Below are 232,648 nucleotides of genomic sequence, written 5' to 3' on the forward strand. Positions count from 1 at the left end.
AAACGAGGGCAATGCAATAAGAAGATTTACGGAGGACATTTAGGAGGGGTGACAGGCACGACAGAGCACAGAGAGAGAGCACCAGCACAGTATGGATCCACGTCCACTCTTATTGTGACAAACGACAGCGTGACAAGAGATATTCAGAGGCTGGGCGTCAAAACATGTTAGTGACACCAATCATCAATGGGTGTATAAGCCAGGGAGAGCCTGTCCTATAGATAGCAGGCTAGGAGCAGACAAAACCTGCGGTTGACTGACACAACACTGAAATAGGGAGCTCAAAAACCCCACTGTTCTCCCTATCTCCACTGAGTGCACAAAACATTTAAGAGACTTACTCTTTCACGACACAGACTGACCAGGTGAATCCAGGTGAAAGCTATGATCCCTTATTGATGTGACTTGTTAAATCCACTTCAATCCGAGTAGATGAAGGGGAGGAGAGAGGTTAAAGAAGGATTTTTAAGCCTTGAGACAATTGAGACATGGATTGTATGTGTCACTCAGAGGGGAAGACAAAATATTTAAGTGCCTTTGAGCGGCACATGGTAGTAGGTGCCAGGCGCACCGGTTTGTGTCAAGAACTGCAACGCTGTTGGGTTTTTTCTTGCTCAACAGTTTCCCGTGTTTATCAAGAATGGTCCACCACCCAAAGAACATCCAGCCAACTTGACACAACTGTAGGAACTACTGGAGTCAACATGGGCCTTTCAACACTTTGTAGAGTCCATGCCCCGACAAATTGAGGCTGTTCTGAGGGCACACTGGAGTGCAACACAGTATTAGGAAGGTGTTCTTAATGTTTTGTACACTCATGTATTTAATGACATACTTGGAGAGAGACACACACTTCCTCACACAAACAGAACAGGCTCACGTTGCAATTGGAAACACTCTGAAATACTCACGCAGCTGGGATTGGTTGGTTGGAATGATGTCACAGAGTGTCAGTGATGTCACGGAGTGCTTTTACCAGGCGGGTTGAGTCCAGTTTCATATACACTGAGAATACAAAACATTACGAACACCTTGCCAATATATATATCTTTTTTGTTGCCCTCAGAACAGCGTTAATACGTGGGGGCATGGACTCTACAAGGTTTTGAAAGCTTTCCACAGGATTGCTGGCCCATGTCGACTCCAATGTTTCCCACAGTTGTGTCAAGTTGGCTGGATGTCCATTGGAGGATTCAAACGGCACTTTCAACCTTTAGTCACCCTCAATGGCACACATACATAATCAATGTCTCAACGCTTACAAATCCTTCTTTAACCTGTCTCCTCCCCTTCATCTACTCGGATCGAAGTGGATTTAACAGGTGACATCAATAAGGATCATAGCTTCCACCTGGTCAGTCTGTCATGAAAGAGCCAGCTTCGTCTCATAGTCTAGACATAACATAGTAAAAGTAAATCTGGGACACTCTAATTAGTATATGTTACGTTTGGTATAAGAGAGACATAAGAGAGATGGTTACTTCAGGCAAAAGTGAAAGTAGGGTAGTTGATCAGGGTAGATGGGTGGGTGTATAATGAAAAGGTTGAGCAACACAAAAGGTTGTGAGTTCAAATCTCATCACTGACAATTTTATCAACTTTTCAACTAACTTAGCATGTTAGCTAACCCTTCCCCCAACCTTAACCCTTTAACCTAACTCCTAATCTTAACCTTTAGCCTAGCTAACGAGCTAAAATTGGTAACATATCATAGCACTGCTGGCAGCATACCACCCTGCATACCACTGCTGTCTTGCTTCTGAAACTAAGCAGGGTTGGTCCTGGTCAGTCCCTGGATGGAAGACCAGATGCTGCTGGAAGTGGTGTTGGAGGGCCAGTAGGAGGCACTCTTTCCTTTGGTCAAAAAAATGCCCCAGGGCAGTAATTTGGGATGTAAAAAGGGTGTCCTGACTCTCTGAGGTCATTAAAGATCCCATGGCATATATTGTAAGAGTAGTGGTGTTAACCCTGGTGTCCTGGCTAAATTCCCAATCTGGTCACCTAATAATCCCCAGTTTACAATTGGCTCATGAGAATGTGTTCTCAGTCAATTTACCTGGTAAAATAACAGATAAATTACAAATTGTAAACCGTAACATATCAAACAAAATGGGTAATGGACATCCACAAACTAATACATATACTAAATGGGAGTGTCTCAGATTTATGCACAGAATAATACGTGAATGTTCTGAGAGCAGGTGTTCTTTATGCTTTGTACACTCAGTGCATGTTGACAATATGAATGTAAATGTTGATAAATTGCCAGACAAACCAAGGCCACGTTCAGTAGTAAAACATAGTCAAGCTTTGCAGATTGAAATATAGTATGTGAAGAAAAACATGCCTCCGACAGGAATCACATCGGTTATATTCATGGCATTATTATCTGCAACATTGAACAAAGCTTGTCCACTGAACGTAGCCCTTGAGGCAGCAGCGTGACTTGTTGCTCGTTGGTGGTATGCTTCACTGTATCAACACGTTGTATCAACACGTTGTATCAACAGTGCATTCACTGGTTGAGTCGTTTAATGAGGGTCTCCTCCTCCACTTCACTCTCAACGCCAGTAGCTATCTCGAGAGCTAATGGAGGGTGTCTGCAGCTCTAATGAATAGGGGAGAGCAGCCAACCCTGCGGGATAAAGCCATCCAAACATAATTAGCGATAACCCAACACCCAAACGAAAGAAACTCTAGTAGATTGGTTCAATGTCACCAAAGTCAACAGCACCGCACGCCGAGCATCTCTTCTCATATTTTTTATCAGTAAATAATACAGAGTGAAAATATTTTATTAAAACAACTATTGTGGTGGAGAGACCACTTGACATAGTATTTTTGTTTGTTTGTTTAGGTTCTCTCATTTCTCTACATTGTGAACCCTGTAAATGTTTGTTTTTTTAAATAACCTTAAAATCGACTTACATGAATATTAACAGGGTTTATCTATGTACAATATACAGGATATAACATAATGTCACCAGTCTGTAAATACAGTCATGTTCTTCATCAAACACTCTAAATAATAAGTCCTTGTTATCCAATATGAGAGCTAACAGTCAACGAAGTGTCCTGGACTTTGTGGTCAGTTAAGAAACATACATTACTGAGACTCTTGTGATGCTCTGTCCACTACAAGAGAAACGATCATTGTAAATCAGTTGTGTACACATTTGTTCAGAACTCAAAACCTCAACTTTGTCCTTAAACCTTGAGCTCCCCTTTCTATTCCCAATCCTTGTCCTGAGAGCAGTATGTTGATCTATCCCAAAGTTGCAATAATTAAAGCTGAACCCCCCCAACTTGTAAACCATACAGGAAATGTTCCAGAATTATTACAGTTCGTATTAAACACATAGTGGAATCAGGCGCAAACACTGTAGAGATAAAGGCTGGCTGGCTGTGGGGATACAGGCTGATGGTCTGGCTGGAGGGATACAGGCTGATGGGCTGGCTGGAGGGATACCGGCTGATGGGCTGGCTGGGGGGGATACAGACTGATGGTCTGGCTGGAGGGATACAGGCTGATGGGCTGGCTGGGGGAGATACAGACTGGGAGGCATGGGGGTTGGCTGTGGAGATACAGGCTGATGGGCTGGCTGGAGGGATACAGGCTGATGGGCTGGCTGGGGGGATACAGGCTGATGGGCTGGCTGGAGGGATACAGGCTGATGGGCTGGCTGGAGGGATACCGGCTGATGGGCTGGCTGGGGGGGATACAGACTGGGAGGCTTGGGGGTTGGCTGTGGAGATACAGGCTGATGGTCTGGCCGGCTGGAGGGATACAGGCTGATGGGCTGGCTGGAAGGATACAGGCTGATGGTCTGGCTGGAGGGATACAGGCTGATGGTCTGGCTGGGGGAGATACAGACTGGGAGGCTTGGGGGTTGGCTGGAGGGATACAGGCTGATGGTCTGGCTGGAGGGATACAGGCTGATTGGCTGGCGGGAGGGATACAGGCTGATGGGCTGGCTGGGGGGATACAGGCTGATGGTCTGGCTGGGGGAGATACAGACTGGGAGGCTTGGGGGTTGGCTGGAGGGATACAGGCTGATGGGCTGGCTGGGGGGATACAGGCTGATGGGCTGGCTGGGGGGATACAGGCTGATGGGCTGGATGCGGGGGATACAGGCTGATGGGCTGGATGCGGGGGATACAGGCTGATGGGCTGGCTGGGGGGATACAGGCTGATGGGCTGGCTGGGGGGATACAGGCTGATGGGCTGGCTGGGGGGATACAGGCTGATGGGCTGGCTGGGGGGATACAGGCTGATGGGCTGGATGCGGGGGATACAGGCTGATGGGCTGGATGCGGGGGATACAGGCTGATGGGCTGGCTGGGGGGATACAGGCTGATGGGCTGGCTGGGGGGATACAGACTGATGGGGCTGGCTGGGGGGATACAGGCTGATGGGCTGGCTGGGGGGATACAGGCTGATGGGCTGGCTGGGGGGATACAGGCTGATGGGCTGGCTGGGGGAATACCGGCTGGTGGGCTGGCTGTGTTTGGCAGAAAGTCATCGTGGGTAAATGCAGCTGGATGCTTCCACTAGCCCAGGGGTGTCAAACTCATTCCATGAGGGAAGAGTGTCTGCAGGTTTTTGTTTTTTCTTTTCAATTAAGCCGTAGACATCCAGCTGAGGGGAGTTCCTTACTAATTAGTGACCTTAATTCATCAATCAAGTACAAGGGTGGAGTGAAAACTCGCAGACACACGGCCCTCTGTGGAATGAGTTTGACACCTGTTGTACTAGCCCATCATTGTCGTCATGGGATACAGAGAGCCCCGCTAAACACAGGATAGAGAGAGCACTGAAGACATTCCCTCCTCCAAGCCGCTCTCTCTTTCACTCTCTCTAGGTGTGACAATGCTGGGCTAGTGTAAGTAGGCTGAGAGGGAGAGAGAAAGAGGAGAGAGAGGTAGAGGGAGAGAGAAAGAGGAGAGAGAGGTAGAGGGAGAGAGAAAGGAGAGAGGAGAGAGAGGTAAAGGGAGAGAGAAAGAGGAGAGGAGAGAGAGGTAAAGGGAGAGAGAAAGAGGAGAGAGAGGTAGAGGGAGAGTGAAAGTGGAGCAGTAATCCTGAGGGAGAGGAGATGGACCGGGGGAGAGTAAAGCTGCATTTCTTCAAGATGTCCTTCACCTCGATGAGTCCTTGCTTCTGCTCCAACTAGACTGGACTCCAACTAGACCACTTTCTGTTGTTTCCAAAGAGAACAGACACCAGACACAGTCTCCCAGCAGCCTCTATACTGTACACCACTATGTACTGTAGTGTTGAGTCCAGTTGCATGGCAGTTTCATGTACATTGTTACAAAAATCATTGCGTGACTAATTATCATTACAGCTCATGACCATTTTTTTTGTAAACCCATCTTACAGTTCAAAGACGTGCATTCTCATGTACCATCAACATTGTTATCACAATGGTGTTCTCCGAATATGAAACGCCTTAAATAAGTGACAGTACAAGGATAGGGTTCTATTCTCACACGAGACATTATACAGCCTATAAGAGCAGGAGTGCTGATCTAGGATCAGGTAGCTCCTATAAAACATAATCTATTTCATTATTTATCTAAAAGACAAAACTGATCTTAGATCAGCACTCAGATGCTTTATGAGTACCTTCCCTGGTGAATCGTCCCAGTTTATGATATCAACATATAAAACAGTGTCAGGTGTAGACAGACATCTGTTCTTATTAAAGACACCCACTTTCACTGTACAAAAGCCCCCCCCCCCATTTAAATGTGTATATAATCTTAAAAAGCATGCAATTATTAAAAGGTTCATGAATGAAACTCCCTTAAATGGGACTGACTGTCTGTGTCAGAAATCAGAGTTGGGATCTTTGACAGGATTTGGCAAATATGAGAAGGATGTCAGTCACATTGTCAGTGCAATGAGCAGCATGGATTGGCCATGTTCAGCTCTGCTGACAAAACTATAACGTTCACATGAGTTAATTCCCTGTAGTGTTAGAGCTGAGAGGGGAGTGGAGTGTCTCCATGTTAGGGTGTAATAGCAGTGTGTGTGTGTGGGCATAAGCAGCTGTCAGCCAACGCTCATCATTTAGTGCTGATCTAAGTTGTTAGACTGACGAGTGCCATGTGAACACTGGCTGACTGACTGGCAGACTGACTGGCAGACTGACTGGCAGACTGACTGGCAGACTGACTGGCTGACTGACTGGCTGGCTGACTGGCAGACTGACTGGCTGACTGACTGGCAGACTGACTAGCTGACTGACTGGCTGACTGACTGGCTGACTGACTGACTGGCAGACTGACTGGCTGACTGACTGGCTGGCTGACTGACTGACTGGCTGGCAGACTGGCTGGCTGACTGACTGGCAGACTGGCTGGCTGGCTGACTGGCAGACTGGCTGGCTGACTGACTGGCAGACTGGCTGGCAGACTGGCTGGCTGACTGACTGGCTGACTGACTGGCTGACTGACTGGCAGACTGGCTGGCTGACTGACTGGCTGGCTGACTGACTGGCAGACTGGCTGGCTGGCTGACTGACTGGCTGACTGACTGGCAGACTGGCTGGCTGACTGACTGGCAGACTGGCTGGCTGACTGACTGGCAGACTGGCTGGCTGACTGACTGGCAGACTGGCTGGCTGACTGACTGGCAGACTGGCTGGCTGACTGACTGGCAGACTGGCTGGCTGACTGACTGGCTGGCTGACTGACTGACTGGCTGACTGACTGGCAGGCTGACTGACTGGCAGACTGACTGACTGGCAGACTGGCAGACTGGCTGGCAGACTGACTGGCAGACTGGCTGGCTGACTGACTGGCAGACTGGCTGGCTGACTGACTGGCAGACTGGCAGGCTGACTGACTGGCAGACTGGCTGGCTGACTGACTGGCAGACTGGCTGGCTGACTGACTGGCAGACTGGCTGGCTGACTGGCTGGCTGACTGACTGGCTGACTGACTGGCAGGCTGACTGACTGGCAGACTGACTGACTGGCAGACTGGCTGGCAGACTGGCTGGCTGACTGACTGGCAGACTGGCAGGCTGACTGACTGGCAGACTGGCTGGCAGACTGACTGGCTGACTGGCTGGCAGACTGACTGGCAGACTGGCTGGCGGGCAGACTGGCAGACTGGTGTGTGTGTTCAAGTGAGCACATCTATCAACCTTTTAATATGTCAAAGTGGTCAAATGCACAGTACCACACATACATGTACCTTCCGAGGTTCTGTGAGTCTAGAGGTATGCTTGGATGATCGTGTAACTGTGATCTAGATGGTGGGTACAGGATAGTGTCTGTTACAGCATACTCTGCTCAGGGATGGGAAGGATTGACAGCTAGGGTTGAGATGAATGAAATGGGTAGGATTTGAGCTAAAGTCAAGTTGATTGGAAGTTTTGAGGGTTGAGGACACTGGTTGTTAGGTGAATTCCGGAGATGACTTTCACTTCCATGATTCAGATGGTGATGTGTCCATTATATTATATGTTTTAGGGGACATGGGGAAAGTGAAAGGTGTGTGTATGTGTGTGTGTGTAAGTCTGAGTGGTTGTGTGCGTGTGCGTGTGTGTGTGCGCACGACCCCAGTGCCTTAGCCGTCGTGTTGGGCCAGGGCCTGCAGTTCGGCAGTGTGAAGTGAGTGCTGCAGGAAGACGTTCTTGCGGCTGTACATGTGCAGGGAAAGGGGGCCTCTGGGAGGCTGGCCCAGGCGGCCCGTGAAGGAGGAAGAGGAAGATGAGGTGGAGAGAGAAGGCTGGCAAGGGATAGGTACCGGGGCTCTCTCGCTGTCTGAGGAGAGGCTGCTGCGGCAGGGACTGCCTCGGCTCTGGAGGCTGGAGCTGCTGCCCCACACCGCAGTCCCCACCCCCACCGCCCGGGGGATCTGGCTGGCTGGGTAGTCGATTCTCCTGAGAGCCCCTACCTCTGATGAGGTCAGAGCCCCGTCTGGTCTCCTCGGGGGTCCTGCATGGTCCCTGCCTCCCCCGGGGCCACTGGACGACAGGGCTGGGGCTGGGCAGTGGCTCTCATCGCTGGAAGTGGAGTGTTCTGCCGCCATACGGCTGTATTGGTCCTCGATGAGAGACTGAGCCGGGCTTCTGTCTCTTGTGCTGGTACTGTTTTGGCTTTTTGCCCGGCTGGGATGGATGGTCTGCGAACCGAGAGAAAGAGGGAGAAAGAAAGACAAAAAACTGTAAAAATATGACACCAATGTAGCTGGTTAACTGCAGGGACATTTTGACGAGGCATCGTAAGTTCCTGGAGCTTTGTCTAATTATTTCCCGACCAAATGGAACCTTGCTCTGGAAGAACCAGAACAGGAAGCAGCCTCAGTCCAACTGGAGACTTTAACCAGAACAGGAAGCAGCCTCAGTCCAAATGGAGACTTTAACCAGAACAGGAAGCAGCCTCAGTCTCTACAGCACACAGTGGGGAGGTGGTACACAGAGCAATGGCACCAAGGAGAGACAGCCACCTGTTCCTGGTCACACAACACTGCCTCTCTTATGCAACATGGCCATGTTTAGCTAATACTTTTATCCAAAGTGACTTACAGGTCCTCTTTCTCCCCTCTCTCTCTCTCCAGATGGAATCCTGCTGACCACTGGCTGCATCCCCTCCCTCCCTTCTCCAGACCATCTCTGGAGACCTTCTCCCATTCCTCACTTCCCTCGTCAACTCATCCCTGACCACTGGCTGCGTCCCCTCTGACTTCAAAATGGGCCGAGTCGCTCCCCTCCTCAAGAAACCAACACTTGACCCTCGTATGTCAAAAACTACAGACCAGTATCCCTTCTTTCTTTTCTTTCAAAAACACTTGAGTGTGAGGTCTCTGACTAACTCTCTCGCTATCTCTCTCAGAACAATCTTCTTGACCCTAACCAGTCTCGCTTCAAGGTGGCTCACTCAACGAAGACTGCTCTTCTCTGTGTAACGGATGCTGTCTGCACTGCCAAAGCTGACTCTCTCCTGTTTTCATTCTCCTAGATGGATCTGCTGTCTTGGACACCCTGAACCATCATTCCCCCTTCTGACACCTAGCCTGGCAGATACCTCAGCTTGGATGTCGGCCCACCACCTCAAGCTGAACCTCGACAAGACGGAGCTGCTCTTCAGATTCTACGTCAAATGTTTGACTAACTAAACACAATCTGAGTAGACGGGAGGTTACATAGGAAATTAACCGAGTCGACAGCCCAAAAAGTAAAGCAATTTCCTTACCGTGTTTGATACAAATCTACTCTGAGCAGGGGAATCTAATTACAAGGAGCAAGCATATGCAATAACTTTCGAGGTGTAAATGGGGATTGAATGTAATATCACCGTGTTATTCCATCACAGAGGAAAACAGATGGAGACAGAAAGGGCCTATTGGGAAGGAGGAACAGAGTGCTAACGCGTCATGTCTGATCCCATTTAGCATGTGTATTTATCAGGGATCCCCATTAGCTACTCTTCCTGGGGTCCAAACACATCACACCAACAAATCTATATAAAACAACCCATCATAGAACCTTATTACTCCACTAGATATCTACAATACAACAGCTATAACACCACCGAACACCAATATTATAATGTACGTGTGTGTGTGTTCCTGTCTGCCATTTCACAGTCTGCGTTGTTCAATAAGTTGTAGTTTTACCTGCTTGCATTAGTTACTTGATGGGGAATAGAGTTCCATCATTACTTAAGCAGAAATAACACTAATCATTCCATCAACACATTAAATGGACACAGAAATAAAATAATCACTATATATATATAATTCCTTCAGATATCCCGAGACCTGTGAACTGACATTGAAAGGATAAATTCTGTTGAGTAAAAAGTAGTGTGTGTGTGTCTGCGTGTGCTGAGAGTTCTCCAGCCGTGTTGATGGAACAGGGCTGGTAGAGAGATGGGAGGAGCGCTGGTGTAGCCAAGGACAAGGGGGGGGGGGGTGATTTACAAACTCTGGTGTCCTCTCAAGTATACACTCTGTGGCAACTGGCCTGCCTCGGTCGGCAAAACACACACAATAGTAAAACAGAGTGATTTAAAAGGAAAGCCTCTGCAGTCCCAGTCTTTATTGGGCTGTGAAGAAACACAGCAAGTTGCTAATGGCAGAGTTTTGTTAAAAGCCTTCCAGCTGATTATATGCACAAGTGGAGACGCAACACCATTTCATCACTTTTTTCCCCTCGAGGAGAATGTCACAGCGAAGCTGCTTTGTTCTCTATCCAGTTGCACACTGAACACAGTGAGTCAGTAGAGACCGTACAGTCTGATTCACACTGAACACAGTGAGTCAGTAGAGACCGTACAGTCTGATTCACACTGAACACAGTGAGTCAGTAGAGACAGTACAGTCTGATTCACACTGATCACAGTGAGTCAGTAGAGACCGTACAGTCTGATTCACACTGAACCCAGTGAGTCAGTAGAGACCGTACAGTCTGATTCACACTGAACCCAGTGAGTCAGTAGAGACCGTACAGTCTGATTCACACTGAACCCAGTGAGTCAGTAGAGACCGTACAGTCTGATTCACACTGAACCCAGTGAGTCAGTAGAGACCGTACAGTCTGATTCACACTGAACACAGTGAGTCAGTAGAGACCGTACAGTCTGATTCACACTGAACACAGTGAGTCAGTAGAGACCGTACAGTCTGATTCACACTGAACACAGTGAGTCAGTAGAGACCGTACAGTCTGATTCACACTGATCACAGTGAGTCAGTAGAGACCGTACAGTCTGATTCACACTGAACACAGTGAGTCAGTAGAGACCGTACAGTCTGATTCACACTGAACACAGTGAGTCAGTAGAGACCGTACAGTCTGATTCACACTGAACACAGTGAGTCAGTAGAGACCGTACAGTCTGATTCACACTGAACACAGTGAGTCAGTAGAGACCGTACAGTCTGATTCACACTGAACACAGTGAGTCAGTAGAGACCGTACAGTCTGATTCACACTGAACACAGTGAGTCAGTAGAGACCGTACAGTCTGATTCACACTGAACACAGTGAGTCAGTAGAGACCGTACAGTCTGATTCACACTGAACACAGTGAGTCAGTAGATACCGTACAGTCTGATTCACACTGAACACAGTGAGTCAGTAGAGACCGTACAGTCTGATTCACACTGAACACAGTGAGTCAGTAGAGACCGTACAGTCTGATTCACACTGAACACAGTGAGTCAGTAGAGACCGTACAGTCTGATTCACACTGAACACAGTGAGTCAGTAGAGACCGTACAGTCTGATTCACACTGAACACAGTGAGTCAGTAGAGACCGTACAGTCTGATTCACACTGAACACAGTGAGTCAGTAGAGACCGTACAGTCTGATTCACACTGAACACAGTGAGTCAGTAGAGACCGTACAGTCTGATTCACACTGAACACAGTGAGTCAGTAGAGACCGTACAGTCTGATTCACACTGAACACAGTGAGTCAGTAGAGACCGTACAGTCTGATTCACACTGAACACAGTGAGTCAGTAGAGACCGTACAGTCTGATTCACACTGAACACAGTGAGTCAGTAGAGACCGTACAGTCTGATTCACACTGAACACAGTGAGTCAGTAGAGACCGTACAGTCTGATTCACACTGAACACAGTGAGTCAGTAGAGACCGTACAGTCTGATTCACACTGAACACAGTGAGTCAGTAGAGACCGTACAGTCTGATTCACACTGAACACAGTGAGTCAGTAGAGACCGTACAGTCTGATTCACACTGAACACAGTGAGTCAGTAGAGACCGTACAGTCTGATTCACACTGAACACAGTGAGTCAGTAGAGACCGTACAGTCTGATTCACACTGAACACAGTGAGTCAGTAGAGACCGTACAGTCTGATTCACACTGAACACAGTGAGTCAGTAGAGACCGTACAGTCTGATTCACACTGAACACAGTGAGTCAGTAGAGACCGTACAGTCTGATTCACACTGAACACAGTGAGTCAGTAGAGACCGTACAGTCTGATTCACACTGAACACAGTGAGTCAGTAGAGACCGTACAGTCTGATTCACACTGAACACAGTGAGTCAGTAGAGACCGTACAGTCTGATTCACACTGATCACAGTGAGTCAGTAGAGACCGTACAGTCTGATTCACACTGAACACAGTGGGTCAGTAGAGACCGTACAGTCTGATTCACACTGAACCCAGTGAGTCAGTAGAGACCGTACAGTCTGATTCACACTGAACACAGTGAGTCAGTAGAGACCGTACAGTCTGATTCACACTGAACACAGTGAGTCAGTAGAGACAGTACAGTCTGATTCACACTGAACACAGTGAGTCAGTAGAGACCGTACAGTCTGATTCACACTCAACCCAGTGAGTCAGTAGAGACCGTACAGTCTGATTCACACTGAACACAGTGAGTCAGTAGAGTCAGTACAGTCTGATAGAAATGCTACAGTCCAGCTGAGCACAGCTGTCATTCATTCATGTGTTGCAAAAATTTGCCATCTGAAGACAGACTGCTAGTGCATTGGGAAACTCCATATGAGTCACAAATGTCTGCGACAAGGAGCAAAAACATGCTCTCTGTCTCTCGCGCTCTCTCTCTCTAAAAACTAAATGGAAGGACGTGAACAGTCCTTCTCCACCCACAACTAAATGCAGTTTGTCAGATCAACACAATGAAGCAGAAAAACAAACTCTAAACATTGTATGAAAAGACTGTCATTGAGGGCTTGGGCTTTTTGTCGTGCCTGCCTCTCGGTATTGTACGATTCCTCGCAGAGCCAGCTGAGGTACAATCAGAGTCCTCTCGTGGTGATTACACAATCAGATCAAATCATATCTCAATTTTTGTTTCAAACTTAATGGCGATTCATGATATACAGTGCATTCGGAGTATTCAAACCCTTCAACATTTTCAGCTATTTTCAGGTCTCTCCAGAGATGTTCAATCGGGTTCAAGTTTGGACTCTGGCTGGGCCACTCAAGGACATTCAGAGACTTGTCCCAAAGCCACTCCTGCAATGTCTTGGCTGTGTGGTTTGGGTTGTTGTCCTGTTAGAAGGTGAACCATTGCCCCAGTCTGAGGTCCTGAGCGCTCTGGAGCACGTTTTCATCAAGGATCACTCTGTACTTTGCTCTGTTCATCTTTCCCTCGATCCTGACTAGTTTCCCAGTCCCTGCCACCACCATGCTTCACCATAGGGATGGTATTGGCCAGGTGATGAGCGGTGCCTGTTTTCCTCCAGATGTGATGCTTGGCATTCAGGCCAAAGAGTTCAATCTTGGTTTCATCAGACCAGAGAATATCTTTTACTATGGTCGGAGAGTCTTTAGGTGCCTTTTGGCCAACTCCAAGCGGGCTGTCATGTGCCTTTTCCTGATTCGTGACTTCCGTCTGGCCACTCTACCATAAAGGTCTGATTGGTGGAGTGCTGCAGAGATGGGTGTCCTTCTGGAAGGTTATCCTACCTCCACAGAGGAACTGGAGCTGTGTCAGAGTGACAATCGAGTTCTTGGTTACCTAACTGACCAAGGCCCTTCTCCCCTGATTTCTCAGTTTGGCTGAGAGTCTTGGTGGTTCCAAACTTCTTCAATTTAAGAATGATGGAGGTCACTGTTTTCTTGGGGACCTTCAATGCTGCAGAAATGGTTTGGTACTCTTCCCAAGATCTGTGCCTCAACACAATCCTGTCTCTGAACTCTATGGACAATTCCTTCAACCTCATGGCTTGGTTTTTGCTCTGACATGCACAGTCAACTGTGGGACCTTGTATAGACAGATGACTGCCTTTTCAAATCATGTCCAATCAATTGAATGTACCACAGGTGGACTCCAATCAAGTTGTAGAAACATCTCAAGGATGATCAATGGAAACAGGATGCATCTGAGCTGAATTTCGAGTCGCATAGCAAAGGGTCTGAATACTTATGTACCGTGGTAAATAAGGCATTTCTGTTTTTATTTTTAATACATTTGCCAACATTTCTAATAACCTGTTTTCGCTTTATCGTAGCGGGGAATTGTGTGAAGATTTATGAGAAAAATCAATTAAATTCACTCCAGAAAAAGGCTCAATGTAACAAAATATGGAAAAAGTTTAGGGATCTGAATAAATCATTTGTAAAAATTCTCTAAATAAGCGGTGTTCAGTTAAAGGTCAAATGCAAACAGTCAGCAACAATCAAATTCATTCAGGGCTTGTGAAGTTATACTTATGTTAAATATAACCCTTCCACAACAACAAGACCCACAATTTTTTACATTTAATTTCACCTTCATTTAACAATTTCTCATTTACAACTGCGACCTGGCCAAGATAAAGCATAGCAGTGTGAACAGACAGCAACACAGAGTTGTGTAATAATTAATTTGATCAAAATAGTTTTTAATTTTTATTTATTTATTTATTTAACCTTTATTTAACCAGGTAGGCTAGTTGAGAACAAGTTCTCATTTGCAACTTATCTTGGCCAGCTGACCTGGCCAAGATAAAGCATAGCAGTGTGAGCAGACAACAAAGAGTTACACATGGAGTAAACAATTAACAAGTCAATAACACAGTAGAAAACAAAGGGGGAGTCTATATACAATGTGTGCAAAAGGCATGAGGAGGTAGGCAAATAATTACAATTTTGCAGATTAACACTGGAGTGATGAATGATCAGATGGTCATGTACAGGTAGAGATATTGGTGTGCAAAAGAGCAGAAAAGTAAATAAATAAAAACAGTATGGGGATGAGGTAGGTGAAGAAGGGTGGGCTATTTACCAATAGACTATGTACAGCTGCAGCGATCGGTTAGCTGCTCAGATAGCTGATGTTTGAAGTTGGTGAGGGAGATAAAAGTCTCCAACTTCAGCGATTTTTGCAATTCGTTCCAGTCACAGGCAGCAGAGTACTGGAACGAAAGGCGGCCGAATGAGGTGTTGGCTTTAGGGATGATCAGTGAGATACACCTGCTGGAGCGCGTGCTACGGATGGGTGTTGCCATCGTGACCAGTGAGCTGAGATAAGGCGGAGCTTTACCTAGCATGGACTTGTAGATGACCTGGAGCCAGTGGGTCTGGCGACGAATATGTAGCGAGGGCCAGCCGACTAGAGCATACAAGCCGCAGTGGTGGGTGGTATAAGGTGCTTTAGTGACAAAACGGATGGCACTGTGATAAACTGCATCCAGTTTGCTGAGTAGAGTGTTGGAAGCCATTTTGTAGATGACATCGCCGAAGTCGAGGATCGGTAGGATAGTCAGTTTTACTAGGGTAAGCTTGGCGGCGTGAGTGAAGGAGGCTTTGTTGCGGAATAGAAAGCCGACTCTTGATTTGATTTTCGATTGGAGATGTTTGATATGAGTCTGGAAGGAGAGTTTGCAGTCTAGCCAGACACCTAGGTACTTATAGACGTCCACATATTCTAGGTCGGAACCATCCAGGGTGGTGATGCTAGTCGGGCATGCGGGTGCAGGCAGCGACCGGTTGAAAAGCATGCATTTGGTTTTACTAGCGTTTAAGAGCAGTTGGAGGCCACGGAAGGAGTGTTGTATGGCATTGAAGCTTGTTTGGAGGTTAGATAGCACAGTGTCCAAAGACGGGCCGAAAGTATATAGAATGGTGTCGTCTGCGTAGAGGTGGATCAGGGAATCGCCCGCAGCAAGAGCAACATCATTGATATACACAGAGAAAAGAGTCTGCCCGAGAATTGAACCCTGTGGCACCCCCATAGAGACTGCCAGAGGACCAGACAGCATGCCCTCCGATTTGACGCACTGAACTCTGTCTGCAAAGTAATTGGTGAACCAGGCAAGGCAGTCATCCGAAAAACCGAGGCTCCTGAGTCTGCCGATAAGAATATGGTGATTGACAGAGTCGAAAGCCTTGGCAAGGTCGATGAAGACGGCTGCACAGTACTGTCTTTTATCGATGGCGGTTATGATATCGTTGAGTACCTTGAGTGTGGCTGAGGTGCACCCATGACCGGCTCGGAAACCAGATTGCACAGCGGAGAAGGTACGGTGGGATTCGAGATGGTCAGTGACCTGTTTGTTGACTTGGCTTTTGAAGACCTTAGATAGGCAGGGCAGGATGGATATAGGTCTGTAACAGTTTGGGTCCAGGGTGTCTCCCCCTTTGAAGAGGGGGATGACTGCGGCAGCTTTCCAATCCTTGGGGATCTCAGACGATATGAAAGAGAGGTTGAACAGGCTGGTAATAGGGGTTGCGACAATGGTGGCAGATAGTTTCAGAAATAGAGGGTCCAGATTGTCAAGCCCAGCTGATTTGTACGGGTCCAGGTTTTGCAGCTCTTTCAGAACATCTGCTATCTGGATTTGGTTAAAGGAGAACCTGGAGAGGCTTGGGCGAGGAGCTGCGGGGGGGGCGGAGCTGTTGGCCGAGGTTGAAGTAGCCAGGCGGAAGGCATGGCCAGCCGTTGAGAAATGCTTATTGAAGTTTTCGATAATCATGGATTTATCAGTGGTGACCGTGTTACCTAGCCTCAGTGCAGTGGGCAGCTGGGAGGAGGTGCTCTTGTTCTCCATGGACTTCACAGTGTCCCAGAACTTTTTGGAGTTGGAGCTACAGGATGCAAACTTCTGCCTGAAGAAGCTGGCCTTAGCTTTCCTGACTGACTGCGTGTATTGGTTCCGGACTTCCCTGAACAGTTGCATATCACGGGGACTATTCGATGCTATTGCAGTCCGCCACAGGATGTTTTTGTGCTGGTCGAGGGCAGTCAGGTCTGGGGTGAACCAAGGGCTGTATCTGTTCTTAGTTCTGCATTTTTTGAACGGAGCATGCTTATCTAAAATGGTGAGGAAGTTACTTTTAAAGAATGACCAGGCATCCTCAACTGACGGGATGAGGTCAATGTCCTTCCAGGATACCCGGGCCAGGTAGATTAGAAAGGTCTGCTCACAGAAGTGTTTTAGGGAGCGTTTGACAGTGATGAGGGGTGGTCGTTTGACTGCGGCTCCGTAGCGGCTCCGTAGCGGTTACAGGCAGTTTAACCTGCTTTCTATGAAAATGCCAATTTTTGTTACAAATTTAACCAGAACCATGTATAATATACATTCACTAATAAATAACTGACTTATTGTAGCAGGCATTGGACTATAGGAAATAACACTGGTCTCATCAACCATCTCTCAAGCCCACGTGCTAGCCATTAGCCAGCTAATCTTTATATTTCTAGTGTAGCCAACTTGGATCTATTTGCTACAGTAGTTGACAAGGTTGAACAGTTGAATACTTCTGCACACACCCTTCTGTCTGTCTTCAGAGGTTTGAACAGCATGTTAGCCTTTCCACTTTGTTCAGATGTTGAAATCAAGTGGCCTACATTATTTCTCAGAGTGAGAACAAGTTGCCAATTCCTTATATAAAATTGTGTTTTATGCATATATATATATATATATATATATATATAAAACAGACTAGACAGCTAGTATAACAGTCTTTGGCTGAAATGCTGCTAATGGTACGTAGTACCCCAATGCTGCGCGTGACAAACTGGGCATTTGTGTTCCGGAAGCAATGTTCACTCTGGTTTTAGTAGTGTCTTTTCTGCACGCAATTTGAGTAGTTGAGACATACAAAAGGTCTGTTAGAAAAGTGAACTTCTCCTTTATTACAGTAAAATAAATGCCTCAACTTGTTTCGGTGTCCATATGACCAATTCTGTTGGACCAAACCTCAAATGCAAATAGCGAGTTGAAACCGCTCTTCAGAGAGGAAGATGTGATCTTTCAACGTTATTGGCGTGAGAGGCAGGGGGAGGGGCTTGGTGTGTAAACCATAGAGGAAGAGGCAAAGCGATAGGTTTAACTCTCGCCAAAATCAGTCCAAAATAAGGCCAATGCGTTTCTATAGGCTTGTTTTGAACCGAAGCTTGTTGCCTACTTTCCCGTCTTTGGAACAGCAACTCCCATTGTTAGGGAGGAGACGTGAGCATCTCTTCATTATATACACATCTCTGGTGTAAATGGGAAGGTGCACACAGCACAAAGGAGTGAAGGAGACGAGACCAGAAATACAACATGAGAACAAGCGAACATAAAGCTTGATTCTTGCGATACCGGCACTTGGAATATCACGAAAAAACACATTTGAATTAATAAAATTTATCCGATATAGCCCCAGCCCTCAGACCCAGCCCCAAGACCCAGCCCTCAGACTGCCCCTAGCCAGGCTACTTAATGAGCTTTAGGCAAACTAGTCTGGCAGCACATCACCACCATGCGCCAACCACCCACTCCATTCCCCTGCACACAGCCCAGTACAAAGCCCTGCACACAGCCCAGTACAAAGCTCTGCACACAGCCCAGTACAAAGCAATGCACACAGCCCAGTACAAAGCTCTGCACACAGCCCAGTACAAAGCCCTGCACACAGCCCAGTACAAAGCCCTGCACACAGCCCAGTACAAAGCCCTGCACAAAGCCCAGTACAAAGCCCTGCACACAGCCCTGCACAAAGCCCTGCACACAGCCCAGTACAAAGCCCTGCACACAGCCCTGCACAAAGCCCTACACACAGCCCAGTACAAAGCCCTACACACAGCCCAGTACAAAGCCCTGCACACAGCCCAGTACAAAGCCCTGCACACAGCCCAGTACAAAGCCCTGCACACAGCCCAGTACAAAGCCCTGCACACAGCCCAGTACAAAGCCCTGCACACAGCCCAGTACAAATTGCCCAGTACACAGAAATCCGAAATCAAAATGGGAGATCACAACAAAGAGAGGCTGTGAAGAGTACAGAGGGAAAAAACGTATAGAGAGAGAGAGAGAATTGGCTGGAAGTTGGAGTACACAAGGCTGGTAACACAATGATGAGGGCTGATGGAGCGCGGAGTTGATGGGAGGCAGAGCTCCATGCACATCAAAGCTACCCGGCGCCTACTGCTACTGCAGCCCCCCTCACGCAACTGTCAGCTCTGCAGCAGATAAGATGCTTTACTGGGCCTGTCTTGTTCTCCCTGACAGCACAAGACCTGGATAAACAATAAGGAAAATATATATCAAGAGGGGGAAAAGGAGGCGAGGAGAAGAGAAGCAGCTGATAAATTGAGTTTGCATCAGATAGTATCTCAGATGTCTATAGAGGCTGATAATGTTGTAGCTACCAGCGTGTCACATCCTGAAAGCAGCTGCCATGCGTGACTGCACTCTATTCCTGCTCAAAAACAGCCAGAGAGAGGAGAGATGGAGCTAGCTAGCTTGCCAATCAGGTGTCAACAAAGACTGGACTGGAAGTACAATGCACACCACAGTGTGTCGACAAGAGTTCCAACAGAACACATTGTACTGCGCACGCAATCTCTGTCTCTCACACACACACACGAAATGTATACGCAAGCATGCACGCGCACACAATAGAGTACTAGACCATGCAACAGTAAGCCTATATATTATGATTTAGACTGAAGACAGAAATAAGCTGAATAAACACAAACGATAATAAAAGACCATGTTGTAAAAGGCCACAGGGATGGATTGTGAGAGCAGTAGCTCTGGTCCAGGGCACTATACAGTAGCTCCATCCTCTACTAGAAGAAGTTTGTAGATGACCACACTAAACGCCCTGGACCAGAGCTATGAGAACAGTAGCTCTCCTGCTCATGTCTCTTTAAACATGTTGAGGCAAACTGTCATTCAAACTGTCCTTCCCCAAACATGACATGGCACTGCCTGGGACTTAGGGCGTCATCCTGATCAGTGCAATGACCTACTATGCAAACCACTAGCGCTCTGTTCTTCTGGCAGATGTGAACCTGAAACACAACGACAAACTCCTCAGTCATCACAGTGATCACACCATCCAGACTGACATTGGGCTCTGGGGTGAAGTTGTACACTTGGTACAGATCTAAGATCAGTTTCTCCTTCCCCAATTCTAACCTTAACCATTAGTGAGGAAAATGCAACTTTACCCTACACCCTGATATTAGCAGGAAGGGTTGTTCAAGTCCACAAAGGCACCAAAGCTCCACAACATGGAAGAGTTGACATTAGAAGTAGATGTGTTGGAGGATTGTAGAGGGAAACACTCCGAACCTCATCACACCGATGGCATCATTGTGTACAGACAGGCTCAACGCTGTTCTTGTACCTGTGTACATGGTAGAAAGTACCAGGGTTAAAATACAGCTCGAGAATCTCATTGCTAATTCAGATATAGCCCTTAAACCAGAGGCTTTCCATAATGAGGTTTCAGGAAAATTAGTTTGCAAAAGTTATTTCTCTAATTATGTTTTAATGATGTATTTTCAATCTGAATAATTTAATATTTTGTACAAAAAAAAAAGACCAAGTTAGACATCACCAACCTACATTGTACAGCATAATGTCTTGCATTCTCTCTGAATGCCCCATTTTTATCTTGTGAGATTCAGCACAGACAGACTAGAACCTAACCAGATTCTCTCTGTCTTTTGTAGATGGACACAGTAGAACTGCTACGCACACACGCACACACACGTTGTATCCCTGTTGCTGTGGTTATGACCATCACAGGGTAGTCGTAACAGAGTACAGCAGTAGCAGTAATACCGTATCATCACTGACAGTAATGTATGCGAGGTAATAATAAAATGTCTAAAAACCTAGTTTTCTACTACTACTGCTAGTACTCACTCCAACAAGGACAGAAAGACTTTGTACCAGGTTTAGGGTAATGAAGTATCTGATGATGGTCTACCCCAGGGTTCCCCCAACTGGTGCCCCGTGGACCAAACCTTATACCTCTTGCGGTGAATTTGAAGTCCCACAAATTATTTGTAAATTAAGTTCTGGCCCTCGACCATCCGCTCAAGAAAAATATTGTCCCGCAGCTGAATCTAGTTCATGATCCCTGATCTACCATATGTGCTCAAAAAGAGAGAGAGAAAGAGAGGAGAGAGAGAAAGTGAGGAGAGAAAGCGAGAGAGAGAAAGAGAGGAGAGAGAAAGAGGACAGGGGAGAAAGAGAGGAGAGGGGAGAAAGAGAGGACAGGGGAGAAAGAGAGGAGAGGGGAGAAAGAGGGCAGAGAGAGAGAAAGAGAGCAGAGAGAGAAAGAGAGGAGAGGGGAGAAAGAGAGGAAAGAAAGAGAAAGAGAGGAGGGGAGAAAGAGAGGACAGGGGAGAAAGAGAAGAGAGAGAAAGAGAGGAGAGGAGAGGGGAGAAAGAGGGCAGAGAGAGAGAAAGAGAGGAGAGGGGAGAAAGAGAGGAGAGGGGAGAAAGAGAAGAGAGAGAAAGAGAGGAGAGGAGAGGGGAGAAAGAGAGGAGAAAGAGAGGAGAGGGGAGAAAGAGAGCAGAGAGAAAGAGAGGAGAGAGAGAAAGAGAGGAGAGAGAAAGAGAGGAGAGAGAGAAAGAGAAGAGAGCGACCATGTCCTTCATGGGCCTCCGGAGTGAACCTGTCACATGTCATTCCTGGCCAGGCTAGTGGGAGACTTCTGCCCCGATGGACGGACGGACAGCTGCCTGTCTCATATCTCCCTCACCTTGGGGGCCCTGATAGCAGTCCCATTGAACAGCCTGAAGGGGGAGGAGGGTTGTACTGAAGCCCTCATTAATTACCCCCATTGTATCCTCTGACAGTCTGCTGAGGGAGAGGGCTTGCATCCCGCATCGAACAGCAGTTCCATAGTCCCGTCTCGGGGTACAAACACCTGCACACACACATACACACCACACGTGGACACACAGCTTTGACGGCTATCTCCGAGGGAATTCTGGAGACTGATATTGACAGGGCAAAAGGGCAAAAGCTGATAAATTGTAATCATAGCAGAGACAACACAGGTGATGTTTGGACATGGAGTGGAGGGCATCCGGACACAAGCAGAAAATACCCTCACGTTTAACAGATCCTAACATTCTATTGGGCAAGACTAGCGGTTAAGGCATTGGGCCAGTAAACGAAAGGTTGCTAGTTTGAATCCGCGAGCCGACTAGGTGAAAAGATCTGTTGATGTGCAAGGCACTTACTAATTGCTCCTGTAAGTAGCTCTGGATAAGACTGTCTGCTAAATGTAAAAATGTCATTCTGAAAGCCAACCAATGGGCCTCCCGGTTTGTGTGCTTCTTCAACCTCATACTAGCCTGGGTACCAGTCTGTTGTGCCATCATGTTTGGCATGATGAGAAATGGGAAGGAGTGGCATGATGGCATAAACAGATTGGTACCCAGGCTTCCTCCTACTATTCTACAAATAAAAAACACCAGTTTCTGAAAACATCAAGAGTACAAAACTTCAAACTGGGTCAGTCCCGTAGTTATCCGGCCTCTAAGGACATGAATCAAATCAATCAAATGTACTTATAAAGCCCTTTCTACATCAGCTGATATCTCAAAGTGCTGTACAGAAATCCAGCCTAAAACCCCAAACAACAAGCAATGCAGATGTAGAAGCACAGTGGCTAGGAACAACTCCCTAGAAAGGCAGGAACCTAGAGAGGAACCAGGCTCTGAGGGGTGGCCAGTCATCTTCTGGCTGTGCCAGGTGGAGATTATTACAGTACATGGCCATTTAAGGCCAGATGAAGCAAAAAGTCCTGTTTGGAGACAGAACCTCAGGTAACTTTCATTGAGTCTGGCACAACACACACACTACACACACACAGCGTTCTCTCAACACAACAGAAACACGTGTGTGTGTGTGTGTGTGTGTGTGTGTGTGTGTGTGTGTGTGGGCTGCCTCGCTCAGAGGACCACATGAAGAAAGAACACAGCCAATTTATGCTTATCAGATTTGATGTTATCACTGAATATTCATCTGCCATATTTGTCAACAGAATATTCTTACTATGTGCCTCAAGGCTATCCGGAATGTGCAGATTCCAAAAGAATACCCTCATCAATATGCATGTTTCTCTGCTTTCATTAATGTTGCAGTAAATTGTTTCAGGGCGCCGTCTCTGCATCCACAAACTGAAATATTAAACCAGACGGGCATGTGGCAAATCTGCTATTGCTCTCCTCAGTCCAACTGGAGTAGAGTGAACAGCAGGCATAGGAGAGGAGAGGAGCAGGGAGAAGAGAAGAATAGTAGCAGAGGGGAGAGGAGCAGAAGGGAGAGGAGCAGAAGGGAGAGGAGCAGAAGGGAAAGGAGCGGAGAGGAGCAGAGCAGAGGGAGAGGAGCAGAGGGGAGAGGAGCAGAAGGGAGAGGAGCAGAAGGGAGAGGAGCGAAGAGGAGCAGAGGGGAGAGGAGCAGAAGGGAAAGGAGCGGAGAGGAGCAGAGCAGAGGGAGAGGAGCAGAGCAGAGGGGAGAGGAGCAGAGGGGAGAGGAGCAGAAGGGAGAGGAGCGGAGAGGAGCAGAGCAGAGGGGAGAGGAGCAGAGGGGAGAGGAGCAGAGCAGAGGGGAGCAGAGCAGGGGGGAGAGGAGCAGAGGGGAGAGGAGCAGAAGGGAGAGGAGCGAAGAGGAGCAGAGCAGAGGGGAGAGGAGCAGAGGGGAGGGGAGAGGAGCAGAGAGGAGGGGAGGGGAGGGGAGAGGAGCAGAGGCGAGGGGAGGGGAGCAGAGGGGAGGGGAGAGGAGCAGAGGGGAGGGGAGAGGAGCAGAGGGGAGGGAAGCAGAGGGGAGAGGAGCAGAAGGGAGAGGAGCAGAGGGGAGAGGAACAGAGGGGAGAGGAACAGAGGGGAGAGGAACAGAGGGGAGGGGAGAGGAGCAGAGGGGAGAGGAGCAGAAGGGAGGGGAGAGGAGAGGAGCAGAGGGGAACGTGCGTGGTTCTGGTACCGGTTCCGGACAACATTTTTGAAATGAAATGGCTTGCATTGAGCAATATCCATGGTTCTCTTCCGCCTGTGTGACGTAGGACGTGAAATCTGACACCACTTGAAGCTGGTATGTCCCTCCTACCATTGCAAATAAAATAGTATTTGTCACGAGCGCCAAATACAACAGGTATAGAACTTACTGTGAAATGCTTACTTACTTACTTACTTACTCCTTAAAAAAAAAAAAAATGCGTTGTTCTTGCTCCTACCTGAGACGCAGACGTCCCATCTAGACATCAGGAAATGCAAATGCGCTACGCTACATGCTAATAGCACTCGTTAAAACTCAAACGTTCATTAAAATACACATGCAGGGTATTGAATTAAAGCTACACTCGTTGTGAATCCAGGCCACAAGTCAGATTTTTTAAATGCTTTTCGGCGAAAGCATGAGAAGCTATTATCTGATAGCATGTAACACCCCAAAAGACCCACAGGGGATGTAAACAAAATAATTAGCATAGTCGGCACTACACAAAACGCACAAATAAAATATAAAACATTCATTACCTTTGACCATCTTCTTTGTTGGCACTCCTAGATGTTCCATAAACATCACTATTGGGTCTTTTTTTTTATTAAATCGGTCCATATATAGCCTAGATATCGATCTATGAAGACTGTGTGATCAAGGAAAAAATAGAGTTTTATAACGTAACGTCATTTTTTAAAATTAAAAAGTCGACGATAAACTTTCACAAAACACTTCAAAATACCTTTGTAATGCAACTTTAGGTATTAGTAAACGTTAATAAGCGATCAAATTGATCACAAGGCGATGTATATTCTATAGCTGTACCTTTGGAAATAATGTCCGGGTAAATCTCCACCAAAATATCCGGTCAGAGACCGGAAGAAATGTGCTGCCTCGTGTCCATTTGACCAAGAAACAATTCGTAGGCAAATGACAAGACTGTTGACATCGTGTGGAAGCTGTAGGTACTGCAACCTCGGCTCCATTTACTGTGGTTCACGTTTAACAATGGGTTCAAGTGGCGCATGGATATATTTTCCCATTTTCAGTGATCAGATTTTCCTACACTTTTCGATGAAACGCACGTTCTGTTATAGTCACAGCCGTGATTTAACCAGTTTTATAAACGTCTGAGTGTTTTCTATCCACACATACTAATCATATGCATATACTATATTCCTGGCATGAGTAGCAGGGCGCTGAAATGTTGCGCGATTTTTAACAGAATGTTCGAAAAAGTGGGGGGTAGGATGAAGATTAAGTAAGAAAAGATTTGCCAAAAAAAGTAACACAAAATCACACACACATATACAGGGGGTACCGGTACCGAGTCAATGTGGAGGCTATATACAGGGGGTACCGGTACCGAGTCAATGTGGAGTCTATATACAGGGGGTACCGGTACAGAGTCAATGTGGAGGCTATATACAGGGGGTACCGGTACAGAGTCAATGTGGAGGCTATATACAGGGGGTACCGGTACAGAGTCAATGTGGAGGCTATATACAGGGGGTACCGGTACCGAGTCAATGTGGAGGCTATATACAGGAGGTACCGGTACTGAGTCAATGTGGAGGCTATATACAGGGGGTACCGGTACCGAGTCAATGTGGAGGCTATATACAGGGGGTACCGGTACCGAGTCAATGTGGAGGCTATATACAGGGGGTACCGGTACCGAGTCAATGTAGAGGCTATATACAGGGGGTACCGGTACCGATTCAATGTGGAGGCTATATACAGGGGGTAGCGGTACCGATTCAATGTGGAGGTTATATACAGGGGGTACCGGTACCGAGTCAATGTGGAGTCTATATACAGGGGGTACCGGTACCGAGTCAATGTGGAGGCTATATACAGGGGGTACCGGTACAGAGTCAATGTGGAGGCTATATACAGGGGGTACCGGTACAGAGTCAATGTGGAGGCTATATACAGGGGGTACCGGTACCGAGTCAATGTGGAGGCTATATACAGGGGGTACCGGTACCGAGGCAATGTGGAGGCTATATACAGGGGGTACCGGTACCGAGTCAATGTGGAGGCTATATACAGGGGGTACCGGTACCGAGTCAATGTGGAGGCTATATACAGGGGGTACCGGTACCGAGTCAATGTAGAGGCTATATACAGGGGGTACCGGTACCGAGTCAATGTGGAGGCTATATACAGGGGGTACCGGTACCGAGTCAATGTGGAGGCTATGTACAGGGGGTAGCGGTACCGATTCAATGTGGAGGCTATATACAGGGGGTACCGGTACCGAGTCAATGTGGAGGCTATATACAGGGGGTAGCGGTACCGAGTCAATGTGGAGGCTATATACAGGGGGTACCGGTACAGAGTCAATGTGGAGGCTATATACAGGGGGTACCGGTACCGAGTCAATGTGGAGGCTATATACAGGGGGTACCGGTACAGAGTCAATGTGGAGGCTATATACAGGGGGTACCGGTACCGAGTCAATATGGAGGCTATATACAGGGGGTAGCGGTACCGAGTCAATGTGGAGGCTCTATTCAGGAGGTACCGGTACCGAGTCAATGTGGAGGCTATATACAGGGGGCACCGGTACCGATTCAATGTTGTGCGGGGGTACAGGTAAGTTGAGGTAATGGAGGTATCATGTACATTTAGGTAGGGGTAAAGTGACTATGCATAGATAAATCAACAGCGAGTAGCAGCAGTGTAAAAAAAAAGGGGGTCAATGCAAATAGTCCGGGTAGCCATTTGATAAACTGTTTAGCAGTCACATGGCTTGGGGGAAGAAGCTGTTAAGGAGCCTCTTGGACCTCTTGGGCTCTCCAGAAGCGCTTGCCGTGTGGCAGCAGAGAGAACAGTCTATGTCTAGGGTGGCTGGAGTCTAGGGTTGCAAAAGGTTGGAAACTTTATTGAAATTTTACATGGGAAGTTAATTCCGGGAATTTGGGGATTTTTGCTCAAATTCATTTAAAAAAAAGTTAGCTTAGGATACACAAGGCAATTCTAGGTCTTGTGGCATATTTTGGTTAAACTATCCCACCATTCAATGTAATTGCAACCCTCTGCATTCACAGTGCATTCTTCCATCACATGTACAGGTGATTCTCAAGATCTTGCACAATAATGAGATGCTATTGAGCCCAAACTCCTACACTGTCTGAGCCAAGGACTTCATGATCTCTGGTAAGTTTTGATTACAATACTGGGTGAGGTGAATACATTTGATATGACATACATGATTTTTGTTAACTAGTAAATAGTAGCCTACAGCAAAGTGTGTTTAAATCATTTCTAACTTGTTCACAATTTCTGCTAGTTAGTTTTTGCTACCATGTGGGTTTTAGCTTGCTTGAGCTTGCTAACTGAGGAGTGTTAATTCACCAGTTTCCATGCATGTTTCATTTAAAGAATGCATATCTTACAAAGGAGTTGTTTAATCAAACTGCTTAACTTGTACATGGAATTGTATTTGTTTTTTTTTTTAACTTAAAGAAATCTTTACAGGAAAATGCCATGGGCACTATCTGATGTGTGGAGACATTTCACTGCAGCTAATGTAGAATGGTTCACCTCTGATGCTCACAGGCAATGTGTATTGGTGGAGATTTCTGAATGTTTTTCACAAACACCAAAGCATGCAACAGGCTGACTAATACAAGGGTTGAAAAATTGGTGCCCACCCGGGCAAATTTGAGGCTTTTTGAGCCTGACAACGAGCCATCCTCAACAAGGTTGGAAAGTGACAGTGAAGATGAGGACTACGGAGTCGGATGTTCAAGAGGTGGACATTGAGGAGGTCCAGGGAGAAGACATGGAAGCCTGAGAGAAAGACAACCAAAGCTTTAGTTTCTAGACTATCATTTTACAGATGTATGTTGAAATGTTTTTGGGAGATGAGGGATCATTGGGGATAATTCAATATTCCCTTTCTTTTGTTGTTCAGTGAAATCACCCCATGTGAAGAGTCAACTAATTTAATTAAAGTTTAATTCGTAACTAAATGTTTTTTTATTTTCTATTGGAAGGATTTAATAATTTGCAATTATGTCTACTTATGATGAGGTAAAAGGTTTATGTTTCTGTCTCCATATGATATGGTAAATATATCCAATGCAAAAAACATCTACATTTAATGGTGCCCTCTTCACAACTGTCTTGGTGTGTTTGAACCATGACAGTTTGTTAGTGATGTGAATGGGGGCGTGCTCGGCCTCCCTTCTGCTGTAATCCACGTTCAGCTCTTTTGTCTTGCTCACATTGAGGGAGAGGTTGTTGTCCTGGCACACCACGCCAGTTCTCTGACCTCCTCCTTGTAGGATGTCTCATTGTTGTCAGTGATCAGGCCTACCACCATTGTCTCATCGGCAAACTTAATGATGGTGTTGGATTCGTGCGTGTCCACACAGTCGTGGGAGAACAGAAAGTACAGGAGGGGACTAAGCACGCACCCCTGAGGGTCCCCGTGTTGAGGATCAGTGTTGCAGATGTGTTGTTGCCTACCCTCATCACCTGGGTGCGGCCTGTCCAGGATCCAGTTGCAGAGGGAGGTGTTTAGTCCCAGGATCCTTAGCTTTGTGCTGAGTTTTGAGGGCACTGTTGAATGCTGAGCTATAGTTAACGAATAGCATTCTCACGTAGGTGTTCCTTTTGTCCAGGTGGGAAATGCCAGTGTGTCCAGTGCAATGGAGATTGCGTCATCTGTGGATCTGTTGGGGCGGTATGCGAATTGTAATGGGTCTAGGCTTTCTCGGAAGATGGTGTTGATGTTTGCCATGACCAGCCTTTCAAAGCACTTCCTGGCTACAGACGTGAGTGCTATGGTTTGATAGTCATTTAGACAGGTTACCTTGGCGTTCTTGGGCACAGGGACTATGGTGGTCTGCTTGAAACATGTAGGTATTACAGACTCGGTCAGGGAGGTTGAAAATGTCAGTGAAGACACTTGCCAGTTGGTTAGCACATGCTAGGAGTACAAATCCTGGTAATCCGTCTAGCACTGCGACCTTGTGAATGTTGACCTGTTTAAAAGGTCTTACTCACAGTGTTGCTTGCCTTGAAGCAAGCATAGAATGCATAGAAGACTCTTTGCCTGTTTGTCGGAGGGTATAGCGGGATTTGTTATAAGTGTCCGGATTAGAGTCCCTCTCGTTGAATGCGGCAGTTCTAGCCTTTAGCTCAGTGTGTAGTGCCACCGCTGCGCCACTTGGGAGGCCATGGCTTCTGGTTGGGATATGTACGTACGGTCACTGTGGGGACGTCGTCTTCGTTGCACTTATTGATGAAGCCGGTGACTGAGGTGATATACTCCTTAATGCCATCGGATGAATCCCATAACATATTCCAGTATGTGCTAGCAAAACAGTCCTGTAACTTAGCATCCGCATCCTCAGACCACTTCCGTATTGAGCGAGTCACTGGTACTTCCTGCTTGAGTTTTTGCTTGTAAACATGAATCTGATATGCCAAATGGAGGGAGAGGGGGAGCTTTGTATGCGTCTCTGTATGTGGAGTAAAGTTGGTCCAAAGTTTGATTTCCTCTGGTTGCACATGTGACATGCTGGTAGAAATGAGGTAAAATGAATTTAAATTGTCCTGCATTAAAATCCTGCCGCTTCTAGTTGAGCATTCTCTTGTTTGCTTATGGCCTTATATGCTGACTAGACCGTCCAGCATTGTACACTTGTTGATTTTGTCCATCCACACCAGACTAGAACAGGCTACGCAGGTTGAAATATCAAAACAAACTCTGAACCAACTATATTAATTTGGGGACAGGTCTAAACACATGAAACATTCATAGCCATTTAGCTAGCTTGCTTGCTGTTCCCATCTAATTTGTCCTGGGATATAAACAAAGGGATGTTATTTTACCTGAAATGCACAAGGTCCTTTTTTTTATGGATCTTTGTAGAATTTTGACCCATTTTGAGTCCCACAAAATCGTGTGTTCTTTACTCCTACAGAAAAACCATAGACAAAAGGGAAACCTAGTTAGTTTCTAGTAATCTATCCTCCTCTGCCTCCACCTTCTTCTTCTTCTGTGGATTTAACATGAGTGGTGTGGTCAGCTCGTTCAGTGCCGTCTTAGTGCCAGCATCAGTTTGTGGTGGTAAATAGACAGCTACGAAAAACGTTGATGAAAACACTCTTGGAAAATAGTATGGTCTACAGCTTATCATGAGATACTCTACCTCAGGCAAGCAAAACCTAAAGACACCAGCTGTTGTTGACAAATAGATACAGACCACCACTCCTCGTATTACTGGAGGTTGCTGTTCTGTCTTGCCGATGCACGGAAAACCTAACCAACTGTATATTATCCATGTCATCGCTCAGTCCGTGAAACATATGGACATATGGATGGTAAAGGCGCATTATCCACTCACCGACAAATTTTCACCAAGCACCCGTATCTACACCCCCCCCCCCGTATCGGTGTCTCCTCTTCAAGCAAATGACTGGGATTTGGACCTGGTCTGGGACGAGCCGTATATCTTTCCCTCCGAATTGTTAAAGAAGAAATCTTCGTCCAGTACGAGGTGAGTAATCGCTGTTCTGGTGTCCAGAAGCTCCATAAGAGACAGTGGCAGAAACACCAAAAAGAAAGTTAAAACACCAAAACCCAGAATTTGTGTTGGAACGTGTCCCAAATGGCACCATATTCTCTATATAGTGCACAACTTTAGACCAGAACCCTTATAGTGTGGGTTAAACATGCTCCCTGAAGGAGGGGGAAAGGAAAAGGTATTGACCAGCTACCTGCCTGATTAAGGATCCAGAGCCTTCTGAAGAAAGGTATTGATCAGCTGCAAGCCTGATTAAGTATCTAGAGTCTTCTGAAAAAAGGTATTGACCAAATGGACAAAACTGACTAAGGATCCAGAGCTTTCTGAAGAAAAGTCACGACCAGCTACCAGCCTGATGAAAGATCCAGAAGCTTACAATTGGCTCATTTCATCCCCTCTCCTCTCAGCTCGTTGATGTAAATGAGAATGTGTCCTCAAATCAACTGACCTGGTGAAATAAGGGTTAAAAAAAGAAAAGGGAGACTCCAATTCCATGTCGGATAAAAGAGAACGCAACACAACCTTCCAACATGTTGAATCTGGTGCAAAACAAAATAGCAGTAAAATTAGCAGTATTTTTCTGTGTTGTAATTCTTCATGTACATCCTGTCTACCCTATGTATTTATTCTACTCTCACTGGCCCCATCCCTGCACGCACACACACACACACACACACACACACACACACACACACACACACACACACACACACACACACACACACACACACACACACACACAAAGAGTACACACACACACACACACACACACACACACACACACACACACACACACACACACACACACACACACACACACACACACACACACACACACACACACACACACACAAAGAGTACAACTAAATGAGGCTTTGGTTTAATGTTTCATCTCTCTAAACACTTTACTCTGCTTCTACCTCCTCCTGTCCTTGTTTCTCTCAGCCCTGTGTGATATTCCTCCACTGATCTGGGGTTTGTTTCAAACATAAGGCAATTTTAATTGCTCTCTTAATTGTTGCGATCGCAGTCTAGCAAATGTAACGTTGCATTCCTGAATTATATCCGTGTTAGTTGTTGCATAACTGCTGCTGTTATTACCACTAATGCTGTCTTGGAGGTTCGTTTTAAATGACTGTTTTCAATCAAGGTAATGCTGCTTTTGTGTTTTGGATATTTGACATTAGTTTTAAGTACTGCCCAACACCATGCCTGTACAGGTTTGGCTTTGAAGTGTAATTTCTCTCTTTTTTTCCCCATCTGTAATGTCTGGCTAGTAATTATCATGTATGAGGATTATCCGTTACACATGAGAGGAATTCTTTATATTAGCATAAGACAAACGTACAAAGACATTACTGTAGTCTAATTACTGTGTAAGGACTTTGAATTCATGCGCTCAGTGAGCCAAGTGATCTAAATCGGGGCATAGACATACACAGTGACAAATGAATCCAATCTTCCTCAGGGACCGTGTTCTCTTGGTACAGACAGTCAAAGCCAGTATATGTTCCGACAAGTTCAGGGAGTTGTAAAAAAGAACCTCTCCCTTCTCAGTCCAAAAGGGAGGTGACGGGAGGCACAGACCAAAATGTAGACAGATTCCCTGCAACTCTTATTCCCTCTCTCTCCAACACACTCCACTTTCCTAAGAGAGGCTGTCTGGGGAGTCAGTCCAACTTCTCGCCCAATCACTTTATGATGTGCTTTTAAATCTGTGTCACCATGGCGCCCTTCTCCATTTGCTGCTCTGTCACCATGGCGCCCTTCTCCATTTGCTGCTCTGTCACCATGGCGCCCTTCTCCATTTGCTGCTCTGTCACCATGGCGCCCTTCTCCATTTGCTGCTCTGTCACCATGGCGCCCTTCACTATTTGCTGCTCTGTCACCATGGTGCCCTTCTCCATTTGCTGCTCTGTCACCATGGCGCCCTTCTCCATTTGCTGCTCTGTCACCATGGCGCCCTTCACTATTTGCTGCTCTGTCACCATGGCGCCCTTCACTATTTGCTGCTCTGTCACCATGGTGCCCTTCACTATTTGCTGCTCTGTCACCATGGCGCCCTTCACTATTTGCTGCTCTGTCACCATGGCGCCCTTCTCCATTTGCTGCTCTGTCACCATGGCGCCCTTCACTATTTGCTGCTCTGTCACCATGGCGCCCTTCACTATTTGCTGCTCTGTCACCATGGCGCCCTTCTCCATTTGCTGCTCTGTCACCATGGCGCCCTTCTCCATTTGCTGCTCTGTCACCATGGCGCCCTTCACTATTTGCTGCTCTGTCACCATGGCGCCCTTCACTATTTGCTGCTCTGTCACCATGGCGCCCTTCTCCATTTGCTGCTCTGTCACCATGGCGCCCTTCACTATTTGCTGCTCTGTCACCATGGTGCCCTTCACTATTTGCTGCTCTGTCACCATGGCGCCCTTCACTATTTGCTGCTCTGTCACCATGGCGCCCTTCTCCATTTGCTGCTCTGTAACCATGTCGGTCTCTCCATGTCCTCGAACCACCATGATTGACTGGCCCACATACAGTAAGACAAGCATGGGGGCTGGTTGCCTTGAACAGACCAAAATAGCAGGCTACTAAAGAAGCATATGTCAAACCGTGCACACACACGAACACACACACACAATTTCAGTGGTAAAGGGTTGTCAAAGACAGAATATTCCTGTATTCTCTGAAAATAGAAAATACCTTGCCTATGTGGCTGCTGTATTCCTTAGGCCTTGGAGAGGCAAAAACAGACTGACTTTTCACCAAGGCCACTCTCACTGTCCTCAATCTCATTTAAAAAATAATAATAATTCTACAGCTCGGTATTCTCTCAGGGCATGGAGGATAAGTGCAACAAGAAAGCTTACACTAAGAATGAGTCCCATGTCATATCTGTCTGAGCGGCCATAGCAACTGTTTCTCCCAGTCGCTCTCTCCCACATGCTCACGTGGGTTCCTCCTCTGCTGCTGTCCCCGTTGTCCCACTCACACTGTACAGTCTTCTGTCCAGAGAACTAGAAGAAGCTAATTCATTTCAGAATCCATTCCATTCTTATGAAATACAATCATAATTCTCCCTTTTGAAACATATGCTGATTGCACTTGTTTTCTATTAGGGTCCTCTAAACCCTCCAATTCATTGTATCCCGGGTCAGCAATGTAAGAAGAACTGATGATCAACTGTTGTGTGTGTGTGTGTGTGTGTGTATATATATATATATATATATATATATATATATTATTTTCCTGTGTGCGGATTGTAAACGAGTTCTCTTTCATTGCTTAAAATAGACGAGTTCAATTGAAAGGTTAGCGCAAAACCCAATCTGAAAACGTTTTTAATTGTGTTATCTTTAATGATGTGAAACTATTAAAGGGAATTTTTCAGAGTGTTTCTTTGAACTTTGTAGTAATTAAAAAAGGGGAATATGATGTGGCAATAGCACATAAAAAAACACCTTCCCTTTTTTTGGCAATGAGAAGATAACCGCAGGGAATCTCACCTTTTTTTGGCAATGAGAAGATAACCGCAGGGAATCTCACCTTTTTTTGGCAATGAGAAGATAACCGCAGGGAATCATCTTTAATGCTTTATTATTGAACACCGAAAGTCATTAAAACATGTAAATCCATCTGTAGAATAGGCTTATCTGGCTATGGAGATCTGGAGTAATAACCTTTCAGATCAACTTACCAACAACATCTAGTGAGTTGTCTTTTCTCGGCCACCAGAGAGAGCCTTGTAGAAGCATCACAATCCCCAACCTACTAACCAGAACTAGTTCTCTGGTCCAGAATGTACAAGTGAACACAACTAAATATTCAGAGTAATATTTGAATAGGCCAATCACATGCCGGAGGTATTAAGAGCACTCACTGTAGAGATATTGGCAGGTGAAGTTATTGATATTTCCTGTTTAATAAACTGGGCTAGCTATTGGCTAGCTTACCTCTGCTTTAGATATGTTTTTACAGTACGAAGAACAGAAACCATTGTATCTCCTCACTCAGGTATTCACAATCTAGACCAGACCTGGGATCAAATACTATTTCAGGTATTTTAATTAACCAGCCATTGAATTAGCCAAACAGGAAAGGAGCCTTAGACGAGAGATTTTGCCACTGGCCAATGCAGTGAAGCTACAGATGGCTCAGTATGGTCTTTCCTGGGACTCATTCGGACACAGGTAGTCAGCACAGCTTGTGTTCATTACACACACCTCAACCAAACTAAGCCCATGGGCCTGACATAGAAAGAGATTAGAACATAGAACATAACACAAAGTCTGCATGAGAGTCAATGGTGCATCAGTCCAGGGGATAGACCCAGGTGCTCCTAGCACATGACTCCCTAAGCACGATATGGATAAAACAGAGCAACATGCAATACTAAGCATGTTCGGTACTTTATTAGGGAAGAGAAACCCAATGTAACTTAGCTTGTCAACGTCTTGCTTGGCTAATTTCTCTCGTTCTGATGGGTAGCACTTGATTAAATCAGAGCTTAATACAACCATTAAAACAAATAGCGGCAGTTACGCTAATGAAAAGTAACGCTAATTTAATACTAGAAAAATCCTTTCACAATAGCCTCGATGACTTCGCTCATACTTATGGGTAATTAGCCCATTAACGCCACTTGTAGAGAGCATGAGTATCATGGCTGAATGTCAGCCGCTGTGGAACGATACCTCATATATCTGGTGATGTTGACAGAAGGGCTTTGATAAAAACTGTTTAGCCTTAGCCTTGCCATCACTGAATGCCTCAGGGGAACCGAGACCAAAAGCTCACAAAAAGAGCAGATTAATTTAATGCGAGGAGTCATGACAGGAAGCAGGCTTGACTTTTTCAAACAGTTCTCAGCGGATTGTGGAGGAGTTAGTTCAAACCAATTCAACGACTTGTATGGGTGTCTGTTGAATCATTAAATCCTTCCACTTTCATGTCCTGCTCTGGTACAAAAAAAAAACAATAATATTAATAAGAACAAAATGAAGTATTTTTTCAGCATTCAGGAGTGTTACAAGCTTGAGCTAAAGGCCCCAGGAATAGACAGTGCCCTGCAGCAGTCTTAACACATCCCTCTGCCTGTCACTTACCACCACAGTCGCCACCCCACCACTGCTTGTGAGTTTAAGTTACAGGTTACATTTGACTACTTATTCCAAACTACAAAAAGATAAATTGGCAGAAATCAGCAAAACAATGCTCTTTACACAAAAACGCGAAATAAAACACTATTCACTGTCTCCGTTTAAAGTGGGACGGTTACCATAACGATAACACTCTGAGAAACCTCAATCAGGTCTGTGCCCCCGTCTTTAATTGTGCGTTCACATTCCATTCTGATGAGGACATTGTTCAGCTAATTAGTGTAATTAGATTGGTCTCATTTAGCCTGACCCTCAATGGAATCGTGATCCCTCCATGCAGCACCTGACCTTGACTATGATCCACCAGAGTGCTGTGACTGAGTCACTGCCACACAGTTCTCTTGACACAGCACATCGACAGGCAGCAGATTTCAACCCACACTCCACTCTAACCCGGTTTACAATGGCCACATCAATTAGTTACTTGTTTACCCAAGACCACAGGACAGACTGTCAAGCAGAGCCGCGAAGTCACACACACACACGCAAAGAAACTCACTGTTTGTTAGCGAGGATGGGTTCTTTTCCCATCATGCTTTTTAGTCCACAGTGCCTGCCAGGTCTGCATTATTATAACACAACAGACCAAAGCCCCTGCCTGGGCTATGATTAATGAAATTCCATTATATATGCCCTTCAGCGCAGCGTCTGCGTTTCACAGGATCAGAGGGGACGTTGGGCATTACTGATTCCCCGGGCTGGGTTTTGTGCTGCTGGCTGGACCTGCACGGAAGGGCCACTTCCACTGGATCAATGAAAGGTGAAATTTGGAAAACTTTTGCGAGAGGCCTGTCCACCGGACTCTGGGGCCTCTTTCCGCATTCATGAAACAGATGTCCCTTCATTAATAAGTCCAGGTCTGGAGTCAGAAAAATGAAAAGAGACAGGAGGAGAGAGAGAGAGAGTGAGGGAAAGAGAGAGAAATAAAGAGAGTGGGAAAGAGAGGAAGAAAGAGAACAGCCTTACATGCACTAAATTAGCCACTCCAGCTCTGATGCACGCACACACACACGGCAGAGACTCGCTAGCCATGTAATTACTGTGCACTACAGTGAGTAAAGGGAAGGTGCTGAACGTTCTTATAGGCTCCATATTTCACTGAGTGTCAACACACTGGGTAGGAATGCACTTAACTTTTATCACACAGTCAGTGTAGCGATAGTGATCACACGTTTATTGCTCCCACTGAGCAAATGTACATTAAATGTTCATGCAAGTTTCCTTAAAGCTCTTAGTTCATACAGTTGACGCACGCACGCACACACTGACTGAGTATCTCTCTCTCTCAGATTCCAAATACTGTAAATCTACCAAAGAAAGGTCTGTTAAATTGCTCACTTGAATATATGCAGTTTAAGACTTGAATATATGCAGTTTAAGAAACAAGAATCATGAAATATGCTGTCTAGTGCAGTCAAACAATATTCATGTATTGGCAATATCAGAGAATCACTTGGACTCTTCTTTTGAGGATGCTGAGATCTCTATACATGGATACAATTTGTTCAGAAATAGATATGGGGGTGGAGCTGCAGTTTACATCTAGAATCATATTCCAGCAAAACAACGGAAGGACCTATACTAGTTGGTTGCTGCTATAGATTTCATGTGAAATATCTTCATGTAATTTGCTAAATGTTGGATAAGGTATCTGATAAAAATAGGGAAATGTATTTTGGGGGAGGTAAATAGATTTTTTTTAAACACCAACTGTCCAATGAAAAATAAATGTATTTCTGTTGCCAATGTATGTAACCTGACCCATGTTATGACATTACCAACCAGAACATAATAGGTCCGGTATCACATCAACTTGTAACGATCACATTTTTACTAAAATGGCTGAACATTGTTCTAAAGCTGTATCAGTGGCACTAGGTTGTTGTGATCGTAACTTGGTTGCACTCACTAGGAAAACTAAAATACCAAAGGCATTTGTAATCTACCCAAGGTCCTACAGAGGGTACAATCAGGACTCATTTGTGGGTGAGATTAAGAATGGGCAATGGTTAGAGGTGTGTAATAAGGATGAGTATAGCCGAGTGTAGCTGAAAAGCACACCCCTTTAAGAAATGATTTATGAGAATAGCTGATAAGCACACCCCTTTAAGAAATGATTTATGAGGATAGCTGATAAGCACACTCCTTTAAGAAATGATTTATGAGTATAGCTGATAAGCACGCCCCTTTAAGAAATGATTTATGAGTGTAGCTGATAAGCATGCCCCTTTAAGAAATGATTTGAGTATAGCTGATAAGCACGCCCCTTTAAGAAATTATTTATGAGTATAGCTGATAAGCATGCCCCTTTAAGAAATGATTTATGAGTATAGCTGATAAGCACGCCCCTTTAAGAAATGATTTATGAGTATAGCTGATAAGCACGGCCCTTTAAGAAATGATTTATGAGTATAGCTGATAAGCACGCCCCTTTAAGAAATTATTTATGAGTATAGCTGATAAGCACGCCCCTTTAAGAAAATGCACTGTCAGGTCAAACGGTGCCCCATGGATTGATGATGAGCTGAGAAATTTCATGATTCAATGTTATGATGCCAAAAAAAAACTCAGCAGATAAATCTGGCACTCTGTTTGATAAGAAAAGTTATTGTGAATGAAGAAATCTTGTGACCAAGCTAAACAAAGGAAAGAAGAAGTGATTCTATCAGCACAACATTGATGAAGTGAAGGGTGATGGAAAAACTGTGGAGAACGTTGAAAGCTATTATGGGTAGGAATTCTAATATGTACGCCCCTTTTGTTAAATCAGAGGGAATATTTATTACAAAACCACTGGACATCGCAAACTACTTTAATTAATATTTTACAGGCAAAGTGGACAAGTTGAGGAATGCTATGATTCCAACCTATGGCTCCATGTCATATACAGTTGAAGTCGGAAGTTTACATACACATACATTTCAACTCAGTTATTCACAATTCCTGACATTTAATCCTAGTAAAAATTCCCTGTCTTGGGTCAGTTAGGAAAACCACTTTATTTTAGTAGAGAGACTGATTTATTTCAGATTTGATTTCTTTCATCACATTCCCAGTGGGTCAGAAGTTTACATACACTCAATTAGTATTTGCTAGCATTGCATTTAAATTGTTTAACTTGGGTCAAACGTTTTGGGTAGCCTTCCACAAGCTTCCCACAATAAGTTGGGTGAATTTTGGCCCATTCCTCCTGACAGAGCAGGTGTAACTGAGTCAGGATTGTATGACTCCTTGCTCACATGCGCTTTTTCAGTTCTGCCCACAAATGTTCTATAGGATTGAGGTCAGGGATTTGTGATGGCCACTCCAATATAGAGGTCGACCGGTAATGATATTTCAACGACCAATACCGATTATTGGAGGACCAAAAAAAGCTGAAACCTGTAATTTTCATCATAGGTACACTTCAACTATGACAGACAAAATGAGGGGGAAAAAATCCAGAAAATCACATTGTAGGATTTTTTATGAATTTATTTGCAAATTATGGTGGAAAATAAGTATTTGGTCACCTACAAATAAGCAAGATTTCTGGCTCTCACAGACCTGTAACTTCTTCTTTAAGAGGCTCCTCTGTCCTCCACTCGTTACCTGTATTAATGGCACCTGTTTGAACTTGTTATCAGTATAAAAACACCTCTCCACAACCTCAAACAGTCACACTCCAAACTCCACTATGGCCAAGACCAAAGAGCTGTCAAAGGACACCAGAAACAAAATTGTAGACCTGCACGAGGCTGGGAAGACTGAATCTGCAATAGGTAAGCAGCTTGGTTTGAAGAAATCAACTGTGGGAGCAATTATTAGGAAATGGAAGACATACAAGACCACTGATAATCTCCCTCGATCTGGGGCTCCACGCAAGATTTCACCCCGTGTGATCACAAGAACGGTGAGCAAAAATCCAAGAACCACACGGGGGACCTAGTGAATGACCTGCAGAGAGTTGGGACCAAAGTAACAAAGCCTACCATCAGTAACACACTACGCCACCAGGGACTCAAATCCTGCAGTGCCAGACGTGTCACCCTGCTTAAGCCAGTACATGTCCAGGCCCGTCTGAAGTTTGCTAGAGAGCATTTGGATGATCCAGAAGAAGATTGGGAGAATGTCATATGGTCAGCTGAAACCAAAATATAACTTTTTGGTAAAAACTTGTCGTGTTTGGAGGACAAAGAATGCTGAGTTGCATCCAAAGAAGACCATACCTACTGTGAAGCATGGGGGTGGAAACATCATGCTTTGGGGCTGTTTTTCTGCAAAGGGACCAGGACGACTGATCCGTGTAAAGGAAAGAATGAATGGGGCCATGTATCGTGAGATTTTGAGTGAAAACCTCCTTCCATCAGCAAGGGCATTGAAGATGAAACGTGGCTGGGTCTTTCCGCATGACAATGATCCCAAACACACCACCTGGGCAACGAAGGAGTGGCATTTCAAGGTCCTGGAGTGGCCTAGCCAGTCTCCAGATCTCAACCCCATAGAAAATCTTTGGAGGGAGTTGAAAGTCTGTGTTGCCCAGCAACAGCCCCAAAACATCACTGCTCTAGAGGAGATCTGCATGGAGGAATGGGCCAAAATACCAGCAACAGTGTGTGAAAACCTTGTGAAGACTTACAGAAAACGTTTGACCTCTGTCATTGCCAACAAAGGGTATATAACAAAGTATTGAGAAACTTTTGTTATTGACCAAATACTTATTTTCCACCATAATTTGCAAATAAATTCATTAAAAATCTTACAATGTCATTTTCTGGATGTTTTTTCTCATTTTGTCTGTCATAGTTGATGTGTACCTATGATGAAAATTACAGGCCTCTCTCGTCTTTTTAAGTGGGAGAACATGCACAATTGGTGGCTGACTAAATACTTTTTTGCCCCACTGTATATGCATAGTCACTTTAACGATACCTACATGTACCTACATGTACATACTACCTCAATAAGCTTGACGAACAGGTGTCTGTATATAGTCTTGACCTTCTGTAATGAACAAAGCTGCCAGATCATCTCTTCATTGCTCTAAACAGGGCTGCCAGATCATCTCTTCATTGCTCTAAACAGGGCTGCCAGATCATCTCTTCATTGCTCTAAACAGGGCTGCCAGATCATCTCTTCATTGCTCTAAACAGGGCTGCCAGATCATCTCTTCATTGCTCTAAAACAGGGCTGCCAGATCATCTCTTCATTGCTCTAAACAGGGCTGCCAGATCATCTCTTCATTGCTCTAACCGTATGAATATTATCCAAATGCATCAGAATCTCTCATGGCTTCATGTTGAAAACAAATTATTATCCAGTCTTCCGATAGTAAATTAAGGGCATATAAAGACAACCCAAGCAAAGGACAACATAAATCAACAGTTTTACATAGAGCCATAGCTGAATGGAACTCTTTACCTAATCCATATTTCTCAGGCAAAAAGTAAATTCACCTTCTAGAAAAAAATATAAGAACATCTAATGCGAAAGACCATATAACTGGAAGGGAAATAGAAAGCATCAATTGAATGTTAAATGTGTTTCCCGTCAATTAAAATACCTGTCTGTATGGTCTACTTGTTAAATGTTTGTAAAGTCTTCACTTCAAATTGTTTGTAATGTCTTATTAATTGGTGTTGGACCCCAGGAAGATTAGCTAACGTTACGGTGTTAGCTAAAGGGGACACTAACAAAATTCACAGTGCATTTGGAAAGTATTCAGCAAAGTACTGACTAAAGGGTCTGAATACTTACAGTACCAGTCAAATGTTTAGACACACCTGCTCATTCTAGGGTTTCTTTATTTGTACTATTTTCTACATTGTAGAATAATAGTGAAGACATCAAAACTATGAAATAACACATATGGAATCATGTAGTAACCAAAAAACAAACAAACAAATCCAAATATATTTGATATTTGAGATTCTTAAAAGTAGCCACCCTTTGCCTTGATGACGGCGTTGCACACTCTTGACATTCTCTCTGCTTTTGGTCATTGTAAATGTTTGGTTTTATTGGACTCTATAGACATGTCATACTCTGACCTTTACTGTATGAAAATCCATTCTAATCTGCCATAGGATGGAACCATGGGAGACTGCTCACCAAGAGACAGCGATCAAAATGAAAAGACAGCACACCTACATGGACAGTCGTTTAATGTGATGGCGGAGATGCAAAGCAAATCAAATGTGATTGTTTTGAACACCTTCAGTGGTATTTTCCCCGATTGGGTCATTGGGATTTATTCAATTAGGATGACATTATTGTGTGTTTGGTGATTAGAGGGAGGGATGGGAGTGCCACCATGCCTTGATTACAGACAGGCAGACAGATAGACAGGCAGACTGGCTGCATCACACAGAGAGAGATCTCCTACCTGCATGGTGCCTCAGCCACATCACATGATGCTGGTCACTGCGAAGCCAAGGAGTGGATGGGAAAACAACAATATGGAGAGATGAGTATGTTAGAGACAAACACGATGAATACATACAACATGAATTGTTTACATGAATTAAATTATATTGTGGATAGCTCAAACATCCCTTCCTACATGAGCAATAATCTGTGAATTGTCACAAATAAATTTAAACACCATAAAGTCCCCTAATTCTGACAATATTGTTCTCGGGGGAACTTGTTAAAGAAAAAGGACTGGACATTTGGATGCTTATTGGAAGAGAGGACATAAAGGGACAGATGGCATACATCAGAAATATGGAGAACGAAGAGAAGTTAACCATGGTTGGAATTAGCATTCTAACGGGACTACGTGCAACACAAGGTAGTGAAGCCAGAGAAGGAGACATCGGAGGACAGAGAAGAATGGGATCAATAGAACGAATATGAGGGAGCAAAAGAAAAGCGAGCAATAAGGGGAATCTAAAAAGGAGACAAGGAGATGGAAAAGGGGGAGATGAACATGGAGGAGAGGAGGGGGGGGGCAGAGAAAGAGGGACACAGGAATAGGGATGTAAGAAAGGAGATGAGAACAGAGAGGGGACATAGAATCAATGAGTAATGATGAGTGATGGTGGAGTGACAGTTAGAGAAGAGAACAAAAGGATACAAAGAGGATACAATAACAGTGTGTTCTGGGGAAGGATGAAACATCACTGGTGCCAGACAACAGAAGGCAGCGAAGTAGAATAGAATAGACACGTAACAAGGGAACTTGAGAGTAGACAACTCTGTTAAAATGGTAATCTGGCTTAACCTTTAACAAAAGGCTGAGGGGGTGAGAGAGAGACAGACTATGAATCATTTAGCGCCCTGTCATCCCTACTGACATCCAGTGGTATGATAGTAATTATATTAACCCGCTCATACAGTCAATTAATATTTGCACCAATCACCATTTGCAGTGAGTCAGTGGGGGCAGATGGAAGAACATCCTACTGATAAGAACAGCAATGAAACCAAATCAAACTTTATCTGTCACATGAGCCAAATACAATACAGACCTTACCATGAAATGCTGACTTACAAGCCCTTAACCAACAATGCAGTTCAAGAAAGACTTAACCATTTGCATGTAGGGGGCAGTATTTTCGTTTTTGCCAAAAAAACGTACCCATTTGAAACTGCCTATTTCTCAGCCCCAGAAACTAGAATATGCATATAACTGTCATATTAGGATAGAAAACACTAAAGTTTTCAAAACTGTAAAAATATTGTCTGTGAGTATAACAGAACTGATATTGCAGGCAAAAACCTTTGGATTTTCCTATCAGGAAGTGCCTCTTATTTTGAAACCTCTGTTCCTATGCATGCCTATCCTCCATTTAAAGGGATATCAACCAGATTCCTTTTTCTATGGCTTCCCTAAGGTGTCACCAGTCTTTAGACATAGTTTCAGGCTTATAATTCTGAAAAATTAGCGTGAAAGATCACATTGCGTAAGTGGATAGGTGGGGGCTTTCAGAGTGAGTTTTGAGCTACAGAGTAAAGCGGCCATTGTTTCTCCCGGTGTTATTGAAAAACCTACTCATCCGTTTGATATACATTGCTCAAAGAAATAAAGGGAACACTAAAATAACACATCCTAGATCTGAATGAATGAAATATTCTTATTAAATACTTTTTTCTTTACATAGCTGAATGTGCTGACAACAGAATCACACAAAAATGATCAATGGAAATCAAATTTATCAACCCATGGAGGTCTGGATTTGGAGTTATACTCAAAATTAAAGTGGAAAACCACACTACAGGCTGATCCAACTTTGATGTAATGTCCTTAAAACAAGTAAAAATGAGGCTCAGTAGTGTGTGTGGCCTCCACGTGCCTGTATGACCTCCCTACAACGCCTGGGCATGCTCCTGATGAGGTGGCGGATGGTCTCCTGAGGGATCTCCTCCCAGACCTGGACTAAAGCATCCGCCAACTCCTGGATAGTCTGTGGTGCAACGTGGCGTTGGTGGATGGAGCGAGACATGATGTCCCAGATGTGCTCAATTGGATTCAGGTCTGGAGAACGGGCGGGCCAATCCATAGCATCAATGCCTTCCTCTTGCAGGAACTGCTGACACACTCCAGCCACATGAGGTCTAGCATTGTCTTGCATTAGGAGGAACCCAGGGCCAACCGCACCAGCATATGGTCTCACAAGGGGTCTGAGGATCTCATCTCGGTACCTAATGGCAGTCAGGCTACCTCTGGCGAGCACATGGAGGGCTGTGCGGCCCCCCAAAGAAATGCCACCCCACACCATGACTGACCCACTGCCAAACCGGTCATGCTGGAGGATGTTGCAGGCAGCAGAACGTTCTCCACGGCGTCTCCAGACTCTGTCACGTCTGTGCTCAGTGTGAACCTGCTTTTATCTGTGAAGAGCACAGGGCGCCAGTGGCGAATTTACCAATCTTGGTGTTCTCTGGCAAATGCCAAACGTCCTGCACGGTGTTGGGCGGTAAGCACAACCCCCACTTGTGGACGTCGGGCCCTCATACCAGCCTCATGGAGTCTGTTTCTGACCGTTTGAGCAGACACATGTACATTTGTGGCCTGCTGGAGGTCATTTTGCAGGGCTCTGGCAGTGCTCCTCCTGCTCCTCTTTGCACAAAGGCGGAGGTAGCGGTCCTGCTGCTGGGTTGTTGCCCTCCTACGGCCTCCTCCACGTCTCCTGATGTACTGGCCTGTCTACTGGTAGCGCCTCCATGCTCTGGACACTACGCTGACAGACACAGCAAACCTTGCCACAGCTCGCATTGATGTTCCATCCTGGATGAGCTGCACTACCTGAGCCACTTGTGTGGGTTGTAGACTCCGTCTCATGCTACCACTAGAGTGAAAGCACCGCCAGCATTCAAAAGTGACCAAAACATCAGCCAGGAAGCATAGGAACTGAGAAGTGGTCTGTGGTCACCACCTGCAGAACCACTCCTTTATTGGGGGTGTCTTGCTAATTGCCTATAATTTCCACCTGTTGTCTATTCCATTTGCACAACAGCATGTGAAGTTTATTGTCAATCAGTGTTGCTTCCTAAGTGGACAGTTTGATTTCACAGAAGTGTGATTGACTTGGAGATACATTGTGTTGTTTAAGTGTTCCCTTTATTTTTTTGAGCAGTGTATTATCGAATATATATATGATTATAAAAAACGTTTGACATGTTTCTGTGGACATTATGGATATTATTTGGAATATACGTCTGCGTTGTCGTGACCGCTCTTTCCTGTGAATTTCTGAACATAACACGACATATAAACGGAGGTATTTTGGGTATAAAAATCATCTTTATGGAACAAAAGGAACATTTGTTGTGTAACTGGGAGTCTCGTGAGTGAAAACATCCGAAGACCAAAGGTAAATAATTAATTTGATTGCTTTTCTGATTTTCGTGACCTAGCTACTTAATGCTTAGTGTGCATAATGTTATGCTTTGCTAATGATAAACTTACACAAACGCTTGGATTGCTTTCGCTGTAAAGCATAATTTCAAAATCTGAGACGACAGGTGGATTAACAAAAGGCTAAGCTGCGTTTTGCAATATTGCACTTGTGATTTCATGAATATGAATATTTTTTTGTAATATTATTTGACGGTGGGGCTATGCTATTCAGAGGTTTCTGACGAAAATGATCCCGCTAACGGGATGGGTAGCATCAAGAAGTTAAGAAAATATTTACCAAATCAACTAAAGTAAAAAATTAAATAACCAGAACGTGGCTATATACGGGGGATACCGGTAACAAGTCAATGTGTGGGGGTACTGGTTAGTACATGTAGGTAGGGGAAGAGTGACTATGCATAGATAATAAACAGTGAGTAGCAGCAATGTAAAAACAAATAAGCCATCAGTCTTACGGCTTGGGGGTAGAAGCTGTTAAGGAGCCTTTTGGTCCTAGACTTGGCACTCCGGTACCGCTTCCCGTGCGGTAGCAGAGAGAACAGTCTATGACTTGGGTGACTGGAGTCCTTGACAATTTTTGGGGCCTTCATCTGACACCGCCTAGTGTGTAGTTCCTGGATGGCAGGAAGCTTGACCCCAGTGATGTACTGGGCCGTACACACTACCCTCTGTAGTGCCTTACGGTCGGATGCCGAGCAGTTTCCATACCAGGCGGTGATGCAACCGGTCAGGATGCTCTCGATAGGCCAGTTCACTCTAATCACATCTCCATTTCACAGCAAACAGCCCATCGAGGACCATGTGCTCTGCTTGCCGGTCAGTGTCATGGCACCATAATATAACAATGATACAGTGCATATAAGCAAACGGACTATTAGCTCAAAGTGGGAGTATCCTGGAAAATTAACTATTTTATCCTCCTCCATTTAGGTTGCCTGCCTGTCTCTTCTCCCACCTCCAGCATCTCCCTGGCCTGCCCGTGTGCATTTAGGCTGCCTGTCCAGTCCGTCCTCCTCCTCCTCCCCCTCTCCTCCAGTATCTCCTTGACGGTGTCTACAGTATCTAGGCTGCCTGCATATCCTGTCCTCCTCTTCCTCCTATAGTATCTCCCTGCCTGTGTGAACAGTATCTGGCCTCCCTGTCCTATTCCTCCTCCTCTTCATCCTCCTCCAGTATCTCTCTGCCTGTGTGTACAGTAACTAGGCTGCCTGTCCTCTCCTGTCCCATCCTCTTCCTCCTCCTGTAGTCAGTGTCATTGTTGAGATTATTATTTATTAACTTGTTCATTGTGCCTAGCTGTTCCTGTCTGTCGGGCCATCTGTCCCCAGCGAGGTGCTGCCTCCCCGTTCTGTTCCCCCTGCCCGCGGGGGAGAAGGGGGACTGCTGGAGCACGCCTCACCTTCTGCTGACAGTCACCCACCGGCCCACCGGGCACTGGCCCACCGGGCACCACGCCTTCTGTCAGCACTTTAGACCATCGTTCGTTACCTTGACAAACTTATCACGGACACCAAGTTCACCCTGCTCACTGGTGCAAAGGCATGACTAATAGAAAGCTGCAACAATGACACTTGTTGGTTACACGGGCCTCCAATCTGTTGGTAATTGGGTTACACGGGCCTCCAATCTGTTGGTAATTGGGTTACACGGGCCTCCAATCTGTTGGTAATTGGGTTACACGGGCCTCCAATCTGTTGGTAATTGGGTCACACAGGCCTCCAATCTGTTGGTAATTGGGTCACACAGGCCTCCAATCTGTTGGTAATTGGGTCACACAGGCCTCCAATCTGTTGGTAATTGGGTCACACAGGCCTCCAATCTGTTGGTAATTGGGTCACACAGGCCTCCAATCTGTTGGTAATTAGGTTACACAGGCCTCCAATCTGTTGGTAATTGGGTTACACGGGCCTCCAATCTGTTGGTAATTGGGTTACACAGGCCTCCAATCTGTTGGTAATTGGGTTACACGGGCCTCCAATCTGTTGGTAATTGGGTTACACGGGCCTCCAATCTGTTGGTAATTGGGTTACACAGGCCACCAATCTGTTGGTAATTGGGTTACACAGGCCTCCAATCTGTTGGTAATTGGGTCACACAGGCCTCCAATCTGTTGGTAATTGGGTCACACAGGCCTCCAATCTGTTGGTAATTGGGTCACACAGGCCTCCAATCTGTTGGTAATTGGGTCACACAGGCCTCCAATCTGTTGGTAATTGGGTCACACAGGCCTCCAATCTGTTGGTAATTGGGTTACACAGGCCACCAATCTGTTGGTAATTGGATTACACAGGCCTCCAATCTGTTGGTAATTGGGTTACATAGGCCTCCAATTAAATCAAATCAAATCTTGTTTGTCACATGCGCCAAATAGAACAGGTGCAGACCTTACAGTGAAATGCTTACTTACAAGCCCTTAACCAAACATTTATTTAATAAAAATAAGTGTTAAAAACCTCTTAAGGCTAGGGGGCACTATTTTCGTTTTTGGAAAAATAACGTTCCCACAGTAAACGGGCTATTTCTCAGGACTAGATGCTAGAATATGCATATAATTGACAGCTTAGGATAGAAAACATTAAAGTTTCGAAAACTGTAAAAATATTGTAACAGAACCTATATTGCAGGCGAAAGCCTGAGAAAAATCCAATCAGGAAGTGACTCTTATTTCGAAACTCCTGTGTTCCTCTGCATCCACATTGCCCATTGAAAGGGATATAAACCAGATTCCTTTTTCTATGGCTTCCCTAATGTGTCTACAGCCACTAGACATAGCTTCAGGCTTTTATTTTGAAAAATGAGCATGAACGACAACATTGCGTCAGTGGTCAGGTGGTGGCTCTCAGAGTGATTTGTGCGTAATAGAAAAAGGCGGGCATTGTTCCTCTCGCTCCGACTGAAAAGCCAATTGTCCCGGTTGATGTATTATCGAATAGATATTTGAAAAACACCTTGAGGATTGATTATAAAAAACGTTTGCCATGTTTCTGTCGATATTATGAATCTAATTTGGAGGGGTTTTTTCCGGCATTGTCGTGACCGCAATTTCCGGTGGATTTCTCAACTAAACGTGGACAAGAAACAGATGAATTTTGGCTATAAAAACAATCTTTATGGAACAAAAGTAACATTTGCTGTCTAACTGGGAGTCTCGTGAGTGAAAACATCCGAAGCTCATCAAAGGTAAACAATTTAATTTGATTGCTTTTCTGATTTTCGTGACCAAGCTTCCTGCTGCTAGCTGGACATAATGCTATGCTAGGCTATCGATAAACTTACACAAATGCTTGTCTTGCTTTGGCTGTAAAGCATAATTTCAAAATCTGAGATGACAGGGTGATTAACAAAAGGCTAAGCTCTGTTTCACTATATTTCACTTGTGATTTGAATATGAATATTTTCTAGTAAGATTTTTTTTGTCCGTTGCGTTATGCTAATTAGTGTAGTTGATGACAATTCTCCCGGATCCAGGAGGGGTAGTTTCAAGAGGTATTTACAAAAATCTACTTTGTAAAAAAAAAGATTAAATTACCAATGGTTAAAGAGCAACAATAAAATAACAGTAACGAGACTATATACAGGGAGTACGGGTACAAAGTAAATGTGTGGGGGCACAAGTTAGTTGAGGTAATTGAGGTAATATGCACGTGACTATGCATATATACAGTTGAAGTCTGAAGTTTACATACACCTTAGCCAAATACATTTAAACTCAGTTTTTCACAATTCCTGACATTTAATCCTAGTAAAAAGTCCCTGTCTTAGGTCAGTTAGGATCACCACTTTATTTTAAGAATGTGAAATGTCAGAATATTAGCTGAGATAATGATTTATTTCAGATTTTATTTATTTCATCACATTCCCAGTGGGTCAGAAGTTTACATACACTCAATTAGTATTTGGTAGCATTGCCTTTAAATTGTTTAACTTGGGTCAAATGTTTCGGGTAGCCTTCCACAAATGTCCCACAATAAGTTGGGTGAATTTTGCGTGCTCGCACACGCTTTTTCAGTTCTGCCCACAAATGTTCTATAGGGTTGAGGTCAGGGCTTTGTGAATGCCACTCCAATACCTTGATTTGGTTGTCCTTAAGGCATTTTTCCACAACTTTGGAAGACCCATTTGAAACCAAGCTTTAACTTGCTGACTGATGTCTTGAGATGTTGCTTCAATATATCCACATAATTTCTATCCTCATGATGCCATCTATTTTGTGAAGTGCACCAGTCCCTCCTACAGCAAAGCACCCCCACAACATGATGCTGCCACCCCCGTGCTGCACGGTTGGGATGGTGTTCTTCGGCTTGCAAGCCTCCCCCTTTTCCTTCGAAACATATCGATGCTCATTTTGGCCAAACAGTTCTATTTTTGTTTCATCCGACCATCGGACAATTCTCCAAAAAGTATGATCTTTGCCATCCAGGACCTATATACTAGGCGGTGTCAGAGGAAGGCCCAAAAAAATTGTCAAAGACCCCAGCCACCCCAGTCATAGACTGTTCTCTTTGCTACCGCACGGCAAGCAGTACCGGAGAGCCAAGTCTCAGTCCAAAAGGCTCCTTAAAAGCTTCTACCCCCAAGTCACTCCACTCCTACTTACATGTACAAATTACCTCAACTAACCTGTCCCCCCTGCACATTGACTCGGTACCCCCTGTATATAGCCCCATTATTGCTATTTTATTGTGTTACCAATTTTTTTTATTTATTTAGTAAATATTTTCCTAACTCTATTTTCTTCAAACTGCATTGTTGGTTAAGGGTTTGTAAATAAGCATTTCACTGTAAAGTCTGTTGTATTCGGCGCATGTGACAAATAAAGGAGGGGGAGGGGGGCTGGAAGGGCACTACAGGAAGTGGCTAGCAGCAGAGCAGAGAGGTGCTAGGAGGCGTGTAGCCCTTCTCCTCTGGGACGACATCTCATTATTGTGAACATGGTAGTTGTTCAGATTGGCCCACGCTCGCCTGGCCAGGAGCCAGCGCACTTATCTCAATTTAATCCTGTATAATGATTCAGCAGAGAGCAACTCTTAAATTATCGGCAGACACACTCTCCACTAAACATAACACAAGCGCACGCACGCACAAACGATCACGGGCATCACGCACAGCAGCCAGACAAACTCAAAACAGCACAGATCCCCAAAGAAAAAAGGAACATGCACTTTCCTCCTGGCTTTGAAACTAGTGACTTTGTGATGCGAGTTGGTATACACATAATACAACCTAGAGAATATGACAAGCATTGTTCTCAGATGATGAAATCATTTACCAACCCCAACCTTCAGAAGTGGTTGGACTCCACAGTCCGGCAGTATTTCACAGGTTGTTTGTATCACTATACTCATCTGTGTATGGTTGCATGTCTGAACCAGGCAACAAGACGAACCTCGGTGGGAAACCCAAAAAGGATCAAAGGGATGATATACACAGAAACACACACCCCTCCGACAGACACAGAAACACACACCCCCGACAGACACAGAAACACACACACCCCCGACAGACACAGAAACACACACACCCCCGACAGACACAGAAACACACACACCCCCGACAGACACAGAAACACACACACCCCCGACAGACACAGAAACACACACACCCCCGACAGACACAGAAACACACACCCCTCCGACAGACACAGAAACACACACCCCCGACAGACACAGAAACACACACACCCCCGACAGACACAGAAACACACACACCCCCGACAGACACAGAAACACACACACCCCCGACAGACACAGAAACACACACACTCCCGACAGACACAGAAACACACACACCCCCGACAGACACAGAAACACACACACCCCCGACAGACACAGAAACACACACACCCCCGACAGACACAGAAACACACACCCCTCCGACAGACACAGAAACACACACACCCCCGACAGACACAGAAACACACACACCCCCGACAGACACAGAAACACACACACCCCCTGCTGCAAGCAGCTCCACCTTTGTACACTACTCAGAAGCTTTCATCCCTGCTATACCGCCCTCCCTGCTATACCGCCCTCCCTGCTATACCGCCCTCCCTGCTATACCGCCCTCCCTGCTATACAGCCCTCCCTGCTATACCGCCCTGTAGGTAGAAGGCAAGGCAGCCCACTGTCTGTTCACTCCTCTCAAACCTCCAGTCCGCCTGGTACCAACACGCAGGCACAATCACACACACACACACATATATTACACCAACACACACACCCCTCTCCGTGCCAAAGCAACAGCTCTGTTAGTGGATGGAAGGGGACTGTTTAATAACAAACCACAGTCATAGAACTGAAATGAATAGAAACAAGGGCAGAACCTGGGTATACCCATCATGCAACAGGATCACAATATGAACCAAGGGGAAATTATTGATTCATACTACACAGTAGAAATCCTAATGAAACCAGTGATGAAAACTAAACTAAAACCAAACTAGCAGAGAGGTGGTATGTGGCTGGGTTAGACCGTACTGCACCTGGATCACAGACTGGAGAGGTCAGCCAGAGGTGAGCCAGGGCATGAGGCAGTCACCTCCGCTCAGCCGACACAGGACTATGAGGTGGGAGGAAGAAGGCTGACAGGAAAACAAGGCTTACAGGGGTGGAATGATTGGGGGTCGAGGGTCAGTGAGAAGAAGGTTGGGTGGGTGAAGGTCTAGCAGTACCTTAACTGGGAGATGCCAGAGCCTAGCTGGTCTGCAGTGCCAGGGCCTAGCTGGTCTACAGTGCAGTAGGGTGCAGGGATCATTCTCCAGTAGTCCACAATGCAGGAAACACGACAACACAACACAGGACAGGACACAACAGGACCAGGAGTTAGTCCTGTTGACGTAGGACCAGGAGTTAGTCCTGTTGACGTAGGACCAGGAGTTAGTCCTGTTGACGTAGGACCAGGAGTTAGTCCTGTTGACGTAGGACCAGGAGTTAGTCCTGTACACAATGGTCTCCTGGTCAGTTCACAAGGACAGGGAGAAACATCTGTCTTCCTTCACATAACCTTCCTCTGATCCAGTATGGATCAGTGCCAAAGCCCTGCATGCCTTTACGTCTCCCCCTGGGTTGCACCTGCCTCACTTACCGCCATCCTGTGTTTACAAGACCCTGGCTGCGTCTGGGCGGTGGGGGGAGCTGCTGCAGCTGTACAGCAGGCAGATGGAGGGACCTCTGCCAGTAAAAATTGATGGTCACCGTAAAACCACTGTAAAAACCCTCTTCTGTTCAGGGCCCTAATAACCCTGCCTCCGCCCAGACCACACCTCCAGGGCCCGCCCCACACTCCCCTGGCATTACATCAGGCTTAATGGTGCGTCTGCTCCTCAACCCCTCCCCCCTTGCTAGACTCAGTGTCAGGAGCCCGAGAAGAGTTATGGTTAAGAGCTGTGCTCTGGACACAGGTGAGAACTCATTCAATCACCTTAGCATGCACTGATATGTGGCCTGGGAGAAGGAGGACAGAGCCAGTAACATAAAGATGGGATACAGATGGAGGGAGGGCAGAAAGAGGAGGGAGTAGAGGGAGAATGTGTATGGAGGGGAAGAAGAAGACTTTCTGCCATGCTGTACCATTAGTCGGGAGAGGCAGAGGTTGATCCAGAGCTGGGGACGAGACGGAGATCTAAATGAACTGGTTAAGGATACGGACAGGAGAAGAACAATCTTAGCTTAAATAAGTACCAGTGGAGACCAGTGACAATGTCTGCTGAAGAAGCTTATGTCGTGAATATTTTGGGCAAACATTTATGGAGATTTCACTCTTGAATTGCAATACTAAAAATCTCAACACTTTGCGTCTCTCAACCAAACTTCAGGTATAAAAAAGACTAGGACAGGAATAAGTACAAGAAGTCCCACTATGACCTCCAGTCATCAAACGAGAAAAGGGACAATATAGGAATAAGGTGGAGTCATACTACACAGGGTCCGACGCCCTCCGCACGTGGTAGGGGCTACAGTCCATTAAAGATTACAAAGGAAGGCCTGCCCAACGATGCCTCTCTACCAGACAAACTCAATGCACGCATTGAAAACAAAAACATCAAGGCGGTTATGAGGGCCGTCACTGACCCAGAGGATTGGGTGATCTCACATCTGTAATCATGAAGTGCTTTGATAATCTGGTTATGGCACACATTAACTCCATCATCCCAGACCCATTCCAATTTGCATACCGCCCCAACAGATCCATAGATAACACAATCTCAATTGCTCTCCACACTGCCCCTATCCACCTGAATAAGAGGAACACCTATGTGAGAATGCTGTTCATTGACGACAGCTCATGGCAGAGGGTGGTGCTACAGCCCAGTACATCACTCGGGGAGAGCTCCCTGCCATCCAGGACATTATATCAGGCAGTGTGATAGGAAGACCCGGAAAATCCTTAAAGACTCCAACCACCCAAGCCAAAGACTATACTCTCTACTTCTGCACGGCAAGTGGTACCGTTGCATCAAATCTGGCACCAACAGGCTCTTGAACAGCTTCTATCCCCAAGCAATAGGACTGATAAACAGCTAACAAAAGAGCAACACTGACTTTCTGAGTTAACCTTGTATCCTCTTCCTGAGTTAACCTTGTATCCTCTTCCTGAGTTAACCTTGTATCCTCTTCCTGAGTTAACCTTGTATCCTCTTTTGGAGTTAACCGTGTATCCTCTTTCGGAGTTAACCTTGTATCCTCTTTCGGAGTTAACCTTGTATCCTCTTTCGGAGTTAACCTTGTATCCTCTTTCGGAGTTAACCTTGTATCCTCTTTTGGAGTTAACCTTGTATCCTCTTTCGGAGTTAACCTTGTATCCTCATTGACCTTCTTATCCACATTCAAGCTGATGCTACTCTGTTTATCTTATATCCTGTTGCCTAGTCATCTTACCCTTATACATATCTACCTCTATCACTCCAGTATCCCGGCACATTGTAAATACGCTATTGGAACTGACCCTGTATATAGTATGGTATTGAACTGACCCTGTATATAGTATGGTATTGAACTGACCCTGTGTATAGTATGGTATTGAACTGACCCTGTATATAGTATGGTATTGAACTGACCCTGTATATAGTATGGTATTGAACTGACCCTGAATATAGTATGGTATTGAACTGACCCTGTATATAGGATGGTATTGAACTGACCCTGTATATAGGATAGTATTGAACTGACCCTGTATATAGTATGGTATTGAACTGACCCTGAATATAGTATGGTATTGAACTGACCTTGTATATAGGATGGTATTGAACTGACCCTGTATATAGGATGGTATTGAACTGACCCTGTATATAGGATGGTATTGAACTGACCCTGTATATAGGATGGTATTGAACTGACCCTGTATATAGGATGGTATTGAACTGACCCTGTATATAGTATGGTATTGAACTGACCCTGTATATAGTATGGTATTAACTGACCCTGTATATAGGATGGTATTGAACTGACCCTGAATATAGTATGGTATTGAACTGACCCTGTATATAGGATGGTATTGAACTGATCCTGTATATAGTATGGTATTGAACTGACCCTGAATATAGTATGGTATTGAACTGACCCTGTATATAGGATGGTATTGAACTGACCCTGTATATAGTATGGTATTGAACTGACCCTGTATATAGTATGGTATTGAACTGACCCTGAATATAGTATGGTATTGAACTGACCCTGTATATAGGATGGTATTGAACTGACCCTGTATATAGGATGGTATTGAACTGACCCTGTATATAGGATGGTATTGAACTGACCCTGTATATAGTATGGTATTGAACTGACCCTGTATATAGGATGGTATTGAACTGACCCTGTATATAGGATGGTATTGAACTGACCCTGTATATAGGATGGTATTGAACTGACCCTGTATATAGTATGGTATTGAACTGACCCTGAATATAGTATGGTATTGAACTGACCCTGTATATAGGATGGTATTGAACTGACCCTGTATATAGGATGGTATTGAACTGACCCTGTATATAGTGTGGTATTGAACTGACCCTGTATATAGTATGGTATTGAACTGACCCTGTATATAGGATGGTATTGAACTGACCCTGTATATAGGATGGTATTGAACTGACCCTGTATATAGGATGGTATTGAACTGACCCTGTATATAGGATGGTATTGAACTGACCCTGTATATAGGATGGTATTGAACTGACCCTGTATAGAGGATGGTATTGAACTGACCCTGTATAGAGGATGGTATTGAACTGACCCTGTATATAGGATGGTATTGAACTGACCCTGTATATAGGATGGTATTGAACTGACCCTGTATATAGGATGGTATTGAACTGACCCTGTATATAGTATGGTATTGAACTGACCCTGAATATAGTATGGTATTGAACTGATCCTGTATATAGGATGGTATTGAACTGACCCTGTATATAGGATGGTATTGAACTGACCCTGTATATAGGATGGTATTGAACTGACCCTGTATATAGGATGGTATTGAACTGACCCTGTATATAGTATGGTATTGAACTGACCCTGTATATAGGATGGTATTGAACTGACCCTGTATATAGGATGGTATTGAACTGACCCTGTATATAGTATGGTATTGAACTGACCCTGTATATAGTATGGTATTGAACTGACCCTGTATATAGTATGGTATTGAACTGACCCTGTATATAGGATGGTATTGAACTGACCCTGTATATAGGATGGTATTGAACTGACCCTGTATATAGTATGGTATTGAACTGACCCTGTATATAGTATGGTATTGAACTGACCCTGTATATAGGATGGTATTGAACTGACCCTGTATATAGGATGGTATTGAACTGACCCTGTATATAGTATGGTATTGAACTGACCCTATATATAGGATGGTATTGAACTGACCCTGTATATAGGATGGTATTGAACTGACCCTGTATATAGGATGGTATTGAACTGACCCTGTATATAGTATGGTATTGAACTGACCCTGTATATAGTATGGTATTGAACTGACCCTGTATATAGGATGGTATTGAACTGACCCTGTATATAGGATGGTATTGAACTGACCCTGTATATAGGATGGTATTGAACTGACCCTGTATATAGGATGGTATTGAACTGACCCTGTATATAGTATGGTATTGAACTGACCCTGTATATAGGATGGTATTGAACTGACCCTGTATATAGGATGGTATTGAACTGACCCTGTATATAGGATGGTATTGACTGACCCTGTATATAGTATGGTATTGAACTGACCCTGTATATAGGATGGTATTGAACTGACCCTGTATATAGGATGGTATTGAACTGACCCTGTATATAGGATGGTATTGAACTGACCCTGTATATAGTATGGTATTGAACCGACCCTGTATATAGTATGGTATTGAACTGACCCTGTATATAGGATGGTATTGAACTGACCCTGTATATAGGATGGTATTGAACTGACCCTGTATATAGGATGGTATTGAACTGACCCTGTATATAGGATGGTATTGCAAAAAAAAAAAAAATCCTCTCACTGTCAACTGCGTTTATTTTCAGCAAACTTAACATGTGTAAATATTTGTATGAACATAACAAGATTCAACAACTGACATAAACTGAACAAGTTCCACAGACATGTGACTAACAGAAATGGAATAATGTGTCCCTGAACAAAGGGGGGGGGTCAAAATCAAAAGAAACAGTCAGTATCTGGTGTTGCCACCAACTGCATTAAGTACTGCAGTGCATCTCTTCCTCATGGACTGCACCAGATATGCCAGTTCTTGCGTGAGATGTTACCCCACTCGTCCACCAAGGCACCTGCAAGTTCCCGGACATTTCTGGGGGGGGGATGGCCCTAGCCCTCACCCTCCTCCGATCCAACAGGTCCCAGACGTGCTCAATGGGATTGAGATCCGGGCTCTTCGCTGGCCATGGCAGAACACTGACATTCCTGTCTTGCAGGAAATCACACACAGAAAGAGCAGTATGGCTGGTGGCATTGTTATGCTGGAGGGTCATGTCAGGATGAGCCTGCAGGAAGGGTACCACATGAGGGAGAAGGATGTCTGTCTTCTCTGTAATCCACAGCGTTGAGATTGCCTGCAATGACAACAAGCTCAGTCCGATGATGCTGTGACACACCGCCCCAGTCCATGAAAGAACCTCCATATCAATCCCGCTCCAGAGTACAGGCCTCGGTGTAACGCTCATTCCTTCAACGATAAAAGCGAATCCGACCATCACCCCTGGTGAGACAAAACCGCGACTCGTCAGTGAAGAGCACCTTTTGCCAGTCCTGCCTGGTTCAGTGACGATGGGTTTGTGCCCATAGGCGACTTTGTTGCCGGTGATGTCTGGTGAGGACCTGCCTTACAACAGGCCTACAAGCCCTCAGTCCAGCCTCTCTCAGCCTATTGCGGACAGTCTGAGCACTGATGGAGGGATTGTGCGTTCCTGGTGTAACTCGGGCAGTGTTGTTGCCATCCTGTACCTGTCCCACATGTGTGATGTTCGGAAGTACCGATCCTGTGCAGGTGTTGTTACACGTGGTCTGCCACTGCGAGGACGATCAGCTGTCCGTTCTGTTTCCCTGTAGCACTGTCTTAGGCGTCTCACAGTACGGACATTGCAATTTTTTGCCCTGGCCACATCTGCAGTCCTCATGCCTCCTTGCAGCATGCCTAAGGCACGTTCACGCAGATGAGCAGGGACCCTGGGCATCTTACTTTTGGTGTTTTTCAGAGTCAGTAGAAAGGCCTCTTTAGTTTCCTAAGTTTTCATAACTGTGACCTAAATTGCCTACCGTCTGTAAGCTGTTAGTGTCTTAACGAGCGTTCCACAGGTGCATGTTCATTAATTGTTTATGGTACATTGAACAAGCATGGGAAACAGTGTTTAAACCCTTTACAATGAAGATCTGTGAAGTTATTTGTATTTTTAGGAATTATCTTTGAAAGACAGGGTCCTGAAAAAGGGTTTGAGTTTATATAGTATGCTAACTTACTTCATTTCTTCCTATTCTAATTTCTTGTGTTTCTTTTCTAGTATTAGATTGTTATTGACTATTGCATTGTTGGGTTTAGAGCTGGCAAGAAAGGTATTTCACTGTACTTTTGCATGTGACATTAAAACTTGAAACTATATTGAAACTACTGTGATATTGATTAATTATATTATATTCAACCCATTCAAACCTTTGCGACAGTCAAACTGTTCCTTAAAAAAAACACTTCCCCAGCCTCCCGAGTGGCGCAACAGTCTAAGGCACTGCATCGCAGTGCTAGAGGCATCACTACAGACCCGGGTTCGATCCAGGGCTGTTTCACAACCGGCCGTGATGAAGAGTCCCCTAGGGCGGCGGCACACAATTGGCCCAGCGTCGTCCGGGATAGGGTAGGGTTTGGCCGGGGGGGCTTTACTTGGCTCATCGCGCTCTAGTGACTCCTTGTGATGAGAGGGGGGCCTGCAGGCTGACCCCCAGTCGTCAGGTGAACGGTGTTGGTACAGCTGGCCTCCGGGTTAAGCTGGCGGGTGTTGAGAAGTGCGGTTTGGTGGATCATGTTTCGAGGGAGAGTTACTTGACCTTCGCCTTTCCCGAGCTCGTTGGGGAGTTGCAGCGATGAGAGAAGATCGAAATTGGGGAGAAAAAGTGGGTCAAATACAAATATGTATATTCTCCCAGTCTGGTTTTATCAAAAACATTGTACATTCACAATTCACACAGACATCTCCGTCCTACTCTTCCTCAGTTTCAATCTCAAATCCTGGCCCATATAGCTGTCAATAGTACATTATTTTCTGTTCCTAACTCTCACTCACAGCTCCCTCTGAAGCTCATGTCCTCAAGCCTGGCTCCTCATTCATAGACACACTATGATTGCACCGAGAATAAACCGACATCAGATAAAAACAACACAATCAAAACAGAGAAACTAAACGGGGTAGTTTTGTTGTGGGAAGTGCGTTGCAGTGGAAGACTCTTCTTACACCCCTGGTGCGCTCCCATCTCTCCAGCTGGGATCAGAGATTAGGAAAGAGTGGAAAGCTCTGAAGGTGCCTTTCGGAATTCTAAAAGCGTTGCGAACGGAGTTCAGGGCCGAGGAGAGACGTGAGAGATGTAGGAATCACCAGAGGAATCCCAACAGGGGGTGTTTGGCTGGGGGGAGAGGCATCCTTAAACACAGTTTTGTCTGGACACAACATCACAGGGATTTTAAAGGGAGGGGTGAAGGGTTCGTCAGTGACAGAAAAAGTTCAGAATGGCTTTGAGCAGTTTGAGGCTGGGACTTGAAATGGTCGCCATGCATCTTTAGGCAGGTGTCTACAGAACAGTGGAGGGGAGAACAGAGAGGGTGGCACTGCCAGGGCCTGGCGGCTTGCTCTCAGCACAGAGACCCCTGCTGGGACCTGACTGGCACAGTGGGCACATGGCACGGGGATAGCCGTCTGCTCCATGTTCATGGAGCCTCTATAATAAGTCTGTCATTGCTAAAAGCAGATTAATGCCTGTGAGAGCAATCTTTCATTTAACATCATATCTCCCTTATAGGAAATTATCTCTTCAGTTTTTTTCCCCCATTTTAAAGTCTCCAACAGTTTACAGGCACACTATACATTCCGGGCCTTCTAGCGATCCCCTTCATCCTTTTAAATAGCGTAAAGCTGAGCGATTAAGCAACATTTCTGTTATTTTCTGTTTTTTAAACAACTAATTGACCGATATTGGTTCAATTATTTGAATTCCATTTAGTTTGGTTTCTCTAGAAAGAAATCAGATCTGATGTAGTAGTGAGCTGTAGTTTCCAACAGGCCTATATTCTACATAGTTTAGCGCAGAAAACGTGGTAATTAACTACAATAACCATAATCCATTGCGTGTCCACTTGTCCGGTCTGTGTGGGGCGCGGAGATAGGGAGAGGAAGAGACAGCAGAATGTGCGATTGAGAGGGATAGAGAGCAGTTGCTTCGTGAGGTATCTCTATCTGAAAATACATGATCTAAGTAATTGACAGTTGGTATTCAGCAGTCATAAAAGTATGCCTTATTTACTTTGAAGAACTACTAAAATAGTGATTTTGTCAGACAGCATAGGCAGCAGCTCTATAGTGATGAGATGATGACTTGGAATGAAATAATAAAGTCATCAAATAAAATAAATGTAATATACACAACAACTGAAATAAGTCATGTGAATATATTATTGTTAATAAGCGATAAGCAGTTACAGCACTCAACCAACTTAATTCATAGTGCATTTCATCTTTAAAATAATCATATCTAAACCGAAAGAATCGAACCGAAACGAGCTCAAAAAGCACTAAAGTAGCGACAACAGTGACTACGAGAAGACTAGACAGAGGGGAAGAAAAGAAAGAGGGACAAAGTGTTGCACATCAAGTACTTTTTTGATTCCCTATAAAACGTCCACTCTTAAGAAAGCCAATGAAAATTGGCTTGGATAAAGAAAGCAATCTCAATTGATTTAAGCCCCTGAAAAACTTTCAAATAGCCTGTACCTCGAGCTCTTAAACGTCTCTGGAGGACATAAATCTCTCTCTCTCTCTCTCTCTAATCCTTAAATACAGTCTGAAGAAGCGAGAGGATTCACATCTATTCAGTTTGTCGAGTCATTCGAATGCCTTGCTCCCCAGTTGTCACTTCAGTTATTACTTTCAAACCCAATTCTTCCTCCCTTCATTGCTCCACCTATGTAGGAGGAACATGCCCTTCTGGCTGCGTGGCTTCATAACTTCCCAGGACTTTGAGAAGTCTTTGCTCCAGAGCCTTTGGGAGCAGGATGGACAGGACTGATGCCAAAAACAGTGTCCGGTGGCGGGGAAACAGGGCAGGCCAGTCCCTGGTGGTGATGGGGGGCCTGGAAGGAGAGAGGACAGCGCTAGCTCTGCCTGTAAGCTAATTAGCTCTGATGGAGAGAGAGAGAGAGGGATGGAGAAAGAGAAAGAGGGAGGGAGAGAAAGAGAGAAACGGGGAGAGAGAAAGAGAGTGCTCCAGAAAAAAAATTAAATAACAAGACGACCTCCTGAAATCGCACCAGCCTTTCGAAATAGCTGACCCACTTGTAGACACACTTTCTATATCTGCCTGTCCTCGATGCAGTAACCTATATAGGTTTGCAGTATCTACACACGGGAGACTAAAAATGGGCAACTCATCTGCTGCTGCTGAGTAAAGTAACCTGTAAAACTAGGCAACGGGTCGCCAGCTGGTGCCATGATCATGTACGGTTTAGAATGTGGTCATGTGGAATGCATGTTTCAGTACATTAAACAGCTGATATATCCAAAGTGTGTGAGAGGGGACACACATCTTCACACCCCACTTTTCTTAACACCACTTCTCTAAAAAGAAGAGGGACGCACGCTTGAGAAGAACAACAGCCCCTAAGACTTACGGAACGCAATAGCATAATATATGCGGGTTCTTGTCACCGGCACAATCTCCACTTCGCACCGTGTTCTTTTCAGTGATGACACTCAAGGCCAAGTATAATGGGGTGCTGACACACATTTGTGTTGCATTAGAGGCCCCGAACCGACAGAGAGGCAATTACAGGGGGCCATTTGAATGTGCATTATGGAAACACATTAGTAAGAATAGCAAACAAAGACTAGAGACATTTAACGAGGAGAAGAAAAAAAAGACACACAAGCTTATCTTTCTATGGGCACAGAAATGCTGCGGCCACTAAAAGCCATCTCAGAGTGATAGAAGATAAATGATGGCGATGATGAACCCTGCTTTCAGTGCTTTCTCCTCTGCTTAGCTGTAGGCAAACAGCGTGTGACGGCAGCAATATAAATGAGGACTAACAGCACCCCTCCTCCAAGACAACCACCCTTCCCAGGTTTAACAAAGTGATTAAGTGACCATTTTGGTCTATATGTGCTTCGCCACATTGTACAGACAAACCTTTCGTACAAGAAACTCCTAGAGTTAATAAAAGAGCACACATAGCCGACACGCACGTTTTGTTGTCAGTCACATCATGTCATTTTCAGAACTGTATCTTAAATCTAGTTATGCGGTCATCGTGAGAAACATGTTGATGTGTGCTGTGTGTGTGTGTAAAGGACTACTTAGCCTAGTTAAAGGTGCACTATGCAGAAATTACGATGCCATTTCCTGGTTGCTAAAACTCCTAATTTCAGTTTATGTGACAAACTAAGCTAGTGTAGTGTAGAGAATCATTGTACCATCTAAACCGCCAGGAAATATATTTTTTCCATCACCAAAAATATTGTATTTTCAGCTGTTTGAAACTGGTGTACAAAACCGAAAGTAAAAGACGCAAAGATGAAACTTAAGAACAGGAAGCATAGAAATAGCGTACATAGAACAGATCTACCACTTCTTAGACTTACTTTCGAGTAGAATGACAGATCTATAACTCACATTTCTATGTGGATTTGGTCACGTTGCCCCAAACATTTACATATTGCAACTTTAAAAACGATATCCATTGTAAATTTTGTGGGGAAAGTGGGGAAAGTTTCCAGAGACAACTAGGAAGAAGCAAACTCTGTATGCTTTTTTTGATGTTGTTGCTATTGCAGGAAAGCCTTTTTTAGGCAGTCATCTGTTACGGCCCCCATGTTCCCAGACTGTTCCAACTCCCTAAGCCAGGCAGGCCATGTCATCTGCTGCAGGCTAAACTGAACACAGAGCTCTCAGGGAATAGACGTCACTTTATAATGGCAATGAGATACCACTGAAGCTACGGTGTATCTGGGACATCTCCAAAAGGAAAGGTATATGTGAGACCATATTCAATTGTAAAGACGACAGATGCTAAACCGCCTGGGAGCCTCCGCAGTTTCAAATGGAGATGTGTACTCACCTCTGATCCAGGGCGGTCTGTCTGCGTGGTTCTGTCAGCTTTTTGGCAGATGGGTTTCAGGGCAGCTTTGGCACTCTCCTGTACACAGAACACACAGACCAACATTAGGAATTGCACCCATACTAGGGGCCAGGAGTTTTCCCAGGTCAGGTTACGGGGTCAGGAAAAACTCCTGACCCCGTATATCATAGTTAGGGCCAGAAGTTTTGGCTTGATCAAGTGGCCTGACAATGAGAAATCCCAGGCCCTGGTCTTACTGTATACAGTACATCATTGGTCTTACTACCACATGCAAAAAAAACAATGTAGAAAAAATATTCAACTCCATCCAAGGCCACAAACCTCAAAACCACTGGGTCATGAACGTTTTTTGAAAGACACGCCGGGAGGATTTCGCAACCAAACCTTGGACCATGGTACCTTGCAAAGTGCACCAGAGAAAACAAAAGGCTAATAAAAACAGACAGGTAGTGCTGGCCAATGCGCTGCGAGGCCTCACTCTGGCATAATGAATACTTCTCAGCTGGCAGATTTAGCAGCAGGCTGGAGGGGAGATTGGCTAAGAGCTGCCCTCTCCTTGAAAATACCGCCCTTTTTTGGAGGGGGGGGGGGGGTGCTGCCGACGATTCCCCTGCAAATGATGCTGGTGAGCATTACGTTCTGTTAATATCAATTCTATCAATCAGGGTTTCAATTCTTGTTAGCAATCTGAGGCATATGTCCTGAATTAAAGTGGGTTATGCTGTGGCAGCAACCATGGCTGGTGAATGCCGCATGCAATCTGCCCGGAGAGGATCGTCACACCACCAGCGCCAGGCTTCAAACAGTACGGAGGTCTCCCAACATCACTCGTCTTTGGCTAAGATCCTTGTTTCATGAGGATTCTGATTGATTGGACCATTCTTATCTAAGCTGGGCCAACACCACATTGCTTAGTGTGTTTTCTTATGGACCATATGGTAGTCTGAAGAGAAGGAGAGAGGAGCAATCGGTACCTAGAACCAGAATGTGCAAACACACAGATGTCAAACGGGAGCTGACTCTGCGGGGCATACTGGCAGTGATAGACATTATGGCATGTTATATATAAAACATGACAAATGAAGCCTCGGAAGCAATATGTCAAATTATACATGTTACTCAGTACAATACCAACAGCTCTACAAACCCAGAAAAACACTTTACATTCCCGACTTGCATTTGGTTTATTTTGGGAACATAAAATCTCCATTAAAAACAACAACAAACAAAATGACTTGTTTCGGTTTTCAAATCAAATACAAAGCTAGGTAAAAAAAATAATAATAATAATTTTGCTTTCTAAATTTGATCAAATGCGATCAAAGCCAATTAAAATAAACATTCAACAACACTACTTTTCCCTTTGTTAGTCAATCTTCATATTTCTCTTTAATCTATATTATGAAGGGGAGAGGAGAGCAGTGCTGAGTGTGATAAGCTGGAGAGAAAGTCCTAAACAAGGAAAGAAATGGAGAGGGGGAGAGTTAGAGAGAGATATAAGTCTCCTAAGTGCCCTCTACTGTTGTCAAAGGAACGGCTAGAGGCTGAGGTGCTGTCTGTGTGCACCATGCTGAGGTGCTGTCTGCGTACACCATGCTGAGGTGCTGTCTGCGTACACCATGCTGAGGTGCTGTCTGCGTGCACCATGCCATGCCGAGGTGCTGTCTGCGTGCACCATGCCGAGGTGCTGTCTGTGTGCACCATGCTGAGGTGCTGTCTGCGTACACCATGCTGAGGTGCTGTCTGCGTGCACCATGCCGAGGTGCTGTCTGCGTGCACCATGCCGAGGTGCTGTCTGCGTGCACCATGCCGAGGTGCTGTCTGCGTGCACCATGCCGAGGTGCTGTCTGCGTGCACCATGCTGAGGTGCTGTCTGCGTGCACCATGCTGAGGTGCTGTCTGCGTGCACCATGCTGAGGTGCTGTCTGTGTGCACCATGCTGAGGTGCTGTCTGTGTGCTCTGTGCTAAGGTGCTGTCTGAGTGCACCATGCTGAGGTGCTGTCTGTGTGCCCTGTACTGAGGTGATCTCTGTGTGCCCTGTGCTGAGGTGCTGTCTGAGTGCACCATGCTGAGGTGCTGTCTGCATGCACCATGCTGAGGTGCTGTCTGCGTGCACCATGCTGAGGTGCTGTCTGTGTGCACCATGCTGAGGTGCTGTCTGTGTGCCCTGTGCTGAGGTGCTGTCTGAGTGCACCATGCTGAGGTGCTGTCTGCGTGCACCATGCTGAGGTGCTGTCTGTGTGCACCATGCTGAGGTGCTGTCTGTGTGCCCTGTGCTGAGGTGCTGTCTGCATGTACCATGCTGAGGTGCTGTCTGAGTGCACCATGCTGAGGTGCTGTCTGCGTGTACCATGCTGAGGTGCTGTCTGCGTGTACCCTGCTGAGGTGCTGTCTGAGTGCACCATGCTGAGGTGCTGTCTGCGGACCCAGTTGTTTCTGCAACTATTAAAAGACAGCACATGTGCATCCTGAGAAGTCACTAGTGCACCTCCCGTATCCCATTCTGTATCGAATTGTACTATATATCAGAAGTGAACTGAATTTCTAATGGAAGAACCCACATACATTACATTCAATGCTCAGACATTCTTCTCACACAGTGCTACAGTGTGCCTCTCACCAGTTCAGCCTGCAGTTGGAGGATCAGCTCGTCCTTCTCCCTCAGCTGCAGCACCAGAGCCTCTTCCCTCCCCGGCTCCTGGAATGAAGAGCAGAGAAAGTCAAACACTACTTCAGGAGGATACACAGGGGAAGGTGAACACTGAGCATAGAGCCACCACATTTTTTATTTTACCTTTATTTAACTAGGCAAGTCAAGTTAAGAACAAATGTCTATTTACAATGGTGGCCTACCCCGGCTAAACCCTAACCTGGACGACGCTGGGCCAATTGTGCGCCGCCCTATGGGACCCACAATCACGGCCGGTTGTGACACAGCCTGGAATCAAACCAGGATCTGAAGTGACGCATCTAGCACTGAGATGCAGTGCCTTAGACCGCCGCGCCGCTTGGGAACCACCACACTCGGGAGCCAACCACATCACTACCATAGAAGAGAAGGTAATGTCTAGAATGTGGAGTCAGAACACAGGCCACTGTATTGTGGAGTCAGAACACAGGCCACTGTATTGTGGAGTCAGAACACAGGCCACTGTATTGTGGAGTCAGAACACAGGCCACTGTATTGTGGAGTCAGAACACAGGCCACTGTATTGTGGAGTCAGAACATAGGCCACTGTATTGTGGAGTCAGAACACAGGCCACTGTATTGTGGAGTCAGAACACAGGCCACTGTATTGTGGAGTCAGAACACAGGCCACTGTATTGTGGAGTCAGAACACAGGCCACTGTATTGTGGAGTCAGAACACAGGCCACTGTATTGTGGAGTCAGAACACAGGCCACTGTATTGTGGAACAGGGGAAGTGGGGAGCAGGACAGAAAGAGAGGGCGGAGAGCAGGGTGAAGAGTCTGTGTACAGTATGTGCTCTCCCTCTGGTAAACTTAATATGAACTATGGCTGCATCACAGCAAATACAGCACTTCTTTCTCCATGACCTTGTCTGGTCAGCAGCCAGTAAGGGGAGGCAGGCCCTAGCAACCATATATGGCCAACGCCCTAACCACAATGCTCTACCTGCCGCCCCGATTATAAACTGGTTAACAACAATATTAGAGCAGTAAAAAAAGAAATGTTTTGTCATACCCGTGGTATTCAGTCTGATATACCATGGCTGTCAGCCAATCAGCATTCAGGGTTTTAAACGTGACCCAATGTTGCAAATCTGAATTGGCTTTAGTTCCTTCCACTGCTTTATTCCTGTTGTTTTCTTTGGGGTTTTCTGAACACAACATTAAATCCCCGTCGGCCATTGTTTTCTGACCCTCTGTTACTCTCAAATAACCCCCCCCCCACGAAAACAAAACCATGCGTGGGCGGAAAGTTTGTCTCTTTCTGAAACAGACCATGTCATATTAGTCCGTTAATGCCATGGAAGCCTGTGTTTTTGTCTTCCGTGGTGGGGTCGCGTCCTGAGGAGGTCACACAGAGTAAACAGGGAACTGTAACATCCTCTAAACCCGCCGCCTGAGGGGAATCCTTAAATCTGTCTTCATTAGAGATGTTCACGGACAGGCACTTTATCTGCACATTACCATAGAAGAGGGAGAGAGAGACAGACAGAGCGAGACTGGGTCCCCAGCCCAACCCACCCTCGCCACCCCTATGAATATACAACAGAACAACACGTAGGCAGCCTCTCTCCCTCCCCACAATGAGCCTGACCACCCAAGGTTAACAAAGTTGGGCTGAATGTCTGTATAGTGACCCTATTGGTCAGCCTAATTCGCAGTGAGGGTAGAATGTTTACAGCAAATGTGGCCGGGCCCTGGGCAAAAACAGCAGTAAGGCACGCACACACACACACACACCTTAACAGCACCTCAAGGAGACAGCCAGGCTGCGGAAGGTTTCTAAGAGTTCAGGTTTATCTGCAGCCTCACCCGGCCTCTGGACAGGATGTCAGAAAGTGTTGCCTTTCCTGCCACTTCTTTGTACAGAGACAACACAAAAGTGTTTGGGGAAAAGGTTACGCGGAAGACGTCAGGCGATGGATGAGCTTGGCATTCCGCTGCGATCACTCCATCCAAGGAGGAGTGATGAGAGAGCACCCACCATGCCGCTGCCTGCTCCCATTCCCCAGCCGTACGCCGGCGCTGTGCTCTCCACGGGAGCCGCTTTCCAAGGGCGCTAATTATAAAAAGGAAGGGATGGCAAATGTTCGCTAAAGGAAGTTTTGCTCAAAGTAGGACAAGGAGTGACATGGTTTCGTCTCAGGTGGGTTCCAGGGCTTTATTTTTAAACTCAGATTTTTCTGGAACGGCAGGACGAGTCCCACCACTCTCCCCTTTCATCCAACAATGTCAGATGCACGGGCTCTCTCTCTCTCTCTCTCTCTCTCTCTCTCTCTCTCTCTCTCTCTCTCTCTCTCTCTCTCTCTCTCTCTCTCTCTCTCTCTCTCTCTCTCTCTCTCTCTCTCTCTCTCTCTCTCTCTCTCTCTCTCTCTCTCTCTCTCTCTCTCTCTCTCTCTCTCTCTCTCTCTCTCTCTCTCTCTCTCTCTCTCTCTCTCTCTCTCTCTCTCTCTCTCTCTCTCTCTCTCTCTCTCTCTCTCTCTCTCTCTCTGAGGAGGAGGAGGAGGAGGAGGAGGAGGAGATGGACCAGAGCGTCACATGGCGCTCCTTCTGCATAGTGTTCCTGCTCCTGCTGGTGCATAGTGTTCCTGCTCCTGCTGGTGCGGCTGCTCCATGTAGGTCAGTAAAGAGGTCACAAACACAAACACACACACACACACACACACACACACACACACACACACACTCACACACCCACACACATAAACCTAATTTCCACTCATGCGCTCTTTACTCCACAAGCGCCACAAAAACTCTGCTGCCAACCACCAAACTAAACCATCTTAGAAAACCCTAACAAAAACCCATTTGATAAATCCTCCACTGCCACCCCGAGACTTCCCCAAAGGGATTCATTAATGAGATCATCTCATCTAGATCAAATTCCACTGATGCAATGAGGGAGAAAGGCTCAGGTTGCTGTGGCACTTTAAGGTGCAGACGGACTGGAACAGGTTTTTGATCTTTTAAAGAACTGCAGGTGGTAGAAAACACATCTAAATGTGTCCAGACTGGAGAAAGCTTTAGAGGTTTATTATACAGCACAGTCGAGATACAGTGGGGAGAACAAGTATTTGATACACTGCCGATTTTGCAGGTTTAAATTAATTACTTAAAAATCATACAATGTGATTTCCTGGATTTTTGTTTTAGATTCCGTCTCTCACAGTTGAAGTGTACCTATGATACAAATTACAGACCTCTAAATGCTTTGTAAGTAGGGAAAACCTGCAAAATCGGCAGTGTATCAAATACTTGTTCTCCCCACTATAGATACCCCTTGTGGTTGAGCCTTGCGGAGGTGATCTGTTAGCTGTGAAAAAACCATTACCTTGAGGGGCAGTGACTTCTCACTACAAGGGCTGATGGGGAGAGAATGAAGGATGCTTGTAGGGCTTGTGTCAGTGCTCTGAGGGAGAGAGGTGACATTCAGAAATGTTATTGTTATATTTGTAATAACATGCACACATCCTAAAATGATTACATTCTTAATTTATTATTTCAATAAAATATTATTTTGAGGTGAGAGGACAACATGTCAATAGGAATATGATAAATATACTGTAACGGGAAGTTGAAAATAACACACAGTACAGACAGGAGAAAGACTGTTACAACACTGACCATTCATGTCATTTGATGCCTTCTTGCCTCATTTACAGTGACATCAAGACTATCGTACAGCGTCTCATCACATCCAGGTTCAGTTATACATCTATTATCATGCTTCAATATATAGAATATCCTAACTCTAACAGGGTAATCATCTTCAGATATTATGTGATTGGATGCCCTTAAAGTGAAGCAGTGGGTATTGGGCACTTACAGGTGTAGTGTATATATAGTCAGACAGACTAGTCTGACCCAGAATGTTTGAACTTTGATCAATGTGTATCTCCACATGCATGTTTAAGGTCACATGTATCCTACAGGCTGGTGTAGAAATGTCCAGACAATTAGATAAGGTTCAGTTAAAACCCCTTTCAATTTCGGCATGGCGCTGCCTGAAAGCATTCATTTGAATAACGTTTTATTTGAGGTGCCAGAGCTCAGTGACCAGAGATGATAAATTAATAATGTAGCCCCCAGCCCACTTTGATACACTTTAATCATACTGAAATCAGAAATCAAGAATTGAAATACTTAAAATAACTAAAGGCATTTTACCCCCTTTAAACTTGGCATTCAAAAGGGTATTCAGAGCCTCTGTGAAAAGCATCCGGTGCAATAACGTATTTTTTTGCCTGAGCAGAAAGGCCCAGAGCCTCTGTGTTTTATCCAATATTAGACTGTTTTATTCTGTATGTGTAAAGGATGAAACACCACAAGAGGAGGAGAAAAGCATATAACAGAGAATAAGACAATGTCTCGCTCGAATCATCTTGTGATCTGTTTGCGTTCGTTTGGATCTCAGTTTAAACACAACAGCAGGCAGATGCTACTAGAGGGAGGTGTCATCCAATAACAACACAGGGAGATGTGAATTACAGCTGTCTTGTCACCAAATAATATATTCAGACTGTTACGGTCTTTTTGCCAGAGCAGCCGCTTGGTACTGTAGGACTGGGTCTTGTCCATGGCCATTGTAGAATGGATTGCAAGAAATTAAATGTTAACCAAACACCGTGGAATCTGCTGGGACGATAGCAATGTGTGATTTCTCGTCTAATCAGCCATTACACAAATAGCTAATCACTTTATAATAGTTGGATGTAATTTGATTGCGTTTTAGCCACTCCAGATACTATCCATTCCCAGAATCAAAACCCTCATTAAATAAACAAAGGCGTTTAAAAAGCTGTGGAGGGCACGGCGTCGGGTGAGGCTTTAACAAGCTCCCAGCTTCCTTGAGTGACAACGCCAAAAGCTCATAGCTATTCAAATAAACAAATGTAAGTACTTGTTGTTGAGGTACTTGTTGTTGAGGTTTAAAAATACCATGTTCAGGCCTTTGATAGAGGAGAATACCGGTAGATGAAGGCTGGCTGGTCTGCTGCAGGGGCATCTACCATTCTGATGTAGGCTACATCACATGTTGCTCTCAATTGGGTGATTAATGCCATTGACTAGGGTCTTTCTTATGCTCATGGTTAAGTTTCTATCCATGGCTATGTGGTCATCAATTAAACTTGCAGGGAAAACCCTTGGAATTGATGATGCATTCATGGGTCATGTCACCCCTCCCTCCACAGTCACCCCCTCCCTCCCTCCATGCTCCCTCCATCTACACTCCTTCCCTCCCTCCCTCCCTCCCTCCCTCCCTCCCTCCCTCCCTACCTCCAGTCACTCCCTCCCCCCTCACTTCCTCCCATCATCCTCCTCCACCCCCACCCCTCACTCCACCCTCTCCCCTTCTCCTCACCACCCTCCCTCCCTCCAAAACTGGTGTAACGTGAGACAGGTGGTCCTACTGTAGCCTACCTCCTGCAGGGTCCTCCGGAGGCGCAGCAGCAAGGTCTTGACGGAGGTGCAGTCTTGCTGCATCAGCCTAAGGGGCAGTGCCTCTAGCCCCGGGGCCTCGTCCTCCCGGCCCAGGCACCAGTCAGCAGGCAGCAGGGTAGTGGGCCGGCTCGGCTCCCTGGAACACAAGCACAGAACCACCGTCACACCTGTGCGCAAGCACACACACACACACACACACACACACACACACACACACGCTTACTTACTTAAAAGCGGGCCATATTCAAAGATACAGTACATCCTAAGTTAAAATAAGATTAAGCCATTTAGCAAATGATTTTATCCAGAGCGACATACAGGGCTCCCGAGTGGCGCAGCAGTCTAAGGCACTGCATCTCGGTGCTAGGGGCGTTACTACAGACCCTGATTCGATTCCAGGCTGTATCACAACCGGCCGTGATTTGGAGTCCCATAGGGCGGCGCACATTTGGCCCAGCGTTGTCCGGGTTAGGGTTTGGCAGGCGGTAGGCCGTCATTGTAAATAAGAATTTGTTATTAACTGACTTGCTTAGTTAAATAAAGGTTAAATAAAAAATACAATCATGCTTGCATACATTTTATGGACAGGTGGTCTCGGGAATTGAACCCACTATCCTGGAGTTGCAAGCGCAGACAGAAATATAAAGAAAGAAATATGTTAAAGACCAATAACAAATACTTCTACAATTCAAAACAGAAACTAGACTCACACAGAAACTAGACTCTCAACTAGACTTCCCTCCCATGTTGTCTGTTGTCTGTAGCTTGTGAGGTGTGGAAACACTTTGTTGCTTTTATGAATTTTGACTTGCTGCTTTTTGTTCTATGCTGCTCTGTCTATATGCTACGTCTTGCTTGTCCTATGTTGCTATGTCTTGCTTGTTCTATGTTGCTATTGTCTATATTGTAATTGTTTTTAATAACCTGCCCAGGGACTGCGGTTGAAAATTAGCCGGCTGGCTAAAACCGGCACTTACTGAAACGTTGATTAATGTGCACTGCCCCTGTAAAAAAAAAAAAAACTAAACTAAATTAAACTGGACTGGTTCAGATTGTCAGTTGTGTTCAGATTTTAGAACCATGGAATCTGTTCACAGCAGAGAATCTGAATAGTTTAGTTGAGTCTAGATTTTCTCCAATGGTCTGTATGAACTCTGTCTGATGATAAAACCCCTCATCATGCAGCCAAGGAGGTCCAGGTGTCACTTCAGAGCTGCTCCACACAACGCAGCCGAGAAAATTAACCACGTCTGCCAATATCAAGTGGATCTACTTCCTCGTGTGAGATGGTACTTCATTCCGACAGGACAGGAGCCGTGATTCATTACTTCCTATCAGCAATTGCCATCGCAGATATCCTTTGTCTACACAGGTATGAAAGGAATCTCTTGTTGAGCATTCCTCGTCAAACAAGATCGACTGTGGTAATTAGTGATATTGCTTCAGAGACTTCCACCTGACCAGAGCAATGAGAGATGAATGTGTCCAGATAACCTTATCCACAGATGAAGCCTCCATTTTAGTTCCTTATCCTCCTTTATTTCACTTTCTTATCCTCTTGTGCAAAATGGAGATGTAACCAAGGGGATTTAAATGTTTTGCTTGCAAATGAAACTGACTGCAACCCCAAATCCCCTCCAATTGTATTAATTGGAGAGGATTTCTTCCTTCCCAGACAATCGAGGCCATTGTGGTGAAGAAGACCATGTGTAAATTGGATATCTGCGAGATACATAAGACAGTCGTTGAAAGCTAAGCAAGTGTCCCTGCTTGTGTATTTAGAGTAAGTTCTGTTTTCCATCATGAACAACAACAAAACATTGTCCAATTCATGTGAAGTTGTAGAATAAACAACAGTTCTACACTGTCAGTTCTACACTGACATGTTCATATCTGCTAGCTAGCTGTTGACATGTTCATATCTGCTAGCTAGCTGTTGACATGTTCATATCTGCTAGCTAGCTGTTGACATGTTCATATCTGCTAGCTAGCTGTTGACATGTTCATATCTGCTAGCTAGCTGTTGACATGTTCATATCTGCTAGCTAGCTGTTGACATGTTCATATCTGCTAGCTAGCTGTTGACATGTTCATATCTGCTAGCTAGCTGTTGACATTTTTGATACTACTGTGCAGTGCGACTGCTCAAACGCTTGAAGACATTTTCAAAAGGTGAGTACAAAAACACCAAAGCGATTTCTAAAAACAGACAACAGAAAGAGAGCTAGCGGGCTGCATGCAAACACCAGGAAGGAAGCCTCATTATAAACAGTATCCATAACACTTAAACCAGGCGAGTTTCAGCACTGAAATAAAGATGCATTCACTAATGCAGTAATGACACCTATAAAACTACAAAATGAACATCGGCTTGATGAAATCATCAAGACAAGCGTTTTGTTGGGCAAACTAATAGCAAATAAATGCCTGAGAATATAAGGCATTGACGTAGGTAGGACAGTTGAGCTAGCAAAAAGAAGCCCTCCCAATCCCATGGAAATTACAGTTGGGTTTTAAAGACCGGAGACTTGAACAGAGCTCCTGACTGATGACACGATCCATCACACAGGCCTCCTCTGACTTCCCGTCTGTCGACCAATCACGCAGGCCAGATGGAGAGGGTCTCCCCCTCCTGAGTTTCTCTCTCCAAATGCAAACACACAAACTATAGATTTCAGAAAGGCAGAGGAGTCAAAAACGTCTAGAGAAAAAAAACATGTTTGCTTCACAGAACATTAAGCATAATTTGCTCAAGGGGATGTGAGGGAGTTGCAGAGGTTGGTTCTGTTGTGTTCTGTGTTGTTTTATTGTGTTCCGTGTGTGTTGGAGCCAAGGAGGCCTCACATCTTACAGGGTAGACACACGCACACGGCTGCAGACAGTCTCAGTGAGTTACAGGGTAGACACACACACACACGGCTGCAGACAGTCTCAGTGAGTTACAGGGTAGACACACGCACACGGCTGCAGACAGTCTCAGTGAGTTACAGGGTAGACACACGCACACGGCTGCAGACAGTCTCAGTGAGTTACAGGGTAGACACACGCACACGGCTGCAGACAGTCTCAGTGAGTTACAGGGTAGACACACGGACACGGCTACAGACAGTCTCCTCAGCAGAAGATTCATTCTCTACAGGAGGGTGGGGGGGTGGAGATTTCTCGCCAATGGATGATCAATCTTATTAATTTGTCCAGGCTGTGGATTAGGGATAATAGTAAGTGTCCTCTGATCTGGTTCTGGGTGTCTGTGCTGTACTCTGTAGGCCTGAAATGGTAGCTAATCTAACGCTGTTCCGTCCACATTTTGCGTACCGCGGCATTCAAACATGGCAGCAATGAAAACAAATGGTACTGTAGCAACTTTGTTGGCATCAAAATCTGGGCAGAACAGACTTGCTTGGGGCAAGAAACATGAGCAATGGACCTTAGACCTGTCATCAAGGCAAAGGGTGGCTACTTTGAAGAATCTCAAATATATTTTTGATTTGTTTAACTTTTTTGGTTACTACATGATTCCATATGTGTTATTTCATAGGGGAAATCTGTCCCTTTGGTCTGATGAGTCCAAATGAGTCTGTGTAAGATGCAGAGTATTTATGAACGGATGATCTCCACATGTGTGGTTCCCACCGTGAAGCATGGAGGAGGAGGTGTGATGGTGCTTTGTAAGGGCTATTTGACCAAGAAGGAGAGTGATGGAGTGCTGCATCAGATGACCTGGCCTCCACAATCACCCGACCTCAACCCAACTAAAATGGTTTGGGAAGAGTTGGAACACAGAGTAAAGCAAAAGCAGCCAACAAGTGCTCAGCATATATGGGAACTCCTTCAAGACTGTTGGAAAATCATTCCAAGTGAAGCTGGTTGAGATATTGCCAAGAGTGTGCAAAGCTGTCATCAAGGCAAAGGGTGGCTACTTTGAAGAATCAAAAATATATTTATATATATAACACTTTTTTGGTTACTATATGATTCCATATGTGTTATTTCATAGTTTTAATGTCTTAACTATTATTCTACACTGTAGAAAATAGGAAAACATTTGTGTGTGGTACTGTATATTACTAATTGCACCTGTGGACTACCATCATCACTTGTAAATAAAATAACAACTTGTGCACCTGATCCTGCCTCCTGCAACATTTCTGCTCTTACGACTACATCAAGGTCTCTATTTGACACTCCCAGACAGAAAAACACAGCAGGCCACATACTTCAATTCTCCCCAGGTTGATGGGTAAACCATCTGGAAAATAAGGTGTTGTCGTGCTTTCCGGGAAGTAGCTATTTTCCCCAAAATGCGTGTTGTTGCCCCCAGTTAGATGGTATAAGGGAAAGTGTCCTTTATTACCCTCCATCTAGCCAGGATTGTGCCAAAGTCACAGACTTGTGGTAATTGTAGTTGTGTGTATCCTCCCTTTTATTGGATCCTTTCTTTTAAATCTTTGACTAGGGTCTGTCTCTGTCTGTCTGTCTGCCTGTCTGTCTGTCTGTCTGTCTGTCTGTCTGTCTGCCTGCCTGTCTGTCTGCCTGTCTGTCTGCCTGCCCGTCTGTCTGCCTGTGTGTCTGTGTGTCTGTCTGTCTGTCTGTCTGTCTGTCTGTCTGTCTGTCTGTCTGTCTGTCTGCCTGCCTGTCTGTCTGTCTGTCTGTCTGTCTGCCTGACTGTCTGTGTGTCTGTCTGTCTGTCTACGTGTGTAATACATGATATCTAGGACAGCTCTTGGCACGGGATGACCAGCAAAACTGTCAAACTCTGTGTCTTAGTAGGGCCTGATGTGTTTCTGCTCCAAGCCATTTCTGTTGATTTGTTTACTCTAAGATGTTGGGACCTGTTTACCATTTACAAGCCCTAAAGCCTCTTAAAGTCAGCGAGGGCATTAGCCTACTAGTCATGACATACACAGACTGTAAAGTCACGCAAAAAAACTTGCAATGCTCGACTCCCCGTGCCTCCGTCACAACGCAATGTGTGCATTAAAACAACAAAAAACCAAGATGATGGAAGACATAAATACTGTTTAGAAATGACCAAGGTCATCCCAACCGACGTGAGGGCGCAGCCGACGTGAGGAAAACATTTAAACGTGTCAACCCTCGCAAGGCCGCGCCCTCAGAGCATGCGCAGACCAGCTGGCTGGTGTGTTTACGGACATATTCAATCAATCCCTATCCCAGTCTGTTGTTCCCACATGCTTCAAGAGGGCCACCATTGTTCCTGTTCCCAAGAAAGCTAAGGTAACTGAGCTAAACGACTACCGCCCCGTAGCACTCACTTCCGTCATCATGAAGTGCTTTGAGAGACTAGTCAAGGACCATATCACCTCCACCCTACCTGACACCCTAGACACATCCAATTTGCTTACCGCCCAAATAGGTCCACAGACGATGCAATCTCAACCACACTGCACACTGCCCTAACCCATCTGGACAAGAGGAATACCTATGTGAGAATGCTGTTCATCGACTACAGCTCGGCATTTAACACCATAGTGCCCTCCAAGCTCGTCATCAAGCTCGAGACCCTGGGACTCGACCCCGCCCTGTGCAACTGGGTACTGGACTTCCTGACGGGCCGCCCCCAGGTGGTGAGGGTAGGCAAAAACATCTCCACCCCGCTGATCCTCAACACTGGGGCCACACAAGGGTGCGTTCTGAGCCCTCTCCTGTACTCCCTGTTCACCCACGACTGCGTGGCCACGCACGCCTCCAACTCAATCATCAAGTTTGCGGACGGCAAAACAGTGGTAGGCTTGATTACCAACAACGACGAGACGGCCTACAGGGAGGAGGTGAGGGCCCTCGGAGTGTGGTGTCAGGAAAATAACCTCACACTCAACGTCAACAAAACTAAGGAGATGATTGTGGACTTCAGGAAACAGCAGAGGGAACACCCCCCTATCCACATCGATGGAACAGTAGTGGAGAGGGTAGTAAGTTTTGAGTTCCTCGGCGTACACATCACAGACAAACTGAATTGGTCCAACCACACAGACAGCATCGTGAAGAAGGCGCAGCAGCGCCTCTTCAACCTCAGGAGGCTGAAAAATTTGGCTTGTCACCAAAAGCACTCACAAACTTCTACAGATGCACAATCGAGAGCATCCTGTCGGGCTGTATCACCGCCTGGTACGGCAACTGTTCCGCCCACAACCGTAAGGCTCTCCAGAGGGTAGTGAGGTCTGCACAACGCATCACCGGGGGCAAACTACCTGCCCTCCAGGACACCTACACCACCCGATGTCACAGGAAGGCCATAAAGATCATCAAGGACAACAACCACCCGAGCCACTGCCTGTTCACCCCGCTATCATCCAGAAGGCGAGGTCAGTACAGGTGCATCAAAGCTGGGACCGAGAGACTGAAAAACAGCTTCTATCTCAAGGCCATCAGACTGTTAAACAGCCACCACTAACATTGAGTGGCTGCTGCCAACACACTGACTCAACTCCAACCACTTTAATAATGGGAATTGATGGGATATTATGTAAAATATATCACTAGCCACTTTAAACAATGCTACCTAATATAATGTTTACATACCCTACATTATTCATCTCATATGTATACGTATATACTGTACTCTATATCATCTACTGCATCTTTATGTAATACATGTATCACTAGCCACTTTAACTATGCCACTTTGTTTACATACTCATCTCATATGTATATACTGCACTCAATACCACCTACAGTATCTTGCCTATGCTGCTCTGTACCATCACTCATTCATATATCTTATGTACATATTCTTAATCCCCTTACACTTGTGTATATAAGGTAGTAGTTTTGGAATTGTTAGCTAGATTACTTGTTGGTTATTACTGCATTGTCGGAACTAGAAGCACAAGCATTTCGCTACACTCGCACTAACATCTGCTAACCATGTGTATGTGACAAATAAAATTGGATTTGATTTGATTTGAAATGCACCACCTCTGTAAATCACGGGTTGGTCGGTGCTGAGAGGACAGAGGATGATGAGTCTCATATCTAGGCCAGGTTTCAGGACTTCCTCCAACAGTAATGATCTGTACACACAAGACCGCGGTGAAAACATGTGTGTGCTCCCGTATGTGTGGCGCCGCTCTCTCCTGTCACTGGGCATCAAGATGAGGAGTTTGTCGTCAGGGTACACCTGCGATTCCACCGCCGGCATAATCTTTAAAACGCTACATCATTGCCACATATGCCCGTCTTAGTTCAGTGCAATTATCTCAAATGAGAGAGAAAGCGCGTGAGAGAAGTCAAATGAGAGAGAAAGAAAGCAATTACTGTTTTTTATTTTGTTGAGCAACAAAAACAAAGACGTTGGCTGATGCCTGGCAGGTAGTGGCAGGAGAGATTCAGAAGACTCTCTACGGGCTTAATTAACCAATGGCTGCTGTCAAACAGTCACTGGTTTGACCCTATAAATTGATCTGGTCCCCATCTAGTGTGTGCGTGCCCTTCGCTTGGCCAATATGTCTTCTGAATAGTGATGAGGCACCGTGAAAGGCCCGAGACAGTTCTCATGGCAACAAGCAAACACTGAAAGTGTCAAAATTAGAATCCTCATATGATTCTGTCTCATACAGTAATTTCCTACTAGACCCTCCTCTGTTGACTGAATCATTATTGTTTACTTACATGCAAAGGATGATGGGAAAACAGAATAACAGACGCAGCCATAGTTTATCAGAGAGACATCAATAAATCAGCAAATATCCTGAGGGTGAAATTCTAAGGAGGTTGAAACAAATGTCATGTGACTGAACAGAGGGGAAAACTTTACTTTGCTGCTTCTGGGGCCCTCCAGTTCTGGAGCTGTAAGACCTTGGACTGAGGTTGGCCCTGTCTCTGACAGTACACTGTGCAAAATCATTCCAAGCTCTGATTGGAAGAGAAAATGTTGATTTCTTTCCAGGTAGTCTCCAGGGTGGCATTCATTGGGGCACACACGTTTCAAAATGTTTAAGAACCCAAAAACGATGTCGAGAATTTCAGATAGCAATTCCTAGTTTTGTGGGAAAGGTTTTAAGATAGTTCTAACTAACGCACCACCTCCAACACAAAAACAACGATGAAACGCAGCATCAGGAAGAAAAAAACATTCTGAGAAATTCTGTCTGAATTCTCCAGAAGTGAATAAAAAAATAAACGTTGGCCACAGGAGAGCATGGCGAGACAAAGTAATAATCTAAATCCAAGACTTGTCTGGCACGAACAATGAAACTGAAGGGAATATCAAACTACACTGCAAACCTTTATTGCACACACAAATGTATTAAATCAATATTTCCCTGTTGTGATGGTTCATTTCTGTGGGGTGCACACACAAGACATGTTACACATTAAGGTAATACTCTGCATCAGCATGTTAGGCTAGGCCACGTCAAAAGGCTTCTCTAATAAAAATGATTAAGATAGCAATGATTTTGTTGCAATAAGACTTTTATCGATGCCTGTTCGTATCTCTCATTGTTTTACCTAATCAGTTCCAACCCTGGAAGGAAGCATTTGGTGCTAATGGCTTCATATAAAGAGCAATGGGACTTTATGTCCATTCTGTTCACAAGGTTTAATATGAGCTTTCCTTCCTTCCTGTATGAAAGAGCAGTGACTGCTCACAGTTGGGATGTGCCAGGGATACAGTACCTTCGGAAAGTATTCAGACTCCTTCACTTTTACCACAATTCGTTACAGCCTTATTTTTTTTCTCATCAATCTACAGACAATACCCATAATGACAAAGCAAAAACTGGTTTTTAGAACTGTTCTCAAAATTTCTGAAATATCACATTTACATAAGTAATCAGACCCTTTACTCAGTACTTTCTTGAAGCACCTTTGGCAGCAATTACAGCCTCGAGTCTTCTTGGGTACGACCCTACAAGCTTGGCACACCTGTATTTGGGGAGTTTTCTCCCATTCTTCTCAGCAGATCCTGCAAGCTCTGTCAGGTTGGATGGGGAGCGTCGCTGCACAGCAAATTTTTTGGTCTCACAAGAAATGTTAGATCGGGTTCAAGTTCGGACGCTGGCTGGGCCTATCAAGGACATTCAGAGACTTGTCCCGAAGCCACTCCTGTGATGTCTTGGCTGTGTGCTTAGGGTTATTGTCATGTTGGAAGGTGAACCTTCACCCCAATCTGGAGTAGGTTTTCATCAAGGATCTCGCTGTACTTTGCTCCGTTCATCTTTCCCTCGATTCTGACTAGTATCCCTGTCCCTGCTGCTGAACAAAATCCCCACAGCATGATGCTGCCACCACCGTGCTTCACCTTAGGGATGGTGCCAGGTTTCCTCCTGACGTGACACTTGGCATTCAGGCCAAAGAGTTCGATCTTGGTTTCATCAGACCAGAGAATCTTGTTTCTCATGGTCTCAGAGTCTTTGGCAAATTCCAAGTGGGATGTCATGTGCCTTTTACTGAGGAGTGGCTTCTATCTGGCCACTACCATATAGGCCTGATTGGTGGAGATGGTTGTCCTTCTGGAAGGTTCTCCCATCTGCACAGAGCTCTCCAAGTGGGTTTATGCACTAAAAAAGCACATGCATTACCATGGTAGCAATTGAAAGAACACATTGGAGATCATGGGGAAATTATTAGGCCAAAGTTGAGAACACAACAGTTCACCTGACACAAGACTGAATCCAAACATTGCACTGTTGATTTTATGTGCATTTTACATTTACTGTACTTTTCACAGAATTTTGTCAATAACAAAATCTGAAAATAGTCTGGATACATTCAGTTACATAATAATAAGAATATTCAATACAATTTTGTAGTAGGAGAAAGATTAGAAAAACCTATTACTGAATGTGTACAGGTCAAACTGCACAGGTCCTCAGTTATTTCAATAAACATTTTGTAACACCCTGATCTGGTTCACCTGTCCCTGTGATTGTCTCCACCCCCTCCAGGTGTCGCTCATTATCCCCAGTGTATATATCCCTGTGTTTCCTGTCTCTCTGTGCCAGTACGTCTTGTTTGTCAAGTCAACCAGCATTTTTCCTTGCTCCTATTTTCTCCAGTCTCTGTTTTTTTCTAGTCCTCCTGGTTTCGAACCTTGCCTGTCCTGGCATCGAACCCACCTGCCTGACCACTCTGCCTGTTCTGACTACCAGCCTGACTATCCCCATGTACTGTTTTGGACTCTGATCTGGTTTCTGACCCCTGCCTGTCTCTGACCTGCCTTTGCCTACTCCCTTTGTTATAATAAATATCGGAGCTCTACCATCTGCCTCCTGTGACTGCATTTGGGTTTCGCCTTGTGCCCTTATAGTACGAACTGGCCATGACAGACCCAGCAGACTTGGACCAGCTCTGTCACGTTGTGTCCCTGCAGGGAGCCACCATTGGGAGGCATGAGGAGCTACTTCGGGACCTTTTGGAAGGGCTTCGTTCCCTGAAGGAATGTCACGACCAAGGATTCAAGGCGATAATTGAGAAAATCAGTGAATTAGCTCATAAGCAGCATGCCACATCTGAGACCTCCCAACCACCTAGTAACCTTCCTGCTAGAGGTGGATTGGTTCAACCTACCCCAGCTCCCCTGGTACTTGCCGGGCGTTCCTTTCCCAGTGCTCTCATCTTCGAACTCTAGGCTTCTTCATTCCTGTCGGACCGATCGAAGATAGCGTATTTAATCACGCTAATGTCTGTAAGGGCACTCTCCTGGGCAACAGCTGTGTGGGAGCAGCATTCCGCTGTGTGCCAGAGCTTGGAGAAATGTATGGCAGAAGGTTTTCAATTCTCTGGTGCAGGTACATCAGAACTCCTGTAGTGTGGCAGACCACGCAGTAGATTTTCGCACATTGGCCGCCGAGAGTTCCTGGAATCCGGAGGCTCTGTTCAACACCTTCCTCGATGGACTGTTGGAGGGGTTAAAGGACGAGCTCGCAGCTCAGGAAATACCACTGGACCTCGATTCCCTTATCGCCCATTCGATTAGGATTGATGGCCGCCTAGGAGAACGTCGGTGTGAGAGGAGGTCGGGGCTCGGGAACACTTGTTCGTCTGATGATGGCACTCGTCCTAAGGAATCCGGAAATCCCCGAAGTGTATATTTCCGAGGAGAGCCGAAAACACCCGAGGTTCCCCGAGAATCATCAACGACGGTGAGTTGGATACTCCTGAGCCTGTGCAATTGGGAAGAGCTAGGTTATGGGTTGGGGAAAGCTCACGTAGGCTGAGTGTACTGTGGAGGGGCAGGAGATTATATAGCTACCTAACCTGTTAGGAAACCCTTGTCTCTGGTAGGTACAAGTACTCTGGTGAGCCAGACTGGGAGTTCCCTAATTCCCATCACCCTCACTCCTTTTTTTAATGCTTTTGCTGTGGGGAGACCAATCTAAGTCTCTCCGAGTGCTCATTGACTCTGGGGCTGATGAACGTTTTATGGATGCTATTATTGTTTCTGAACTTGGTATTCCCACTCAACCCCTCTCTGTCCCCATGGTTGCAAGGGCACTGGACGTCTGCTCAATTGGAAGAGTCACCCATAGTACAGTGCCCGTTCATTTACGAGTTTCAGGAAACCACAGTGAGACAATACAGTTCCTCCTCATTGCATCTCCCCATGTTCCTGTTGACTTGTGATTTTCCTGGCTCCAAAAACACAACCCTGTTATTGACTGGACCACAAGCTCCATCTTGGGTTGGAGCCCATTTTGCCGTTCCCACTGTCTTAACACAGCACAGCCGTCCCCGACAGGAGTCTCTGGCTACTGGGCCGTCCGTCCGTCTGCATCTCCTGCCGGCACAGGGTTTTTCTTTGTGGAGAAGAATGATAAGACCCTGTGTCGGAGCATTGACTACCGGGGTCTTAATGACATTACGATTAAGAATCGTTACCCCCTACCACTCCTCTCCTCGGCTTTTGAACCTCTCCAGGGGGCCACCATTTTTTCCAAGCTGGACCTTCGGAATTCATACCACCTGGTTCGGATAGGCGAAGGAGATGAGTGGAAGACAGCAATCAACACAGCCAGCAATCATTATAAGTACCATGTCATGCCGTTTGGACTCCCCCGCTGTCTTTCAGACTCTGGTAAACGATGTGCTCCGGGACATGCTAAACCATTTTGTGTTCGTCTACCATGACGACTTCCAGTTTTTTTCCCCGATCTGCCCAAGAACATGTTCTTCATGTCAGACAGGTCCTTCAGCGCCTCCTGGAGAACCAATTGTTCGTAAAAGCCGAGAAGTGCGAATTCCACCACCTGTGAAATGTCCAAATGGATATTGGAAAAGTGAAAGCAGTGGTAGATTGGCCTCATCCTACATCCAGGGTGCAGTTACAACGTTTTATGGGTTTCACTAACTTCTACTGCTGTTTAATTCGGGGCTACAGTACCCTGGCGGCCCCCTTCTCTGCACTCACCTCTCCCAAAGTAACGTTCACATTGTCTCCAGCTGTCGACAGAGCCTTTGTGGACCTGAAGCATCAGGTCACCACAGCACCCATCCGGAATCTTTTCAATTTGTTGTAGAGGTTGATGCTTCTGACATTGGAGTGGGGGCCATCATGTCCCAGCGATATGCCCAGGACCAAAAGCTTCATCCCTGTGCCTTCCTGTCCCATCGTCTCAATCCTGCAGAGAGGAACTACGACATAGGCAACCGAGAACTCCTGGCGTTCGAGATGGCGTTGGAAGAGTGGAGGGACTGGCTGGAAGGAGCAGAACAGCCATTCTTGGTCTGGTCCGACCATAAAATTGTGGAATATCTCCGTAGAGCCAAGCGCCTTAACTCCAGGCAGGCCCGGTGGGCTCCCTTGTTTACAAGATTCAACTTCACCATTTTCTACAGCTCAGGGTCCGCAAAATGTGAAGCCTGACGCCCTCTCCTGTCTATACAGTTCCTCTGCCAACCCTCGGTCTCCGAAAACCATTCTCCTTACCTCATGCCTTGCAGCCTCAGTGGGTTGGGGATTGAGAACCTGGTTCGCAAAGCACACAGTTCCCAGCCTGAACCTGAAGGGGGACCGGCTAACCAGCTGTTTCTCCCTAACTCAGTCCGGTCCCAGGTCCTGGAATGGGCTCATTCCTCCAGGCTGACCTGTCATCCAGGTTCCCGCCGTACCCTAGAATTCCTCCGACAACGTTTCTGGTGGCCCATAATGGTTCCTGACATCTCTGCCTTCATCGCCGCGCGCGCGGTGTGTGCTCAGAACAAGACTCCACGGCAAGCTCCTTCTGCAGCCACTACCGGTCCCTCATCGTCCCTGGTCCCATATCTCTCTGGACATTGTCACTGGGCTTCCACCATCTGATGGCAACATCGTCATTCTGACGGTGGTAGATCAGTTCTCAAAGGCCGCTCATTTCATCCCTCTCCCCAAAATTCCCTCTGCCAAGGAAACGGCCCAGCTCATGGTGCAGCACGTCTTCCGGATCCATGGACTCCCGGTAGATATGGTTTCCGACCGGGGTCCTCAGTTCTCGTCTCAGTTCTGGAAGGCGTTCTGCACATTTATTGGGGTGTCGGCCAGCCTATCCTCTGGATTCCATCCCCAATCAAACGGCCAGTCATATCGAGCTAACCAGGACCTGGAGACCACCCTAAGATGCCTGATCTCAACTAACTGGGTGGAGTATGCACCGGGAACACTCTTCCCTGTTCCCTTTTTGAGTGGTCCATGGGATACCAGCCTCTACTCTTCCCAGAACAAGAACCGTAAGTCAACGTACCCATGGCCCAGATGTTCGTCCGCCACTGTCGATGTACCTGGAGACGAGCTCGGGTAGCACTTCTCAAGACCAACTCCAGGTATCGTCAACAAGCGGACCACCGCTGGACTCCAGCTCCCCGCTACCGCATTGGGAAGAGGGTATGGCTGTCCACACGCGACCTGCCCCTTTGAGAAGAGTCCCGCAAACTGTCCCCCCGTTTCATTGGTCCTTTTCCCATCTCTAGAGTCCTTAGATCCACTGCTGTCCATCTCTTGTTACCCCGTACCCTCCGTATTCACCCTACTTTCCATGTGTATAGGATTAAGCCCGTGTTATAATAAATATCAGAGCTCTACCATCTGCCTCCTGTGTCTGCATTTGGGTCTCGCCTTGTGCCCTTATACATTTATGACTCAAGGAAAAGAGCCTTGTACGATATGTTTTTTTGAGCTCTCCTAGCTTTCTCATTATTATTTTTTATTTCACCTTTATTTAACCAGGTAGGCCAGTTGAGAACAAGTTCCTATTTACAACTGCGACCTGGCCAAGATAAAGCAAAGCAGCGCGACACAAACAACACAAAGTTACATATGGGATAAACAAACGTACAGTCAATAACACAATAGAAAAGTCTATATTCAGTGTGTGCAAATGTAGTATGATTAGGGAGGTAAGGCAATAAATAGGCCATAGTGGTGAAATAATTATAATTTAGCAATTAAACACTGGAGTGATAGATGTGCAGAAGATGAATGTGCAAGTAGAGATACTGGGTTGCAAAGGAGCAAAAAATAAATAACAATATGGAAATGAGGTAGTTGGGTGCGCTATTTATAGATGGGCTATGTACAGGTGCAATGATTGGCAAGCTGTTCTGACAGCTGATGTTTAAAGTTAGTGAGGGAGATATGAGTCTCCAGCTTCAGTGATTTTTGCAATTCGTTCCAGTCATTGGCAGCAGAGAACTGGAAGGGAAGGCAGCCAAAGGGGAAGTTGGCTTTGGGGATAACCAGTTAAATATACCTGGAGCGCATGCTACGGGTGGGTGCTGCTATGGTGACCAGTGAGTTGAGATAAGGCGGGACTTAACCTAGCAAAGACTTATCGATGACCTGGAGCCAGTGGGTTTGGCGACAGATATGAAGCGAGGACCAGCCAACGAGAGCATACAGGTCGCAGTTGTGTGTAGGGGCATTGGTGACAAAACAGATGGCACTGTGATAGACTACATCCAATCTGCTGAGTAGAGTGTTGGAGGTTATTTTGTAAATGACATTGACAAGGTCAAGGATCGGCAGGATAGACAGTTTTACGAGGGTATGTTTGGAAGCATGAGTGAAGGATGCTTTGTTGCAAAATAGGAAGCCGATTGCTATATTTCATTTTGGATAGGAGATGCTTAATGTTTGTCTGGAGGGAGAGTTTACAGTCTAACCAGACACCTAGGTATTTGTAGTTGTCCACATATTCTAAGTCAGAACCATCCAGAGTAGTGATGCTAGACGGGCAGGTGCGGGCAGCGATCGATTGAAGAGCATGCATTTAGTTTTACTTGCATTTAAGAGCAGTTAGAGGCCACGGAAGGAGTGTTGTATGACATTGAAGGTCATCTGGAGGTTTGTTAACACAGTGTCCAAAGAAGGGCCAGAAGTATACAGAATGGTGTCATCTGCATAGAGGTGGATCAGAGAATCACCAGCAGCAAGAGCGACATCATTGATGTATACAGAGAAAAAAGTCGGCCCGAGAATTGAACCCTGTGGCACCCCCATAGAGACTGCCAGAGGTCCAGACAACAGGCCCTCTATTTTGACACACTGAACGCTGTCTGAGAAGTAGTTGGTGAACCAGGCAAGGCAGTCATTTGAGCAACCAAGGCTGTTGAGTCTGCCGATAATAATGCGGTGATTGACAGAATTCGAAAGCCTTGGCCAGGTCGATGAAGACAGCTGCACAGTATTGTCTCTTATCGATGGCGGTGCACCCATGACCAGCTCGGAAACCAGATTGCATAGCGGAGAAGGTACGGTGGGATTCGAAATGGTCGGTGATCTGTTTGCTAACTTGGCTTTCAAAGACTTTAGAAAGGCAGGGTAGGATATATATAGGTCTGTAACAATTTAGGTCTAGAGTGTCTCCCCCATTGAAGAGGGGGATGACCGCGGCAGCTTTCCAGTTTAGGGATCTCAGACGATACGAAAGAGAGGTTGAACAGGCTAGTAATAGGGGTTGCAACAATTGCAGCGGATCATTTTAGAAAGAGAGGGTCCAGATTGTCTAGCCCAACTGATTTGTAGGGGTCCAGATTTTGCAGCTCTTTGGGAACATCAGCTATCTGGATTTAGGTGAAGGTGAAATGGGGGAGGCAAGTTGCTGTGGGGGGTTCAGAGCTGTTGACCGGGGTTGGGGTGGCCAGGTGGAAAACATGGCCAGCCGTAGAAAAATGCTTATTGAAATTCTCGAATATCGTAGATTTATCGATGGTGACAGTGTTTCCTAGCTTCAGTGCAGTGGGCAGCTGGGAGAAGGTGCTCTTATTCTCCATGGCCTTTACAGTGTCACAGAACCTTTTGGAGTTTGAGCTACAGGATGCAAATTTCTGTTTGAAAAAGCTGGCCTTTGCTTTCCTAGCTGCCTGTGTATATTGGCTCCTAACTTCCTGTTAGGAACCCCCGCGATATGCGGGGGCTATTCGATGCTAATGCATTACGCCACAGGATGTTTTTGTGCTGGTCAAGGGCAGTCAGGTCTGGAATGAACCAAGGGCTATATCTATTCTTAGTTCTACATTTTTTGAATGGGGCATGCTTATTTAAGATGGTGAGGAAAGCACTTTTAAAGAATAACCAGGCATCCTCTACTGACGGAATCTAGTCAATATCCTTCCAGGATACCCGGGCCAGGTCGATTAGAAAAGCCTGCTCGCGGAAGTGTTTTAGGGAGCGTTTGACAGTGATGAGGGGTGGTCGTTTGACCGCGGACCCATTACGGACGCAGGCAATGAGGCAGTGATCGCTGAGATCCTGGTTGAAGACAGCAGAGGTTTATTTAGAGGGCAGGTTGGTCAGGATGATATCTATGAGGGTGCCCGTGTTTACAGATTTAGGGTTGTACCTGGTAGGTTCCATGATAATTTGTGTGAGATTGAGGGCATCTAGCTTAGATTGTAGGACGGCCGGGGTCTTAAGCATATCCCAGTTTAGGTCACCTAATAGTACAAACTCTGAAGATAAATGGGGGGGGCAATTAATTTACATATGGTGTCCAGGGCACAGCTGGGGGCTGAGGGGGGTTTATAACAAGTGGAAACAGTTAGAGACTTATATCTGGAAAGGTGGATTTTTTAAAGTTGAAGTTCAAATTGTTTGGGTACAGACCTGGATAGCATGACAAAACTCTGCAGGCTATCTCTGCAGTAGATTGTGACTCTACCCCCTTTGGCAGTTTTATCTTGGCTGAAAATGTTATAGTTGGGGACGGAAATTTCAGAATTTTTGGTGGCCTTCCTAAGCCAGGATTCAGACACGGCTAGGACTTCAGGGTTGGTGGAGTGTGCTAAAGCAGTGAATAAAACAAACTTAGGGAGGAGGCTTCTGATGTTAACATGAATGAAACCAAGGCTTTTATGGTTACAGAAGTCAACAAATGAAGGAACTGGAGCATGCGCGCTTGTCATTTTTAGTTTGGAACACAGCCCCGAGACCCAACCGTCACACAATTACTGCTGTTTACCCAATAACAAAAACGTTCCATTATGAAAATAGCAAACCTGGGTCAGGTGGGCATTTGAAAGTTATAAAATCTGATCTTAGTGTTAGGCTTTCCAAAGGCACTTCAGACATACAGGTTACAATTTTGCTGCGCATAGAATGGAGTGATGAGTGCATTCAAGTGGGAGTTCTGCAGCTGTTCAGGACAACCCAGGGTATAACTCATGTCATTCTTGTAACTGTGGATCATACACAGCGATCATAATCGTTGATACTGTAAATTACTTGAGTTGTCAAATATGAAAATGTGAAGTTTACTTGTATGACATCAAAGCGCAATTTATTATAATATTCAACGTCTCATCTTTCAGAACACATCGACTCCTCTCGATTTATAGCATTTACCTCACTCAGAGAACAACAAATTCGCAAAAGCAGCCCAATTAGCAGGAGGAATGGGGGCATGTTCTTGTGGTGCACAGTGCTCAAGTATATAACGGCTGTCAGTCAAAACCCGTAAGGTGCTGTGAAGTGGAGAACCTGAGCTCCGACGTCAGGTATACCATGTTACCTGCCAGACACTGCATTCCAACTGAAGTGTTTATCAGTGTCCAAATCGGTGTCATGAGTGTAAAGGGCTACAGTACAATCACCAATAATCTCACAAGCTGTAGTGAGTGGTATAGATGTAGTGACAGCTGTAGTGAGTGGTATAGATGTTGTGAGAGGTATAGATGTAGCGAGAGGTATAGATGTAGTGAGAGCTGTAGTGAGTGGTATAGATGTATTGAGAGCTGTAGTGAGTGGTATAGATGTAGTGAGAGGTATAGATGTAGTGAGAGGTATAGATGTAGTGAGAGGTATAGATGTAGTGAGAGCTGTAGTGAGTGGTATAGATGTATTGAGAGCTGTAGTGAGTGGTATAGATGTAGTGAGAGCTGTAGTGAGTGGTATAGATGTTGTGAGAGGTATAGATGTAGCGAGAGGTATAGATGTAGTGACAGCTGTAGTGAGTGGTATAGATGTAGTGAGTGGTATAGATGTAGTGAGAGCTGTTGTGAGAGGTATAGATGTAGTGACAGCTGTTGTGAGTGGTATAGATGTAGTGAGAGCTGTTGTGAGTGGTATAGATGTAGTGAGTGGTATAGATGTAGTGAGAGCTGTTGTGAATGGTATAGATGTAGTGAGAGCTGTAGTGAATGGTATAGATGTAGTGAGAGCTGTAGTGAGAGGTATAGATGTAGTGACAGCTGTTGTGAGTGGTATAGATGTAGTGAGAGCTGTAGTGAGTGGTATAGATGTTGTGAGAGCTGTAGTGAGTGGTATAGATGTTGTGAGAGGTATAGATGTAGCGAGAGGTATAGATGTAGCGAGAGGTATAGATGTAGTGAGAGCTGTAGTGAGAGGTATAGATGTTGTGAGAGGTATAGATGTAGCGAGAGGTATAGATGTAGTGACAGCTGTAGTGAGTGGTATAGATGTAGTGAGTGGTATAGATGTAGTGAGAGCTGTTGTGAGAGGTATAGATGTAGTGACAGCTGTTGTGAGTGGTATAGATGTAGTGAGAGCTGTTGTGAATGGTATAGATGTAGTGAGTGGTATAGATGTAGTGAGAGCTGTTGTGAATGGTATAGATGTAGTGAGTGGTATAGATGTAGTGAGAGCTGTTGTGAATGGTATAGATGTAGTGAGAGCTGTTGTGAGAGGTATAGATGTAGTGACAGCTGTTGTGAGTGGTATAGATATAGTGAGAGCTGTTGTGAATGGTATAGATGTAGTGAGTGGTATAGATGTAGTGAGAGCTGTTGTGAATGGTATAGATGTAGTGAGAGCTGTAATGAGTGGTATAGATGTTGTGAGAGCTGTAATGAGTGGTATAGATGTAGTGAGAGCTGTAGTGAGTGGTATAGATGTAGTGACAGCTGTTGTGAGTGGTATAGATGTAGTGACAGCTGTTGTGAGAGGTATAGATGTAGTGACAGCTGTTGTGAGTGGTATAGATGTAGTGACAGCTGGGCTCTCTCACCTGTGGGCGGTGGCGCCTCTGGGCTCCCTGCTAGGGATCCCGTCTCCAGAGGGCTCCCTGCCGAGGGTCCTGTTTCCAGAGGGCTCCCTGTCGAGGATCCTGTTTCCAGAGGGCTCCCTGCCAGGAATCCCGTCTCCAGAGGGCTCCCTGCAAAGGATCCTGTTTCCAGAAGGCTCCCTGCCGAGGATCCTGTTTCCAGAGGGCTCCCTGCCGAGGATCCCGTCTCCAGAGGGCTCCCTGCCGAGGATCCTGTTATCAGAGGGCTCCCTGCCAGGAATCCCGTCTCCAGAGGGCTCAAAGCGGGAGTGCAGCAGGCTCAGGCAGGAGGACAGGGACTGACTGGAGTCCTCTCGGAATACTACACACACACAGAAAAGCAGTAGCATTCAGTCAACATTACATTCAGTCAACATTACATTCAGTTAGACAATAAGTTTGGTTTTACAGAGTTGACAACATGTTTAGAGTAGCCAACCCTGGATAATATACTGTAACAAGTGCCATTATTGAACAGTGCACTTCTAATCGTTCCATTCTATTCACTGTATGCTGCTCAGAGTCAAATGCACAATGGCATCTCCGTTAAAGTCTCATTAACGCAGAGAGACTACTAAGAAAAATGGTTTGACAACCAGAAATAACCAGATCTTTGAGAAGGATGTGGAAGGCTCAGTTTCAAGGTAAAACTGAGTGTGTCTCTGCCCTGCAGCCCATAAATTGCTGTGAAACTGCCTGGTTTTTAATAAAAATGCCAAGGAGCCACCTGAGAGAGATAAAATAGGAGCATCTGTGTGTTCGTGTGTCTGTACTCAGGCATGTGTGTGTGTGTGTGCGTGCGTGCGCGCGTCTTCATTTGAGTTGGGGTGAGGCTTCCCACTTCCTTCTCTTCCTCAGTAAACCACCTCATCACTTCGCTTTAAGTATGCGATTTATCAAATCTTTGCAGGGATTTCATGGCAGTCTGTGAACCACTTAGTATATAAAAAAAAGTACCTAGCATGCAAAAAAAAAAAAATTGGCATGTATTAATGATGACACCCTGGGGAGGCTCTCTGACTAAAGGCTTTGCCCTCACTACGTGTTTATGTGTACTTCAGCGTGTTCTGATGCAACCTCTCCAAACATAGTGGGGACGTTAAGAGAATTAAGATTGAAGGTAATTCTATATGGAATTCTTGTGAAACTGACTCAGACCTCCCGTTAGATAAGCAATGAAGGTCTACAGTAGCCTCAACAGCACCCTCTATAGTAGCACCATGGTGTAGCCGGAGGGCAGCCATTTTCCGTCCTCTGGGTACATTGACTTCAATACAAAACCTAGGAGGCTCATGGTTCTCACCCCCTTCCATAGACTTACACAGTAAGGAGGACGTCCTCGAACCAATCAGCGCTCTTGCAGTATGAACTATCATTTTGTACATTCCCTTAAAGGATCAGGGAATTAATCTTGTACTGAAAGCATAAGTAGGCAGGGCAAACCTGTTTTGGTGATTTTAGCCCAATGTCAAAACCGTTTTAACGGGTGCAAATCAATAACCATTATGAAGAAACAGTTTGTGATACATTTTATGTTTAGGTTTTCAATATACTATCTACACATATAGTACCAGTTAAAAGTATGGACACACCTACTCATTCAAGGGTTTTTCTTTATTTGGACTATTTTCTACATTGTATAATAATAGTGAAGACATCAAAACTATGAAATAACACATATGAAATTTAAAAAAAGTGCTAATATAAATATATTTTATATTTGAGATTCTTCAAAGTAGCCACCCTTTGCCTTGAGGACAGCTTTGCACACTCTTGGCATTCTCTCAACCAGCTTCATGAGGTTGTCACCTGGAATGCATTTCAATTAACAGGTGTTCCTTGTTAGAAGTTAATTTGTGGAATGTCTTTCCTTCTTAATGTGTTTGAGCCAATCAGTTGTGTTGTGACAGCACAACCCTAGCACAACTAGTCTTTGGTCTAGTTAAAGTAGGCCTTTTCTAAATATCTGCACAAACAAAGTTTATCATGCTTAAACTTGGGTGTGTCCCATGATATACATGTAGAGGTCATGCTCAAAAGTTGAGGGCCAAAGTTTCCCTGGATGGGTGGCTGACAGAGGAGCAGAGAGGCTGGCTCTCACTACTATTCCCTATATAGTGCACTACTTTTGACCAGAGTCCGATTGGCCCTGGTCAAAAGTAGTGTACTATGTAGGGAGTAGGGTGCCATTCGGAATGAAATCTGTGGCTTTGCTGATGAATGAATGGGGAGTGTTTATACCGTGACACTGGCGTTGGTCATCAGAGAGCTCCAGGTCCAACATCAGGTCATCCTCATCCAGCTCAGAGGAACCCAGGTTGTTCAGTAGGTCCTGAGGACACAATACAGGAAACGTACATGTATGTGTGACTCAGAGCGTTGGACAAATTGAACAACTAGCTTGATGCATGGCACTTGACTTTGGGAGTAGCGTCAGGAGTTATGGGCTATAACTAGGGCCCAGAGTTTTTCCTTGTAAAATTAGGAGGTGAGAAAACCTGGCACTACAGATATGAGACAAACAGACATACAAGGTCACTCTGTTTGCATTGACATTCTGTATGTTTTGTTAGGGTTCATTCATGGCTGTGCTGGAAACATAAGTGGTCACCAAGGCAAAGGTTATGAAATCCAATATCTTTATCTAAGAACCAATTATCTAATCCATTGAGAATGGGAAGCCATTGGCCCAGTAACAATGAACTGTTCAAAGGCATCCATATTCTGAGAAGTGGTTGTGGATTCATGTTCATGCTGACCCCTTTCCCTTGTGTTTCAAAGGGATATGCTACCATCTTGTGGTGACACCCAGAAAAACAGTTCCCCAGGTGGGTCTCCAGGTGAAAAAAAAGATAGAAATGCAGAAGATGTGACACTAGAGGTGTCTTGGAGATAATTCATCTTCTCTAAGGGTTTCTGATGGACAAGGTAAAAAGTGTGGTAAAAAAAAAATTATGTGTTCATATAATTTGGAGAACATTGAGAAATAAATGTGATGCCGTTATCAGTGGTGAATCATACGATTCATGTAAGATTAATGTTGACTACCAACTAGCCAAAATGTCAGTGCAGTGTACCAAATTTACAACAAAGTATGTTTACGATGTAGTAGCGTAGAAAAAAATATGACATTCTGGACTAGATGAACTCCGTTTGAACATAACAATGTCACCAACTGGTTCTGCTCACATTGATCAACTTTAAGGGGGACAGATTAAAACTACGCCTGCTCAACAGATAATCTCTATTGAAATACATTTTTAGTCCAAGGACTAGGCTTAATGTGTCTGGGAAACTGCCCCTAAATGTCAAGCTTCAAGTCAAGCGTGTGAAATGGCAGAAATGTTCATGTAGTCAGCTGTCGGTGCTCAACTATTTCTGTATAAATGGCATATGAAGCTAATTTGGAGCTAAACTAATCTGTTAATGTCACCCCCCCAGCAATAGATAGATGTGTATTAAAACTGCTTCACTGTGCAAGCTCTGACCTTTTTACCCCGCAATGATGTTTGACTGAGAATCTTAAAAGAGGCAATCTGCAGTTGCTACATTCATTTTTGGACTTATAAATGAATGACATGACATGAATGACATTGATTCTTGAAGAATATAACTTAGAAATCCCTCATGAGCTTAGTTCCAACTATTGTACCTCATCAGGGGCGAGGATCCAACTTTGTCATTGTTTCAACTTCTGATTGTCGCTTTAATGCTAAATGGACACACTGTTTAGTATATATGCATAGTCCCTTTACCTCTACCTACATGTGCATATTACCTCAACTAACCGGAATCTTTCACTTCAGTTTATTTAGTAAATACTTTAACACTGATTTTCCTAAAACTGCATTGTTGGTTAAGGGCTTGTAAGTAACCATTTCACTGTAAGGTCTACCTACACCTGTTGTATTCAGCATTTCACTGTAAGGTCTACCTACACCTGTTGTATTCAGCATTTCACTGTAAGGTCTACCTACACCTGTTGTATTCAGCATTTCACTGTAAGGTCTACCTACACCTGTTGTATTCAGCATTTCACTGTAAGGTCTACCTACACCTGTTGTATTCAGCATTTTACTGTAAGGTCTACCTACACCTGTTGTATTCAGCATTTCACTGTAAGGTCTTCCTACACCTGTTGTATTCAGCATTACACTGTAAGGTCTACCTACAACTGTTGTATTCAGCAATTTCACTGTAAGGTCTACCTACACCTGTTGTATTCAGCATTTCACTGTAAGGTCTACCTACACCTGTTGTATTCGGCGCATGTGACAAATACAAATGTATTTGATTTGAAATGGTGGCTTGTTAAAACAAGGATCCATTTCTTCACTGCCAACTTCAGTAGGTCTCTTATTTTTCACCTAGAAAGACTTTGGGTCAGTAGATATTACATTCATTCTGCACCTGTGGCATAAATTCAAGACGATCAATACAGGAAAGATTTGCAGTTGCAGAGGGTCCAGAAACCAGGGGTGTATTCATTAATGCATACCGTAGCAAATCGTTTTGCACAATAGCAGAACATTTTGCAATGGAAAAATTCAAACAAGAGTTTCTTATTGGACAAATCCGTTTGCTTCAGTTTGGTTCTTGGTGAATACCCAGATATAAAACTTTCACAAGAGTTACGGAGGGGATATTCACAGAGAGATTACTGTTAAAGGTACAATTCACTCAAATAAGTATTCAAATGTTTCATTACCAGTCTACTACAGGCCAGGGCAGATTACAATTTAGGGTTGGGACAATATATGATTAAATCGAATATCGTGATATTTGACATTGATGATATATCGTGATGGTTAAGACTATACTCTGACTATACTCTGACTATACTCTGACTATACTCTGACTATACTCTGTGCAGTTTTATCAGTTAGGCTGTATTAATATGTTGAAAATAAAAGTCTAAATTAATTAACTAAGTCTTATTTAGATTATTTAAAGCTGCAATATGTAACTTTTTGGGCGACCCAACCAAATTCATATAGAAATGTGAGTTATAGATCTGTCATTCTCATTGAAAGCAAGTCTAGGAGATGGTACATCCGTTCTATGTGCGCTATTTCTATGCATCCCGTTCTTAAGTTTAGTTTTTGCGTCATTTACTTTCGGTTTTGTACACCAGCTTCAAACAACTGAATATACAATATTTTGGTTTTTGGAAAATATATTTCACAGCAGTTTAAATGGTACACTGATTATCTACACTATCCTTGCTTGTTTTGTCACATACACTGAAATTAGGCGAACGATTCAAATTTTTGCAACCAGGAACTGGTGGCACGATCATTGTGCACCTTTAATGAGGATGTGACTATAATATGTAAATAAAAACAAACATTTTAATTATCTAGTCATTAACGTCACAAAACAGTTATATCGGAAATCGTGATATCAGGAACAGCATATCATAGAAAAGGTCTGCCCAAATATCACCCAACCCTATTACAATTCACAAATATCACCCAACCCTATTACAATTCACAATTATTTTGTAATAAGGGTTGGTTAACGACTCCATAAAGAATGATAATGTCTTTTTACTTGTTCCTTCAACAGCCACACGCTACTCCTAGCATGGCTTATGAAGTGGATTCATCATCTACTATACATCATTTTATTTCTGTGGAAATGGCATTAACAAGTTTCTGCACTTGATTGTGTATCCTGAACCCACAGTAGAAGAGGGAGCAACCATATCCTGTTGGCTGTTGAGTGTATTCTAATTATGACACAGAGAAGGGGGGAGGGGGGGGTTATTTCCCCAGTGTTCTCTTGTACTTGTCCAGCAAACAGACTTTAGCCAGCCTCTGCATTGCCCTTGACTGCTCATGAAACCACGAGCCTACTCAACAGACGATGGAAAACACTTCAGCATCTCAGTGAAGCTTTGCTCGTCACACTGGAGTGCCTTCTGTTATTCCCACAAATTTAAAAAGAGGATGGCAAAAAAAGGAGAATAAATTGGTAATACACTCCTACGGCCACGCTCTCCGATTCCCTACGGGAGAGCTTGGGGGAAAACTTCAAACCAAGATTGGAGAGACTGCCACCACTTACATTTCATCAACAGCAGATTTAGCCACACATGCTAGTATTGCACATGTGCTTTCCCTTCTGAGTATGGAAGATGAGGGGTGTTTGTGCCACTCCCAAAACTAAATACACCTTAGTATGATGCACCACAAAATAAGCACAAGTATTTACTGTTCATGCAGGGATGTGGATTGGACTGGCCAGACAGGGAAGGAGGTGTGAGCAATCCCTTGAGTGACAAATTGCTGTCGCCTTGGTAGGGGCTGCCTGTTGCACTGATCTGCAAAGCAGTTAGTTAAAGGATTAGTCTGTTTGATTCAGGGAGGTGCTGTTATCCCCGTGTGAGAGTGTAATCCAGAAGAGGATGTGGCCATTGACTAAGCTATTTAGTCCGCAACACTAATGGTGCTAGCACCGCTCCCATCTCCCCTGCAGTCCTGTCCTGCTGTCCTGTGCTGTAAACACCTACTAAGCACCCCTAATGTGCTGTCCTTTCATGTACTGTAATATAGTATAATGTATATACTGTGTATATATACACAGTACCAGTCAAAAGTTTGGACACATCTACAGTCGTTGGCAAAAGTTTTGAGAATGACACAAATATTAATTTTCACAAGGTCTGCTGCCGCAGTTTGTATGATGGCAATTTGCATCTACTCCAGAATGTTATGAAGAGTGATCAGATAAATTACAATAAATTGCAAAGTCCCTCTTTGCCATGCAAATGAACTGAATCCCCCAAAACCATTTCTACTGTATTTCAGCCCTGGCACAAAAGGACCAGCTGACATCGTGTCAGTGATTCGCTCGTTAACACAGGTGTGAGTGTTGACAAGGACAAGGCTGGAGATCACTCTGTCCTGCTGATTAAGTTTTAATAACAGACTGGAGGCTTCAAAAGGAGGGTGGTGCTTGGAATCATTGTTCTTCCTCTGTCAACCATGGTTACCTGCAAGGAAACACGTGCCGTCATCATTGATTTGCACAAAAAGGGCTTCACAGGCAAGGATATTGCTGCCAGTAAGATTGCACCTAAATCAACCATTTATCGGATCAGCAAGTACTTCAAGGACAGCGGTTCAATTGTTGTGAAGAAGGCATCAGGGCGCCCAAGAAAGTCCAGCGAGTGCCAGGACCGTCTCCTAAAGTTGATTCAGCCGCGGGATCGGGGCACCACCAGTACAGAGCTTGCTCAGGAATTGCAGCAGGCTGGTGTGAGTCCATTAATGCCAAGATAATGGAATTCATTGCCCTTGACAATCAACCGTTCTCCGTCGTGGGTGATGTTGGCTTTTGCGACTGGTCGAGCACCGGTCCACAAGTGCGCTATTTTTCAGATGTTGCCCTACCGGAGTTACACAGTAATGACATCACTGCTATTAGCTTCACGACATACTATGGAACACCATTTGGGTCTTTGCGTGTCAAAAAAGATACAAGTCAATAACACTATTTGACGTGTTAAATAAGCTTTTAATTTGACACGTCAAATAACACAGTTCTATTAAAGAATGTTGTGTGTTCTGAATTTGCACGTGTAAGCCAAGCGCCACTACTACTATCAGTAGCACTGTCAAAGCTGTACAAAAAAGTCTGCAAACAGGCACATACCGGCCACGAACGATGTGTTTACAATATCGCGTTGGTAATAAAGCATTACTTGTTTGACCGCAACTTCTGGGATGGGTAGCTAGCTAGCATTAGCTTGGTACCTAGCTAGCACCATTACAACCAGCCTGAAAACAACAACCAGTAGAAACTGCAGTCATTTTCATTATTCTTAGCAATGATTTAGGAATCCTTGTAAGTATTAGCCAGGTAGACACTTCGCCTATTGAAATTTAACTTCAGTTCATGAAAATAAAACAGCTAGCCAGCCACTTAACCCTGTTGCCCAAAGCTAACATTTTAAGCAGCCAGCTAGCTTCATGTGGCTAGTGAGGCTCAACCTGACCGGGTTATGTGTTGTGAAGTTGGCCACAATAAGGATTAGGCACCATAGTGGAATTTGCGGTTTGCCTTAATAATAAAAGTACCTCTTTGAAAGTGATGCAGAAGGTTACAATTGGTGGAATCATGCCATATTTAGACTAGATAATGCTAAACATGGTTGGAATGTGAAGCAATGAAATGGGGTATCAGTCTACTCGGTGACACCCACAGAACACAACTGAAGAGTTTAGGCAAATATTAGCGTTGTAGCTCTTATCGCGGCACTGTGACTGTGTGAAATCACCTCCCCAGTCAGCCTATTGTGTGTATTGACATTCATGTTGCACTGTACAGCTTTACCTAAGGATTGGGGATCAATGAAATGGGGTATCAGTCTACTCAATACCCAATATATTTTTTCCAACGTCCTCCTCAGAGTTATCAGACTCCAAAACATCCACGCAGTATTGTTTTTCCTCGGGAATAGTGTTCAATACACATACACTACCGTTCAAAAGTTTGGGGTCACTTAGAAATGTCCTTGTTTTTGAAAGAAAAGCAATTTTTTTGCCCATTAAAATAACATCAAATTGATCCGAAATACAGTGTAGACATTGTTAAATGTTGTAAATGACGCTTGTAGCTGGGAACGGCAGATTTTTATGGAATATCTACGTAGGCGTACAGAGGTCCATTATCAGCAACCATCACTCCTGTGTTCCAATGGCACGTTGTGTGAGCTAATCAAAGTTGATCATTTTAAAGGGCTAATTGATCATTAGAAAACCCTTTTGCAAATATGTTAGCACAGCTGAAAACTGTTGTACTGATTAATAACTTTTCATGTTCAAAACTGTGCACTCTCAAACAATAGCAATGGTATTCTTTCACTGTAATAGCTATTGTAAATTGGACAGTGCTGTTAGATAAACAAGAATTTAAGCTTTCTGACAATATCAGATATGTCCTGGGAAATGTTCTTGTAACTTACAACCTCATACCAATCGCATTAGCCTACGTTAACTCAACCGTCCCGCAGGGGACACACCAACCCTGAAAAAGTTTTAAAGAAGCAATAAAACTAACCTTCTTTAGACGAGTTGAGTATCTGGAGCATCAGCATATGTTGGTTCGATTACAGGCTCAAAATGACCAAAAACAAAGACTTTCTTCTGAAACTCGTCAGTCTATTCTTGTTCTGAGAAATGAAGGCAATTCCATGTGAGAAATTACCAAGAAACTGAAGATCTCGTACAATGCTGTGTACTACTCTCTTCACAGAACAGCGCAAACTGGCCCTAACCAGAATAGAAAGAGGAGTGGGAGGCCCCGGCACACAACTGAGCAAGAGGACAAGTACATTAGAGTGTCTAGTTTGAGAAACAGATGCCTCACAAGTCCTCAACTGACAGCTTCATTAAGTAGTACACGCAAAACACCCGTCTCAACGTCAACAGTGAAGAGGCGACCACGGGATGCTGGCTTTCTAGGCAGAGTTGCAAAGAAAAAGCCATATCTCAGACTGGCCAATAAAAAGAAAAGATTAAGATGAGCAAAAGAACACAGACACTGGACAGGGGAACTCTGCCTAGAAGGCCAGCATCTCAGAGTCGCCTCTTCGCTGTTGACGTTGAGACTGGTGTTCAGATATCGGTATCGGCCAAAATGTAATATCGGTGCATCACTACTTGGAAAATTTCTTCGAGTGCAGTCGCAAAAACCATCAAGCACTATGATGAAACTGGCTCTCATGAGGACCGCCAAAGGAAAGGAAGACCCAGAGTTACCTCTGCTGCAGAGGATAAGTTCGTTAGAATTAACTGCAACTCAGATTGCAGCCCAAATAAATGCTTCACAGAGGTCAAGTAACAGACACATCTCAACATCAACTGTTCAGAGGAGACTGTGTGAATCAGGCTTTCATGGTCAAATTGCTGCAAATAAACCACTAATAAAGGACACCAATAAGAAGAAGAGACCTGCTTGGGTCAAGAAACACGAGCAATGGACATTAGACCGGTGGAAGTCTGTCCTTTGGTCTGATGAGTCCACATTTTAGATTTTTGGTTCCAACCGTCGTGTTTTTGTGAGACACAGAGTAGGTGAACGGATGATCGCCGCATGTGTGGTTCCCACCGTGAAGCATGGAGGGGGTGTGATGGTGCTTTGCTGGTGACACTGTCTGTGATTTATTTAGAATTCCAGGCACACTTAACCAGCATGGCTACCACACCATTCTGCAGTGATACACCATCCCATCTGGTTTGCTCTTAGTGAGACTATCATTTGTTTTTCAACAGGACAATGACCCAAAACACCTGTCCTATATTTTATGGTAACTACAGTTACAAAGAGGGGATATTACTGTTAACTTTTTTTTACAAATAAACTACTAACATTTTAGTAACTTTAAAGTTTTTAATTTTAATTTAATAAAATTACATTTCGTGACCTTTTTTGTTACTTCAGATTATCACAGGTGTCTAATTATCTCTGTGTGGCCACATAACAAAATAATCTAATACAATAATATATATATATTTTTCTTTATGACAAATTAATGACGAAGCTGTCAAACAAGATCCCCGTCATTTACGTGAAGAGAAGGCAGAGAAAAAGGGGCCAGAGGGCGGGCAGACTTCTGCTAGCAAACGTACAATCTTTGGGAAATAAAATCGATCACCTCCAAGGAAGATTAAACTACCAACGGGACATTCAAAACTGTACTATCTTGTGCTTCCCGGAGTCGTGGCTGAACGACAACATTACCAACATAGAGCTGGCTATACGTACCGGCAGGACAGAACAGTGGCGCCTGGTAAGACAAGGGGCGGCGGACTATGTATTTTTGCAAATAACAGCTGGTGTACGATATCTAAGGTAGTCTCGAGCTATTGCTTACCTGAGGTAGCCTTACCTTATGATAAGCTGTAGACCACACTATCAACCTATAGAGTTTCATCTGTATTTTTCGTAGCTGTCTACATACCACCACAGACTGATGCTGGCACTAAGACTGCACTCAATGAGCTGTATTCCGCCATAAGCAAACAGGAAAACACTCACCCAGAGGCGGCGCCCCGACTTGCCAGGGACGTGATTGCAGGGAAACTTAAATCCGTCTAACCAAATTTCCATCAGCATGTTAAATGTGCAACCAGAGAAGAAAAAACTCTGGACCACCTTTACTCCACACACAAAGAAGCATACAAAGCTCTCCCTCACCCTCCATTTGGCAAATCTGACCACAATTCTATCCTCCTGATTCCTGCTTACAAGCAAAAATTAAAGCAGGAAGCACCAGTGACTTGATCAATAAATAAGTGGTCAGATGAAGCAGATGCTAAGCTACAGGACTGTTTTGCTAGCACAGACTGGAATATGTTCTGTGATTCCTCCGATGGCATTGAGGAGTATACCACATCAGTCATTGGCTTCAGCAACAAGTGCATCGATGACGTAATCAAAAGTGACTGTACGAACATACCCCAATCAGAAGCCATGGATTACAGGCAACATCCGCACTGAGCTAAAGGCTAGAGTTGCCGCTTTCAAGGAGCGGGACTAACTCAGAAGCTCATAAGAAATTCCGCTATGCTCTCCGACGAACCATCAAACAGGCAAAGTGTCAATACAGGACTAAGATCGAATCATACTACACCGGCTCTGACACTCGTCGGTTGTGGAAGGGCTTGCAAACTATCACAGAATACAAGGGAAGCACAGCCGAGAGCTGCCCGGTGACACGAGCCTACCAGACGAGCTAAACTACTTCTATGCTCGCTTCGAGGCAAATAGCACTGAAACATGCATGAGAGCACCAGCTTTTCCGGAAGACTGTGTGATCACGCTCTCCACAGCCGTTGTGAGTAAGACCTTTAAACAGGTCAACATTCACATGACCGCAGGGCCAGACGGATTACCAGGACATATACTGAGAGCATGCGCTGACCAACTGGCAAGTGTCTTCACTGACATTTTCAATCCCTCCCTGTCCAAGTCTATAAGACCAACATGTTTTAAGCAGACCACCATAGTCCCTGTGCCCACAGTGGCCCCTCAGGGGTGTGTGCTCAGTCCCGTCCTGTACTCCCTGTTCACTCATGACTGCACGGCCAGGCACGACTCCAACACCATCACTAAGTGTGCCAATGACACTAAAGTGGTAGGCCTGATCACTGACAATGACGAGACAACCTATAGGGAGGGGGTCAGAGACCTGGCCATGTGGTGCCAGGACAATAACCTCTCTCTCAACGTGATCAAGACAAAGGAGATGATTGTGGACTACAGGAAAAGAGGCCCGAGCACGCCCCCATTCTCATCGACGAGGCTGTAGTGGAGCAGATTGAGAGCTTCCAGTACCTTGGTGTTCACATCACCAACAAACTAGATTGGTCCAAGCACATCAAGGCAGTCTTGAAGAGGGCACGACAAAACCTATTCCCCCTCAGGAGACCAAAAAGATTTGGCATGGGTCCTCAGATCCTCAAAGGGTTCTACAGCTGCACCATTGAGAGCAACCTGACTGGTTGCATCACTGCCTGGTATGGCAACTGCTCGGCCTCCGACCGCAAGGCACTACAGAGGGTAGTGTGTCCGGCCCAGTACGTCACTGGGGCCAAGCTTCCTGCCATCCAGGACCTCTATACCAGGCGGTGTCAGAGGAAGATAAAAATGTACTCTTTACTGGTCCCCCCCTGTATATAGTCTTGATATTGTTATTTTACTGCTGTTCTTTAATTACTTGTTACTTTTATTTCTTATTATAAATCTTTTTTTTTTTAAACCTCATTGTTGGTTAGGGGCTCATAAGTATGCATTTCACTGTAAGGTCTACACCATTCGGTGCATGTGACTAATACAATTTGATTTTAACATTACGTTATTGAAGTATAAATAACCAAAGTTACCATAGATTGCCATAGAAGATTCTGCTTACTTTGGAATATTACCGGTAGTTTTGCAACCCTAATTGTAACCCTAATGTACTGGACTGTAACTGTACTGTAGTGACGTAAACACCTACCAGGCTGCCCAGCTTGGAGGAGGATGAGTTGTTCCTCTTTCTGAGCAGGACGTTACCCTCGGTGGCGCTGTGGGGCTCTTTGAGGTTGAGGTGGAGCCGCCGCGGCACACCAGCCCCTTCCGAGGAGGAGCGGAGCCGGCGCTCCATGCGTATCACTTCATGGTAGGGACTGGCGCCGCTGCTGCACATGGACACTGGAGAGGCAGAGCATAAGACAAAAAAACAGAAGAGACTGATGTGGAGACCTCTGCAAAACAGAGGCAATAAGACAAGTGAACAGACGGTCCTATTCGACTGACAAACACAAAAACAAAAACTATCCTACACGTTGGGGAAAAACTTAAAAACTTAAAAACAATTGATTGGCTATTGCAAGCCTGGAAGCGATCCAGTGCTTTGCAACAACAGCTTCACTGATTTCAAGGAGCCAGATGATTTTGGGTCATCTTACACTAACGTAAAGGTATTTTTTTCAATGTAGTGATGGAATTGCTATTTGCGCACAATTGGCCCAGCGTCGTCCGGGATAGGGGAGGGTTTGGCCGGCAGGGATGTCCTTGTCCCATCGCGCTCTAGTGACACCTGTGGTGGGTGGGCTCATGCACGCTGACACGGTTGCCAGGTGCACAGTGTTTCCTCTGACACATTGGTGCGGCTGGCTTCCGGGTTAAGCGGGCATTGTGTCAGGAAGCAGAGCAGCTTGGCTGGTTCGTGTTTCAGAGGACGCGCAGCTCTCGACCTTTGCCTCTCCCGAGTCCGTAAGGAGTTGCAGCGATGGGACAACTACCAATTAAATACCACAGAATTGGGGAGAAAATAATAATAAATACAGTTTAAAAAAAGGTTTTTACAATGACGGCCTACCCCGGCCAAATGACGGCCTACCCCGGCCAAATGACGGCCTACCCCGGCCAAATGACGGCCTACCCCGGCCAAATGACGGCCTACCCCGGCCAAATGACGGCCTACCCCGGCCAAATGACGGCCTACCCCGGCCAAACCCGCATGACACTGGGCCAATTGTGCGCCGCCCTATGGGACTCCCAATCACAGCCGGATGTGATACAGCCTGGATAAAATAACTGTTTTAAGTTCTCATACGCATACATTTTTTATTTTTTTTACTTATGCTTGAATAGTCGCTAAGATTATATTGGTTGTGATCTTTGCAAAATAACTATTTTGGGTGCAGCAGTTGTTAGCTAGAATGCTAATGCTCATTGACATAGGCTGTAGTGTCACGCCCACTCCCGCTCCCCCTCTCCGGTGCTCAATGTGGCCAGTCTCCTAACCACCGGTCCTGTCAACCCATCCTCACGCCCACTTGGTAACCTTCATTACGCACCCCTGGACTTCATCACCTCCTTGATTACTTCCCCTTCATAGGGCACTCTGTTGTTATAACCCACCAGGCAATATTGTTTCTGTATCCATGTTCAGACACTTTTCTTGTTTTGTATCATTCTTTGGCATTAAACTCACTAACTGCACTTGCTTCCTGACTCCCTGCATCTACGTTACATGTAGCAAAAGCTAGCCAAAGAGCTATTTTACAGGTTGAAGTGTTTTTATTTTTTTTAAGTATAATGCAGTTGATTTGCATTGATGACAGACATATTAAGCAGGACATTCATACAAGCCTTAAAATCCAATTATAATCCAAAAGTAGTATGAAATGCACTCAAACGCAACATGTAAATAGAGGCTTTTTTTTTTTGCTGCTGTTCTATAAGAAATCCCCCATGTTCTGCCACCAACTTGGGTGCATCGCCCTCGTGCGGCAATATTTGCAAATGCAGAAAGGGGTCTATTGGCTACTTAGCTTATTCAAGCCTGTCTCAAAATACAACACTGCCCCTTTTAAGACAGAAAAAAAGCTCTTTACCTGACTTGCTTTTCAAAGAGGGCTAGAAATGCACATTTTGTGCTCTTGTACGAAACAACCACTCCCCCATTGCTGAATAGAAATTAGCTATAACTGGGCTAATAACTCACTTCTATGAACAAATGTACACACGTGGCTACATACAGCTCTTGCTTTGATCTCAAAACAAGCGCATCTACTCACGACCACTCATGCTGTAAACACAGTTCAGTTCAAAGTGAACGGCACAGATCCATATATGAAAATGGTCTATTTGCATATAGGGCTCCCATAACTCTGGTTATGGCACACCGGTCTGTGTAGAGTATGGGCCTGAGTCGTGCCTGTCAGTGGAATATGATCATACTTCAATGAACTCTGCCTACAAGAAAATATTGTTTGTTTTATTTCAGTATGTTGCACTGAAAAGGTTGAATATTGTGTTGATTCGATCACAATTCCCACAGTATAGGGAAACGTTGATAGTGTTAACTAAAGGGGAAAATTCTAGAACGTTGATAGTGTTAACTAAAGGGGAAAACTCTAGAACGTTGATAGTGTTAACTAACGGGGAAAACTCTAGAATGTTGATAGTGTTAACTAAAGGGGAAAACTTTAGAACGTTGATAGTGTTAACTAACGGGGAAAACTCTAGAATGTTGATAGTGTTAACTAAAGGGGAAAACTCTAGAACGTTGATAGTGTTAACTAACGGGGAAAACTCTAGAATGTTGATAGTGTTAACTAAAGGGGAAAACTCTAGAACGTTGATAGTGTTAACTAAAGGGGAAAACTCTAGAACGTTGATAGTGTTAACTAAAGAGGAAAACTTTAGAACATTGATAGTGTTAACTAAAGGGGAAAACTCTAGAACATTGAGTGAAGTTCAATCTTGTGCTTCTCTGAGCAGGGTGATATTTCTTCTGCACAGCAGTCCCGGGGGCTGAGTGCAGCTTAGTTGGAAACATTGCAAAATAGCCCAAGAAATAGGCTTTACATAAAAAATGAACAACAAAAGGGATGTGTTATCATTATGGATTGCCTAACACCGCCCACAACCAGTAGGCTAACTAATGCTATTAACACACAGTTGTCTCAGGGAAAACTATTCAGACATAATCATATTCAAAGCACTGTTCAAGTTTGGCAGGGGAACTCAAGTTTAGTGGGCTGTTTCAGAAAAACATAGCCAAAGTCTAGCAATTATCCCAGTAGCTGTTATCCACGTGTGACTAGAGCAGGGCTCTTCAAACCTGCTTCTACAGAGCTACAGTCCTGTAGGTTTTCACTCCAACCCTAATCTAGCAACCCTGATTCTAATGATTAGCTGGTTGATAAGCTGAATCGGGGTTGGAGCTAAAACCTACAGGAGGGTAGCTCTCCAGGAACAGGACTGTTTTGCAAACATTCCATAACTGCAGCTGGTAGTAAATCCCCAACCTTGGCTTTATACCTGTTCATTAAAAATAAAGAGTCACACATTTATAGGGTAAAACACCAACGTTTCGGCATCACTGTGACTACAATACCATCCAGGTGGCAGTAAATAGGAAACCTTGGCTTCATTCCTGTTCAGACAATACCATCCAGGTGGCAGTAAATAGGCAACCTTGGCTTCATTCCTGTTCAGACAATACCATCCAGGTGGCAGTAAATAGGCAACCTTGGCTTCATTCCTGTTCAGACAATACCATCCAGGTGGCAGTAAATAGGCAACCTTGGCTTCATTTTTGTTCAGACAATACCATCCAGGTGGCAGTAAATAGGAAACCTTGGCTTCATTCCTGTTCAGACAATACCATCCAGGTGGCAGTAAATAGGCAACCTTGGCTTCATTTTTGTTCAGACAATACCATCCAGGTGGCAGTAAATAGGAAACCTTGGCTTCATTCCTGTTCAGACAATACCCTCCAGGTGGCAGTGTGCACTCTTTCAGTTTGTTTACCAACTCATAGAAGTAGTAGTAGAACAAAATGGACAACTTCTGTGTGCTCACTGATGCCATAAAGGGAGCGATATAATGTTGGAATCTCAATGAATAGAGCCGACATTGTCTAAGGAAACCGCTGTCCATTGGTTAATACCTTTATGAGGAAATAGTTCCCACTGTACATGGAACTAAAATAGTGCTGCCCAATCAGCCATGTAAATCTGACTCTGGTACTTCCTGATTTCTGCATCATCCAACAAAGAGTACATAAAGCATAGCCTTCCTTTCAGACTAGGTCTATTCGTCTGCCTTCTACATGTGTAATCAGTGTGAACTTTAAATAGAAAATGTTGGCGATCGAAACGCAAACGTGCAAACATTTTGGCCAAATATACTTGGTCAAGGATTTACATAGAGCAATGCCCCTCCTCTCTGCATTATCAATGACAATCACATAGAGGTAGATCAGTACTGCACATGTGGATACATAAACGTCTTTAGTTCTTACCTGTGTGGGGTTTCCTCAGGTGGCATGATCTGAGTTCATGTCTACCGCAGCACACTCCCTTCCCTGGTTCCTGGATGAGTACAGAGTTCCTGGACCTCCTCTCAGACTGCTCTGGATTGGAATGGTAGCCTTTACTACGCACTGGGCCTGCCTCGCTCTCACTAGTCTCCGTCTGCTCTGGTCTCACCTCTTCCTCCACCACCGGCACATCCTCCTTCTCCTCTTCCCCCTCTTCCTTATATTCCTGTGATTGTTGTTGTTGCGGTGGCATTGGTGTTGTTGCAGCTGTTGCTGGCCCTGTGACAGGAATTGCAGTCTCACACTCCGTGGTGTTGGCTGTGCTGGTGTCTGGCAGGAGGGGCTTGTCTGTGGCAGCTTGGGCAGGCGTGAAGAGCACTTGGGATGTAGAGACGACATGGCTGAAGTTGCTGTCTGGCGGGTCGGCTGGGCTGGGTGCGGGTAGCGCATCCACCTCGGACACAGTGTCCTCTGTGATGGGGACATTAAACTCGGAGGGAGTGAGGGCTGTGGTGTGGTCCTCAGACAGCATGGGCGACTGCAGGGAGCTCTCCCCCAGCAGCTCGCCTGGCCACGAGCCCAGGGTACCCCCGGACGTTGGGGGCTCTATGCTCACCTCTGGGGGCTTGCACTGCTCAGAGTTCTTGGAGAAGCGGTGGTGTGCAGAGAATGACTTGGGCAGCAGCTGTTTCTTCTGCCTGGATGAGCGTTTGCTGCCGCCGCTGTAGTCTTCCAGAAACCCAGAGTCGTCTCCCTCATTGGTAGCTGAGCTGATGCATTTGATGAACACATTCCTATTGGCCGTGGAAGACACCTTTTCAAAGTCCTCCGTCTGCGAGCGGGTGATCTTCTTCTGCCGGTGGCCACCGAAGCCAAATGAGTGCCGCGTCTTGGCCCGTGGAGGCCCAGCGCCATCGTGAAAGCCCATCTGAGGGTTGGCCTGGCTGCCGTTAGAGTCCTGGGCTAGATCTAGCGGAGGGGTCTGGATGCGTGGTGGTTCGCTGTTCCTCTTGCTGCTGAAGCGGATGGAGGGCGTGCGGAACAGGCTGCGACGTTTGCCCGTGCTGCTGTTGCTAGAGTTGGTGCTGGAGGGGGACGAGGTGTGGACGCCATTGCCCACGCCGCCTGAGGACGGGGAGGAGGGCAACGAGTCCTGCCTCTTACTCAAGCTCCTCCTGAAGATGGGCAGCCTGGAGACGAGCGTGGAGCGGCACGACCCTGATTCGCCCATCAAGGTTAAGCAGCAGTCAGTCACTCTGCAAAACAGACATCCCATCACAGTCAGAGAGTGAGACACATTAAAAGGGCTTCAGGTTGATTTTTTTTTAAATTGTCCCATCAAAAACAAAAATGTTCTGTGAACCTATCATTTCAAGTAGGCTATAAATGAATTGGAATAAGCTCGGTTATAGGTTAGGCTATAGGCTGGACTAAGCCTATGCGGTAATAAGTTGTTTTACCCATGGGCCTTCAAGTAAGGAATGTTTCCATTCACTTTAACATATCTTTCAATCAATAGGACAGAGAAAAATCCAGTTCGACCAGTAGGCAGTTTTGTGAAGACAATACCCTAAATCATAGACATGGTTCACACAACATAAATCAATTACCCTATAGGCTACTTAATACATAAATAATAACTCCCTTTAATATCTAGGCCTGTTCAAATAGAATGTGTTGCATATCCAGGTTAGAAATGTCCTAGGAGGGTATTATCAAACTTTATAATCAAAGTTTGACATTCCAGCAAACTTCCTTATCTGTAACTAAATCTACCTCAAAGTCCCACAGAGATAATAGCCTAAACCAGAGATACTGTACTCTGGTTTGTTTTCACACAGTTAGACTAGTGTGGCATTTCTATCTATCTAAAGGACCCATGACCACTGTTAACTTGATTATGCCACTCTTAGTGCAAATTTAGAAATTAAAAAGACCTAGCTAGTCAACAGGTTCCTTTAAAAAAAAATTATATCTAATTTTAAAAAACATGGACTTTAAGTTGGAAGCATTTGTGGAAAACACTATATGGGAGATGCTAGATAAATGTACGAAGGCGAATCTGCTCATCATTGCAAAGCATTATGACATCAAAGTGTAACATGCCGATTCAAGAGCAGTTAGAGAGTCAAAGAGTTAGTCTACAGTGCATTCGGAAAGTATTCTGACCCCTTCACTTTTTCTGCATTTTTGTTTTACGTTACAGCCTTATTCAAAAATTGCTTAAATCAAAAAACATCCTCAGCAATCTACACACAATACTCCATAATGACAAAGCGAAAACAGGTTTAGAATTGTTTTGTAAATGTATTAAAAATAAAAACAGATACCTTATTTACATATGTATTCAGACCATTTGCTATGAGACTTGAAATTAAGATGAGGTGCATCCTGTTTCCATTCATCATCCTTGAGATGTTTCTACAACTTGATTGGAGTCCACCTGTGGAAAATTAAATTGATTGGACATGATTTCGAAAGACACACATCTCTCTATGTAAGGTCCCACAGTTGACAGTGCATGTCAGAGCAAAAACTAAGCCATGAGGTGGAAGGAATTGTCCGTAGAGCTCCGAGACAGGATTGTATCCAGGCACAGATCTGGGGATGGGTACCAGACCATTTCTGCAGCATTGAAGGTACCCAAGAACACAGTGGCCTCCATCATTCTTAAATGGAAGAAGTTTTGAACCACCAAGACTCTTACTAGACCTGGCCACCCGGGAAAACTGTGCAATCGGAGGAGAAGGGCCTTGGTCAGTGGGGGTGACCAAGAACCCAATGGTCACTCTGACAGACCTCTAGAGTTCCTCTATGGAGATGGGAGAAATTTCCAGAAGGACAACTATCTCTGCAGCACTCCACCAAGACTCTCTGACCATGAGAAACAAGATTCTCTGGTCTGATGAAACCAAGGTTGAACTCCTTGGCCTGAATGCCAAGTATCAAATCTGGAGGAAACATGGCACCATCCCTACGGTGAAGCACGGTGGTGGCAGCATCATGCCGTGGGGATGTTTTTCAGCAGCAGGGACTGGGAGACTAGTCAGGATCAAGGCAAAGATGAATGGAGAAAAGTACAGAGAAATCCATAATGAAAACCTGCTCCAGAGCGCTCAGCACCTCAGATTTGGGCGAAAGTTCACCTTCCAACAGGACAACGACCCTAAGCACACAGTCAAGACAACGCAGGAATAGCTTCGGACAAGTCTCTGAATGTCCTTGAGTGGCCCAGCAAGAGCCCGGACTTGAACCCGATCGATCCTACATCTCTGGAGAGACCGGAAAATAGCTGTGCAGCAACGCTCCCCATCCAACCTGACAGAGCTTGAGAGGATCTGCAGAGAAGGGAGAAACTATCCAAATACAGGTGTGGCAAGCTTGTAGCGTCATCCCCAATAATGCTCATTGCTGTAATCGCTACCAAAGGTGCTTCAACAAAGTACTGAGTAAAGGGTCTGAATACTTATGTAAATGTGATATATATATTTTTTCCCATAAGTTAGCAAAAATTTAAAAAACCTGTTTTTGCTTTGTCATTATGTGGTATTGTGTGTAGATTGAGGGAAAAAACTATGTAATCAATTTTATAATAAGGCTGTAATGCAACAAAATGTGAAAAAAGTCAAAGGGTCTGAATACTTTGCGAAGGCACTGATGCTCCTCATTACTTTGTACTTTGCGCCTCATTCACTCAGCCTATTGAGTCTACTGAGTCCTACTCACACAGAACTACCCTAAGCCTTGACCTCTTTCTCCCCTCTCTCTCCAAATGAAATCACGCAACTAGTGAGGTCCGGCCACCTGACAACCTGCCTGCTCAACCACATCCCCTCCATCTCTGGAGACCTTCTCCCATTCCTCACTTCCCTCATCAACTCATCCCTGACCGCTGGCTGCATCCCCTCTGACTTTAAAATGGCCTGAGTCCCCTCCACTCTTGGATTGCATCCTACCTGGCAGACTGCTCCTACCATGTGATGTGGACAGGATCTGTGTCTGCACCACGTACTCTCACTACTGGTGACCCCAGCTTTTTAAAAAGATTCATCAAGTGAACTGGCTGCATTAAAATATCAACAGATGGCTATAGGCCTATTTCAATCATATTGAAATACATTTCATGTTCAATCAATTGATTACTATTTTTACAACCCAGCAGTGTTGCAGTTCTTTACAACCTCAAACAGGTGCGCCTGGCACCTACTACCAAACCCTGTTCAAAGGCACTTCAATATTTTGTCTTGCCCATTCACTCTCTGGAACACATTCACAATCCATGTCTCAATTGTCTCAATGCTTAAAAATCCTTATTTAACATGTCTCCTCCCCTTCATCTAGCCTACACTGATTGAAGTGGATTTAACAGGTGACATCAATAAGGGATCATAGCTTTCACCTTGTCAGTCAGTCATGGAAAGAGCACTCAGTGTATTTCATAATGTGTATAACATGTGTAATGATGTGCCAAATCTGTGATTTAGTACATTATTATAGGGTAAGAATTATAATAAACTCCCTCAATATTTGCAGCTGTAGGTAGGGCTGGGCAAAATCATCTAAAAAATGTTTCAAATTTATGGCCGATTTACGATATCTTAAAAATATATATATATATTAAACTTTTTCTCCAAATAAGCTTTGTTGCCCAATTTAAAGGTCAAAACACTGCATTTAAAACAGTAGGGAATAATATGATTAATTCAGGGATCGTCAAATTATACCTAGGCTAAATATAAGCCTTCAATCATAAGACCTCGTGTAATTCACTGAGTGGCAAACATTGTTAATAAATCAAGCACTTAATACACTGGTCATACATATGCTTGACATTGCTGGTGAATGGCCAAGTATCCACTACCTGTTGTTTTCTTTTCTCATGATTGATGTTGACAAAGAGGTCTTGAAAATTGGAATTGCTGTTCTGAAAATGCAACCAGCACAAACACGCCATAGACTTGCATCCCAAATGGCACTATTCCCTTTTTCAGAAGCCATAGTCATTCCATTCAGACCAAGTCTGTATCCAGACAATGTGCCCTTTTTAAGATCTTATAAGATAAGATAAGGTTTGTGATGGCTTGATATGCTGCTATGGTGTATTGCCCATGTCTCAACTAGTCAAGTTATGTAAGGTCTTCCCACAGCTCATTATTCATAGACCTACACCTACATATTTCTCCCCTCTTTTAACATTAATGGCAGAAACAAGGTGTATAATAGAACGTGACTGATGGGTGTTTCCTGAATGACAACAGCTTACATGTAACAACAACAAACTCAACCAGATACTGTACTGCTATTGTCTTCATGTAATGAATTACCTAGCTATGCATCATCTCACTAAACACAATGACCATTAGCGGCTATATGACTCCAAAGACGAGACATTTTTACCTATTTCAATTCAAGGCATATACAAAGCACATAACACTTAATCTCATCCTATCCTAACAAGACTAGTTAGGTCTTCAGTTGAATGCAATGCAGTAACTAGGTAGTAACTAGGTAACTATAATGTAATAAATCACGCCGCACAAAACCCCTTCCATAAAGGACACGGAGCAGTACTGTAACGTTAGTAGCTATGACAACTAGTTAGCTAGCTAATTCCCTGTTGAAAACACTTGACAGTTGTTGCACTGGTGTATATAATGCCGGAAACGAACTAGCTAACGTTAGGTGCTGTTAGATTGCTATTAAAAATGTTAATATGGGTATATTGATACCTAACTAGATGTAAATCTTGATTAACTTCAGCTATTAAAATGTCGCCTATTGTCGCTAGCTAACGTTAGCTAGCTTCAATCTCTGCACGCAGGATAGCAGCTGGATCTGTCAAACGTCAACAATTTTGAAGCTGTACGTGCCCAAACATAATCTCAATGTTATTCTTGGTGAGGACACATTCAACTGGAAAGCCATGGACCAGGCAAGTAATTCAAACCAAATACAGCCATGATACCAAAGTTGCAGACGACGACTCAAATCTAGTTATCACCGAGCTGTTTTTAGTTGACAAGCAAGGTGCATGTGAGCCCTCGAGACCCGGCGAAAAAGATGCGGCTAACTTAACAAGCTAAACTAGCTAATGTTTTACCTTCAGCTGAATTCCAATGTCCAGGCCGCTCCTTTCAGTGTAAGACGAAGCTGGTCTGAATATAATTAAATCTCTAATGATTCAATATTAACTTAACCATGGTGTGCAAACGCATGAAAATCTTACGGAAATAGCAAAACTATTAATATATATATATATATATCGCACAAGTGCACCTCAATGACGTGGAATGTCTCTCATCCTCTCTTCCGTATTACACAGACCATGAGCGTGGGTGACGTACACCTCACACCTTCCCTGAAGAGTGAGCCGCATCTTCATGAAGCTGGTGGTGCTTCTGATTCAATTGCTGGCCTGAGGATGCCATTGAGTTATGGATAATGCTGAGCTTATTGTCAAGCAACAGTATGGCCACTAACAAAAATATAATTGTTTAAAAAAAAAAAATTAAGCATTACTTTGTAATAGTGAATTTCCGCTTGAGAAAATATCAACATGCAAGAATAAACAGTTGAAGTGATTTATATGGAGAAATGTGTCCATAATCAATTTTTTTCACTATTTTATACCATCTTTTCTTAATTAGTATCTTAATTACAGGTGAGCCGTATTTCAGTCACCCTGTAGTCCAGTCAGGAAACCAAATGATAAAAGCATCTTTATATAACACACACAGTATGATTGCATAATTTATTTTCTGTATTGATTTGTTGCTACCATTAAAATCTAAATCCTCATTGATTGGCTAAATACGTCTCACAGAGCTCTTGGACAGTGATGTAACCTGGGGTAATTGGCGGTTTTGGGTCTTTCAACATCAGGCCCCCTCACCAAGGCAACCCAGCCTTACAGAGATGAAGGGTTAAAACTGTCGGTCCTCCCCCCGTCTGAGGAAATGGGTCCACTGCTGTAGTCTTCTGGTACCAATTAGTTTCCAACTACAACACTAGTCAAAACACTGTTAAACATGTAACAGATCAAGTTGCACAATAGCACAAAAAAAAAAAAAATTCTACAGGAACATTTGTACAGGAAAAATCTTGCAGGACCTTTAGGATATTTGTGACTATGAAATCTACTACATTTCTTTCTGCAGGAATCATGTAGGATATTTGCTCCTGTAGGAAAATCCCCACAGTATTCATTGTCACTTTCCTGTAGAAATAGCATGTTCTGCATGAGTAACAAATCCTGCAGGTTCTGCCCCTACAGGACTCCTGCAAGAATTTTAGCTGACCCTGTAGGAATATATTTATGTTTTACCTGATGTGGAGGATCTTTGAAAATTCCTGTACGATACAACCGATTCCTGCATGAGTCAAAGTCAACTTGCCCCTTCAGGATTTCATAAATCCTACAGAATTCCTGCCTCAGAAGTAATTGTGTAGATGACCTGTATAACTTTTGCAAGGGTAGATAAGCTTACTTTATCTGCAGAGGCAGTAGCATCACATGCTGTCTAATGAGGATGGGTAGATAAGGGTCTGAGTGAGAGAAAGGTCAGTATGTGTGCATTTCATACATTTTCCTTGCACTGCTCTCAGAATGCTCTATAGCTAGAGAACAAATTTCCCAGGAGGGTGACGGATGATACACATACCGTTTATAAAACATTACTCAAAGTGAACACAAAATTAGCCACACACACACAACTGGTTTAAAACACTTGTTTATTTCATACAAATTCCCAAACAGCAAATAAAATACTACGTTAAGAATGATGACAGATAACGCTTAATGTACATCAAAGCATCACTCACAGAAAGCGAACATCACATTACTTACAATAGGAGAATACAACAGGTCTATTCCCTGCAGTGTACGTAATATTGCACAACAATTCACACAGACCTGCACAGCCGAGGCATACATGCTACAGTTTAAAGTGCTAGCTTGAACCATTAGACTGAGTGTCTGTCTGCAGAACATTTGGTTTAACTTACTACTGAAAACCATAGGATTCCCTTTTTCTACAATCAGCAGTGGATATGTACAGTAGCTAGAATAAGACGAGCACTATAGCAAATATCTACTGTGAAAGACAACTCCTGTGGCCACTAGTGACTTGACCCAAGATAAGCAAATTAACAAAAAACGCACCTACGAGACATTCAATTTGTTCTGTAAATAATACATTCTGTGATAAACACAATCCCGAACCTGTTAATTAAGTGCATAGACTTTTTAAAAGGTGTTTCAACAGTCATTTAAAAAAGGAACAGGTAGAAGTGTTGTGTCCTAAAAAGGAATGGTAGAGAATTATGCGCACCAATTCTGAAGCAGCTAGGATTTAAAATTAAGACTACAGATTGTTGTTCCTCAAAATAAAATGTACATGATTCAGATAAGCAAAACAATTAAACGCAGCAAATTCTAGGATACGCAACACTCAAACGGACCTAAAACATCACAGAAAAGGCGTCCAGATTTAAAATGCTCCCTTGACAAATTCAGTCAGACATGATCTAGTTCCAACTACAATTTTCCACCAATTTCCCAAATTGCTCAAGTTTGATAAAGCTGAGAAACTTCACAGCACATACAAACTCAAAGAAAACAAATCGCAGATCTATGACTTATTTTACCCCCCAAAAAATAATGCCACTAGATATGTACATTGATGTAAACATTTAAAATAGTTAATTTCAGTTTACTATTGGATATATGAACAATCTTAAAAGGCTGAGATTAGGGTACAGTAAATTACTAATGTATTTATGGAAGCCGCAAAGAAAATTACAATTCTGTTGAGGAGAAAGGTATAGTTTTCCAGGGCTGATGGGCCACAAACCTGAGAAAAACAGATTATCCTTACCCTCAAGAAAACAAAACATATGTACAGATAGTCCAAAAACCCATGTAAGGAAGCCAGAGGGGACCGGGGCACTGTTCAGCAGGGGTAACTATTCAGAAATAGAAAATGTATAGAGACAAAATTACTCCCTTTTCTAGAGGACAAAGCATCTGATCAGTTTACACAATATATTTCCAAATCGGAAGGTTCTGAAACGCTGCACACGGCTGAACAGACCCATGGTATGCCCTAAAACCTTGTTGTCCTAGCTGATACTCAAGAGCCAATCGTCAAGTGCGTAACAAATGTCTAAGTTCTGTACACTAACATGACATGTGTCAGGAAGAAGTCGCATCGTAGTAGAGTTCCGTGGGACAGTTTGTGTAGTGAGAACCTGTAGTGTTTGAAGTTTCACATTCCCAGTGCTAAACAGAATTCCCAGTGCTAAACAGAAAACATTCACTGCTATTGAACTGCATCCGAGGCAGTAGTGCAAGGTAAATTCATTAACGTGATAATTTAGTGATCAACAACTAATCTCCGTGAGTGTAATTTTAAGTCGAGATCCGCACGTGACAACAAGTCTCCCACTGACAGCAAAGCACGATTTACGTCTGAGTAGCACACACAGACCTCGTTAGAATTACACCCTGAACGTGGATGTTTAGTGTTACAATTCAGATAAATGTGTTCTGCATTGAAATAGTGTTCAGAGTGGTTAGGTAGTGACATTATGTGCAAGAAAGTGTGCTAGTCTTTAAAAATAAAAAGTGCAAATTTTTTGAGCATGTGTCCAAATCAAATGCAGTGTAACAAACTGGTGTTGAGACTCTTGACTAAGGACATTGATTAGGTATGATTTGTATTACACATTTTTGGTAGGGATGTTTCTCAACCGAGGGGGTCCTTGTGACCTACACACACACTCACCCTTGTAAGTGATGACTAGCCTTGCTTTTGTGCACGGTTAAACAAATCATATAATTTGTTAGATTATCTATTTATTGTGAAAGGCACAGAGGCATAGACGTAGCTGCAAGGCTCTTCAGGTTTCTCTTGGCTACGTTTTACTGGACTTAGTAGTGATTCATAAATAGGTGTTCATTAAAAAAACAAAGACCTGGATTAATAATAGTCAGCTGAAATACTGCAGACAAAAACAAAATCATTACAAACATACCTGACTGAAAGCAGAGACCAACATGAACGCAAAGGCAAGTGTTGAGCGGGAGAGACCCGTGTGTGTGGAAGGCCCAGCATCTCACATATACGACAGACGCTTTTCTGTGATGAACTCCTCTAGATGAACCTTGCCACTACCCATGAGGCCAAAGGCAGGGTACATGGTACCGGAGCAGTCCACCTGCCGCTCGTAAAGGCACCTCATGGTGTCTGCATCATAGAAGTAGACCCGGCCCGCATCGTAGTCTAGGCACACGCCGATACGCTGTGGCATAGGAAGCACCCGGTTGCTGTGGTCACCGTGGTCGCTGCCGGCAGAGATGGAAGCTTTGGGGAGGAACATTTTGCCCATGCCCACAGTGAGCAGAGTGAAGGGCTGGGACAGATCATAGCACGTGTCCTCGCTGCCACTGTCATGCCCACTGTCGTGGTCGTACCTGGAGGTGTGAGACAGGCAACAGTCAGCCTACTGCAGCCCATTCAATAACTGTCACACTGATTGTTACCTGGAAGCCTGTTCAAATATACATAACAGTAAAACCACAGTAAGTAATAGCAGAAACATATTTGAAAGAATTGTTGAAAAACTAAGGCCTTTTCTGTGAATTAAGCCCTCGACAGCACGTGTCAAACTCATTCCACGGAGGGCTGAGTGTCTGTAGGGTTTCGCTCATCCCTTGTACTTGATTGATGAATTAAGGTTACTAATTAGTAAGCTACTCCTCACTTGGCTGTCTAGGGCTATCTGAAAAGAAAAACCAGCAGACACTAGGCCCTCCATGGAAAGAGTGACACCCCTGGTTTACAAGTTAATGCTTCTTACGTCGCAGACTTCTTTGTGACTCAGACCTAATCCTTAGTGAGTGATAGAGTTAGTCTGAGGCGGCAGAGTTTACCTGGGGCTACTAGTGTCTCGGGGGTTGTGGAACCACTCCAGCAGTTTGGAATCAGAGGCCACGCCCACCTTAACCAGGTAGGAGTGGGGCTCCACGCGGAAGGCCCAGTAGTGTCTGCCCTGAGAGATGCCCGTGTCGCCGATGATGTAGTCCAGGCCCATGTAGCTGCCTGTCTGCACACGCTCAGCAGCCAGCAGGAAGGCCATGCCGGCCATGCTCTCCACAGAGTCACGGCGCCTGCTCAACGCCAGCCGCTCCGAGCTGAAGCCGCAATTGTCGTTGAATAGGAAGCCAAATGCTACGGGAAAAGAGCAACACAAAAGGAACAGTCAGACGCAGATAGAATGTCCTGTTTGATCATCGTCTCAGGATGCCAGCGAGAAGGTGGGCTTTCATAAAGTGTCACATGAGGGCGCCATTGTAAAGATCTTTAAAAAAAGTGAAGGAATTGACAGAATTTCCAAATGTATCCATTTACAAGACAAACCATGCTTTATTTCTCATGTAAGGTTATTTTAAATGATTTTCTAAGCCACATCTGCTGCGGCTCAAGTCTCAAAATAGTTACAAGGCCAAAGGCCATAATTACTATTCACTTACCAACTAAAATAGTTATTCCTGTGCAATGAGCCATTGCATTCTGTCGCCATGGTAAAGCATTTAATTTATATTTATTCACAAAAATACTAGCCATTTACCACTTGTTGCATGAACGACACAAACTTGAGTGATCTTAAAGATAACCTTCATTAAAAAAATAAGACAAATGTATTGTCGTACAGTAATGATAAGTATGCAGTATGCCTACACTGACTTGTGAGGCGTGTTGCAGCTACTGTTATGTCTGGTCTGTCTGAAGCCTGCATTGACCCAGAATTCCACCTCATTACTAACACACTGCGCACCCCACTGCGAAAAATCCCCACACAGGAATGTGGGTTCCCAGTCCTATCACTGGGCTTCAATCCACAGTGGACCCAGCTCTCAGCCATAGTTTACTGCAGACTAATAAGGCAACGGAGGATAAACAAAATCCGAATGGATCAGCAATTGTACACACACATGGAAGTTCGGACGAGAGGGTGGGGACTAGAGGTCGACCGATTATGCCGATACCGATTATTGGAGGACCAAAAAAGCAGATACAGATTAAAAATCGGCTGATTTTTTATTTGTAATAATGACAATTACAACAATACTGAATTAACACTTATTTCAACTTAATATAAAACATCAAAATCAATTTAGCCTCAAATAATGAAACGTGTTCAATTTGGTTTAAATAATGCAATGTAAAAATGTGTGCCATGTAAAAAAGCTAACGTTTAAGTTCCTTGCTCAGAACATGAGAACATATGAAAGTTGGTGGTTCCTTTTAACATGAGACTTCAATATTCCAAGGTAAGAGGTTTTAGGTTGTAGTTAATATAGTATTTATAGGACTATTTCTCTCTATACCATTTGTATTTCATATACCTTTGACTATTGGATGTTCTTATAGGCACTATAATATTGCCAGTGTAACAGTATAGCTTCCGTCCCCCTCCTCGCCCCGAACCAGGAACACATCGACAACAGCCACACTCGAAGCATCGTTACCCATCGCTCCTTACAGCGCAAGGGGAATAACTACTCCAAATCTAAAAGCGAGGGATGTGTTCTTAACTGACTTGCCTAGTTAAATAAAAAAAAAGGTATAAAAAATAAATAATCGGAGCCCAAAAATACCCATTTCCGATTGTTATGAAAACTTGAAATCGGTCGACCTCTAGTGGGGACCGTCCAATTCAATGGACTTGAGGAATTAAAGAGATCTAGTGCTTTACAGACAGTATATGACAGTTAAAATCAGAGCATTTAACCACCAGAGGCTGAAAAACACTGAAAGTCGTAAGCAGATATACTGTTGCTCTGGGACTCTGCTGCACTTCAGTCAGTCTAAAAGAAACAAAGCATTCTAAAGGCTGTGATTTCTGCAATCCAGAAGTGATAGTCACACGGCAATTTCATAACCATCCCCTGTATTTTATCCCACAGTTCACTTTGAACAGTGGAGCATCTGTCTATTTGTAATCTTCTTTCACAGCCTAGTAGATCTACGCCGGCTATAGAGCCCAGTATACTTGTTTTTCCCAGTTCCTGCAACACAGAAATGGTGTTAAAGCATTGTTACATGATTGCCAAGCATTTTTTTTTTTTATGAGTTGCTATTCTAGTAGTGCCGTGTTTCAGAATATGGCCCAGGCCCACCTCTCTCCCTGCCCATCACGAGTTCCACCCCTAAACATGAATACGACATCATCCTCAGTGCGTTTGTGAGACATCAGTGCCTGGAGCCTACCTGGGGCAGGTGGTGTGTGGAAGGTGACCTCTGGGCTGTAGGGGCTGTAGAGGGAGTTACGGCAGCTGCGGACTCGGAACGAGTAGAGGCTGTCGGCCTCCAGATCACACACCACTGTGCTAGGGCCGTACACCCTGTCTGTGAGGCGCCAGCGGCTGTCGCCGTCCTGCTCCGTGCCCAGCCTCCTGTACTCCAGCACCTGGTGGTCTGTGGCCAGGGTATCCTCAGCCAGCTGCCAGCACAACAAGCCCTCGTTGTAGACGTGACTACGGGACAGATCAATGATGGGAGGCTCGGGGACTGAGAGAGCAGAGAAAAGAAAATGGCAGAGTGAGGTGGTCGGGTTAAAGTCCAAGTCTCCCAAAAATTACAAATATCTAAATTGACTAACATAAGCAAGCCTTGGACAAGTAAGCCTTGACAGAGACATAACGGTCCATACAAAACATGCTAGACCTTATTGTAAAATGGTATTGGTTATCTGGAAATCTTTTTATTTTTAGTTTGACACATTGGTTTATGTAAGTGCATGGAGTTCTTACGAGATGTGACTAAACTCAGTTCAGACAGACTATGAACAGGAAGATTGAGAAGCTAAAAAAATATTGCCAGGAAAAGCACTTTGCAAATCCTTCACCCCCCCCCCTCACTGCAGACATAGCTTCCTGTCAGCCACAGCCAGGTCCAGCAGGTTTGATCAGGACTGGAGGGGGGGGGGGGGGGACTGGGCGGCCTGCCAACCCAGCGGGCTACCAGCCTGAGAGCGCCGCTATTCTCAGAGAAACAACCTATTGATCGCGAGGACAGGACAGGCATTACACCAAACAGAGGCTTCTCCTCGTTTCTCACTGGCTGTGATACCAGACTGCAGCCTCTGGAGGGGCTGGATTAGGAAGGGGGAGAACGCACAACACAACGCCTTTATGGTTCAACTAGTGGGGGGATAGATTCAAATATAGAGCCAGTGAGAGCATAGAAGACTCCACAACACCGTAATGAGATCTGCTTGAGTACTGGGGTTGAAATTACACATCACCTCTTTGGGTGATATACAGTATCTGGGAGGGGGAGGTCCTTGTCACCCTCCCCAGACCCCCACCCATACTGTTTCCTTCCATTTGTTGCCTTGTGAAGACGACCCTGGCGTGATCCTGGTGCTGGGTTGGAGCTGTTCGTTCCTTTACTCTGTCTGGTCTAGTTTAATGTGAAATCCATGCAGCGCTGCTCCATGTAGCCCACTTCTACAGGTCTGAACCCTGTCCTCAAGGACAGCCTGGCCCCCACTGCCAACCAACTGTCACTAACGAACACAGATGACCCTTCGTCTCTCTACGGGGAGACAAAGCAGGGCCCATTTGTGGTCAGTAATCTTTATAGCGCGACGAGCCCACAAGCCCATTCAATACACACAGTAATACCTGTGGGACAGAGGGAGCAGGGTTGGAACTCATTCCGAGGACAGCCACAGTTAGATGGGAACCTATAAGAAGCCTCCTGTTTACTTCCAGGGTAGCGCTGCCCCTACTTAATATGCGCATGTCAAATCAGTTCCTATTCACAGGAACATAATTATATCCAGCCCGCTGCACAGTTCCCTTTTCTCTAAATCGAGTCTATATGCAAAGCAGGGGACCAGTAAAAAGTCCTGCACTGCTCTCTGTGCCAAAATCCCTGTGTGTATATCAGGAGTGTAACCTGCTTATTTAATTAAAAGCACTTCTGGTTACCAGTGTCTTAACAGAGAGCAGAGCCCAGGAGGTGAAAGTGACTGACAGGTTGAGGCGGAGGTGAGGTAAAGGGGAACCAATGAGGAGTGTCACCAAATGAAGGTTCAACTTTGGGCTTCCATTGCAATGTCTGCATACATTTTAACATATTAGGAGTGTGGGGTGGGGTACTCACCTCCCCCAAAACATAGCTCCTTCAGCATAGTCTCCTCTCTGGAAGTTTCCAGCACAAACTCATCAAAGGAGGGGTCAGCCGCGGGGTGGAACGTCCTCAGAGACTCGGTGGATTTCGCAATTCTGGAAAGAAAAGAGGAAAGAAAATGGCAGATATTCGCTTTGTAGTGAACAAAGTGAATGTCTGCCCTCCATAACTGGCTACGAAACTATTGCAGCTCTGCTAGGCTTCCCAGTAAAGCAAGAAAAATTATCAAGCATCCCAGAAGTGTTAAAAAAGCCCACGCTAACATATGTAGGTTCACAAAATCAGTAATTTGCTAGTAACAGATGATATTGATTTTATGCCTCAAACTCACACAGAAAACCTTTGATGATAGTGGTAGCAATACATGGTTATAACATTACAGAAAAGATGGTGTTTATTTATATTCAGAACCACATTCCTGTAAAGCTTAGAGAGGATCTCATGTTAAATACTGTTGGCTAATTTGTCTACAGGTTCATCTGCCTCACTTAAAGCCAATTCTGGTGGGAAGCTGCTATAGACCAAGTGCTAACAGTCAGTATCTGGATAATGTGTGAAATGCTTGATAATGTATGTGATAGAGGTATATTTTCTGGGTGATTTAAATATTGACTGGCTTTTATCAGGCTGCCCACTCATTAGGTGGCAGGTAGCCTAGTGGTTAGAGCGTTGGGCCAGTAACCAAAAGATCGCTGGATAGACTCCCAGAGCTTACATGGTAATCTGTCATTCTGCCCCTGAACAAGGGAGTAAACCCACTGTTCCCCGGTAGACCGTCATTGTAAATAAGAACTTGTTCTTAACTGACTTGCCTAGTTAAATAAAGGTTCAATTTAAGCTTCAAACTAGTGCCTGCAACCTGGTTTAGGTTATCAACCTACCAGGGTAGTTAAACAGTACAGGAATGAAATCAACATGTGTTGATCATATCTTACCTAATTATGCAGAAATTAGTTTGGATACTACTTTCATCGGATGTAGTGATCACAATATAGTAGTCATATCTAGGAAAACCAAAGTTCCAAAGGCTGGGCCTAATAGTGTATAATATGACCCTGGCGTGATCCTGGTGCTGGGTTGGAGCTGTTCGTTCCTCTACTCTAGTTTAATGACAATATATACAATAGGTTTTGTAGTGAGGTTGTTGATGTGAATAATATTTGTTGGTCCATTTTGAGCAACTTGAAACATTCATGAAATTGCTTATCCCAGTTACTAACTGGGATAAGCAATGCACCCATTAAGAAAATGACTCAAATCCCCATGGATTGATGAGGATTTTTTTTTTTTTATTGTATGGTTGAGAGGGATGAGGCAAAAGAGATGGTGAATTGGTCTGGCTGTACAACCGATTGGCAAAACTGACTAAACAAAAAGAAACTACACAATGAAACAAAGAAATGACAAAGACAGTAGAAAACAACAACTTTGAAGCACCTTAAATGACATGTTTGGCAGAAAAGCAAACAGAGCTCCATCATTCATTAAATCAGATGGCTCATATATCAACAACTCACTGATATGACAACTAATTTCATGCTGTTTTCATTGGCAAGACAATCAAAAGTAGGCATGAAATGAAGGCAACAAACACTGACACTACAGATCCAAGTATATCCAACCAAATTACCAAAGACAAGCATTATCATTTTGAATTCGGTAAAGCAAGTGTTGAAGAGGTGAAAAAAGAGTTGTCTAGCAACAATGACAAGCCACCGGGGTCTGACAACTTGGATAGAAAATTACTACAGGACAATATTGTCTTCATTCCTATTTAAGCCTACGAGAAATTGTGGGCCCTCACGCTTGGAGGAAAGAAAAAGTTATTCCCTTCCCTAAGAATAGTAAAGACCCCTTAACTGGCTCAAACAGCCGACCAATCAGCTTGTTACCAACCCTTGGTTAATTTCAGGAGAAAAAAAAATTGACCAGATACAATGCTATTTTACAGTAAACAAATTGACAGATTTTCAGCACGCTTAAAGGGAAGGACATTCAACAAGAACTTCACTTACACAAATGACTGATTGGCTGAGAGAAACTGATGATAAAAAGAATGCGGGGGCTGTTTTGTTAGACTTCAGTGCAGCTTCTGACATTATCGATCATAGTCTGTTGCTGGAAAAAAACGTAAAGTAAGTAAAGCCAGTGTGTCTGTATGCAGATGACTCAACACTATACACGTCATTTACTAAAGCTACTGAAATGACTGCACCACTTCAAGAGCTGCAGTTAGTTTCAGAACGGTGGCAAGGAATAATTTAGTCCTAAATATTTCAAAAACTTAAATAATTGTATTTGGGACAAATCATTCACTAAACCGCAACTAAATCTTGTAATAAATCATGTGGAAATTGAAGTGACTAAACTGCTTGGAGGAACCCTGGATTATAAACTGTCATGGTAAAAACATTGATACAACAGTAGCGAAGATAGGGAGAAGTCTGTCCTTAATAGCGCTGGTCTGCCTTAACAGCACTATCAACAAGGCAGGTCCTACAGGCCCTAGTTTTGTCACACCTGGACTACTGTTCAGTCATGTGCCAAAAAGAGGGACTTAGAAAAATTGCAATTGGTTCAGAACAGGGCAGCTGTCCCTTGGATGTACAGAGAGCTAACAATAATATCCATGTCAATCACCTGGCTCAAAGTGGAGGAGAGATGGAGTTCATCACTAATTGTATTTATGAGCGGTATTGACATGTTGAATGCACCGGTCTGTTTGAACTACTAGCACACAACTCGGACACCCATGCATACCCTACATGCCACCAGAGGTCTCTTCACAGTCCAGAACATACTATGGGAGGCACGCTGTACTATATAAAGCTATGACTACATGGAACTCTATTCCACATCAAGTAACTCATTCCAGCAGTACATTTTTTGAAAATCTGATAACAATACACCTTATGGAATAGCAGGGACTGAAGCAACAAACAGACATGCATACAAACACATAACATATGCACTATACACAATGGATTTTGTGTTATAGATGTGTTAGTAGAGGCCTGAGGACACACTTAATGTTGTGAAATCTGTTACGAATGTATTGTAATGTTTTTCAAATGTATAACTGCCTTAATTTTGCTGGACCCCAGGAAGAGTAGCTGCTGCCTTGGCAGGAGCTAATGGGGATCCATAATAAACCCCAGGAAGAGTAGCTGCTGCCTTGGCAGGAGCTAATGGGGATTCAAAATAAACCCCAGGAAGAGTAGCTGCTGCCTTGGCAGGAACTAATGGGGATCCATAATAAACTCCAGGAAGAGTAGCTGCTGCCTTGGCATGAGCTAATGGGGATTCAAAATAAATACATGCTAGCAAAGAGACTACTATCAGAGATGGATTTCCCGAGCAAGATAAATGAGCATGGGAGACATGTGTGGGCGGGTGACGGTAACAGTGTTAGGTGAATGAAGTCCCAAAGCTGCTTTTTTGTTGTACACATTTAGATCAATTAGCAGGATTAGAGCTCGAGCAGGACACGGGGAATTTAAACAGCACTTCACCATTCCAATCTGTCCCAGTGTCCCTGATACTTGGTGTCATGGATCTTCGACACCCTCAACCTACCCGTAAGCAGGTTTATTTTAGTACTGGAGGAGTCACAGGGCCCAAATCCCCATTAGGAAACCTAGATAACAAGAGCAGCCATAGGGAAATGGCATTCTGGCCTGTAATAGTTTGAAAAGGGGTCCTTTAAATTACCCAACTTTATTAAACAATGGTGATATTAAATAACCATTAGCATTTATTGCCACTGATGGTAACTGTCGAGAGCCAGTCTCTACTGTGCCTTTGTATACTAATGTGTTGGGAGTGGCAGTCAGGGCTGGAGGCTGACAGTGTTGGGTGAAATTGCCCTAGAAGATGATCTTCCCTCAGATTAGCAATTCCCCACTACTGGTTTAGGTTATGATTGGAGGAGGGGAAGCTGAACCTAGATCTGCACCTAGGGGAAATTTGTCCCTGGAGCGGAGGCTGACCTGGTGTGCAGCTGCTTGGCCGTCTGAACGAAGCAGGATTGGTCTGTCTCCTTGAGGACCTCCTGGGCGTAGCCCACGAGGCCACTATTCTCCAGCATGCCCTGGTACTCCTCCACCTGGCCCCTGAGCTGCTCCAGACGCCGCGTCCTCGACTGCTCGATGGAGTTCAGCATCTCAGACTTCCTCTCCTGGAGGGTCTGGAACAGCCGCTCAAAATGCTCATAGGCCCCACACTCCGCCACCTGGCCATTCTCCTGTAGAGGTAGGGAAGGGTGTCAACGCATCATGGTGCCATAATACTGCATAGAAATCTGTTTGTGCCATCATGCCTCCTTACCACAAGGATTTTGGCATGACAAAGTAGGAATGATGGCACAACCAAATCTGGGACCAGGCTAGCATAGTAGTAATATTACAACAAAATGTCAAACGAGAGAAAGCTGTCATAATACAGTACAGACTAAGCAAACCCTTCTGCAGTGGAATTCATGCAAATGATTATGTATTTACATGCATTTGAATATGTGACCTTCCTTCTCAGTGCAGACAATGTCCCTTTGTTATTTAATATAAAGACAAACAGTCACACAGGACTAGTTTTATTCCATCAACAACTACTTGCCTCAGTTTCATTGATCAACACCTCCAGGTGGGAAATCTGAGTCCTCACTTGGTCCTCTTTGCTGATTAAGTAATGGATACTCTTTGATAGCTTCTCCTGTTGGTATCACAACAAAGAACATTTGAGAGCATTCAGAAAACCGATTGAAATCCTACCTCATCCCGGAATGTTCCGGTTGTTCATCAGAACAAAACACCCAATATGCCTCTGCATACAGTACGGCCAGCAGAGAGATCGTCAGATGTTCAATTGATAGATAAGCATAAGATACAAATGATTACATTAAATATGAATGAGTCAGGCCCGGTGCCTGTGTCCATAGGCCTCTAAGATTACAGTCAAAGGACACAGAGTCCTCTGTCCCTCTGCTTTCAGTGGCTGACTGACCTCTCTAGTCTGGAGGGGGGGCTGCTTGTTGTTGATGACCGCACATGTGGATTACACCGCTCAAAGGTAAACTGATCCTGTGGACGTGTGCCACTCAGCAGATACAAATGACTGCTAAATATTTCATTAGGGGACTCAAAATCAAATCATTTATCGGTTGTGTACATAGTTCAGCAGATGTTATAGCAGGTGCAGCAAAACGCTTAAGTTACTAGCGCCTTTACAATGATGTCAATTAACAAATCCAGTTAATCCAAATGCAATCTATACAAAGATTTACACAAGATACTGTATACTAAGAATCGTACGTACAGCTACTGGAATGAGCTGTGTTGAGAAAACAATGTCTAAACACACAATGCAAAAGCTTTCGGACCAGAGACAGGAAGATAAACACACATGAATGGTGGGCAGACATGTATACCTATTCACATACTAAGTAGTAATATAGATTAAGCCTAGAAAACAGTATTATTATTTACCTTTATTTAACTAGGCACGTCAGTTAAGAACAAATTCTTGTTTTCAATGAGGACCCCTTGTTCAGGGGCAGAATGACAGATTTTTACCTTATCAGCTAAGGGATTTGATCTTGCAACCTTTCGTTTACTAGTCCAACGCTCTAACCACTAGGCTACCTGCCACCCCACAACAGTATATACAGTTGAAGTCGGAAGTTTACATGCACCTTAGCCAAATACATTTATACTCAGTTTCACAATTCCTGACATTTGATCCTAGTAAAAATTCCCTGTAGTAGGTCAGTTAGGATCACCACTTTATTTTAAGAATGTGAAATGTCAGAATAAGTTTATTGATTTATTTCAGCTTTTATTTCTTTCATCATATTCCTAGCGGGTCAGAAGTTTACATACACTCAATTAGTATTTGGTAGCATTGCCTTTAAAAATTGCTTAACTTTGGGTCAAACGTTTATGGTAGCTTCCCACAATACGTTGGGTGAAATTTGGCCCATTCCTCCTGACAGAGCTGGTGTAACTGAGTCAGGTTTGTAGGCCTCTTTGCTCGCACACGCCTTTTCAGTTCTGCCCACAAATGTTCTATAGGATTGAGGTCAGGGCTTTGTGACCGCCACTCCAATACCTTGACTTTGTTGTCCTTAACTTTTGGAGTAGGGGGCAGTATTTTCACTTCCAGGTGTGAAAAGCGTGCCCAGAGTAAATTGCCTGCTACTCAGGCCCAGAAGCTAGGATATGCATATTATTAGTAAATTTGGATAGGAAACATTCTGAAGTTTCTAAAACTGTTTGAATGATGTCTGAGTATAGCAGAACTCATATGGCAGGCAAAAGCCTGAGAAAAATCCAACCAGGAAGTGGGAAATCTGAGGTTTGTAGTTTTTGCCTATCCAATATACAGTGTAAATAGAGTCAGATTGCACTTCCTAAGGCTTACACTAGATGTCAACAGTCTTCAGAATGTTGTTTCAGGCTTCTAAAGTGAAAGGGGAGCGAATAAGAGGGGTTTCAACCAGTGGTCTGGCTGAAAGCAGAGTTGTTGATCACGCACGAGCTCTGTTCCCTTTATAATGACAAAGGAATTGTCCGGTTGGAATATTATTGAAGATTTATGATTTTAAAAAGTCCTAAAGATGTATATAATCAATCATTTGACATGTTTATACGAACTGTAATTAAACTTTGACTTTGTCTGGACTTAGTGCCCACACCTTGTGCATTTGGATTAGTGACCTAAACTCGAACAAAAAGGAGGTATTTGGACATAAAGATACATTTTTCAAACAATACAAACATTTGTGGAACTGGAATTCCTGGGAGTGCATTCCGATGAAGATCAAAAAGGTAAGTGAATATTTATAACGCTATTTCTGACTCCACAACATTGCGGGTATCTGTATGGCTTGTTTTGGTGGCTAAGCACTGTACTCAGATTATCGCATTGTGTGCTTTTGCCGTAAAGCTTTTTTGAAATCTGACACAGTGGTTGCATTAAGGAGAAGTTTCTTTAATCCTATGACTAACACTTGCATGTTTAAATGTTTATGATGAGTATTCCTGTAAATTGACGTGGCTCTCTGCAAAAATCACCAGATGTTTTGGAGGCAAAACATTACTGAACATAACATGCCAATGTAAACAGATTTTTGGATAGAAATATGAACTTTATCGAACATACATTTATGGTGTAACATGAAGTCCTATGAGTGCCATATGATAATTTTCACGGTAATTCACGGTTGGGATGGTGTTCTTTGGCTTGCAAGCCTCCCCTTTTTCCTACAAACATAACGATGGTCATTATGGCCAAACAGTTCTATTTTTGTCCCCATGTGCAGTTGCAAACCGTAGTCCGTAGCTTTTTTATGGCGGTTTTGGAGCCGTGGCCTCTCCCTTGCCGAGTGGCCTTTCAGGTTGTCGATATTAGACTCGTTTTGCTGTAGATATAGATACTTTTGTACCCGTTTCCTCCAGCATCTTCACAAGGTCCTTTGCTGTTGTTCTGGGATTGATTTGCACTTTTCACACCAAAGTATGTTCATCTTTAGGAGTCAGAAGGCGGCTCCTTCCTGAGCGGTATGACAGCTGCATGGTCCCATGGTGTTTACACTTGTTTGCGTACTATTGTTTGTACAGATGAACGTGGTACCGTCAGGCATTTGGAAATTGCTCCCAAGGATGAACCAGACTTGGTCTACAATTTTTTTTCCTGATTTCTTTTGATTTTCCCATGATTTCAAGCAAAGAGGCACTGAGTTTGAAGGTAGGCCTTGAAATACATCCACATATACACCTCCAATTGGCTCAAATTATGTCAATTAGCCTTCCAGAAGTGGAAACATCTAGGAGCAACAACAGGTCAGCTGAGAAGTGGTAGGCCACACAAGCTCACAACGGGACCACCGAGTCCTAAAATTAGTTTTTAAAAAGTAGTCCGTCCTCGGTTGCAACACTCACTACCGAATTCCAATGCAAAGCGTCGGCTGGAGTGGTGTAAGGCTCGCCGCCATTGGACTCTGGAGCAGTGGAAACACGTTCTCTAGAGTGATGAGTCAGGCTTCACCATCTGGCAGGCCGACGGACTAATCTGGGTTTGTCGGATGTCAGGAGAACGCTACCTGCCCGAATGTAAAGTGCCAACTGTGAAGTTTGGTGGAGGAGGAATAATGGTCAGGGGCTGTTTTTCATGGTTTGGGTTAGGCCCCTTAGTTCCAGTGAATGACAATCTAGACCAGGGTTTCCCAAACTCAGTCCTCAGGACCTCAAAGAGTGCACGTTTTAGTTTTGGCAATAGCACTACACAGCTGATTAAAATAATGAACTAATCATCAAGCTTTGATCATTTGAATCAGCTGTGTAGTGTTACAGCAAAACCCAAAATGTGCACTCCTTGGTATCCCAAGGACCGAATTTAGGAAAAGCTGTTCTTGATCATTCTGTGCTTCCAAGTTTGTGGAAGGCCCTTTCCTGTTTCAGCATGACAACACCCCCGTGCACAAAGCGAAGTCCATACAGAAATGGTTCGTCGAGATCAGTGTGAAAGAAATTGACTGGCCTGTACAGAAATCTGTCTAACTCATTTGGTGATGAATTGGAATGCCAACTGCAAGCCAGGCCTAATTGCCCAAAATCAGTGTTCAAGCTTACTAACGCCCTGAACGGAAGCAAGTCCCCGCAACAATGTTGCAACATCTATTCACAGAAGTGTTAAGGCTGTTACAGCAGCAGGGGGGGACGCCATATTAATACCATGATTTAGGAATGAGATGTTCGAAGACCAGGTGTCGACATACTATATGGCCAAAAGTATGTGAACAGCACTGCTTCACTGACCAGTTGAGCAGACAACCACTTCAATACTAACACTTTCCCCAAGGATGTATTCATTAGTACACAACGTAGCAAAAATACTTGCGACAGAAAACAAAACTTTCTTATTGGACAAATTCAGATAGGTCCGCCCCCGTTTCAGCCCATTTGGTTCCTAGAGTACACACCCCTGATTCCTTTCAAGTCAGGTCAAGTGAACAGTTCGAAACAACAGTTCATTATACGGTACCTTGAGGATCTTGTAGGCGCTGCTCATGGATGTGACTTTGTGGTTGGCGTGGGAGCCTCCCAGCTTGCACAGGTGACAGACTGGACGGCGGCACACCTCGCAGTACATGTTGACCTTCTCCATCTCGTGCTCCGGGCACATCAGCACCTGATGGACGTGAGAAACTCATTGGACTAGCTGACATTTTCAATGCCGCAAACACATCACACCTCAAAATGCAAAACAGAAGTACTGGAGGACATTTTTAATGCCCAGAATTCATTAGCTCTGAACGGGCAACTGCACAACAAAAGACAGGCAGAGAAAATACTTGTATTGTCAGCCCAAATTAAAACTTATCACAACAAACCATGAATGCTAGTGAGCTGGTTAAGGACCAGTCCTGTCAACATATCTGATGGCTGCTCCATGTACCCGATCAACTCAATGAGTCATCCACCATCATTGACATGAGCAGGTCACTATTCTAAAATCAACACCAGAAAAACCTGCTTGCGATAAACAATGAAAACCCTGCCGAGGTGGACAATGGCATCTACCTTGGGCCTAAAGTTCATGGTGGGCCCCACATACTCGTGCTGGGCTTTGGGGGTGCCCCATGGATGGTGGAACTTGAAGCACTCGTTGCAGTAGCTGGCCTTGCAGTCCATGCAGCTCTTGGTGGCCTCCTGCTGGGGTGGCTTGCACATGTTGCACATGATGGCTACGGCAGCACGGGCTGCCTGCCGGTAGCGCTCCACGATGCTCTCCAGGGTGAAGTTCCGGAAGAGCATGCTCATGCCCCGCTCACCCAGGTCCACATCGTGTTGGCAGCCTGGGCACGGGAAAGTGGTAACGCGGGGGGTCACAGAGCCACGTCTCCATCCTGGTGAGGAGATGGAGCCTGCTAGGACAGAACAGCCATTAGAGTACTAATCGAAGGGTGGGCCTGCACAGAGACAGGCAGACAGACTGGAAGGGTCAGTGTCCGACAGAACAAACACGGGTCCTTCCTTCTCCGGCAGCTCTCGCTACAGGGTGACCCCTCTCAACAATGGAAAACACAAGAGATAGGATGAGCATGTGTTTACAATGACCTGGACATAAAAATCTAAATGATTTTAAATAAATTACAAAAATCAGGTGGAAATTAAAAGGTGGGAACCCACTGACAAAACTAACTGAAAAAGCAATGACAGAACAGATCAACCAAAGGGTAAGAGTAATTGATTTCCACTACCTGCAGAGGAAATTCATTTTGAAACCATTTGTCCAGTTCAATGAATCACAACCAGATGCCTTGTAAAGCATCATCATCTAGAAAGACTACAAAGCTGTAGCATATTATTAGAAAATATGAGGACAAAGGCATTCATGACACATGACAGATGCAAACAGCAGGACCTGGTCACTGAGCATGAAACGCATTTAGGAAAATGGCAAGCAAAGGAAAAGAAAAAAACATTTTGCAGAGCACCAACAGACGAGTGGTGGGCGCAAAGCAAGCATGCGGGTCAATCATGGCGTTTGCATTTGGAATGTGTGTGAGACTGTGTATAATAATGGCAGACTGAGGAGGATGGAGTAGTGGGTGAGCAGGCTTGATGTTTTGGATGAAGCAGCAGGTCAGGGCGGGGATTGGGATGGAAATCGATGAGGTGGGGGCCACGTGTCCTGGCCTGAAGGCGATATTAAAAGGACAGATACTTAGGCTGAGTGGGTGTTCTGGTCAGGGAGGGAGAAGGTTTCTGCAGCATGTGCCTACAGCAAGGAGTACGGTAGCAGGCTGAGACACACTGCCAACTGCCACAGTGGGATTCAGAAGGTGATTGCTAGAGCAGAGAAAGAGCTCAGGGCAAAAACTGACTAGTCATTGCAAGGCCATTATAGCAGGGCAAAGGGGTGGGTTACCTACAGAACCACATCATTAACAACATGGTCCGAGTCATCATAATGCGACAGAGCCTCATCACCATAACCAGGACTGCATTACAAAAGGGATGCAGGCAATCTTGCCAAGAGTATGTGACTAAACCAAATACTGTACACGCGGGGAGAAATACATCCTCCCTACACTTAAAAAAAAAAAAAATCTACTTGAAAAATAAACTGTCAAGATGAATGGATTTCAGACAAAGCTGTTGGTTGCCGTTAATACTTGATCTCTATGAAAGGGAAAACTGGTTGGTATCCTGCATCAAGTATAACTCATTCTGGTGCCATTTTTTATACTTGTGTCAGATGGACTTGTTAGGAGAGATGTTGTGAAGTGTTTATAATGGAGGGAATCTTTCACTAGCATTAGGACAATTGCGGCATAGCCTTTTTAAAACATCTACTGAGCACTACAACATAAAAAAATAAGTAAAAACTGAAAGAAAAATGTCAGCTGAAGTTTCAGTAAGACCATTGTTTTGTTTGGCATTGTGCTCTAGGGGCATGTCACAAATGTGTGTGCTTTATGGGGCGTGTCACATCAAATAGAACAAATGAGTTGGTTAGAACATTGGCTTCTGGCTAAGAGCAATCTCTACAAACACATGAGTCTAAAACATTATCATTTTCAATTACAACTAAACCATAGTGCTAAAAAAGCCTCCTTGGGGCAAGCCTGTCAGCCGGCATATGATTGAAGGTTGCAGTGGTATAATCTAGAGCACATGTCAAACTCATTCCATGGAGGGCCGAGTGTCTGCGGGTTTTCACTCCACCCTTTTACTTGATTGATGAATCAAGGTCTAATTAGTAAGGAACTTCCCTCACCTGGTTGTCTAGGTATTAATTGAAAGGAGAAAAAAAGAAACCTGCACACACTCTGCCCTCCATGGAATGAGTTTGACACAATTGCTCTAGAGAATCTTGGCATATCTAAAACTAATGTTGTGTTACATAGAACCCCTGCTGCTTCTAAAAGTGAATCTACTGGCCTCCTCCACAAGGTACTGAATGCTTCATAGGCTACAGGGAGGGGAAACCCCTCTACAGTTGCACAGGCATTAAGAAATTCCACGTTAAACCAATTCCTTTACGTAAATAACCATTTCTCTCACCTCAGAGATTCCCCATCCAGAGCTGTAGCTCGCTCATTCTCCAACCTACTTATTAAGACATGCATGTGTTGAAAGGGGAGCACTAAACCCTGAAAGCACCAGGCCAGGACAACAACAAAAAACAGAACACCAAATGTAGACAAATTGGTAGGACATAATTTACATTTATGCCTTTGCTCAGTAGACTTTTTAAAAAGCCAGAATGCCACATCTACCAAAAACAGGTGGTCTATTGTCAGCTGTGTGTTACGTACAGTAGAGTAACAGTAAGTTGGGGTTCACAGGGGGGGTTGGGGGGGGGGGGATCTAGTAACACTGTACTCACTACTACAGCTATTCAAAAAATGGAACCCGCGTCTACCTCTCCTCCCAAACGACCTTCTCTGCAGTGTGGCTGCAAGCAATGGACAAAGAAGTGAAGTGAGATTAACATATACAGTATGTGAACAGAAGTGGAGTCACACCTGACGTTCTTCCAATAACAGTGGACAAGTGCCAACACAACAGTGCCTAAAAGAAACTGCCCTCTTAAAAAAGTTTTAGGTCAAAACATGTGAAATCGCATATTTCAAAACGTCTATAGGTACATTGAGTTTAACACTCTAAAACAAAAAGTCTGGTCTGAATCCTAATAAAACAAGGTGAAGAAAACAGAGGTTGCAGTAACAAATCATTGTTAGCTTTGAAAGCAGTTGTCTGATAAATATAGTGGAGTCCTGGCTTCAGTTCATTTCATTCCACGCAGGCTGGTTGTCACCATGACCACCACTGTTACTGTAATGATGTCAGAGATTTAAGACGTTTACTGAAAGGTACGTTAAAGGGATACTTAAGGATTTTGGTAATGGGGTCCTTGATCTACTTCCCCAGAGTCAGATAAACATGTAAGATACCATTGTATGCCTCAGTGTCCAATATGAAGGAAGTTGGAGTTACCAGATGGCATTACTCGTAGATTTCCAGTCGTTGCGCTAGTTAGCACTGGCTTGCAAAACTACCTCCAACTTCCTTCATACTGGACAGACATAAAAATGGTATCCACGAGTACATCGGACTCTGGGGAAGTAGATCAAGGACCCAATTGCCAAAATATTCCTTAAATAATGTCCTTTAAGATAGTCAACGTAATTATCAGATTTTGTTTTACTAAATCTGCATGAGTGCAATGGTTACTAACCCCACAGGGATTGTAATTTAGTTAATGATTCTTAAGATGACCAAGGAAGTATTATCTTTTTACCAGCTCTAAAACCCTGTTTTTCTAAACAGCATTTAATGTATCCACTGTTTTAATAGATGCAGACCTGGACATGAAGGGCACATTCAGGTTGGGCAAATGTGAATTGGTTGGTGTTTTGGAGTGGCAGGGACCAGCTTATGGTTAAGTGAAAGACTGCCTTGTCTCACGCCATGCTGCTAGCGCCTTGGACTTAGACATTGACCTCAGTTTTTTTTTTTGCTGCAAAGCAAATAATAACATTGCCCCCCCCACCATCACTCAAGCATTTGAAATGCTTCAGTGGGATAACAGTCATGCTTCGTTCCACCATCTGTACATAACTCAAGCCTCATTCTATCAAGGTGCTGAAAATGATAGGCATGTTGTGTTAAGAAATTGCTTGGTATTACTAATATCCACACAATAGAACTATAATTTAAAGGATTTTTGAAGTGAATGCCTTATGGACATGGAACTAGAGTCTAGACAAAACAAAAGTGATGACTTAAACGCTAGTCGTGTTACTTCATTCTGTTAAAGAAACTTAAGACCAAATCTCAAAGTGGACAAGATTGGAGGGAATGTATGAACATCTAACATGATGATTTTAAACTGGATGAGATCGGGGGTGGTGTCCATTTCATTCTACAACCCAGAGAATGACTTTCAGCAAATACATGTGAAAGATGAACCTGGGTATGAAATGTCCATAGAACTTTACTGCAAATTGCATGTGATGTTGTCAGAATCACAATATGGGCATGAGGACTGGCCAAACCCAAACGCACCTGATCTTGCAAGCCTATCCAGCCTCTCCATGCTTGGCGAGGGCACTCTGGATCGGGGTCCTGGGCTCCCAGGGAGGGAACATTCAGACCCAGCATCGAAGGAATCCTCATGGTTCAACAGCAGCAGCTCTCGCACACACTTGTGACAAACACTGTGCTGACAGGGCAAGATGAGGGGGTGCGTAAACAGCTCCTTACAAATCGGACAAATGAGCTCCCGCTCAATATTCTTGATAGGGACCTGGTGTGGACACAGACAGCACTATTATGTCTACAGTAGTCTCAGGCGAACTGCTCCCACATGAGAGAGATCAGGCAGGTGGACACGACTAAGCCTGCAGCAACTCGGTCCTAAGGTCCCCAAGGGGGGGCACATTGTTGTTTTTTTCCCCTTACATTGCATTACACAGATGATTCAAATCAACATCAAGCTTTGATTATTTGAATTAGCTGTGTACTGTTAAGGTAAAATATATGCACCTTGGGATAACCAGGACCGAGTTTGGGAAACGCTGGCCTACAGTAACATACATAATATCGGTTCATACTATCGTTACTTTTTAAACATTTAATTTGAAAAGGAAGCCAGATATATTAGACTAGGCATACGTCTAAAATAAATCACATTCTTCACTGTATTAGGCTTGCCCACTTCAAATACTTTGAAACAGTCAAACAAAAACAAACTCACCTGACAGTAATCAATACATTTGATTTTTCCTAAAGAATTTTTTTTTTTTTAAGTGTAGCGTCTACACTGGTAGGCTATGCACGTAGTTAAGGAAGTTCATGCATCAGCTTGTTGGTTAGCTGAGGAAGCACAAAATGGTTACAGCAAAGCTAACAATTCCTCGGAAAAAAGGAACCACAGATTCTCATCACCATATGAGGAGTTCTTGCTATAGAAATACCCTAATTTCGACCACGCAATTTGAAACAATAAAAGCAATGTCAACCATGGAGTCTGTAAACTTCTAACAATGATTAATCAGTATCGTTCCACGAGGATGTTACTAACTTAGTATATATAGTTAGCCATATAAAACCAGTATGACCTGTACAATTTCCACTTACCGAAACAATTGAGTTACGTCGCGACACTGCAGACATGATGAATATCTTTTTTTGTTGTCGAGGCGTTTAGTTTATTAAAAGTTCTCCAGCGTTTGTTAAAGATTACGACTACTGCACTCACGAGCGCTGTTGAGTCGACAATGAATTAAATACCGTGACTAGACGCTCTGGATGAAACAGCGAGCCGTGAATCAGCAACAGCGCCGGTGCAGTTGAAGCAATGACAAGCTGTGTGGGGCGGGTTGGAGACACTGAAATCACCATAGTAACAATGCTGCAGCCCTGAGTATTTAACCCTATCAGTCCCGAGATCCCAGTAAAAAAAATCTGACTCATTTATCTGCCTTTCCAGACTATATTTAGCCTCACATTTAAGTGTTTTACCATTTTCTTTTCAGGACAATGAGGGCTACAAGTACAACACAAAACAACTGGACCTAAGCAGTACCATTTATGAGTTTTATTGACACATTTCAATAAATGAGTCAGCCATGGCAAAAACCTGAGAAAAATGTATGTTTATGAATGCTGCTAGTGGGCTACAGAAATAGTTTGCTCACTGGGTAATTAATATCCAACTAGTCAGTGACAACTGTTTGGAGTTTGTGACAACAACTATGTGAGCTTACTACAGTATTATAGACACCTTGTCCTAGGATTTCCAATGATCTTCTATGCAGAAAAGGAGTGTCAAACTCAATAACATGGAGGGCCTAGTATCTGCGGGTTTTTGTTTTTTTTCCTTTCAATTAAGACCTGGACAACCAGGTGAGTTCCTTACTAATTAGTGACCTTAATTCATGAATCAGGTACAAGGGAGGAGTGAAAACCCGAAGACACTTGGCACCTCCGTGTAACGACTTTGACATGTGTTATTAACGACCCTTGTGTAGCTTGTGAGCATCATCAAAGAGGAAGAGAAAGGCGAGGCCCAACTCGACGGAAAATCGCTCTCCCTCCAGCAGGTGGCGTTTTTCATCATTTCGCCCACCGAGCAAGGAGTTATTTTATTTATGGAGGTGTATCCGCCAATCTAAAGAAAGGATGGGCGGGAGCTAGACAGCCCATTGCGAAGACGGAAATCAAAGGAACCACAGAAAATAACTCCCATTGCGAGTACGGAAGATAGCTTTTAATAGTTTGTAGCTCAAGCCATTCGGACTCTATAAAAGATCCTGCTCCGGGCAACTTCGGGATCCTTCCTTGTCTCACAAACACAGCTCTAGCTCAGCCCACATTAATCACACAGACTAAGGGTTGGTATCTACGGCGGATGCAGAAGAAATAGACGAATCCAATCGTACAACACAGAAGTGTAGCTCGAACGCACAATGTTTAAAAACGTGCCGGTGAATACGGTAGGACTCATTGGGTTAAAAGAGAGGGAGGGCAAAAGGATCCGGCTTTCACTGGCCGATAAATGCTTTGCCACCTAGAACATTTGAGAAGGTCAGGTCACACACATGTCCTAGGTGGCTAAGGTCCGTATGGATATCGTCATCACAGTAACAAACCCCCAGCTCACACTGTTCACACTCCTCTTATTGGCAGACAGAAAATTGTTCAGTTTTAAAGCTAATTTCCCGCAATTCTACACATTTCGCATGGGTCTAATATGTTTTTGCTTTTTTGAAGAACAATTCCTGCATTTCTACAAATTGTTCCATGTCTTATGTGTGTTTATATGAGGCCAGGGGTCGGTTACCTGGGGTCCGTATTGACCCCATTCTGGGTCCAGATCCGGACTGCGGTCCGCCAGTTGAGTATGAGGGGACTCGACCAAAACCTGAGGTTTGCAACAATGTTTCAAAATTGAGAGATGCTACATTGCTGCTTTATCAAAATAACAAATGCTTGGCCTATCATTTGCAGAGAACATGCACTCATAGCATTGAAGATTATTTTTAGGGAAGGACATTAGGAATAGGCTATATTATAGTACATGGAGTCCCATGTTAATTATGAATGGCTTGAAATATATTCACGACAAATGTAAATATTACATGGGGCCTAGTTACACAAATGATGGGCATTAAAGAGATCATCTGGTACTTTTGTGTACAGTAGTTCTGACCGTAGCCTTCAAAAGCCAAAACTGGTCCCGGAAAAACTGCTACAATCTCGCATATGTACAGATTTGTGGACCACGCCATTGCTGTCGCTCACTCTGCTGTAGTTGCATGACGTGCCTCTCGCTCGCGCTATGGAGAGGGGCTGAAGCTCAAAGGTTGAACTCGAATTTCTAGGGGGCTGGCCAACTTGGAGGAAAATGTAGGAAAATGGTGCAGCGCAGCCTCCAAAAAAACTGTCACTTTCAAACTATGGATTTCGTGGCTAATTGCGGTAAAACATTAATTCTGCTCATAGATTATGCATGTATGAATTGCATATCCAGCCCAACGTGGAATGTTTAAAAAATACTTAGTAGTCACCAAAGTTCCGGAGCATGTCTTTAATAATGTATGCTAATAGGTCAAAAGCCTAGAATATTTCGTAGGACTGCATTTGCAGTATATTTATGTATGTAACCCCTTGGTATCCTGCAAAGGCGTATTAGTATATTTAAATTCAATATTTCGATTTATGATGATTGACAACCTTGACATAAGATAATGGAATTTATTTGCAGCCTATAAAAGGATAACGGAAAATAAAGGACTTCATGGAGATTATATGGAGAAGAAAAAACCTTTGTGAGTCTTGCACCCCACATGAACTGCTTACGTCACACTTTCAGATAGCATACAGATAAGATGGATAGATATAGAATAATAAATAAAATAAATTACAACAGACATCTACAAATCCTCATATTTCATGCACATTTTATCTTTACCTCCCTAATCCTGTTCCAAGGACGGCACAAAACCTTGAGCATCCTTCCTCTACCTAGACTACACACCTAGATCTAACCGAAGCAATACTGAAGAGGCCAGCTTTGCTCCAACAGGCTACAGATCTGGCATTAACATAAATCATATCTGACGTTCACTTACCTCTCCCGCTGTTATCCGCTGGACTATCTGCTGGACCAAACTCGGTAACATATCCTGATTATCTTCGGTATCCGCGGTATCCGACATAATGCAGATAATGTCGACAAGACAATGGTGGGAATATAATAAACAATGGGTCAATAAGAAATAAATAGCATAAGAAACACTGTAAAAATCGAATGGCTTCCCAAAGAGTGAATGTCACAGTCAGAGAAATATGGTTGCTTCTTCGTCCTCATCCTATATAATTCGAGCATCCTATATAGCATACACTTCATTCATGCCCCAGCTGCTTGAGAACATTTGAATTAGCTAGAAATCATCTTTGATGCTTAACCCCGCCCTCACTGTACATCTCAGACGTGCGCTTGCCCGCGCAGTTTAGGCATCTGCAGCATCATCGGCGATGTCTCCAACTGAGCCCTTTGTATTTCTTCAGATATAACCCAAGCCTACTCACACAGCAATGAATAGAGTATGGCTATTTTTAAATTACAGAAAATAATCTCTTATGTTTGGGAATAGAATTGATTACGAAATAAAACTATGGAATTTATTGGAGTCGAATGAAACAGTGCGTTCATGTATGCATGCTATGCCTATAAATATACTAGTTCAGCCTACATATGTTTCTAGACGATCTGAAAACATGCCTTTCTGCCTGATAGTTCATACGTTATTCTGTTATTTATTTAACAGCTTTTGCAACAATATACATTATAGGCTAGTTTATTCTGGTCTTCCCAGCATATCCCTTAAAAATCAACATTATTTCGTTCTGTAACGAATACCACCTATTAAGACAACTGTTTTATGATAAATATGTGAATTCTATTGGATAGGTCGGTGGTTGAGAGGATTAAGTTGTGCGTAATTGCTGGCGATGCCACTTGTTCCATGCATGGCGTCGTTGTCACCAGATGGCAGCTTCACGCGGATTTCACCTCATTGGACACATGGTAGAAAAACATAAATGGGTGGGTCTTTGAAGGCCCATGTCATACACCCAATGCCACCAGCAAACAGTGTGGTCCATTCTGGAAGTAACCGTGCACAATAAGGCCACATTATGGACCCTGCATGCCACTGGAATGAGCAAAGGATAGGAAAGAAAACTGTCATTTATCTTTAACTACTAGATTTCACGGGGAAAAACAGATGCTATTATGTAACCTAAGTAAAGTACTCCTAGGGCTAGTGATATGATTTATGTGATGTCACATGAAAGGTCGGAAGCTGTATACATTTTATAGCAGAAAAAGGTCAATATCCTCAATTAGATTTTAGACATAACTCTGACAATAATGACATTTAACTGGTCATTTTCACAGAAACATTAACAGGCTACTAACTCACACTGAACCAAAGAAAAGTTAGGCATTTTTATTCATTTCACATAAATATGCACTGCCAAGCCAGTTTTAGCACATGTTTAGTTGATTTGACATGATAAAGACAATATGCTATTATTTATTTCACATATCAACATTGCATATCAAATCCTCCTATCTCACTGAAATAGCAACGATTAGATTTTGAGCACTTGCATGATAGAGATGACATTGATATTTATATATTATCTACACTCAATATTTCTATAAAGTATAGAAAAAATAAATTCAATTTCACTTATTTCTATATAGTTGTTCATGTCGAGGCAAACATTCATGTGTATTTTGACTCAATAACACTCATCTGCAGTGACAGGCAAGTCCATACAGTTATTAAGGACCCTCCCAGGTTAGAGAGCCCAGAGTCTGCTGTGTGAGGCACATTTCAGAGAAGGGAATTAAGTCTGAGGAACTTGGCAGCCTTGAGGAGCACAGCACACTGCCATAACCCGAAAATATGTCTGGAGCCACCTACACCGGTTAATATATCTGGAGCCACCTACACAGGTTAACAAAATACAGATGCTAAAAACACACTGATCCTGGATAAATACAAGAGGCTTGATTGGTGTAGCGACCATGTTGGTTTTCGACAAGAACATTTTGACCAAAGAACACACAGAGGCAAAAAGTCAGTAAAATGAATTCTGTTCTGAGATCTTTTGAGAATACAAACCTAGTGAATCAAGCTCAGGGATGGGCAACTTTGATGAAGGGGGGGGGGGGGGGTTCCACAAATAATCTGAACTCATCATGAAGGGCTGCAGTGGCTCGCAGTTCTGCATACATACTTCCATACCTCAACATGTAGTCATAGCTGGCCCTAACCATTTGGGGGCCCTAAGTGAAATGTTGTTTCAAGCAAAACATCTTAGAGGCCCCCGTATTGACAGCGGAGATCATTTGTTTTAGAGTTACATTTTACTAAATTCTACACATTTTGCCATGGGGCGGAGATAAGACTTAACAATTTTCTAACACATTTCTTGCAATTCTACTCATTTGCCATAGAGTAGAGAGAAATATTTGCAGTTTCGAATATGATATCGGATTGAGAACGACTAAGAAAATCAACAGGGGTCCCACGGTCTGTAATTTGCCAGGTTAGATAGTCTAGCCAGCTAATTTACCAATCTTACAAATGTTAGCTGGCATGGGCTAATTCAGTGACTGACATAAGAGGAGAAACTTCTGATGCACAACCAAATGTAGAAATTTGACCTTGTGTATTCTACTATTCTAACCCTCAACATTAAGTTAAAACCCCAACTGAGTTCCACCGTTTTTTACTTAAAAATAATATTTTCGGAAATTGATCCGTGGGCTTACAAACAAGGGTGCACACCCCCAGTTGCCCATCCCTGATCTAGCAGCTAGAAGTTCAGTCTTTTAAAGAACATGTCTCAGAGGAAGGGAAGTCAACACATCAAGCAAAAACAGCTAACACTGAATCTGGCTCATGTGACACTAAGCAGAATGAGCTCTCTCCCGGCCTGAGCGTCTACTCCGCCAGTTTGCTCTCAATAATTGATGGACCCGATCATTTATTTATTCACCTCTCCCAACCATTTCAGTGGGACTGTGTCCTTTGTGTACCCACTATCGTTTCTATTGCTAAGGTAAATTGGGGGGGGGGGGGGCTGTGCATGGCTTAGGGACTGTGGTAGTGCTTGGAGGCTGGGGCAGGGCACAGGGGTTTGGCCGTCAGGTGCAGGTGCCTCTCCACGTCCGGTGCAGATGCTGCAGATACTCAAAGGCCCTCTGGCTCACGTTTAGGGCGGGGTGAACTCGCCGCAGGTTGGCCTCTCCTATCAGAGACAGGCCACAGATCCCGAAGTAGGCGTGCAGTGGGTCTGGAACAGACGGGAGAGAGGAGGAAAGTAGGTCAGCCAAGTGACACGCCTCAGCACCTGCCACTTTAAAAGGCACTGTGGCTTTGGTCGCGTTCCAGGTCCATTTCATGTCATTCCACATCACCGACTGCACAGTTGGACATCAGATTGCTATATCATATGATTTTTAAAACATGTATTTAACTAGGCAAGTCAGTTAATAACAAATTCTTATTTACAATGACAGCCTACACCGGCCAAACCCAGACGACGCTGGGCCAATTGTGCGCAGCCCTATGGGACCCCCAATCACAGCCAGTTGTGATACAGCCTGGATTCGAACAAGGGTGTCTGCAGTGCCTTAGACAATCTGCGCCATTCGGGAGCCCAAATTATGTGGTTAGCAAGATATGTTAAACACCTATCCAGGCATTGTGACATATGGCAGGTGTCTGCAATGTAGTCAGCCTGGAACGTGGCCATGGGCTTTTAAATCACATAGAAAGCCAGTTCCACACAGCACCTTTAACAACCTTACATTTGCCCTACGTAAAATACCATGAAGTAAATAATAGAGATCATATAACATGCTACCAAAACAGGTTAAAACGGCATACATCAACCCGTCACGATGGACTGACTACACGCTTATAAATAAAACAGATCTTGACATGATAATTCGCAGGTTGCCAATACATCTGGCTGTCTGTTCCCAATTACACTGACCAAAAAAATGTACGCAGCATTTTGTGCAGAAATTTGTTTACATTCGTTAATTAACATTTCTCCTTTGCCAATATAATCCATCCACCTGACAGGTGTGGCATATCAATAAGCTGATTAAACAGCTGCACCTTGTGCTGGGGACAATAAATGGCCACTCTAAAATGTGCAGTTTCGTCACACAACACAATGCCTCAGAATTCTCAAGTTGGGATACTGACAGCAGGAATGTCCACCAGAGCTGTTGCCAGAGAATTTAATGTTAAATTTCTACACCATAAGCCGCCTCCAACATCGTTTTAGAGAATTTGGCAATACGTCCAACCGGCCTCACAACTGCAGACTACGTGTATGGCATTGTGTGGGCGAGTGATTTGCTGATGTCAACGTTGTGAACAGATTTCCCCATGTTGGCGGTGGGGTTATGGCATGGACAGGCATAAGCCACAGACAAAACACACGCATTTTATAGATGGCAATTTAAATGTACCAAAATACTGTGACGAGATCCAGATGCCCATTGTGTGACCAACAGATGCATATCTGTATTTCCAGTCATGTGAAATCCATAGATTAGGGCCTAATTACTTTATTTCAATTGACTGATTTACTCATACGAACTGTAACTCAGTAAAATCAATGAAATTGTTGCATGTTGCGTTTATATTTTTGTTTAATATATGTCAGGAGTCAAACATCAACACTTTTCCATACTTTGTCTTTTGACAAAGTCTTCTACTCTATTGAACTTCTAATGTGATTTTAAATAGTAATCCTACATTTATCAAGATTTCTCTTTTCTTAGGAACCTATGAATAGGTTGGTACACATTACCTGAGAGAAGAACAGTACATACAACCAAGTACATGATACTAATAACAACAACTACAACAGTCAATGGATGCATTGTTGTTGGACTGGCCCTTTAAAGGGAGCATAAATAATGCACCATGATCCATCTCCCATGGGACCCTACTAAAAGCCTTCCAGGCATTGTAAAATATACCATTATTGAATTATAATGAAAAGACAACAGCTTGGAAGCAGACATCCAAATCAATTAAAAGAGCCATTTCAACATTAATTATGACTCAAGGTCCTGTGGAAATGTTTTTAAAATAATTCATGTGTACTTCAATGATGACAAATAATTTATTTTTAGTGCTTCTGTGTACAATATCTTTTAACTGCATTTGGGACTTTAAAGACAATCCACATACAAACTATGAAATACTACATACACACTGGTGGGACAAAATTATTTTAACTATTAGACTACACTGTATGCACTCACAATCATTTTGCGTAACAGTTTTGTCTTATTGTTCTCTACATTCTCCTTCTCCATGGCCTGAGAAGCAAACAGTTCCTGTTTTGTGAGGCCTGTTCCTCTGCTGTGTCCTGAGGGCTCGTTCTGGACAATCACCTCATCAATTAGACATCCCAGCCACCTGCGTGTTGGCTTACGGAGAGGTTTCCACTAACAAGGCCAACACTCCCTCCCACCCTCTCCACACCTGCGTGTTGGCTTACGGAGAGGTTTCCACTAACAAGGCCAACACTCCCTCCCACCCTCTCCACACCTGTAACCTTACCTGGGTGACTGTCTGGCCACTTAGCGAAGCCGCCCACCAAACGGTCCTGAGTGGACAAGATGTAGTTCCGGTTCTTCTCGAAATTAGTATACTGAAAGACGTCTAGGAGCTGAGAATGGGATAGGTTAGATTTAGGATTATAAGGGTCAAGTGTAGACACAACAAAATGTGTGAAGGACTGCAGTTCTGCTGGGTTTATCACGCTAAACAGTTTCCTGTGTGTATCAAGAATTGTCAACCACCCAAAGGACATTCAGCCAACTTGACCACTGTGGGAAGCATTGGAGTCCATATGGACCAGCATCCCCATGGAACGCTTGACACCTTGTAGAATCAATGCGCCGACAAATTGAGTCTGTTCTGAGGGTGGGGGGAGGGGTGCAACTCAATGTTTTGTACACTCACTGTATGTATCCAGAGCCCATTTCTCAAGACTCAGGTCTATTCCTGACCGTCTCCTGTTCCATAAACATTGCACAGTGACAGTTGGCTAAACACGCCATCACTGTCTCGATTACTGACACTTTAGTGACAGCTCCCAGACCGTATGCTAATGCCACCCAGTCCCATTGGATGCATGGCATGCACCTTTCTTGTTATTTATGACATTATGAACAACACCGTTATTGGGGGGCGGACCATCCGTAACAGCACTGGCGCACATTGAACTGCATCACTCCAAAAAGGTTTTTAACAAAAGGGGAGTATGGGCTGCTACATGTACATCACAGCATACTACCAACATATTTTATTAATGGACTGGACGCTTCGATAATAGAGCAACGTAATGGACTGTAATGGTACGCTGGTATGTCTGTGGAGGTTCCAGCATAGTTCCTGTTACCTCCAGTGTGGCGCCCACCCAGAAGGAGTAGCACGTGTCAACGGGCTTGTTGGGGCGGCCTTGGAAGCCGTTCTGCTGTCTCATCATGCACCAACGGCGTATCCTGTTCAGCTCGCGCTGGCTGAACATCTCCTCTAATTTGCCCATCAGACTCAGGGCTGCGACGGCACAGAACGTGGACCCACCTGGCAGACAGAATGCTTAATGACAGGGTTTATAAGCCACCGGCACAGCGCCACTATCCATCACCCGTTTCAACTGTCACAACATCAGCATCAGAACCTTCTTATCACTTCCCAACTGCAGAGCTGTAATTGTGGGGGGAGATGCAGAAGCCCGGGGAACAGCTCTGTGTGGAGGCCATTAACAATGAGGGAGGACCTTGCACTCTGCAGATAGTTAAGAGGAATGTGTGTACCTACCTATTTGAGATAATACGAATAATTAAGCCATTTCCCCCCTAAAAATTGTACAGTTTGCATCCAGGGTTGAATAAAATGCTATAATTTCCACTTTTTTTAATTTTTTTATTACTTGAGTTGAACTGGTAGAAATGTTTTGTGTAACGTGCCATGGTTTCATTACGCAAATCTCTCCAAGCAGTAGCTTAGCCTGAGGGTTTCCCTGGAATAGTAGGGTTTCATTGTCAGGAATTCGTTTTGGTATTATTGTCAAAACTCTCAGTACAAAACTCCAAACATATCATTAAAAAAAAAAATGTGTCCCCCCCAAAAAAACTTTCTAAGCAGATTTTCAATTGACTAAGTACAACACACAAAATCACACAGTCATTTTTTCATCAAACCTAATCAGTGTTTCATATAGAAATACCTTTCATATTAAGGAACTGCCTTTCACAATGGCGTGGCCATGTGCTGACCAACCAGCAGGAGTGGGCAGTGGTGGAAATGGTGAGGGCCAGAAATGACATACGTCTGTCTGAAATAAAACACGTCTTTGAGGAGAACGATGACACCTTTGCCAATGTGGCATCCATCAGCCTACCAACAATCGCAACGCCTTATGAAGAAGTACCAGGTATCTAAGAAAGACATTTACCTGGTGCCTTTTGAGAGAAACAACAACCGGGTGAAACAACTGTGGGCCGAGTATGTTCAGGTACAGCACTGTATACTGTATTACTGTTACTATTAATGCACATGGTACTTAACAATATCATTCTGGAACTATACTGTAAAATTAACTAACCAAAATATAATTTTAGAGGGTGATGGTGCTTAATGCTGCTGTGAATCATGAATCACAAGTATATCTTTGTTGATGAAGCGGGATTCAACCTGGCCAAATAACGGCTTCGTGGGTCGGAACCTCATCGACCAATGGGCGACCGTCCAAGTGCCTGGACAACGTGGGGGAAACATCTCCATGAGCTCAGCTATCTCAGAAGATGGTGTGGTAGGACGTCATCGTGTGGGGCAATGTCAGGTTCCAGCCAGCAGAGGTGAGGTTCAGGCATGGTTTCGGGCCCATCCATGATTCATGACCCTATATTTTCAGTCAATAATGTAAGTGTATTGCCTCATGTGAAAACTGTAATCTACTGTAATTTATAGTACTGTAGCATATTCATTTTAGCACTTTTTTGTTAATTTTTACCCGCTTTTTCTCCCCAATTTCGGGATTACGATCTTGTGTCATCGCTGCAACTCCCCAACGGGCTCGGGTGAGGCGAAGGTTGAGTCATGCGTCCCCCGAAAAATGACTTGCCAAGCCACGCTTTTTAACACCAGTTTGTTTAACCCGGAAGACAGCCGCACCGTCACAAGGAGTCGCAAGAGCGCGATGAGCCAAGAAAATCCCCCCCAGCCAAACCCTCCCCTAACTCAGACGATGCTGGGCCAATTGTGCTCTATGGGACTCCTGGTCACGGCCGGTTATGACACAACACTACGAGGCAGTGCCTTAGGCTTCCCGAGTGGCACAGCAGTCTAACTTCAGCACTTCTAAGGGCGATTTGAAACACGTATCTTAAATTGTTTGCTACCGGATTAACGAGTAGTTAAAACGACTACATCGAAAAGATACACTACATGATCAAAAGTATGCTCGTCGAACATCTCATTCCAAAATCACGGCCATTAATACGAAGCTGGTCCCGCCTTTGCTGCTATAACAGCCTCCACTCTTCTGGGAAGGCTTTCCATTAGATGTTGAAACACTTCCTTCCATTCAGTCACAAGAGCATTAGTGAGGTCTGGCACTGATGTTGGGCGATTAGGCCTGGCTCGCAGACAGCGTTCTAATTCTTCCCAAAGGTGTTTGATGGTATTGAGACAGGGCTCTGTGCAGGCTAGTCAAGTTCTTCAACACCGATTTCGACAAACCATTTCAGTATGGATTTCACTTTGTGCACAGGGGCATTGTCATGCTGAAACAGGAAAGTGCCTTCCCCACTGTTGCCACAAAGCTTGTGTGGCCTACCACTTTGTGGCTGAGCCGTTGTTGCTCCTAGACGTTTCCAGTTCACAATAACAGCACTCACAGTTGACCAGGGCAGCTGTAGCAGGACAGAAATTTGACCACCTGAATTGTTGGAAAGGTGGCATCCTATGATGGTGCCATGTTGAAAGTCTGATCTCTTCAGTAAGGCCATTCGACTGCCAATGTTTGTCTATGGAGATTGCATGGCTGTGTGCTCGATGTAATACACCTGTCAGCAACGGGTGTGGCCGAAATAGCCAAATCCACAAATTGAAAGGGTTGTTCACATACTTTTGTATATATGTATATATATGTATTTTGGTGATTAAACCAATGTTCTCATTACATTTCACAATCAACTAACATTTTGAATCAATGGTTGTGTGAATGAAAGACTGGCTGTGTTACAAGTTGTGTGACCAGTTTTGGAGTTTTATACTAAGAGTTGTGAAAATGTACCACATACTTAATAGTAGCAAAGCGGTAAAAAAATGTTTTTAAAAAGGACATTTGTTCTAATATGGTTTTGGACTAATGGCTAATCCCTTTCTAGAACCATAATATCCATCAATCTCAAGTGCTGCATGTCATACTCACCATGCGATTCCAATCCAGCCCCCTGGCCAATGCCATTGTCATACGACTAAGGAAGCAGAAACAACATTCTATTAGACAAACATAGCACCAAAGACCATGTGAGGGATGGATAGCCATCACTGAAACCATGTAATAACTTTCAGATCAAGTGTGGTGTGACAGATGTGATCTATGATGTAAAGAGAGATCAGGAAACAAGCTGCTCAATTAACCACGTTGGAGCAATCCATGTCAACAGTGCTGCTTGCATACCGTACGACACCACACTTCATACACACACTTGATGAGACAGACCAGCTTCGGGGACAATAACAATGAGGAAGTAACAATTTTGAAGGTAGTGAGGTTTACTGGAGCTCCATGCCCCAGGAGATAAAATCCAACCAAAGAGGATTAGAGTGCGGTAAAGGCCTTTCCTCCCGTGGGATCATATCGTCTATTTATAGGCATCTGAGAATAACCCCAGAGTCCTCTTAAAAACCAGCCAACAGCATGGTCCAAACAACACACACACACACACCACAGCTCAGTGTTATTCACTACAACCACCTAAACAAGAATACCGCTGCCTGCCCTGTGGACTGGATTATATCATCTTCTGTTGGATTACATAGGAACGAAGGGGGGGAATCACAGGGGAGGTCACAGGGGAGAACATCATTATCATTACACCCAGCAGGATCCAGTATGCCTGCTCTCCTAACCCCCGTCTGGCCAGCCCCCTGTGAATTGCAGAGGGGAGAATGAAGACAGGATGGTAACAAAACCCTCAGACATTTTGTTTTGGGGTGAATTCTGTGTGAACTGTTTCTCTCTGAAGTCGTGGACTGTAGAGAGGGTTGTTAAAGTCAGGCTGTTAACAGGTGAGGGCCCTTTGATTCCAATGCACCTTCAAGATGAGCTGTTTGACCTAGACCTACCTCTCTGACATGTCTATGATACGAGAAATAAACACTGTGTTAAACCAATGTCGGTTTAAAACACAGTTTTACAATCTAGCAAGTAGATTAGAGAATTTGAGAGTACATTTAGTAGGAAGAGGTCAGCGGTTGAGGATTGAACCCTTCTAGAGAATACTGACAAGGCTCAGGGCCGCAGGACGCTTGATGACAGAGACTAAGTGAAACAGCTGACTTACCATACTTCCCCTGATGTAGTCGATGGCCTTCTTGATGTCCATGCCTGACCAGTCATCGAGCATGTAGCAGATGCATGCTGCGCAGTACACAAACCTCATGTCATTTTCACTTCCCTCTGGGACCGCATAGAAACTGGAATCAGACATCGCGGCAGATGTTAAATTGCTTTTTTTTCTACTAGTAAGGATGAGGTGTGATGTGTCAAAGTGTTTTACTGGTTAAATCCTCTCAGAACAATACTTTCAAACAAGACGCGTGATCTGTCTGACACAGTGGTCACCCCCATTGACATGGTTAAACAGGGTCTCCTTTCACATAAAGCACAAAGACCTATAAAGTACCAAAAACTCAGAAGAATACTTGTCCAAGAACAACAGAAATGTGTTCTTGGACAAGAAACAGAAATGTGTCATTATGCTCACAACCTAACACCCACCCCTCATTGGGTTGGAAGCATTGGATCAGGCACTATGCCCCTGGAGCAATTGTGTATGTTAAGTGACTTGCTCAAGGCACTACCAGGAAGAAAGAAAAAGAAAAACACTAACTCATTGTTAGTAGATATGGTAAAGACAGAGGAGAGTGACTGGGTGTTTACCTTCCATCCTCCAGCTGCAGGGCTTTCAGGCCCATCAGACAGGCCTCCTTATTGACACGACTCAGGTCGTCCCCCAGTAGGACCAGGCAAGCCAGGCCAGTGTACGTCATGGCCACATGGCCACTGTCATACGGGTGGGATACTCCTGGGCCCTGGGGAGGCAAATTGATTGAATCAGCTAGCTTATATTGGCTGTGTTACACAGACAGCCCAATTCAGAATTTTTGTTTTGTTTTTGAAACAATCAGATCAGCACTAATGTCAATCATTGGGCAAAATACCAGATTGGCTGTATTCACACAGGCACCCCAAAGACATTTAAAGGGAAGCATGCTAGCTGATCCCGAAGACTTCCAGTCATTGCACTAACACTAGTTAGAATTGGCTCATGAAACTACCTCTAACTTCCTTCATACTGTACACATAAATGGTATCCACAAGTTCATCTGACTCTAGGGAAGTAGATCAAGGACTATATTGCAAAACATTTCAAACTATCCCTTTAATGGCAACCACTTAATCAATACGTTGAACAAGGATGTGTTTCAAGATCAATACCTTGGAGGTGCTGTATGGAACTCCAATGTGTGATGACCCTCGAAACCCACAACGTCCTAAATTGGATTCTGGGGGGGGGGGGGGGCACACAAAATATTTGAATTGGATTTTGTTGTATGAGAAACAATGGTAATGCCAGACGACATAAAAATGGAAATATCACCCCGATTAACTCCTTAATCATACTGCAGTTTAACTATGGCCCTGCTTACACCTAGCATCTTGCTTTTGAAATTATATGAGCAAAAAAATATTATTTTATACGATACGACAAGCCAGACAAAATTAAACAGGCCTATTTATATAATGAATATGAATTTGGAGGGCAGAAATGATTCAATATTAAAGCATTAGAATTCTCACTAAAGGCGTATACTTTAATCCGAACTGGTTACTCTAGCAGATTAGTAAAAAAGTCTCACCCCATGTTCAAGATGAGCTTTTTCCCTTTATTCAGATTACAACCTATCACTTTCAGTTATTTTAAAATGAAATCTCCAGAATATCGTTATTTTTTAAAAAAGCCATAGAAAGTTGGTTGCAATTTCAGTTTAATCCACCAAAAAGGAGAACAAATAGTATGGTTAAACTCAAATATACTAATTGATAATAAAAAAAACAATATTCGTATTTATTTATATTTTAAATGGTATAATCTATGTAAATTATATCATAAATAGGACTGGTGAAGTTGTCATACATGCAGCTAACAAAAAATATATGGAAATGTCTGCTCTACTCAAAATTACAACCAACTAATTGCAGCATTACCACAAAAATGGAGGCAAGTGGAAGGGGGAGAAAGTGAGGAACATGTCTGTCAGCTCTGCATTAAAGACCAAATTGGTTAAAGCAAATTGGGATATATAAAAAAGTATACCAGTTTCATTTAAGGACCATATAGACGGTAAAATAGCTGGGAAAAGATTTGATGTACCGATTCCATGGCACATTTGTTTTAACTGATAAACAAAATGATGCTCGATTCAAAACTTGAGTTTTTCCAATTAAAAATTATTATACAAAATTCTTGCAACCAATAGAATGTTATATATATGGGGGGATACAACCATCCCAGATCTGCAGGTTTCGCTGCAAAGAGACAGAATCATTAGATCATTTGTTTTGGTACTGTCCATATGCAGCTTGTTTTTGGATGCAGGTTCAGAAATGGCTGAAGAATTGCAACATTTACCTGGAGATAACTCTGCAAATAGCACTGCTGGGTGATTTAAAAAATCATATTGATCAATAATATAATAACACTTTTAGCAAAAATGTGTATCTGTTGAAACTATGAGAATAGAAATGTTCAGAACCTTTGCGAAACATCACAGTTGAAAAATATATGGCAAATATTCAGAGATAGATGGGAGGGGTTTGGCTGAAGGATGGAACCTCAAAAACAAACAAAAGATTTAAAAAATACTGTCTCAGTAAAATGTATATTGTATGTATAAGCTGGAAGTAGAAGCCTAAGTGGTTGTTCATTAATTTACTTCAATTAGGGGAGGGGTGGTAGAGTTAGGGGAAAATAATAAAGACAAATATACAGTAGCAGTCCACAGTTTGGACACACCTTCTCATTCCAGGGGTTCCATTTCTTTACAATCTTCTACATTGTAGAATAATAGTGAAGACATCAAAACTATGAAATAACACATATGGAATCATGTAGTAACCAAAAAAAGTGTTAAACAAATCACAATATGTTATATTCTTTAAAGGAGCCACCCTTTGCCTTGATGACAGCTTTGCACACTCTTGGCAGTCTCTCAACCAGCTTCATGAGTAGTCACCTTGAATACATTTCAATTAACAGGTGTTCCTTGTTAAAAGTTCATTTGTGGAATGTATTTCCTTCTTATTGAGCCAATCAGTTGTGTTGTGACAAGGTAGGGGTGATATACAGAAGATAGCCCTACTTGGGCCCTACTAGATCAAGTCCATATTATGGCAAGAACAGCTTAAATAAGCAAAGAGAAACGACAGTCCATCATTACTTTAAAACATGACGGTCAGTCAATACGGAACATTTCAAGAACAGTGAAAGTTTCTTCAAGAGCAGTCGCAAAAACCATCAAGGGATGAAAGTAGCTCATGAGGACCGCCACAGGAAAGGAAGACCCAGAATTACCTCTTCTGCAGAGAATAAGTTCATTAGAATAAACTGCACCTCAGATTGCAGCCAAAATAAATGCTTCACAGAGTTCAAATAACAGACATCTCAACATTAACTGTTCAGAGGGGACTGTGTGAATCAGGCCTTCATGATCAAATTGCTGCAAAGAAACCACTACTAAAAGACACCAATAATAAGAAGAGACTTGCTTGGGCCAAGAAACACGAGCAATGTACATTAGACCGGTGGAAATATGTCCTTTGGTCTGATGAGCTCAAATTTGAGATTTTTGGTTCCAACTGTCGTGTCTTTGTGAGAGCCAGAGTAGGTGAACGGATGATCTCCGCATATGTGGTTCCCACCGTGAAGCATGGAGGAGGTGTGGTGGTGCTTTGCTGGTGACACTGTCAGTGATTTATTTAGAATTCCAGTGGGACTATAATTTGTTTTCAACAGGACAATGACCCAACACACCTCCAGTCTGTGTAAGGACTATTTGATCAAGAAGGAGAGTGATGGAATGCTGCATCAGATGACCTGGTCTCCACAATCACCCGACCTCAACTCAATTGAGATAGTTTGGGATGAGTTGGAACGTAAAGTGAAGGAAAAGCAGCCAACAAGTGCTCAGCATATGTGGGAACTCCTTCAAAAACGTTGGAAAAGCATTCCTCATGAAGCAGGTTGAGAGAATGCCAAGAGTGTACAAAGATGTCATCAAGGCAAATATAAAATATATTTAGATTTGTCACTTTTTTGGTTACTACATGCTTCGATGTGTTATTTCATAGTTTTGATGTCTTCACTATTATTCTACAATGTAGAAAATAATAAAAACAAAGACAAACCTGAAATGAGTAGGTGTGTCGACATTTGACTGGTACTGTGTGTGTACACACACAAAAATATATGGGGGGGAGGGGATTGGAAATGGTGCAGACAATTGCATTTATGGAAGCCACCATCTACAGTGGGGCAAAAAAAGTATTTAGTCAGCCACCAATTGTGCAAGTTCTCCCACTTAAAAAGATGAGAGAGGCCTGTAATTTTCATCATAGGTACACTTCAACTATGACAGACAAAATGAGAAAAGAAAATCCAGAAAATCACATTGTAGGATCTTTAATGAATTTATTTGCAAATTATGGTGGAAAATAATTATTTGGTCACCTACAAACAAGCAAGATTTCTGGCTCTCACAGACCTGTAACTTCTTCTTTAAGAGGCTCCTCTGTCCTCCACTCGTTACCTGTATTAATGGCACCTGTTTGAACTTGTTATCCGTATAAAAAGACACCTGTCCACAACCTCAAAAAGTCACACTCCAAACTCCACTATGGCCAAGACCAAAGAGCTGTCAAAGGACACCAGAAACAACATTGTAGACCTGCACCAGGCTGGGAAGACTGAATCTGCAATAGGTAAGCAGCTTGGTTTGAAGAAATCAACTGTGGGAGCAATTATTAGGAAATGGAAGACATACAAGACCACTGATAATCTCCCTCGATCTAGGGCTCCACGCAAGATCTCACCCCGTGGGGTCAAAATGATCACAAGAACGGTGAGCAAAAATCCCAGAACCACACGGGGGGACCTAGTGAATGACCTGTGTTGCCCAGCAACAGCCCCAAAACATCACTGCTCTAGAGGAGATCTGCATGGAGGAATGGGCCAAAATACCACAAACAGTGTGTGAAGACTTACAGAAAATGTTTGACCTCTGTCATTGCCAACAAAGGGTATATAACAAAGTATTGAGAAACTTTTGTTATTGACCAAATACTTATTTTCCACATACTTATTTTCCACCATAATTTGCAAATAATTTCATTAAAAATCCTAATGTGATTTTCTGGATTTTTTTCCCTAATTTTGTCTGTCATAGTTGAAGTGTACCTATGATGAAAATTACAGGCATCTCATCTTTTTAAGTGGGAGAACTTGCACAATTGGTGTCTGACAATACTTTTTTTGACCCACTGTATCTGCAATATTAAAGCTGATCTACCACCTAAAAAAATAAAAACCTTTAATAATAATAATAATAAATTACATTTAAGGAAATCAATGCATAAATAGGTTTTCTGTGTGTACGGTTCTAAAATCAGATCCCATATTCATAAAGCGATCCTAGATCAGCACTCCTACTCTGATACTATTTTATAACACTCCATAAACACAAGTCATTGTCTGTTGCTGCAGGGCAACTCAACTAGGTGCAATGCTGCCATCTAGTGGGTAGCTATAAGGTCAGCTTTATAAAGGAGAGATGTCATTCTCTGAATATTAGCAGGCCAGACAGGTAACATATGTTTGTATCTTTTTGTGTCCAATGGACAAATCAGTTCTTAATAATGGAACACTAGTCACTTTAATAAATGTTTACATACTGCTTTACTCATCTCATATGATCAAAAAAGCCTTGGTTTCATGCATGTCAACATCAGAAGCCTCCTCCCTAAGTTTGTTTTACTCACTGCTTTAGCACACTCTGCTAACCCTGATGTCCTTGCTGTGTCTGAATCCTGGCTCAGGAAGGCCACCAAAAATTCAGAGATTTCCATACCTAACTATAACATCTTCCGTCAAGATAGAACTGCCAAAGGGGGCGGAGTTGCAGTTTACTGCAGAGATAGCCTGCAAAGTAATGTCATACTTTCCAGGTCCATACCCAAACAGTTCGAACTACTAATTTTGAAAATTACTCTCTCCAGAAATAAGTCTCTCACGGTTGCCGCCTGCTACCGACCCCCCTCAGCTCCCAGCTGTGCCCTGGACACCATTTGTGAATTGATCGCCCCCCATCTAGCTTCAGAGTTTGTTCTGTTAGGTGACCTAAACTGGGATATGCTTAACACCCCGGCAGTCCTAGAATCTAAGCTAGATGCCCTTAATCTCACACAAATCATCAAGGAACCCACCAGGTACAACCCTAACTCTGTAAACAAGGGCACCCTCATAGACGTCATCCTGACCAACTGGCCCTCCAAATACACCTCCGCTGTCTTCAACCAGGATCTCAGCGATCACTGCCTCATTGCCTGTATCCGCTACGGAGCCGCAGTCAAACGACCACCCCTCATCACTGTCAAACGCTCCCTAAAACACTTCTGTGAGCAGGCCTTTCTAATCGACCTGGCCCGGGTATCCTGGATGGACATCGACCTCATCCCGTCAGTTGAGGATGCCTGGTCATTCTTTAAAAGTAACTTCCTCACCATTTTAGATAAGCATGCTCCGTTCAAAAAATGCAGAACTAAGAACAGATACAGCCCTTGGTTCACCCCAGACCTGACTGCCCTCGACCAGCACAAAAACATCCTCTGGCGGACTGCAATAGCATCGAATAGTCCCCGTGATATGCAACTGTTCAGGGAAGTCCGGAACCAATACACGCAGTCAGTCAGGAAAGCTAAGGCCAGCTTCTTCAGGCAGAAGTTTGCATCCTGTAGCTCCAACTCCAAAAAGTTCTGGGACACCGTGAAGTCCATGGAGAACAAGAGCACCTCCTCCCAGCTGCCCACTGCACTGAGGCTAGGTAACACGGTCACCACTGATAAATCTATGATTATCGAAAACTTCAATAAGCATTTCTCAACGGCTGGCCATGCCTTCCGCCTGGCTACTTCAACCTCGGCCAACAGCTCCGCCCCCCCCGCAGCTCCTCGCCCAAGCCTCTCCAGGTTCTCCTTTAACCAAATCCAGATAGCAGATGTTCTGAAAGAGCTGCAAAACCTGGACCCGTACAAATCAGCTGGGCTTGACAATCTGGACCCTCTATTTCTGAAACTATCTGCCACCATTGTCGCAACCCCTATTACCAGCCTGTTCAACCTCTCTTTCATATCGTCTGAGATCCCCAAGGATTGGAAAGCTGCCGCAGTCATCCCCCTCTTCAAAGGGGGAGACACCCTGGACCCAAACTGTTACAGACCTATATCCATCCTGCCCTGCCTATCTAAGGTCTTCGAAAGCCAAGTCAACAAACAGGTCACTGACCATCTCGAATCCCACCGCACCTTCTCCGCTGTGCAATCTGGTTTCCGAGCCGGTCATGGGTGCACCTCAGCCACACTCAAGGTACTCAACGATATCATAACCGCCATCGATAAAAGACAGTACTGTGCAGCCGTCTTCATCGACCTTGCCAAGGCTTTCGACTCTGTCAATCACCATATTCTTATCGGCAGACTCAGGAGCCTCGGTTTTTCGGATGACTGCCTTGCCTGGTTCACCAATTACTTTGCAGACAGAGTTCAGTGCGTCAAATCGGAGGGCATGCTGTCTGGTCCTCTGGCAGTCTCTATGGGGGTGCCACAGGGTTCAATTCTCGGGCCGACTCTTTTCTCTGTGTATATCAATGATGTTGCTCTTGCTGCGGGCGATTCCCTGATCCACCTCTACGCAGACGACACCATTCTATATACCTTCGGCCCGTCTTTGGACACTGTGCTATCTAACCTCCAAACAAGCTTCAATGCCATACAACACTCCTTCCGTGGCCTCCAACTGCTCTTAAACGCTAGTAAAACCAAATGCATGCTTTTCAACCGGTCGCTGCCTGCACCCGCATGCCCGACTAGCATCACCACCCTGGATGGTTCTGACCTAGAATATGTGGACGTCTATAAGTACCTAGGTGTCTGGCTAGACTGCAAACTCTCCTTCCAGACTCATATCAAACATCTCCAATCGAAAATCAAATCAAGAGTCGGCTTTCTATTCCGCAACAAAGCCTCCTTCACTCACGCCGCCAAGCTTACCCTAGTAAAACTGACTATCCTACCGATCCTCGACTTTGGCGATGTCATCTACAAAATGGCTTCCAACACTCTACTCAGCAAACTGGATGCAGTCTATCACAGTGCCATCCGTTTCGTCACTAAAGCACCTTATACCACCCACCACTGCGACTTGTATGCTCTAGTCGGCTGGCCCTCGCTACATATTCGTCGCCAGACCCACTGGCTCCAGGTCATCTTCAAGTCCATGCTAGGTAAAGCTCCGCCTTATCTCAGCTCACTGGTCACGATGGCAACACCCATCCGTAGCACGCGCTCCAGCAGGTGTATCTCACTGATCATCCCTAAAGCCAACACCTCATTTGGCCGCCTTTCGTTCCAGTACTCTGCTGCCTGTGACTGGAACGAATTGCAAAAATCGCTGAAGTTGGAGACTTTTATCTCCCTCACCAACTTCAAACATCAGCTATCTGAGCGGCTAACCGATCGCTGCAGCTGTACATAGTCTATTGGTAAATAGCCCACCCTTTCTCACCTACCTCATCCCCATACTGTATTTATTTACTTTTCTGCTCTTTTGCACACCAATATCTCTACCTGTACATGACCATCTGATCATTCATCACTCCAGTGTTAATCTGCAAAATTGTAATTATTTGCCTACCTCCTCATGCCTTTTGCACACATTGTATATAGACTCCCCCTTTGGTTTCTACTGTGTTATTGACTTGTTAATTGTTTACTCCATGTGTAACTCTTTGTTGTCTGCTCACACTGCTATGCTTTATCTTGGCCAGGTCGCAGTTGCAAATGAGAACTTGTTCTCAACTAGCCTACCTGGTTAAATAAAGGTGAAATAAAAAAAAATAAAAAAATGTATATACTGTATTCTATTCTACTCTATTTTAGTCAATGCCCCTCCGACATTCCTTGTTGTAATATTTATTAATTAATTACATTCTTTTACTTTTAGACGTGTGTGTGTGTATTGTTGTGAATTGTTAGATACTACTGCAGTGTTGGAGCTAGAAACACAAGCATCTCGCTACACCCGCAATAACATCTGCTAAATATGTGTATGTGACCAATAAGATTTGATTTGCGTTCAGCGCCTGAATAATTTAAAAAGTGAGCACTGAGCAGATGGTCAGAGTTGGCCCATCATCCAGAGGACTACAGGATGTTGGGTGGGGCAAGTGAAAAAGTATGGCTGCTGGCCAAATACATGCCTCGCAAACTCTAGTACATATGAGCACTTCTACAACCTGTATCAATGTCTGACACATTTTTATTTCATTTAACTAGGCAAGTCAGTTAAGAACAAATTCTTATTTACAATGACGGCCTACCAAAAGGCAAAAGGCCTCCTGCGGGGACGGAGGCTGGGATTAAAAATAAATAAAAAATATATAAATATAGGACAAAACACACATCACAACAAGAGAGAAACAACACTACATAAAGAGAGACCTGAGACAGCAAAACAGCATGGTAGCAACACAACATGGTAGCACTAGCAGCACAAAAACATGGTACAAACATTATTGGGCAAAGTCAACAGCACAAAGGTCAAGAAGGTAGAGACAACAATACATCACACAAAGCAGTCACAACTGTCAGTAACAGTCACCATGATTAAGTCTTTGAATGAAGAGATTGAGATAAAACTGTCCAGTTTGAGTGTTTGTTGCAGCTCGTTCCAGTCGCTAGCTGCAGCAAACTGAAAAGAGGAGCGACCCAGGGATGTGCGCGCTTTGGGGACCTTTAACAGAATGTGAAGGGTGTTTATGTGGAGGATGAGGGCTGCAGAAGATATCCCAGATTGGGGGGAGTGAGGCCTAAGAGGGGGTTTTATAAAGAAGCATTAACCAGTGGGTCTTGCGTCAGGTTCACAGAGATGACCAGTTCAGAGGAGTATAGAGTGCAGTGATGTGTCCTATAAGGAGTATTGGTGGAAAATCTGATGGCCGAATGGTAAAGAACATCTAGCCGCTCGAGAGCACCCTTCCCTGACGATCTATAAATGATGTCTCTGGAATCTAGCATGGGTAGGATGGTCATCTGAATCAGGGTTAGTTTGGCTTTACGATAGAGTTACGATAGAGGAAACCAAGTCTAGATTTAACTTTAGCCTACAGCTTTGATATGTGCTGAGAGAAGGACAGTGCACCATCTAGCCATACTCCCAAGTACTTGTATGAGGTGACTACCTCAAACTCTAAACCCTCAGATGTAGTAATAACACCTGTGGGAGGAGGGGTATTTTTCTTACCAAACCACATGACCTTTGTTTTGGAGGTGTTCAGAACAAGGTTACGGGTAGAGAAAGCTTAATGGACACTAAGAAAGCTTTGTTGTAGAGCATTTAACACAAAATCCAGGGAGTAATGTGTAGCATTGTTGTGCTGTATGATTTACACGTGTGATATATGGATGACCTAAACCTTTAATATACTGTCCACTGTTAAAGCTAAATGACCCTAGAATTCACACTGATCGACTGTACTTGGCACAGTGTATTATGCACATAATCTAAGAGTAGAGAGCAAATAACCCCTAAACCAGAGAAGACTAGGCTAAATGGTTGCTTTTTAGTAGCCAACAGTTTACCAAGGGATAAAAAAAAAAAACTCTGTTGGTTTTAGCTGACTGTTAATTTCTCCCTTCTTCTGTTCCACCAAAATTAAGTGAATTACGTGTGTGTGTGTGTGTGTGTGTGTGTGTGCTTGGAAGCCTCCTGAAGGCCGTTGAAACATGAATGCCCAAAAACAATATAATCTACATCGCAGCACTTACGGTCTTCTGTAGGAATGACTTGTAGTGAATAGACCCATTCAATCAAGCTGGGCTTGTCTATTACATTAAGAGAATCCAGGACATCAAGACCAGAGAGCGCAAAGAACACAATGGTCAACCTAGACAGGGAGGGACAAAGGTAAACAAACATTTATTCACCAGGTAATATTATACTATTAGAATTAGCCACAGCATATTTGAGGTAAGAACTGAAAACTAAATCATATGAGTGGTTACTTTACATGATGACAGCTGGATAGCCAACACCATGTGTTAGTTGGATAGCTAGAGGACTCCAAACAATCCAAGTGCAACACTTCGATAGCTAGTTTGTTTTTGAAAACCACTAATCAACAAATAATGTGTGCTGTATTATGTATCTATGCTTTTAAATGACCAACTAAGCCTGGTCCCAGTCCAGACCTGTTTGTGTTGTTGGCATGACAATGACAGAATGAGTGACAGGGAGTTGGCATGATAGCAGAACTCCAGCTACAGCCACCAAGCTATGGCAGCTATGGCCACCAACTAGCAAGCTATATCTGAATGGTCAGTGCTAACATGGATCACTGGGACGTCCCTACCCCATTGAAGTTGACGTTTACAATGGTTAAGGTAAGGGTAAAAGGTTAGGGTAGCTGTGGAATGCTCAATTCAGTTCTCATATTGAGGCAGAGTTTTAATAACTGGTCGCAGGATTTTCTACCAACAACAGAGTCACGATCGGGACTGTGCTATCTAGATTCCTTTGGACATCCCTACCTTAAACCTTAACCCCAGGGACGGTTTCAGGCATAAGTGACATAAGTGGTCACTTAGGGGGCCCCGAACCAAAGAAAAACAACTTACTATTGAGTGTAAGAACAGTAAAATACGCCAGGTGCAATTTCATAATGTGGTTGTGTATCAACAGTTTTTGTCAGTCACTGACAGTCACTCAATTAGCCATGTCAGCTAACATTTTTATATAGGTATTAAGTCTATCCAGCTATCTAAACTTGTAGTAATCATGGCCGAATACCGACCTGGCACACAGGGCACGTGCCCAGGGTCCCTGACCTCCAGGGGGCCCCACATTCTCACTCAGATACAATATTAACATATTTCATTAAAAAGTGTAGAATTTAGGGCTGACCCCATTTAGTCGACTGGTCAACTGTCTGGTCAATAGGCTGTTGATCGAGCAATAACTTTTTTTGTAGAGCAGTTGCAAAAAAAATGACAATTGTTGTGGCACATCTTGATTGATGCTCGTCTCAGTGGAATAACCCATTGTGGAGGCCGCAGTGAGGGCACACCAGCATCACCAGTACGTTTACCGTTAATTCTCATCATTTCTTGTTTGTTTGGTTACCCTAATTTCTGTTAATACATTCAAAATATTATTATTACAGTCTTTTACTGTTCTCATTGTCAGAGTGGACACTTTGTTTGCAGAGCACACAACCTAGGCTACACTTGTGAGAAACAAGTTTTGGTTAATTTCATTCCATTTAAGTTTTGTCAATTTATTGTGTTTGGTTTGGAGCGCTCCTGTCATTCGTGAGTAAGTACATGCACCTGATTACATATAGAACTAGGCCTAGGCTACCTGGCCTGCATGCAAATGTAGGCCTATAAATGTGCCCATTTGGGGATCTGACAGTCTTAACTCACTGCCACTAATGATCTGTGGGGCAGTTTTTTTTTCTACTCAAACAGCAAGTAAACAAAGTCTGTTTTTGCATCCATTGAGAATGAGAATAGTTCCTCAATGTAGCCCATTTGAAAAACCTTTCCAGTTATCTCCCTTTTGATAACAACTCCATTTGAAAGAGGGAAAAAAGGTAATTTTCTGATCTGGTGGAAACTTGATAAAATAGGCCTACCTGATGACTTCTCAACCCTTGCACAAATAGCCTACAGCCATGTTTGTCCGGAGCTCAGGACGCAGGAAACTCTGAGGGTCCAGGATATTTTATACAATGTTGCAAGTTTGTTAGAGCAAGCTTCAGGTTGGACCAAGTTGATAGAATGTTTGAAGTTCCTTGAAGACAGGCCATGTGTAGCCAATGTGATTTATTTTTATTAGGATATTTTCTACCTGCAGGCTGCAATGTTTTTATTTGTTGGCTTTATAGGCTACTTTTACATTATAGGCAATGGAAATATAAATTACTTTTAGATTTGTATTAACCATGAAAAGGTGCATATGAAAATCGTAACTGGCAGCAGATCCGTAGAAATTGTATGATAAATTAACACTCCAAATGGAAAAGGTTGCCGACCCTGGTGTAGCCTGCAACTTTGGGATTGTAATGGCAGAATCTGCAACGGCCAGCAGTAGTAGGAGGATGGTTTTTTCCTTCTGGTTAGACTATTTTTATATCTGGCTCCGTCTTGAGTCATTATACGTTAATCAAATACAACCTACTGTTTGCTCATTGCTGTTGCTCCAAAATTGAATATAATGTTATCTCAACAAGGAAACAGTCGGTCGTATATGATTTACGTTTATTAAAAACCTATGTATTTATATCCGTCTATAAGAGAACGGAGTTGAGCGTTCCTCGGCTAGGGTAGAGGTTAGGGTTTAAACCAGGGATGTCCCAAGGATCACGGATAGTGGTGACCATACCTGAATCAAATCTAAAGTTGGCCAACTATGTGATAGTTAGTTAGCCAGTCAGGCTAAAATCTATCTCGAGATAATAGGATGTTCATAAAACGAACCTAACGTTAGGTACCTAACGGTAGCAAGCTAATTCAGTTGGTTGCATTGCAAAAAGCACCAATGTTTAGTTGCAATTTTTATATTGAGTATGTTGTCTGAAAATGCTATAGCTAGCTAACGTTAATTAACAAAAAACACTTTTGGCCTGATGACAGCGGCACTGGCAGGCTCGTCTGTCACTCATTAGCATTCTGGCTAGCGAAGACGTTGTCAAATGAAAATAAGAGATAATTATTCATGCCAACATATGTACCTGCTTGTTTCTAATGATGAATATCTCTCTGGTAAAACTTGAAGACATCTTTGAAAGAATCGTACATGTCGATCTTTTAAAAAGTCAATTTGTTCAAATTCGGCAAGCGGGTTCTCTTCTTCCGCCATCTTTGAGTGTGAAACAACTTCCGCGTAAACAGGCTTTGCAACCTTCTTTGTTGCGGTTAACGGCGGTTGGCATCCAACGTTTATGGTGCATTACCGCCACCAACTGGCATGGGGCGAAAAAAAGGAAACCGTACAGGCAAAAATGGGGAGTTGGGACGTTATTCCACACAAACTGAAACGTAACAAATAAAAAATAAGTCCCACTTCTTAATAAACAAAATTCCATATCTCCCTTCTCAGGCTGTGGGGAATGAGAGGGTGGCACTCCATATAATTCCACCACTGAAAGATCTTTCAATCCCAGGAACCGTTCTAGCGCAGATCGCATTCTTGTTATAGCTCATTGCCGCAGACAAAATGACAGCAATCTTACTGGACTTCTTCTCTACTCCGGCACCGCTATTAATCACCATTGCCAAAAACCCACAAAGTCCACCTACTTAAAAATTAATATGTAACATACAGTATCTGGATCCTGCTGATAAGAGGCAAACTCTGCAGGCTGCAGACTCGAGACAATTCGTTCCCTCAACCCTTTTGACAGCCTCTACATTGACAGCTTCTATCTCAAGGCCATCAGACTGTTAAATAGCCATCACTAGCACATTAGTGGCTGCTGCCCTATACATAGACTTGAAATCACTGGCCACTTTAATAATTGGAACACTAGTCACTTTAATAATGTTTACATATTTTGCATTAGTCATCTCATATGCATATACTGTATTTTGTCCTATTCTACTGTACCTTAGTCTATGCTGCTCTGACATTGCTCATCCAAATATTGATATATTCTTAAGTAAATTTCATTACTTTAGATTGTGTGTATTGTTAGATATTACTTGTTGGATATTACTGCACTGCTGGAGCTAGAAACACAAGCATTTTGCTACACCTGCAATAACATCTGCTAAACACGTGTATGTGACAAATAAAATTGAATTTGATATGAAATGCTCTAGACAGCCGTGCCTCTGGCACCCTCATTCTCTTTCGCCTTCTTCGGGCATTTCAAAGATGTAGCTTCATGGTTCCCACCACAATTGCAACAATCCATACAACAATCTACTTTTCCACAAATCAAATCAAATCTAAGTTTATTTGTCACCTGCACTAAATACAACAGGTGTAGTAGACCTTACAGTGAAATGCTTACATACAGATTCTAACCAACAGTGCAAAAAAGGTATTAGGTGAACAATAGGTAAGTAAAGAAATAAAAACAACAGCAAAAAGACAGTGGAAAATAACAGTAGCGAGGCTATATACAGTAGAGAGGCTATATACAGTAGCGAGGCTATATACAGTAGAGAGGCTATATACAGTAGAGAGGCTATATACAGTAGAGAGGCTATATACAGTAGAGAGGCTATATACAGTAGAGAGGCTATATACAGTAGCGAGGCTATATACAGGCACCGGTTAGTCAGGCTAATTGAGGTAGTATGTACATGTAGATATGGTTAAAGTGACTATGCATATATGATAAACAGAGAGTAGCAGTAGCGTAAAAGAGGGGTTGGCAGGTGGCGGGACACAATGCAGATATCCCGGTTAGCCAATGTGCGGGGACACTGGTTGGTCGGGCCAATTGAGGTAGTATGTACATGAATGTATAGTTAAAGTGACTATGCATATTTGATAAACAGAGAGTAGCAGCAGCGTAAAAGAGGGTTTGGGGGGAAGCACACAATGCAAATAGTCCGGGTAGCTATTTGATTATCTGTTCAGGAGTCTTATGGCTTGGGGGTAAAAACTGTTGAGAAGCATTTTTGTTCCGGATTTGGCAGTCTGGTACCACTTGGTAGTAGAGAGACAGTCTATGACTGGGGTGGCTGAGGTCTTTGACAATTTTTAGGGCCTTCCTCTGAAACCGCCTGGTATAGAGGTCCTGGATGGCAGTGCAGCTTAGCCCCAGTGATGTACTGGGCCATACGCACTACACTCTCGAGTGCCTTGCGGTCAGAGGCCGAGCAATTGCCGTACCAGGCAGTGATGCAACCAGTCAGGATGCTCTCGATGTTGCAGCTGTAGAACCCTTTGAGGATCTGAGGACCCATGCCAAATCTTTATAGTTTCCTGAGGCGGAATAGGCTTTGACGTGCCCTCTTCATGACTGTCTTGGTGTGTTTGGACTATTCTAGTTTGTTGTTGATGTGGACACCAAGGAACTTGAAGCTCTCAACCTCCTCCACTACAGCCCCGTGGATGAGAATGGGGGCGTGCTCGGTCCTCCTTTTCCTGTGGTCCACAATCATCTCCATAGTCTTGTTTACGTTTAGAGATAGGTTGTTATTCTGGCACCACCCGGCCAGGTCTCTGACCTCACTATAGGCTGTCTCGTAGATGATCGGCTCTACCACTGTTGTGTCGTCTGCAAACTTAATGATGGTGTTGGAGTTATGCCTGGCCATGCAGTCGTGGGTGAACAGGGAGTACAGGAGGGGACTGAGTACGCACCCCTGAGGGGCTCCCGTGTTGAGGATCAGCGTGCCAGATGTGTTGCTTCCTACCCTCACCACCTGGGGGAGGCCGGTCAGAAAGTCCAGGATCCAGTTGCAGAGGGAGGTGTTTAGTCCCAGGATCCTTAGCTTAGTGATGAGCTTTGAGGGTACTATGGTGTTGAACGCTGAGCTGTAGTCAGTGAATAGCATTCACATGTAGGTGTTCCTTTTGTCCAGGAGGGAAAGGGCAGTGTGGAGTGCAATCGAGATTGTATCATCTGTGTATCTGTTTGGGTGGTATGCAAATTGGAGTGGATCTAGGGTTTCTGGGATAATGGTGTTGATCTCAGCTTTTCACTTCTACAGACACTTGGCATATCCAAAAACCATACAGTGATAATTACACTGTATCAGTCTTGGGTCGAACGCTCCGACATGATGATTCACATACCACAACTTTACCTGGGCAAGGGAGGGACTCCATATTAAAAAAAAACAGAAGAACAGACAGACTCGTTAAGTTCACTCCATTCACCACACGATTCATCCAATGTGCATCAACCACTCCTGGGATATTCTTCATTTGTCCAACGTCAACGTCCCTGAAGACACCAGATATTATCCCCTTTACAAATACCCTGCTCTGAAGAGCAACGCATGACACATCAGTTCTCAAAATGGGTGAGACTAACCACACGTGCCTTCTTTTCCACTTCTACTTCTTCTTTGGTATTATAGCGGTCCGCAAACAAATGTTATAGGTGCATTCCACCACCTACTGTATTGGCTGTGTATCAGGCCTACATTTGTGTAGTATCATTACACTTTGTGAAAGATTTGCCAGACCAACAAACCCTACACCCATTAAAAGTCTCACCACTATTCCACTACTTTGGCCCTATCTGATCCTAAGCCAGGCCAGCCGCCTGGTAGGATGGGATACTATTACTCAAAACACCTTGTAACTCTTCTGTAATAAAATCTCATGCACCCAACAGTGGAGGCTGTAGAGGGGAGGACAGATTATAATAATGTCTGCAACGGCACAAATGGAATGGCATCAAACCATGTTTTTGATGCATTTTCTACCATTCCACCTATTCCGCTTCAGCCATTACCACAAGCCCATCCTCCCCAATTAACGTGCCACCCAAGTACTTCTCTGCAACCACAACATCTATCCTCTGTGATTTACGTTCCATTCCTGCGGTACAATGGACAACCATGACCACAAACACCAAAAAAACGACCTTACTGAAGCACATCCTATCACTCTCTATTGACCTCAGCCTACTCACAGGGACCCTTTCCGGATCCCTCACTCTGGACCAATCTTCCTGTACTACTCTCTTCACTGCCTCACCATATGACACCTTCTGTACTGCTCTGATCCTGGCAACCTCAACCTGCCTTTCTCTCACAGGACACCTCTCATCTCCAGCACCATGGGTACCCCTACAGTTTTCACAAAAACACACAAATTTTTCCACCAATACTACACATTCCTTTGTCTCATGTCCTCCTGTACACTTCTCACATCTAGGAATCTCCCTCCTACACTGCTGCCACATGACCATAAGCTTGACACCTCAAACACGTTAATTTGTTCGGGACAAAAGCTCTTACGGGATAACTTACAGACCCTAACTTGACTTTACCTTTTAAAGACTCTGCATCCCAACTCAGTAATACAGTGTCTTCTCTGTTTCGCAACGCTCTCTACCGGGTCTGCGTCGCACGACACAGCGAGCATCACAGATATTGAGAATCTTCCATTTCAATTAATCCTCCTCAACACTTAACGCCACACCAGTTATCACTCCTTTCAATGGCACCCTGCTCCGAATAACATAGCAAGTCACAGTTCTTGACCCGTCGCATGGTGTGGAGCGCACGCTCCCTCTGGACGGCAGAAAAACACAATTCCACTTCGAGCCACTTTCACTGACCCAACCTCTTCTCCACACAACCTGACATCACATATGAATCAACCAGAAGGCAATGATCCATTATGTCCAAAAATCTCACTCCAATTGGGCCAAAATCATCTTCAATCACGGACAGGACGACTGCACCTGCGACCGCAGTTAATTCACCCTCAATCTCATTTAATATGTTCCACTTTCTTCCTTTTCCCCCTGCCCGCTTTCTTAATGACCTCTATGTGTTCCTCTGACTACATCTCCACATCCAACAACCATTCGGGCGTAACCGCCCTCTTGTCCCTCTCCCTGAGAGGCGATCCAAGCCCACTTCCCGTGATCCTCACAGCCTTTACTTCACCCACCACCTCTTCATATCCGAAACGGGTTTCTTAAATTTCATCCAGGTGGTCATCCTCAATAAATCACACAAGATAAATGGGGACTTCAGCAGAGCTCAACCTTCTGTTTTCCAACCCAACTCTGCTCAGTTTCCCATTCTTTTGCATTGCAACGTTTGAAATGTTTTTTTCCGTTTTGGTACACTGGACGCTAAATATATTTGAAGAATGTAAAATGTTTACCGTCAAATGCACTTCTATAATAATATTAATTTCAGAATAAGTAGAAAGACAAATAACAGGTGTAGGCCAGCAGTTATTCATGTTTTAATTCAGATAAGAAATGTGATAATGTATAGTATAAAAGTGGAAATGACACAAAGCACAGATACAAGTGTGTTGAAATGACAAATAACCACACTGAGGATTGAATTTTGCATGATTAAATAAAAAACAAATTAGCAAAGAAAATATTGGTTCCAGTCAGACGTCCTCATAAGTCTTGTCTCCAGCTTGGGACAGCCCTGTAAGATGGTGATGAGCATAGATTAGTTACAGAGAAAGAAGATCGTGAAAAAGTGGCTGATGAAAATGTTTTGGGCTAATTCACCTATGAAACATCTGTAATACAGGTCCGCCCCCAGAGGGTCCAATCTCTTTGGTGCGTTCCTCCCATCCTTTGGTGGGTTTGCAGAGCCTGGAAGGGTCTCTGCTGATATGAGCCTCTGCCTAATGAGATCAAATGAATAGCAGAAAATAACTGGATGGCATACATTGTGTACAATGGAATCAGTGCCTGCTGCTGTGTAAGGTCTTACCTTCTCCTTCAGCTTAGCCAGTCTCTTTTGTCTATCCAGCTCCTGCTTTTCCTTCTCCTGTCTCTCCTGCACTTTTGTCTCCAACTTCTGGAAGTCCTGCAGATAAGTCAGTGAACCATTATACTTTGACTATCCTCCACCCCGGTCTTTCCTCCACAGCGGGCTTTCCTCCGACACCCCGGTCTTTCCTCCGACACCCCGGTCTTTCCGACACCCCGGCCTTTCCGACACCCCGGCCTTTCCGACACCCCGGCCTTTCCGACACCCCAGTCTCCAGTAGACATAACTGAGAAAAGTACTACTTGAGCAACCTCAAATAGTACTCAGTACTTTGTTGAAGCACCTTTGGCAGCGATTACAGCCTCAAGTCTTCTTGGGTATGACTACAAACTTCGCACACCTGTATTTGGGAGTTTCTCCCAGTCTTCTCTGCAGATCCTCTCAAGCTCTGTCAGGTTGGACGGCGAGCGTCGCTGCACAGCTATTTTCAGGTCTCTCCAAGACATTTGATCGGGTTCAAGTTCGGGCTCTGGCTAGGCTATTCAAGGACATTCAGAGACTTGTCCCGAAGCCACTCCTGTGTTGTCTCGGCTGTGTGCTTAGGGTTGTTGTCCTGTTGGAAGGTGAAGGGGTCTGAGGTCCTCAGCAAGTTTTCATCGAGGATCTCTCTATACTTTGCTCTGTTCATCTTTCCCTTGATCCTGACTAGTCTCCCAGTCCCTGCCGATGAAAAACATTCCCATAACATGATGCTGCCACCACCATACTTCACCATAGGCATGGTGCTAGGTTTCCTCCTGACGGTTGGCATTCAGGCCAAAGAGTTCAATCTTGGTTTCATCAGACCAGAGAATCTTGTTTTACTGAGGAGTGGCTTCCGTCTGTCACTCTACCAAAAAGGCCTTATTGGTGGAGTGCTGCAAAGATGGTTGACCTTCTGGAAGTTTCTCCCATCTCCACAGAGGAACTCTGGAGCTCTGTCAGATTGACCATCAGGTTCCTGGTCACCTCCCTGATCAAGGCCCTTCTCCCCACGATTGCTCAGTTTGGCCGGGCGGCCAGCTCTCGGAAGAGTCTTGGTGGTTCCAAACTCCATTTAAGAACGATGGAGGCCACTGTGTTCTTGGGAACCTTCAAAGCTACAGAAATGTTTTGGTACCCTTCCCCAGATCTGTACCTCGACACAATCCTGTCTCGGAGCTCTACGGACAATTTCTTCAACCTCATGGCTTGGTTTTTATCTCTAACATGCACTGTCAACTGTGGGACCTTATATAGACAGGTGTGTGCCTGTCAATTGGATTTGATTTAAATCCAATTGTATTTGTCACATGCACCGAATACAACAGGTGTAGAACTTACAGTGAAATGCTTACTTACAAGCCCTTAACCAACAATGCTTTAAGAAATGAAGAAACATTAATTAAAATAAGTGTTAAGTAAAAAATAGAAAATAAAAGTAACAAATAATTAAACAGCAGCAGTAAAATAACAAGCGAGACTATATACAGGGGGTACCGGTACAGAGTCAATGTGGAGGCTATATACAGGGGATACTGGTACAGAGTCAATGTGGAGGCTATATACAGGGGGTACCGGTACAGAGTCAATGTGGAGGCTATATACAGGGGGTACCTGTACAGAGTCAATGTGGAGGCTATATACAGGGGATACTGGTACAGAGTCAATGTGGAGGCTATATACAGGGGGTACCTGTACAGAGTCAATGTGGAGGCTATATACAGGGGATACTGGTACAGAGTCAATGTGGAGGCTATATACAGGGGGTACCGGTACAGAGTCAATGTGGAGGCTATATACAGGGGATACTGGTACAGAGTCAATGTGGAGGCTATATACAGGGGGTACCGGTACAGAGTCAATGTGGAGGCTATATACAGGGGGTACCTGTACAGAGTCAATGTGGAGGCTATATACAGGGGGTACCTGTACAGAGTCAATGTGGAGGCTATATACAGGGGGTACCGGTACAGAGTCAATGTGGAGGCTATATACAGGGGGTACCGGTACAGAGTCAATGTGGAGGCTATATACAGGGGGTACCGGTACAGAGTCAATGTGGAGGCTATATACAGGGGATACTGGTACAGAGTCAATGTGGAGGCTATATACAGGGGGTACCGGTACAGAGTCAATGTGGAGGCTATATACAGGGGGTACCTGTACAGAGTCAATGTGGAGGCTATATACAGGGGGTACCTGTACAGAGTCAATGTGGAGGCTATATACAGGGGGTACCGGAACAGAGTCAATGTGGAGGCTATATACAGGGGGTACCGGTACAGAGTCAATGTGGAGGCTATATACAGGGGGTACCGGTACAGAGTCAATGTGGAGGCTATATACAGGGGGTACCGGTACAGAGTCAATGTGGAGGCTATATACAGGGGGTACCTGTACAGAGTCAATGTGGAGGCTATATACAGGGAGTACCGGTACAGAGTCAATGTGGAGGCTATATACAGGGGGTACTGGTACAGAGTCAATGTGGAGGCTATATACAGGGGGTACCGGTACAGAGTCAATGTGGAGGCTATATACAGGGAGTACCGGTACAGAGTCAATGTGGAGGCTATATACAGGGGGTACTGGTACAGAGTCAATGTGGAGGCTATATACAGGGAGTACCGGTACAGAGTCAATGTGGAGGCTATATACAGGGGGTACTGGTACAGAGTCAATGTGGAGGCTATATACAGGGGGTACTGGTACAGAGTCAATGTGGAGGCTATATACAGGGGGTACTGGTACAGAGTCAATGTGGAGGCTATATACAGGGGGTACTGGTACAGAGTCAATGTGGAGGCTATATACAGGGGGTACCGGTACAGAGTCAATGTGGAGGCTATATACAGGGAGTACCGGTACAGAGTCAATGTGGAGGCTATATACAGGGGGTACCGGTACAGAGTCAATGTGGAGGCTATATACAGGGAGTACCGGTACAGAGTCAATGTGGAGGCTATATACAGGGGGTACCGGTACAGAGTCAATGTGGAGGCTATATACAGGGGGTACTGGTACAGAGTCAATGTGGAGGCTATATACAGGGGGTACCGGTACAGAGTCAATGTGGAGGCTATATACAGGGGGTACCGGTACAGAGTCAATGTGGAGGCTATATACAGGGGGTACCGGTACAGAGTCAATGTGGAGGCTATATACAGGGGGTACCGGTACAGAGTCAATGTGGAGGCTATATACAGGGGGTACCAGTACAGAGTCAATGTGGAGGCTATATACAGGGGGTACCGGTACAGAGTCAATGTGGAGGCTATATACAGGGGGGTACCAGTACAGAGTCAATGTGGAGGCTATATACAGGGGGAACCAGTACAGAGTCAATGTGGAGGCTATATACAGGGGGTACCAGTACAGAGTCAATGTGGAGGCTATATACAGGGGGTACCGGTACAGAGTCAATGTGGAGGCTATATACAGGGGGGGTACCAGTACAGAGTCAATGTGGAGGCTATATACAGGGGGTACCGGTACAGAGTCAATGTGGAGGCTATATACAGGGGGTACCGGTACAGAGTCAATGTGGAGGCTATATACAGGGGGTACCAGTACAGAGTCAATGTGGAGGCTATATACAGGGGGTACCAGTACAGAGTCAATGTGGAGGCTATATACAGGGGGAACCAGTACAGAGTCAATGTGGAGGCTATATACAGGGGGTACCGGTACAGAGTCAATGTGGAGGCTATATACAGGGGGTACCGGTACAGAGTCAATGTGGAGGCTATATACAGGGGGTACCAGTACAGAGTCAATGTGGAGGCTATATACAGGGGGTACCGGTACAGAGTCAATGTGGAGGCTATATACAGGGGGTACTGGTACAGAGTCAATGTGGAGGCTATATACAGGGGGTACCGGTACAAAGTCAATGTGGAGGCTATATACAGGGAGTACTGGTACAGAGTCAATGTGGAGGCTATATACAGGGGGTACTGGTACAGAGTCAATGTGGAGGCTATATACAGGGGGTACCGGTACAAAGTCAATGTGGAGGCTATATACAGGGAGTACTGGTACAGAGTCAATGTGGAGGCTATATACAGGGGGTACCGGTACAAAGTCAATGTGGAGGCTATATACAGGGAGTACTGGTACAGAGTCAATGTGGAGGCTATATACAGGGGGTACTGGTACAGAGTCAATGTGGAGGTTATATACAGGGGGTACCGGTACAAAGTCAATGTGGAGGCTATATACAGGGGGTACCGGTACAGAGTCAATGTGGAGGCTATATACAGGGGGTACCAGTACAGAGTCAATGCGGAGGCTATATACAGGGGGTACCGGTACAGAGTCAATGTGGAGGCTATATACAGGGGGTACCAGTACAGAGTCAATGTGGAGACTATATACAGGGGGTACCGGTACAGAGTCAATGTGGAGACTATATACAGGGGGTACCGGTACAGAGTCAATGTGGAGGCTATATACAGGGGGTACCGGTACAGAGTCAATGTGGAGGCTATATACAGGGGGTACCAGTACAGAGTCAATGTGGAGGCTATATACAGGGGGTACCGGTACAGAGTCAATGTGGAGGCTTTATACAGGGGGTACCAGTACAGAGTCAATGTGGAGGCTATATACAGGGGGTACCGGTACAGAGTCAATGTGGAGGCTATATACAGGGGGTACCGGTACAGAGTCAATGTGGAGGCTATATACAGGGGGTACCGGTACAGAGTCAATGTGGAGGCTATATACAGGGGGTACCGGTACAAAGTCATTGTGCGCGGGCACTGGTTAGTCGAGGTAATTGGTGTAATATATACATGTAGGTAGAGTTTTGATTTGATTTGAAATCATGTCCAATCAAATGAATTTACCACAGGTGGACTCCAATCGAGTTGTAGAAACAGCTCAAGGATGATCAATGGAAACAGGATGCACCTGAGCTCAATGTCGAGTCTCATAGCAAAGGGTCTGAATACTTATATAAATTAGGTATCTGCTTTTTATTTTTAATACATTTGCAAACATTTCTAAAAACCTGTTTTTGCCTTGTCATTATGGGGTATTGTGTGTCGATTGATGAGGAAAATATTTTATTTAATCCATTTTAGAGTAAGGCTATAACAAAATGTGGAAAAGGTCAAGGGGTCTGAATACTTCCCGAATGCACTGTATATACAAACTTGAGTAGTACCATTGTAAATACTAATCCTTCACATACCCTTTCCTGAAAGCGTTTGATGCCGTAGCCTGCCAGTCTCTTCTTCTCCTCCATGTCAGCCTGTTCCTGTTCCTCCTTCTGCATGGTCAGAAGTTCTTCCTCCTCCTTCTTCTGCCGAATGTGGGCCTCCAGAACCAGCTTCACCTCCAGCTGTCTCCTGCGCTCCTCCTTGGCTTGTCTCCGCTGCAGGATCTCCTCAGTGAGCCTCTGCTCCTCCTCCTGCTCCAGGCGCAGCCTGCACTGCCTTTTCCACCCCTCCAGGCGAGCCACCGCCTCCCTCCTCTCCTCCTCAGCCCTACGCTGCTGGGTCTCAGCCTGCGCCTCCCTCTCCCTCCTGGCAACGCTCTCCAGCTCATCCTGGTGTTGCAGCCTTGCAGCCCTCTCCTGCTGTCTCTCAGCCTTCCACCGGTAAATGGCCTGGTGCATGGATAGTGCAAATTAGCAAAATTATAAGACAAAATGAATATTACAAGTATATTCATGCAATATAACAGTTCAAAAGAAATAGCTGACTGACATTTCAGAGCTCATAAATGGCGGTACTGTTCTAGCCATCTACAGTTGAAAGTGACTGGAAACTCATTACATTGCCTACAAAGTGATGCCCAGTCTACCTCTTTCTTCTTCTCCTGGAGGTACAGGAGCTCAAGATACCAATCTTCATGCTGTTCAACATCTTCTTGGGTTTTGCCTGGCAGGTAGAGCAAAGCCTCTTTCCTATAGGCTGGTTTGCCATTGTGCTTGGTCCACACTTTCAGAAAGCTCTGATGGTCATACTGATCCCAGGCCCCCTGCTTCCCTCCAGTTTGCTGTAGGAACCTCTCTAGTGCGGTCACCTCTGGTGGGAGGTCCTCCTCTAGGGCTTTGGCCAGACACACCTTGCCTGGGGGAGCAGTGGGCAACTTTGGGTCTGCTTTTACAGCCAAAGACCAAGTCTCAATCTTCTTTTCAAAAGCACTTATCTCCTGGCTGCATGTTCTTTCCTCTTTCAATAGATCCTCAAAACTAAAAAGAATAAGAAAGAAGCATTTAATCTCAGTCTAAACTATAATCAAGTCATTTTGAAACATGACATGACAGCTGACAGCTGTTAAAACATTGAACATCTCATACCTTTGACGTTGATCCCCCTTGAAAGTGTTGATTGAATTTTCAACTTCTGTCATTATTTCTTTCAGTTTCTCAATTACTAAAAAACAATCAACAGCATTTCTAAGTAGGTAAAGTATAACAGAGGGTATACAGGGAGGTGAAGTGGGTATCAAATTGAACTGGCTTCATAAAAACATGAATGTCATGACTCCCCAATCTGTACTGTTTCCATGCACATGTTTAACCATCAACCAGCATATGACTTACACTCAGGGGTAGGCTTCACGTCAGTCAGCTGCATCTGAAATTTATTTACACCATTATGGATTTTCATCAGATGATTTTGCACGTTCATTTCTGAGGGACAAAGAACATGAGCAACATTATTATTAAAGATGTTCAAATTACGTTTTAGTCAGTAAAATATTGAAGTGACATACAAAGAGTACTAAAACCACAAAAATACACACGCTCAGTATTTCGATCATCCTGAAGACCTTTATCAAACTCTTCCAATACTCTAAATCCATCTGAAAGCCCATTCTTCCTGTTTTGTGTATTCAACATCTTCTCTTTCTCAAGTTTCTCAATCCTGTTTTAAGAACAATAGAAAATGAGTCTCAATACAATAGATGTGCATGTATAATCTCAATTCCCCTGCATATTAATACGAGGAACTTACTGTTTTCTAAGTTTCTCTGCATTTCTGAGAAACTCTGTCTTTTGTTGGAAAACTCTAACTTCCAAACGTTGTGCATTGTGGTGAGTAGCTGTGATGAAGTCACCTTCCTTATGAGAAAACAAAAGCTAGTATGAGCCAGGTCTAACAGTCAGCCAATACGTTTTCTGTCATTAGATAATGCAATACCTAATATTCTAGCCTGGGCTCAGATCTGTTTGTGCTGTCTGACAACTCCTCCTACGGTGGTCATTATTTACTGTCTCTAGAAGTTGGCAGAAATATCCCAAAAGAGTTGTCAGACAGCAACGCAAACAGAAGAAAAAAACGTGTATGTTTAAAGTGAAGCACGTTAGAAAGCAAGGTTAGGTAGCATAGCATACACACAAAATATAATTGCTGTGTTTGTTGTTGGCAACCTGGCTGGCTGGTTAGCTATTTTGGTTTCCTTTGTTCTTAGCGAAGAAGCTTATAAGATTTTACTCAACGTTAAAATAATATTGTGTAAAGTATCGTTTGCTGGCAACTTCCAACAATTTAAATACATATAGAGGACAATAAAACGTTATTACCAGGAGTTGTGCATCAAAAAGCTCTGTGGTTGTTATGGAAGCCATTTTCATATTGAATTTTAAAACTTTAATGAGACCACATCTGTTGAGCCGAACCGTCCCACAGAGTTTCAAAACTCAGAGGCACAACATCGCAAGACTTCCGGGAAGGCTTGTGAAACAGACCAAATAGACCAGGCCGGGGTTTGGAGTTCGTGAAGTCAATGAGACAAGTGAAACATTTGTTCTTAGTTGTTAATTTTCTCAAATTTTAAAGACAAAACTTAGATTTGAGCCAATGTCTTAAGTAGTTGAACATGTTAGTACTCCAACCTCGTGAAAGTGACAAACTGACACGTTTTCATTTTCGTCAACAAAAAAAAATATAATATATGACTGCCTTTGATTTGATGGCCTGCACATGCGCAGTTTGGCGCGAGACGATCGTTAGACCGGATGAAGTTTTCTACTGAGTTTAGCCAGCCAACGTCGCCATGGCGTCTTTGATGCTATTCCATCTGGAACTATCATGTTATTTAGAGGTGTCGCCAGACCTCACCTTCTTGACCTACCTTCGCTTAATCCAGTTGACTCTCCAATAAGGATTCATATGTTTCTCCTTGCTCCCTCAGAACAATAGGTCTATAAGTGCTTTATTTCAAAGGGATATTGTATCCATTCCTTATGTCACAAGTTACTGGAATACATTGTTCACTAATATATGTTGGGAAAAAGTCTAGTTATTACGACAGAAATACTTGCTTGTTAACAAGGTCAAAGAGGTATCTTTCAGAACGATCCATAAGTATTAACCTGCGAATCATTACCTGAAGAAACTTAAAAAAGACATTAACATTGATTGTACTTTTTGTGTTGAGCATCCAGAAACAAGTTTCACATTTATTTTGGCATTGTCTACATGTAAAACAATTATGGAAAGATATTCACAGTTTTATAATTGTTAATATTCTTGATTGCTTTTTTTTTTTTTATGGGAGAATGTGCTGCTCGGTTTCCTTAACCATAATAAAGATAAAGAAAAACTATTTTACCTTATAGATCTAATTGTGCTAATGGCACAATTTCATATTCATAAATGTAAATTCAACCACGCTTCTGTGTTTTCTATAAGGAATTCGAGCAGTACATGAAGACCATTATACATTCTTCTAATAAGAAAGCTGTGAAAACAATCAATGTGTGTGCATCTTTTAAGGTCTTTGTATACCCCCTAGCATATGGTATCATTGTCTGTTTGTATACTTCTTATATGTATACTGATTTTTCTCCAATTAAAAAAATAAAACAAAATTTAAAAATGTAGAAATTGTATTTAAAAAACGTCACCATGAAGTCGGCTACAAGTGGTAACCATCCTCTTTACTGATTTGGCTACACCAGCAGAGGGCGCAGCTGATCATTTCGATCTTTGTAGCTCATTTACTGGTCATCAGCTCGTCAGACAGACAGACAGACAGACAGGCAGAAAGAAAGAAAGGTCATCCCGAGTGACGCAACGGTTTAAGGCACTGCATTTCAGTGCTAGAGGCGTCACTACAGACCCTGGTTCGATTCCAGGCTGTATCACAACCGGCCGTGATTGGGAGTCCCATAGGGCAGAGCACAATTGGCCCAGTGTCGTCCAGGTTAGGGTTTGGCCGGGGTAGGACGTCAATGTAAATAAGAACTTGTTCTTAACTGACTTGCCTAGTTACATAAAGGTTCAATAAAATAAAATACAAATCCAACAGTCCAAAATATGGATATCACCTCAACATACATACATACACACTCAAATAATCTGCTGTCTGTTGATGATTAGGTTATTTTAAGACACCTTTTAAATGATGGCCAGCAGCCACAATTTCTGTGCTAGATGGCTTGACAATTCTCTGGAGTAAGTGAATATGAATAGAAACTGAAATCCATTATTGAAGGAGGATATTAAGGATGATCGCCATTCCGTGGGTGTAAAGGCATAAATAGCAAACGATCCAAGAAAAGCACACATTCAAATGTCCTATTTTTGTCACCAGCTCAGAAAGAAATTTAAATTGATTAAAGAGATGTAAAGACCATAGCATTATACTAATTGAAATAACAAATTGGACACATGGGGAAAGCTAGGCTAGCCATGTGTATTTTGGACAGAATGTATGCAATAGATATCAGCAATTGGAATGTCATTTCACAATAGTAATTCTCATAGACAGATGACATAGTGAAAAATAATAGCGTAAAATAATTTGCATAGTTTATTTGTAAGATATTCTTACTAACATACTAGCAAGATGCGTAGCATGTCTCCCTCCTTCTTCAGAAGTGAGTTAGATATATTTACCGATGACTGGTCTGTGTGTATCCGTGTAATTGACTCTTCTGGGTGCAGCTTGTTTTCAACTGCCTTCTGGTGGATAACAGATTGGTTACAAACACACACACAGCAGGCATAGTAAAACCTTCTGACGGCTGACCACTGCTGCTGGAGTCCCATGAGAGAAAGCTGAGCTGACTGTCTTGAGCTTGGTCATGTTTGTAACTCCAGCCAGCGACCTCTGTGAGGGTGTAAGGGTTTGAGCTTTGGGTGAACCTGGGACAAGTGGGAGAGTGATCGCTCCAAGTGTCTTTCCCTCTGTGCTTAGGTACCCTCTATCTCTCCTGCTGTGTGGTTCACTAACCTCACATGCCCTGTAACCTAGTGTTTTTTGTGTGTTTTAAAAAATGTAACCAGGCAAGTCAGTTAAGAACAAATTCTTATTTACAATGACGTCCTACCCCAGCCAAACCCTAAACCAGACGATGCTGGGCCAATTGTGCGCCGCCCTATGTGACTCCCAATCACGTCCGGTTGTGATACAGCCTGGAATCAAACCAGAGTCTGTAGTGATGACTCTTGCACTGAGATGCTGTGCCTTAGACCGCTGCGCCACCCAGGAGCCCATCGTGTGACTCCTCCCCTTATTCTCTGCTGTGTGAGAACACACGCTACTTACCTTCCCCCACCTCTCCTAGTCTTCGACTTGATTTCAGGGATTTTAGTGTGCTAGTATGATGATTAACAATCTTAAAATGTCAAATGGTAGTAAAAAATATAATCTGATGAGAGGTCAATCTAACTTTGTCCAACAATAAAGTAGAAAAACAGATCCAGCACAAGACAATGCCAAGATTAAAGTAAATACCCCGAGGATCATCTTTTTAATAATAGATAGGAAGTGGGTCGTTTTAGACAGACAATTGGGTCCCTGTAATCTTTTTAAAGGGATAGTTCACCATAATTACAAATACCTCATGTCATGGATAGAAAGTAATCTCTGGCTCAGATTTACAGTCTGTGACTTTACTGCAATTTAACTTTAGAATCACTGGTATCAGGAAACAATATTGAGGTCACAATCACAACATTGTGTCAATTAGCTGAAGCTTTGTTTTCAGTTATGGATCAAAATTAAGGTCTGTTTTGTGAATTGACACGGGATGGTACAAGGGTTTTCATTCGCAACTATTGAAAGGTATGCATTTTACACATGTAGCAATGTATTTGTTGTTAACTGAGCTCAGTATAGAAACACATGGCACAAGCTGGGATGACTAGGTGAAAGCAGAGCTATATCAACAGGAATTTGTATTTTATCATCTCGCATTGGTTTGGACAGTGTTTACTTCTTCTGTCTACCTCCTTGGTGAAACAGGGTCCTATGCAGGTATCTGTCACCACAAAATATCACTGCTATGTACACATACAAAGTGCTTGAAGTAGACTGAAATAGGGGCTGGTACTCTTCTGGGTACCACACAGTACTGTACATATTTAGGTGCCATAAAATAGCCAATATTCTATAAGAGGGACCAGAACTCAAGCAGTAGAAAACAAACTGGTGTGTTCCTGTTCAAGTCAAGCACTACAAATACAGTAAATTATAAGCAAACACAGTGTCCAGGGGTGGAAAGAGTACTGAAATATCCTACACAAGTAGAAGTACTGTTACTTTAATGAAATCTCACTAGAAGTAAAACTACTAGTTAAAAAAACTACTCAAGTAAAAAGTTATAATTCGTTACTTTCCATCTCTGACAGTGTCTTCCCTCCATAAATCTTTTTATGATGACTGGAGAATGAATACACGTATAGAATTTGTCATGGGTGTTGTTGAAAGAATAAAAAGATCAAGAAATACACTTTTTTTTATCACATGGGCTTTTTTTCTCAGAAGGATATGTATGTCCTAGAATGCAACACAAGCATGGCGTCAGTCAACTCTACCCTTGTTTGTTGGAGAGTGTGAGGTCTGCTCTGTAGGAGTGATAGTATTACATATCTACCTGTGTGAGCTGTGAAATTCGCTCATTGTAGGCATGCCACTCAAGCACAGGGTTGTTGCCACTTGCCATGTGGCTTCACTTGTTTGGCACTACAAATGCTGACTAAACATTTACACCATGACCTGACCTCCCTACCTCAGCTATGTTATTGACATTTCTGTTAACTTTTATGAGGCCAACATACTATATTATGCCCTCCTTTCTGGTTGTCTCATTAACATGTCAAACAAAGTGATTGACAAATCAATGGGGACATAGAGTTACATAAAACTAGTCCACGGACTTTGGCTACACTGGATATTTGACTAGAATTCAACCTTTTGTTCATACAAAAAGTGGTTGTCCAGACTCTATTCAATTTTGCAGCCTGACTTGTCATATGACATCAACGGATAACCTTTGTTAAGCATGTATCCGCTAAATTCAATTGTTACTGATAGCACACATTTTGGTTTCTTCATAGGTCAATAACCTTGCAGCCTACAACAACAACATCCCTCCAAGGAAAATGATACCCATTTAAATGGTAAGTGATAGCACAAACACATGCATAAAGTAGGTCAAGTATTAGTGCCACATGTATTAGCTGACATATGTGGAAGGACTAATTGTAAACAAAATATTTCCTCTCTGTGCACCTCTTGATGATTCGATTATTTCTAACATTAAAATAAATGATCCTCTTCCTCTTTAATGCAGTACTACTACAGTACACTAAAGTTATAAATAGCACTCCTCAAATTGCTCACGGGAAATAGTTCTGAGTGAAACACCTTGCTGGATGGCATCGGTATCCTGTTCACACCCTTATCAAGTTTCTGTTGTCTTGTGTGATGTATGAGTCCTTTTGTTATTAGCATGGAAGCAGCATGACTCATGGTATGTGTTTGTGATGCATCAGTCCAGTGGCCTGCTTGCAAGTCTCTTACTGCTCTCTTGCTAACTCCTAATTAGAAATGAATGACATTTTAGTTAGTGGTAGTTTATTATTATTATTATTACTACATGTAGGCCGTACTTGGCAGCAAAAAACTGAATTGCCATTCACAGCACATACAAATAATTCTGTTTGGCTTGACAATGACAATAGAGTAGACAAGAGCACAAACAGATCTGGGACCAGGCAATCCGTCCATTCCACTGAATAAATTGAGACATGTTGAATGTGTGAAAAGAGAGGTTGACCCCACATAAAAAATACTACAGTTTGCTAGAGAATACCATGGTACTTACTTTAGAATTGTATAGTATTCTGAAGTAAACTGTAGTAAACTGTAGTATGGCACCAATAGACATGGTCACCCTGTTTATGACTCCTGACAAGCTTTTCACTACACCCGCAATAACATCTGCTGAATATGTTTATACAACCAATAAAGTTTGATTTGTATACTGTAAAATACTAAACTACACTCTGTAGTATCCCTCGGTCAGGTGTAGTACTTACTATATCATTTGGTAGTATATTGTAGAATACTATATTCCACACTGTAGTATTCTTTGATAATGTAGTGCTTACAATAGAATTTTGTAGTACACTGGTGAATACTATATTAAACACTACAGTATTATATGCAAAAACACTATGTTTTTTAAACTATAGTATTACTACATTATTTAATTTGCATATACTCCACCCATTACCATCCCCCATATCCCAAATTTATGCCAATCATGAGAAACCTACATGTGAAGTATGAACCATACATTGTGTTCCCTACAGGTTATAGAAAAGAGCAGAGGCACTGAACTATCTGTTCAGATGCCAGTTCTACAGAATATGGAACATTTGCTCATAGTATTTGCCCAGGAGTTTTCCTCGAGGAGAAAGCTCCCATTTCCGCCAAAGATAATACATTAAAAAAACTGTTTAGTAAATACTACCCATTCCCATATCCCAATTTGTGCCACCCATAAGTGAGTATAGACCATATATTGTGTTCCCTACAGGTTATAGTAAAGAGCAGATGCTCTGAACTATACGTTCAGACCCCAGTCCTACCTACCGACATACCTACAGCCTCAGTCCACCATAAAGTCAGTACAGGGGAGTACCAGGCAGTCAGTGGTGTGGCACACCAAGACCTTTGAACAGCCAAGAACCACCCAATAACACAAACAACCCACTAGATGTGCTCATCCACCTCCCTCATCCACCCCTGCAACGAAATGATCAAACTTGGAACAGGACTTTCCTCAGATGGCTGGCTGTTCATGTTTTCCTCTTCACCAGGGAATCCATCTATAACGGCACAAGATACCTACAGAAAACTTCCCCCACCGGTGGCACTCGCACTGAACACACCCACCAACTGTTTGTGAGTGCTCCGTAGCCAGAAGGGTCTGGGGCCTGTTTGCTCCCTCTGTCTTCCAGCCTCCAGCCTTGCCACCACATCGATCCTCCTCCAACACCAGCACAGGCCGATGGACATACGGGGCGGCAGGGTAGCCTAGTGGTTAGCGCGTTGGACTAGTAACCGGAAGGTTGCAAGTTCAAACCCCCGAGCTGACAAGGTACAAATCTGTCGTTCTGCCCTTGAACAGGCAGTCCCTAGGCCGTCATTGAAAATAAGAATTTGTTCTTAACAGACTTGCCTAGTAAAATAAAAATCATATCATACCCTCCACCACCGAATTCCCTCTCCATCTCTTCCCCCTTCTACACTAGCCTCTCACAGAACCAGAACCATTCATCATCACACCGGATATGGCGCAGAGGTGGGACCAAACACCAGACCTTCACCTGGAGTAAGCAGGCCACAGGGAAGTACCCCCATTGACCTCTGTCTCCCTGGTGTCTCTACTTGCTTCTCAGGTTGTCTTAATTTAATGCATTCATTCGTTTTTATATATTTTTTCTTGTTGGTTTTTCTTTTGATTTGATGAGATTAAGTTGGATTGATTACTTATTGTTTGAATTGTTTGTTTTAGAATTGTAACCAAATTGATTTGAAATTGTAACGAATTTTGGAACAACCAAATAAATTGACCTACCTTCAGGTTATGGAAAATGTGCTCTTTGTATTTCCCTAGTAGGTGTCTTCAAGGAGAAAGACCCCACTTCTATGTCAACAAAATATTTACACAGGAATACAAATAGGAGTAGCTTAACGATGCCTTAGGGAGACTCTAGTAGTATCTTAACGCTGTCTTAGCAAGACTCTAGTAGTAGCTTAACGCTGCCTGAGGAAGACTCTATTAGTAGCTTAACGCTGCCTGAGTAAGACTCTAGTAGTAGCTTAACGCTGCCTGAGGAAGATTCTAGTAGTAGCTTAACGCTGCCTGAGGAAGATTCTAGTAGTAGCTTAACGCTTCCTTAGGAAGATTCTAGTAGTAGCTTAACGCTGCCTGAGGAAGACTAGTAGTAGCTTAACGCTTCCTTAGGAAGACTAGTAGTAGCTTAACGCTGCCTGAGGAAGACTAGTAGTAGCTTAACGCTTCCTTAGGAAGATTCTAGTAGTAGCTTAACGCTGCCTGAGGAAGACTAGTAGTAGCTTAACGCTGCCTGAGGAAGACTAGTAGTAGCTTAACGCTTCCTGAGGAAGACTAGTAGTAGCTTAACGCTTCCTTAGGAAGACTCTAGTAGTCAAAACGTGTGCAGTTGTGCGTCCTCATGTACAATGCTGAGCTGCTAATGTTTTTCGCAATGTACTGTCCACCTACTCGTTTTCTTTGTCGGATTACCTTCCATTTAGGGGCCTACCTTCCCACTGCCCTCATCTGACAGATAATACAACAAAAACACTCTAGTAAATACTACAGTCATGTCGGCAAAAACACTACAGTATACTACAGTCATGTCCGCAAAAACACTCTGGTAAATACTACAGTCATGTTGGCAAAAACACTACAGTATACTACAGTCATGTCGGCAAAAACACTACAGTATACTACAGTCATGTCGGCAAAAACACTACAGTATACTACAGTCATGTCCGCAAAAACACTACAGTATACTACAGTCATGTCCGCAAAAACACTCTAGTAAATACTACAGTCATGTCGGCAAAAACACTACAGTATACTACAGTCATGTCCGCAAAAACACTCTAGTAAATACTACAGTCATGTCCGCAAAAACACTCTAGTAAATACTAGTCATGTCCGCAAAAACACTCTAGTAAATACTACAGTCATGTCCGCAAAAACACTCTAGTAAATACTACAGTCATGTCCGCAAAAACACTACAGTATACTACAGTCATGTCCGCAAAAACACTCTAGTAAATACTAGTCATGTCCGCAAAAACACTCTAGTAAATACTACAGTCATGTCCGCAAAAACACTCTAGTAAATACTACAGTCATGTCCGCAAAAACACTACAGTATACTACAGTCATGTCCGCAAAAACACTCTAGTAAATACTACAGTCATGTCGGCAAAAACACTACAGTATACTACAGTCATGTCCGCAAAAACACTCTAGTAAATACTACAGTCATGTTGGCAAAAACACTACAGTATACTAGTCATGTCGGCAAAAACACTACAGTATACTACAGTCATGTCCGCAAAAACACTACAGTATACTACAGTCATGTCCGCAAAAACACTACAGTATACTACAGTCATGTCCGCAAAAACACTCTAGTAAATACTACAGTCATGTCGGCAAAAACACTACAGTATACTACAGTCATGTCCGCAAAAACACTCTAGTAAATACTACAGTCATGTCCGCAAAAACACTCTAGTAAATACTACAGTCATGTCCGCAAAAACACTCTAGTAAATACTACAGTCATGTCCGCAAAAACACTACAGTATACTACAGTCATGTCCGCAAAAACACTCTAGTAAATACTACAGTCATGTCGGCATAAACACTACAGTATACTACAGTCATGTCCGCAAAAACACTACAGTATACTACAGTCATGTCCGCAAAAACACTACAGTGAATACTATGGTATATAAATATAGCAATACTAGTGTTTAGAGCTATATTATTTGTTCATACGGGACAGCCTAAAATGGCCCTGTTGAAAAAGGCAGATGGTGGTGGTTATAGAAACCTGAGGCCTGGAGGCAGTCCGTTGGGTACATCAGCTGCAATGTAGAGACGAATCAAGGGTAATGCATACCACCACATAAATCCAGGGGCTCGAGCGTCCATGCCAGGAAAGTGAACTGGGCCTAAACAGAGATAGCAAACAGCCCCCCCCCCCATGCTAAGCTAACAGCTGCTCGCCCATGTCACTGTAGACCCATCTCTCAGATCAGTGAGAGGGAAATACAACTATTCACAGCACAGTCACTAGCTTTACCTAATATACACTCCCCTCTCTTGTTCTGGATTCTCACTGGACCAAAACATATGAATCACAGACAGTCCTGTAAAAGACAAACTAGGACGTAGAGATGTATGTAAACGTGACAGACCATCCAGATAACCCTTGGATCAGAAACTTTCATTTTATGACGGAGGTTTAAATAACAGGCTTGTCCCTCTATGTCAGCTAACCAGCATAAATGGATGTTAAGTGTGAGGGAATGTGCAAAATGAGCGTGAATGAAACCTTTGTGGAGTTTAATAGGACATGTAAATTAGTCATTTTACACTGGAAGCAGATAGCAGGGTGTAATGGTGTCAGTATCAGTTTTGTGTGATGATACATCTGTTTAATAGTGTGGCTCACCACCAGGACAAATAATCTCCAACTAACACCATAAAAGAACTGGCAAGGGCACTGCCCTTGCTGCCCAGAGGAAGACTGGGAGACTAGAATAGCTCTGAAATGGCATTGGTGTAATCATGCCACCTCTTCCTATAAATATGCCCTGTTGTTTTCACAGTTGACTCAGTGGGGTGAGCCGTTGCACAGTGGTAGTTAGGAAGATTGGTGCCTGCCTGCTCAAGTGTCCCCCGCACGTCTATTTCCCAGTGAAAGCTTAGCCGAGGTCCTGTTTTAATGGCCTGTTGACATTCTGTTCCACATGTGACCCTCGTACCCAGAGTTCCCCATGTTATTACCCTCTCTATTTTAAGCTCTGGGGGAGGGGATCTTAAACAGGTCATGCTTTCTTTGTCTAATGGTTCTGTCTCTCATTATTGATAACTCAACTTAATTGAATCTTTAAAAGCTAGTCTCAGAAAATAAGTACGTTCAGAGATAAATACAGTAGAAGTTCACTATTGTCATTACTATTCACAGATAAAGCACTATAATATTTTCTGTTATGCGGCTGTCATAGCACCTGCACCCTTTTGAAAAAATATTAGAGTATACTATGCTCTAAATACTGTAGTATTAGTATATAGTATTCACTGTAGTGTTTTTGCGGAAGTATACTGTAGTATTTAATGTAGTGTTTTTGTGGACAGGACTATACACTGCAGTATAATTTACTACAGTACAAATACTGTAGTATTACTATAGTAAAAACTATTACTTAGAAATATAGTATTGTAATTACTATGTTTTTGCAGATAATACTGTATTTAATATAGTATTCTACAGTATGCTACACAATTCTATTGTAAGCACTACACATTCAAGGGATACTAGTGTGTAGCATAGAATTCTACAGTATACTACAACATTCTAAAGTAAGCACTACATGACCAATGGATACTACAGTGTGGAGTATTGTATTCTACAGTATACTACAAAATTATATAGTAAGCACTACACGATCAAGGGATACTACATTGTGGATTATTGTATTCTACAGTACACTACAAAATTATATAGTAAGCACTACACGATCAAGGGATACTACATTGTGGATTATTATATTCTACAGTATACTACAAAATTATATAGTAAGCACTACACGATCAAGGGATACTACAGTGTAGTACAGTATTCTACAGAACTATACTAGGTAATATAGTATTCTATAGTCTTTTTTTTTTGTGGGAACATGTGCCAAATGTTTCAATGGAGTCTCCTTTTTCACATTGGCCGATACTAATGAGAAATTCCAACACTTTACCAGACAAGAGCTCCCATATGAGAGGTAAAGGGACTTTCATTAGAGTACCACCCTTCCACACACAGGAACCGGCACTGGGCCTAATGGAACCTGTCATCTCCTGTCCAGACTACTGCAAGTTATCCCTTTGAAATTAAACATAAAAAAAGCCTAAATTGGGCAATTAAAGGCATCTAGGGCCTATGTTAACTTCGATGAAAATGACAGACCTTCCAAAATGTTTTATGCAACATTATTGGCAAGAGATTTGATGTAACTTTGAGTAATTAAATGGGTGACAAGTGTTGGTAATGGTAATATTATAAAAATTCTGCTTGTAACCAACAGAATTAGTAAAAAAAACAAAATGTAATGCGTGCCAACATTTTAGCAAATATTTATTAGAAGGCAAACTGACTGTCAGGCGAAAAGTATTGAGCTATTCACAATAGCAACATTTGACAATCACCTTTACCGTGGTTGTCTGAACCGTGCACAGCTGGCGATGCCTCATTGGTGTTTCCCCATTATTTGCAACAAAGTCAAGGAGCGTCATCACCATCTTTCCTTTGCGGTACCTCAAAACTGTTTCGATTACCAGCTGAAACTTTCATGAGTTGATTTTACTCCAGGATCAGAGTTCGTCTGGGCTGTGTCTTCACATTACCCTAAAAACTACTCTGAGCTGGGAGTTGTCTTAAAAACAGGTTAACATGATTTCTAGAAACTTTTGAGAAGCATTTAGGGAGTGCCATCTTTCAGCTGGGTTTATGGGCGTTGTACTGACAAACACCTGCAGGGAGACATTGGAACGAGCCCTTATTTAGGCCACGTTTTCAGTGGGGCATTATTCTGGGTTATTTTAAGACATGACAGAAGTAGGCTGAGCGTCAATTGCCAAAAAGGACAGAAATTATAAATGACAGTAATGTGTGTAGCCCAGTAAAGGAAATTTAGGATAGGGTTGGGTTCAATGAGGGTGCAAAGTCCTTTTAGGGGTGAAAAACACCACAATATTGCAATGACAATACACTCTAAAATGTGTGACCTATTGAGTGGCAATAAAACTAGGCTAATTCTCAGAAGAAAAAAACTATACAAGTTATTCATGCTTGACAGACTACAAGCAAGTCTGAACATGCTCAACCATACTGTACCCTCATTTTAGTTTAATGACGTGAACATTCCAGCCAAGAGGTAGGCTAATGAGTTGAGAAAAGATATGACAAAGAATCTAAAAAAAAGTTGGTCTTGACCATGTTTTTGTACAATAGAGAAACAACAATAGCATAACCAACAAGTCTTTGTTCAAGCACCATGGCCAACTAGACAGGCCTACTGTTATCTATCAAGAGGATCCACCCTACTGGCTACAGGCATTCCTCGGCCCATGACTCATCAAGAAAAGAACATCCAGTAACACTGCCACATTTTAAAGGGGTGGGAAATAGGTGTGTGCAGGAGAGTCACTACAGAGACAAATGTAATCCTGCTGCATAGCTACTTGGGACTGAATGAAAACACTGGGAAAAAGAGGGCAAATGCAACATGGGTTTATTGTCAAATTAGTTCTTAAGACATGAAATTGATCATTGGAATTTTGTCATTGGAATCTTACAGTCTGTAATAAAGTGCAGAATTAAAGCAAGTTCCCTGGTATGGTTCTGTATTTAGCTAAATCTATTCCTTAACATATTAAGTTAAGCCCTTTTTTAAACCAGATGAATAAAGCTAATGTGCAAGGTTACTTCACAAAGCTCAGACAGACACACTGTACATGGCCTTCCTACTTTCCAATTATAATGCAATTGGGTGAATAAGGTTATATGTTTGGGTTCGTCAGAGCTCTAAAGCGTTTATGCAATAATTTAATGATATGCCATTCAAAACGCAGATGTCGAGGGGTTTCCTTTGAATTCTAACTACATGCACAGACATATTAGTTTCCAACTAACCATGTTGCTTTAGTGCTCAGATCACCATAGAAGAATCAGGTTCAAAGGTCAATGATATCAAGCATGAGGGTTGCATACACTCCTACTCAACTTCAGCACTTAATAACCTTTAAAAAAGTTAGCACATGAAATCACCCAACCCCACCACTAACAGCATTCAGCAATTGTCACATCACATCCCTCTGCTTAGTGTAACAAATTAGGGAAAGATGAAGGAACAGGGGAGTTACCACATCAAAATGCAAGACACCGCACAGAACAGTCGCATATCATAGCCTGTGCATAGAAGGAATAAAGCACTTATGGTATTTGCAAACATGACCACTTCATGAAGCATCTTTATGGTTTTGATCGAGAAATTAGTCCATTACTCAACGCCACAGACCCAAAACCCTGAAAACATTACCATTGAATGAGAGCATAAAGAACGTACAATGAAATGTAGAGGGTCGATATATTGGCAACATTGGCTGCATTTACACAGGCAGCCCAATTCTGACATTTTTGTCCACTAATTGGTATTTTTATCAATCGCATCAGATATTTTTCAGAGCTGATCTGATTGATCAAAAGACCAATTAGTTATAGAAAAAGGTTCGAATTGGAACCATGGTGATGTAAAAATGACTCAACATATTCCTGCATCTTTGCAAATAGAGAAACACACAAAGAGAAATCTCTCAATGATATCTTAATAAATAGCATGGAATATGTAGAAATTAGAAAGCAAAACACTAGCTCGGTTCAAAATATTGTGCATGCCCATATTACAAAAATCCCCATTGATTTTCCACAGAGCTTTAACTCTGGCTTTGTAGGGGGGGAAAGCGAAGTTGTTCACGTGACATTCATCCTCGACTTCAATATGATCAAAAGAGCAGGATCGCACTCCACTCTCACGTCTTTAATAGTCATTATCTGTGGAGAAGCACAAAGGCCTCCAGCTTCTCTGGGATGTTGCCTCTGTAGGAAAGGCTGTGTTTGACGATGGCCCGCGCAGATAGACACTGCAGGGTGGTGTGATTGATGGGTTGGATCAGGTTCTTGGCCATCTCCTTCTCGTCCAGCAGGTCACACGCCATCTGCTTCAGGGAGTTGGTGCTGTCAAAGTGCGTGCCGCAGGCAATCAGCAGATTCATGATGTCCGGGTGGTTGTTGGAGGCGGCCACATGCAGGGGGCTGTTGTTGTCCTCGTCGCGGAAGTTGACATCCGCCCCACACTCCAGTAGGATAGAGGTGACGTAGAAAGAGGGGAACTTACAGACAGGATAGCGGCCCACGCAGGTGGTGTTCCTGTCCACGGCCAGGTGGAGCGGGCTGTAGCCATTCTTCCCACAGGGCTGCAGCTTCAGGAACCTGTAGATGGTCTCCTTCTTCAAGTGGTCCTGATCCACAGTGCAGGGGACCTTCTCCAGCAGGCAGATGAGATGCAGGATGATGGAGAGGGCCTTGCTGAGCTGAGCCTGGTCAGGCAAGTTCTGTTTCACCGCCCGCTCAATCTCCAGCACGCTCTTACTGAGGATGCCCATGAGGTCATCGAAGGAGACTGAGGTGCCCAGCAGGCCTTTGGCACGGTCCTGGAGCATGAAGGAGAAGAGCTCAGCGAAGGACAGCAGGCTGCTGGCTGTCATGGGGCTGAGGGGGTCCAGGTTGCTCTGCTGCATGTCCAAGGCGTACTTCCACAGATTGATACAGCGCTCAAAGTTCCCAGAGTCAGCATATACAGCACCCCGGTAGCGGATGTAGTAAGAGGTGTCGGGGTGGGAGGGGCCTAGGATGCGCTCTCTAATGAGCAAGGCCTGCATCCTCATCTCATCTGGTTCAGAGATCAAGCTGTCTAGCTCCTCCTCATTACTTACCTCCCTGGCATGGTCATAGGCCATGATCAACTGCTTTGGGTGTGCTTTGTGGAGAACATTGTTGCCGTCCCTGTATCTCAGGTCCATGGCCCTCTTCCAGTACTTTAATGCCCCAAGAAGATCACGCTTTTTATCCACAAAAGTGGCACCAAGTAGTTCCAAGGCGTTTATTCTCTCCAATTGGCGTGTTTGCTGGTGTTGAGTCAAATAGTTAACAATGTTTGTGTGGCCCGTCACACTAGCGGACAGTAGTGGGGTCATTCCATAACCATCCCTCTCCATTGTGGCACCATATTTTAGCAGCATCTTCATTATCTCCAAGCTGCCGGATTCAGCACAGTCATGTAATGCCGTGTTACCTGTGAAGAAAGAAAAACAAATTCATGTGTTCCGCTAAATGGAAGTCATTTTTGGCAGACAGTCTAGTAATAAAGAGCAATATATATGCAAGTTATTTGAAAAGAAGATGAAGTGAAGAGACAAAAGGTTGATCAAAATGTTAAATTCTCTACATTCCAACTAAATGGGTTTGTCACATGCTTGCCTGTAGCCTTATCTCACTAGGAGAAACCTCTGAGTGATGAACTCAATGTGCCAATCTAAGCGTTACGCCAAGGGGGTACAAATCTCATGGACCCGAACAGATCTTGTGAGTGGGCGATTGCAAGGCTTACATTTAGCAAAAGCTTGGGTAGATTCCCTTCCCCTAATTGGTTTAAATACAAATTAAACCAGCTTGTTAGGTGACCTGATTAGATGTCCAAATGTGAGGATTTAGCAGGTTAGCATTTGTCCTGAATCTTGCCCTGGAGGCAAAACTCCATGGCGGTCATTTGTGCGCTTTCTCTTCGCAAGTAAATACAATTGTTGGACAAGCAGAATATAGATCTCAGTTGTCTGAATAGACGAGTAAAATGAATTTTAAATTTGAAAATAATCACAATATCAAACAATTGGGCAGGCTATTCAGATGAAAATTGGATCAGAGAGACGTTAGGGCAACCGGTCAAATAAATTACACAGACTAACTACATAGACAATTCAAAACAGATTGTATTTTGGCTGGTTCTCGCAAGTGAAATACTAGCCTGCATTAATGTCAAAGTCATGTCTGATGTCCTAAAATAACTTTCCATCGGCACTAATGTGAAATGGCCGACACGCAGTTGATACGGATGCACAGTTGATGAAACCAATACTGCATGCTCTAGTTGTAAAACCATCTCTCAAGCGCTCAAAATTTGCTAGGATTCTCATCTATTCAATACTGGCCATGCAATTCTGACAAAGTAAAAAAAAAAAAACATTCTTAGAATAGCCTAATGGACAAGTAACTCCTATGCCGTCAAGAACTCCCCTGAACACTGAATAATTTAACTTTACAAATAGATAAACATCTTAGTTGGCTAACTCTCCCAGCTTAGCCATTTGATCCCTGGTTCATTGAATGAGGGAATTACAAAAAGTATCTGGTTGTAATTGTAATGTTGCAGGGTGGCCAACCCTCCCCTCCTGGAGAGCCCTGGAGAGCTCCTGGGTATACAGGCTTTTATTCCTACATAATAATAAATAATAATAATAAAGCTGCTCAACAGGACCTTCATAAACTGACTCTGGTGTGTTTGAGCAGGGTTGGATCAAAAGCCTGCACTCACAGTAGCTCTACAAATGGAGGGTTGACCAAACACATGTGTTATACAGTAGCCTATCAGTGCAGTGTTTTACTTTAAGTGCCTTGTTCAAGGCAACAACAGCAGGAGATAATACATGGGATCAGAGACCAGTAGCCTTCCATGGTCAATACAGGGGGACAATTGATATGATATTGATATATTTAGGACAAGTAGAAAAACATCTGTCCTACTTGTCGATTTCACAAGTGGCTAAAAAAAAGTTGCACTAAGTATTAAAATCAGATTTTAAAACTAAGTCTAACCACACCGTTAACACTAATGCCTATCCTTGCTTTTTCTCTATTTTTTTCTCGATATAGCCAATTTTGACTTTGCAGCATTTCAATCTAGCGGAAATCGCCCAGTTCTGACTCCAGGGCAAGATTCATGACAAATGTGATGATTTAAAGGATTTACCATGAGACAGTCTAAAAAAACACCATGAAATTGTATCAAGACCAATCTGATGTACAACTTAGTGTAAATGTTTCAACTTCTTGATTTTATGAAGACAATCACAGAGTAATACACCTGCCAGCTACTAGGCCTAATATCATTGTTTAGGTAGGCCCAGGATATACAACACAGGATAATTAACACGTCTTGAATGTACTCACCTTTAACACTTTTCCTGTTAACGTCAGCACCTTTCTCCAAGAGGTACTGGCCAATTTCCTTGTGTCCTTTGTAACACGAAATCATGAGGCATGTATGACCGTGTCTGTTTGCCACCTCCAGGTCTGCCTTGTGCTCCACCAGGTATTTCACAATGTCCAGATGTCCATCGAAGCAGGCTGCTCTCAGGGGGGTGGAATTTGTGAGGGTTGTATTGTTCACAGAAGCACCGTGGCCAAGTAAAGACTGCACGACTTTCAGGTGTCCTGCTGCTGAGGCAGCCCATAAAGGGGGGGCACCCTCAATAGTCTCACCATCAAAATTCACTGACCCCCCAATCTCAACGGGTGCGGAGCAACACTCCATTAGATACTCCACCAAATCCAGGTGTCCGTATCTGGCAGCCATAAGCAAAGGGGTCGCCCCGTTGGTTTTCTCTGCCATTAATTGGATAACCTCGTGGCCAATTTTGTTCTCCAAAAGTTTCTGAAGCAACCGTAGCTTGCCATCTCTGGCTGCATTGAAAACAGCCGTTTGTAAATCCATTGGTTCAGCTTCCTTCACTGGATACACAGTTGATTAAAAAGACAGGAACGTCGACGAGATAAGTCCGTGGCAGGTGCTGAGCAGAAGCCTTTGTTTGTGGCGCTAGCTAGTTTTGAATATGTTGTAATATGTTTTGTTAGCTAGCTAAATGAGCGAAATGGGTAGAAATCAGGTAGCTAGTTGATAAACGTATTTGTTAACATTGGCTTGTTCGGCTTTCCCCTCTTCAATTGAAAGTTAACACTGGCTTGTTAGCGACGGACAGAACACTTCCTCAATTGGCTGGCTAACTGTTGTATTGTACTGCTCACCAACAACAATATTGATGCCAGCTGCAATCTAGCTAGTTACTCTTCCGAGTGTCCAACGTTACGCCGTCCGACGTCCTTTTCTATTCCATCAAGCGGTTTTTTATGAATAGACTTAATTATGTATGTCATTTTCAGACAGAACCATTTGTAAGTATACATAGGTAGAGGTTGTAGCTATCCAGTTAAAATACTAATGATTACGGCGAGGCCCAGAGAACGCCGACATCCACCCCCACTTATTTCCTGTATGTGAAGCTAAGCTAGTCAACGTTGTCCAGCAGCCGAAGTCGGTTGAAATGCCTTTTCTTTTTCTTCGATGTTGACCAGATGGTAGAGTCATAAATCTTGCCCGAACGTTAAATGTTATTCATTTGAAATAACACAAGAACATCTACTATGGTCATGTTTCTACGGTGTTCTTGAGGGGGCAGATTTGTCCACCCACCACATAATTTATCACGACTCAATACCCAGAATACACTTCAAGTCAAATCGAAAACAATGCCGTTTCTTTGTAACACCCAATTTATTGACAAGGAAAACATCCAATCACAGAGTGGGTATTTGCGCAACGGCGGTTAACGGATTGTCAGAAGTTACCACAGCCACAAAGTCAAAATTGTATATATCGAAAAAAGTCATGTTTTTGTATCTTAATTTAAAGTTAGGGTTAGTCATAAAGTTAGCAGTTCGGTTAAGGTTAGGGTTAACGTTATGTTTAAAATGTCATTTTAAAATTAATTGTAGAAATAGGCGGGATTTAGCCATAATAATGACTTTGTGACTGTGGTAACTTGTGACGACCCAGTTAAAGGGTCAGACTTCCTCATACATTTTATTATTAGGTGGTTGAGCAAGATTTCAATTCAATTTTGTAGTTTGTATGAATGAAGTTGTAATCTGTGAATAAAACTGTATTAAACGAAATGACATATGTCCTTCCAAATGGCGAGATTGAATTGCATGTCTTTTTTTCCATTCTATGCTACTGCCACCACCTGGAGGTTTCGTGAACCAAGTAGAGGATCATGTTTTTTCTATGATCATATTAGATCAGCAAGCACCAAGTGAATATAATAAAGATCAATTTCATATACAGTTGAATGCTTTCTACAGTTCTTCAAAATAACACTAGGCAGGGCTCCCGGGTGGTGCAGCGGTCTAAGGTACTGCACCTCAGTGCTAGAGGAGTCACTGCAGACCGTGGTTAGATTCCAGGCTGCATCACAACCGGCTGTGATTGGGAGTCCCATAGGGTGGCGCACAATTGGCCCAGTGTCGTGTTTGGCCGGGGTAGGCCGTCTTTGTAAATAAGAAATTCTTAACTGGCTTGCCTAGTTAGATAAATCTTTTTATGCGTAACAAATTTTTCAACCATCACCCCTCAACTTTTTGTGTTGCTTACAATCACACCATTTGTGATGTTTACAGGTATACATGACCCACAAACTGCCTCCTTTGTAGAGGAAAAAAACAATACTTGATCATCAAAGACCTGAGCAATGAGTGGATTTTAATGTATCAGCTATTCTTGATACTCTGATGAGAGCTCTCTGGACAAATGTTAGTGAACTATTCTACAGCGCAATATACATCCTAGTACTGGATATAGACGCTGTACTTCAATAGTTCAAACCAATGTTCAATTGATTATAGAAGGTCAGAAAAATGGGTTTACCAGAAAAGGTTTATTCAGCTGTTCAAATAAGGAAACAATTCCTTGGAGTGGCAGCAGTGATGGCTGTTCAGAAATAATCATGAACAGTATACAAACCAACATTTTAAAAAGACCACACTGAAAAAGACCACACCATTAAAGAAATGCCTAACATAAAAGAAATTAAATCATGTGCTTAAACCAGCTTCATATTTATCTGTTTTACCATTTACACCAAGAACAAAACACCAGTTACAATAAAGAGATTGGTTGAACTCCTGAAAATGCACCAAGTCAAAGCTCATCCACCCAAAACACAACCTCTGCTGGCCACAAGCTATGTTGACGAGTGGAATCTCAAATTAAAAACAAAGAACATGCTTACCAATTGTGTACTCGGTTGATCAGTTATTTTCATTCATATCAAAACAAAGTTTGAATTGAGCCATTACTAAGGAGGAAGTGAGAACTGTGTGCAAATACATTAAATTATAGTTTAAAGCAGAATTGTATCAAGTAGGTCTCAAATTAGAACTGCAAGACAGGCCACCAGTATGTTCATACATTCAGGAAAACAGTGTTGTAAAAAACAATGACAATATGCACCCACATAATAAATACGTTGTTACAATTCCAATATTTGCTAGATTTCATTTAGAAAATCCACTGGGTTTGTTAAAAGTAACTTCAAACCTGAACGTATATTAAAAATTCAAATTCCGTGAATGGCATCTAAAAAGCAAAAATCTGCCATGAACCGTTGTTGTTGTTGTTGTAGTAGTAGTGGAGGAGGTGACTGGGATGAGATGCTGTGGGACGTTAGGATCCAACTCGCGTCGTGGTGGTCTTCCTGTCAGAGAAGAAGCTCCTCAGCAAAACTACCTGGCTGATGCTGACCACCAGCAAAATGAAGGCCTCTCCAATGGACCAGAAAGCCACTCTTGTGTTGAGGTCCTCGGCACGGCTGCGTCCCTGACCCTCCCGCAGACGGAAATGTGTCTGATAGTCAATGACCGATTTCAGGGCCTCATGAATGGACACACAGGCAGACTCCATCTGAAACAGAGGTATTTAGAGTTTAAAGATCCTTACAAGATCCTTGCATGTTTTGACATACAAGCACTGCAAATAACCAACCACTGTTTGTCAATGCACACTATTCCCACATGACATCTTCACCTAATGGGGCCCACTGAAATCCAATGACATTTCATACTGTTGTAGAGATTTAACCAATTGTTTTTTTGTTTGTTATTGAACTGCCATAATCAATATCACATAGAAGAGCATCTCTCAACAATAGTCATTTTAACAGACCTACCTGGGTCAAAGCAGTGACCCTGTTCTCATTGGGGAAAAGTGGAGGATCCTCTCCAACTTGGAAATCGAAGTAGACTGTCTTGTGCGTGAAGGTGGAAAACTCATTGCTGAAGCAGAACTTGTATGTTCCATTCTTGGCAGCCGTGAATGTAAAGCTGTCGTACTGCTTCTTCATTTCTTTGTAAAGAACAGTACCATCTGCATCCTCCAGGCGACAGTCAACATCGTAATGCCCACCAGTGACAACCTGGACAGAAAATGTGTTGTTTAAAATACAGCCTATCCATTTCGATATAAAACTTGGTTCCATAGTGGTGGAATTATTATCAATATTAATTCCCATAACTCCATGTCATAATGTGAGGGCCTCAATTAACTTACCTGGAACTCAAGTGTACACTTGGTACCAACGGTAATATCTTCATAGAAACACTGTTTTGCGTTATCCGGAAGCTCAAATGTAAGCTCAGAGCCAAACGCCCATCCACAGAGCAGGTGGACCCAAAGCACCTGCACAAACAGTCTGATTGTACCGTGATAACTGCACATCTTGGCGGATGGAAGATTGTCGATACTGTTAATTTTATATCGTTGTGGACCTGCAAACACAGAACATTTCCAGATAATCAAACAGATAACTACGTAATCTAATAAAAACGTACACATTGACAAACTACAAATAACAAATAAAATAACAGAAATAGAATGGCAAAACAAACCCGGAATTCACAACTAACGTTAGCTAGCTAACTTGCTATGCTAATGTAGCTAGCTGACAAGGCCGATTAACTAGGTATCCACTTCTATTAGAAATGTAGTTCGCAAAATTAAGTAGGTTTACAATTACAACATTTGTTAATGCGTATTGTTCTAATATTTTAAGGAGTCATTTAATAGCATACTATTTTAGTTAAATATTGTGTTTCGTCCAATACCACTCACCTCAAATCCCTCACCCGGAAACAAGTAGCTACTAAGAGACGTAGCATTAACGTCACTCCTCCGCGACGCTCGTTCCTCAGCCGATCTTCTTCTTCTTCTTTGGTGGGGTTTTTGGGTGGTTGGCATCTAACTTTATGTCCCACCTACTGTACTGGAGTGTGGGACAGAGACAGGGAGAAACTAAATCTGCCTGCCAGCCGCGTTGCTCTTAAAAAGATAACAACATATTTGAGACTATATCTAATGACGTTCTACTCAATATACTCCTTAAACTAATTTCCCGTAACCCCTTCTCCCTCTTACTAGATCTCATCCTCTCTCTTTCCCTCCAATAATGTCCCCACTGTATCAATACATGCTCCACTGTCTCGGTTTCCTGGCAATACTTACATTTTCCTGTTGGATGCTTTCCTATTACATGTAAGGTCTTATTCAAATGTCTGTGTCCCACCCTTAATCTTGTAAATATAGCCTTCTCTCTTCTGTCCCTTCCTGCCGTTCTCCCCTCCCCAACTTTCCTCTGCACTTGAAATAAATACCTGCCCGTGGTATCTCTAACCATTTTGAATCTAACTGTACCTTCTTATCTGTGCAATCCGGTTTCCAAGCTGGTCACGGGTGCACCTCAGCCACGCTCAAGGTACTAAACGATATCATAACCGCCATCGATAAAAGACAGTACTGTGCAGCCGTCTTCATCGACCTGGCCAAGGCTTTCGACTCTGTCAATCACTGCATTCTTATTGGCAGACTCAACAGCCTTGGTTTCTCAAATGACTGCATCGGCTGGTTCACCAACTACTTCTCAGATAGAGTTCAGTGTGTCAAATCGGAGGGCCTGTTGTCCGGTCCTCTGGCAGTCTCTATGGGGGTGCCACAGGGTTCAATTCTCGGGCCGACTCTTTTCTCTGCATATATCAATAATGTCGCTCTTGCTGCGGGTGATTCTTTGATCCACCTCTAAGCAGACGACACCATTCTGTATACATCTGGCCCTTCTTTGGACACTGTGTTAACAAACCTCCAAACGAGCTTCAGTGCCATACAACTCTCCTTCCGTGGCCTCCAATTGCTCTTAAACGCTAGTAAAACTAAATGCATGCTCTTCAACCGATCGTTCCCCCCACACGCTCGCCCAACTAGCATCACTACTCTAGACGATTCTGACTTAGAATATGTGGACAACTACAAATACCTAGGTGTCTGGTTAGACTGTAAACTCTCCTTCCAGACTCATATTAAGCATCTCCAATCCAAAATTACATCTAGAATCGGCTTCCTATTTTGCAACAAAGCCTCCTTCACTCATGCTGCCAAACATACCCTCGTAAAACTGACTATCCTACCGATCCTTGACTTCGGCGATATCATTTGCAAAATAGCCTCCAACACTCTACTCAGCAAACTGGATGCAGTCTATCACAGTGCCATCTGTTTTGTCACCAAAGCCCCATATACCACCCACCACTGCGACCTGTATGCTCTCGTCGGCTGGCCCTCGCTACATATTCGTCGCCAGTCCCACCGGCTCCAGGTCATCTATAAGTCTTTGCTAGGTAAAGCTCCGCCTTATCTCAGTTAACTGGTTCACCATAACAACACCCACCCATAGCACGCGCTCCAGCAGGTATATCTCACTGGTCATCCCCAAAGCCAACACCAGTTTGGCCGCCTTTCCTTTACAGTTCTTCACTGCAAATGATTGGAATGAATTGAAAAAATTGTTGAAGTTGGAGACTTATATCGCCCTCACTAACTTGAAGCATCAGCTATCTGAGCAGCTTACGGATCGCTGCAGCTGTACACAGCCCATCTGTAAATAGCCCATCCAACTACTTACCTCATCCCCATATTGTTTTTATTTACTTTTATTTGTTGCTCTTTTGCACACCAGTATTTATACTTGCACATCATCTGCACATCTATCACTCCAGTGTTCATTTGCTAAACTGTAATTACCTCGCTACCATGGCCTATTTATTGCCTTACCTCCTTACTCCATTTGCAAACACTGTATATAGATTTTTCTATTGTGTTATTGACTACTTTTGTTTATCCCATGTGTAACTCTGTGTTGTTGTCTTTTGTCGCACTGCTTTGCCTGATCTTGGCCAGGTCGCAGTTGTAAATGAGAACTTGTTCTCAACTGGCCTATCTGGTTAAATAAAGGTGAAAAATATATATATATTTTTTAAAATCTCTATTCCAATGCTCCTGCCATTTGTCCACCATCACTGTCCATATCAGGCTTTTTGCCTCTGCCTTGCTCATTGAAACTACCACATCCACATCCCCACTACTTAGTGCTTGTTTTGCCAGTACATCAACTGCCTCGTTCCTCTCCACTCCCACATGAGCTGGGACCCATGTAAATATGATCTGTATACCCATTTGTTTACTCCTGCCATGGGTTTGTATCACCTCATAAAGCGGGTCTTGTCTGCTACGTGATATAAAGGACTGGAGACTCCTTAACACTGCACATGAATCGGAGCAAATAACTACTCTTTCTGGCTTAACTTCCTCCTCCTACTGCAAGGCCAACAGCATGGCCACCACCACTGTCGAATATACAGCCAGTTGATCTGTAATACGTTTCCTGACTTTCACCCCACATTCCTGCACTACAATGCTGACCCAGTACGTCTTGTCCTTGGATCTTTTGAACCATCTGTGTACATGGCCACAAAATCTTGATACACAGTATCCAGATGTCTCTTAAACAAATCAGATGGATCAACACCCTCCCTATCTTTCTGTAGTCTCTCCAATACTTCTAGATCTACTACTGGAGGTGGGAGTAGTCATTGTGGATTTACAGGAATAGCTACCGTTAGGCTAAACTCCCTTCCATACATTCTCATCTCCTTCGCCTGGGTATTACCCACCCACCCAAAGCTTGTGTTCTGTCTTTGCTCATGTTCCCAGCATGCCTGTAAAATCCCTTTTGCAGGATGAGATACCCCATGTCCCTGTAGGTTGACCCAAATAATTCATTGCCAGCTGCTGTCTCCTAATCTGCAATGGCATTTCCCCCATCACCACCTATAGTGTAGCCACTGGGGATGTCTGAAATGCCCCAGTCCTTGTCCCTGTATGACATCTAGCCAAACCATACGCTATACTTCCATAGACTATTACAGATCGGATCAATACAACATATATGGTCTTCAATGAGGCATGCCCAGCCCCCCACTCCATCCCTGTCAGACAGCGCATCACATTTAGTACCTTCTTATACTTTCCCACCACTCTCTCAATGTGTTCTGCCCAGGTCATTCTAGTATCAAAGTATACCCCAAGGAACCTGAAGGCACCGACCCTCTCCAATATTCTCCCATATAACCTCAAGCATACCTCATCTCCCACCTTCCTCCTGGTAAAGAACACTGTCTGAGTTTTCTCTACTGTTATGGGATTTTTTATGAATAATGACTAAATGAGGTATACTGCACTATAACTGGCAAGAATTCTACCCTGTCTTTCTTGTAGTGTTAAATAATGTTTGTTCATTAGGAAGGGGTTATATGGCATGTACCTAGGAAGAAAGGAATGTATGTGGGGGTAGAAAGAGAACGGAGAGGGGCATTAACCTGTGTTGGAACTGACCTGGATGTACATTTGTGGAGATAAGAGGGGACAGCGAGAGCTCCTCCAGAGCTCTAGTATCTGGGGGAGCCTGGAACTGTCAGCTGAGTGGTTATAAACTGTGGTGAGACTCATGAGAAAATCCCTATGTTGGTGTGTATGTATGTGTGTAGGTTAGGATGGTATAAAAGGAATGTATTTGTGTAAACTGGAGAGCTCTCGCAAATAAATCTGGATCTGATCAATTGTGAGCTGGAAATTTTATTTAAGACCAGAACTTTACAACCTCTGGCTATCAGACAGATAAACATAAATTGGAATCTATGAACATTGATTCATAAATGACTTAACATCTACAGAGAACCTAAATCCCCACGTTAATGCCCACCGCTCTACCTTATCAATTTATTTCTGTACCTTCCAGACTTTGCATGGCACATTTCTTCCTCTCTTCCATAAGGCCTCATCATCTGCAAATAATGACCTCCCAATATCCGGCTGTACCTGAGACTAAACATCATTGATCATGATTGTGAATCCCTCAACCGATCAATCAAATGCTGCGTTCATATGGTAGTTGGAACTAGGAAATTCAAAAATGTCAGACTTGGTAACTGATTGAACGCAGCACGTGTATAACTACAACCATTTAGCGAGTCGGAAATATAAGAGATTCCTAGTTCTAGTTCCGACTAAGACGTGAACGAGGCAAAAGACAGTACAGTATGAAGATATACTGCTTCCAAGATCATGTAGATGATCAGCATTCACTGACATTCTTGACGATTCTGTGCTTCCAACTTTGTGGCAACAGTTTGGAGAAGGCCCTTTGTTTCAGCATGAAAATGCCCCTGTGCACGAAGTGAGGTCCATACAGAAATGGTTCGTTGAGATCGGTGTGGAAGAGCTTGAATGGCTTGCATCATCAGCATTCACTGACATTCTTGACGATTCTGTGCTTCCAACTTTGTGGCAACAGTTTGGAGAAGGCCCTTTGTTTCAGCATGAAAATGCCCCTGTGCACGAAGTGAGGTCCATACAGAAATGGTTCGTTGAGATCGGTGTGGAAGAGCTTGAATGGCTTGCACAGAGCCCTGACCTCAACCTAATCGAACACCTTTGGTATGAATTGGAACGCCGACTGCGAGCCAGGCCCAACATCAGTGCACGACCTCACTAATTCTCTTGTGGCTGAATTTAAGCAAGTCCCCGCAGCAATGTTTCAACATCTAGTGGAAAGCTTTCCCAAAAGAGTGGAGGCTGTTATCGCAGCAAGGGTGGGACCAACTCCATATTAATGCCCATGGTTTTGGAATGAGATGTTCGATGAGCAGGTGTATCTCAAGTTTTGAGGGAGTGTGTAATTGGCATGCTGACTGCAGGAATGTCCACCAAAGTTGTTGCTAGATAATTGAATGTTAATTTCTCTAACATAAGCCTCAAGTCATTTTAGAGAATTTGGCAGTATGTCCAACCGGCCTCACAACCGCAGACCACGTATATGGTGTTGTGTGGGCAAGCGGTGTGCTGATGTCGTTGGCTAGCTAATGGTGCTTTCAAGACAACTGGGAACTCTGAAAATTACGAGGTCAGATCATGATGTTAGTGATTTTCAGGTCGGAATGTCAGAGCTCTACAAACAGGCTGATGGGGTCAACTTGGGGTCATGATAGGGGCCGCACCAAATGTTTGATGTATTGTAATTATTGATTATGCTTATCTTGTATTAATAGAAGGGGAAGGGCTATAAGAACCCTCCCCCACTACATTTATAGGGTACTAGACTACAGATTAACAATATATGCATTATAAGGTTTAATATTGTTCCACAGTTATTTTCTAGTCTCTCTCTCTCTTATAAAGAAATGGTCTGAGAGATGTGTGAGTTTTTGCAGTCAAAACAGGGTGTCTGTGAGAATGCGCCTCAAGGCTAAAAGAGACTCATAGACACAGAACCCTGCAGGGGAGTGAAAGAGATAAGAGACTAGTCAGACATACCACTATAAAGCAACTTGGGGAGTGGAAAATTACTGCTGAGCACTTAGAAAACACTGGAACTATTGTCTCTCTTGCAAGTTTGTAAAACTGCATATGTATGGGCTTGGTCTCATGAGTAGAAGGTATTGACGTAGGCAGTTACATCACTAGGGGTTGACTGCAAGCATATTAAAAGCAACTTGGACTTTTCCTATTTTGCAGATCTCAGAAGAGACAGTTGTATGTTTGATGTTTGATCTCTGACTTCTGTCTACAGCTGTATTTTGATAAAAATTGTTATGATTTATAAGTGCACATTTTGAGGAGTCCTTATTTGTTAAGTAAATAACGGAGCCCAGAAAAGTGGAACCAACAAGGCCCAAATTGGAATTCCGAGTTGGATGACCGTTCAAAAGATTTTTCCCAGTCAGAGCTCGTTTATCCAGAGTTTTCAGTTGTCTTGAACACACTGAGGCCGGAGATTTCCGAGTTCCCACTCGTTTTGAACACGGCATAAGCTCTAGGTAAAATATAGTTTTTTTTTAAAGCTAGGCTAATGCCGCATTTATATGCTGGTCAGAACTAGGAACCTCAAAAATGTCCAACTTGCTGATTCATTGAACGCATCAAGTTTATAACTACAACCAGTTAGAGAGTCAGAAATTGCAGAGTTTCCTATTTCCGACTAGGACGTGAACGCGGCATGAGCTCAAGTGCAGAAACACATCATCGAGACTAACTGCCGTCTCACGCCGAACTGTGCATGTGAAAACCGTCAAGAATCAAAGCCACTCCTTAAAGTTGATTTTGACCAATGTGAAAACGTGTCAGTTTGTCACTTTCACGAGTTTGGAGTAATAACATATTCAACTACTTAAGACATTGGCTAGAATATAGGTTGTGCCTTTAGATTTCGAGAAAATTAACAACTAAGGAAGAATGTTTAACATCCCTCATTTACTTCTACAACGCCAAACCCCGGCCTGGTATGGTCTGCTTTGCAAGCGTTCCCCAAAGTCTTGCGATATTGCGCCTCTGGGTCGACGCGCTGACGACAGACAATGCCCCTTGACAGAAATGATGGGGGCCACCCAGAAACAGTGTTGCATCTTTTTTTGGCATTGTATTCATGTAAGGGATCTGTTAAGACATCTGTTGAGATGGGGCCACCTTACAGTAAGTGCTGTTATTGTGAAGTGGAAACGTTTAGGAGCAACAACGCGAGGTGGTAGGCCATACAACTCACAGAACAGGACCGTTGATTGCTGAAGCACGAAGTGCATAAAAATAGTTGGTCCTTGGTTGTAACACTCACTACCCAGTTCCAAACTGCCTCTGGAAGCAACTTCAGCACAATAACTCTGTCTGGAGCTTCGTGGCCGAGCAGCCACACACAAACTTGGTAGAAGAGGAATAATGGTCTGTGCCTGTTTTTCAAGGTTTGGCTAGGCCTACAATGACATTCTAGGCGATTCTGTGCTTCCAACTTTTTGACAACAGTTTGGGTAAGGCCCTTACCTGTTTCAACATGTCAATACCCCCATGCACAGAGCGAGGTCCAAATCAAATCAAATCAAATCAAATTTATTTATATAGCCCTTCGTACATCAGCTGATATCTCAAAGTGCTGTACAGAAACCCAGCCTAAAACCCCAAACAGCAAGCAATGCAGGTGTAGAAGCACGGTGGCTAGGAAAAACTCCCTAGAAAGACCAAAACCTAGGAAGAAACCTAGAGAGGAACCAGGCTATGTGGGGTGGCCAGTCCTCTTCTGGCTGTGCCGGGTGGAGATTATAACAGAACATGGCCAAGATGTTCAAATGTTCATAAATGACCAGCATGGTCGTATAATAATAAGGCAGAACAGTTGAAACTGGAGCAGCAGCATGGTCAGATGGACTGGGGACAGCAAGGAGTCATCATGTCAGGTAGTCCTGGGGCATGGTCCTAGGGCTCAGGTCCTCCGAGAGAGAGAAAGAAAGAGAGAATTAGAGAGAACATATGTGGGGTGGCCAGTCCTCTTCTGGCTGTGCCGGGTGGAGATTATAACAGAACATGGCCAAGATGTTCAAATGTTCATAAATGACCAACATGGTCAAATAATAATAAGGCAGAACAGTTGAAACTGGAGCAGCAGCACGGCCAGGTGGACTGGGGACAGCAAGGAGTCATCATGTCAGGTAGTCCTGGGGCATGGTCCTAGGGCTCAGGTCCTCCGAGAGAGAGAAAGAAAGAGAGAATTAGAGAGAACATATGTGGGGTGGCCAGTCCTCTTCTGGCTGTGCCGGGTGGAGATTATAACAGAACATGGCCAAGATGTTCAAATGTTCATAAATGACCAACATGGTCAAATAATAATAAGGCAGAACAGTTGAAACTGGAGCAGCAGCAAGGCCAGGTGGACTGGGGACAGCAAGGAGTCATCATGTCAGGTAGTCCTGGGGCATGGTCCTAGGGCTCAGGTCCTCCGAGAGAGAGAAAGAAAGAGAGAAGGAGAGAATTAGAGAACGCACACTTAGATTCACACAGGACACCGAATAGGACAGGAGAAGTACTCCAGATATAACAAACTGAGCCCCCCGACACATAAACTACTGCAGCATAAATACTGGAGGCTGAGACAGGAGTGGTCAGGAGACACTGTGGCCCCATCCGAGGACACCCCCGGACAGGGCCAAACAGGAAGGATATAACCCCACCCACTTTGCCAAAGCACAGCCCCCACACCACTAGAGGGATATCTTCAACCACCAACTTACCATCCTGAGACAAGGCTGAGGATAGCCCACAAAGATCTCCGCCATGGCACAACCCAAGGGGGGGCGCCAACCCAGACAGGATGACCACATCAGTGAATCAACCCACTCAGGTGACGCACCCCTTCCAGGGACGGCATGAGAGAGCCCCAGTAAGCCAGTGACTCAGCCCCTGTAATAGGGTTAGAGGCAGAGAATCCCAGTGGAAAGAGGGGAACCGGCCAGGCAGAGACAGCAAGGGCGGTTCGTTGCTCCAGAGCCTTTCCATTCACCTTCCCACTCCTGGGCCAGACTACACTCAATCATATGACCCACTGAAGAGATGAGTCTTCAGTAAAGACTTAAAGGTTGAGACCGAGTTTGCATCTCTGACATGGGTAGGCAGACCGTTCCATAAAAATGGAGCTCTATAGGAGAAGGCCCTGCCTCCAGCTGTTTGCTTAGAAATTCTAGGGACAATTAGGAGGCCTGCGTCTTGTGACCGTAGCGTACGTGTAGGTATGTACGGCAGGACCAAATCAGAGAGATAGGTAGGAGCAAGCCCATGTAATGCTTTGTAGGTTAGCAGTAAAACCTTGAAATCAATACAGAAGTGGTTTGTCGAGATTAGTATGGAAGAACTTGACTGGCCTGCACAGAGCCCTGACTTCAACCCCATCCAACACCTTTGGGATGAATTGAAACACCAACTGCGATCCAGGCCTAATCGCCCAACATCAGTGTGCAATCTCGCCAATGCTCTGAAGCAATGTTCTACCATCTTGTGGAAAGCCTTCCCAGAAGAGGGGCGTCTGTTTTAGCAGCAAAGGGGGGACCAACTCCATATTAATGCCCATGGTTTTGGAATGAGATGTTCGATGAGCAGGTGTCCACATACTTTTGGTAATGTAGTGTACTTCATACTCTCTTCAACTCCATGTTAACTTGTTGCAATTCTTTCTCCATGTCATGTGCTTCTTATACTCCCCTTGTTCTTCTTAGTCTTCCCTCTACCATTGCTCAAAATTATCAGATGAAGGGACCTCACTATGAGGGGATTTGATTAATGCCACGGGTAAACCGGTTTAGCATTGATTGCATTCGATTTGGAACCTGGCTGCCACCCGGACGTGTGCCAGGTGCCCCGTTTTGACAGCAAAGTCGGCTCAAAACAAAAGTGAAGTAGGTTAAGCACGTGGAGTATTGAGTAGGATTAACACTTTACCTGCCATCCCAATGAAAACTCTTTTGAAAATTCGAACATACTGTATATTTACGGAAGGGCCATAGCCCGTTTCAACCCGGGAAGCTTAATTGAACTCCCTCATAGACGACCTACTAACCATAGAAATATAATCCATAGAATGGACCTCCCCATTCAAGTCAATGATGGCATAATGGGTGGACTGGCAGCCATTTTGAGTGTACCCATAGGAGCAACGCTAGGTTGAAGATAACAAAGGTTAAGAAAAGAGGATTCTAATATCCCATAATTCTTTACTTGAATGAGTAAGAATTGTAAACAATGATACCAGCAATGCAAGCAAAAATGACGTAAATTGAATGGTAGCAGTAGCCTATTGAAAGTTAGACATCAAAGTGAACAATAAACATTTCAGCTAGCTTCTCAACGAACACAGAGCATAACTGCTTTACTGTCATTCTATTCAAATATGTTTTTTAAATGATCTACAGCCACTTTAAATCAAATCTGCCAAACTAACCCTGATTGAGATTACTATCCTACCTGTGGTAGATTACAAAGACATAATTTATAGATTGTCAGGTAAGGGTACTCTCGAGCGACTAGATGTTCTTTACCATTCGGCCATCAGATCTGCCACCAATGCTCTGTAAACTGGTAATCTCTGTATACCAGTCACAAAGACCCACTGGTTGATGCTTATTTATTTTTTTACTCTTAGGCCTCACTCCCCTATCCGAGATATTTACTGCAGCCCTCATTCTCCACATACAACACCGGTTCTGACAGTCACATTCTGTTAAAGGTCCCCAAAGCACACAAAGCACTCGTCTTTTCAGTTCGCTGCAGCTAGCGAATGGAACGAGCTGCAACAAACACTCAAACTGGACAGTTTTATCTCAATCACGGACACTCTTACTGCCTTGTTGTGCTGCTACCATGTTGTGTTGCTACCATGTTGTTGTCATGTTATGTAGCTACTATGCTGTATTGTCATGTGTTGCTGCCATGCTATGTTGTTGTCTTAGGTCTCTCTTTATGTAGTGTTGTGTTGTCTCTCTTGTCGTGATGTGTTTTGTAGTATATATTTGTTATTTTATTAGAATTTTTAATCCCAGGCCCCGTCCCCACAGGAGGCCTTTTGCCTTTTGGTAGGCTGTCATTGTAAATAAGAATTTGTTCTTAACTGAATTGCCTAGTTAAATAAGGGTTGCGCCAAATACAACAGGTGACCTTGCAGTCAAATGCTTATTTACAAGCCCTTAATCAACAATGCAGTTTAAGAAACATAGTTGTTAAGAAAGTTTTTACTAAATAAACTGAAGTAGAAAAAATGTAATATAAAATATATGAAGTGACTATGCATAGGTAATAAACGGAGAGTAACAGCAGCGTAAAAATGGGGAGAGGAGGGGTTGTCGTGCCCTCTTCACGACTGTCTTGGTGTGTTTGGACCATGATAGTTTGCACTTTGTCATGTTTTCAATGCCAATCCTGTAGCATCCTGCAAAGGCGCTGTCAGTGATCCCATCAAGAATTGGTTTATTTTTCAAACGTGTGCTTCATTCTGGAGGAGTTTGTGGCGGGGGTGAAAAGGGTTTCTGATTCTCTGTTGTCTGGGAGAGAGGCAGCCTGGAAGCTACTCCTGCTTCGTCAAGACTCTCGTAGTGTGGAAGATTATGCGGTTGATATACGTACGTTGGCCGCAGAGTGTGCCTGCAGCCAGGGAGTGCCAGCTGCCCGTTCCACAGTCCTGGAATGGGCTCATTCCTCCAGACATGCCTGCCACCCTGGCTCCCGTCGGACCCTGGCCTTTGTGCAACAGAGTTTTTGGTGGCCCACCACTGTTCCAGACGTCTCCGCGTTCATCACCACCTGCATTGTTTGTGCTCCTTCAACCACTTCCTGTCCCTCACTGCCCCTGGTCTCATATATCACTGGACTTCGTCATTGGCCTCCCTCCGTCAGATGGCAACACCACTACATAGGCTACTAAATACATACTTTGACCACACAATACTTTCTGATTTCAGCTTTGTTGAAGAAAAAAAAAGTTTTGTAATCCCCTCTAGATGGTGCCAGTATTCTGTAAATACCTCGGCCTCTGTATTTAAAATCTCCATCCACCAGGGGGTGCAAATCAACATCTCATCCTTGAGTTGGATACTAAAGTTGGATACAGTAAGCACTTACTTAAGACGGTGAAAAAAAATAGTGCTTTCTCTTCGTGTTTCCCTTGTGGCCAGATAAATGTGTCAGCCTCCATTGTCGCCTTGTGCTTCTTTTCACAACACTAGTACATATTTCGCGGTGCATAATAGGGCCAACATCACAAACATGTTTGTATTTTCTGGTAACTCAATACTGCATTTTGTCAGTGTCATTGAAAAAGAGGGCATTTTACGATAATGTTTTCCTGTAAAAATGATCAGCAGTCAAGACATTTGCATTTGCAGTGATGATGATTATGATTATTTTAACCTTTATTTGCCCCAAACATAACACTTTGTATTCAGTACGAAAGGGTAATTGCTTTCGCCACATCACTTGCAGCATTATTTTACTGCCTTGTTGCAAACAGGATGCATATTTTTGTTCTGTAAGAGATTCCTTATTTTCACTCTGTCAATTAGGTTAGTATTGTGGAGTAACTACAATATAGTTCATCAATCCTTATTATTCTCCTATCTGAGCCAATAAACTCTGTAACTGTTTTAAAGTCCCCATTCGCATCATGGTGACATCCATGAGCGGTTTCCTTTCTCTCTGGCAACTGAGTTAGGAAGGACACCTGTGGCTTTGTAGTGAATGGGTGTATTGATACACCATCCGAAGTGTAATTAATAACTCACCATGCTAAAAGGATATTGAATGTCTGATTTTTTAAACTTTTACCAATCTACCAACAGATTACCGTCTTTGCGAGATATTTGAAAATCTCCCTGATGTTTGTTGTTGAATCTGTGTTTGAAATTCACTGTTTGATTGAGGGACCTTACAGATAATTGTATGTGAGGGGTACAGAGATGAGATAATCATTCAAAAATAATGTTTAACATTATTGTTTCTCACAGAGTGAGTCCATGCGACTTATCATGTGACTTGTTCAGGACATTTTTGCTCCTGAACTAATTTAGGCCTCCCATAACAAACTGGGTTAATAATTAATGACTCAAGATATTATAGATTTTCATTTTATATATGTTTTATACACATTTTGAAACAGATAATTCCACTTTGACATTATGCAGAATTGTGTGTCAGCGAGTGACATGAATGTCTAAATGTAATCCATTTTAAATTCAAGCTGTAACACAACCCCAAAAATGTTTTTAAGTCAAGAGGTGTGAATACTTTTGGAAGACGCTGTATAGTACTCCACCCATAGACTTTCTGTTTCTCTATGAGGTTTGTCGATAAAGCCTTTCTGTTTCTCTATGAGGTTTGTGGGTAAAGCCTTTCTGTTTCTTTATGAGTTACATACAGAATATCAGCCTCTTTGGGCTCTTGTCTGCATTGCAATTCTTGTTTCCACCTGAACCTACTGTCACCAGTAAAGCCACTGTTTCACCTAACCCATCTGAGCTGCTGGAGGACGCAGACCTCTAGAGGCTAATGCTGGTGGTTATTCAGGACACACTCATACTACCCCTCCCATAGACTTGATACTTTCTGTTTCTCTATGAGTGTTTTGGGAAATTGGCTAATCATTTTGCCAGTAAATGGGCCAATAATTTTGTCAGCACAGTAGTTTTCCTATAAAGACTAAACATTTAATTCAGGACAATCTTGATAAGTGACCAGTTCTATTTGCATCCATACATTTGAAGCGTCCAGCAAGGTTTTGTCGGTGTTATGAATAAGAAGGAATTTTAAAATAATGTTTTCCTGAATCAAATCAAATCAAATTTATTTATATAGCCCTTCGTACATCAGCTGATATCTCAAAGTGCTGTACAGAAACCCAGCCTAAAACCCCAAACAGCAAGCAATGCAGGTGTAGAAGCACGGAAAGGGATGCGAACAAAATTATCAGCAGTCAAGACATTTGCATTTGATTGCGATTATTATTATTTTAACCTTGATTTGCCTGTCACATCCTGATCTGTTTCAACTGTCTTTGTGATTGTCTCCACCCCCCTCCATGTGTCGCCCATCTTTCCCCATTATCCCCTGTGCATTTATACCTGTGTTCTCTGTTGGTCTGTTGCCAGTTCGTCTTGTTTGTCAAGTCAAACATTGTCTTTGTTTCTCAGCTCTGACTTTTTCCAGTCTCTCTTTTTCTCGCCCTCCTGGATTTGACCCTTGCCTGTCCTGACCCTGAGCTTGCCTGCCTGCCGACATGTAAATTTTCCCCATTATTGACCTCTGCCTACCCTGAGCCTGCATGCCGTCCGGAAGGGTGTGTGGGAGAGGTGAGGAAGGTTTTTGATGCCCCTTGCTCTGTGAGAGAAGCTGCCTGGAAGATAATCAAGCTCCGGCAGGACGCCCACAGAGTGGCCCGACTATGAGGTGGATTTCCGCATGTTGGCAGTGGAGAGTTCGTGGAACCATGAAGCAATGTTCGAAGAGCACTGTTCAGGTGTTTCGAAGGAGGTTAAGGATGAGCTTGTTGCTCAGGAGTTACCCACAGATCTTGAGTCCCTCGTTGCTTTCAACATCTGCATCGATGGGCGATTGCGGGAACGACGGATGGAGAGGAAATTTGATTTCGCTCGCACCTCGAGGTATTCCATCTCGCCTCCGAGTCATCCTGGAAGTCCCCTGCGATCTCGTTGCAGAGAGCACCCAAGGTTTCCAGACCTTCCTCGAGAGTCACCGAAGATGGCCGTGGCACTGTGTCCCGAGCCTATGCAACTAGAGCTGAGCTGTTGTCAGCGGAATGACAATACAGGATCAATACAAGGAGCTGTCAGTTTTGCCGTACTTTTAGACATTTTAAGTCCTCTTGCCCAGTAAAAGAACAGGCTCCCCGTTAGGAACGGGTACACTGGTGGGCTGCATGGAGAACTTTTCTGCTTCCCTTACTCGCACCCCTTTTCATGTCCTTCTGATGTGAGGAAACCAGTCCAAATCTCTCCAGGTCCTCATTGACTCTGGGGCCGACGAGAGCTTTTTGGATGCCATACCAGCTTCCGAGCTGATCAGCCCCTCTCCATTCCCATGGATGGTAGAGCGCTGGACGGGCGCTCTATAGGTCGTGTCACCCATAACACCAATCCCATCAACCTATGTGTGTCAGGGAATCACATCGAGACCATTCAATTCCTGCTCATCAAGTCCCCCCAGATTCCTGTTGTTTTGGGATTCTCCTGGCTCCAGCGACACAGTCCCATCATCAACTGGTCTACGTGTGCTATCATGGGCTGGAGTCCAATCTGCCACGCCCATTGTCTGGAGTCGGCGCGCCCAGCCATGGGACATCTTCCTGGGGATTCAGAAGTTGCTCCGGACCTCTCTGCCATTCTAGTGGAGTGCCATGACCTCCGGGAGGTTTTCAGCAAGTCCCGGGCCACTTCCCTTTCCCTGCACTGGCCCTATGACTGCGGGATTGACGTTCTCCCTAGCACCACTCCGCCCCGGGGACTTCTGCACTCTCTGTCGGAACCAGAGACCAAGACTATGGAGACCTACATTGGGGACTCCCTAGCTACAGGATTTATCCGTCCCTCTTCCTCTCCTGCTGGCACATACGCCTTCAACATGGCTAGCGGCCACTACAAATATCATGTCTTGCCCTTTGGCATCACCAACTCCCCTGTCATGTTCCAGGCTCTGGTGAATGATGTTCTCCACAACATGCTGAACCTGTTCGTCTTTGTCTACAATGATGACATCCTCGTCTTCTCCCGCTCTCTACCGCTAACTGGCGTTCCGGGACCTTAACCTCACTAGGGTAGGGGGCACTATTTTCACCTCCTGATGAAAAGCGTGCCGAAAGTAAACTGCCTGTTTCTCAGGCCCAGCAGTTAGGATATGCATATAATTGGGGAGATTTGGATAGAAAACACGCTAAAGTTTACAAAACTGTTAGAATAATGTCTGAGTATAACAAACTGATATGGCAGGCGAAAACCTGAAAAAAATTAATCCAGGAAGTGGGAATTTTTTTATTTTTGTAGTTTTCCATTGACTTCCTATACAGATTCCATTGACTTAGGACTCAAATTGCACTTCCTATGGCTTCCACTAGATGTCAAGAGTCTTTAGAAATGGTTTCAGGCTTGTATTCTGTGTCCCAGAGACTTTCATGTGCGAGACTGAGAGCGCTCCTTTCTTGTTTTCCTTTTATATTGACAAAGCTTTTGTCCGGTTCAAATATTATTGATTATTATGACTAAAAACAACCTGAGGATTGATTATTAACATCGTTTGACATGTTTCTACGAACGCTACTGACACTTTTCAGATTTTTTGTCTTGCTGTTGTGATTGCCTTTGAGCCTGGGGATTATTGATCAAAACACGTGAACAAAACAGAGGTTTTTGGATATAAAGAGTGACTTTATCGAACAAAATGAACATTTATTGAGTAAATGGGAGTTTTGTGAGTGCAACCATATGAAGATCAAAGGTAAGTGATTCATGTTTTGTAACTGTTTGTAATGATTTGTCTGCTGGGTGTTGTTCTCAGATAATTGCATGGTATGCTTTCGCAGTAAACCCTTTTTGAAATCTGAGACCGTGTTTGGATTATCAAGAAGTTCATCTTTAAACTCATGTATAACACTTGTATGTTTTATGAATTTTTATCATGAATATTTCTGTTTTTGAATTTGGCGCTCTGCAATTTCACTGGATGTTGGCCAGGTGGGATGGTAGCGTCCCACACCCCCTAGAGAGGTTAACCACTGCTCTTATAGTGGTTCATCTTGACCCGTCCGGCCAGTTTGTCGTGGAGGCCGATGCTTCGGATGTCGGATTGGGGGCTGTTCTGTCCCAACGTCCGGAACATCAGTTCATTGTGTGGACCGACCACAAAAACCCGGAGTATCTCCGCACCACCAAGCGCCTGAACTCCAGGCAAGCGAGAGGTGCCCTGCTGTTTTTCTGGTTCAAATTTTCCCTCTCCTACTGGCCAGGGTCTGTTACGCACACCTCTATGAAGAGGGATCGCAACACCCTACTACAACTCAACTCTCCGTGAAGTGAAAGAGTTATGGACTGTAGGTGCGAGTAAGGATGACAAAAGGCAGAGAATTGTACCGTTTACAATGAATTTATTCCGTGACACGGTAATTTTTGGGATAAGGGGCTGGATGGAACCAAAGCAAAGAAAGTAATATCAAAGCCCCCTCTCCTACCTTACATGCCTACCCACTACTTACCTAACTTAGCACCACCTAGTGCGCTAACCAAAATACAGGTGGTGGTCCGCCCAGGTCTTATCTAGTGTGCCTAGACAGTGAATATACTACGGGTATATGTATGACCACGGGCCTCTTGCCTAAGCACTCCCTAGGTGCCTTCCCCTTCTCCCCTGGGAACAAATTAAACAGAATTATCCAAATGTAATTAAACAATTTCAAGAATCAAAAACACAGTTCTATTAGCACACACATACTTCAAATCAGTGGCTACAAAAATACTTAACAAAACCTGTCTCTGAGCCACAACCAAGACAGGACATCAAATCAGCTTTCTCTCAGCAACAACCACAGAACATAACCATCTCTGTTAGCAACAACCAACATAATGACCTTCAGCCATCAACCTCCTCTCTCAGCAATGATCTCACTTCTGAGCAACAGAACACTGGCTTATATAGCTTCAGAAGGAATTGGTAATTGGAGACAGCTTTGTCCTGACGAGGGGGTGGGATCAGCTCTCCAATCATCAATGGGGCCAACCAATCAGCTGCTTGGTGAGAATTCAGGAAGCCATCCTGAAACACACACCTAACAAACCACAACACAGAAACTGGGGAACGCAACAAGGTCTAAGATCGTCAAGCCGGATTCCCTGTCTCGCCACTATAACCCCACGGTTACCACCCTGGAGCCCAAGACCATCCTTTCCAACTCGTGCCTGGCGACAGCACTCAGCTGGGGTATAGGGAAACCGGTACGGGAGGTTCAGCGGTCCCAGCAAAACCCTGGGGGGATCCCGGATAACCAGATGTTTATGACTGACGCTGTCCACGGTCCTGGAGTGGGCCCATTCCTCCAGGCTTGCCTGTCTCTCGGGCTCTCATCGGACCCTGGCCTTCGTGCGACAACGCTTTTGTTGGCCTACTATGGTTCCAGATGTTGCCGAGTTTGTCATCGCCCGCACAGTCCTCGCACAGAACAAGACTCCTCTGCAAGCTCTGGCTGTTCGTCTCAAACCACTGCCTGTCCCTCACCGTCCCTGGTCCCATATATGCTTGGATTTTGTCATGGGTCTCCCCGTCTGAGGGCAACACTGCCATCCTGACTTTGGTCGACCAGTTTTCCCAAGCTGCCCACTTCATTCCTCTCTCCAAACTGCCCTTGGCCAAGGAGATGGCCCAGTTTATGGTGCAGCACATCTTCCGGATCCATCAAATCCCGGTGGACATGGTCTCCGACCGGGGTCCGCAGTTCTCGTCCCAGTTCTGGAAGGCGTTCTGCACTCTCATTGGTTGGTTGGACAGCCTGTCCTCTGGATTCTACCCCCAGTCCAACGGCCTAGTCGGAGCAAGCAAACCGGGACTTAGAGATGACTCTTCGCTGCCTAGTCTCCGCCAACCCTACCAACTGGAGTCAGCAACTGGTATGGGTTGAGTATGCTCTGCCATGGGTCTCTCGCCCTTTGAGTGTTCCTTGGGATATCAGCCCACTCTTCCCCAAGCAAGAGGAAGTCAGCAATGCCTCGTCCCAGATGTTCATCCACCGCTGTTGCAGTACCTGGAAGAGAGCCCGGGCCGCTCTGTTGAAGATCACTTCCAGGCATAGGCAACAAGTGGATCGCCACCGAACCCCTGCTCCACGCTATCGCATCGGGCAGAGGGTATGGCTCTCCACCCAGGACCTGCCCCTCCGTTTGGAGTCGCGCACACTATGTCCCCATGTCATCAGACCGTTCCCCATCTCTGGAGCCATTAGCTCCACTGCTGTTTCTCTTTTGTTACCCCGTACCTTCCGTATTCACCCTACTTTCCATGTGTCTAGGAAAAGCCTGTGTCTCACAGCCCTTTGTCTTCTGTTTCCAGGCCCTCCCCTCCTCCCCGTGTCATCGATGGCCATCCGGCTTACACGGTGAGACGGTTCCTGAGTGTTTTACCATGGGGAAAGGGTTTCCAATACCTGGTTGACTGGGAGAGTTATGGCCCGGAGGAGAAGTGCTGGGTCCCCGCTAGAGACATCCTGGACCCAGCCCTCATGCCGACTTCCACCTCCGGCACCCTGGTCAACCAGGTAGGTTAGTATTGTGGAGTAACTACAATATAGTTGATCAATCCTCATTATTCTCCTATCTTAGCCAATAAACTCTGTAACTGTTTTAAAGTCCCCATTTGCATCATGGTGACATCCTTGAGCTGTTTCCTTCCTGTTCAGCAACTGAGATAGCAAGGACATCTGTAGCTTTGTAGTGACTGGGTGTATTGATACACCATCCAAAGTGTAATTAATAACTTCACCATGCACCATTACCCATCTACCAATAAGATTCCACTTCTTTGCGAGGCATTTGAAAACCTCCCTGGTGTTTGTGGTTGAATCTGTGTTTGAAATTCACTGCTCGACTGATGGACCTTGCAGATAATTGTATGTGTGGGGTACAGAGATGAGATAATCATTCAAAAATAATGTTTAACATTATTGTTGCTCACAGAGTGAGTCCATGCAACTTATCATGTGACTTGTTCAGGACATTTTTGCTCCTGAACTAATTTAGGCCTCCCATAACAAACTGGGTTAATAATTAATGACTCAAGATATTATAGATTTTCATTTTATATATGTTTTATACACATTTTGAAACAGATAATTCCACTTTGACATTATGCAGAATTGTGTGTCAGCGAGTGACATGAATGTCTAAATGTAATCCATTTTAAATTCAAGCTGTAACACAACCCCAAAAATGTTTTTAAGTCAAGAGGTGTGAATACTTTTGGAAGACGCTGTATAGTACTCCACCCATAGACTTTCTGTTTCTCTATGAGGTTTGTCGATAAAGCCTTTCTGTTTCTCTATGAGGTTCGTGGGTAAAGCCTTTCTGTTTCTCTATGAGGTTTGTGGGTAAAGCCTTTCTGTTTCTCTATGAGGTTCGTGGGTAAAGCCTTTCTGTTTCTCTATGAGGTTTGTGGGTAAAGCGTTTCTGTTTCTTTATGAGTTACATACAGAATATCAGCCTCTTTGGGCTCTTGTCTGCATTGCATTTCTTGTTTCCACCTGAACCTACTGTCACCAGTAAAGCCACTGTTTCACCTAACCCATCTGAGCTGCTGGAGGACGCAGACCTCTAGAGGCTAATGCTGGTGGTTATTCAGGACACACTCATACTACCCCTCCCATAGACTTGATACTTTCTGTTTCTCTATGAGTGTTTTGGGAGATTGGCTAATCATTTTGCCAGTAAATGGGTCAATCATTTTGTCAGCACAGTAGTTTTCCTATAAAGACTAAACATTTAATTCAGGACAATCTTGATAAGTGACCAGTTCTATTTGCATCCATACATTTGAAGCGTCCAGCAAGGTTTTGTCGGTGTTATGAATAAGAAGGAATTTTAAAATAATGTTTTCCTGAATCAAATCAAATCAAATTTATTTATATAGCCCTTCGTACATCAGCTGATATCTCAAAGTGCTGTACAGAAACCCAGCCTAAAACCCCAAACAGCAAGCAATGCAGGTGTAGAAGCACGGAAAGGGGTGCGAACAAAATTATCAGCAGTCAAGACATTTGCATTTGAGGTGATTGCGATTATTATTATTTTAACCTTGATTTGCCTGTCACATCCTGATCTGTTTCAACTGTCTTTGTGATTGTCTCCACCCCCCTCCATGTGTCGCCCATCTTTCCCCATTATCCCCTGTGCATTTAGACCTGTGTTCTCTGTTGGTCTGTTGCCAGTTCGTCTTGTTTGTCAAGTCAAACATTGTCTTTGTTTCTCAGCTCTGACTTTTTCCAGTCTCTCTTTTTCTCGCCCTCCTGGATTTGACCCTTGCCTGTCCTGACCCTGAGCTTGCCTGCCTGCCGACATGTAAATTTTCCCCATTATTGACCTCTGCCTACCCTGAGCCTGCATGCCGTCCGGAAGGGTGTGTGGGAGAGGTGAGGAAGGTTTTTGATGCCCCTTGCTCCGTGAGAGAAGCTGCCTGGAAGATAATCAAGCTCCGGCAGGACGCCCACAGAGTGGCCCGACTATGAGGTGGATTTCCGCATGTTGGCAGTGGAGAGTTCGTGGAACCATGAAGCAATGTTCGAAGAGCACTGTTCAGGTGTTTCGAAGGAGGTTAAGGATGAGCTTGTTGCTCAGGAGTTACCCACAGATCTTGAGTCCCTCGTTGCTTTCAACATCTGCATCGATGGGCGATTGCGGGAACGACGGATGGAGAGGAAATTTGATTTCGCTCGCACCTCGAGGTATTCCATCTCGCCTCCGAGTCATCCTGGAAGTCCCCTGCGATCTCGTTGCAGAGAGCACCCAAGGTTTCCAGACCTTCCTCGAGAGTCACCGAAGATGGCCGTGGCACTGTGTCCCGAGCCTATGCAACTAGAGCTGAGCTGTTGTCAGCGGAATGACAATACAGGATCAATACAAGGAGCTGTCAGTTTTGCCATACTTTTAGACATTTTAAGTCCTCTTGCCCAGTAAAAGAACAGGCTCCCCGTTAGGAACGGGTACACTGGTGGGCTGCATGGAGAACTTTTCTGCTTCCCTTACTCGCACCCCTTTTCATGTCCTTCTGATGTGAGGAAACCAGTCCAAATCTCTCCAGGTCCTCATTGACTCTGGGGCCGACGAGAGCTTTTTGGATGCCATACCAGCTTCCGAGCTGATCAGCCCCTCTCCATTCCCATGGATGGTAGAGCGCTGGACGGGCGCTCTATAGGTCGTGTCACCCATAACACCAATCCCATCAACCTATGTGTGTCAGGGAATCACATCGAGACCATTCAATTCCTGCTCATCAAGTCCCCCCAGATTCCTGTTGTTTTGGGATTCTCCTGGCTCCAGCGACACAGTCCCATCATCAACTGGTCTACGTGTGCTATCATGGGCTGGAGTCCAATCTGCCACGCCCATTGTCTGGAGTCGGCGCGCCCAGCCATGGGACATCTTCCTGGGGATTCAGAAGTTGCTCCGGACCTCTCTGCCATTCTAGTGGAGTGCCATGACCTCCGGGAGGTTTTCAGCAAGTCCCGGGCCACTTCCCTTTCCCTGCACTGGCCCTACGACTGCGGGATTGACGTTCTCCCTAGCACCACTCCGCCCCGGGGACTTCTGCACTCTCTGTCGGAACCAGAGACCAAGACTATGGAGACCTACATTGGGGACTCCCTAGCTACAGGATTTATCCGTCCCTCTTCCTCTCCTGCTGGCACATACGCCTTCAACATGGCTAGCGGCCACTACAAATATCATGTCTTGCCCTTTGGCATCACCAACTCCCCTGTCATGTTCCAGGCTCTGGTGAATGATGTTCTCCACAACATGCTGAACCTGTTCGTCTTTGTCTACAATGATGACATCCTCGTCTTCTCCCGCTCTCTACCGCTAACTGGCGTTCCGGGACCTTAACCTCACTAGGGTAGGGGGCACTATTTTCACCTCCTGATGAAAAGCGTGCCGAAAGTAAACTGCCTGTTTCTCAGGCCCAGCAGTTAGGATATGCATATAATTGGGAGATTTGGATAGAAAACACGCTAAAGTTTACAAAACTGTTAGAATAATGTCTGAGTATAACAAACTGATATGGCAGGCGAAAACCTGAAAAAAATTAATCCAGGAAGTGGGAATTTTTTTATTTTTGTAGTTTTCCATTGACTTCCTATACAGATTCCATTGACTTAGGACTCAAATTGCACTTCCTATGGCTTCCACTAGATGTCAAGAGTCTTTAGAAATGGTTTCAGGCTTGTATTCTGTGTCCCAGAGACTTTCATGTGCGAGACTGAGAGCGCTCCTTTCTTGTTTTCCTTTTATATTGACAAAGCTTTTGTCCGGTTCAAATATTATTGATTATTATGACTAAAAACAACCTGAGGATTGATTATTAACATCGTTTGACATGTTTCTACGAACGCTACTGACACTTTTCAGATTTTTTGTCTTGCTGTTGTGATTGCCTTTGAGCCTGGGGATTATTGATCAAAACACGTGAACAAAACAGAGGTTTTTGGATATAAAGAGTGACTTTATCGAACAAAATGAACATTTATTGAGTAAATGGGAGTTTTGTGAGTGCAACCATATGAAGATCAAAGGTAAGTGATTCATGTTTTGTAACTGTTTGTAATGATTTGTCTGCTGGGTGTTGTTCTCAGATAATTGCATGGTATGCTTTCGCAGTAAACCCTTTTTGAAATCTGAGACCGTGTTTGGATTATCAAGAAGTTCATCTTTAAACTCATGTATAACACTTGTATGTTTTATGAATTTTTATCATGAATATTTCTGTTTTTGAATTTGGCGCTCTGCAATTTCACTGGATGTTGGCCAGGTGGGATGGTAGCGTCCCACACCCCCTAGAGAGGTTAACCACTGCTCTTATAGTGGTTCATCTTGACCCGTCCGGCCAGTTTGTCGTGGAGGCCGATGCTTCGGATGTCGGATTGGGGGCTGTTCTGTCCCAACGTCCGGAACATCAGTTCATTGTGTGGACCGACCACAAAAACCCGGAGTATCTCCGCACCACCAAGCGCCTGAACTCCAGGCAAGCGAGAGGTGCCCTGCTGTTTTTCTGGTTCAAATTTTCCCTCTCCTACTGGCCAGGGTCTGTTACGCACACCTCTATGAAGAGGGATCGCAACACCCTACTACAACTCAACTCTCCGTGAAGTGAAAGAGTTATGGACTGTAGGTGCGAGTAAGGATGACAAAAGGCAGAGAATTGTACTGTTTACAATGAATTTATTCCGTGACACGGTAATTTTTGGGATAAGGGGCTGGATGGAACCAAAGCAAAGAAAGTAATATCAAAGCCCCCTCTCCTACCTTACATGCCTACCCACTACTTACCTAACTTAGCACCACCTAGTGCGCTAACCAAAATACAGGTGGTGGTCCGCCCAGGTCTTATCTAGTGTGCCTAGACAGTGAATATACTACGGGTATATGTATGACCACGGGCCTCTTGCCTAAGCACTCCCTAGGTGCCTTCCCCTTCTCCCCTGGGAACAAATTAAACAGAATTATCCAAATGTAATTAAACAATTTCAAGAATCAAAAACACAGTTCTATTAGCACACACATACTTCAAATCAGTGGCTACAAAAATACTTAACAAAACCTGTCTCTGAGCCACAACCAAGACAGGACATCAAATCAGCTTTCTCTCAGCAACAACCACAGAACATAACCATCTCTGTTAGCAACAACCAACATAATGACCTTCAGCCATCAACCTCCTCTCTCAGCAATGATCTCACTTCTGAGCAACAGAACACTGGCTTATATAGCTTCAGAAGGAATTGGTAATTGGAGACAGCTTTGTCCTGACGAGGGGGTGGGATCAGCTCTCCAATCATCAATGGGGCCAACCAATCAGCTGCTTGGTGAGAATTCAGGAAGCCATCCTGAAACACACACCTAACAAACCACAACACAGAAACTGGGGAACGCAACAAGGTCTAAGATCGTCAAGCCGGATTCCCTGTCTCGCCACTATAACCCCACGGTTACCACCCTGGAGCCCAAGACCATCCTTTCCAACTCGTGCCTGGCGACAGCACTCAGCTGGGGTATAGGGAAACCGGTACGGGAGGTTCAGCGGTCCCAGCAAAACCCTGGGGGATCCCGGATAACCAGATGTTTATGACTGACGCTGTCCACGGTCCTGGAGTGGGCCCATTCCTCCAGGCTTGCCTGTCTCTCGGGCTCTCATCGGACCCTGGCCTTCGTGCGACAACGCTTTTGTTGGCCTACTATGGTTCCAGATGTTGCCGAGTTTGTCATCGCCCGCACAGTCCTCGCACAGAACAAGACTCCTCTGCAAGCTCTGGCTGTTCGTCTCAAACCACTGCCTGTCCCTCACCGTCCCTGGTCCCATATATGCTTGGATTTTGTCATGGGTCTCCCCGTCTGAGGGCAACACTGCCATCCTGACTGTGGTCGACCAGTTTTCCCAAGCTGCCCACTTCATTCCTCTCTCCAAACTGCCCTTGGCCAAGGAGATGGCCCAGTTTATGGTGCAGCACATCTTCCGGATCCATCAAATCCCGGTGGACATGGTCTCCGACCGGGGTCCGCAGTTCTCGTCCCAGTTCTGGAAGGCGTTCTGCACTCTCATTGGTTGGTTGGACAGCCTGTCCTCTGGATTCTACCCCCAGTCCAACGGCCTAGTCGGAGCAAGCAAACCGGGACTTAGAGATGACTCTTCGCTGCCTAGTCTCCGCCAACCCTACCAACTGGAGTCAGCAACTGGTATGGGTTGAGTATGCTCTGCCATGGGTCTCTCGCCCTTTGAGTGTTCCTTGGGATATCAGCCCACTCTTCCCCAAGCAAGAGGAAGTCAGCAATGCCTCGTCCCAGATGTTCATCCACCGCTGTTGCAGTACCTGGAAGAGAGCCCGGGCCGCTCTGTTGAAGATCACTTCCAGGCATAGGCAACAAGTGGATCGCCACCGAACCCCTGCTCCACGCTATCGCATCGGGCAGAGGGTATGGCTCTCCACCCAGGACCTGCCCCTCCGTTTGGAGTCGCGCACACTATGTCCCCATGTCATCAGACCGTTCCCCATCTCTGGAGCCATTAGCTCCACTGCTGTTTCTCTTTTGTTACCCCGTACCTTCCGTATTCACCCTACTTTCCATGTGTCTAGGAAAAGCCTGTGTCTCACAGCCCTTTGTCTTCTGTTTCCAGGCCCACCCCTCCTCCCCGTGTCATCGATGGCCATCCGGCTTACACGGTGAGACGGTTCCTGAGTGTTTTACCATGGGGAAAGGGTTTCCAATACCTGGTTGACTGGGAGAGTTATGGCCCGGAGGAGAAGTGCTGGGTCCCCGCTAGAGACATCCTGGACCCAGCCCTCATGCCGACTTCCACCTCCGGCACCCTGGTCAACCAGGTAGGTTAGTATTGTGGAGTAACTACAATATAGTTGATCAATCCTCATTATTCTCCTATCTTAGCCAATAAACTCTGTAACTGTTTTAAAGTCCCCATTTGCATCATGGTGACATCCTTGAGCTGTTTCCTTCCTGTTCAGCAACTGAGATAGCAAGGACATCTGTAGCTTTGTAGTGACTGGGTGTATTGATACACCATCCAAAGTGTAATTAATAACTTCACCATGCACCATTACCCATCTACCAATAAGATTCCACTTCTTTGCGAGGCATTTGAAAACCTCCCTGGTGTTTGTGGTTGAATCTGTGTTTGAAATTCACTGCTCGACTGATGGACCTTGCAGATAATTGTATGTGTGGGGTACAGAGATGAGATAGTCATTCAAAAATAATATTAACATTATTGTTGCTCACAGAGTGTGTCCATGCAACTTATCATGTGACTTGTTCAGGACATTATTGCTCCTGAACTAATTTAGGCCTCCCATAACAAACTGGGTTAATAATTAATGACTCAAGATATTATAGATTTTCATTTTATATATGTTTTATACACATTTTGAAACAGATAATTCCACTTTGACATTATGCAGAATTGTGTGTCAGCGAGTGACATGAATGTCTAAATGTAATCCATTTTAAATTCAAGCTGTAACACGACCCAAAAATGTTTTTAAGTCAAGAGGTGTGAATACTTTTGGAAGACGCTGTTTAGTACTCCACCCATAGACTTTCTGTTTCTCTATGAGGTTTTGAGCGAAGATTGTCTTTTTCTCTATGAGGTTCGTGGGTAAAGCATTTCTGTTTCTCTATGAGGTTCGTGGGTAAAGCCTTTCTGTTTCTCTATGAGGTTTGTGGGTAAAGCCTTTCTGTTTCTTTATGAGTTACATACAGAATATCAGCCTCTTTGGGCTCTTGTCTGCATTGCATTTCTTGTTTCCACCTGAACCTACTGTCACCAGTAAAGCCAATGTTTCACCTAACCCATCTGAGCTGCTGGAGGACGCAGACCTCTAGAGGCTAATGCTGGTGGTTATTCAGGACACACTCATACTACCCCTCCCATATACTTGATACTTTCTGTTTCTCTATGAGTGTTTTGGGAAATTGGCTAATCATTTTGCCAGTAAATGGGTCAATCATTTTGTCAGCACAGTAGTTTTCCTATAAAGACTAAACATTTAATTCAGGACAATCTTGATAAGTGACCAGTTCTATTTGCATCCATACATTTGAAGCGTCCAGCAAGGTTTTGTCGGTGTTATGAATAAGAAGGAATTTTAAAATAATGTTTTCCTGAATCAAATCAAATCAAATTTATTTATATAGCCCTTCGTACATCAGCTGATATCTCAAAGTGCTGTACAGAAACCCAGCCTAAAACCCCAAACAGCAAGCAATGCAGGTGTAGAAGCACGGAAAGGGGTGCGAACAAAATTATCAGCAGTCAAGACATTTGCATTTGAGGTGATTGCGATTATTATTATTTTAACCTTGATTTGCCTGTCACATCCTGATCTGTTTCAACTGTCTTTGTGATTGTCTCCACCCCCCTCCATGTGTCGCCCATCTTTCCCCATTATCCCCTGTGCATTTATACCTGTGTTCTCTGTTGGTCTGTTGCCAGTTCGTCTTGTTTGTCAAGTCAAACATTGTCTTTGTTTCTCAGCTCTGACTTTTTCCAGTCTCTCTTTTTCTCGCCCTCCTGGATTTGACCCTTGCCTGTCCTGACCCTGAGCTTGCCTGCCTGCCGACATGTAAATTTTCCCCATTATTGACCTCTGCCTACCCTGAGCCTGCATGCCGTCCGGAAGGGTGTGTGGGAGAGGTGAGGAAGGTTTTTGATGCCCCTTGCTCCGTGAGAGAAGCTGCCTGGAAGATAATCAAGCTCCGGCAGGACGCCCACAGAGTGGCCCGACTATGAGGTGGATTTCCGCATGTTGGCAGTGGAGAGTTCGTGGAACCATGAAGCAATGTTCGAAGAGCACTGTTCAGGTGTTTCGAAGGAGGTTAAGGATGAGCTTGTTGCTCAGGAGTTACCCACAGATCTTGAGTCCCTCGTTGCTTTCAACATCTGCATCGATGGGCGATTGCGGGAACGACGGATGGAGAGGAAATTTGATTTCGCTCGCACCTCGAGGTATTCCATCTCGCCTCCGAGTCATCCTGGAAGTCCCCTGCGATCTCGTTGCAGAGAGCACCCAAGGTTTCCAGACCTTCCTCGAGAGTCACCGAAGATGGCCGTGGCACTGTGTCCCGAGCCTATGCAACTAGAGCTGAGCTGTTGTCAGCGGAATGACAATACAGGATCAATACAAGGAGCTGTCAGTTTTGCCGTACTTTTAGACATTTTAAGTCCTCTTGCCCAGTAAAAGAACAGGCTCCCCGTTAGGAACGGGTACACTGGTGGGCTGCATGGAGAACTTTTCTGCTTCCCTTACTCGCACCCCTTTTCATGTCCTTCTGATGTGAGGAAACCAGTCCAAATCTCTCCAGGTCCTCATTGACTCTGGGGCCGACGAGAGCTTTTTGGATGCCATACCAGCTTCCGAGCTGATCAGCCCCTCTCCATTCCCATGGATGGTAGAGCGCTGGACGGGCGCTCTATAGGTCGTGTCACCCATAACACCAATCCCATCAACCTATGTGTGTCAGGGAATCACATCGAGACCATTCAATTCCTGCTCATCAAGTCCCCCCAGATTCCTGTTGTTTTGGGATTCTCCTGGCTCCAGCGACACAGTCCCATCATCAACTGGTCTACGTGTGCTATCATGGGCTGGAGTCCAATCTGCCACGCCCATTGTCTGGAGTCGGCGCGCCCAGCCATGGGACATCTTCCTGGGATTCAGAAGTTGCTCCGGACCTCTCTGCCATTCTAGTGGAGTGCCATGACCTCCGGGAGGTTTTCAGCAAGTCCCGGGCCACTTCCCTTTCCCTGCACTGGCCCTATGACTGCGGGATTGACGTTCTCCCTAGCACCACTCCGCCCCGGGGACTTCTGCACTCTCTGTCGGAACCAGAGACCAAGACTATGGAGACCTACATTGGGGACTCCCTAGCTACAGGATTTATCCGTCCCTCTTCCTCTCCTGCTGGCACATACGCCTTCAACATGGCTAGCGGCCACTACAAATATCATGTCTTGCCCTTTGGCATCACCAACTCCCCTGTCATGTTCCAGGCTCTGGTGAATGATGTTCTCCACAACATGCTGAACCTGTTCGTCTTTGTCTACAATGATGACATCCTCGTCTTCTCCCGCTCTCTAAACCGCTAACTGGCGTTCCGGGACCTTAACCTCACTAGGGTAGGGGGCACTATTTTCACCTCCTGATGAAAAGCGTGCCGAAAGTAAACTGCCTGTTTCTCAGGCCCAGCAGTTAGGATATGCATATAATTGGGAGATTTGGATAGAAAACACGCTAAAGTTTACAAAACTGTTAGAATAATGTCTGAGTATAACAAACTGATATGGCAGGCGAAAACCTGAAAAAAATTAATCCAGGAAGTGGGAATTTTTTTATTTTTGTAGTTTTCCATTGACTTCCTATACAGATTCCAAATTGCACTTCCTATGGCTTCCACTAGATGTCAAGAGTCTTTAGAAATGGTTTCAGGCTTGTATTCTGTGTCCCAGAGACTTTCATGTGCGAGACTGAGAGCGCTCCTTTCTTGTTTTCCTTTATATTGACAAAGCTTTTGTCCGGTTCAAATATTATTGATTATTATGACTAAAAACAACCTGAGGATTGATTATTAACATCGTTTGACATGTTTCTACGAACGCTACTGACACTTTTCAGATTTTTTGTCTTGCTGTTGTGATTGCCTTTGAGCCTGGGGATTATTGATCAAAACACGTGAACAAAACAGAGGTTTTTGGATATAAAGAGTGACTTTATCGAACAAAATGAACATTTATTGAGTAAATGGGAGTTTTGTGAGTGCAACCATATGAAGATCAAAGGTAAGTGATTCATGTTTTGTAACTGTTTGTAATGATTTGTCTGCTGGGTGTTGTTCTCAGATAATTGCATGGTATGCTTTCGCAGTAAACCCTTTTTGAAATCTGAGACCGTGTTTGGATTATCAGAAGTTCATCTTTAACTCATGTATAACACTTGTATGTTTTATGAATTTTTATCATGAATATTTCTGTTTTTGAATTTGGCGCTCTGCAATTCACTGGATGTTGGCCAGGTGGGATGGTAGCGTCCCACACCCCCTAGAGAGGTTAACCACTGCTCTTATAGTGGTTCATCTTGACCCGTCCGCCAGTTTGTCGTGGAGGCCGATGCTTCGGATGTCGGATTGGGGGCTGTTCTGTCCCAACGTCCGGAACATCAGTTCATTGTGTGGACCGACCACAAAAACCCTGAGTATCTCCGCACCACCAAGCGCCTGAACTCCAGGCAAGCGAGAGGTGCCCTGCTGTTTTTCTGGTTCAAATTTTCCCTCTCCTACTGGCCAGGGTCTGTTACGCACACCTCTATGAAGAGGGATCGCAACACCCTACTACAACTCAACTCTCCGTGAAGTGAAAGAGTTATGGACTGTAGGTGCGAGTAAGGATGACAAACGGCAGAGAATTGTACCGTTTACAATGAATTTATTCCGTGACACGGTAATTTTTGGGATAAGGGGCTGGATGGAACCAAAGCAAGAAAGTAATATCAAAGCCCCCTCTCCTACCTTACATGCCTACCCACTACTTACCTAACTTAGCACCACCTAGTGCGCTAACCAAAATACAGGTGGTGGTCCGCCCAGGTCTTATCTAGTGCCTAGACAGTGAATATACTACGGGTATATGTATGACCACGGGCCTCTTGCCTAAGCACTCCCTAGGTGCCTTCCCCTTCTCCCCTGGGAACAAATTAAACAGAATTATCCAAATGTAATTAAACATTTCAAGAATCAAAAACACAGTTCTATTAGCACACACATACTTCAAATCAGTGGCTACAAAAATACTTAACAAAACCTGTCTCTGAGCCACAACCAAGACAGGACATCAAATCAGCTTTCTCTCAGCAACAACCACAGAACATAACCATCTCTGTTAGCAACAACCAACATAATGACCTTCAGCCATCAACCTCCTCTCTCAGCAATGATCTCACTTCTGAGCAACAGAACACTGGCTTATATAGCTTCAGAAGGAATTGGTAATTGGAGACAGCTTTGTCCTGACGAGGGGGTGGATCAGCTCTCCAATCATCAATGGGGCCAACCATCAGCTGCTTGGTGAGAATTCAGGAAGCCATCCTGAAACACACACCTAACAAACCACAACACAGAAACTGGGAACGCAACAAGGTCTAAGATCGTCAAGCCGGATTCCTGTCTCGCCACTATAACCCCACGGTTACCACCCTGGAGCCCAAGACCATCCTTTCCAACTCGTGCCTGGCGACAGCACTCAGCTGGGTATAGGGAAACCGGTACGGGAGGTTCAGCGGTCCCAGCAAACCCTGGGGGGATCCCGGATAACCCAGATGTTTATGACTGACGCTGTCCACGGTCCTGGAGTGGGCCCATTCCTCCAGGCTTGCCTGTCTCTCGGGCTCTCATCGGACCCTGGCCTTCGTGCGACAACGCTTTTGTTGGCCTACTATGGTTCCAGATGTTGCCGAGTTTGTCATCGCCCGCACAGTCCTCGCACAGAACAAGACTCCTCTGCAAGCTCTGGCTGTTCGTCTCAAACCACTGCCTGTCCCTCACCGTCCCTGGTCCATATATGCTTGGATTTTGTCATGGGTCTCCCCGTCTGAGGGCAACACTGCCATCCTGACTGTGGTCGACCAGTTTTCCCAAGCTGCCCCTTCATTCCTCTCTCCAACTGCCCTTGGCCAAGGAGATGGCCCAGTTTATGGTGCAGCCAGCTTCCGGATCCATCAAATCCGGTGACATGGTCTCCGACCGGGGTCCGCGTTCTCGTCCCAGT

General features: G+C 44.1%; 6 protein-coding genes and 1 long non-coding RNA gene across 14 annotated transcripts; 1 reads left to right on the forward strand and 6 right to left on the reverse strand.

Annotated features, from left to right (window-relative positions):
* Nucleotides 1–7,047: 7,047 nt before the first annotated feature.
* On the reverse strand, nucleotides 7,048–114,303 carry LOC109871885 (serine-rich coiled-coil domain-containing protein 1). Of its 2 annotated transcripts, XM_031817227.1 has the most exons (11): nucleotides 114,089–114,303; nucleotides 107,971–109,244; nucleotides 103,669–103,862; nucleotides 92,901–92,991; nucleotides 90,624–90,981; nucleotides 71,203–71,359; nucleotides 69,113–69,190; nucleotides 65,712–65,789; nucleotides 63,070–63,147; nucleotides 41,754–41,791; nucleotides 8,035–8,136 (listed from the first exon to the last, which is right to left on the reverse strand). In XM_031817227.1, the coding sequence occupies exons 2-10, from the start codon at nucleotides 109,217–109,219 to the stop codon at nucleotides 41,789–41,791; spliced, it is 2,286 nt and encodes a 761-aa protein (XP_031673087.1). In that variant the 5' UTR covers nucleotides 109,220–109,244; nucleotides 114,089–114,303; the 3' UTR covers nucleotides 8,035–8,136; nucleotides 41,754–41,788. The 2 variants fall into 2 exon arrangements, with proteins under 2 accessions (XP_031673086.1, XP_031673087.1); XM_031817226.1 differs by lacking the exon at nucleotides 41,754–41,791 and having other exon boundaries at nucleotides 7,048–8,136.
* A 1,399-nt stretch (nucleotides 114,304–115,702) lies between these two features.
* Nucleotides 115,703–141,683, reverse strand: trim36 (tripartite motif containing 36). Of its 4 annotated transcripts, none has more exons than XM_031817228.1 (11): nucleotides 141,334–141,636; nucleotides 137,264–137,504; nucleotides 135,618–135,650; nucleotides 132,767–133,110; nucleotides 132,228–132,374; nucleotides 127,803–127,898; nucleotides 127,181–127,434; nucleotides 123,165–123,286; nucleotides 121,263–121,562; nucleotides 118,922–119,219; nucleotides 115,703–118,462 (listed from the first exon to the last, which is right to left on the reverse strand). In XM_031817228.1, exons 1-11 carry the CDS (start codon nucleotides 141,418–141,420, stop codon nucleotides 118,105–118,107), a joined length of 2,280 nt encoding a protein of 759 aa, XP_031673088.1. In that variant the 5' UTR covers nucleotides 141,421–141,636; the 3' UTR covers nucleotides 115,703–118,104. The 4 variants fall into 4 exon arrangements, with proteins under 4 accessions (XP_031673088.1, XP_020323079.1, XP_031673089.1 ...); XM_020467490.2 differs by lacking the exon at nucleotides 141,334–141,636 and adding an exon at nucleotides 138,338–138,649; XM_031817229.1 differs by lacking the exon at nucleotides 135,618–135,650 and having other exon boundaries at nucleotides 141,334–141,683.
* A 1,018-nt stretch (nucleotides 141,684–142,701) lies between these two features.
* On the reverse strand, nucleotides 142,702–165,854 carry pggt1b (protein geranylgeranyltransferase type I, beta subunit). Its single transcript, XM_020467509.2, has 9 exons — nucleotides 165,679–165,854; nucleotides 162,713–162,831; nucleotides 153,053–153,120; nucleotides 152,495–152,646; nucleotides 151,896–152,028; nucleotides 150,758–150,803; nucleotides 147,719–147,903; nucleotides 146,875–146,983; nucleotides 142,702–144,577 (listed from the first exon to the last, which is right to left on the reverse strand). Exons 1-9 carry the CDS (start codon nucleotides 165,804–165,806, stop codon nucleotides 144,429–144,431), a joined length of 1,089 nt encoding a protein of 362 aa, XP_020323098.1. The 5' UTR covers nucleotides 165,807–165,854; the 3' UTR covers nucleotides 142,702–144,428.
* Nucleotides 165,855–170,818: 4,964 nt separating this feature from the next.
* Nucleotides 170,819–179,045, reverse strand: ccdc112 (coiled-coil domain containing 112). 2 transcript variants are annotated; one of them, XM_020462217.2, is made up of 10 exons: nucleotides 178,893–179,045; nucleotides 178,324–178,430; nucleotides 178,112–178,233; nucleotides 177,909–177,998; nucleotides 177,663–177,738; nucleotides 177,164–177,554; nucleotides 176,550–176,966; nucleotides 171,332–171,427; nucleotides 171,124–171,242; nucleotides 170,819–171,037 (listed from the first exon to the last, which is right to left on the reverse strand). In XM_020462217.2, the coding sequence occupies exons 1-10, from the start codon at nucleotides 178,941–178,943 to the stop codon at nucleotides 171,007–171,009; spliced, it is 1,500 nt and encodes a 499-aa protein (XP_020317806.1). In that variant the 5' UTR covers nucleotides 178,944–179,045; the 3' UTR covers nucleotides 170,819–171,006. The 2 variants fall into 2 exon arrangements, with proteins under 2 accessions (XP_020317806.1, XP_020317818.1); XM_020462229.2 differs by lacking the exons at nucleotides 178,112–178,233; nucleotides 178,324–178,430 and having other exon boundaries at nucleotides 178,893–179,040.
* Nucleotides 179,046–183,484: 4,439 nt separating this feature from the next.
* LOC116363899 (uncharacterized) lies at nucleotides 183,485–186,221 on the forward strand. Its single transcript, XR_004207894.1, has 3 exons — nucleotides 183,485–183,720; nucleotides 185,145–185,708; nucleotides 185,863–186,221. It is a non-coding gene; the product is annotated as an uncharacterized LOC116363899 (long non-coding RNA).
* A 4,274-nt stretch (nucleotides 186,222–190,495) lies between these two features.
* On the reverse strand, nucleotides 190,496–197,571 carry fem1c (fem-1 homolog c). Its single transcript, XM_020467521.2, has 2 exons — nucleotides 196,219–197,571; nucleotides 190,496–194,287 (listed from the first exon to the last, which is right to left on the reverse strand). Exons 1-2 carry the CDS (start codon nucleotides 196,760–196,762, stop codon nucleotides 192,984–192,986), a joined length of 1,848 nt encoding a protein of 615 aa, XP_020323110.1. The 5' UTR covers nucleotides 196,763–197,571; the 3' UTR covers nucleotides 190,496–192,983.
* A 1,171-nt stretch (nucleotides 197,572–198,742) lies between these two features.
* tmed7 (transmembrane p24 trafficking protein 7) lies at nucleotides 198,743–201,100 on the reverse strand. Of its 3 annotated transcripts, none has more exons than XM_020467534.2 (4): nucleotides 200,993–201,100; nucleotides 200,432–200,649; nucleotides 200,052–200,297; nucleotides 198,743–199,786 (listed from the first exon to the last, which is right to left on the reverse strand). In XM_020467534.2, the coding sequence occupies exons 2-4, from the start codon at nucleotides 200,597–200,599 to the stop codon at nucleotides 199,550–199,552; spliced, it is 651 nt and encodes a 216-aa protein (XP_020323123.1). In that variant the 5' UTR covers nucleotides 200,600–200,649; nucleotides 200,993–201,100; the 3' UTR covers nucleotides 198,743–199,549. The 3 variants fall into 3 exon arrangements, with proteins under 3 accessions (XP_020323123.1, XP_031673119.1, XP_020323132.1); XM_031817259.1 differs by lacking the exon at nucleotides 200,993–201,100 and adding an exon at nucleotides 200,953–200,991; XM_020467543.2 differs by lacking the exon at nucleotides 200,993–201,100 and adding an exon at nucleotides 200,770–200,794.
* Nucleotides 201,101–232,648: the final 31,548 nt, after the last annotated feature.

The sequence above is a fragment of the Oncorhynchus kisutch genome, linkage group LG3 (assembly GCF_002021735.2).
Source record: "Oncorhynchus kisutch isolate 150728-3 linkage group LG3, Okis_V2, whole genome shotgun sequence".
Lineage (NCBI taxonomy): Eukaryota > Metazoa > Chordata > Actinopteri > Salmoniformes > Salmonidae > Oncorhynchus > Oncorhynchus kisutch.

Coding starts and splice junctions, on each gene's coding strand:
- LOC109871885 (XM_031817226.1), bottom strand. CDS start 109,219: ATGGGCGAATCAGGGTCGTGCCGCTCCACGCTCGTCTCCAGGCTGCCC. Junction 92,992..103,668: donor CCTCCAAGCTGGGCAGCCTG/GTAGGTGTTTAC, acceptor TTGTGTCCTCAG/GACCTACTGAACAACCTGGG. Junction 8,137..63,069: donor CAGACCGCCCTGGATCAGAG/GTGAGTACACAT, acceptor CTCGGTTCGCAG/ACCATCCATCCCAGCCGGGC.
- trim36 (XM_031817228.1), bottom strand. CDS start 141,420: ATGTCGGATACCGCGGATACCGAAGATAATCAGGATATGTTACCGAGT. Junction 127,899..132,227: donor GCGCCTACAAGATCCTCAAG/GTACCGTATAAT, acceptor TGATACCAACAG/GAGAAGCTATCAAAGAGTAT. Junction 118,463..118,921: donor CGAGACACTAGTAGCCCCAG/GTAAACTCTGCC, acceptor TCACACCTCCAG/GTACGACCACGACAGTGGGC.
- pggt1b (XM_020467509.2), bottom strand. CDS start 165,806: ATGGCGGAAGAAGAGAACCCGCTTGCCGAATTTGAACAAATTGACTTT. Junction 147,904..150,757: donor GGCTGGATTGGAATCGCATG/GTGAGTATGACA, acceptor TCTGTCTGCCAG/GTGGGTCCACGTTCTGTGCC. Junction 144,578..146,874: donor GTGGCCAGACAGTCACCCAG/GTAAGGTTACAG, acceptor CGTCTGTTCCAG/ACCCACTGCACGCCTACTTC.
- ccdc112 (XM_020462217.2), bottom strand. CDS start 178,943: ATGAAAATGGCTTCCATAACAACCACAGAGCTTTTTGATGCACAACTC. Junction 178,234..178,323: donor GCAGAGAAACTTAGAAAACA/GTAAGTTCCTCG, acceptor TTCTTAAAACAG/GATTGAGAAACTTGAGAAAG. Junction 177,555..177,662: donor AAGGGGGATCAACGTCAAAG/GTATGAGATGTT, acceptor TATTCTTTTTAG/TTTTGAGGATCTATTGAAAG.
- fem1c (XM_020467521.2), bottom strand. CDS start 196,762: ATGGATTTACAAACGGCTGTTTTCAATGCAGCCAGAGATGGCAAGCTA. Junction 194,288..196,218: donor TAACAGGAAAAGTGTTAAAG/GTGAGTACATTC, acceptor CTTTCTTCACAG/GTAACACGGCATTACATGAC.
- tmed7 (XM_020467534.2), bottom strand. CDS start 200,599: ATGTGCAGTTATCACGGTACAATCAGACTGTTTGTGCAGGTGCTTTGG. Junction 200,298..200,431: donor AGTGTACACTTGAGTTCCAG/GTAAGTTAATTG, acceptor TTTTCTGTCCAG/GTTGTCACTGGTGGGCATTA. Junction 199,787..200,051: donor GGGTCACTGCTTTGACCCAG/GTAGGTCTGTTA, acceptor CCTCTGTTTCAG/ATGGAGTCTGCCTGTGTGTC.